The following is a 204834-nucleotide window of genomic DNA, read 5'->3' as shown; positions in this document are numbered from 1 at the left end:
TGAGGGCTCCCTCCACTGCTTGCTGTTTCACATCTGTGATGCAGTAGTGGCAGCAAAGGAAAGGTCGGCCTTGCTTTGTGCAAGGCCTTTTATAGGCCTTGAGCTATTGCAAGACCTTCATTCATTCATATAAGGTCATCTTTAATATATTCATTTATGTAAACTTATGTAAATTTATTCAAATTTGAAATGTAAATTAATTCTTCTTCCCCCCCCCCCGGCCCCTGACACTGTGTCAGAGAGCTGATGTGGCCCTCCTGCCAAAAACTTTGGACACCCCTGCCCTGGTGCTTGAATAGGGACTTCTGCATGCAAAACACCTGCTCCGCCGCTGCGCTGCACCCCAGTCCTGTCCAGCCCTCTCATGGAGACCGTAAGCCCCCACTTTCCCATTTTGTGCCAAGCACTTGGGCAGCACCAGGTGCAGGCACTTTGGGGCCCAGCCACTTCTCCGATCAATGAGGACCCAAGCAAAACCCGGCTTAAAGGCCTGGCAAGTCGTCATCCCCCCCCAAACGATCTCCTTCCAGTCCTCCGACTTCTGCGTGTTTCCCCTGCTGAGAAAGGCCTGTGGAAATGTGATCATCAGCCACTGGTTTAAAGCCAGGCATGCTGTGCTGTGTGGGAACCGGTTTCAGGAAGCTCCTGTGGAACTCGCTGGCACTGAGCCCAAGCCTGGCTGGAATCTGATTCGTAGTTTTAAATAGCGGGGGCTTCCTCCCCGCCGTCCCAGGCCCAGCCACGTGACCAAAGGCACGTTTGCCCTGCTGAGCCCAGTAGGGCAATGGCTCAAGGCCAGGAACGACTTGGCAGGCCGGGGAGCCCCTCAGCGAGAGCAGGAGGGGGGCTGGCCGAGGCAGCAGCCACCTCCTCCCACCCCGGCTCCTGGGAGTGTTTTTGCAGAATGCTCACGTTGGAGGCCCCCGTGAGCAGCTCACTCCCAGCAGTCTGGAAAGCCTTTCAACTTCCCTCCTTTTAAACATAAACTTCTTTCCCTCTCAGCAGCATCTGAAGTGTGCAAAAAAGTTTTGCTTTTAAAAAGCGGTCTGATTGTTTCAGGCTTTTATGCACCGTTTTGGGAGGTTTTTGCAAAATAGTTGTTTAAGATTTTCTTTTCAGTACTTTAGTGGTTGAAAAGGTGGTGGCTGATGCTGGTGAAAATAAAACCAATGACAGAACATAAGAACAGCCCCACTGGATCAGGCCATAGGCCCATCTAGTCCAGCTTCCTGTATCTCACAGAGGCCCACCAAATGCCCCAGGGAGCACACCAGATAGCAAGAAGACCTGCAAGGCTTCCTGGGAATTGTAGTTAAGAACATAAGAACAGCCCCACTGGATCAGGCCATAGGCCCATCTAGTCCAGCTTCCTGTATCTCACAGCGGCCCACCAAATGCCCCAGGGAGCACACCAGGTAACAAGAGACCTCATCCTGGTGCCCTCCCTTGCATCTGGCCTTCTGACATAACCCATTTCTAAAATCAGGAGGTTGCACGTACACATCATGGCTTGTAACCCGTAATGGATTTTTCCTCCAGAAACTTGTCCAATCCCCTTTTAAAGACATCCAGGCCAGATGCCGTCACCACATCCTGTGGCAAGGAGTTCCACAGACCAACCACACGCTGAGTAAAGAAATAATTTTGTCTGTTCTAACTCTCCCAACACTCAATTTTAGTGAATGTCCCCTGGTTCTGGTGTTGTGTGAGAGTGTAAAGAGCATCTCTCTATCCACGTTATCCTTCCCCTGCATAATTTTGTGTGTCTCAATCATGTCCCCCTTCAGGCGCCTCTTTTCTAGGCTGAAGAGGTCCAAACGCCGTAGCCTTTCCTCATAAGGAAGGTGCCCCAGCCCAGTAATCATCTTGGTCGCTCTTGAGTCCCAGCCTGTTCTGGGGCTCTAATTCCACACAAGTGTCACACGAATTGAGGTGGCTTCCTGTTTTCTTTTTTGTTTTTTTAAGGCAGAAGCAAGTTCCTAGTCCATGTGGCAAGAAAGATGTGCTTGGGAGCATATGTGCAGCGCCTGAGGCTTTCCATCTGTCAGAGCTTCAGAAGCCTGAGGGGCAAAATTATACCAGTATTAAAATTATTGATTTCTACCATGTAAGGAATGTGCAAAATTTATACAGTACTCCACTTGTCCTCACGTGAATTCGAGTTGTATTGGGAGCAACCTCTGCCAGAAGACCACCTAATGCAACTGTTTCCCTGCAGATACCTGATCTCGCCTGATCTCAGAAGCTAAGCAGAGTCAGGCCTGCTTAGTACTTGGATGGGAGACCGCCTAGGAATGCCAGGTGCTGTAGGCTTATACCATGATCTCGGAAGCTAAGCAGAGTCAGGCCTGGTTAGTACTTGGATGGGAGACCGCCTGGGGATACCGGGTGCTGTAGGCTTATACCATGATCTCGGAAGCTAAGCAGGGTCAGGGCTGCTTAGTACTTGGATGAGAGACCGCCTAGGAATGCCAGGTGCTGTAGGCTTATACCATTGTCTTTTGAGACTGAAGGTTGCCAACCACCTAATGCAACGTCCCAGGCGCAGGGTCAGCAACTATGGGGCCCTATGTCAAATGCAGCCCTGGGGCTCTGCCTCGAACAAAATGGCTGCCTTCTCTTTCATGGCAGAAGTTGGAGGGAAGGCATGCAAGGCTGCCAGTCGTCTAGGACTGACTTGGATTTTATGAGACTTGACTGAAGGGCGCAAGCCTCTGGCAGACCGTTACCTGCTCCATCTGCCTTCTAGTGCCAGATCTGCCGAAAGGCTGTCGTTGTGCAATCCTTGGGGAAGTGCTCAAAGACGCTTCACTGCAATGACTTTGTTCCACAATTACACATGCACACAGGGGCTTGATTCCTTTAGCAGCCATGTGACATGCAGAGGCTCAGCAGATGCAGTCCATTACTGCACTTCGACATTAGGAAAAACTTTTGCCCATCTGTGTTGAAAAGCACAAGTAAGATGTTGCAGACCTTCTCCGGCCCATGAAATGAAAATTCCTCCCACCTCACCCACTTCTGAAACGTCCCCTGGGTTGTGGCTTCCCCCCCCCTTTTTTTTTTATAGTGACCAGATCTGCAGACTTAGTCTGTGCAGTTTGTGCAGCTGGGATCCTTGTGGTTCAAAATGAGACCCCCCACTCCGTCAGGCTTTGCAGGTGGGTGGAGCTCCCCCTCCCACCCTCCCCACACACCAGTTTCATTCTGCCTGTTGGCAGCTGCCGGCTTTCCTGTGTGTTGGCAGCAGGGAACACGTGCAGCGGGGGCAAAACCAAAAAGTCAGCAGGCGCCTCAGCGGAGCCCTGGAGACCCCACCCAGCACTAGAAGCAGCCAAGAATCTGCAGGAACCTGCTTCAGGCCTATCTGCATTCCAGACCTTCAAAGGGTCTCTCCTCCCACTAGGTGTGGTTGCCTCCCAAGGGGAAATGGCAAGTTTCCGGTACCCAGGCCTCCCCATGGCATGCACAGCAACAGCTTCTTGCTTCAAAAGGAGGTTCCCTAGCTTTTACTTGCTTTGCTATGGTGCAGAAGTTGCAACTGTAGGGCACAATAATAATAATATTATAATATACAGTATTTATATACCGCCTTTCTTGGTCTTTATTCAAGACTTTATTCAAGGCGGTTTACACAGGCAGGCTTATTAAATCCACGCAGGGATTTTTACAAATTGAAAGAAGGTTCTCTCTTTCAAGAACCACCACATTCAAGGTGTTACACTCTGATCTGGTTTAACATTCTGGCCTCCATCCTCCCACGCTCCGAGCAGATGGAACAGCTCAGCTGCAGCTTGCCAGCTGCTTCAAGGTCACACGGTGCCAGTGGCCTCGAACTGGCGACCTTGTGGATGTTAATCTTCAGGCAAATGAAGGCTCTACCCTCTAGACCAGACCTCCTGCCCGTCAGCAGTCAGGGCACTGAAGCTAGCTCTTTGTCAGATAGGCTAAGCTAAGCTTAGCTAAGCTAAGCTCTTTGTCAGATAGGCCTGGCCTCACTGGATGAGCTTAGGCAGGCCTCTGTGTCTCAGCTCCCACTGTCTGGAGAGGGCATTTCAGTGGAAGAGGCCTTGCCTGGGGCATTCATTATCTGCCCGGCTGCTGCTGGCTGGACTCACACGGCAGCTGGCAGCCTTGGAGTGACTGACTGCATCTAACTTACCCTCTCAGGTGGGCAGCATGGAAAGCAGGAATGGTTGAGGCTGCAGTAGCCACTCAAGTGGCAACAGGCTAAGCTCTGGGTGACCAAGTCGAGCTCAAGTGCTTTGGATTTCCTGAAAGCAAGTCACCAAATAGAGGCAGGCTAGAGTCACTTCTCTGCAGCTTTCAAAACAGGAAGGCACTTGGATTTTATTTTTTTGCTCCTGCAGACATACCACATGGCAGCAGGAAGGAAGTCCCACAGCAGAAGCAGCCAGCTGGGAAGGAGGGTGGGGTGGGGGAGGCCTGCCAAGCAGGTCACCCCAGGGCACGCTTTGGAACTAGGGCCTCTTCCCCAGGGCACGTTTTGGAACAGGCAGCCACATGTGCCAAGAGGGCAGGGCGTGTGCATTCCTCATCCCCACCACAGAGCCAAGTGGAGCTTCTGGCTGTTTAGCCGTCATCAGTTGTAGGTTAGAGAAACAGATGTAGGAATTCAAAACGTGACACTGGCGGGCCGTTTAAATTTCAGGCTGCAGTTTTAAAATGTAAAATCAAAGCTTGCAACTGGAATGTCCCAGAGAGCTCTGTTGCCTTTCAAAAGCTGTTTTCCAGAACGCCAGTGTTCTGGCAACCATCCATACGGATAGGATCTCCAGTGAAGCCAAACAGGATTTCGGCTGCAACCCTCTCAGGCCTACCCTGAAGCAAGTCCCCTGGAATGCAGTGGGTTTGGATGGACTTAGTTCCTAGGAAGCCCCTCAGCTGAACAGGTTTGTAGACCAAGATCCAAGGATACCCAAAAGAAAGTGAACCTTTGTCCCACAATTTTCCAATAAACCTGAACAGTAATGTTCCCCCTTTGCTGCCACCTGGTTCTGGCTCTCAAGGTAAATGCCACTTGCTGCCCTTTGAAGATCTGGATTCTCCAGTTGGTTCACTAGTGCACATGTGGATGCCCCTTCTCTGTGTATCTTCATTTCTCTCCCACAGCCCTTTTCAGATTGTAAATCCCTTGGGGCAGAGGGACTGCCTCATTAGAGATGTGAACTGCTTTGATAACTCACATTTAAAAGCAGCACGTGGTTTTTAGACTTTCAGGGAGTTGACGTACAAGAACATTTCACATTTCCCACATCTGCTATGGTTCTAACCCTTATGCTCATTAGGTTTTCATGCTGAAAAGCAGCACGTGGAACCCCACAGATCCCCCAGGAGTATATGGAGGAAGCTGCACCCAACCAGCACTACTGGAGTCTAACATACAATGTCCGTAGCAGTATCGTTTCTCGCTCTTGTGATGCCACTTTCTGCTTACATCAAGGTTCTGCAGGTGTTTCTAGGGCAGCTGTCTAATAATAAACTGTTGTCCTTCCTTGGCCAATGAAGACAATTCATTACTATAGTTGCCCTAAACCCAGCCACAGAAACTGGACAGGTTTTTCAGCAGATTTAAATGCTACATTCCAAACTCCACAGCGCACCTTTTGTGGCACACTAGTGGCATTCCCCCTGGGGGCTGGGGGATAAGAATAGGCCCTCGGTTTGGCTGTACTTGTCATAAGAGGTGACTAAACAGCCACCGGGCAGATGGGACTCGTCAGCCTGGGAAGGCAGCTCATCTAAGAGAAGGAAACTCTGACCTCAAACCTCCACTGCCTTGTGGCTACATCCCGTTATGGAAAAGGCTTCAGGAGTCAACCTCGAGGCAAAATCCTCGAGCCAGAGTCCCTGAGGGAGTTCATGGCTGAACACAGGCACGTTCTGGCAACTCCTGCAACGCCGCTGGAACCAACCATATTGGCCTCTGCCTTTCCATTGGACCATTTCAGCGACGTGGAGAGGGGGGATTTGCTGCATGGGTAACAGTCTATCCTCCATAACTACTTTACCCAGGCTTTGCGCACTGAGAGGACACTGTTCCAGAACCACCATTCAGAGCGGGATACCAGTCTTCCGAGACTGAAGGATGCCAAAGTGGCATATCTGTAGGATGCCTGAGGTGGCAACAGTGGGAGTGAATGAAGAGTGCTAGGAGTCTTCCTCCATCTCTCCCCCCACCTAAAACACTCAGAGCTGTATCAGTTTGTGTCATGAGGTTAGGCATGGGTGGGAGCCAAGTACAGAGATACCTGCAGGTAGAATACCAATTTTAGCTGCTGAGCTGCCTGCCCTGATACACCTTCCAAGCCCAACTGAAAAGTCAGAGGGAAGAGACTCATTTCAAAGGGCAGTTTCTGGAAAGAGGTCAGGATTCAAGGACATTTTCCACAGCCTAGCAGTTTATTTGCTTCCTGATTAGAAGTCACTGCATAGGAACAATACAAAAAAGGCATTTTTACACTGAAATGAAATCCATGTTAAACACACAAGAATATGAAGCACATTCGATTAGTTCAAGTGTACAAACCCCCAAAATAGTGACCCATCTCGTAACATTCAGGAATGCACACCCAATGTCCATCCATTTTTCTTTGGATGATTTAAAAATGCTTCAAGATTACTGGATCCAACAGCTTACAGAAAAGGCAAGTCCCCAGTGTTCACACAGAAGCCAACTCCAGGGCTCCTGCAGCTTGACAGACCCACGCATAAAAGGGATGCACACACAAGTGTAAATGGTGTTTTTCTGCACTGTTTTCCATGGTGTGCAAGTTCCCGTTCTTGTGTGGCCAGAGCCAGATGAGTGGACAGACACAGAAGCCGGAGCCTTTGTTTCAAGCAAAATTTGGGGTTTCCTACTCCTTTACGACCCCTTCCCCATGTTTTCTTAGGCCCAGAAGAGGAGTTGGGGTAAGCTCAGTGCAGCATTTCACAGTTGATGGGATGGATCCTGATCCTCCAGGTAAAAGGCTGACATTAACATGACATAAAGCATCAGACGGATATGCAGAAACTGAACAGGGGACTATGAAGAATGGCTATGCACATAAATTTGGTGGCACTCAGAGCCCCATGGATCTATACTCAATAGCAAATGAAAGCAAGTGTCCAGTCCTCGTGATGTGGGAAAGTAACTGAGGCATACTGGCCATCCTTTTCCAGAACCTTTGGCACTGTGCCAAATCTGGAATCAGTCTCCTCCTCCCAACCCCAAAATTCCAAGAGCTACAAAATGATCTATGGTCCCTCCTGCCCCATTCAATTTAAGATTTTTTTCCTCTTTCCATTTACCAATTTAAGTGGTAACATTAACTTTTAAGTTGCTTTCCATTACCAGGTTAATTCCATAACCAGCTTAAGATTCTTTACCTCTGCAGTTAACGCAACTTTTCAAATATTTCCTTCCCCTACTTGGAAGTCTGAAGATTCCCCAGTGAGCATTCCAGGCGCTCTATAAATAAACTGAATAAAATTTAAAAGGCACTTCCAAGACTCGTTTCACAGGCATCCACCATAAGAGTTAGAAAAGACAAGGAATGGAGCACAATTGGCAAAAATATGCATGCACTGGAAAAATCTTTTCTGACACACATTAAAAATATCAAATCTATTATCTTCTTACATATTAGCACTAAATCAAAAAATTGCTTAAGTCTGACAATGTTATTTAAAAGATACAGAAAAATATGATTTAAAAAGCCGTGATAGCTGCAAAAAATGGTTCTAGTTTCCTTGATCCCAAGTTGGTAAACAAGGCACAGGAGCAGGGACACCTGGGGGGTGGAGGGGGGGGCAGCCTCTGCCACCTCTCTGCTGCACCTGCCTGTTCCAAAGCATTGCACCTCCTGGCTTGGTCTCTGGATCCAGCGCATAGGTGCCTTTCAGATATACAGGGATGTACTCTGCAATATGGAAATGGATGCCCAAGAGCATTCTGTCACCCCAATGCAGTGACAGGGACAAACCAGCAACAGCCCCCAGTGCACCCACCCCCAAACTGCTAAACACGTGCATCCTTGTACAAAAATGCAACAAGGGAGTCGGTTTTCTGTGCAAATTCAGGGTTTAAGTGCTCGCTCTCTCTCCCCCTCCCTTTGTTTGGGGTGTGCAACTGAAAGAAGCTTAGATTATGGCCAGAGACCAAAGCTGAGAGGAGACCTTCTGTACCCATATCATCTGCTCATCTCATGACTAGCTCTCAGCCAACATCTGGTCAGCATCACTTCAGCCTACAAGTGGTGGGGGAAGTCATTAGACTGAATGCTCCTCCATACAAAATTCATCTTTTTTCCAAGTGTCAGGAAGACAACTAGCCTTTTCCCCAACACTAGTTTTCTACATGGCAAGCGGTTTTTGTTTTTTTGCATGGTTCAGTCAGACCACTCCCCCCCCCAAATCTGAAGCGGTATAGCCCAGACTCAGAGTGACCAGCAGTTCACTGAGAACCAAACCTCTGCCTTAATGTTTCTCTTTCAAAATTCCTACTAACTCTTCAATATAGTCTGCTGAATTCCTCCCTCCTCCCAAACGGCACTGGGGGAAAAATAAAAGCCCCTTTCCTTCAAGATTCCCCAAGAGTGATGCTGCTCCTATGCCATCTGTACACCAGGCTGGTGGTGGTCTGAGCGGATATTCCTAAGAGCTGCCTGTTCCCTTCCTTGAAGAGAGAAGAGTCTCCCAGCAAGTGAAGGAGGGGTGTTGGGTTCTAGGACCCTGGAATAGGGCTCCAGATCAGCTAATAAAGGAAGATTCACAGCTTCATGTTGGGTTCCAGCCTGCTGGAGCCAGAGGTATTGTTGTCATCAGAATGGTGTTCAATGCAAAACAAAAAGCCTTCTTTCCACCCGATCTTTCTGATCCAATGTCTGAAAGTACAATGTCATCAACCAGTAGAAAAAGGACCTCTTGCTTTTGGCTAGAAGACTGTTCCAGGTGAAATATGGAATAAAACTGCTCCCCGTCTCTCCTTGATGCATGCAACAGCCCCCTCCATCCCCCCCACCCAACCCCCCCTTCTCCTAGCAGTTCTTGAGACGGCTGTAGAGTTCCCGCTTGCTCTTCTCTCCAGCCCACGTGCGGCTCTTGAGGCGGAATTTGCGCAAGTCCTCCTTGAAGTCCTCGTGGTGCATTGGGCGGTAATTCTGGGGTTCACAGTGCGTCTGTGGACAGGAGAAGCAGCAACAAGCCTGGGGTCAGCAACTGCAGGACACTTGCTTGGACTGCACAGAACGGATAAAACCCATTGCCACTTAACAACAGACCTGTTCTCCTGGAGTTTGGCCAAACCCGTGTAAACCTAGAGGACATCACTAGATCTTGTGGCAGTCAGGCCCCGAAGCCAATTAAATTACCTAGCTGTATTGTGAAGGAGAGTTTGACAGTTCTGAGGCTCTTGTCAGGCATTGAACCTCTAGTTCAAGAATTCCAACAGAGGGAGAAGACACCTCTTGAGCCAGTTTCTCCAGACAAGGCATCATTTTGCAAGCCATTTTCTCCTAAACAGATCTTGCAGCTCACCCCTCTTCCATCAGACCCAACTAAGAATTCACACTAGATTATCTTGGGGGTGGAGCCCTTGGATATCATTTTGAATGTCTTTAACCAAGATTGGATGGTATAAAGCAGGGGTGTCCAAAGTTTTTGGCAGGAGGGCCACATCATCTTTCTGACGCTGTGTTAGGGGCCGGCGAAAAAAAGAATTAATTTAATTTAAAATTTGATAAATTTACATAGATTTACATAAATGAATATATTAAAGATGAACTTATGATTGAATGAAGGTCTTGCAATAGCTCAAGGCCTATAAAAGGCCTTGCACAAAGCAAGGCTGGCCTTTCCTTTGCTGCCACTACTGCATCACAGACATGAAACAACAAGCAGTGAAGGGAGCCCTCATCCCACAGCTCACGCGAGAGGTCAAACAGTCGTTCTCACACTGAGAGCAGTTGCGTCGGGCCAGTGCGGGCTCCAACAAATTTCTGGGGGGCCAGAGGCTCATTGGAGACTAGGGGCTCTGAGGGCCGCATTGAGAGGCCTCGAGGGCTGCAAGTGGCCCCAGGGCCGGGGTTTGGGCACCCCTGGTATAAAGGGTTTCCCCCTCCACCCCTTTAAGGCTTGCTAGCCTCTTTAATGTTGCGTTACTTTAAGAAAATGTTAGGATACAAACAACCCCACACACTACTCAATCTCTAAACAACTCACTTGATATTGTGGGAAGAATTCTTTGTAGCCTCCTTTCAAGATGTACAACTCAGGATAGTGCAGAGACGGGTATTCGTTACAGGCTCTGTCTTTTTCCCTGACGAAACGGCACCTTTGAAAAGCAGAGCAGAATCAGGGATTAGTGGGACACTTCTGTAGCCAGTTTTTGCCAAGCAAGTAGGTAACTGACCATCACATGCAATTCTAAACTCAAGGTTACTCAGAAGCAGGTCCCAGCACATTGAAGGAAGCTTCTTTTCTAGGAAGCCTGCTTGGGCCAGCAGCTCCAGAGCCTCACAAGTCAGGCAGCCCCGGCTTACTAGAAGCAGGTCTGAAAAGATGCTCAAATGGGGCAGGCAGAGCTCTTGCCCTGCCAGAGCCTTGCACAGTGAATGGGACTTGCAAACACACCAAGTGCTCAACAGATTGTGAGCAGCAGCCTTTAGTGTTAGTTCCAGGAGAGCTAGCCAAGACTACTTACATCCTGGGGCCCCTCTCAGAGGAGAACTCGCAGTGAAAAACCACTATCACCCTCTTTTCCAAGTTAAATGGCACGATCGGCTTCTTAAGAAGGAATTCCTCCACGTCTTTCTCCAAGGGAAGATTAACAGCACCCTGAGAGAAAAGCAGTTCCAGGGTTGGCCAGTCAATCAAGTGTTGCCACAATAGCAGAAGTCATCCATATTTGCCTACAGAAACACCCCACCTCTCTCCCAAATATTCACCATACTAGACAGCTGCCTCATCAAGCGATGTCCAAACACACCAAGAGCCAGGACAACATGCTCATTGTTCAGTCTCTGAAAACCTGCTAAACTTGCTTTTTGGTTTATTCTAGCTCTGATTCCCACCCGATGTGGCCTCGGAACACAAGGCCTGCCACTGGGAACGGTTCACACACTCTGCTGTGCATTAATGCATGAACAAACTTTTAGCCAGCTGAGAAGGAGAGAACATGGCATGACTAGAGGAAGGAGAAAATGGTTTTTGCAGATTTTGATGTTTTCCGAAGTAATTGCAGAAAGTGGTGTTATGTGTTTTTATTCAAAATTTACATTATAAACCCTTTAAAAGTTTATTAGGTAGGTGGTATAGTGTCAGTAGATGCAGCCAGTCATTACTGATGCATTAAATAAAACCCAAATAGTTTTTTTTTTGCAGATTTTTTTTTTTTTTTAAAAACAAGGTGCAGAAAGCGGTGTTGTGTTTTTATTTCATTATAACCATTTCCTCCCACCTCTAGACATGTCTAGGCCAAGTGAGATGTCACTCACTGCTGGAGCACTGGAAGATCATGGCTCATGTCCCATCTCTGCTATGAGAGCATCTGGTGGCTTTGGGTAAGGTGTTCCCAGACTCGCTCGAGACAAGCAGAAGCTTAATTCAATTCATACACCGACAAAGAAGTTCCAAAACACTCCCAAGTCAGGAGCCTGCAATACTGCAAAGCGACACCAAGGTGTCAGTGCTTCTCTCCCACACAAGAGCTGCGGGTTCACCAGTCATGTTTGTGTCAGTGGTTAACAGGCAACAGGCATTTAACTCTGACCTTGATATGGCCTCCTTCGTATTCATAGGGGTATCTGCAGTCCACAATCACACAGCTTTCGATGAGGCTGCTGAACTGGCCGTTCAGCACTGCCACCATCTGTAGATAAAAAGGTTCCACATATGCATGGATTAGGTACAGGATTGTTTGTGAAGTCTCACTTTGCTAGAACAATGAGGAGGTCAAGCCATCACTTCTCCAACACGTGGAGCCCCATCCCAAGTGACTGGAGGGGATGAAGGCTTCTGGGCTTCACACAAGAGTTCTCTGGTCCACTGAAACTGCAAGGCAGACCCCTTGACAGCCAGGCAGTCACAGGCAGCTCAGCTCCTCTGCTGTCCCTTGCTAAGAGTTTGGCCGAGTTTGGACTCGGGTCCTTTGGACAAGGCAGGGCTTTATGGCTGAGACACAGCAGGCCCACTCCCCAAAGGCAGCATCTTCCACTGCTTGGGTGAGAGGGAGGGGAGCACAAGGCTTAATAAGTTATTTGAATGTGTCACGTAACTGGGTGCAACTACAAGAGTGTTGCAGTTTTTATCACAGCCATAAGAAGCAGTGCTAAGTTAAGGCCTGCTCTGCGAGCAGGGTTGGCAGCAGAGAGAGTGGGGTCAATGCTATGATTTTCCAAAACCAACCCTGAATTTGTTCTCTTACCATTTCCGGTGAGATGTACTTGAGGTCCTGGTGCTTCCCATCTACTGTTTCCAGAGCAAAAGTCTGCGGGGTGGGGGGAGACAGACACAGAGTGAACAATCCCATGAACCACAGACTGAAGGAAGGGGGCCACACCTCCCCAGTTCTCTGGTATTACGGACACCACGCAATTCCCTCCTCCCAGCAGATACCTTGGAGAAGTCTCCAATCAGCTCCCTGTGATCATTGTCCAGGATGTTGGCGATCGCAATGGGGCAGCAGGACTTGGAGCGCACCAGCCGGGACTTCTGGAAGAAAGAGAGAGAGAAGGGCGGCTAAGGACACGGCACAGCTGCTGCTGAAAAATGCAGGGACATGGCTGCAGAAAAGAAGGCTCTTTAGCATGCCACGGATTCCTCCAAGCCCAAAGCAATCCATGAAGACCCCCCTAGACAGAGAAGCAGAGTTGAAAAGAAGGTCTCGAGACCATCTAGACCAGGAGCCCACAACATTTTCAGGCAGATGTTCAGCAATGATGTCCTCACCAAACTTTCAAATTGCTGAGCTCCCATAAGCAGCTGTGTGGCGCTTGGCTTGGGAGCTAAACCCTCCCACCCAATTTCCCATGTACCAGCGCAGGGACTCCGCAAGCCCGAACAGGTGACTCTACCTGCCCTGTTCAGGCTTTGCTCACCAAATCAGATCCAGCCCACAAGCCATAGGTTGTCGACCCCTGATCTAGACTACCCTCTGCCAGCTGGTTCATTTACAGAGGATCTCTCATAGACGAGTGGCCATAATAGTTTGGTGGAACCTCCACATAGAAACAATCTCTTAGTGGCAGAGAAGACATGACAGGGAAAAAGGGCACCAACGTTAAGCCCTGCTTGAACGCGACTGGTTGCTGTTGGAGAGGGGAAGCTAGAGGAACCTTGGTGCCACACAGCACTGTAGTGGGATCACAGTCCCCCACATTCTCCTGGCTAAGTGACCCAAAAGCCCCTTCCCCAGCCAAGATGATCAAGATCAAAGTATATGGATTGCAGTGGGGTGGGGAACTGCAAGAGACGAAAACCACTCCCTGAGATCTCCCTGGGTATAGCTAGGCTGGGGAGAACTCCACAGCCACCCTGCTGTGATAGTCACAGAGGTCCTGGAGAGGGAAGAGTCCCACTCTTCAGACTCTTGGCAGGGACAGCAAGGGGAGGCCATCAAATGGAGGGGGGAGAAGACAGCCCTTCTTTGTCTTGTCTCAAGCCTGACTAGAGGCTCATCTACTGTGACCAAAAACAGCCACACTTGGCCAGCCCTGCTACGCATCATCACTTCTTTGGAGACACTGCAAGAGATCACAGCTACTACTGTCTGCATGCAGTGACAGTACTCCACCACTGCGCTACAGTCCCCTCCCCCTCCAACATCAGGTATGTGCAGAAAAAAACCAGGAGCAAGGGAAGCATTTCAAGACCTTATGAGTACAGGAGAAGGCAAAGGTCTGCTAGAAGCCAACACCCACCCTATACAACAAGACAAGTGAGGTCAGGGCTTCTGGTTAGCAGAGGGCACCCCCGTCTCACTTTGGCAGAGTTCCCCCATCCCACAATTCACCACAGCAGTTCAGAAGTCGAAAGCACCCACCCGTCACCCCCAAAAGGACCCCGGAAATTCTGCAAGACCCTGCAAAAAAAGATGCCACCCTTTTGGCCCAGCCAGCAGCTGCGTGACTTCCCCCACCCCCAAGGCGCCCCCAGAACCGCACCGGTTCTTCTGCCTTTTCTGCAATGGTGCTGCCAGCCAGACTCTTCCGCCTCTTGGTTTTCACCGGTGTGTCCCTGTCTGGAGGCCGCTCCACGCGCTTCAGGATGGGCCGGATGACGGAGCTCGGCATGGACGGGGAGCGGAAAAGGCGGCGGCATTTGCCCATCCCCGCTGGGGTCTGCTCGGACGGGGGAGGAGGGAAGACAAGACGAAGTAAAGATTTTGACTTGACGCTGTTTGGGCAACATTGGGCAAGGGGGGGCCTGCCTTACTAAAAGCGTTATTGTATGCACTCAGGCTTCCAGGGCTGGAATTCAACTGCTTGTGCTTACAAACATCTGAGGTTCTAATCCAGACAATGTTCTATACAACTGGGAGATCAAAACTGTATGGAACGTGGTGTAGAACCTCAGAAATTTGTAATCACAAGCAAAAAAGGTACTGCTTTTTGAGGGGCCTCAAGAGACACAAGAGGTTGGGTGCTTCAGGGAATGCTGCAGGGCCAGAAACCCTCCCTACACTGAATCACTGCAACTCAAGGTCTACCCACACAGGCAAATTAGCCCTGGCTGCTCTAGGACTACTTGGCATTGACTCCTTGGGACCCCTTTCTCTACAGGACACGTGGGGAGACTGCCCACTCAAGGGGGGTACCAGTTGCTCCCCCCCCAGAGGGGCAGCTGCTATGGAATCTAGGCTTTTCCCATCCATCCACATGGAGACAAAGGACATTTCCCCGAAAGGCTCTGAAAGCCCTGCACCTAACTGAGCCAGTCCCGCTACAGAGGCCCACCTCCCCAGGCAAGTTATATCTGTCCCAGGTGACCAGGGATTCCCCCCTTTTTGCCCTAAAGAACCAAAGAACTTTCCCCCTCTGCCCCAGACCACGGCCTTGCATTCAACAAAAGGGGGCAGCAAATGGCATGTCACTCCTCCCACCAGCCACAGATCCAAGGGAGAGGCACGCCAGCCTCTTTTCCTCTGCTGGGGGCGACTGTAGAGGCTGGTCGTGGTCTGGGCATCCTGCTGTGTTTCTGAGCCAGGAAGCCTGGCAGGGGACTCCATGCCTACCTACCATCTCTTCCTTCAGCAGAGCCAGCAGGGAACACAAACGCCAGCTGACGGCCCTGAGCTCTGCAGCCCACCTTGCTGCTTCCCAGCAAAGCAGATGCAAGCAGCCATGTGTGCAGGCGCCTGCCAACTTCCAAGGAGCCTTAGCTACACGCTCCACAGCGACTCTTCTCCCAATTCAGAGAAAAAGGTGGCAGCGGGGCCAGGCGGCTGCAGGGCTTCACCAAGGGATCAGCTCTGGCTACTCTGCCTACAGCGTTTGCCTCCAGGCCTGCCAGTGGTGCCTAGTGGGGTAAGAATCATAGAGTTGGAAGGGGCCTAATAGGGGAATGGAGATGCAGAGACTGAAGCCAGGGAGGCACTACAAGGGATGAGCACGTTTGCACTGGAGGCCCAGGGTCAGTCTACCCACAGTGCTAGTCGAAGAACTAAATTTCAGCCATTGGTACAGATTTTCACCTTCAGAAAGCCTACTTTAAGGAGACAGGCAAGAAAAGGAGGCTGCCCTCACATACCAGGCCAGATTCTTCTTCCTTTCTCACCAAAGGAGCCATCAGGAGGTTCTCCATACCCAACGGGGCATCTGCATCAGCCTAGAAAGGGAATTTGGCACCCCAGGAGGTGGGGAGGGGGAGGGGAAGGAGGATGAGAATGGGAAGATCACAGTTACATAACAGAAGATCAGGGTCAGAAGTGGCCTTGCAGACCCAGTTGCACATGGTTCAGTGTAACGTGGAGTCAAGACCTCTTGTGAAAAAGGTGAGTGAGCAGAGAAACAGACAGGCCCGCATCCCAAGGAGCCTACAATCCAGAATCTGAGGCAGTGGAGCAAAGGGGAAGGGCAGAGAGAAAGAAGCAGTAAAGAAACAAAGCAGGGAAACCCATTTCCTTCAGCTGCCCAAAGCGAGACCAGTTTCTGTGGAGAAGGCAGCCCAAGGGCTAAACAGAAGGCTTCTTAGGAAAAGGTGGGGAGACGAGCAAAGCTTAGTAAGCCATTGCTGGGCAAAGCCGTCAGTCAGCAGCGTTCAGGGTCATCCCATGATGGGAGCAAGACAGACTGAACTCTGGAAGCTGATCAGATCTCATTTGCAGAGCTGCTAAGTGCCAAGCCTGCCTGCTGAGGACTGTGCTCAGGTTGCAGAATGTGGCCATCTGCGGTACAGCGTAGAGAAGTTTCTTTAAACGAACATCCTGCCCGTTTCCCATGAAAAAGGTGGTGGGCTCTTCGCCAGTTTCCAGCACCAGCCAGAGCCAGGCTTGCTTCGTTTCAGCAAGGCTGCTGCACTGCAGACTCCAGACCAGGTCCTGATGCCCTCTTTTCAAACTGGAACACCTGCACAGCCCTGGCAACCCAACTCAGATCACATGAGCCCTGATGTCCAGGTGAACCCACAGTGCACTCCTCACCTTCTGTTCTCCTTCATCCAGAATATTCATAAACCCGTCATCTTCTTCATCAGCCATGAAGGAGGTCAAAGACGAGTGGCGCAGATAGATTGGGCTTTCCAAGTCTGGACTCATGTTCTCCTTCTGAGGGCTGCAATACTGGGAGGGGGGGGGTAGAAAGCAAGGCACAGTCAGGCATTAGACAGGCTGCTTAGTGGAGGACCTGTTCATCACCAAACAGAAGCTCCTACAACTAGATTTAGGACCCTCTTACAGGGTTGTTCTTTTACATAAGAACATAACAGCCTCACTGGATCAGGCCAAAGGCCCATCTAGTCCAGCTTCCTGTATCTCACAGCGGCCCACCAAATGCCCCAGGGAGCACACCAGATAACAAGAGACCTCATCCTGGTGCCCTCCCTTGCATCTGGCATTCTGACATAACCCATTTCTAAAATCAGGAGGTTGCGCATACACATCATGGCTTGTACCCCGTAATGGATTTTTCCTCCAGAAACTTGTCCAATCCCCTTTTAAAGGCGTCTAGGCTAGACGCCAGCACCACATCCTGTGGCAAGGAGTTCCACAGACCAACCACACGCTGAGTAAAGAAATATTTCTTTGTAATGGCAGACCTGTGGGGAATCCTCTACCTCAGTTGTCTCACAGCACAATGGTTTGTGTATCTGACCAGGGCAAGAACCCAAAAGCCACCACAGGTGCCCCCAACTGATCCATTGGGACCCTTTTAGCCTCCTAGGTATCCCCTGGTTGTGCAATATGGTGCCAGCTCCTCTTTGGCAGTCTGTGCAACTTAGTCATGACCTCTGCAGCCTGCATGTCCACAGGACAGCTTGACCCAGGATGGGCATTGACTATGCTAGTGTCCAATAAGTTGGTGTCCCAAGCACAACGCCATGGGGTTGAGAAGGAAAAAAAACCAGGCTAAGTTGGAATCAAAATCTGGGCCACCAGAAAGCAACTTGCAAAGCAGAACATCCCTGCAACACTGAATAGTTTGCTAGTTTCCAGGAAGCCCACACTCCATTCCTGTAGCCCATCACCTACTCCTGCAAATTATCCCAACTGCGTGCAAACAGCCAACATCTCACTCACCATGAGGTCTGGAGCGGAGTTTGGTCTCTGTGCGAAGGGGCCTTTCTCACCAGTTCCACCAGAGGAGCAGAGTCTGACTGTAGGACGCAGAGGCTTCTTAAAAGTGACATTGCCTTCCTGAGTAAACAGAATGTAGGGCTGGACTAAGCTTGGAGGCGCACATGTGCAGCGTTCCCAGTGGGAATAAGGGAGCTGCAATGCTCACACTCCAAGTCTTCCCAGATTATTATTATTATTATACAGGTATTTATATACCGCCTTTCTTGGTCGTCAGATTTCTCCTCAGACTTTAATTCAAGGCGGTTTACATAGGCAGGCTACACTAAATCCCAATGGGGATTTTTACAATTGAAGAAGGTTCTGTCTTTCAAGAACCACAACATTTCAGATGGATCTTTTTATGGAGCTTACATTTTTGTTGTTCCCTTTAGCCCCAAACTCCCTCTCAAGGGTCATGGGGCTGTTGAAGTCCTTGCAGTTAGAGATGTTCCTCAGTGTAGGGCTGGCTCCCAAAAGCCTAACCTATAAGGCATGGAGAAGCTGCTGAGAAAAGTGGTCATTTGTCCCTCAAAGTGCATTTATTGCACCCAAACATGCATAGTGTGCTTCTGCCAACTCCACAAGCACCTGCTCTTCCTTGGAGACTGGAGGAGTAAAAGGCTTCTCAGTGAGAAGGTGCAACCCCAGGAGCCCTTGAGGCCAGCACCAATCCTTTGGAAGCAGATGCACCCATCACAATTAGCACCACCACCACATTAACTGAGTGAAGAGGGGGTGGAAAGTTGCTCAGCTTACCGGCAGGGACTGGATTCTTCTGATGGGAAAGGATTCACTACAAGGAGAGAAAGAGAAGCTGTCTCAAGCCAGACTCTTTTTATGCTCAGCTTGAACCGGACAGAACCAGGGACGGTCACACTTTTTCCAGACTATGCATTTGAATATTGCTCTACCACCACTCCCCCCCGCCAGTCAAAATATAACTGCCAGACTCCTTCAGTTCAGCCTTCCACCCATCATGCAAATTTTCTATATGGAAGAAATTTCTTCCTTCCATGAGAAGTTGCAAGAAAGCACCACCACCACCCCTGAAGTGGCAAAGGCCAATAAGCCTTGCCACCCATTTCTGAATGTATGGAATGGCCCCAAGGCCCCTCCCCCTTAAGCTAGCAGCTGTATCTACTGCCATCATAATGCAGACTAAGAAGTTCTACATGCATTCTCTCCAGCAGGCCAATGTCAACCCACCCCCCAAACATAACAGCCTTCTCATTAGACAAATCTACAAGCCTGAGCATGCCTAGATTCTATGCAAGTGAGGACACAGTGGCTTCTGCAGCAAGTTTGCAACCAAAGGTTGGGGGGGGGGGGAAATCTCTGTCTACCCAGACATGGCTCAGCACAACATCAGAGCTGACCCACTCGCAGCCAAAGCTGTTTGCGGTGCTGCTGGGATAAGGTGCTGCTCTGGGCAACTTGGTCTTTGGTCAGAGAAAGGGGGACACACTTCAATACAAACATCCACCTTTGGCTGTCTTTGGAAGGTTAGAGATAAGCCCCAAATAGTCTAACACACATCAAATACACGTAGTTCCCAAGTGGACTCACTTTTTGAGGACTCTTCGCGATTCCAGCATCACCCTCTCAAATCTGTTAGAAGAAAACATGAAGGTTGTTCCCAACTTAAACACACTGCAGAGCAGTGAAAAGCTCTGTCACAAGGAAGAACCACATGCACATAGGCCCCCTCTCCCCAAATCCAGGCCAGCAGAGGAGAAAATAAGGAACACTGAGTAATCTGCCCTGTGGGCACCTTCCTGCCAAGTGAACGCAAGCTGCACAGTACAGTGAAACTTGTCACCAATCAGAACCAGCCATGTATACAATTCAACCCCTGCCCCCCCCAAAAAAAATATGGTCTCCAGTTTCATCCCTAAACACAAAGCAAAGCACCCCCACATAGTCCACCAGAAGATTTCAGTAGGAGCATGAACATGGACCCCTCAACATCCTCTTTTCAGTGGCTGCTGCCTCCAGTATCTGAGATTAAGGAGATGAGTAGCCCAGTCCCACTTTAGGCAGAAACTGAAGATGTAACCCATTCGCCAAACCTGCGAAAACTCCCCGTGCCTTGGTCCTAGCAAAAGGCTACTTGGCACTCCACATTCTGAAGTCACCCAAAAGGCATCAGAATTGCCTTAAACTTATTTTCCCCCGCAATCGTGCATTCCACCACCAAGCCTCAGGGACTCACCTTCACCCCTGAAGCTGCCTCACAGGGCTCTTCCATCAGCTCCACCTAGGCAAGCACTACCTGGCTGGGAGAAGCAGATCTCCCAGCCCTGCTCCTCAAGATCATGCAAGCTGGAGGTGCCAGGAAAGGAGCCTGGTGCTTGCCAAACACAGAGCATGCGCTGCACATCACTGAGCTCCAGGCACACTAGAGTCATCCGTGTCTCCAGCCGCACAAGGGTTAACACGCAGCTTCTCCCCCCAGCCTGGGCCTCACAACGCCACTCAAGTTAATAAGAGTGGTTGGTGGCTGGGTGGTCTTTGGAGGGGTGAGGGGGGGAGACAAGCAGCCAAGGCTCGCCTGCTGCTGTCACAGCTGCTGCCTCAGCCCTGCTGGGCTACGAGAGACTCAATTGGCCTGGCAAGCTTGGCTGTGGAGTGCGGGTGCAGAGCGCGCAGGGGAAAAGTCTCCACAGGGGAGGATCAAGGCGGCTTTGAGCCTGGACCTAATGAGCACATTTCCATGGTGACAGTTGCTATTTGTAGCTTCCCACCTGTATGCAAATGAGCGTGGTGGGGAAGAGGTCTGCTCTGGCGCCATATGTCCGGCGCATGCAACAAGTCCCACCCTCCACATTATTGCTGTCATTATCTTATGGCCATTAACATGAGTTTGCTTTCATCCACATCAGGGCTGGAAGCAGCTGCTCTGAAGGTGCCCATGCAACAGCCAAGCTTCTGCCTGGTCACTGAAAAAAACCCAGGGCTGCAGCAGTCTCAAAGAGGGGATCGTGAAGCCCACTGCATGAGCACAGACGCTGTGCAAATCATGTGGGTGCCGTTATGAGTGGTCTTAAGGGTCTTAAACCAAGCCAACCAGGGACGTGCGGTGGGTGGGGAGGCATAGGCTCCCCACCAGAGTTCTTCAAAACGGGCTGTGGGGCACCCAAGCACTTACAACCCACCTGCTCCATGTGGATTCTGAGTGCTTGGGCATCTCACACAGCAGCGGTGCTTTTTGAAAGACTCCAGTGGGGTGGCTCTGCGCATCCCTGAACCCAACACATTCCGAGTGGCCCAAGCAGGGAAGCAGCAAGTCAAGTGAGTAAGCCATGCTGGCCACAGCAAACCTGCTAAGCTGGTGGCACTTTGCTGGCCTCCTCAAGGGCAGGCTCAGTAGCCAAGCTATCCTGGAACGAAAGGGAGGTGCCCCTGAAACCTGCAGCTGTGCCATCATTCAGGTGGGGACAGAGCTGCTCCAACACAGCAACAAGGGAAACTGGAGTGAGTCCTCCCCACTCCATATCCTGCCTCCAGCTGGAGAAGCCTCAGAAAGCAAGCACACCCACTCAAATGCCTGTCAGAGGTGGGGGGGGGAGAATCACCTTGCCTTCCTAGCAGGCCATAACTAAAGCAACAGTGCCCCTTGGGACAGAGATCTCAGGAGATGAGAGGGCCTGATCCTCACACATGCTGAGCTGTGACCCCTTTCCTAAGTGCCAAACTCGACATTATGATAAGTGCACATGTCTGACCCTGGTCTTACTGCACTGTAGCTAAACAGCACATTTCAAGAAGAGAAACATGGCAGAAGTACAGCAAGTTTTAGCTCTTGTGTCCTGATCGAGTGTACCACAGCAGACCATTTGGTTTTTAGTGAAGCTTTCTTTAGCATTGCAATGAAAAACTTCAACAATATAAATCACAAGCGGAGATGGGGGAAACACGATTAAAGCAGAAACCGTGGTAGGAGCCAAGAACTAAATCCCCTTTTCCCCCTGCTGCAGTTTCACCCCGGTCCTAACGTAAGAAAAGGAGCAAACCTGCATGCCTATTACAGTGAGTGGTTTTGCTCCATTAGGCCTTTAGCTGCATCCTGCCTGAATTACTGCCACAAGCTCTATGCGGGGCCATCTCTACCTCTGAGAAGGGTTTGGAAATGTCAGCAAGTCTAGAATGTGGCCATTCCAACAAAAACCCGTTTCGGAGAGTCGGTCGGCAGTTCCATCTGTATTGGACAGTTTGCAAGCCTGCTTTAAAGCACTGGTTACTGCCTTCAGGACACTTAACTACTATGGATTAGGTTATTTGAAGACTGTGTCCCCCTCTGCCCAGAGTCCCTGCCCATTCACTCAAGAGCTCTGGGTGGGGATTTGCACCATGTTCCATCACTACACATTACTGGCAGGGGGACATTGTGGTGGCCAGGCGCCCTGTCCTCAGAGGTTAGGTTAGCCCCTTTAGCCACCAGACCAAAAAATATCACACCCCCCCCCCCCCGGCCCTGGCTAACGGTTCAGCTGGCCTCAGATTTTGCTGCTGGTCACTGCAACCTCAGATGTTAGCTGCTTATAATATCTCATCTGTCAGCCTGAAGGGGGATATAAATACTGCAATAAATACATACTAACCACAAGTACTAAACCCAGCCATCAGTTATGAAGGTCAAATACACGGACGTGATCCTTTCAGTGCCACACCAAGACAAACAGACTTCCTAAGAACTGAAGCCCGGGCAGGTTTTGTGTCTGTCCATAAGTATAACAGGACTCATTAGGTGTGGCTCCAATCTTGAGTTGGCAACCTTCAGTCTCGAAAGACTATGGTATTGCACTCTGAAAGGTGGTTTTGGAACAAGTGGCTCCAATACAACAAAGTGATTGTAAGGAGACCAAGATGCGGAGCAAGAGAAGCCCCTTTGAGAAAAGAGTGCTCCAGTAGCAACCACCAAAGTGAGCAGATTCGACAACAGATGGCAAGAGAAACATCTGTCCAATTAGTTGGATGGTGAGGAGGAAGAATAGGACAGCTGAAGATATCCCTGGAGGAATTCCGTGCCTTTGAATGAGCAAAGCCCTTTCAGGGCTCTGTGTTGCAAGAAAGAGCTCTGCAAGGGGCCAGGGAGGGGAACTAAGGAATTCAGGCAGATGTTCCCGGCAGAGGGAGAAAGTTCCACCCCTCTCCAGCGGCCATCTGCTCTAGTTACACATTTACCAACCCAGCAGCTGTCAGGCAGGTACAAGGCAATGCAAAAGGATCTACCCCCAGTGAAACAGACACACTTGTTAAGATCCAAATACTCACTTCCCCCCATTCTTTCTAGAAATGTATATTCCCCTGACACACACAGCAGGCAGCTCACAACAGAAACTCTCAACTGCACATACTTCAGGCACCTTTCTGAGGATTCTAGAGGAGCCAACAAATTTAGCAAATGAGCTAATTTAATAACTTTTTCCATTACACATTTTGGAAGTTTGGATAATAAAATTATCTTAAGCTACAGAGTCCAAGCTCTTATCAGTACTCTCAAAGGCCCCAATACCATAATGACTGGCACCAGTTCCAGGGGTACAATGTCTGCCTTGCTGCAGGGCTATTTGCCAGCCTTCAGTGCCTCTGGACAGTTGAGGGGGCATGCTTTACTCTTGCTAAAAAAACTTTGGTAAGCCAAGGCAGCAAAACAGTCTTACAGAGCCTATTATGGCCCTGCATGTCCCAGCCTCTCAGGCTCACACATTAAGCGAAATCCTTAACCGAATTAGGAGTACCACACATCAATGCCCAGGACCACCGCACCCCAGTTATATGATGGGCACAAGAAAAAGTCATACCTGTCCTCTCAAAGATCAGGCACGTCCACAAGGATATGCTGGAAGCTGCCAGCGGCTGTGGCATCTGAATTCACAACCCACCCCCAAGATATAGCCCATCACTTGGTGGCGGAGTAGCCACTCCATGTGCAGAATGCCCCCGGTCAAGCCTCAACACCAGTTCCAGGACAGGCAGGGAAAAGACCTGCTGCTGATCAGTTTTAAGCAAGAGAGAAAGATCAATTCTGAATGAGGCAGCTTCATACAAGAGCCGCACGCGCTCTGGACCAGAAGGCCTCTTGCCGCTTCTTACACAAGTCGGCACAGCACATTTTGAAAATGGCCCTTCAACACTTTTGATTGGCAGAACAGACTTTCCTGCAAGCATCTGAGGAACTTGACAACAGGAAGTCACCAACTACCACGTAGCCACAGAAACAGCGAGTTGAACCCTCACACTCTCTGCTTACTTTTACAAGGGAGGGTTTGAAGGCAGTGACTGGGAAAAAGAGCTTGCGGTTCTTTTTTATGTAACACACGCAGACATACAAACATATAACATACATTTAGCAGTGCTAAATACCATATATCACTACTAATTAATCATACTATATCTCCTAATCTACTTACTCATCTATTTCTACCTCTTATTGATTTATCCATTTATTTATATAATATACAGTAAATTTTCTCTAATGCCCTATACTATATTTTCTAAATATTCACTTTCTACCAAGGCTAAACTAACTTCAATTGCTCATTAATATTAAAACAAAATAATCCGATTACCAAAATTATCACCTCAGCTATTTCAACTCCAATCTAATTACTTTTTTTCTTTGACATAATAATCACATATAAAACAACTCTTCCACACATTTACATTTCCAGCTTTATTTTTAATACATTCTAATTCATATTTATCAATTCCATACGTATTTTTTTTCTTCAAATAAATTTGGGCCATTGTTATTAGCTGAATAAATCCTCCAATTTTCTTTAACCCTCAGAGTTCTTTTTCTTTCTTACTTTCCATTTTTTCCTCCTGTAATATCTTTAATAATTTATCTCTATAACATAATCTGATAGATCCACACTTTCTTATATAGGGTGTGTTCATTCTTCCAGTTAACTGGGATATATTTTCTCCTTGTTCCAACAAATTTTGTGATTTGTGCACTCCTGTTACATGGCAGCATACAGATTAAAAAAGACTTTATTGAGGCTCCAGTTGGAGTCCAACACCAAAGATCAAAACAAAATAACAAGAGCAACAAGGGAGAAGAGCGCACTCACATCTCATTAGACATTGGCAGCTAGACCTGAGCTGTGTTGAAAGTACATTAGAGGATACAGAACCCCTTTGCATGTACGGACTGCACATACATGCCTGGATTAGAAGGACAGGCTTTCAGTTCACAGGTGAAACTAACATGCAAATCTAAGCTCTAGTAAAGACAGAGGAAAGCAGCTTAAATAGGAGCCGGATGACATCCTTCAACAGCCACTGAAAACATCCTTCATCATCTCCTCCCTGGTAGCATCCAGTAATCAAAAATGTATTGTGTTACACGGGCAGGCAACTGCAGGGTGAGTAAACTACTAACACGTCAGGCCTTGGGGATGTATTCCAGACTCCAGCAGCTCCGTGACAACTGGGCTACCACAGATTAAATTACATGCCTCTGTCTTCAAAAAAAAGTCCTTGGCCCCAAAACTTAAGCTTTGTTTTAAAACTCAATGTTTAGTTGAAGCTGGAGCATCTCAGCATCTTAGCCACTGTGACCCAAATCTGGAAGGACTCAGTTCAACTCTCAACTTTGCCACAAACTCACTAGGTGGCTTTAAACAAGTCAACAGCCTTGACATTCATCCACATGCAAGATGGGACAACATTGACCTGCTTCACAGAGGCAAGAATCAACATCTCACTTGCGCCACACACCATGAACTGTCTAATGTGCTGTGGAGAGATCAAGCAATTTCTCTCACACCTCTTACCAACCTCATACTAACAGCCATATTCCACTGCCAATATACTCCAAGGCACACCACATTCCAGCCCCACCTTGAATAACCTTGGCAACATGGTATGGGAAGTGAGCTCCAGCCCACAGAAGTGGTGGAATTTGTTAGGTGACACAGTGGTCTCTCTGAACACAGACTTCCCTGGGACACTTGGACTTCAAAGCACTGAAAACCTGGCGCTTTGGACACACCAGATAAGACTAAAGCCAGCACTAAGTCGCAGGCAGTAAAGGGATTAGCAAACGCATCCTGAGCTTTGCCCAGAAAAGCCACCTAAGAATGACACTGTACAGCAGACTCACCACTCCTTCCATCAGTATGCGATCCAGATTCCCGGCAGAATTCTTTCTGGGACTCAAAAACAGGTCCACCCTTTGAGGCTTTAATCCCTTTAAGGGCACTGCAAGTTACTCTAAACCAGCCATTTTCAACCACTGTGCCGTGGCACGCTGGTGTGCCATGAATGGTCCCCAGGTGTGCCTCAAGAATTTGGGAGAGGGTCATTTATCAATTGGGGGATGTGAGCCCCCACTGACAGCCACAGTGTGCCTTGTCAATTGCCAAAAAGCTGATGTGTGCCTTGACCATTTTAGTGCCTTGCCAGTGTGCCGCGAGATGAAAAAGATTGAAAATCACTGCTCTAAACATTCAAAACTTTCTTTTGAAGAACCCTAAAATGGTAATCAGAGCTGTATGTAGAATACAGTTCTACAGAGGTGCACAAAAAGCCCCAAATGTTACCTTGGGAGCAGAAGTCACTGTCCCAAGAGTGCTATTTTACAAAAGTAGTAAGGTTTGAGATCTCATTATTACAAAGGCACACTCAAAACCCTTCTATGCAACACTTAATCGTGGGGGCTAAAAGGGATTGCTAAGTAAGATTGCAGGTGATTATGGCACAGCCCTTCAAGGCTATTCTTCACCCTATTCTTCCCCCACTTCACCCTATTCTGAATCTTGCTAAACCAGTTTGAAGCAAAAGCTGCATAAATTTATGTGGGTCTCAAATTAGCTTCTGGCAGAGTTGTAGAGCAGAACTGCAGCACAGAATTTACTCTGTTTAAAAGTACAGAGTAAATTCAGAACAGAACAAAAAAGTTCTGCCAAGGTAAAGATCTAAGTTTTTCTTATATAGAGTAAAACAACCCTGACTATTGTTCTACATGGAGGTCAAAACTCTTCAAGTTATGGAAGAAGCTCTGAAAAAGGACAGTGCCATAAACAAAGAAGCTGACATCAAGAAGCATGGGTAGACTTCCGCTGAGACTTCAGAGAGCCCCCCCCCCAGTCCCCTGGTTTAGAGATAAGCCAAATTTGCAACTTACGCATCTTCAAAGACCTCTCCATCGGGGTCCGTGTGGGGAGAATCCAGACCTACACCTGTGCAAAGAACACAACAACTACACTCAAGGAACACAACAGGAAAGAGCAATGGGACAACTCCCAATTCCTATGCTAGGTATTCCTTTTCCGATCCTATTCCCCTCCCCCTCTTGCCTCTTTTCAGGAAAGCCAGGATTCCTGGCACAGGACCAAAATCATGTGCCCCACTGGAGTTTCTGTGAGCTGCAGCCACCTCACTCAGCTCAGCAGACAAGATATTCAATGATAATGGACAGCAAGAGAACATGGGCAGAGTAATTTTTTATCTTGTTTTTAATTCATGTTTTTAACTGTGTTTTAATCATAAGAACATAACATAAAAACAGCCCCACTGGATCAGGCCACAGGCCCATCTAGTCCAGCTTCCTGTATCTCACAGCGGCCCACCAAATGCCCCAGGACTTGCACAATCATTGTTGCAAATCACCTTGGGTTCTTTTGGGAAGAAAGGCGGGTATAAATAAAGTAAATAAATAATAGTTTATTTGTTTATAATAGTAGAAATTATTATAGTATAATTTATTATATAATAATTAATTATATAATATAAATTATAGTAAATAAGTTTATTTACTCAGTTTTGCGCTCCAGCAGCTTAGGTGATTCGAGAAAGGCACCAAAGCCATGTCCTGCTTTGTCACAGATGGACACCCACCAGCTAACATAGGCCATAACATTCCCATCAAATGCCCCAGTTGTGTGGGCTCTTTCCTCATTGAAAAGAATCAGTACTGAAATGCAGTTTTAAAACCCATTAATAGCTGTGGTTCCCTCCCACTGCCCAAAGAACATTAGAAACTGCTGCTGAACATTTGTCCAAGTCCATCCTTAGGACTGCCATTCCTAGGGTTGAACAAGGCAGCAAATCATGGTGATGAAACTAGTCACGGCTGCCTTCCTGGGCAGGGCACACAACTCAAAGACCACTGGTCACTTGCTTTCATACTCAAGGAGCGCAAAGCTGCCTGCTCCTTTCCTTGCAGGACACTCTTGCTCCTTACACTGCTGTGCAACAGGGAAAGGTGTCCAGCAGGGTTGCCCCTCCAATCCCATCATCAACTACAACATGCAAAGGAAGTGAGTGCATGTCATTCCCCCCACCACCACCACCAATCCCATGCTTAGACTATTTGGGAAAGGAGCTGGCAACCAAGCCACAGATCACCACCAACCTGAGTCAGCAGAGGACACCGAATCTTGGGAGGATTCTGAGGAGACTGAATCCAGTGAAGACCACTCCTTCGCGCAGTCCATGCTCAGCTTTTTTCTCCTCTTCGGGGTATCATAATCACTGCAACAAAACAAAGCCAAGAGCTTCAGAGTCAAAGCAGCATCAGGTCTGAGACCAAAAAGGGGAAATCATCATCCAGCTAGAACTGGACAAATCATCCAATCGTGACATTCAAAAGACACAACAGGAGCACCTAGGCACACAAGGTGCTTCCATGGAGCAGCCCACAGAGGGAGAGCGGATGAACCCAGGACAGTCCTCCTGCATCCAAATCACCATGCTTTGCTACACTTAAGCAGCAATAAGGAATCCCCCCCATCCCTTGCACTGGGATGCCTTTATGGTTCTCCAGATAAAACAGTTCCAGTTCCCTTCTCAGCTAACAGGAGGCTCCTTATGAGGGTCCCAGCGACCGGGGGGGGGGGGGGGAGAACTGCCTTTGCAAGGAAGGTAACTGGGATCTCTGGAGTTTGCTAGTCCCTGCTGCAGCATGTGGCTGGGCTTACTTGCATCACAAGACATTTGGAGCTAGTGTATCATTAGCACTTCTTGCAATGTGCTAACATCAAGATTGTACAGACCGATTCAAGAAAAGCTGGCAGGCCTCTCTCACACATACAGCCTTGCAGCAGCTACTGAACACAAGTTCATCACAGCAGACGTTCTTATAAACAAAGGTCACCTTAAGACCATAGCATTTTGCTGCTGCTACCACCCCTTCTGCCATTTTGGTTTCATGGTTATGTGGAGCTCAAAGGCTAGCTCACTCCTTTGCCATTTTCAGTTGTCCTAATTCAAGCACTAGATGGTTATTCTTGATGTCTGATACAAACGTTTTGCAGGAGCCTCTCCAGATAGAGAAAGGCTCAAGAAATTGCAGGCGCCTCTAGTTTAGACAAGAGCACCACAGGTACCAGTAGCGCACAGCTAAGATACACTGCTTCGTTGCTTTTGTATTTTAAGGAACTGGGTTTGAAGTATCTCAGGGATTTAACTTGTAAGAAAGAAAAGCAGCCACAGAACAGACCACCCAGTCACAGGGCTGAGGCACTAGTGCTGGCCATAGGTACTTAATTATTAACTCTTGCATGCATGAAAGCTTCAGGCAGAGAGAAGTGGGATGAACCTTACAGGAGAGGCAGGTTAGCAGGCTCCAAAAGCACCCAGCCCAAGATAAAACTCTTATCTATTACCCATTTCCTGTACTCAGCACAAAGCCTTGTATCAGCAGAAGCAAATGAGGATTGATAGTTCATAATGCACAGATATTACAAAATGAGGAGTGACCCAGTCCAAGGCTACAAGAGGGCCTGGAACCCCACATCGAAGGTTGCTCTCTCAGCACCCACTTCACTGAACAATCTGGCCTTTAGCACAGCCAGGCACAGGAAGGTCACTTTCTCATATCAAGGCTAAGGCTCCCCTGTTCCTTGGAGAGCATGCGCACAGGATTATCCAAGCTGCATCTCCTGGTATTAAAAGGGCAAAAAAATGCAGCCAGGACTGTCTCACAACACTCTTTCCAGCAAGGGGGAAAAAGGAGGACTGCTTCATACCAGTCCAGTCAAGAAACAGGGAATTTACAGGAGACTTCCAAGAATAGGAGGGAGGCCTTGCCAAGCCAAGCCAAGCCAGGAGGACAAAGAGCACAGTTACTAGGACTGCAGCCTCACTCTTAAGATGGCATTAGACCGTTAGACCTTGCAAAGAGACACCAGTCTCCTTTTGGACCTTGGCATTCAAACAGGCTACAGATTTGGTTGTCAAAAATAAAAAAAATTATAGGGTTGTGATTTCACGAGCAAGCAAGCGATTGTCTTGGTAAGCAAACCTCACTCTCTGCATGAAAAGAGAATCTACACACCAGTACATGCAAATATGTTCTGCTACACAAAAACCCTGCACACTTGTTTTCCTTGTTCAGAAGTGACATTATACAGAAAAACAATTTGTCACAAGCGGCACCAAGCCAAAGAGAGGGAAGACAGAAGAGGCTGGAACAAGGCTGGGGAGGGGGGAGGGCACACCAAACAAGGACCCAAAAGGACACTCTACAGAGCTTGCAATCCGACACTCACTAATGACTAAGCCTCACTGAACACTGTGGAACTTACTTCCAAGTGCACATGCACAAAATTGTGCTGTTAAGAGTGAATCCAGGAGGGACCCTGATAGCAACTTGTGACTTTCCAACTAAAGTGGAGCTTTAACTGAATTTGAAAGAAGGTGATTCAATACAACCTTTTAAACACACATTTTGTGTCTACAGCCAAAACCTACAGATTCACTCAGAAGCGAGTCCTTCAGCATTTTAGGGCCTTACCCCCATGGACACATACTTCAGAAGGCAGCCCCACCTGGCAGTTTCTACTGGGAAAGGGGGGATTGCCTCCTTATTGAACCTAGGTTAGGGAGCAGTGCCTGGAGGCCTTTGAGCAGAATCATGCCCCTCCCAGCAGCTGCCAACCTAGAAGCCCCAAGATGGAGCAAGTGGCACAGAGCTGTGCCAAGGGCCCACTGGAAGAGCTCGCTGCCATGGGGCCTGATCCTGCACCCCTTCCTTTCTCCCCGCAGGGAGCACCTCCTGGCCATGATGGGCCTCCCTCTGGAAAAAGAGACTCCTGTGCCCGCCTGGGTGGAGGCTGGTGAGCCCCACAAGGGCTTTGCTCCAGGAAGCTGGAAAGGAAGAAGAGGTACAGGGGTGAAGCAGAGGGGGATGCAAAGCCTAGATGCAGCCTGGCACCCAGTGGCGTTGCTGGGGGGGGCAAAGCGCTGAGTTGTGCAGGGAGCCTCCCTGCAGTGTGCAAGGAGCCCCTGTGGAGCTATTCTGGGCGGTGGGCGCAAAACGGAGGCGAAGCAGAGGCTCCCAGCCCAACTTAGCGCTTTGCCCCCCTCCAGCTACGCCACTCACTGCCAGCACCCAGATGCGCAGCGCTTCCCGCCACGAGGCTGAGCCGGTACCGGCACGGAAGCGCCCCTTTGTCCGGCTCCTTCCGTGGACCACGCGGTCCGGAGCCTGGAGCCCGCTCCGCGTCCCCAAAGGGGCCGGAGAGGCCAGCAGCCAGCCGGCTCCCCGGGGCTCACTGCGGCGCAGGGATGACCAGCAGCCCCATCCTAGGCAGGTCTACTCAGAAGTAAGCGCCATTAGAGTCAATGGGGCTTACTCCCAGGAAAGTGTGGGTAGGATGGCAGCCCAAGAGCCCAATCCTACTCAGAAGCAAGTCCCACGACAGTCAATGGGACTCCCTCCCAGGTAAGTGTGGATAGGTTGGAGCTCTGAGCCCACTTCTATGCCTGACTACTCAGATGTAAGTCCCATGATAGTCAATGGGGCTTACTCCCAGGAAAGTGTGGGTAGGATGGCAGCCCAAGAGCCCAATCCTAGGCCTGTCTACTCAGAAGCAAGTCCCATGATAGTCAAGGGGGCTTACTGCAGGTAAGTGTGGGTAGGACTGGAGCTTCAGAGCGCAACCCTGTGCCCGTCTACTCAGAAGAAAGCTCCATCAGAGGTAGTGGGACTGACTCCCAGGAAAGCGCGCGTAGGACTACAGCCCGAGGGTCGCATCCCCAGCATTCGCCATCAGTCCGGGGGCTTCCTCCCAGGGGAGCGTGGCCGGCTCCGGCTGCCCGCCCGCCCGCCACGTGCCCAGTGGCCGCCCAGCCCCGGCTCCCGAGCGGCTGCCTACCTGCCCAGCCCGGCCAGCCGGTCCATGTCGAGGGCCAGGTGGGTGACCGGGGACACGCCGACCTCCGCGGGGAAGAGGCCGGGCAGCCTCCGGGGGCCGCGCGCCTGGCCGGAGAGGGCGCCCGTCTCCATGGCGCAGCTGCGAGAGGCGCCGGCTGGCTGGCTGGCTAACTGCGCGCGGGACCGGAGCTGCGGGGAAGCCGGAGGCGGGCGCGGAACTGCGCGGACCGCTTTGTAGGCGAGCCGCGGGGGCGGGGCGGCGCGAACTGCCCGCCCCGCCCCTGCCCGCCCCTCCGGCCCCTTCCCGCGGCAGCCTCGCCGCGCCTCCTCCTCGGCATTCAAAAAATAACAGAGCCAGCAGGCGCCGCGCCAGCCGGCAGCCAATGACGCGGCGGCAGGGGGGCGCCCGGCCCCGGCAGGGAAGGGGCCCGCGGAAGCAGGCTGCGGAACTCCCTGCCACTGGGTGCCTTGGAAGGGGGGCTGGGCCGACTGGGGGAGGGAAGAGTCCAAGCCCTGATGGGTTTGTGCATGGAATTCGTCTGTGGAACTCCCTGCCACAGGACGGGGTGGTGGCATCTGGCCTGGATGCCTTGGAAAGGGGATTGGACCGACTGATGGAGGAAAAAGTCCAATGCAGACTACGGGCCACGATGGGATTGTGCAACCTCTAGGGCAGCCCTTTTCAACCACTGTGCCGTGGCACACTGGTGTGCTGCGAATGGTCCCCAGGTGTGCCGCAGGAATTGGGGAGAGGGTCATTTATCAGTAGGACCTTTGGGGGATGTGAGCCCCCATTGACAGCATGGTGTGCCTTGTCAATTATCAAAAGGCTGGTGCTGTGCCTTGACCATTCCGGTCACCTTGCCAGTGTGCCACGAGATGAAAAAGGTTGAAAATCACTGCTCTGGGGCTACCTCAGATTGCCAGATCCCGGGGAGGGCACCAGGGCGCAGTGGATTGTCTCTTGTTGTCTTGAGTGCTTCCTGAGGCATCTGGTGGGCCACTGCGAGATACAGGAAGTTGGACCCCTTTGGCCTGATCCAGTGGTTCTCAAACACAGCACCAGGACCCACCTTTTAGAGTGAGAATCTGTCAAGACCCACCAGAAGTGCGGCTGCCCCAGTGCTGGAAAGTTGGATAGGATTGGACCCTCAGTCGGCCTCAGTGATGTGCCAGCCCTGATTGCTGTATTATCTATCAATCATGTGGGCAGGTTTCAACAGGGCTGTTTCTACAAATGGCACATCCCAGTAGTGTGATGATCCCAAAATCCATTCAATCAGAGGAAAGAAACTGTAGCACAAGTGAGGCCTGTTCAGGAGAGCTGGCTGAGCCCTTGCAGGGAGAAGCTGGTGGACAACCCCACTTATGCCTTTCTCTTTCACATGCGCTGTCACCAATACAGTTCAATAAAACCTTTGGCTGGACACTCTCACTGTCTCTTTATTAGCAGATAGGCGTCCCTTCCGCCTTTGTTGTTCCTTACTTCAGCGAACTTCAAGGTAGGTCACTCGGTGATTTCTTGGGCTCTGAGGCAAAGGATGCTCCTCAGTGGTCATGGGCCCCGTTCTCTAGTTATAGTTGGCAACCTTCAGTCTCGAAAGACTCTGGTATCGCGCTCTGAATGGTGGTTCTGGAACAGCGTCTAGTGTGGCTGAAAAGGCCAATTCAGGAGTGACAATCCCTTCCATATGGAGCAAGTGCAGTCTGTCCCTGGTCTGTCTTCCTGGCTATGGGCCTTCCTTCTTTGCCTCTTTGCCTCAGTCTGTTGGCCAAGTGTCTCTTCAAACTGGGAAAGGCCATGCTGCACAGCCTGCCTCCAAGCGGGCCGCTCAGAGGCCAGGGTTTCCCACTTGTTGAGGTCCACTCCTAAGACCTTCAGATCCCTCTTGCAGATGTCCTTGTATCGCAGCTGTGGTCTACCTGTAGGGCGCTTTCCTTGTACGAGTTCTCCATAGAGGAGATCCTTTGGGATCCGGCCATCATCCATTCTCACAACATGACCGAGCCAACGCAGGCGTCTCTGTTTCAACAGTGCATACATGCTAGGATTCCAACACGTTCCAGGACTGTGTTGTTTGGAACTTTGTCCTGCCAGGTGATGCCGAGGATGCGTCGGAGGCAGCGCATGTGGAAAGCGTTCTCTACTGCCTGTTCTCTACTGCCGTGGTATATGGTAGGCAGTGGCAGGGGAACAGGAAGGGCAGCATACCACCAGCAGAGAGCATGGAAGTTTGTGTGGATGTAGCGAGCTGGATGGGCCCATGAAATAAGCCCCTGCATCACATGCTGACCCATGTGCTCCCTCGGATAGATCCATGTGCTACAGCTTCCAAGCCAGGTGGGCCTGTTTGCAGTGCTACAAGGTGTTAGCTGCCAGATGGGGTGCTCTTTGTTTGTCTCCTGTGGCTCAGTCGGTAGTGAGCAGCCTCATGGAATGGCTGATGTTGAGTTCTAGATGCATTTCCCTTTCTTCTGGGTCATAAGAAGAGCCCTGCTGGATCAGGCCAAAGGCCCATCTAGTTCAGCTTCCTGTATCTCAGTGGCCTACCAGATGCCTCAGGGAACTCTCAAGACAACAAGAGGCCTGCATCCTGTTGCCACTTCCTTGCATCTGGCATTCTGAAGTAACCTACTCCTAAAACCAGGAAGTTGCACAAACCCATCACGGCTTGGACTTTTCTTCTCGAAATCTGCCCAATTCCCTTTGAAAGGCAGCTAGGCCGGATGCCATCACCACATCCTGCGTCAAGGAGTTCCACAGACTAATTACATGCTGGGTAGAGAAATATTTTCTTTTGTCTGTCCTAACTCCCCCATCACTCAATTTTAGTGGGTGTCCCCTGGTTCTGGTGTTGTGGGAGAGGGAAAAGAACATCCCTGCCATGGCTGTGTCTGGCTGGCCATTCAAACAACCAGTGCCTTGTTGGTAAGGGCAAGTCCCTTGGGTGACCTGAACCCATCCAGCTTTGCCTGAATGCTGTTGAAGCTCCCCTTGTGACACATCACCATCCCTGCCCTGATCAAAAGCTTGCAGATACCCTCCACAAGGGCTTGAACTCTTGCCATGCAGGGCTTGTGAATTTGTTTCACAAGGCTGCAAAAGCTCCTTTTCCTTCCCCCCCCCCTTTCAATGTGCTTTTACATTTGTTTCAATACGTTTTTACTGAATGATTTTTCATCAAACACCATCAGGCTAAACATCAATTAATTCAGAGTGGTGCCTTCATATCTTGACAAGACAGTGCTCAGGAAACCAGGAATTCTGTGGAAAGCTTTTCAGCCCCAAGAATTATGCAGAAGAGGCTCATTCCCAACATGGTTTGCAGAAGGGGAGGTGGCTGGCTGGCTGCCTGGGGGAAGAATGGCTATTACCATAAGAGAGGAAAGGTTGCCACATGGAATCAAAAGGTCTCCCATCAGCCCCTTCTGACTTGGCTTTTCCTGCTGAAGTGGTGTTTTGGTCAGGGCAAAAGAGAAGCCATCATGCAGAGACTGTGTTTTTCTTTTCCACAGATGGTGGACTGTCTCTTGAGTGCACATTTAACCACAGGTTAAAATGTGGACTCCTCACTTGCCTTTTGGAATTTGTTGTGATATTCAAGGGATGCATTTACTCATAGAGAGTCCTTGAAATGGCTGGACTGATAAAGGTCATCTAAGGAGCCTTAGATGCTTATTTCTGCAAATGGAACTGGGGGGAAGAGAATGGGCTTCTATTCTCATGAATTGGAACTCTCATTCCAAACCTGTCACAAGGTTAGAGAGACTATTTTTGTTTCTTAATATTGGTCACAAGGAGAAGACCAGAGCTTGCAGAAACAATTGCATTTTAAGCCTACCTAACAATGTGTTGAATATTGCAGTAATCTACCCTGCACAACTATTTCTCAAATACAGTTACAGTATACACCAAACAACTCTCCTTTGGGACACACAGTGGCATAGCTAGAGGGAGTGCAAAGCACTAAGTTTTGCAGGCGCCTGAACATGCTGTGCAAGTGGCCCCTCACCCTCCCCTTCAGAGCCATTCTGGGCAGGGGGAGCCATTTTGCTCTGGGGGAGGGGAAGGGGCCACTTAAGAACATAAGAACAGCCCCACTGGATCAGGCCATAGGCCCATCTAGTCCAGCTTCCTGTATCCCACAGCGGCCCACCAAATGCCCCAGGGAGCATAAGAACATAAGAGCAGCCCCACTGGATCAGGCCATAGGCCCATCTAGTCCAGCTTCCTGTATCTCACAGCGGCCCACCAAATGCCCCAGGGAGCACACCAGGTAACAAGAGACCTCATCCTGGTACCCTCCCTTGCATCTGGCATTCTGACATAACCCATTTCTAAAATCAGGAGGTTGCACATACACATCATGGCTTGTAAACCCGTAATGGATTTTTCCTCCAGACACTTGTCCAATCCCCTTTTAAAGGCATCCAGGCTAGACGCCATCACCACATCCTGTGGCAAGGAGTTCCACAGACTGACCCTGCATCCTGGTGCCCTCCCTTGCATCTGGCATAGCCCATTTCTAAAATCAGGAGGTTGCGCATACACATTATGGCTTGTATCCCGAAATGGATTTTTCCTCCAGAAACTTATCCAATTCCCTTTTAAAGGCATCCAGGCCAGTCGCCATCACCACATCCTGTGGCAAGGAGTTCCGCAGACCAACCACACGCTGAGTAAAGATATATTTCCTTTTGTCTGTCCTAACCCTCCCAACACTCAATTTTAGTGGATGTCCCCTGGTTCTGGTGTTATGTGAGAGTGTAAAGAGCATCTCTCTATCCACTCTGTCCATCCCCTGCATAGTTTTGTATGTCTCAATCATGTCCCCCCTCAGGCGCCTCTTTTCTAGGCTGAAGAAGCCCAAACGCCATAGCCTTTCCTCATAAGGAAGGTGCCCCAGGAAAGTTGGTATATCCCCATGTTGCAGTGGGGTGTGTGTGTGTGTGCTGAGGTTGGGAGGGAGCCTAAAGGTAAAATCTGAGATGCAGAAGCCCCATTCTCCACTCAGTCTCTCCATATCAGCTCTTGGTTATATTTATTTATTTAAACAAAGATGTCCAGTACTTAGGGATTTTTTTTTGTTAAGTATAATTTGTGTCTACCAGTTAAAGCACACAAAAGAATCTGTACTGAAACCCAACAAAAGCTTCTGGGGACTAGAATATGATTCTGGCTTCCCCCACAGCTCAGAAAAAAAACAACACAAAGGTCTTTGGGACCAGATGAGTGATCACAGATGAATCTGCTGAAAGGTCAAAGGTGGCATTTCAATGTAAGAGGCCTTTCCAGGGCTCCCAAAAATGCAGGAAAAGGGGCCTTGATGTTTTTCCTGCTACTGTTAGGAAAATGTCTCATGGCCCAGCCTATTTGCAATTTCTAGCTGGTGAACAAAATATAGATCCATTCCCTTTGTCTGTTGTGCAACCTTCAAGTGGAGTAAACACAATGCTTCACTCCACTTGAAGTAAATACAATGTTTTGTTCATTTGGATTCATCTTGATGTTTCATCATGGTGAAAGAAGGGATTCTGGGGCAGTGGTTTGGTGTGTGAGTGTATCTTAAATATATATTTTTTTAAATCCAACGATTTTAACTTGAGGGGAAAAATAAAAATAAAGTTTTCTTCTTTTTAAACTAAGATTCACAAAAACAATAAACTGTGTTGTAAAAACACATGGGAATCCACCTGATAACTTTAAAATAATGATAAGCTATGTTTGTTTTGTTTTTAATCATCATTGCTTCAAATCTTGTGACTGCTGAAATCTTACATTTATGCCTGGAGCTAGCAAAGTCTGAAGGTCAGACATTTGCAGTGATTTGGGGTTGACTCCATCTTACAAAGTTATTAACTGTGTGGAGGGAGGGGTGGTAAATGGGTGCCTCTGATAAGAGTCTGGAGAGTTAATTATATCAAGGGCAATAGCTTTTCCTGTAAAAGCTTTTCCTCTCCTCTTCCTCTCTATGGAATAAAGACTTAAGAGATATCATTACCACCTTTCACCTGGGCCTGGATGATTTCAGGTTGCACACCCAAGCAGCCCCAATTTGCAACAAGAAATGACCTAATCATGGATTTGTCATGCAGATGGACCTTCCATGAGTGAAGGCTCTGGGCAATCAGTGGGAAAAATGCCATTCAGTGTTCATTTTGGGACAGCCTGGTCCTACCATTTCCCTTCCTGCCAGATTGCTGGAAAATACCCAGTCACTCTCAGAGGACATTTTGCCACTCCAGAGGGCCGCACCTGGAAAAGGAAGAACGTTTTTGGTGTGTCCAAGGATTATTTCTGCAGCCTGCCAGGTTGCATGGCGGCTCTGTTCCCTCTGTTCCTCCCACCTGAGGTGTGGACAGAGGTGTGTAGATCTGGGACACCTGCCAGCTCAGGTCAAACATAGATACGTGGGATTTAGATATGTGCTGGATACACATTCTCTCTTTTCAAAACTGTAGTGCAGGTTTGTCCCTTTGGGGGCCTGTTCAGGTGACCTGAAGCCCATAGTGAGAGAATCGCCAGATTAATTCAAATACTATGAGTCACTCTGCAAGTCTGCACAGCCACCTCCTGGCCCTTGTTGCCTCCCTGGGCTTGCTAGGTCCCAGTGCTGAAGAGGCAGCAGAAGTCTGCAGAGATGGAAGTCTTCACAGGCAGAATCCCTCTGCACTCAGGGTGGTAAGCACATCTTTCAACCCGGCCATCTCCAACCAGCCTCTTTGGCACTTCTGACCCCCTTCCTCACTCTGCAACACACACCGTCCTTCCCTAAATACTAGTGAAAAAATATCACAGCTGGTTGCTGTACAAATGCCATTGGGCAGCTGTGTCAAGAGAAGTGAGGGTGGGCTTTCTGGTTCTGGTCTTCCAGAAGCTTGGCACTGTCAGGAAAATGTGGGTGATTGTACTGATAATAATTAAAACTTAAAACAACATAAGAATAAGTGGCATTATTCAGCTCTGATTAGATTATCTTCCTTGGGATTTTTTCCCTTGACTTCTGTGACTCACTCAGAACATAAGAAAAGGCCTAAAGGCCTGGATCTAGTCCAGCATCCTGTTTCCAACAGTGGTCCTCCAGGTGCTCACCTGGGAAGCTCACAAGCAAGATGAAGGTTATAATTGCCCTCTGTAGTTTGTCACCAGCACCTGGTGTTCATAGGTACACTGCCTCTGAACATGGAGGTTACATTTCGTTATCACAGCAAATAGCTATTGGTAGACCTATCTCAATTTTCTTTTACACCTATCTAAGCTAGTGGCCACCATTACAACTGTGGCAGTGAGTTCCAAATATTAATTATTGTGTGTGTGGAAGTGCCTCTATCTATCATCACCACACTATCATCACAACACTATCATCAAAACACTGCCAGTCAATGGGGGATGGAATGATAAATGTCTCCCATTCTATCCCTGGGCTTTTGAGTAATATTGCCTCCCAAGTTTCACTGTAGATGAATATATATAATACATTTAAAGTGTGCAATTCTCTTCACATACATTCATTTGGTAATCCTAGACAAACCATTGAGCTTCACTTCCCATACACAAAATGGGAATACTAAAATCTAATTTATGGAGTTGTCATGAGGACAAACACAATGCAGAAGAGCATCCACACTTTTCAAATGCCCTCTAAAAGCAGTCAGTGAAATGGAAAAAATTGGGGAATTCTTGTGTTTTGCTATTTACATGGTTGGGGGAAGGTCAGAAAATGGGACCAGGAGTTTTTCATTTCAGGCTTCCAGAGTCCCATATCCAGGGGATGTGAGCAGCCATTACCTTTAAACTCCTTCAAAACCACAAGTGTTGGCCACAAGGATGATGCTATCATGAATGCAAAGATAAATCCTTTCTTGAGCTTAACTGGATGCAGAGTGCATCTGCCCAGTTCTTGATGGGGGGAGGGCTAGTAACACTTCTTGTTGCCTAGTTAACCTGCACACGGAGCAAGAATTTGGGGGAGGTTGCCTGCCAACAAGACTATTGGAGGTCTTGAATGACTCCAACAAGTTCAAACCTGCCCTCCAGCTCTAACCTCTTTTGGGTGGCAGAGGTCATTCACTAAAATTGAGTGTTGGGAGAGTTAGAACAGACAAAAGAAAATATTTGTACCAAACGTGAAATTAGTCTGTGGAACTACTTGCCACAGTATGTGATGGCAGCTGGCCTAGATGCCTTTAAAAGGGGATTGAACAGTTTTCTAGAAGAAAAGTCCATCACAGGTTACAAGTGATGAGTGTGTGCAACCTCTTAGTTTTAGAAATAGGCTACCTCAGAAGGCCAGGTGCAAGGGAGTGGCAACAGAATGCAGTCTGGTGGGTCACTTTGAGATACAGTGAGCTGGACTAGAGGGGCCTTTGGCTTGATCCACCATGTTCTTCTGATGTTCTCATGTTCTAGAGCAGGGGTGCCCAAACCCCAGCCCTGGGGCCACTTGTGGCCCTCAGGAGCTCCCAGTCCGGCTCGCGGGGAGTGCCCAGTCTCCAGTGAGACTCTGGCCCTCCGGAGACTTGCTGGAGCCCATGCTCACCTGACACAGCTGCTCTCAGTGTGAGGGAAACTGTTTGACCACTTGTGTAAGCTGTGGAGCAAGGGTTCCCTCCACTGCTTGCTGTTTCATATCTGTGATGCAGCAGTGGCAGCAAAGGAAAGGTCAGCCTTGCTTTGTGCAAGGCCTTTTATAGACCTTGAGCTACTGCAAGACCTTCATCCATTCCTATAAGTTCCATCTCTAATAAATACATTTATGTAAATTTATTCAAATTTTAATTAATTCTTTTTTTCCTGCCCCCCTCCCGACAGTGTCAGAGAGATGATGTGGCCCTCCTGCCAAAATGTTTGGACACCCTTGTTCTAGAGAGGGGTTGCTGACAACTCCACAGCAGAGCCTCCAGTGCACTAACAGAATGCCACAGGTTCATTCTCCACCATCTCCAAAAGACATCAGGAAGCAAGGCTGGGCGGGGCAGCCTTGCTGATCTGCTCTGTTTTAGTCCTTGTCTGAATGAACCAAACATCTGACTCATTTAAGGGAGCTTCCTAAGTTCAGCTACAAATTCACTGTGAGGCCCCAGGCAAGCAGCCTCAGTGCCCCTCCCAGATCTGAAGAATGGGGATAATATAATGCATTACCTTGGAGCTGCATTGTCCTTTTGTTGGTGCTGGAAAGTAGATTAGAATTGCACCCTAAAGCAAGCTACTTTGCTTGCAAACCCTGCTGCGGCCGGGTGCTGCTGCCCTCTGGTGGTATTCAGGAGGATTTTGAAATGCTCTGCAAAGTATTCAGGACCACCTACCATGTCATGCTGCCTGGGAAGAGGTAGCCCCCTTCACAGCACTGAAGGCGATCACTTGAAAAGGCAAAATGATCTGAACTGGAGGGACGGCTTACTTGGAGCCACAGCTTCCGACTCTGGGACTAGCAACCAGACCTCTAAGGTATGAACCCTGAGACTGCTCTTGGGGGATGGAGCTTGGCAGCATCTGTTGAAGTACTGGTAGAACCTGGGAGCACTTCTAGATGAAAAAGTTGAGTGGATCCCCCAGGGGAGAATGGTCACACTTGGCAGATGAAATTCCTCTTGGAGGCCTGACTCGCCAGTCGGTCGGCAGCCTTCTCCAGTTTAGACACCTGCTTCGGCTTCTGTCCCCCATACAGTGGCCTGCAAGCACTGTGGCCCCTCTCAAGGGTGCCCTTTGGCTGCCTTCTCCTAACAGGGATGCTGAAAGTGCCCGTCTTCAGGACCTCCTCCCTCTGTTGCTATGTGTTGCTAGGATGCCCTGGTTGCCTAGCTACCCTGTTGTTGTGGCTCCTGTTGGTGAGACTTAAAAGAACTCCTACTCCCAAGATGCTCTTGGGCCTGCCCCACCTGGAGGGTGGGGGGGTACTGCTGCTGTTGCTATGGTTGCAAAGCCAAACAATATGGCTGCCCCCAGCCCTCTTCCCCAGCAGGGAGCAGCTGCTGGACTTCTGTGGCCAGTGCAGAGGGGGGCTCAGAGCCTGCGGTGACAGCAGCAGCCGTGACCATGGCCCAGGGGGAGCTGGATGAGGAGAGCCTGAATGAGCTGTACACCTGGGTCGATGCCATCCCCCTCTCCCGCCCCAAGAGAAACATTGCCCGGGACTTCAGCGATGGAGGTTTGGGAGGGGGAGAAGGAAAGGGGGTCTGTTCCTCCAGCACTGGGGGTGTGTGTGCATGAGTGTCTATTGCCTTCCCTCTGTCAAATTGTCCTGTAAGCTCCTCCTGACTTATTCTGTCCTTGGCACTCTCAGTTTACTCTTGCTTCATTCATCCCATCCTTCCTCCAAGGTGCTTGGGGCAGTGTGCAAGATTCTCTCCACCTCATGTGTTTTATCTTTACAACAACCCTGTGAGGAAGGTTAAGCTAAGAGATAGTGACTGGTCATCTCAGGTCACCCAATGAGCTTCGTGGCTAAGGAAGGATTTGGCCCCAAATTTCTCCGTTATATGGGAATGGAATGCAGTATTTGTTTGTGCTTTCATTTTGGAGAAATAATATTTGCAAGAGGAGGAAAGAGAGAGGAAATAATCTCCTGAGTCCTGAGTCACTGAGATGCTCTGAGGACCAAACCTGGGACTTCTGCATGCAGCTCAGGTGCTCTGCCACTAAGCAATCAATCCAGGGATTGAAGTTGCGTTTTATGAATTCTGCATTCTTTTGGGAAGAGCAAGATCACAGCGAATGAAGCTGGTGGGAAGGCCCTATGGGGGGAGCCAGGGGAGGGCCCAATCCTATCCAACTTCCCAGCACCCGTGCAGCTGCAATGCAGCCCGGAGGTAAGGGAACAAATGGTCTCATACCTTGAGGAGGCCTGTGTGACCGCCTCCCCACCACAGGATGCAGCACACACCCCATTGGTACAGCTGCACTGGCACTGGAAAATTGGATAGAACTGGGCCTGGAGGAGGTTATAAGCAACACCATACAGTATTTGCAAGGAAGTCACCGGTTGCTGCTGCTTCCTTTTATTTTCTGTTTAGTTTTAGTGGCCGAAGTGGTGAAGTTTTACTTTCCAAAACTGGTGGAAATGCATAATTATGCTCCAGCCAATTCTACTCAGCAAAAACTCTCCAACTGGGGACATTTGAACAGGTCAGTATCCTTGCAATAAATTCTGAATTTTAAATCCATAGCTGTAGAATGTGTGATCTGCAGATAGATATTAGATCCTAAAATTACTATTTGAATTTGATACTTTGACACTTTGATATCCCCCAAAGAATTTCTCTAGGGATGCCACCACATTGTGCTACAAAAGTGGGCACTTGAATACCTTCCAGTTTTCACTGCAGACTTCTAGGCAAGAATGTGACCCTTTAGGAGGTAGTCAAAACACCAAGTGAATAATTGTGCTAGGGTCTTCAGGAAACTGCCTTCCAGTGAGCCAGGTCCTTAGTCCAAGTCTCTTAGTAAGTGGCGGCCGCTTCCAGGGGCTCAGGCAGAGGTCTCGCCCCACCCTACAACCTTAGATCCTTTTAACTGAACCTACTGCCCCCAGATACGTCCAAGCAATGTATCCCAGCAACTGTTGTGGGCCAAAGATATACTTGTTTGCTTCTGGGAGCAGAGTTCCATTTCATCATGTTTCCTTCTGCAGGAAAGTGCTGAATAAGCTGAACTTCTCTATCCCAGAAGAGGTGGTCAGGAAGATTGCCCAGTGCACACCCGGAGTGGTGGAGCTGGTGCTGATCCCATTGCGGCAGAAAATTGAGGAGAAGCAGAGGCAGGCTAAGATATCCTCTAACTCCTATCAGGTAGGTGGCCAGAAGGCAATGGACATATACAGCCCAACTCTAACCAAATTTCCAGCAGTGTTACAGCTGTAAAAACAAATGATCCCTTACCTTGACAAGGCCTCAATGACTGTCTCCTTACTACAGGATGCAGCACACATCCCATTGGCATGGCTGCATCAGTGCTGGGAAGTTGGATAGGATTGGGCTGACAGTCCCCGTCAGGCTTATGGAGCAAATTCTGACATCTTGAGCATTTTATACTGTATAGTCTTATACGGTTCAGACTGTCACCAAAGTTTGAGACGTTTAACCACATTTTTTGTTTTCCAGAGGTCTGTGCAACTGAACACTGTTATCACCATTTTACAGATTGGGGAATAGAGGCAGGTAGCACCAGCTAATGGTTCAACTGAGCTCTGCACTCCAGCCTCTCAGAGGCCCTCCCAAGTTCAGCTCTCAAGCCAATGGCTGCAGTTTTAATTCTTTGCATCAGAGCTGTTTATATTACCCATATACTTTGTGTCACAAGAGAATCCAAATTCTGCACTTAAAATCAGTAACTCACCTGCAGATTGCCTTCTCAATCAGCCTGTTTTCCGCTTGAAGCCAGTGGCTGGAGGGTGTTAATTCTGACACTTGCTTCTTACTATCATTGCCAGAACAAGACTGAAAAATGGGCCTACCAGAGGGGTATTTGGAGAAGGAAACAAATTAAATTGAAAGAATCGGGGTGGCAGTCCTGGAGCAAACAGAATCCCAGGCATGGGAACACAAAACCATGAAAGTTGTTTAGATAAAAGCTGAAAAGTGCCCTGGAAGTATATATGGGTAGCTCAGTGATAGCAGTGTTAATTAAACAAAGGTGGGGGGAAGCTTGGTAGATACCTGCTGAAAGATGACCATGCCTTTGTTCCCATTCATTGAAATGGGACTTTTGCAGGATAATTACCCAGGGCTTGGTGTCCAGTGTTTGTAATGGGGTGATAACAATCTCCAGACTAGTCATATCAGAGGAATTGCCCACATGGAGTAGATCCCATCAGACAGCATTTTGGCCACCGTAGCACTGAGCGCCTGCTTCAATTTCAGAAGAGGGAGAACTGAGCTCCAGACCTCTGTCAGTGTGTACAGGACGGGCTGCTTGCCAAACAAGCAAGAATCTTACTGCTCTGCTATCTTCCTGCAGGGCAGTAGAGAGTGCTAGTGCTAGCCTCTAGAGCAGCTGGGTCAGATGCTGGGAATGTGGAAGTAAGATTTATTTATTGAATGGTTTATTTTAATCAGTTATACGCTGTCTTTCTGGACCAAGTCCTCTCAGTGCAGTTAAGATTAAGGCTGAAATGTTATAACTCTTATTTCCAAAAGACAGTGTACAATATTAATGAAGGATTGATATGATGGCTATTGTGGTGAATTTTTTCTTGTGGCTGTACTGTCAAAATCATCAGAAAGCCAGATCAACGGTAGGGGGCAGAGGATTCAGATCTGACCAAGCCTTCATTTAGCCATCCTGGTCACAAGTATGTTTCTCTAACAGGAAAGGAAGAGCTGAAAACATCACAGCTTGTTAAACCAATACAAATCTAGGGAATGGCAAGCAAATATACTGGGCAAATGTATACCTAGCTTTCCCTGACCACAGGTTCCCAGTGGTCAACCTGCCTCTGGGCTGTACACTTTAATCTACAGCAGGGCATCATATGATTGAATGCTCCTTTATATAATACAGTACAATACAATAATCCCTGCATAATGTGTCAGGGAGAAAGCTAGGCTAGACTCTCTTGTCCGGTTATCTAGTTTATACATGGAAGATGTTCATGATTTCCTATGGAAGAGCATTCAGTAACATTAGCCTGTGTCAGCAGTCTGAAGTGGTACAGCCCACACCCAAATCGAGCACCTCAGTGGGAACCAGGTCACAGGTACACAACCCTCAGCATTGCTTCATTGTGCAGGGAGTGTGAATACGGGAGGGGGGCATATATATAACTTCTCTTTTGTTTTTCAAATAAACAAAACCCTCCACAATTTGATGCAAAGAGCCAGGACCTTTTCATGCCTTCCTTCTGCTTCTTTCCAGGGCCTTCCACCAGCTGCAGTGGACAGCTGCAGTCTATGCTCCTTTCCGACTTCACTGCCCCAGGTCTAAGCCTTTTTCAGCCTCTGCTCTTGGCTTGCTTGGGAAGCTGCTTGCTCCTTTTCTTTGCCTGCCTGAGCCAAAGCTATGGGTTAGGATTGCCAGATGCCATCTTAAGGCACACCCCTTCTCGAAAGGGAGTCTCCCTATTCCAAAACATCACAACCGCAAACTGATACAGTGGGTGTACTTCATGTCAAGATAGCACAGTCAGGAGATGTAGGATCTCCAAAGCTTAGATTCTGCAGTGTAAATATACTTTGCAGATAGTCTTGTGCAGGTCATTCCCCACCCCTCCCCCCACCCCCACACACACAACGTGGGTTATTTGTTTCAATTTTTCAGATAATTATACATCATTTGATGAACAAAAGTTAAGAACTCATGAAACACGGCGGAGGAGAATGAAAGTACTTCTCACAAAATATAATTAAAGTATGGAATTTGCTGCCACGAGTTCTGCTGATGGTACTGGCTTAGATAACTTTAAAAGAGGACCTGACAAATTCATGGGTGGGGGGAGGTCTGTCAGTGCCTATTATTAAGGACGGAATCTCCATGTTCAGAGGCAGTGTAACTCTGGAGAGAAAATGCTGGGGAACAGCAGTAGCTAACCCCTGCTAACTGGTTAAGGGGCACTTTTTCAAGTGGGTGCTCCTCTTTTATTTAGCAGGGGGAGAGTAACTGGCCCACCTCACCCCAGCAGTGTCTTTTCTAGTGGCTGTCTGCTGGTGTTGCATCTTTTTAGATTGTGAGCCCTTTTGGGACAGGGAGCCATTAGATATTTGATTTTTTTCTGTAAACCGCTTTGTGAACTTTTTGTTGAAAAGCGGTATATAAATACTGTTGTTGTTTGTTGTAGGAGAGGCCTCTTGTGGGCTTCCTGGAGGCATCTCGCTGGGAAACATGACTCGATGGCTGGGCTCAGTGCTGCCATGTCGTTCCATGGGACAGGGTCTTTGTCCCTTGAACTGTGCAGACGCAGGGGTAACATCTCCCATTTAACACCATGGGCTGAAGGTTAGCCAGCTTCACAGCTCTTTAAAGGCAGGCGCCTTGCTGTGAATGGAGTGTGGTGCTGGCAACCCAAGTGCACAGGTGGGGTCAGGGAGCTGTCCGGAGTGCTGAAATCACCCAGTGGCGGCAAGTGGAGTGGAAGAGGGCACAGACACTAAGCACTGGTGCAGCGATTTTTGTGCCCCCGCTGGGCTCTCCAGCACTATGTGCTCTCCACACAGTTCTACAGCTTTGGACACAAGACCTTTGGAACCCCGCTAGAGTCTCCTGCCACCCAGCTCCTTTCTGGGGTCTCACTCATTAGAAAGAACTTTCATACATGTTCACATTTTATCGTCTGTGTCATGAGAGCTAGTAACTTCCTGGCTTTGGGCTACCAAGTAATTCAGAGGGGCTCCTTTGCAGAAACATGATTTTGTTTTTGGGTTGTAATTGAGAATGTTTAGCATAGAGAAAAGTATAGGAGGGGCGGTGATATATAGTCCCTCTTTAAAAATATTGAGTAAGGTATCCCAAGAAGAGAGACAACTGTGTTCTGTCATCTCCTCAGGGACAGAACAAGCAGCAGTGAGTCAGTATATTCCACAGAGCAAGTAGAATAATAATCCTTGGGGCAATGGGACCCTGCTTGCTTAGAAGGGCTCCTGCATTCCCCTAAGGGTTAAGTCCTACCATGAGTACTGTGTTAATCCTTGCCTTGCTGCAGTTGAAGAGACAGCTTGAATAGAGTGCAGCAAAGTGATGGAGGGCTTCAGGGCTCAGAGTGTCAGAAATGTAAACAAAGGAGAAACGGTAAATCCACCTTCTCAACTGTGGGTAGATGGTAAATCTACGCTGGCTGTTAAGGAATGGATATCCTGACCCCCTGAGTGATTCATCAGTGGAGTAAGCTCTCTAGGGATGCTCTGGGAACTCCTTTCCTGGACAGATTCCAGAACAGGAGGCAGCTTAGGGTTGATTCCTGCATGCAAAACTCATCACTCAATGATCGCAGTTGAGCATATGGATTGCCTCCCTTTAATACATTTGAGCTAATGAAAGCTCTGCTGTGTTGGTCTGTGACTGCCCGTGTATGCATGGAAACCATCATATATTGTTGCAGTCAATGAACAATGGGGTCATATATGTGTAAGCTCACACTACATCTGTAGAGGCATAATGACAATATGTGATGTTGAGAAAAAAGCTGCAATCCTGTGCACAGCCTATGCCTTTAACTAAATGGGATTGAGTTTTGAGTTATGCTGAGCCACTTCCAGGTTGAAGGGGATCCTTGGCAAAGTGCCCTCTGATGGACCCCTTATCTACTATTCAATGGGGGGCTTACCTGAATGATGGTTTTTGCTCCACTTGAAGCAAATGGTTTTTGCTCCACTTTTTCCTCCCACAGTGCCCGGAGCGACACAAAGAGGAGGCTAATAGACTTCTCTATGCATTGATCTACTCCCCTTTTAACCATCAAAGTCCCTTGTGACTTTCCAGGCCTTGGCTGAACATGCATTCATTGGAAAAGCTTCAAAAGAAAAGATCTTGTCTCAGGGCAGAGGTTGGATGGGGGTTCTCCCAAATCCTGAACACTAATGGATTCAACTCCACAAATCTGGCATAACCATCCCAAAGCGTTTTTGAAATGGTGATTTGGCAATCTTAAGTGGGGATCATCCTGGCTTTTGTTTTATCCCTGCAGGAGCTGCTGCTGTCTAAAGGAACATGCAGGGGCTCGCCCCCCCACCCCAGTGGAACCCACAAGGTGGCATTGGCAATGCTTTTAAGGTCCCTGGCACAGGATGGATGGGTGTGCGTCACTGACTTCTGTTGGAGGAGAACGGCAACAGGATGGCCCCCATCATTTCTCTGCTACAGCCTGTCAGAGCTTTTGTATTGCCCCTCTTCTTCAACAGGCAGCCAGCTCACTAAGGGCGCAATCCTAACCCCTTATATCTGTGCTTTCCAGCACTGACATGAGGGCAGTGCAGCTCTGAGGTAAGGGAACAAACATTCCCTGACTTTGAGGAGGCCTCCATGAGTGACACCCAACTGCAGGATGCAGCACACGTCCCATTGGCACCGCTATGCCAGTGCTGGAAAGCAATGACATAAGGGGTTAGGATTGCACCCTAAGCCTGTTTCTTTTCCTGCTGCCTCAGCACTTTTTCTAACCTGCTGAAATCCTGGTGCACCTGTCCAGGCTGCTGGCGCCCCTGCCCAAGACTGTGCTCGCATCTTCAGATGTGAAATGGCAACAGACTGGCCACTGGCAACTATTAGAAACCTTGACTGTCGTTGAGTTGGGGAGTGGGTTTAACTAGATAGCATTGCTGTAGTAGGACAAAGCTTTCTATGGACAAAGGCACATGTGGCCTGTCACAATTTTCCTTTTCTGATTCTTAACACAGGAGCTTGGAATGCGCTCTGTGGCGGAAGACAACTATCTGGATACAGGTAGGCTCAGTTTGATTGTGTGACTTGCCGCACCGCTCTGGTTCAGCGCCTGCATCCCTGCAAGGCCCAGGTTCCCAGGCTAACCTGTTCCTCCACTCTTATCCTCCACTTTAAATTTTCTCCCTCTCACCACTGAGACCACCATGCAACCACCCCCATCAGCCATTCATGAGGAGGCACCAGTTTTTCCACACTTTGGAATTCTGTCCAAAGCAAATGTTTTACAGGGTAGATCTCAGACCTCACGACATGCGGCTGCAAACAGAAGGAATTGTCGCCATACAACCATGATAGTTGAAATTCTGTGGTGGTGACCTTGTCACGACACACTTGATTGTGCAGGTGGGGCAATAAAGCATGGTGACTGAGCACATGTGTGCAAAGGAAGGATAATTACAGAAATACCCCCTTTTCCATTGCCGCAACAAGATCTAAATAACCTTGGTAAAATAGAGGAATGTTTACATAAAGGAGAGCAAATGAAGAACCCAGAGGGTGGCACCCCCGGAGTCCTGAGAGGATTCTCGCTTGACCTGGAGGGCCAATTCTCATCAGTGCTGTCTGTTTTGCATCTTCCAGGCAACTCTTCTAAGCCCAAATCCAACAATACTGGGATGTACAGCCAGGATTTCCCTGGATCTGAAAAGTAAGCTTTTTCTTTAAGGGTAAAATTGATAATTGATCATCTCAGGCAGTCAGGCACTGCCAACTAAACATGGAAGCAGAGGTGGGTGGTCTGAGAGCAACTGGTCAATCTGAGGAGGAGGCAGGCCTGAGTCTAATGCTTTGTGGCAGAGGTTCTCAAACTTTGAGGGAGCTTTACTTCCTCAGTAAGTTCTTGCAGATAGGGGCTAGGGCAGTGACACGATCCCCAGGATTGCGTCACTAAGGGGGGCGTCACTGAGCAGATCGTGTCACTAAGGCTTCACTAAAAGCTGGTGCAAAGCACCTCCTGCAAAACAGAAGTGTTTTGCGCCTGCTTTTTCTGAACATTCCAAGCCTGGGGGAGGGCTGCACAGGGCTCCCCGCACCTCCTGCAGCTTGCTGCAGCCCTGCCTACATAACGAGTACAAAGCACCTCCCTCGCCCCCTGCCTCCCTCCCCTTCCCCCGCCCCTTAAAGGGACGAGGGAAGCATTACACGAACTGGTAGGTTGCGACCCACCAGTTTGAGAACCACTGATTTATGGGGCTTGACTGAACACTGTAGGGTCCTTAGGTCACCTGACCCCAGCGAAACGGTAGCCACAATACCACCCTCTGCAGTGGTGGCACTGCAGCAGAGCCAGAGCTGGCCAGCAGCTCCCCCCTCTGGTAGGCTACCACAGCGGCACAGAGAGGAAGGGATCTCGGTGTTACTGCCAAAGCACGTATCCATATGCATGAGCTCCAGACATGCTGGCCAGGCTGCTCTGCCTTCTGTCCCTCTTCCCACCTGAGGTGCAAGTCCCATTCTGGCTTGGTTGCCTTGGGAGTTCACATTACCTGCCTAGCACATTACAGCCAGATGAGAACAATGAGGCATGGAGAGTTGCAGACTTGATGTGAAGCAAGAACTTCTGTGCCCTGGTCTGAAGACTGGCACACGGCCCACTGTCCCCCACGCTTAATGTTTCCGTGTTCTTGTGAGCCACCTTCAGCACTTACGGAAAGGTGGGATAGAAGCAAAATATGCTTGTGTGTGCCAACTCTGGGGACAACCAACAGGAGGGGAGGCAGTGGCTTTCCTGCCCTGCAGGTGAGCTTCCCTGAAGCAGCTGGTTGGCCTGGACGAGCTCCAGCTTTTGGTCTGACCCAGCAAGGCACCGGCTTGCCCTTCTGCATGGAGCAGAGCGGTTTTGAAGGATGTTATGTTGGGGAGATGCAGTTTTTGGACCGTGATGACCATCAGAACCATTCTCACCTCCAGGGGGACCAAAGGGCAGCCAGGAGGGACTGGGCAACCACAAACGGATTCCACCTTGCGCTTCCATCTGGCTGAGCGAGAACAAGCTCTGCTGGCTTCCCAGGAGGCCATTCAGGTGAGCTCCTCTTGCATTCCACCTGTCCTCTGGAAAGCATGTTCATTTCCCCTCGCTGTCTGTGGGTGCTGCCCTGCATTGGCACTCTCACAATGTGGTAGGTAGGAGCGGGACAGCTTCCTACAGGGTCATTTTCCCTGCGAGTTGCAAGTAGCAGTGACTTAGGGTGCCTCTTGTCAGAAACTGCTTGTTTTACAAATGTGCAGGCTGAGCAGATGGCAAGCAAGGACAGAGCTGGCCAAAGCCCTTCCCGGACCTAAGGCAGTGTCGCCCCAACTCTGGCTTTTCTTCTTCCCAGGCACAGCCCCTGCCCCCCACATCTTCCCTTCCTTGCTCCATCCCTCAACATACGCAGCACGCATGCCATGACCAAGGACTCCTCTTTTTCCTCTCCCTGAGACTCAGTGGCTGCCCCGACATGCTTCCCCACGTGTGGTGGTGGTGCTGCCCCCGGTTCCTGCCCTCCCATGCCTGCCTTCTCAGGAGCAGGGCAGCAGGAAGGCAGTGGCCAGAAGAAGGCAGCAGGGAGGAGCAGAACAGGCTGTTCCGCTAGCTAGAATGACCCCCTTCCCACTCCACTCCTGGAGTGGAGCCCCCCGCATCTGCCCCCCAGGCTCCTCCCCACCTGCCTGCACAGAACAGCTCGGCTGAATTTATTTATTTTGTTATTTAATTATGGAATTAATTAATATTTTGGAACCACATTAGGAATTTACATCCAGCAGGGAGTTGAGGCTAGTCTTGATCTAACTACACTTGTAGTTTAGAGTACAGTGGTGCCTCGCAAGACGAAATTGATTCATTCCGCAAGTCATTTCGTATTGCGAAAATTTTGTCTTGCGAAGCGCAGTTTCCCATAGGAATGCATCGAAATTTAATTAATGCGTTCCCATGGGCAAAAAAAGTCAGAACGAAGTCAAATTTGGTTTACAAAGTGTTTATTAAGTGCTCTTTAAAGGCATACATACTGTACAGAGGATTTCAAAAATTTCAAGCACAAAACTTCAACTTTTTAATTTTAAAAATTCGTCTTGCGAGTCACCAGAAAAATTGCAAAAACGCTTTCGTCTTGCGAGTTTTTCGGTGTGCAAGGCATTCGTCTTGCGAGGCACCACTGTATTAGGACATGGTCTGAGGGTTCGTGCTTTGTAGCTACCTGGCTGAAGCAAAGTGAGTCTGCTTAGCACCTGGATGGGTGCCTGCTGCTTGGTACACCCATATATGCTGGGGTTGAAGTCCATTTTGCAGTACAGCGTGCCTTACCAGGGCGACGTCAGGAGTCCATAAGTGCACATGAAGATACAAGCTTAGTAATAGATATTTATTATTAAGAACCAGACTTGATTCAGTCTGCCCACCATATTCAAGCAGTTTATTTCAGGGCCCTCTCAAGTAAGTGAGATGTGACTCAGGCTGCAATCCTATCTACACAGGGGTAAGCCCCATTGACTATAATGGGACTTGCTTCTGAGTAGACATGCATAGGATTGGGTTCTCGCATTCCAATGACCTGGTGGGGCCACCATCAGTTCTGAAAGAGCCTTGGTGAAGGGCCTGTTGATTGCCCTGGTGCCAAGCTACAGTGGCAGAGAGGAAGAGGCAATTCTGCATCATCAGGGAGCCGATTCACAGCACCAGGAATATTCTCTGTGCCTTTGTTGTTTTTATATCCCTGCTCCAAAATGCTGTTTCTCCTCAGTTTGAAACATGCTTTGTCCAGTGGGGTTTATCCGTTTCTGTTGCCCATATGACACCCATGGGACTCACTGCCACAGCATATTGTGATGCTGTGTAAAGGCCCACCCGACTTCCCCCTGCACTGTTTTTTCCCCTCAACAAAGAGTTGCGGGGACTACTTGAGAGACACCCAGAAATTAAGCTCTCTGTGTCTTCCATTGGCTTAGATCCTGCAGATGAAAGTTCGCAGGCTGGAGCATCTCTTGCACCTGAAGAACGTCCGGATCGACGACCTTTCTCGGCGCCTGCAACACATGGAGCAGAAGCGGAAATGAACAAGCAGGGTTGGGTTCCTCTCCAGCTGTGGCTTTCCAATGCCCCAGATGATTTTAAAATGACCAGAGCTGTCTTTTCCCCAAGCACCCACCTCTTCCTTTGCAAACAGTTGTCTAATCCCCAGGGAGGCTGAGATGTTGCCACGAAGACTCATCCATGTAGCAACACCGTGTGTCCCCAGGGTAAGCTCAGGGGAAGAGTGTGCGCTGACTGGTGGGCACCACGCCTGCTCATAGCTGGCAGTTCTCTGTGCCATGACCTGCAGGCCTGGGAGGCAGAAGCAGGAGCTCACGCTTGGCCTTCCAGAACTAAGAGGAGTGGAGAATCTGCCCAGAGTGGCCCAGCCAGCAGGTCCTTCTCCCCTGGACTGAAGGAGGGCTGGGATGTGAGCACAGCAGCTTGCTGTGTGCTCTTCCTCCCTTGTGGACCTGTGCCCAGTCCAGTCTTCTCCAGGGAGACCAGCCTCCTCAGCTGCCACCCAGCACCTCTATGTTGCTGGCAACCACTGTTGAATGGTGGCTCTGGAACAGCTGGAGGGCAGAGAAGCTGGAGGGGTCTGTGGGTGGGGCTGCAGAACATTTCTCAAAGTCCACCTGGAGACTGCTGGCGACGCCTGAGGAAACCTTGCAATCCATAACTTGCTATTCACATCGATATCTTAGAGGTATGGCTGTAGCATCAAAGGAATAGGAGCCTCCTCTGTCAGCAGACTCTTTTGGGGAAATGTACCCTCTGCGAAAGGCCTCGCCATGTGGGCCCTCCTTTGGGATGATGGGACAGCCAGGCTTTGATCTCCGCAGGGGGCATCCTTTCTCTCCAGCATTTTCTCTCATCTATTGAGCAGTTTTGGGTGCTCCTGTCTCCACCCCACTAAGTTCTCTGCTGCTGGTGTGCTTGTCCTCAGCTGCCATATATGAGGAAAGAACTTCTGCCACGGCTTTTGTGGTTGTGCAGCTGCATGGGCAATGGCGCTGCTGCCCTTGAAGCCTGTTGGTAATCATCAGGCCAAAACTTCTTTTGCATTTGGACATGCACCTGCTGAAGGGGTGTCGGCGCACATTTATTCCAGGCACATCAGTACCAGGGCGAATCACCACAACAGTGCACAAAAGTGGTTGCTCCTGGCATGAAAATGGAAGTACTTCTTGTGCAGAAGTACAGTTAGATCTATTTGCAGATGCCGACAGAGTCATTGTGTGTGGAAAGGGGTCTTGGCAACTGAGCTTACCCATCCTGTATGGCTTAATTGCCAAACTAGACCTGTAATTTACAGGCACATTTGCCTTTGGTGGAAAAAGAAGAGCCGATCAATGGCTTGTTTTTGCAAAAAGAAGCTATTTCTCAGGAAGATCCTTCCGTCAACTTTCTGATGAAGCAGCTAAAGCATTGGAGTCCCTGCTTGGATCTTGTCCATTTCTGTCCTTCCTTGGAGCCTCTCATCTCTGAGGTCCCCCTTACTTGAGTAAACATCTCAGCAAAATTTGTCCCGCTGGGATGACTGTGGTAGGAGGCTACGTTCCCTCCCTGTTTATTTTATTTTTACAAGAACAGCAACCCTAATTCTCCCTCCAGGCTACTTTAGGCTGTTAGGGACTCAAGCTGGCCAGTAAAATACCTTCAGTACCCAGAAGCAGAAGTCAAGATCTCTTTTTGGGTGGTGCTGAGATAAGAGCTGAGAATTCAGGATTTCTAGCTGGGATTTCTCATTATTGTGTGTCTGCTATCTCTTCTTGGCGTCTTGGGGGTTAGATTTTAGTCTATTCAGTGTCACAAAAGTCAACAAAGAAAATGACATGTTGTGTCCAGTGATTTTTCAGCTCCAAACATTGTTGTAGTTTTGAGTTGTTCCTTCTTGTAGCAAGCTTGGCTGAGCTGTGATGAGAAATTTCACTCTGTTGCAGGATGCAGTTTAGTATAACGATGTAGACTGCCACGCACATCTCTAAACCCTCTTTTATTGACATCTGTACTGATCAGATGGGCTTGTCTATAAACCTTTATAGCATGACTCTGATATGATGAACTTGCACATCAAGTGCCTACCACTATCTATATGCCTCTACAGATATCACATGGAATTCAGGCTCTAAAGGATCTATACGTATAATTCTGTGTGGACTTCTGAACTACTGTGTGGTCTTCCAGGCTTGGTGTGGTGACAGTTGTTTGGTTGTCCCTGTTTAGTTCGCATAGCGATATGTTTTGCAGACATCTTAGGAATGGCCATACAGATCTCAGGATTTTCTCAAAGCATTCAGTTAGGTGTATGCTGGTCACTGGACTGCTATTACAAGAGTGATTTATAAGACACAGAGCCTTTCTTTGGCACCCTGGGCTCCTGGAGGAGAACGCCTTCCAGTGGCACCCAATCACAACCATTTTTTTGTTTGTTAAAATTGCCACAGGAAGAGGAAGACCTTTTCCAGTGCTTTTGAGCACTGTGAATGCTTTGAGATAGTGGTGCAAATTGTGGGGCAACCTGGCCCAGCACAGCACAGCACATCACTTGTCATAAGGAAACATGGTGTCTAGGACTGGGGTCTGGCAGCCACAACAAAAAGGAGGTTTCAGGAATCAGTGGTGAGTGGGAGGTGAAGAGGCACAGTCCAGACCCATAAACCATCTCTTGAGATGCAGGCCTCTAATCCATGACTTATTCCACTTAAGCCCCCTATGGAGTTATTCTCAGGACACACTGGCACAGCACATAGGGCTTTAGCACATGTTAAAACACTCACAAGATGAATGCAACATGCCAGACTACAACATGTTCCACTCTTGCTGGTTTCAACCAGTGCACAGAGGTTGCCTGGATAAACAGAACTATTCTGCTGATTAGCGGTCTTTAATCTATTACAGTTGCAGGTGGGTAGCGTCAGGTTGTTGCTGCGGGATAGTTGAGGCTAAGCTTAACTTTTGGCATAATTTTGTTTCTTTTCATCAGGCTTCTGTGTAAAATTTTCAGCATTAAAAATTTCACGCCTCTCTTTCATCTCTGTGGTCTGCATACTCCAGCAAGATCCCAGGTTTGGACAGATCAGGTGCTAAAGGGCTTTGAAAAAGCTGCTTTGAAAGGCAAATGTGAAGCCTGAAGTAGTTGGAGTGTCCACTGGCCTTTCAAATGCTTCTCTTCTCCCTCCTGAAGTCTGCATTAATGTGAACCAAACATTTGCAGAAGCAGTTGAAGAGGCCCAGAGGCATTTCAAACCTTACCTGTGAAAGCAGCACCCTCCTAACACCTGAGTCAGGCTACTTGGGGTTGTTCATGTGGCACACACAGCACTAAAATGGAACCTCTGCAGAAGGGCTTCTTTTTTTTGATCTAAATTTTTTTTTTCCAATTTTTCAAACACGTCAATGCTTTCCTTATCCCCCGACATCAATATTACAATATCTGTATCTGAGAAAAATCAGTTGGATGATAGTTGAGAACGGTACGCCTTCTCTTTCTCTCTTTTTCACTTCTCCCCCAACAGTAGATTGCAGGTGGGAGGAATCAGGAAGCAAATTGCTTACCAGCTTCACAAGAGAGGCACCCACTTATCTGCTTAAGAGCAGTCATAATGGCATATTGTACTTGGGCTTAAAAAGAATGGTTTTATAGCAGCCTCTTGCCATACTTGGAGCCCTGTAACACCAACTGACCCCACCTGTATGGTGTTCAGGCACAGCAACTTACCTGTGCACTCACTGTCCCTTAAATAGAGCCCAGCCTCCTCCCTCCTTCGCCCAGGAGAAGTCCTGCTGCAGGCCTGCGTTAACCACCCTGCCAGGTAGCTGTACAGAGCTATGCTCAATCAACCTGTTCCATTACCATCACTGCTCTGGAGCAGGAATCAGGACTCAAGGCTCAGCAGACAATACACCACAAGCTTTTCTCAAGCCTGAAAGAGGCAGACCAATTGGTGCCCACCTGTTCCTTCTCAAGTCAGGAAAAAATGCAGTTGCGGTCAACTGAAATGTACCAACAGCTTGAGCTGACAAGAAAGGGAAGGACAGAAGGAAGAGAAAGAGGTGAGGGGATCTTTTGGAAATAATCTGTTCATTGGGCTGGCATTTGCAGGCCTGATTCACCTGAAAGAGGTTTGGGGGTTCAAAACAACTAAATATTTCCTGTTCCAGCTGGATTTCCATTAGATATTCATTTCATGGTCCAGTCCAACTTTCCAGCTCTGGTGCAGCCACAATGCAGCCCCAAGATAAGGGAACAAATGTTCCCATACCCTTGAGGAGGCCTCTGTAACTGCTCTCCACCAAAGGATACAGTGCATTCCCCATTGGCAAGGCTGCACCAGCACTGGAAAATTGGATAGGATTAGGCCCCCAATCGGACATTTTCAGACTGGCTATTAATCATTTCCCCCCATTTACTGTTTTGTGCCCAGATAGATTTTTTTGGAAACCCTGGCCTCTGAGCGGCCCGCTTGGAGGCAGGCTGTGCAGCATGGCCTTTCCCAGTTTGAAGAGACACTTGGCCAACAGACTGAGGCAAAGAAGGAAGGCCCATAGCCAGGGAGACAGACCAGGGACAGACTGCACTTGCTCCCGGTGTGGAAGGGATTGTCACTCCCGAATCGGCCTTTTCAGCCACACTAGACGCTGTGCCAGAACCACCTTTCAGAGCGCGATACCAGAGTCTTTCGAGACTGAAGGTTGCCAACAGGAGATTTTTTTGGTAATGCCAAATGCCACCAGCAATTATTTGACCTTGCAGCCCAATTAATGTTTGAATCAACTTTCCTCTCCTTTGTCCTCAAAGAGAACACACAAGGCTTGTAGGGGTCAAAAAACATCTCGCAGCAACAGAGCTCTCCTTTTTTTCTTTGCTTAGTTTTGGTTTTCTTCTGAACCCTGGAGCCGGAAGACGAAACCTGCTGCCTGCGTGACCTCAACAGCCTGTTTTTTTTTTTCCAAATGACAGTTGCTCCAAGTGTGAGCCTGGTCTCAGTTGCTCTGCTTCTTGGTCTCTGATCTCTCCTGGGAGGTGGTTGCATGAAAGAGATCTAACCACTTGTCTCCCCTCCCTTTCTTGGGCCCATGAAGAACAAGGACAATGTATCCCACAAAGGGAGCAAAAGGCCAAGACTGATGACTAAGAAGAGATAGAAACAAGACCTCTCTCTGCTGCCTTCCAGCATCGACCCCCGTCCATTAGTAAATTAGAGATTCTGATGTGATTACCTGAGTTATTCTGGGCTGTCACGAAGAGCGGCTGAAGGAAACCAGAGAGCCCCTCGCCAGACCTCTGTGACATGTTGGGAGCAGGGCGACAACAGATGGGTGGGTGAGCGGAAATCACATTTCTGTGACTTGCAGGGGAGGCAGCAAGCTTTGAGGACAACACCCAAGTCAGGCAGATTCATATTTTAAGTCAAGACCTTCTTGTGCTGTACTTGCATCAGTCAAGACATGCTGAGAATGGCACAGCAGCATCTGCCCAAAAGGAGAGCCAGAGCTGAGTATGGGCCAAGAGGAAGATAGGTAGGCAGGCAGGCAGGCAGACTTAGGCCCAGTTCCCAAAGGTAGAAACTTGCACTTAGGCTGTTGCACTTTGTCAGGTTTCAGCCAGGCTCAGGGAAAAGCAGTGGGATACACATCCGATCCCAGAGCAGGCACAGAGTTTGGGAGGGGGTGGGGAGTCAGGCACCCAAAGGTGCCACTCCAGGAAGCAGTATCAACAGGCACAAGTTGCTTAGTCTGAGAAAGCAAGTGATATATAGAGCCAGCCAAGCCTCTATTGTTTCCTCAGATCACCTGACCTGACTGGGCTCGCTGATCTACAGTGTCTCCATTGGTTGTCATCTGAGTAGCACAGCAAGGTGTAAGGAGCAAGGTACTGTACCGAGAGGTAGCTGCTGGAGGCCCCTGTTTAAGGCCACCCGCGGCCACCCGCAGCCACCCCTGGGATCACGCATGCCTGCACTATATGCAGCAGCTCTTATAGCAGAATGCTGCTCCATATAAAAGTGTGCTGTTCATAGCAAGTTAAAGATTTAAACATCTCTTCTCTGCAATGCTAGTTTTCTCTATGGAGGGAGTTTTATTGTTGTAGGATGGAGCTTAACTACAACACAGCTTAACTACCTGAGCAGTTAACATCCCAGACACATGTCCACCACCTCAATGAGGTCAACCACGGTTTCTACACCTTTAAGCAGCTGTGCACCCTGGCTATTCCCTTATCAAAATAAATTCTGCTGCATCTGGCAAACTTTGCATTTTGCTTTTGCTGAGGATAATTAAAAGCAGAAAGAGTTCAAAGGGACTCAAGTCTCCCAAGGAATTTTTACAGGGCCCAACTATGACAAAGAGGTCTGCGTCACTGTTGTCATGGGAACCCCATTTTTTTGCCACAAGGAGAAAAAGTTATTGCTAAAATGATTAACAGAGGCTGCAATCCTAACCACACTCTCCTGAGAGTAAGCCACACATAGAACAAAATAGGACTTCCTTCTGAGCAGACCTGGTTAGGATTGTGCCCTAAATATTAGTTAATTTTAAAGCATTACAATTCTGTGCCACAGAAAACTAAATTCTGCAACCGTACAAAGTATGCAAATATCATTTTTTAAAAATTCTACCTGACTGGTTCTGCAATATTTTGCACCACTTATTCCGCCCCTGCTAGTCATGGGAAGGTGAAAAACTGCACAGACACCTTGTACTCAGCAGATTTTACATGCGTTTTGTGTGATGTACCAGTCAGACAGATGCCACAATAACAGCAGCAATCCAAAAACTCCACAGCTGTTCTTGTCTGATACTTCCAGAACAGGATAGTTCCTGGATGAACCTTGGAATTTATTTCTGTATGAAAGAAGAAGAAACCCCAAATTCAGTGCCAAGAACAGATGGAGTCTGGGACCTGCATATATTATGCAAATTAAGTAAATGTGCATGCAGTTACTTATTTTACATAATCAATTTTGCTTTGTTAATGAGAGAGAGAAATGTGAAGCAATACAAGCTGCAACAGTAGCTGGGATCTAAGGCTCCTGGACATAAGTGTAGCATAGGTTTGGATTCACCCAACCTATCAAGAACTCACTTTATAAAAATTTATTTAAAAATACATAAAGAGAACCAAAGTTCCTAAAGATAAAATATGCAAAGGAAAACACAGGAATGAAAATAGCTAAGGCTCTATCTGCTAATCTCTCTGAAGTTCCAGCTTTGTGGGCTAAAATGATACACAGCTTAGGAGAATTCAGGCTCCAGGAGGCAAATGGCAAGGAGAGAGAGTGGCCGTCAAATGCTCCCCTTATATACCTCCTTGTTCTCCCTGCTGGCTTCGGTTTTCCCTGGAAAACAGGAAGGTGGAACCTGGATTAAGGAACAGGCTGGAAGGTGCACCAACTTTACCTTCTCTCACTGTTTTGGAGCTTTAAAGGGAGTCAGGCAGGGTCCCCAGATTGATCACTGATAAGATGATCTCACATCCCTAATGAAGCACGCTGGGCCATTCGAAGAGTCAGAGAGCTCTTGCTTGTACAGAGTACCTATCTTTTAATCCTGGGGGGTGGGGGAAGGTAGGGGTAGCCAAATTTAACTCGGGGCTTCTTTCAGACTTCCATCTGGACACGTGACCTAAAAATGAAGTGTGCATTTGAGCATGTGCAGAGTGCTTCCCTCACTGGCGTTAACCATAGTCTGTTTACTTGCATCTGGGATTAATAACAGGAAGAGCTCCCATGGGAAAGAGCATGACTTCAACGGTCTTGACCTCCCACAAGGAAATGGCTTTCACTGCTATGCATTCAGTTCTAGTTGATCTCTGTCTTTGAGCCTGGGATGGATTCCTCTCCCCCCCCCCTTGATTTGTCATTCCTGGGGTATGCATCTTTGCTCATGTGACCTGGAGCGATTTGGGGAGTGCTCAGGGCTGCATTGCACTGGCTGATCTGCGCATATACATGGTGGTACAGCCCTTGACACCCATGACTCTGGGTCAAGGAGGGTCATGTGAGGCAGGAAAGCTGGGCCAGAGACTAGATGGATGCAGAGGCAAGCGTGATAGATAGCATGAAAGGCAGCAGACTGGGAACCAGAAGAGAAGAACAGGAGGCTGAAGCAGACCCAGAAGTACGGTAAATGCCTGGCATAACCTCAAAGAGTACCCAAGACTGCCCTGTTGCACCACTAAGGGCGCAATCCTAACCAACTTTCCAGCACTGGGGCAAGGGCAATGCAGCTCTGACCTTCAGGAGACTTCTGAGTTCCATCCAACTGCAGGATGCAGCACATGCCCCATTGGCGCAGCTGTGTCAGTGTGGCCTTGGCCTCTGAGCGGCCCGCTTGGAGGCAGGCTGTGCAGCATGGCCTTTCCCAGTTTGAAGAGACACTTGGCCAACAGTCTGAGGCAAAGAGGCAAAGAAGGAAGGCCCATAGCCAGGGAGACAGACCAGGGACAGACTGCACTTGCTCCCGGTGTGGAAGGGACTGTCACTCCCGAATCGGCCTTTTCAGCCACGCTAGATGCTGTTCCAGAACCACTTTTCAGAGCGCGATACCAGAGTCTCTTGAGACTGAAGGTTGCCAACAGGAGTCAGTGTGGGAAAGTTGGTTTGGATTTGGGCCTAAAGGTCTAGCTGGAACTGAAGAGTAGCCAGCAAGACCCCTTCCTGGAGCCTGCAAGGCCTGAGCTGAGACATGCAACCAGATTTGCTTCCTCCTACCTCCAAATAACCCCATTGGAAGGTAAGCCTAGGCAGCCAAGGAGGAGCTTCTCTGATAGTTCTGAAGCTTGGCCTAGTTCAATGTTGCTCCTGGGGTTGAATGTAGGAGAGCTTGGGTCTGGAGCAGAGATGCAGGCAGATGGCATCAGATCCCCACAGTTAATCTCTGGACTCCACAGGGAGGGGCTATGGGCAAGGGGAGTAGGCCCTTATTTATATTGAAACATATCCTCTGTTGTTGCTCCCTAGCAGCTGGTATGCAGCAGCAGACTGCCTCTGCAGGGACTCCAGAGACTCAATTTTTAGTTACTAATAGATCACTGTGAACAGAGGATCAATCAATCAATCAATCAATCAATCATGACTATTGCACTTGGTCACAATCGTGATTATGCCTCACAGTCCCAGAACCGGTGCCTGATTTGCTGCTTCCCTCTTCCCTGATCATCGGTTCTTCCTTCTGGACTGTGGCTGCCAGCACGTATGCCATTATTTTAAATGGCAAAGCACCTGGAGTGCATTGGCAGGAAGGCATCTATCAATGCAATAAATAAATAAGTAAACTTGCCCAATCGTTTAACAAAAGCCATTTTAGCTTGCATTTAATTTGCAATAACCACTCACCTCTTTGTCTGCACGTCTCTCTCCCTGTGGCTTTCAAACTGGATTCCAAGAAGACCACATGAAATTGCTCTGTACATCCATCTAGCCCAGTTTTGTCTTCTTTGACAGACATAGGTCCTTTCTGTCTCTCCAGGGACGCAGGCTGACAGTGCTGGAGGATGAGCAGGGACTAAGCCCAGGGTTGCCAACTGACTTATACTGCTCCTGGAAATACTCAACATGATGACATGGTGTACATTCCTGGAGGCCCTGCCAAAATGTCGAGGACTGTTTCCTGTAGTCACAGAATTGGATGCTGATCCCCAAAGACTCCAGGCCCGTCCTGGAAGGCCGGCAACCCTGAGCCAGGAACCTTCTGCATATATATGTTTCTTGCCAGTGCACTGAACTACAGCTCCTCTCTGGGGATGCCTCAGGAGTTATGAGGGGTTCCTCAAGATCAGCCTTCATGCAGCATCAGATGGACTGCAATCTACAAAAGCTGATGCTGAAATAAATGCACCCATTTTTAAGGCGCTACAAGACTCTTTGCTGCTTTTGCTTCAACAGACAAGCACAGTGACCCCTCTGGAAGATCAGCAGCATGACCCAGCATGACCCAGGAGGCTGCCCAAAGCCACCACAGCTCTAGTACCCAAAACCAAACAACCGTTTCCCAAGCTTCCTGCGTTGTTTCTTCAAATGCAGAAATTTCTGATTTTATTTAAAGGGACTAGCAAATGAAGTGCTCCTTTGTTTGCACACTTCCTGTCAATCCAACTGGAAGTCTTGTGCTTTCACCTTTGAAGGTCCTGCGCAAGGAGCAGAGTTCGGAGAAGGGCAATCGGCTTCACACACACTCAGTGTGGCTTGCAGCCCTGGCAGGCTGGAGGAAGGCACAGGAAGTCCTATTCTAGTCAATGGAGCTTACTCCCCAGAAAGTGGGGATAGAGTTGCAGCTGAGGAGCCCAATGCTATGCATCTACACCAGGGGTGTCCAAAGTTTTTGGCAGGAGGGCCACATCAGCTCTCTGACACTGTGTCGGGGGGGGGGGGGGAAAGAATTAATTTACATTTAAAATTTGAATAAATTTATGTAAGTTTACATAAATGAATATATTAAAGATGAACTTATATGAATGAATGAAGGTCTTGCAATAGCTCAAGGCCTGTAAAAGGCCTTGCACAAAGCAAGGCCAGCCTTTCTTTTGCCGCCACTACTGCATCACAGATGTGAAACAGCAAGCAGTGGAGGGAGCCCTCATCCCACAGCTCACATGAGAGGTCAAACAGTTGCCCTCCGGCTGAGAGCAATTGCATCAGGCCACTGGGGGCTCCAACAAATCTCCAGAGGCTCATTGGAGACTGGGGGCTCCCTGAGGGCCACATTGAGAGGCCTCGAGGGTCTCAAGTGGCCCCAGGGCCGGGGTTTGGGCACCCCTGGTCTACACAGAGCAAGATCTACACAGAGCAAGAGGAAGCCCCATAAAGCCACTGAGGCTGCACTGCAAGGGCCAGGCGGAGACTGGCCAGGCTCTCTGCCAATCAATGCACAGCTGCAGCCGGCAGCAGGAGTGCTGCTTGCAAGCCAGGCGTGCTGGCTGCCTGCAAGGGCTGCAAGTGCCTTCTGCAGCAGAAGCTACAAGGGGGCGGGGAGACCCCCCCAGGCAACCCACTCATTACAGGAGAGCCTCTCTTGCCCTTGCAAAGGAGCTTGCCTAGTGCAACACTCAGAACTATGAATAGGGCTCCGCCGCGCCCAGGACGCCCTGCAAAGGCTTCATTCCCCCTTCCCCGCTTCCCATTGGCTGCACCTCCCCAGGCTCGCGGCCGCCTTTCCCTGGGCGCGCTTCGCTTTCGCTGTGCAACTTAGTGCTCCCCAAAGCCCCGCCCTCCCCCCTCCCCTTCTTTCCCCGGGGAGCCGGTGCGTCTTGTCCAATGGGAGAGAGCGCTGGGAAGGGTTGAGCCTGCCTCTTTGGGGCGAGGGCCAATGGGCGAGCAGGAGGGCGGGGCGCCGCCTTCCCAGGTCCAGCTCAGGCTGCCTGTGTTGCCCCAGATGCAGGCGCGAGCTGGACGGTGGTTTGCAGCGCAGGGAGGTGCTGGGCGGCGGTGAGTCCCGGCTTCTAAGCCCCCGGAGGAGCTGCCGCCTCCGCCGGCAGAAGGGGGTCCTTGCCCCGAGGAGCGTGCAGCCCAGAGCTTGCCCGGGGCTGCTGCATGTGGGAAGGAGCAGTTGCACGACCTTGGGCTCCGGGGAGGGCGCGCTGCAAGCTCCGGACTGCAGCGCGTGGGACATGCAGCGAGGGGCGCGGCCAGCAGGAAGGGTGCGCGGGGTCCGTGCCTGCTTCCACCCCGCCTGCCTTCCGGGTGCAGCAGCTGCGGCCTCCGAGTTGCGTGGGGCAGGCGCCTTGGCCATGCAGTCCCCCTGGGAGTGAGTCCCGTGGAGCTCGGCGGGGCTTCCTCCTGGCTCCGGGGCTGCAGCTTTGCTCTGCTGCGGCAAGTTCCCTGCAGCCTCCCCGCTTTGGAGGGAGGCGATCCTGGGGAAGCTTCAGTGCAGGACGTCTGGAGTGTTGCAGGCGCCTTTGTTCGCTCTCTGTGCTCCAGATCGCCTGCCACACGCGCCCTGCGCTCTGCTGCGCAGTCACGACGAGGAGCACTTGACAGGGTGGAGATGATGGGCCTGGTTCTTGCCCGCTTCCCCCTCCCTGCTCTACTGGGTGGCTCTTGCACTCACAGTTGTGTGCCTGATCACACCATTGTGGTACTGGGGGCTGGCTGAAGCACACCATTCTCTGCTTCCACCAGCTCCCCTCTTCCAGCCTCATTTCCTCCTCAGTGCAATGAAACAGGGATGAGTGGTGGGTGTGGACGCAGGTGAGGCAGTCCTTCCATGGAGTGCTTGAGCACCTCCCACAGCAGCGATGCTTTTTGAAGGACTCCAGTGGGGAGGCACTGCCTCACCTGAGTACGCACCCACCGCATGTCTCCGCAATAGACGGTAAGTCAGTCTGGGTGTAAGAATGCTCCTTTGAGTCTGTCCTGCATCTGCTTGCCCTACTCCCTGCGGTCACCTAAAGTCATGTTTTAATTCTTAACTTGTGTTTATTTGATTGCCAGCTGCCTTGGCGATCCCTTCTGGTGGGACTGAAAACTTATTTTTTAACAGTGAAATAAATGACTGCCTGGATTCTGCTGTTCAACACAATGGTCAACCACAGTGTACCTGGGGGGGGGGGGATAAAAGACCTGAATTGTTGAAAGACCCTTCAGTGACCCCTTCTTCCTTTGTGCAGCCTCTCTCCCTAATTTTGCCTCTGCTTTTGGGACTCCAGAAGTGTGCTGAGAGCTGGACAGAACTTGCCTGTTCTTTGTGTCTTCCTTGCCCTCGGCTTTCCTCACCGTGATCTTGCAGATACTCAAAAACAGGGCTAAGAAGTGTGTGTGGAGGTCTTCCTGGAGTTGAGGGGTAATAAGTCAATCCTTTTCTCTGGTGCATTTACCTGACCTGTTCCCCCCCCTTCTTTTCTCTTGTATTAAATCTCCTCCCCTCTGCCCTGCTCCTGTTTATGAAAACCTACAAGGATTGCATCCTGAATGGCTTCCCTGTGTCCTGCACATCTCTTTTCTCCTTCCTTACTAGGATACCAAAGGCTCTAAATATGTGTGCTCTAGTAGCCCATGTAAGAGAACAGTCTGAAAGAAGGACTGCAGGGGGACCCTCAGAGATATATAAGGTGTGGACAAAGAGAAGCATCACCATCTTGCACATGTATCCACTTGTACTGGGAAGGCAGGCGTGCTGCCTACCAGTGACTCTGCATTTGGTGCAATACGGTCCTTGGATGTACTGGTAACCCCAACCCTGTTCCTCTTGGCTCTCACTTCAATGCCCGTTCCCGCCTACCCCCACCTAGTTCTCTTGTCACTGTGATTTGCCTTCCATTCTGAACTCTCACCTGCTCCTGGACTTCTGTGTTGCTTTCTGAGAAAGATTTCAAGGATGTGGAGGTGGGGCACGCAAGGCCTGCAGAAGGAGGCAGTTTAAAATCTAAATAAAAGGTGGTTGGATTGGAGTGGGGTGGGTTGGAAAGAAGAGAATACAAGTGGTCAGGTCTGTGCTACCTGGTGGCTGATTTTGGTTGATTGTGTATTGGGGAAAAATCAGTAAATGAACGCCTTGGTTTTGGACAGCAGTAACCCTGTTTGCTTTTCGTATTGCAACTTGGCATGGGGATCAGGCTCTTAAATGGCAGTTTCCAGTTTGTTCTTGATAGGAACGCAAGCTTTAATCAGATTAATCCACTCAAACTTTAGCTGATTAAACTGGTATGGGCAAATTTTAATCAGCAAGGTAGAGAACAAGTATATGCTTTTTTAGTTTCTGATGCAGGAGGCTATGTAAGCAAGCGGAGGGAAAAATTGGGATGTAGAGGATCATATAATGAGTGGCAGTTTTTGTGAAATTGTAACTTGTCTTGCAGGTCAGAAGGCACATTTCCTGGGAGTCCCACTGAACTTGGGTCAGTTTTACTAGCATGTAAATTGACAGCGTGATCCTGTGTTTATCCGTTGAAAAGCCAGTCGGCTGCCTTGGATGAATTGGTGAGCAGGTCTAGTGTAGGGGCGCAAGGTGTTTGAGTTTTGCCTCTGCCCTTGTTTGGTGGCCTCAGGCATGTCACGCTCTCAGCCTCAGCTCCCCACCTGCACTGTGGGGGTCATAATTCTTGCCTTGTGAGGTTGTTGTAAGGACTAAATCATGATAATACATGTGACATGTGTGGTGCACTCAGAAAGTGCCTAAGCACGTGTTAATATTATGGATGACCTAAAAATATTTGGTTGATTGGTAGCCTGAATTAACAAAGATGTTAAAAGGAAGAAGGAAAGTTCTTCTCCCCACTGTCCAGTGGGAGGACCAGAAGCTACAAATGTGAGTGGCAGAGAAGCAGCTTGACATGGGGAAAAGCCCTTGAACTGCAAGAGCAGCAGTGGATCAGGCTCCTTAGTGGAATTGCCCTCCTTGGGGTCACCCTGCATATAATCTGACAGGAGCTGTTCTCTCAGGAGGGGCATCCCTGCGGACTCCCTGAAGTCCCAAAGCATTTGGGTGAGGTCTTTGCATTCCTGTCGGCCAAGGCTGTCTTCACACCTTGCTCATTTCTTATTGTGCAGGAAATTGCAGGGTATTAGAATGTGAGTCCTCATATTTGTTGAGCAGGTGTGTGTGTGCATTTGTTGCAGAAGCCTGCCCACGCATTGGGTTGTTGCTTGTGATGGTCTTCACATGAACTCGGCACAGTTTCTCGTAGGGAAGCCATATCTGTGCAGTGTGTGAAGTAACCATCAGACAACTCATCTTCTGAAGGTCAAGGTTGGTTGCTTCTCCCCTGAGAATGTTGCGATTTGTAATGGAACCTGCAAACCAGGTATATTCATCCACCTGGACAAGTGGCCCCCTGGATAGCAGCATTTTCGAGGAGTGCCAGAGAAGCAGGGGAGAGAGGTCCCTTGTGATGTTGATCCAGGGGCACAGTTCCTCGGTTTTGTGTGACCTGCCAGTAATATAGGAACCGTTTCATCCAAGCCCATTCAAGGGATTCTGGCCAGGGGCTCATCTCTGCCAGCAGGGCTCATCTATGAACCTGTTAATTCTGTTGTGTGGTATGGGGGGGGGGGGCTGTCTTGTGTTACAGCTTTCTGCTCCCTCCCACCTTATTTTTCCTTCTCTAATTGCCATGTTCAGCCCATCAACCGTGATTCCCGCATCCTCTTTCCTCCCCCCTTAGACTGGCCCAAGACTTCCTGCCACCTGAGGCGGTGTGCCAGATGCTGTTCCCCCCCCTTGCTTGGGTCTGTGCCAGCCTCTGCTTCTCCAGCACCCTAGCATGCCACTCTTCTCTCCACACTTCTGCTCTGCCCCTCTCATGGTTTTCTAATTGGGAGTGAGAGGAGGTGGAAATAAGGGCCTGGGCATAAGTGGGTTCTGCTCCCCTGCCATCTGCTGCTTGTGTGGCCTCATGATTGGGCTGGTGCTATTGCCCCCCCATACTCTAGAATTCCAGGAAGAGTGGAACCTGAGGCACCTCTTCTCATCTTGTTCCCCCAACCCACTCTTCCTTCTAGCTCTGGTAGTTCCCACTCTGTGTGAAACCCCACTGCCTGTCCTGGTCGTCTCTCCCTGCCGACAAGGGGCGTGTGGGACTGGTGCTCTTGAGGCAGGGCTCCTCTGTGTCTAGAAATAATCCCCCGTTGCCCAAGGGAGTGGGTGATCCTTCTGTGCATGCATCAGGTCTGTAAACAGGAGTTGGCTGCAGTTGTTTCCTTTTGCCGTCTCGCAAGTGTGTGTCTCGCATCTTTTTGCCTTCAGTGAAGATGTCGTAGCCTCATCCGTTATCTTCCATTAGATTTAGCTTGGAGACAAGTGTGTTTTGCATGTCTGGGGCAGCTGTGTGCGCTCACCCTCTGCCTTTGTTCCATCTTGGCTTTACTTTGGAAGGCTGCAGCAATTGATGGTGTTGCTAAAGGTGGAGCTTTGAGGGGAAAGAAAAGAAGAGTGTGGGGACCCCCCTTGATCCTTTAGACCTGCTTCTCTGAGGGCAGGGCTGCCTGGGGGCTTGCTGTGTGACCAGTTCCAAGCTTCCAAACTAAACTGGAGCTGCAGTTTAGTTTGGAAGGTATCACTGTGGTACCTGCAGGGGAAGGTGCCCCATTTTTTCAGAGCTTTTGTTCCTCGGTAGTGCTCCTTCCCTGGAGGACTCTGCAAGAAAGAGCAGCAAAGATAATGAGGTGGTTGGCACAGTTCCCCTGCATGGAAAGGCTGAATGTTTGTATCTTCCTTGTTTTTTTTTTAAAAAAAGGTAATTGAAGGGGACGCCTACATGATGGAGGCTTATGAAACGGTGGGTGACGTGGATAGAGACGCGGATTTGATCCAGTGAAAGTGATCGGGACAGAAAAAAGGGTTTTCCATATTGGTACAAAGAATTCCATCAGTGTTTTGTGCAGCCGTATCTGCTGGCTTTGCTCAACTTAAACAGGTTCAACAAAATTAGATCCGTGAAGGGCCATCTCCTAATTGGAACCTCCTTGTGGGGGGGCACCCTCGTTCTGCTAAATATCAGGTGTTGGGCACAACCCCCGGGGTGGGCTCCTGCCTTTGTGTGTTGCTTGAGGGCTTTCCATTTGAAAGAGTGCAGGCCTGAGTTGGGTAGCTGGTGTCTGGCATTCTTACGGCCCAGGGTTTTCTGCCTCTGCTGCATGCCGGGGCAGTGAGGTGTGTCTTGATCACAGGACAGTCATGTAGAGGGAGTGCCGCAAGTCCAAGCAGGTGGATTTTATGCTGCTGTTGCTCTAATTTTTTTTCTGGGAGAAGAAGAATTGTGATGTGTTTTCTTGGTGGAGGGTGGTGTGGGGGCCTTCAGGTCTAAGTAGGGAGCTACGTGGCACAGGCTTGCCTGAGATGTCTTCCACTAATCCCCCAGATCCGAGAGATCAGTTTGCGCTAACAAGATTGCTGCTTTTTTGACCTGGGAAGCTGTGGGTCGCTTAGCCACTGACGACAATGCCAGGGCAAAATGAATAGGACGGCGCGAGTGTTTGTGCGTGGCTGGCTACTGCATGGGTTGTTTTCAAAATGTTTATTGTTGGTCCAAAGCTTACATCTGTGAAGGCCTTATCAGGGTTTCTCTTATATTTGTGGTCTGGCCCCCCAGTTCCTTGGTAGCTCCGCTGGGTCAGACCCAGACATCATCTAGTTCGCTTTATGTCCTGGCTCTGAGAAGCACATGACACTGAGGGCTGTTTGTGCTCAGCAACAGGTATCCTGCCTTTTGACATGGAGGCTCGTTTGTTGTGGCTAAGAGCCATGGAAACCCAACCTCCAGGTATTTAATGGGTCTCCCTCTTGAGCCGTCCAGGCTATTGATTCTTGCCTCTGTTGTGTTGGGATGGCCTTTTTTGCTTTCAGCCCTGAGTGTCGGGTTGGTTTGGGTCAAGATTGCCTCCTGCTGCTTCCTCAGAGACCTCTGAGTTGGACCTCTTCAAACATTGGTGGAGGCAGGTGGATATTGAACCCAGATGCATTGTCATGTTCTTATTCTTCCTTCCCAAACTCTGTGTCAGGCTTGCCTGTCTACCTGATGCTGCTGTTGCCTGTAGAATGTGTATTACTTACCAGGGAAGGTGTCAGTTGTGGGATGAGGATGGCTGGGGAGCCAGGAGCGTGACTGCAGCCTGCACCCAGGAATTCTGCCGGCCAGTTGGCATTTGCTGAGTGTGAAGCGAGTAGGCCATGATGAAGGAGGTGGCGTTCCTCGGGGCATTCCTGAGGCTACCAGTCATGAGTTTGTTTACTCCTCAGTAGGGAACCTCTACAGAAAGGGCTGAGCCCAGCTTGGAAGCCCTGCCTTCTGGTCTGGAATCTGCTGCAGACACAGATAGGTAGGGCTGGGTTGTGGAGAACATGCTCAGGGTCACTGTCCTCCGTCAGAACTGCTTATTTTTTCCAGGGCAGCTCCTGTTCAGAGGGTGGGTACATGCAGATGATAGCAACACTCCCTCCATTCCAGGCTCTCAAGTGGCAGCTGACAGGGACAGTTCCCACTTGTTGGGCAGGCAGGTCTTGGTTAGGTGGACCAGTGGAGGGCACCAGGATGAGGTCTCTTGTTATCTGGTGTGCTCCCTGGGGCATTTGGTGGGCCGCTGTGAGATACAGGAAGCTGGACTAGATGGGCCTCTGGCCTGATCCAGCGGGGCTGTTCTTATGTTCTTATAACAAGTGGCCCTGCAGCTCCAGCACCCCCTCCCTCCCCGCACCATCAGCCTGCCTAGATTATTTCCCATTTATCCTTGCAATAGCCCTCAGCCCACATTAGGCTGAGACAGAGTGAATGTGCCATACAATCTCCATACAATGTGCCATACAATACATGTACAACCTCCTGATTTTAGAAATGGGCTATGTCAGAATGCCAGATGCAAGGGAGGGCACCAGGATGAGGTCCTTTGTTATCTGGTGTGCTCCCTGGGGCATTTGGTGGGCGGCTGTGAGATACAGGAGGCTGGACTAGATGGGCCTATGGCCTGATCCAGTGGGGCTGTTCTTATGTTCTTAACTACAATTCCCAGGAAGCCTTGCAGGTCTCTTGTTATCTGGTGTGCTCCCTGGGGCATTTGGGGGGCCGCTGTGAGATACAGGAAGCTGGACTAGATGGGCCTCTGGCCTGATCCAGTGGGGCTGTTCTTATGTTCTTAACTACAATTCCCAGGAAGCCTTGCAGGTCTCTTGTTATCTGGTGTGCTCCCTGGGGCATTTGGTGGGCCGCTGTGAGATACAGGAAGCTGGACTAGATGGGCCTGTGGCCTGATCCAGTGGGACTGTGCTTATGTTCTTAAACTACAATTCCCAGGAGGCCTTGCAGGTCTCTTGTTATCTGGTGTGCTCCCTGGGGCATTTGGTGGGCGGCTGTGAGATACAGGAAGCTGGACTAGATGGGCCTATGGCCTGATCCAGTGGGGCTGTTCTTATGTTCTTATCATTGCTGGGTCCTTTTCCCTCTTGCGCAATCTTGGTGACCCCACCTTTGTGGGACGGACTGCAATAGTAAGAAAGGAAGTTTCACTTTCATGCGGTTTCTGTTCTGCTCCTCTGAGACACTGTAGTAGCAGTCGTGCCCCGAGAGCCGCTGTTTCCTCAGTGCCACTGCTCTGAATGGCCTGTAAACTTGTGGGTGAAGCTGCTTCATGTGGGTCTTGCATAGAATGGCCAGTGCAGATCTTGCTATTAACAGTCCTGTGCACTTCCACAGCCATGAGGACTAGACACCCGGTTTTTGTTAAGAAACCGGGTAGTTGAGGCTTTCTGATGCAACTTCTACTTTCGTTTGTGCAGAGCTGTGGGGCTGGACTTGGGTCTTGGAAGGGAAGAGGTCCTCTCTGAGCAGCAAGATGAGGAACCTGTTGCCACTTAAGTGCCTACATCTGTAAACTATTAAGCTGAAAGAATTGTCATGTAGTCATGGTTTCCTGACATGATTGAGGAGAACCATTCCTTAAGAATGGGATATGCTGTTGTGGGGCCTGACTTGGATGACTCTCACAGGGAATCCGAAATGTTCCTGGAGCACGAGAGAACTGTTGGTGGCTACCAGCTAGGGTAGCAAAATGGGGTGTCTGTGTTGGAGGCAGAATAACTTCTTGCTGGATCATGCCGTAGGACTGTAAGAGAAAGTGGACACACAAGCCTGTGGCATGGATTTGGAGCAGCAGGGATGTGTCATCTGAATTGAGCCTGTGGGTCGGTTCCTCATTAAATCTATGAGAGCAATTTGTTCCTCCATTTCTCTGTTAAAACAGAAACCCTTTACACTGGCGTAGTTGGCAGGCTAAGTAGAGGTGGTTGCCACAGTGGAGAGTATAGTTGAAGGTGACCTTGGTGGGGAGCTGAAAGTTGACTGACCTCTTTTCTCTGCAGTCTCTTGCCTTGTAGATAACTGGAGCAGGTCAAGGCTGTGGTTGGGCTGGATTCTCTCCACCTGTCGGTGGGAACAACTTGGGGCTGGCATTGCTTTTAAGGTTACGTTCCTTTGTTCCAGCATCACAGGCTCCTCAGGGGATCGTTTTGAGTTTCTTTGTCTCTCCAAACCTGACCTTCCGTTTGTGCAAGTATGTGAGGGTGTCTTCTGACCAGCTGTGTGCTGAGCGTGTGAAGTTGTGATATTGAAGCGATGGTTACCATGGCAGCGGCAGCACGTATTTATCCAACTTGATTAGAAGGTGTGTGACTTCTGAAAGTCACAATGAAGTAGGCTGCTGGCTCAAAATATAGACTGTAAGCTTCTTGGGGCAGAGATCATTTCTTCAGTTAAGGTGCTTGGTAGTGCACTATTTATAGTGCTGGTGTTGTATCCATAAATTATGAATGATTATGCTGTTTGTTTGTCCCTTGAGTTAGATCCCTGTTTGTTTTGCAGATGGGTGAGTACAAGCGTGTGTCTTGCTCCAGGTTATCCTGTAGTTCTGTAGAAGAGAACTACATGCCTAGGTCTCTGCGCAGCATGCCCTCATTGTGCATGATAACACTATAGACCAAAGTGTGCCTTTCTGTTTCAGCATGACTATGGGAGGGTGTCCCAGGCAGTGGCATAGCTAAAGGGGGCGCATAGCACTGAATTTTGCAGGGAACCTCACTGCGGTGTGCAAGGGGCCCCTCCCCTTCGGAGCCATTCCAGGTGGGGGGAGCAAAACAGGCATTCACCTTGACTGCCCATGAGCTCCATCCTGCATTTGCTGCTGTTTTGCTCCCATCGCTGGAAATGGCTCCGAAAGGGAGGTGGAGGGCTCCGTGGTGAGGTGGCCTGCTAAACTTAGTGCTTTGCATCCCCTCTGGCTATGCCACTGGTCCCAGGTGAACATGCGAACAGAGCCTTTGTGGCACTATGGTTTGGCTGCAGCTACCAGTCACTCTTTCTAATTGTGGTAGGTGGCAGGATGCGAGCTGGACCCTGATGTTGTGGTTTTGTTCCAAAGTGCAGTCACGTATAATACACATTATGCTCTTGTCAGTGCCATGGAAACAGGATTACCTTCCTTGGTCTCTGGCTCAGCACATGAGATAGAGCAGGATTCGCTCCACCATTGTTTACGCTCTTACTCTTGGAAGGCAGCGATTAAATACTCCCACTCCGTCTCCGCAAGGCAAATTAGTTCTGTCAGTAAACCAGAGGTGGGGGGGGAGTGTACCATGAGCAGCCTGTGTGGTTTGGCTGCTTGGAGTGGAAAGGAGCAGTGCGATCCCATTAAGAGCCGCAAAGCCACGGAACTGTAGCGGGCAAAACGGCTCCGTTAGTAGTAAAATAAAATGTCCATCCTTGAAAAGTGGATTGTTTGCCAGCATGGAAAAAGACAGAAACTTCTTGTATCTTCTGAAGCAGCCATTTTCAACCACTGTGCCGTGGCACACCGGTGTGCCGTGAATGGTCTCCAGGTGTGCTGTGGGAATTTGGCGGAGGGTTATTTATTAGTAGGGTCACTGGGGGAAGTGAGCCCCCCGCCGGCAGTGTGGTATGCCTTGTCAATTGTCACAAATCTGATGGTGTGCCTTGACCATTTTAGTGCCTTCGCAATGTGCCATGAAGTGAAAAAGGTTGAAAGTCACTGTTCTAAAGTCATAGGCTTCAAAATGAAGTTAAAAGAGGATGAATTTTTAATAGTTTGTTTTGTCTGAAAGAGCATCATCTGCCTGGATGTTTACTATAGTTCTAGGTGGCATTTTGGGGGCACGCTGTTCCTTGTAGGGCACACCAGGCAGACTTGTTTCAGGAACCTCTCCAGCAAGGTATTGGAAAAGCTTCTCCCGCGAACTTTTGCGTGGGTGCAATTTTCCCCAGCCTGAAGTTGAGCTGAGAAACCCAAGGTGGAGATGCAGGCAGCCTAGTCTGTAAATGAGGCTTAATGTAGGGGCTGTGCAGAGCTGTTAACTTCTAAATCATGTGAAAAATAACATGTCATCCTTAATTTCCCTTGCTTTTTGAACATGAGTAAATTCAGTAAGTATGTACTTGATACTACCTGATCTTAAACAGAAGGGTTTAAAGTGCGCGTGTGTCAACTGTCATGTACTTGTGGGGATGTTAAAAGCTGCCTTGAGTCCCTTAGGGAGAGAGGTGGGCTATAAATTGTTTTTAAAAATATATCCATCTTTTTAATCCTTGAAAATATCTGTCCAAGGAGCTGTTCAAGGCTTTTAAACACTCCTCAGCTTTTAAGCCAGCATGGTCTTGTGGACCCCCCCCCCCCAGACTGTAGAAAGAAACATCCCCTTTCCATTTCGCTTTCAGCCAAGCAAGAGTCTGCTTGGGGAGTATGCAAGACAAACCTGCAGCAAGATGTGTCCCCTCCCCCTCCACATCCTGGTACCCAAGTGCATAGGCTAGTCCCGACTAGTCCTTCGTCTGGTGCTAGTCCCTCTTCTGGTCTCCTGCTTCTGCCTTTTCCAATAGACACCTGGGCATTCTTGGGGGGGGGGGCGCTTTGTATCTCAGTCTGCGTCAGGCTGTTCTTTGAGGTTTTCTCTTGTCTCTTAAATTACAGACTTGCGTTCTTCTGCATACCAAGGGGCTTCTCGGAGTTCATCTGAACTAGAGCCAAACTCCTAAACACCCAAGTCGCAACAGGTTTAGTCAAATACCTGGATTTCCGTTCTCTTTAAAAAAAAAAAATTCTACTGTGTATATTTTGTTTCAGGGCGGGGGGCATCTTTGAATTGGTAACAGTGTAACTTTCTCGTAGGTTGGATATTGTTTATTCCAGGGGTCTCCAAACTTTTTGGCCAGAGGGCCACATCAAATATCTGGCGTGGTGTGGAGGGCCGCAAAAAAATTTAAATAAATAAATTGGAGATGGAACCTAGATGAGTGAATAAATGGATGAATGGGCTCATTTATTCAACCTCTTTGGCCCTCAGAAGACCTCCAGACACAATCAGAGCACAGTTCTGGTTATGTTCAGTTGAATGGGCCAGAGGCATTCAGGGGACAAGAGGTTGGCCGTGGGCTGGAAAGAGGCTTGCTGCGGGCCGCATCTGGCCCCCGGGCCCGGGTTTGGAGACCCCTGGTTTATTCAGTAGAGTTGCATTGCAGGGAAAATAGTTTGATAGGATTCTGCATGAGATGAAAGAGCTGAAAAATCCTGAGGAACCAGGCCTGAGTTCAACCTGAGCTCAGCCAGGTTCAGCTACCCGGCAGGTCTAACTTGCACTCCTTGCTGTCTTAGTCCTGACTATAATGCTGTACAGCAAATGCAGCTGGGTTTCCCTACACTAAAATACTATCCACAGACTCTCTCCCCATTGTGAACGGCGCGCTTGGAGCAGTCAAGCCACCCCAGGGCTTGGCTCTGCTCCATCAGCCTGTGTTGGGTCTTTCCAACCACTTCCCTTTCTGCCAAACATGAGCTCTGGGCTGATGGCCATTGTGCTTTCTGTGCATTTGCCCCACGTAGACATTGGTTTGTTCTCCTTTTTTTCCAACCACGTAATGATCAGCGCTGGCTTGCTCCTGCTGTGGGGTGAAAGTAAAATTTCTGCAAGGCCTGCCCGATGTGTGGATGTGATGCCTGGTGCATTGTGAACCCTCGCTGATGGCCAGGATGTCAACTGATGTCTCAGCGGCTTTGGAGCCAGCATGGGGGTGGCAGGTTCTGGACCTGTTGCTGGTTGAACCCTCGAGCTTTATGGTGACAGAACGAGGATGGAAGCCTCCTTTGCAGCGCCCTTTTCCCCTGGCGAGGACTCTGATTCCATAGACCAAGGAAGCTTATGTGGCTCTGTTTGCATGTTGCCATATGTTTGTAACCCGAGAGAGATCCCCAGAGTGGGTGGCTGGTTGCATTACAAGGCTGTGGCATGCAAAGGGACTTTACCCTGTTTGCTGAAAGTTCCATCTAGGTTTCACCTCCCCCATTTCTAAATGAAGTGGCTGATGTGTTGGAGCCCACCTTCTACTCTGTACCCTTGTGGGGAATAGGAACCTGCTTTAATTTAATAGGAAGCTGCGCACAGTCTTCTCTTTGACTCTTACTTTGGTCATGGCCGTACCACCCTGTTTAGCTGCCCCTTGTTGCCAGATCTTGGGTCTGTTTGCTTGAAAGTAAGTCCTTCTCTGTCCTTTGGGATTTATTTTAAAATAAGTGGGCCTAGGAGTGCATCCTTCTTTGTTGCCTGCCTGTCCTGTGATTTCTGCTCCTTTATCCCTTCTTTCCTTTGCTAATCCTATAAGAACCTTAATAAACTGACTCCTGTCCCTTTATATTCCTCCCTTCCCTTTCCCAACCCTCCCCTCCAGTGCAAGGGGTCTCTTGTACCCTGACACTCTAGTAGTGTTAGAGCAGCTCTCGGACAGATGCAGCTTACATTGTTTGTGTGCTGTTTTTGAAAGTGCCTAAAGAGGTGCATCAAGAGCATGGCCTGTGTCCTTGGGCAACCTTGAGGTCTTTGGAAGGCAGGATTTGAGGGCTGTGTGAAGCAACCTCATACAAATGGCAGACTTGGTCCACCGAGCACAGTGGTGTCTGTGTGGCTGAGAGGGTCTTGGTGATCTCATTCGCAGCCTTGCCCCCTGCAATCCTTCCAGCTGGAAGTGCCAAGGATTGAATTTGGGACCTGCAGCAGGTGAAACCATGTTTCCTGCTATCTGAGTGGTGGGTTCATCTGCACAGAGGATTCTCGGCCTGCACTACTCCACATGACTCCCGTATTTCTCTGGTTTTGTGTCCTTCCAGCCAGATCATTTGTCTGAGAGCAGCTGAGTGTACTGCCTAATTCATTGCTCTTTGTCCTTTGTGGGTGTTCCGGTCTTGGCTAGTGGAACTGTTCAGTTTCTAAGCAGGGGCATTTCTGACCCAAGAAGGAAGGCAGAGCAGAGGCGCCTTGACGCTTGGAGTGCTGCAAGAGAGGCTGGGGAAAGACTGCACTTGTAGGACCCAGGCAGTGGCTTGTGGATGACAGCAAGGCTGCAGGTGCCCCTTGCTTTGTCCTCCCATTCAGCGTCCTGTGCCAGCTCAGCCCCCCGTCTGTGTTCCAAAATGGGGGAGGGGACTGCAAGAGGCTTGGTGGTGCTGCAGCTCCAGCGATGCTGAGCTCGCCTTGCTGCTGTTGGTGCAGAGATTACAATTAAACAGCAGGGAGGCAGAGGAGGGGAATAGGAGCCGCCTGCTCTTTTGCAGGGACAGTGGTGTTGCTGTGCTGCTCAGTGCCTGCTTCTCCCGCAGCAATAAGAGTAGGGTTCCAACAGGCACAGAGATCCTTCCTTGCTTGGCTTGGACTCTGCCCCAGCACTCTGCGGCCCCTCTCGATCTGTTCTCTCCCCTGTTCTGAATTCACCTGGATTTGGCCCTTCCTGGTGACCCAGGTGGCTGCAATCCTTCAGCTCACGGCGGAGGCTAAAGCAGGGAACCCGGTGGCACATCAGGGCCAGCAGATCCATTGGGGCAAATGCCAGTCTACTTCTCTCCCTCCCCACAGGACTGAAGATACTGGCATTCTGTTGCAGAAAAGGACTGTGAAGAAAATGAGAGAGACTGGGAGGCAGGAATCTTTGCCAGTGGACCAGAAGCTGGGTTGGACTGATAGGGAGGGCCGCTAGGTAGGAAGTTAGATGTGCCATGGATCTGTGAATGAATTTTCCAAGAGTGGGTCAGAGGATTTCTTCCCTGCCATGGGATTCTGGGCTTGGAAGGAGCCCCTGAATTCTCGCCCCCTTCCTGCCCCTGGTCTCGGGCAAGGCAGGCACTATACTCGGCGGTAAAACTTGTGCTTTGCACGTGGGAAGTTCTGGGTTCATCTCTGGTTGGAAGAAGCACAGGGAACAGGGCACAGAAGGGCCCCTGCCAGCTCTGGGCTAGAGGAGGAAGGAGCCTTTCTCTGGGAAGGGCACCCATCCTTTCTCTTGTGTTAGTGCATTCTCATACCTACTCCTCCTGCATTAGAAAGACAGGTTTCCTGGGGTGGTGGGATGTGGCAGCTGAGGATAGGAGCCTTACAGCCCAATCCTATCCACACTTTCCTGGGAGTAAGCCCCATTGACTCTAATGGGACTTACTTCTGAGTAGACATGCATAGGATTGGTCTGTTAGTGAGCTCTCTCCCAGTAGTAATAATAATAATAATAATAATAATAATAATAATAATAATAATAATGCTACATGTATTTATATACCGCCTTTCTTGGTCGTCAGATTTCTCCTCAGACTTTATTCAAGGCGGTTTACATGGGCAGGCTGTTCTAAATCCCCGTAGGGATTTTTGCAATTGAAGAAAGGTTCTATCTTTCAAGAACCACAACATTTCAGATGGATCTTTCTGATCTGGTATCACATTCTGTCCTCCGGTTTCCTCCCACGCAAGCTGACAAGCAGCTCCTTCATCTCTCGCATGGAGGGCAGCCAAGACGCTTCTTTGCTCACACCAAAGAGCAGGTGGAATAACTCGGCTCGGCTTGTCAGCTGCTTCAAGGTCTCACCAACTCGCGGTGCCGGCGGCCTCGAACTGGCGACCCGAGGATGTTAACTTCAGGCAAACGGAGGCTCTACCCTCCAGACCAGACCTCCTGCCCTCAGACCTCAGTACCTGTTGCAACTCTCAGGAGATCTGAAATATTTAGCCCTGCCTCCCTGAAAGAAGCCCTGCCCCACCACCCCAGGCAGAAACATCATGCAGACCCCCAAAGGGGGGCAGCAGCTTGAGGCGATTGGAACCAGGTGAGATGTGCAGGTGGGACGTGGTGAACCCTTAACTCAAGCCAGCAAAAACCTGTTGAAAGCTTTGAAGGCTTTGGGGCACCTTCCTTATGAGGAAAGGCTACGGCGTTTGGGCCTCTTCAGCCTAGAAAAGAGACGCCTGAGGGGGGACATGATTGAGACATACAAAATTATGCAGGGGATGGACAGAGCGGATAGGGAGATGCTCTTTACACTCTCACACAACACCAGAACCAGGGGACATCCACTAACATTGAGTGTTGGGAGGGTTAGGACAGACAAAAGAAAATATTTCTGTACTCAGCGTGTGGTTGGTCTGTGGAACTCCTTGCCACAGGATGTGGTGCTGGCATCTAGCCTAGACGCCTTTAAAAGGGGATTGGACAAGTTTCTGGAGGAAAAATCCATTATGGGTTATAAGCCATGATGTGTATGTGCAGCCTCCTAATTTTAGAAATGGGTTATGTCAGAATGCCAGATGCAAGGGAGGGCACCAGGATGAGGTCTCTTGTTATCTGGTGTGCTCCCTGGGGCATTTGGTGGGCCGCTGTGAGATACAAGAAGCTGGGCTAGATGGGCCTGTGGCCTGATCCAGTGGGGCTGTTCTTATGTTCTTAACTACAATTCCCAGGAAGCCTTGCAGGTCTCTTGTTGTCTTATGTGCTCCCTGGGGCATTTAGTGGGCTGCTGTGAGATACAGGAAGCTGGACTAGATGGGCCTCTGGCCTGATCCAGTGGGGCCATTCTTATGTTCTTAACTACAATTCCCAGGAAGCCTTGCAGGTCTCTTGTTGTCTTATGTGCTCCCTGGGGCATTTAGTGGGCCGCTGTGAGATACAGGAAGCTGGACTAGATGGGCCTATGGCCTGATCCAGTGGGGCTGTTCTTATGTTCTTATGTTTGAAGGAGTCTGTGAGGCATGGTGGAAGGCTGGCAAGGAGGCCGCTGGCCTCGCCTCCCAGGGTGAGGTGTTCCACTGAGTCGGGGCCAACACCAAGAAAGGTTTTGGGAGTGCTCCACGCAGGGCTCTTTGAAAAACAGCTGACCATTTCCACTGTGCCTCAGTGAGCAGCGCAGAGCCACTTCCTGCCTTTCAAGGGGAATGGTCCTTGGCACGTTCTGAAAGGGGGAAAATGGTGACTGCTGGAACCTCCTGGAGCGTTTGGGAGTGTGGCTGAAGCTGCCACCCTTTGAGGTGCAACAAAAAGCACAGGGCCCCTCAGCAGGCTCCCCCCCACCCAGAATTTGGGGTTGCCAGTAGCAGTCAGGTATTTTGCCAATGGTTACGAGTCCCCTAGTTTGAAGATTATGTTTCAGCAAGGAAGGACTGGTAAGACAGTGTCTTGGCTGAAAACAGTGGGTGGGAGAGAGGAGGGTGATGGTCTTCTGCAGATGTCCAGGGTTGGTTCTGGAGCAACTGCCAACCGTAGTCTGGTGCTTTGAGTACTTGTGGGCTTCCTCTTTCCTTGTCTGCTTTCTCCTTTGATTTAGCAGCAAACTGCAGCTGGCTGCTCTATCCGACCCTGCAAACAGGGGTTTGCAAAAATCCTTATTTTCCTGCACGCCAGGATTGCAAACCTTCCAACTGGCTGGCAGTCCTGGCTTGCTGGCAAAGTAGGACTTGCTTTGCTTGGAGTTCACTGCCAGTAGGAAGTGAGAAGGAGCGCATGGGAGGGAGAGGGCCTCCCAGGGCTCACCTGGCTTGGCATTGCCTTTGAGTCTACCCACCGTCTCATTGTTTTTGAGTCTCTTCTGGGTCAGATGGTCTTGTTGTTCTCAGTACAATCCTTTCTCTTTGTCTTTTGCTTTTCGTGGTATGTGACGCTTTGGAAAGTTTGAGCTGGAATCTGAAGAATCTGCAAGCGGCAGATTCTTGGCAGAGTAAAACGCTCTCTTGCCTGCAGGCTCCCTTGCGGCAGGGCTTTCCTGAAAGGGGAGAAAAGACTTGAGGAACAGGGAAACAATGGACTCATGCCTTCTTAGAAGGAAAGGGAAGAAGTAGGGAAGGCCGCTTTGTGGGTACAAGGTGGCCAGGAATAAAAGGCAGACTGGTATGTCCCAAGCGAGCCTGTTGAGTCTTCAGTGGTGATTGTGCTTGATGCTTTCCGAACGTCACTGGGTGTGTTCCTGCCGGGTTGTGTTGTGTGTCTTGCTCCCCATTTTTCTTTCTGGCTCTGTTATTGCTGCCCAATTCTCATGCATGATAGTCTTTTTCTCTAGAAGTGGGGAAGAGTTGAAAACTTCAAACAGCCTTCTGTTTTCATATCTGGCACTACTTTCCGCAGTTACTGCGCATGTGTTTTGACGCCTAGCAGATGTGCAAGAAAAGGTGCAAATGAGATTCTTGTTCTGGGGTGAGGATGGCACCCAGGTGTCATTGGAGAGCCTTTCAATTTGAGGGAGTGGGGGTAGGTGTGGAAAACACTTGCTCTTCTGAGAAGTAGGGAGGTGTCTTGTCACTTGAGGTTCTTCTCACCAGTGTTCAAAAACATGTTACATTCTGCAGTGGTGTTTTCAAGAAATGTCTTACAAATGTCACTGTTTTAATGACAAAACCTAATGGGCAAAACCAACCCAAACGACAGGCAGTTTGTCAACCTATTTGGAGACCAGGAGCAAGTAATAAAGCAAACTCTGCATCTGGCAGGTCAAAATCTGTCCCTGCAAGAAGGCCTTTGGACAGTGGTAAGATGTCACTGAGAAGGAGCTCCTTCAGAACACTACGGGCAGCCACACCTTGGCATGGCTACAGGGAGAGCGTCTCCCACTCCTCATTTTGCATAGGGAGTATTCATTGCACAGCAGAGGTGGGGTTGGAGTTTTACACAAGCGTTGGTATAGATCTCACTGGCAGTAAAAAGTGACAGAGTATAACTGCAGTAAAATACAAGTAGTTGAATAGAAGGCTTAAGAGGAAAGATTCCTAAGAGGTAGAGAGCAAGACTTGTGACTCTGGATGGAACCATTTATGGTATTGAGCCACTTCTTCACAAGCATGGGGCATATCAGTTCTGCAGTGGCCCTAGGTCATCATCCTTTCCCTTGTTTTCTTCGGGCATTTGTTGCTTGATGGTTAAAAAGATGGTTTTGTTTTCCTCCCTCCGTAATGGTTTCAAATTCATCCATCTCCTTTTGCCCTCCCTCCCAACAGACAGTGCCCCTCCTTGCTTCATCACAAAGGTGTGTTGAATGTATCTGGACTGTACCACTTTAGATTGTGGTGGGGGCAGCAGTGGCACTTGTGTGACTGAATGCATCTCTGTAAGAAAAATGTCTTGCACATAGAAAGCTAGCCCATCGGGGGGAAAAGGCTGGGCCTGAATTATTTCCCTGACAAGCTAGTTTCTGTGTGCAGGAATGGTTGGCCTGTGCAGAAGCGCACTACCTCTCTGAGAGCTAATGCCAAGCGCTGTACAACAGGGACTGTAGCAGATGACCCCCTTGCAGCCCTTGGCCAACTGCAGTGCTGTAATGTGCAACTCAGTGCTGCATGTGATGATGATTAATGACTCTCCACTCCTCCATTTAAAGGAGCAACAGCTTGCATTTTTCTGGGTGTATTTACAGTTGTTGAGGCTCCCTTTGTTATGGCCTGTCAGCACCCAAGACTAGCTCAGGCCATGGTGATGGTAAGTCCAAATGGCCCCCGCCTGCCCAGGTAACGCAGGCCCAGCGTGCTAGGCAATTCACCTGTGCTGGCCCCATTGCAGTGAACAGGAGTGGCCCAAGGGCACTACTGTACTTCCACGCAGCTCACATCCATCTTGTTGGGAGGGCTGCACCCCTTTGCTCCGGGTGGAAGGCAGACAGCTCTGTGTGGCACTGCTCACATTGCACACTCCAGTGTTTGTATTCCTGATCGACTCCCTTCTGTGCACCTTTAATCATACTCCTCAATGTAGCTGTCCTTAAAATGTGAAGGTGGGCTTGGGATGAGTGCTTTGGATGTGTCAGTCCTTAAGACCCAGGGGGAGCATTGGGAACTTCTTGAGGGGAGGGGAAAGTATGCTGCTTGGAAAGTCTCACTGTGCCCCCTTTCTCTCCTTCCCTCTCCCTGCATTCGTCCTCCTTTTTAAGACAGCCTGCTGCATTGCTGAGGATGGTCTCTTGCTAAGCAGGCCGAAGTTCAACCAAGCACCAGAGAAGCTCTCAGCAGGACAAATGGCGACAGCAAACAAGGGTGAGTGGCAAGAGTGGTGTGGTACCCAAGTGTATGCCTGGGTGCCTGTCGCTATGGTGACCCAAGCATCCTGCGCTGCCCCTCACGTTTCTGTATCGCAGCAGGCTGATCCCATAGGTTCGACCTGCAGTTGGCAGCTTTTTCTGCTCCAGAGTTAGCCTCTTCGAACACAAGATTTGTCCTGCTGGTGAACCGCAGCACTCATCTACTATCCAGCCCAGAGTTGCTGGAGAGTCACAAGCAGGTGCAAGGATCGTGGTCAGTCCTTCATGTTCCTCCTCGTCTGGCATTGTTGTGTGCAACTGTTTTATAGGGACATACTGGTTTAGTTAGCATGTCTCAGGGTGGATGATGCACACAAGACTTCATGAACGTTGTTGAAGACTTTCCTGGACAAACTAGTGGCACTTGCTGCTTTTTGTGTCTAGAACTTCAAACTGTTTTCTGAGTTGGTGGATCCAACTGGGAATGTGCAGAAATAGACCAGTTAAGCAGAAAGTGGAACTGTGAGAGCGCAGAGAGAGACGGGGGAAAAAAACCTCGTTCATTAAAGCAAGTGTTTTTGGATTTCCTTGCCAGCCTGCTATAGCTAAACATTAGAGTAAGAATGGGTGCCAGTGGACTTTGACTGCAGAAGCTTGGGTTTAAATCCCCACAATGCATAGCACACTAGTTGATATTGAGCAAGAAGCTGCCCCTCAGTTTAGCCTACCTCACAGGGTTGTAAGAGGATTAAGGGACTTAGGGGTCACCCCATTTTAAGGTGATAAGAATGTGATCAATGGACTCTGCAGGAGGCAGGCTCTCCTGCCCTTTTGTAAAGAAATCTGAGGCTGTTCTGGGCCCTGTTGTTGGTGGTCCACCTTTTAATCTTTCCCCTTTTAATCTTCCTGTCTGCTCCCCTCCTATTCTGCCTTATTGGGTGTCGGGTTGAATTACCGTATTTATCGGCGTATAACACGCACTTTTTCCCCCTGAAAATAGGGGGCAAATGATGTATGCGTGTTATACGCCGATGTCCAGGGAACGGAATCCTCTTTAAGGGATCCCGTTCCCAATAGTGCCTAGCGGCGGCGCAGCGTCGTGACGTGATGTCAGCGCTGCGCCCGCCGCATATTATCACAGCCGCTGGCAGCCGATGTCCAGGGAACGGAATCCTCTTTAAGGGATCCCGTTCCCAATAGTGCCTAGCGGCGGCGCAGCGTCGTGACGTGATGTCAGCGCTGCGCCCGCCGCATATTATCACAGCCGCTGGCAGCTGATGAATATGGTAAGTGGAGACCCTTTCTTTGGGGAGGGGAGGGGGAGGGATTGAGGTGAGGTGGGGTGGGGTGGGGTGGGGGAAGAGATGGAGGTGAGGTGGGGTGGGGGCAAAGAAATACTTATTTTTTTCCTGAAATTTCCCTCTTAAAATGAAGATGCGTGTTATACGCCTGTGCGTGTTATACGCCGATAAATACGGTAAGTCAAGATCTCTCCCTCTGTCTCCTTTCCTTTTTGTGTCCTGCTCATCAAGACTTTCTGGAAAGGTGAGTCGACCCACCCTGCAAGGGAGACGAGAAGAAGCCTGGACAGGAGGAGAGACAAAGAGAGACAGCAGAGACTGCTGTCCAAAGAGAGACAGCAGAGGCCCCTTTGCAGAGCCTCTTGGTGCTCTCATTTTGTACGGGCTGCCTTTGTGTCTCTGCTGTTCTACAGCAAATGACCTTAACATAAGGTTGTGCGGTGTATTTGTGGCTTGGACTGGGGAGAGCCACTTAGCCCAAAAATCTGCGACAGGAAAGGCCAGCAGTAAACGACTTTGCTTCTGTACTGTGTGTGCAGTGATGGCGAGGAGTAGACCCAGAAAGCTGTGTGGAAGTGAAGCACTTCACTAGTGGAGTAATGAGCTGCTGTGCGACTTCAGGAGTGGAGTTGCACCCTCCCATTCTTCCCCTGCCCCCGAGGTTCTGTTGGAATGTGTGATATCACAAATGAGAGAAAATGTCAGGCTTTGGCCTTGGATACCAGAGTTGGTGCTTATTTTACATAGGTCTTGAACCGATTCATGTCCTGCCCTTCGTTAGCAATACTGGTCCAAACTGCACACGTCGGTGGCCACTTGCTTAGCTCTTGAAGGGGAGACCCTGGCAGAGGATTGCAGTGTGTGGGCAGGTTGCTGTGAGAATAGGTGCTGCGGGATGAAGGGGTACAAGGCACGCACCCCTGTAAGTGTGTGTGCCTCTAGGCTTGCATCAGAAGGTGCTTGTGCAAACACAGGCAGCTTCTCTAGAAGAGGCCTTTGTGTCTCCAGGCAGCTCCTGCTGGTGCTGTAGCTTCTGAAGAAGGGAGTGCTCCACCCTGCCCTGAGAGCAGGAATCGCCAGCCAGCAGCTGTGCACTGTTGCTCCCAGGCACGAGTGCTGCCGCTTTGCCTGAACCTGCCCGATTCCTAAATTGGAGGAGCACCTGCTCCACGCCCGCCAGGTGCTCAGTGACATTTTGCCCCAAGCCTTCAGCATCTCCTCTTAGAATTATGGTGAGAGGAGCTGATCTGGACTGTGCTGGTGTCTTGTGGGTCAGGCAAGGGTGTCCTTTGAATTGGTCTGAGTCGGAAGGGCTGCTCCTTGGCCCCTGGCACCTCCTCGTGTCCTGAGTGCAACGTGCAGCCATTGTGCGGGCTTCCAAAGCATCCTCGTGCATGCTTTCCATCTCCGGACTTCCCTGGGTGCCTACATGCAAGGAGCCACCTCCTGTGCCCTGCCCACCCAGCCAGGGGTCCTTCCACAGCAGGCCAGTTAGCCTCTGAAATGCCTCACGACTCCCCCTTTTGTCCTGCAACAGGCAAATGTGGGTGACTGCCTCAGAAATCCCCTAGAATGGTGTAAGGAGTATCCAGGGTGGAACCGACTGATCTTTCCCCACAGGAGCAGCTGAGGCTTGGAGTGCTGGGAAAAGATTCCTTCCAACCTTCCCCTGCACCCCATGGGGGCGAGGTTGTCTCTTCCTCCTCAGTCTCTAGGGGACTAGGCCTGTCACCACACGCCGGTGTGTTCTCCTTTGTAATAGTCGCAGCTGGTGCCTGTTGATAGCAGCTCGGCATTGTGAGAAGAGCCTTTTGAATGGCAGCGCCCTGGTGTCTGCTCTACAAGTGCTCTCCCCCCTCACATCCTGGCTCTTGTTCAGAACAGGGAGAAGCACCAGGGTCTGTCTGCTTGGCTTCTACCCTTGTGCAGACCAGAATTCCGCCAAGGCAGACCTGGGGAAGGGAGCAGATTAGGGTGCACAAATGCTGGTCTAAAGGTTTTGTTCACAGACCCCCTCCCCAATCAGCAATCCAAGCCAGAGAGGTGTGTTGCATTAGTGCCTTCTACATGGATCTCCAGAATTCTAATTAGCTACTGTGCCCAAAAGTGGGAATTAAGAAAATTATATTTCAAAATCTAGAAAACCCTGTAATCCTAGACTTATAAAAAAGCCTTTCTCTTTGGGATTTATAGAATGCTTGCTGTTTCTTTTTAAAAACAAATGTGGTGGAAAGCTTGACTCTTTAAAGAGCAGTCTGCCCTCCCCCATTTGTAGTAGTCTGCCCTCCCCCCATTCACAGCAGGATTTTGCCACTGAAAACGGATGGCCTGAGCCATCTTGAAGTATTCAGAAGTGAGTTCAAACTCTGCGCCACTTCACTGCTGCTGCAATGCGCACCCCCCCACACACACATACATGCACAGCCGCCAAAGGCACTTGAAAGCCTGAGAGAGGTTCCTGTCTCTCCGGCCTTCCCAGAGTTTCTTAGATGTTACTAGCATTTTCTGTGAATGGACAGGAGGGGCAAACAGTGTGTGGCAAACTGGCAGGAAGGAACTGGCAAACGGACAAGCACTGCAAGAGTTAGGGCACAATCTTAACTAACTTTCCAGCACTGAGGTTAGGACAACGCAACTCCGAGATAAGGGAACAAACATTGCCTTGCCTCGAAGAGGCCTTCATGACTGCCCCCCAGCTGCAGGATCCAGCACATGGCCCATTGGCACAGCTATGCCAGTGCTGGAAAGTTGGTTGGGATTGCGCCCAGGGAAGGGTGGTGGCTGTGCTGCTTATCAAGGTACTCCGAGCTCCAGAATCTACAGAAGCTAATATGAACCAGGTTTCCAGAGTGTGTGAAAGAACAGACACTGGATGCCAGGGACGGGGAACGGTGTCTGTGGGACGCGCCTCTCTAATGTCTGTGCTGCCTTGTCAGGCCATAAATACAAGCCAGGCAGCCAGAAGTGCAAGGAACTAAACAAGAACAGCAGCTACCCCCAAAAGTTGTCAAACAGGCAGGGATTTTTGCAGAGAGGGGAAGGCAGGCCTGTGGTACAAGCTTCTCAAATCAGGTTGCATCATATGCGCAGCCTACATACAAATTCAAGTGTACATGCTCAGAAAAAAGACAGTTTAAAGAGTTTGGGTGATTCTGCATGCTCAGTGCAGAGTTCCACTCGCTCTGCGTGAGATGAATGAATCTGTTGGTCCTTCAGTCATCTCAGTTCCTGTGTGTGCCTCATAGTATGATTTTAGTTTTTAAAGAGGCAGTGCATATTTTGGGGGTTTGAGGGTAAATTTTGATATGCGATTTTCGCCTTGCGTGTTGACTTCAGAACCCAACCCTTGCAGAAGATGCAGCCTGACTGTACTAGGCCCAAAGAAATTATGCTTGGACCTGCACAAAGGTGTGGGGAGGCGGGAGCAACCCTTAGGTGTTCCAGCTTCCAAGCCATGTAGCACTCTACAGGTAAGTTCCCAGCTCCATGTAGGAACCAACCAGAGTGGCTGCATCTATAATAATGCATCTATTGGCCTGTCCCTGGCAGTGGCATTTTGCAGCTAGTTGAAAGTTCCTCACAATTCTTAACTCAGCTGAGACCAAAAGACTGGTCTGTTCCTTCTGCTGTCGCTTAAGTCCGAGTGATGCAACCCGTTCATAGAGGCCTCATTCACAAGAACAACGGAGGAGATGCCAAAATGGTTTGGACTGCACCACCCCAAAGTTCAAGCACTAGCAAATTCTTCCATGTTTGAGGCAGATTTTGGGAGGGGGGGGTGGGAGATAAGTAATATACTTGGCATAGAAATAGTGTCTGGAATTAACTGCTGCAATATTGGGTGATCAGAGGGTGATTAACTGCACTCAAGCAGGCGGTGGCCAGTGGCCATTTGCCTTGATAGTTAATGGAAGCTCTGTGTTCATAAGCACTATGCATCTGAATGTCATTTTCTGGGGGAGGGGCAGTGTGGGAGGATGCTGTTGCCTTCACATGTAGCTTGTGGCATTCCTGGAAGAATCTGCTTGGGCAAAGAGGCCACTGGGGCGTAACACTGGCCTGCCATGGTCTGAGCCAGCAGGACCACTCCTGTACCCCCTTTGTGCCTGGCAGACAGACACCTCGGTTTCTGGAGAGAGGGGCTTCTCTTTAACTGGCTCCGTGAGGGAGCATTCCATGCTGCAGGCAATCCTGCAGGTTCTATCTCCACTGAGCAAGCGCATGAGTTTGCATCTCCTGGTTCCCCTGGAGCAGCATCAGCTGTTGCTCTCCTGCTTCCGATTCCTGGATCGCATACTGGTTCTCCTGCCCTGCCACTGAGGGGGGCTGTCTGAAGCCTGGCAATGGGGGCTAACTTGTGTTTGCTTTCTGCTTTTCCTCCTCAAGGCACCAAGTCCAAAGTGTCGGGTGTGCGCTTTGCCCCGACCCAGACAGTGGAGGGACCGTCCAGCCACGTCCACTTTGATGAGAAGCTACATGACTCAGTGGTCATGGTCAGCCAGGAGAAAGATGGAAATTTTCTGGTGAAGGTAAGAGCTGTGCACCTGGTCTTGTGCATGTTTAGTTAGACACTAGTCCTGCTGCGTTAGGTGGAGTTGACCCCCAGGTGAGCAGATGTGGGAGAGTGGGGCGGGGAAGAGGAGGGCTCATGTAAACTCTTATTAAGGCAAGTGCGATGTCTTCAGGGCTTTGGTGCCAAGAGAGGCATGTGGATTGTTGGCCCCTGGGTCCAGCTTGCCCAGCATTGCTTGCTCTGATTGGCCATGATTCTTCTGGCCCTTGGGGAGACAGAGACCTTTCCTGTGTCCTTCTGCAAACCCTGGCCACCAGATCTGCGTTGCTGGTGGACCTCCTGCATGCAAGTGTCTGCTCTGCCTCTGAGCTGTGCTCCCTCTCTAGATCAGGGATGGCCTCCTTCATCCTCTAGCAGGGGGTGACCTGGCTGCTGCCCTGTGACAGATTCGTGCTAGAAGTCCTGGCAGCCAGGCAGTCTTGGCTGGGTGACTCTGGCTGTTCCTCCCTCTGTTGCAGGTGCCAGTGTCTGTGCCAAGGAAAAAAGGCAATCTGTGACCTGCAAAATGTGCAAATGAAGCGCCTTTGCATGGGCTTGCTTATTTTGCATAACTTATTTGGCTACTCGGGTAGGTGGGGCAGTAAAGCCCTTCCCTGCTGGAAACCCCACCAATACTTGCCTGCATGTTCTTGAGCCCTAAAACTACAACTCTTAAAACACTGGATGCTATTCCAGATACTGGCCTTTATATCCCTTATTTCATCTTAAGAACTGTGCCCAGCCCTGGTCAGCAGCTTTCAAGAACCCCTTCCACCTGAGGTTCCTTCTGTCTAGTTGTTTTTCTTGCTCCCAACAGCAGAGTTCCTTCCTATAGAAAATAAATGACTTCTTTTGAGGAATCTTTCCACAGGAAACGGGATCTCTCCCCTTGTCCAGACCCACCCTGATGATCGCAGCAGTGTGTTGAAATTAGCAAGTTCTCCCTATAGCTCAGGGAATTGCTGGTCTTAATTCACTTCTTTCCTTGACTCTTGGAGGCCACCCAAGTGTGGAATCGGGTCGGATTTGCACTGCGGCTTACTTGCTGGTGACTCGCTCCTGACCCAAATTAGCCACAGTCTACTAGAACTACTGGCTTTCATATCCTGCCTTAGTTAAGTGATTGGGATCCATGTGGGTGTCTGTTCCAAGCAGGGGAAATCTTCCAGTCTAGAATTAATCCTGGCATCTCTGTGAATAGGTATCTGTTTGTTCATTATAGTGTGTAAATACTCAATTACACCCTATAATGTGTAATACTGTGTGTTTACAATTGTGATGATACAGTTACAGTGTATCATCAAATAGAACAGGGTTTGGCTTTTTGTGGTGTGAGAACCACCATTTACTTGTACATGCACACATGTATAACCAGCTGGAAGAGATGCTGCTGCACATTGGCACATCCTCGGTTCAGATCTTAAGAACACAAGAAGAGCCCCGCTGGATTAGGTCGAAGACTCATCTAATCCACCTTCCTGTATCTCTTAGTGGCCTACCAGATCCCTCAGGGAGCATGCAAGACAATAAGAGACCTACATCTCTTTGACACTCCCTCTCATCTGGCATTCAGAAGAAGCTATATCTAAAACCAGGTGGTTGCACTTGCACATCATGGCTTGTAGCCTTAGATGGACTTCTTTTCCAGACATTTGTCCAATTCCCTTTTAAAGGCATCTAGGCCAGGTACCATCTCCATAACCTGTGGCAAGGAGTTCCACAGGCTAATTACATGCTGGGTAAAGAAATATTTTTTTGTCTGTCCTAACACTCACAACACTCGATTTTAGTGGATGTTCCCTGGTTCTGGTGCTGTGTGAGAGGGAAAAGAACATGGGGCGTGGATCCAGCAAAGCCACCTCTCTGCCTGATGCTGCCTTGTCATCTGTCTAACCCAGTACTGTCTGCTTTGGCTTGCAGCGTCTCCATCAAGAGCTCAGGCAGAACGGCACCTTTCCCAGCCTAGCTGCTGTCCACCCCACTGGGCCCTGAGGGTTGCCTACACAGACATTCTGGGTGGCTTCCTTCCGATCACAGGACTTACTTTGCCGATAACTCTGTGCTGGCAGATTTGCAGATCTCTAGGAAATGTAGCACGTCATTTCTATTTGGCGTTTTGCTTGTGTGGGCTGCTGCAATTGTCCAACTTGTTTCTTTTCAGCTGTTAAATGGAAGTTGGATATTTTATGGTCTTCAGAATGCTGAATTTCTAAAAGCTGTGGAAGAGGATTGTGCAGAAGTGAGGAGCATGTATGTGTGTCACCCAGCAAAAGGAAGCCCTGGCTCTCTTGGGTTGAGAGTCTCAGAGAGGCTCCAAGTGTGAGCGTCAACAGGGGCATGTTTCCTGCCATTTACAGAGTTTAAGTAGCGTTGCCCTTAAGGGGGGGGGGCAAACCTGAGCCCCAGCACCTCTCTCTTTCATGGAATGGGCATGCTCTGCTCTGCTAGGCGAGACCATCTTGATCTGTGCGGGGTCCATGCCAAGCCTAATTACTTCTGGCATTTGGGACATAAAGACCAATTATCCAGATTTCATTCCGGTAACAGCCTGATTACAGCAGCCGTTTCCGCCTCTGCGTTCTTGATGCTTCTCTTGCTGAGCATAAAATCAACAGGGTGGAAAAGAGAGAAATTGCAGCCCATTTATATTTAGCGCCTTCCTGGCTTTTTGTGCTGCTGTGGGAGTTGCTGAAGCAGGGGGAATGTGTTTGGTTTTTTAAGGGAGAGAGCTTAATGTCCCTCCTCTCTGCCCCCAAAGCAGCAACTGTTACCCTGCACATGCCCGATCTCATCTGATCTGGGAAGCTAAGCAGGGTCAGGCCTGGTTAGTACTTGGATGGGAGACAGCCTGGGAATACCGGGTGCTGTAGGCTTATACCATAGTCTTTCGAGACTGAAGGTCGCCAACCATAAAGTGCTTGAAGTTAATTTGCTTCTGTTCAATTTTTAGGGAAAGCAGTTCCCTTCCCTTTCTTTGGCAGTGCTAGATGCCTTTGCAGAGGAGCTGAAATGGGTGTGGACCAAGTTCTGCTGCCGCTGCGCATAAAGAGGCAGGCCGCTGGAGCATGACAACATGTGCATGTGTAGAGCGAAGTGGCCGAGGGGTGGGGCACGCATGCGCTCCCTCGCCCTCACAGGGCTCTTCTGTACTTGATTGCACTGCCAAGTGTGCAAATGAGAAGGGTCACTCTGGTTCTCGGGCTGGTGGCAGAGCCAAGGGCCACTGGGTGGCTGCATCCAGGGAAAAAAAGGGCAAGAGAAAGGCCAGCCTGGTCTTGGCTGCATGCCAGGGTAGAAGCAGCTACAGGGGGAGCTTCTCTTTTCCACCTCCCAGGAAGGTTGAGCACTTTGTTTCAACTTTCCACTTCTGCTTGGGGGCTGTAGAAATGAAGCCAGTCCTGCCAGTCATCAAGCAGAGGAGGAAGGGCTGCTCAGGGCTGCGTGTTGTGTTATTGTTGCCTTGAACACCTCCCTGATGGGAAAGGTGGAATGTGACTGTGAGTCTTGCAAAGTTGATGGGTCCTGAGCAGGGTTTCTTGTGATCACAGCATCCCTTCCACGCATGATTCTTTTGTCTCTCCTTCAGTGAACTGTTTAAACAGACATACGCACACTTCACAAGGATGGCAGAATTCAGTTTTTCCTGGGCACAGAAAGTGGGTTACCTGGGTGTAAATGGCCTTTTAAGTGCATTACTGCTATACTTCCTTGCAGCCTTTGGAGAAAGGTTGCTGAATAGCACAACAGATGTTCTTTTTCCATGAGAGCTCCAAGGAGGAGCACGTTCTCCTTCATTCCTCCTACTTCTGCTGTGACCTCTTGGGATTTCCCAGCTCCGCTTGGGCAGAGACGGTCTTTTCAGGAGCAAAAGATCTGTTTCCACAAAAAGTGTGGAGTGTTGAAGGGGGTGGGAGGACAGAGACGCCTTCCAGTCTCCAGATCGCGTTTGGCCTGTGCCTGTGACTAAGAACTTAAAGCTGAAATGACTGCAGTGATCACAGATGCTGGGAAGGTGGCCAGCCAGTCGCTGCTGCGAATGGACACAGATGCAGGCTGCTGAATGACTGAGGCTTTGCAGCGCGACTGAGTTCCTTCGCTGCTTGTACACTGCAGTATCGAGCGATGACCGGAATGTGCAAAGAGACATCCTGGGTAGAGCACCACAGGCAGGACTTTGGATTTGCTAGGCATTGCTTCGGGCAGTTGAGGTGCTTCGTATGTTCAGTTGCCAGCCATGTCGCAGAAATCCCGGAGGCTCTGTGCATGTGTCAACCAGGCGTTGAACTGGGGGATGCGTGTGAAGAGCTGCCAGTCGCTGTGAGGAGAATGGCTCTTTGGCAGCCAAGAACTGTTAGAGCTGGAGAAGGTTCCCCATCCCATCGGCAACAGCCTCTGGGAGGGATGAAAAGGGGCAGTTGCTCCCCTCCTCTGCAGTATCTCAGGGAGCCACCACTTTAATGATGCTTCGGCGGGACAAAGTTCCAAACAACACAGTCCTGGAACGTTCTGGAATCCCTAGCATGTATTCACTGCTGAAACAGACGCCTGCGTTGGCTCGGTCATGTCGTGAGAATGGATGATGGCCGGATCCCAAAGGATCTCCTCTATGGAGAACTCGTGCAAGGAAAGCGCCCTACAGGTAGACCACAGCTGTGATACAAGGACATCTGCAAGAGGAATCTGAAGGCCTTAGGAGTGGACCTCAACAGGTGGGAAACCCTGGCCTCTGAGCAGCCCGCTTGGAGGCAGGCTGTGCAGCATGGCCTTTCTCAGTTTGAAGAGACACTTGGCCAACAGTCTGAGGCAAAGAGGCAAAGAAGGAAGGCCTGTAGCCAGGGAGACAGACCAGGGACACACTACATTTGCTCCCAGTGTGGAAGGGATTGTCACTCCTGAATCGGCCTGTTCAGCCACACTAGATGCTGTTCCAGAACCACCATTCACAGCGCGATACCATAGTCTTTCGAGACTGAAGGTTGCCAACAGAGTAGAATATTTCCAGGGCTGCTGTTGACAAAAGTAATAAATCATCACCTTAAAAAACGCAACAGATAAATGCACTTGTTGGACATAACTTGCAGTCCATTGACATGCTCTCTGTAGAATCCTGCCATCTGAGTGGAGACTTCACCTCTGTTTTCTCCGATCTCAGCCAGATGTAGGACCAACATTTTCTTGTCAGTTTTCCTCGAGCCTCGGGACAGATGGGTGTCCTCGGCATCCTTGCTTTTTCTAGTCTGCTTGGAACAGTGCGCACCTTCCAGATGGAGCACATATGTTGTGTTGTGCATGTCTTGCTTTCTGCAGTGAGCTGCAATTATTCATGTTCAAGAATGCAGGGACTTGCTTCTTAAGAAGTGCTTCTGATTTCTGAAAGCTTTTCTCAACTATGTCAGTAATTTTTACAGCAGGCCTGTAAGGCCGAAGACCTGCGATATGGAGTGTTTCTCCATGCTGCAGACAGAAGCTGAGAGGGAATGGCTGGCTTGAGGCTAAATTTGAACTGGGGACTCCTTGGTTCACTCTCTTAGGGCCCAATCCTATCCAGCTTTCCAGCGCTGAGGCAGCTGTGCCAACAGGGTGTGAGCTGCAAGGTAAGGGGATGTTTGTTCTCTTACCTCAGACCTGCACTGTGGCTGCTAGAAAGTTGGGTAGGATTGGGCCTTAGGTTGCAATTCTGTACAGACTTGCCTAGGAGTAAGTCCCATTGAACTGGTGAGACTTTTTTCTGAGTAGATCAGCACAGGATTGTGCTGTTAGTTGCTATTCTGTCCCATTGTCCATGGTGTCCCACCATGTGTGTGTTTGTGTGCTCCGTGAAGCGCTGCACCATCATTCACACTCCTGCCCCTTGACATTGCCTCATGTGATTGTGGTGCAGTGTGTTGTTGCAGCACCACAAGTAACTCTGGCTCCATCTATCTCTCTCCTTTGTAGGTGGGGTTCCTGAAGATCCTGCACAAGTACGAAATCAGCTTCGTTCTGCCTTTTGTGCCACAGCTGGGGAAAGAGTTGTGTGCTGCCCCTTTGTCAAACCTTAACCTGAGAGTGATCAGCATTGCACCGGTGCCTGAAGGTAAGGACCCCCCCCCCACCCATGGCCAGCTGCTGTGCAGAGGAGGGCAGCTTCAGTCAATCGTCTGAAGATCAACCTTTCCTTGGCCTCCTACAAGCACTTCTTAAAGGTCTTCAGCAAAAATCATGCAGCCCTTTTCTCTCTTTAAATCTTTTCTTACTCTGTTGTTTTTCTTCTCCCCTCCCTTTTCTTATCTTCCTGCATTCTGTCCAACTATCTGTGTCAATGCATAAATTGTGAATGTCAGTATGGAGTGCTCTTAGATGTGAGTTTCTAGGAAGCATCAACTTGAAATTCAGCTCTCTGATTTGCAAGAGATTTGTGACGTGTTAGAACACGCTAAGATCATCCAACGAGACATGGCCTTCCTCTTAAGAGGTGGCAACGTCCAGTAATGGCTGTACTGTGCTCTGTCTGTCAGTGTGGGGGAAAACCCTGTCTCTAAAGCTGTAGCTGAACTATGTAGAGTAGGACCTGTTGATGGATGGGAGCAGTCAGGTGGCCAGCCTCGCAGGGTAGGGAGCCTTGTTGCACTTGTTTGTCTAGCCATGTGGAATGCAGTGGGGTTTGATTTGGGGAACTACAAACTGGGGCAGTAAAGAAAAAAAGAATCTTGCAGTATTGTCTGGTCTTGTGTGTGGCTAACAGGAACCTCCAGCGTGCTGTGGGCTTTGCTGTGTGTGGAACTCTGCTGAGAGTCTTGGCAGTTGGATGGGCAGCACAGTGCAATAGCTGCTTCTCTATGCAGATCTGTTTGTTTGGGGCAATCTTCCGGGCTACTCTTTTTCTGAGCACGTGCCAAGACTCTCCAAGCCTGAACAACTTGGGGCCAAGATTCCTGAAGGGCCCCTTTGCTTCATGTGTTCTCTCCAGTAAGATCTGGGCTGGAGCTCTCTAGCAGGTCCTGCTGCTCTCTGAGGTTTGATTGGCAGTGAGGTGCAAGGGGACTGCCTTGGTAGAACCCACCTATCACATGGGATTCCCTGCTTCTTTGTGCGTGTTTCACGCCCTTCTTGCAAGTGTTTCACTGGCAGCTGAAGGCCTGGCTCTTCTCCCAGGTGTTTGCTGGCTTGTGACGAAGGGCTGCACTCTCTGTTCTGTGGTTCTTCCTGATATCCAAGTGGAATCTCCTCTCTCGCCCCATAAGCCCATTAGATCTTGTCCTGCTCTCTGGGGCTGCAGAGATACTTTTGCCCTCTTCCATGGGGCAGCTCTTCAGGTTGTCTTGAGACAGCCATTGACAACTAAGCAGTGATCACACCTTTTGCTCCTCTTTCTCTTCCTTGGAACAAACCTTTAAAAGCCCTTATTGTGTTTGCATCTCTTTACACGCCTGGCCAGCCTTGGCTCAGGCTGCGCTTCAGCATTCCTGACACTCTCCCTGCCGGTCTGGGCTACTCATCTGTACTCATTCTTGGGGACCTCTCCTATCATCCATTGTCTGTACACATCCTTTTTTATCTTATCCAGCTGCAGGTCTCACACTGTCAATTCTCCTCTTCTCAAGATGCTCCTAATGACCAAAATGACCTGCTCCCCATGGAAGGAGACCCACTTTGGGGTGTGGGTTTTGAGCAGATGAGAAGAGCGAGTGGTTTGTGTGTTTACTTTCGACTGTCATGGACAAAATGACCTGGGTTTGTATGCTGGCGGTTCTGGGGGTGGTGTCTGTGGCAATTTTTTGACAGACACACACGCCTCTTTCCCAAGGCAGCTGGATGACTGGCACAAGCTGTGCTCAGGTCCTGCAGAATTTGAAATGGCCAGAGCTCCAATGAGTTGTTAATTGCTGGGTTGCTTCTCCACCCCTCCATGTCCCAAGTACTCTGCAAAAGGAGGAGGGGCCCATCTTTGCAATTAGGCAAATTGGGCATTTTGCTCCCTCCATTAGAGTCTGTCTGCTGCTTTGTTCCAGACAATGCAGGGGAATTGCATTGCTTCCTCTTGGGTCCAGATTTTGAAAGCCATCAAGAAATGCTTCCTTTGTGTTCCTGGGAGCTAGGAAGGTGTGGTGGTTGGTGGGGGAGTCACCAAAGCAAAGACTGGCAATTTGGAAAACTTCATCGAGTCCTCAGACCAGCAATTTTCAATAAGAACAGCTCCACTGGATCAGGCCATAGGCCCATCTAGTCCAGCTTCCTGTATCTCACAGCGGCCCACCAAATGCCCCAAGGAGCACACCAGATAACAAGAGACCTCATCCTGGTGCCCTCCCTTGCACCTGGCATTCTGACATAGCCCATTTCTAAAATCAGGAGGTTGCGCATACACATCATGGCTTGTACCCCGTAATGGATTTTTCCTCTAGAAACTTGTCCAATCCCCTTTTAAAGGCATCCAGGCCAGTCACCATTACCACATCCTGTGGCAAGGAGTTCCACAGACCAGCCACATGCTGAGTAAAGAAATATTTTCTTTTGTCTGTCCTAACTCTCCCAACACTCAATTTTAGTGGATGTCCCCTGGTTCTGGTGTTATGTGAGAGTGTAAAGAGCATCTCTCTATCCACTCTGTCCATCCCCTGCATAATTTTGTATGTCTCAATCATGTCCCCCCTCAGGACATGGTTTTTCATCTCACAACACACTGACCTCGATGGTCTTCTCTGGTCTCTGCCTTTTGTGCTGTCACTTCTGGGAAACTCTTCCAGGTTCTGTGGCACTGTTTCTAAGGATGTTGTCTATAGTAACAAATTGTCTATACCTGTGGACCTTTCATGGCACACGGGTTGAAAATTGCTGCTCTAGGGCATGCCACCGCTGGCACCTCTGCTTCTGGTGGAGCAGGCCAGGCTAGGCATCAGGACCAGGTAATGGCAGTGGAACCCACTGGCAGGGAAGCACTGCTCTAGAATACGCATGCGTGTTGGTTTTGCATCTGCAGATGAGGGTGGATGGAGGAGAATCCAGCAGGCTCCAAGCAATTTCAGTGGGGCTTGTGTCGGATTGTGGCCATAATAATTTGCTGCAGAATGGAAGATGTTTCGCTCCCTTGTAAGAATCCTTTCTTTGTATTTATAGTGGTAAGATTTTGACAGCTGGTGCCAGTGTGCCGACTGTCATTCCCCACCCTTCTTCCTTAGCTGCTTTTCCTGGCAGACTCTGCAATGTGGCATTCATCAAACTGCCACTTGGAGTGGTCTGGAAAGGCTCTTCGCTTCCGAGGACGGCAGCAAGGAGTGTCCCTTTAGAGCCACCAACTGCTTCTAAATGCCTGGCGGCTGCTAGGCCGTGGAGTTCTCTGTACGTTTCTCTAAGTGCCCTTCGGAACAGATGGGCTCGCTCTGCCAGCCATTTGGGGTGTGTCTGATAAATAATGGGATGAGGACAGAAGACAGTGAAGTTCAGGTTGTGCATGGTTGGGATGGGAGGAAGGAAGCTGGCAGTGATTGTCCCTAGCAGAATAGCTGTGGGAGGGGCGGGGGAGAAGGCAATTGTCTCACTCTGTGTTTTTGCCCTGGCTGGGCCAGCCAGGGATGTGGGCTTCTCTGCAGAGCTGGCAGAGCTGATTGTGGCAGAGGTGTTATGACTGTGTGCAGCTGGGTCGGCTGTCTCCCCTTTCTCTCATCAGTGCTGATGGGAGCCTAGTTTAATGGGCTCCCACAGACTGGAGGAAAGCCATGAGGCAGAGCCTTAAAACCCTCTCTCTGATGGCACTAAGTCAACTTCTCCCCCCCATGTCCTCAGTACTCCAAACTGAACTCTGTGCCTGTATTGGTGCAGCCCAGTAGTACGTTTGTGTTTTTTGCAGCCACATCACACAGCTGGCTTGTGTTCAGTGTGTGGTCCGTTCGGATCCTGATTCCATCCCCTGCCACCCCAAACCAGGCGGTGCTGCAGACAGGGTGCACACTGCAGGCTATGGGCTGGGAAGCAACCAGACAGCATAGGAGAGGTAATCAACCCTTTTCCTTGATAGGCCACTTGGTCTCCAATAGGTCTCCTTGGACACATGCCGGCAGTTTTGCTGGCATTAGACCAAGGGGACTGCTGGGGCCCCACTACAATGGACAAACCACCTTACTGTGTGTGTCGCCTCAAATTGTGACTCTCAGAGGTGAAGGTGAAGGACTCGAGATTGACATTTGCTGGCACCCAGTTCTTTGGCAAGCAGGATCTGATGAGTGCCCGCTAGGATGCCTGAGTGTGATGTTTTCGCTTCTGGTTGTTATGAATAATGAGGCACCACATAGAAGACAATTACAGCTGTGCCTGGCTCTCAGTGAGGCATCTTGAAATGAACCCTGCAGTGCCTAGTGACTGCACCACACGGTTTCTTGCCTTCTCTTCCACTTGGCAGAAGAGCTCTGCTTTCTGACCTCCACCTGTCTGCCTGGTCTTCATTCTGCTTCTCCGACTAAGTTTGTCTCCCAGTGCAGCTCGCACCAGTCAGGCATGGAGCCAGTATCCCTGACTTGGAGCTTCTGAGCAGGAAAGAAAACACCTGGAGGAGGGAGCCCAGTCTGGGCACATCAGACCCAAGTCCGCATGAATGAACTTCTCCCTCCAGATGATGCCTTCCTGGTGTGACCCAGCTGCCTGCTGGCCCTTGTTGCAGAGGCTGGAGTGCTTCCCTTCCCATTCAGTTCTGCAGCCTTGAAGTGAGGGAGGGGGTTGGAGGAGCATCCGCACCTTCTGTAACTGATGGGGGGGGCAGGCAAGTCTTCCCCTTGCTGCGATTTCCTGGGATGGAGAGGGGCAGTACAGTCTCTTGGAAGCTGCTGGGGGCAGAGGCCAGAGTGGCCCTGATCCATCAGTGTCTCTGGGGTTCCCTGTTCCTTCCTGCAAGGCTAGATGTGGAGTTCTCTGTGCCAGTCGCAGGTGGAGGCGTGCTTGCAGTTTTGCTGTGATGGGCAGGCAGTGCCTCCTTCCGCCCCCTGCCAGCAGCTGTGTGATCTCAAAGGCAGGGAGTGGCTCCTCTCGACCTTTGGTTCCTCTCTCTGCAGCTGCCTGCCTGCAGTGTCTGCCCGCAAGAGACTGAGCGCTTCTGCAGGGGTCAGCGGAGCTGGTTAAGGAAGCAGAGCACGTTTTCTCCAGCCTTGCAGGGTTCACTTGGCTTCGACACCGAGAGTCGCTCATCTGCCATCTGAGTTTAAATACATTGATATTCTGCAGTAGGCCAGATGTGATGGGAATTCTTAATTCTGAGGCAAGCTGCCCTTTTCAGAAGGCTCACTTTGAACAGGAAGGCCACGGATGTAGGGCGAGACCTGGGTGACAGTGCTTGGTTCCCAGCCCACCAATTTTGGAGCCAGAGCAAGCCTGGAGGGAGTCCCAAAGGGGCACACTTCCTGGTGCAGCCACGGCCTCTGACTGTCTGGCCTCCCGTGTGATTTACCGGAGGCAGGTGAGCCCTCTTCCTGCCATTTGGGACATTCCTGAGAGTGGAACTGATCAATGTGGCAAATGTGAGTGAAATGAATAAATTGGAGGCGTGTGTCTGTGTATAGTTTTACAAGTACCTGCTTCTTTCTTTGACCGCCTCTCTTCTGAGGGCTAGGGTGCATCCTTTATGTCAGAGAACATGGTCTAAGAATGGATCCTTCCTCTTTGTGGTCTCCGGCCAGGACCATACTGTGGGACCTGGGCAGAACCACCTTTGGAAAATTCTGGCACATTCGCCAAGGGAATGGCCCCTGCTCTGTCACCCTGGCAGGAGGGTGCCCTGGCCCACAGGTACCTCCTGACTTGCATCACATGTGCAGCAGCCTTTGCAGAGTGGTCTAAAGACAGCTGACTGGTGTTGCCACAAAGTGCCCCCTCTCTCGGGTGGCTTGAGTTTCTTGGAACTAACCACATTGCCTTCTGTGGGTAGCTGCAGCTGGCACTTGTCTCCCTGATAAAGGGTCAGTAACTAAGAGGTGCACCCTGTCACGCTTAGTGTTTCCATCCCATCCCACTGGACACCAGTGAAGTGGGAAGAAATGTGTGTGGCAGTACATCCGGTTGCATACTGTGTCCTCCTCAATCACTTCCCAGGGAGACGTGGCTTGCTGGCAGCCACAAAAGGTAGTATAATCTATTGTTTGACCCCGTTATTCTTGGTCAGGGAACTCATGACGTCATCTACAGATGGAGAAATCTCCCGTCTTCCCCAGGAACCGGTGGTCACTTAAGGTTTGCACCTGCCAGTCTGGATAGCTTGCTCACCTGTCTTAGTCCTCTCCCCTTCCCTGGGAAAGTCCAAAAGCATAGCTAAGGGGCTTTGAACAGAGGCGGGGTAAGGAGTTACCAGGCACAGGCTGACTGGACAGGCTTTCAGCTTTAATTTTTTGTGTTGACTTAAGAGTGGAGAGAGAAATTCTCAGGTGGAAATCAGATAAGCTGTATTTCAGAGATTGGTGACTTATACCATCTGGGGAATGTAGGTCAGGCAGAACAATAGTTGCAGCCACCCAACCTCTTTGACTCTTTGAACTTAAGAAGGAATTACCAGTCTTGTCATCCCCTCCTAAAAACCCTTTTAGGTAGGCCAGGCTGAGAGAGAGAATGGGGCTCTGTTCACTTTTGCAGACTCTCTGTGGGAATTTAACTCTGTATATTGTTGGCATCCTTCAGTCTCAAAAGACTATGGTATCACACTCTGAATAGTGGTTCTGGAACAGAGTGTCCTCTCCAGTGTGCAAAACCTGTGTAAAGTAGATATGGAGGATAGGCTGTTACCCATGCAGCAAATCCCCCCTCTCCAGGTCGCTGAAATGGTCCAATGGAAAGGCAGAGGCTAATACGGTTGGTTCCAGCGGCGTCGCAGGAGTTGCCAGAACGTGACTGTGTTCAGCCATGAACTGCCTCAGGGACTCCGGCTCTGGATTTGGCCTCGAGGTTGACTCCTGAAGCCTTTTCCATAAGCCACAAGGCAGTGGAGGTTTGGGATCAGAGTTTTCCTTCTCTCAGATGAGCTGCCTTCCCAGGCTAAAGAGTCCCATCTACCCAGTGGCTGTTTAGTCGCCTCTTACAACAAGTACAGCCAAACTTGAGGGCCTATTCTTGTCCCCAGCCCCCAGGGGAAATACTCTGTATATACTCACATAAGAGAGTATGGGATGAAATGTATTTTGGCCCTGTTGATTTGGAAAGTATGTTTATTTTGTCATTGAACACCCAGCAACACACTGGAATGTCCTACTTTCTTCTTAGTCTGCTCCCCCTCCCATGGCTGGCTACTGAATATATAGAAGCACTTGAACCCAGTGCTTTTGCACTCAGAGTTCCCTATGACAGACCCTGTCAGGTAGCAGAGGGGGTCTTGGGTTCATCCCCTCTGGGATTTGGGGCTCTGCTCTCCTCCAGATAGCCTTGCATTTGCTGCCTCCTTCCTGAGGCCCATAGCTAGCCCTTCTCCTTCACTGCCATTTGTTTAGCCCAGGGGTGTCCAAAGTTTTTGGCAGGAAGGCCACATCAGCTCTCTGACACTGTGTCGGGGGCCAGGGAAAAAAAGAATTAATTTACACTTAAAATTTGAATAAATTTGCATAAGTTTACATAAATGAATATATTAAAGATGAAGGTCTTGCAATAGCTCAAGGCCTATAAATGGCCTTGCACAAAGCAAGGCTAGCCTTTCCTTTGCTGCCATTACTGCATCACAGATGTGAAACAGCAAGCAGTGGAGGGAGCCCTCATCCCACAGCTCACATGAAAGGTCAGACAGTTGCCCTCACGCTGAGAGCAATTGCATCAGGCCACTGCGGGCTCCAACAAATCTCCAGAGGGCCAGAGGCTCATTGGAGACTGGGGGCTCCCTGAGGGCCGCATTGAAGGGCCTCGAGGGCCGCAAGTGGCCCCATGGCTGGGGTTTGGGCACCCCTGGTTTAGCCAGATGCAATGGCAGCAAATAGAGGCTTTCTTCCCATTTACACTGAAATTCCTGCCCTTTCCTTGTGGGATAGCATAGTGACCTTGGAGCATCAGACCATGTGGTGCTTTCAGGAGGAAGAATCTACCTGACTTTGCTTGACTCTGGCCTTGCAGTGAGGGTCAGTCAGGCCTCTCTGTTCTGCAGAGACCTGCTCAGAGGGAAATTGTCTCGTCCACTCTCTTCCCCACCCCCAGCACATCAGTCCCATGCTGCTTTCTAGCCACAGCTCAGAGACGTTGGGCTGGGGTAGCCTGCCCCTTTCTCTGGGCAGCTGCCTGTTGTCCTGTGCCACCACAGTGTTCAGGCCTGGGGGTGGCAGGAGATTCTTCTGCCCTGTTCTTGGAACATGCGCATTTAATATGATGCATCCTCATTTGTGTCACTTCCATACCAATATTCCACTCTTATGACTGTGAGGGGCAAAGAAGCTTGTAATGTGGCTGAGAATAAAACCTGGCAGTGTGTTAGGGGCAAGCGGAGGAGAGTGCAAGGGAATGAATGCAGGAACCGGGAGCCCAGTTGAAGGAAGGGCCACTGTGAACAGAGAGAGACACAAGAACCTCCCAGAAAAAGGGAGATGGAGAACAGAGGTGAGAATGGGACTGTGACGCAAGCCTCACAATATGGTTGGTCAGGAGTTCTGTGCTGAAGGGGGGCATGTCTGATGGGAGGGGTGCAGGAGTGGCTGGAGCTGATGGAACATGGCCTTGTTAGTGGTGTTCAGTGCCTGTACAGCAGTATGTGCAATTCCCGCTCCACATTTTGATGGTTCTGTCCCTTGAGTATCTGCCCCTGGAGTAGGGAGCCTTGTGTATTTAGTGGCTCGCCTGAGGAAATGCATCCTCGTTCCCTAGCCCTTGAATCAACCAGTCCTCTCTCTCCCCGCTTTGCTGCAGGTCACAGCATCAAATGCGAGTACACGGCCCACAAGGAAGGAGTTCTCCGGGAGGAGATGGTGCTCTGCAGTGAGGCCGACGACCTGGCCTCCGTCAAAGTGGTCGTTCAAGCCAGGGTGATGGGTAAGTCTCCTGAGATCTGCATTTCAGGGGCCAGGAGGTCCTTGAAGCTCAGTGGAGAGGTTAAAGAACGCTGCCCCATAGCTCTCTTCTCACCCAGGCTTTGCACCATCAAGTGGATGCCCGTGTCGTCCAAGTGTTGTGTGTCCCTGTCCCCCCCACTGCAGTGTAGGACTCCTGAGCTGGGTTCACGCAGAGTGTTGTCCTGGCACTCTGTGGCACAGGTTGTGTTTGGTTGCCACCTGTCATTGGTGCAGCAAGCTGCCCCAAATGCCCGATTGCTTGCACAGTGGGGCTGCATCCACTTGCACACCTTCCCCTCTAAGTACGCCCCCACCGCTCTCTTCTAGAGACATCTCAGCAGCTATCTCAACATCTGAGCCTGTCTGAATTCATATCCTGCTTTTGTGAAAGGCCTTCAGAGCCGAGGAAATTAAACTCGCTGGGTGTGCATTTGGAAGCGCATGGATGTTTAAGCACAGTGGCTGGCTGGCTGGCAGGCAGGCAGGGAGGAGCCCTTCCGGCTGCTGCCCACATTCCCCAAACCTGGGCGGTCAGAGTGACAATAGGAGGGGAAGAATTGCCCAGACAGCATTTCAGATAAGCTCAGGTGTGGCAAGAGCTCATGATAAACGGAGGCATGGAAATGACTGAGCTGATTCCGTTGCTGGGCGCTCATGTCCATCCTGAGGGCCACCTCCTGCGAATAGTGTTTCAAATGGTAAAAGGAAGAAAAGCCAGCTTCTTCCCCATATCTTCAAGCACCTGGCTGCATCTGAGTCTGGCTGCCTCTGAGTCTGGCTGCCTCTGTGCTTTGTGGTGTGGCTGGATTGGCCTGGTTTGCTGATTCCCCCCCACCATGAGCCCCTGCTGCGGCACACCTGGCCTCCTCCTGGATGGCATTGTGCCTTAGGTGGTTAGCTTGAGCGGGCAGATGAACTGAGGGGTGGGCAGGCCCCGTTGATCTCCTTGAATGTTTTTGGCTTGAAGTCTTCCGAAGGAACTCCTGGGGTTCAGTATTCTCATGCAAGGGGCTTTTCCCCCAGATGGCCCTCCTTTTGGTGGTCTCTGTAACCTGGGATGGTGGCAGCAGATACAGCCTGCCAAGGTTCTTTCCTGTTCAGCTGCTAGTCCAGTAAAGGGAAAATGGGAAGCAGGAAAGGACTCGTGTACGTGAATCACTAGGCACTCCTCCCCAGTGAAGCTACCTTACTTGAGGAGTCCCTTCCTTGATAACTTTTTGCTGCCTGGTCTGAGTCTCTTGCCAGTCATCTTTCTGGAGTCACCGTGAGTTCTGGCTCTGTGAAAGAGGGAGGAGAAAGCTTTCCGCACTGTAGGCACAATGCTTACTCCCTCGGCTAACTGAGTAAGAGGCACTTTTTCAAGTGGGTGCTCTTCTTTTTTTAGCAGGGGAGAGTAACTGGCCCTCTTCACCCCAGCAGTGTCTTTTCTAGTGGCTGTCTGCTGGTGTTCTTTTGCATCTTTTTAGATTGTGAGCCCTTTTGGGACAGGGAGCCATTAGTTGTTTGATTTTTCTCTATAAACCGCTTTGTGAACTTTTAGTTGAAAAGCGTTATATAAATACTGTTAATAATAATAAATGTTCTGTTGTGGGTGTTCCCCCTCCTCCCTTGGCACAGTCTTCTGCCTGCTTACTCAGATGTAAGCCCCACAGTCTTGAGTGGAGCTTATTCCCAGGTCACCGTGCCTGGCGTCTCAGCCTTGGTGGTTGTTTTCTTTTCCTTTTTCTCAAGTATGGCGTCTGCCAAGGCTTTGGCATCCTTCAAAGGGAAGGTGTGCTGGGCTCTTGGTTCCATGTTTCTGCAAATGCCAGTAGCTGGGAGGAAGCTGCTGCCTCCTTGCCCTGCTTTGGGGTTTCTGGAGCCCCTGGCTGGCCACTGTTGAGCACATCTGCACTTTGGGCAGGTGAGGTTTGTGCTGAGTGTACGGAGTGGCAGCTGCTGCCCTCCAGCGTTTGGGGCAGAGCTCTCTTCCAGCCTGACACGGAGGTGCTGCCAGGCCGTGCACCTCCCCCCAAGCAAAGTGGGGGTGCTGCCACTGACCATGTTGATGTTGTTGGTTATGGGATAGATGGGGTGGGTGGATCCTGCCTAGTTCAGGCGGGCCAGGTGCTGTTGTGTTCCTCTTCCTGCCTCCTGAAGTACTGGGGGTGCCCAGTGCCTTTAACAGAGACGCACTCTTGTCTTGCAGACCGCCACCACGGCACGCCCATGCTGCTGGAAGGGGTGAAGTGCATTGGCGCGGAGTTCGAGTACGACTCGGAGCAGAGCGACTGGCACGGGTTTGACTAGGCCAGGCCCCGGCCTCCTCCTCCTCCTCCACAGGCCCAGGCTTCTTTCTGGAGTTTTAAACACACATCTATTTTCCAGTTAAGCTTGAAATAAAAAGAAACCCGGCACCTCAACTGTTCACTGGCTGCCAGGCGCCGAGCGCTCGTGTTTGTGTGCCGACCCAGCAGCGCTTTTCTTGTGGGTTTGGGTGCTCTGCTTGTCCCCACCCCCTCCCCATCCATGCCATCCAGAACCATGGAGTGTAGGCCGCGGATGCAGACGGCAGCCACGGCTGCAAGCCGAAGGGCCAGCTGACGAGCTGTTTTCCTGGCGTCTCTGCTGCTGTAAAAGTGCCGCGTGGCTTAGGACTGGTGCGCAGCCTGTCCGAGAACAAGCGCGATGCGTGGGGACCGCCTCCCTCGAGTTCTGTTGCGTTTTCTTCTGGTTTAGCCTGGTTTTGTTGTCTGCAAGCTTGTCCGGAGTTCTTGCTGTTCTAAGAAGATGAAACCTCTTCACCCGGAGGAGAAGCAGCGCAGGTTCGGTTGGTGCTGCTTCCTTTGGTCAAACTGCTTTGGTGAACAGCCGCATCAGGCTGTTCAGAGAGAGGGGGAGAGATCTGTATTGATAGAGAAGTTCACACAAGCGCCTGTCCGGTGAGCAAAAGTTGACTGTTGCTGTAGGTGATGGGCTTGTATGAGTGTTGGCTGTGCCAACTGTGGGGCCCCAGTCCCATGGCCACTCTGCCTGTGGTTGGGTACTCTGGTTCCTTCTCTTCCTCTCTGAATTGAGCTCTACTCAGGGCAGATTGGCTACCTGAAGCATTTCATGCTCCTGTTCTGTGCTCATCTGTCCTATCAGAAAAGTTTAGGGCATCTTGGAAACGGGCTTCTGCTGTACGAATTGGGGAACACCCCACCCCCTTGCTTCCTTTGCCACAAAGAGGGTTCAGCCCAGAATGGGGGAGAACTGCTTGACCAGGGCAGACTCGTCATGCAGGTGGCCTCACAGGTTAGTGAGCCTGGATCTCCTTCAAAGGCACTCCCCTGCTGCCTTTCTGGAGATGCACAAGCATCTCTTCTTGCAAGCCATGCAGTGTCTTGAAATCTGTTCTGCTTAAGTGTGAGATTTTTTTTTCTTGTTGTGTTGTATGTTTGTTGCTGCAATCTTAATTTTATTTTGACTTTCTTATATGTTAAAACACCCAAATATCTCTAAGCTCTCAAGTTTGGACTCCTGATGCTTAAGGTACACATGAATTACGGGGTAAGTCTCTTGGCTTACTGACTCCATGCATTTGCTGAAATTAGATCTGTCTGCTGGTAGGGGGTTGCAAATAACACAATCCCCCTGCATAAAACATTCCCTGCAAGTGGAAAGCTGGCAGGGCAGTGTGGGCTTCTGTAGACTTTTTCCCCTGATACGCTAGAGGTTCTTTACTTGCAAGGATTTTGTTACTCCTGAGTTCAAGCAGTCAAGGGTGTGATCCCCAACCTGAAGTGGCACAGCCCACTCTGCAGCCTTGTCCTCCTGATGTGTGAACTATGCACCTCGCTGAAGTCCCACCACCTTTGCTCAGTCCAGGTCTTTCCAGTGGTCCAAGGGCACAAATCATGCCTTCTTGGCCACCCCAATGATGCCATTTTTTCCCCTGCCATCACCACCACCACAAGGCCTTGGGATCCAGCATCCTCCTCCCTCCATTCATGCAACTGTGGGTCTCGGGGTGAAGGCGAGTGGCAGGTGACTCTGGGGTTGTGGAGGTGATGCAAGTTCTATCCTGCACCAATGAATGTTGCAGTTTTCCCCTACTGTGCTTAAGCAGGTTCAGGACCAAATTACATGCGATGCCTAAAGCATTGGTGTGAAGTTGAAGGTTTTACTCTTGTGTAGCAGCAACACGGGGCTGCAGTTTGGATTGAGACTACAATCCAATCTGGAGGTAGGGGGTATCTAGCCATTTCTCTCCATGCTCTTGATATGCCCCGTGGGAACAGTGCCTCTAGCAGCTATTGAACTAGAGGGGAGGGCTTCAGCAGGGAAAGCGCAAGAAGGCCAAATATTAAAAACTTCCCCTGCAGCCCCAGTCCAAATTGCAGTCCTTTGTTGCTACTACATGAGATTAAATTTGAGCCTCTAACTACACACACGCTTACTGCTGTATGTAGTTTTGCTCCTGGTCCTTCCTTGCTGGTGGTGAGAAGGAATGTCAGCATTTCACAGCTGAGTTTTACAACAAATGTGTTCCTGCTCCGTTTCCTGATTTTTTTAAAAAAACAAGTTACTTGTTTGTGTTCTCTCTTAAAAAGACACAGACCAGGTATGTGATATAGTTATGAATGAAACAAATGGTTTTATGTGCCTATATATAAATACATATATATATTGATACATCTATAAAAATCTGTGTGTGTGTTTTGGGGTTTTTAAAAAGTGAAAACTTGAAAGAGGAAAAATAAACTTCAGTTGGAAAAACTACAATTGGGTGTCATTCCCTCTTTTTCCCTTTCTTCTCATCGGTTTCTCGGTGGTCTGAATTACTTTGATGGGAGACAGAAGAGAGTGTCTTCCACAAGCTGTCCATTTTGTGAAAAGGGAGAGACCTTGAATAGGAGAGGGCAGGTAGTGCTACAGTTTCCTTTGCACTCCTGCAGAAGCCCTTTGAAACTAGGTCCTAGGGTGGGAGTTGGGGGATGCGCCTGTGGTACTCTCCAGGCAGGGCCCCTATTCCTGAGAGAGAGCGTCTAAACCAGCCTTTTGTGTCCGGCACTGATCCACCAGCTCACCATTCTACTTGACCTGGTCGTGGGGAGGGAGATGAAGGTGGAGTCCCACCATCCTTTCCACCCTGGGATTGAGGAACAGCAGAGGTGATCCTGTGCAGATACAGGGAAGGTTCTCATCCCCTCCATCAGTGCCAAGGTAGAGAGGACTGAGATGGGTTGTTCTGGCACTTGGCAGCCACAGAGCCTGGAGCCCCTTTGCCAGGCCACCCAAAGCAACTCTCAGCCTCTCCCCTCTAGCTCCCAGTTTTTCTTGTGGGGAGGAGTTATCCCTAACTGGCTGTGCTGAGCACAGGGGCTTGGGTCAGTCCCTGCTGGCCTGCCACCCATGGAACCGGGTGCCTTCCCTTTCGTTGGCAGTAGAGGTACAGTGTGAAAATGAGGACCATGGCTGCAATTCTAGCAATGCTAGCCTGAGGGACAGGCTGGCCACTGAAGGGGTCTTCCTGGCAACTACCAAGGACACCCCAAATGTGGGGAACCCTGGCGGGGGGGGGGGAATTGCCTGCCCTGCCATGGCCTCCTTTCAAGGATGGGCTTCCTGATTGCCATAGAGCAGCCCAGAGAGAAAAGCAGAAGGGGGGGGGAGGGAGAACTCGGAAATGTTCCAGTTCAGCTCCTCTTGTGTCTTTGGTCAACACGCAAGTCGGTCATGTTGCTTTATTTTCCTGTGATACCAGACTTGGTTGAACCCTGCGAATGTCCACACCCTTCCCTGAAAATATCTCACACTCAGAGTTTGAACACTGTGACAAAGATTTATACACAATATAGAAAAATAGACTCTCAAAAAGTGACAGACAGATACAGATAAGGTGACTGGCCTGGACAATGGAACTTGGGGGTGCACTCGGGAAAGAAAGGCTGTCTCTAGGACAGCCCGTCTCCTTGGAGAGACTCTTTCTGAAATGGCAAGGAGAGCACCGATCACCCCTTCCCAAATTAGGGCAAATTGCCCTGAAGCCAGCTGGCATTTTGGCCAGTGTCGAACAAGACCAAGAAGGTCAATGTCAGGTTGACGGCTGATTTGGGGTTACAGCACAGTAGACAGGACAATTGTGCCATCTGCTGCATGGAACACAGACCTGGTTGTACAGGTGAAGCAATCCAGAGATGAGCCAAAAACTCTCCAGGAACAAGTTTTGGGCAGGGGAAAGATGGGCTCAAATTGTCCCCAAGTTTTGTGTGGGGGTGGGGGGGTTGCCACTGTATTCCTCCTAGTGGTTGGTGGCATTCTGCCCTCCAGCCTTGTAGGATGACCCTTTGTCATCATAGAGCTGATTTTGACAAGGACCTTCTGAGGGCAAGACAGCCATTGGACTCCAGGAGTAGCACACTAGTCCCAAGGGAAGTGCAGGCTCTTCCTGTCCCAGACAAGCTCTGGGCATCTGTTGGGTTCAATGTCCAGCCTACCCCTGCACAACAGTAACCCACCAAACACAGTAAGAGCAGCAAGTAAAATAGCCGCTGTAGTCCATGATTAATTGCCCAGACTACTGTCTCCTCGACCCATAGTCGATGTGCTGGAGTGTGAGGGCAAAGTGCAGGATGTTATGGGGCCAGTGCAGCCCGACTGTGGTGTCAACTGCAGTCACACTGTCCCGCATTGCATTGCGCTCTCACTCCAGGGGCAGGCGAGTTTGACTAGGCATAGCTGCTGGGGCGGCCTGCATCAAATGCATGCCAAGAGCACCTGGAAGCCCTCCACTGAGGTTGGCAACTGCTTTCCACAAGCACTTCCTGGGGCGAGAGAGGTTGCCAGGGCAGCCCCCAAAGGATGCCTGGAGCTGCTTCCTTGCTTGTTCTGGGGTCCAGACTTGTATTGAAATGCTGCTGCCACTCCTTCCTGCTGGTTCCAGTCTCAGCTTTGCACACGTGAACACACTTCCTATCAGGCGAAGGGGACAGAGTGCTCCCTCACTGTCTCTTGCCTTCTCTTGCTAAATTAAGGGCCAGCTTGTTGGGCAGGGAGATTTACTTGAGTGTAAGTACCCCATCAGGGTGTTTGCTCACAAGCAGACCTTTAGGGAAATAGCAAGTTTCCAGCTCTTAGCAAGTAGGCTTTGGAAGAAGAGCGGAGTCCCAAGATTCCACTACAGCTCACAGTTCATACACAGCTGGGAGCTTCTTGAGTGGGACGTTCCTGGGCCCTTAACTGCTCCCTCTGAAATGGTTTTTAGAACGTGGATTCAGGTCCCTGTTGTGCACTTGAGTGTGCTGTGCCAATGGCGTAATCGAGCCTCAGGTTGACAATCCCAAAACATAGGATTGCTCCAGGCAGGTCTGGTTAATTGGTGTGCATTGTGCACTCTGCTGGCTTCAACGTCCATGTGCTTTGGCATCAACTTACTGATTACATTAATACTTGTTTAAGAACATTATTACATTAGAACTTCATGTTTCCTGTTGACGAGAGAGTGTCCTGAACAAGAGGAAGACGATCGTCTTGAATGTGCAGTCTTTGCATTAAGGGAATTATGGCTGTTCTGCTGTTAAATTTCAGCATCCTTTAACTAGAGGTGAGGTTTGGACTCTGCCCCTGCTGAACATCCCTTGAACTGTGGGGTTACTGCATTCTGAAGCACCACTTCCAAATGCCCCGTCATGACACACAAAATTGTCACTCCAGCATGTAGAGAAAACTGGCTACCCTTAAAAATGAAGCCTGGCTGGAGTAAGCTTCTTTGGTCTGGGAAACCTTGCTTCTGGGCATCTTGAAGTCCTGAGAAGATCATCTTGGAGTGAGGTCTAACCGGCTGGTGATGTATTAATGATCAAGAGCACAGTCATAAAAGATTCTCGCTGGCATCTCCTTGGTAGTCCTACCATAAGGACTTGTCTTTGGGGGCTGGTCTGAGGGGGACTTTCCAAATAGAAACTAGGAGCATGACTCACTTCTGAGCTGCGCAGGGCAAAAGGGCTGGGGGCAAGTGCTCTTCATAGCAATGGGGCTTGGCTTCTTTTCCATCCTGCCACTGGTGTCCTGGTTTCTGGGGTATCAGTTGGAAAGGAAATCAATGGAAGCCCTCACAATCTTTGAGGTCTGAACGTCCATGGCCGTCACCTTGATCTCGGTGTCGCCAAACTGCATGCTGGCCCGAATCTCTCGCCGGCTCCTCTTTGGGGAGCTGGATGTGTCCAGCTCATCCAAGTCCAGGCTGATGGTGCCACATTTCCTCACCCCAGGATCAGTGATGTAGACCACGTCATCTGTGGCACAGCAGTAGATGTTGATGATGATCTTGCGCTGCCCCGCCCGCGCTGGGCAATAGCTCCTCTGCACCACCTCACCTAAGGCCACGGACTGATCCACGGAGACAAACTTCTCAAAGATGTCTGTACACCAGTTTTTCTCCTCCTTGACCAGAAGCTTCTCCTTAGGGTGCTTTCCTTCCACAAATTTGTTCAGCACCCCCACGCCATAGGTCAGGGGTGAGCGCCTCACTCGGACAATGGTGGGGTCAAGGCCAAACAGCACTGCCCCTTTCAGGATGGTCAACCCCACATCCTGAGGAATGATGACTCGGCAAATGCTGCTGAAAGCTGATTGGACAGCGTGCTGCAGCATGGCCGACTCAGCAAATCCTCCCACAAGGAAAAGGAACCTGATGCCTTTGACTTCCGGTTTCTTCATGAGGTCACCTGAGACAGAAAGAGGTGGAAGGAGAGAGAGGAAGGGGTGGTTAGAGTGTATTTACGAAGCAGAGCTGCCTCAGCACAGCAGAAGGGTGCATGTGCAGGCCTGCAATTCCCCCTCCTGCATTCACAAACACAAGCAGGCAGGGAAGGGGATGACTAGTACAGCAAGGTGGGGGGGGGGGAGATTCAGGAACTCACCAATGTGGTTAATGATCTGGCTGATGGTTGGCTGGAAGAGCTCATTCATGGCCTCGGAGGACATGCGCAGCATCCCTTGAGAGGACCACTTCACCAGGTTCACACTAGAGGGGCACAGGGAGAGGATGCTCAGGGTTGTTGGGGCTTCTCACCAGGTGTCCATTTCCACCTCGACCCAAAGCAGCCCTGAGCAGGCTGTGTGTGAGTGGAAGAGGAAAGAATCTGCTGAGCCCCTCTCCCTCTGGTTGGTGGTTCTCCTGCATCCTGTATGCAAATACAGTCAGCTCTCTTTCTATGTGAATTTGTTATCTGTGAGGGGTAGAACTGCCACCTACCTCTTTATCTGCAACCTTGTTCTTGTTATCTGTTCTGCTAATATTGTGCTGGTGCCTCATCGAATGGATATTGGTATTGGGCCGTGGAGAATTGTCAGACACATTTGTGTCCGTTTCCAAACTTGCCCCACTATCTTGGGCACCATCTCAGGGACTCCAGTTGATCCTCCTGGTGATGATCAGTGGTCTCTGGAAGGCTATCTGAGGGCTACTCTGGAGCTGGGGTGAGTCAAGGGAAGGAGCCAAGAGATAGGTTGAGGAGGAGGAGAAGTGAAGCAATCCCTTCTCCACTGTTGATCTCTGAGGCCTTGTTCTTGGGCCAATGACATTCAATGAGTCAAGGACTAGCCAGCATGGAGAAAACACCATCACCACAAACATCAACGTATCAAGGGATATTCCGCCCAGAGGATCTTATGTTGGAGATGCAGACCCCTGTTGTGGACGAATTGTGCTGCTGAATCTGGGGAGAGGCAGTGCCACCACGAGGCAAGAGCTGCTGCCTGCTCTGATGAAAGGATGCCAACCTCAGGATTCCTGGAGGGGCTCAAGGCAGCTGGATCCTGCAAAGGCAACTCCCACTTTTTTCCCAACCCACTGGGCTCCTACCTGCTCCGCTTGAGTGCCGTCTCCACATTCTGGCCTCGGTGCTTGCGATAGAAGTCAATGAAAGAGAAGGGCAGTGAGATGTTGAGGGGGTTGGCCCGGTGGGGTGCCGCTGTCCGCTTGCGAGCTTCGAAAGCTATGGTCAGGTCGACCCAGGCTGCTGGGCGCTTTGCCTTGAAGGTGGCAACAAAGTCCTCCCCAAAGATCTGGCAGAGCAACTTCTCAAAGGCAAGGTCCACTCCCACAGCTCCATAAGGCCCCCCTGGAAGACCACAAGAAGCAGGTGATCAGGGGAACCGGCAGCCAAAGAATGAGTTTGTCCCAATCAGTCTCTGGACTCGTACTTTGTCTTTGCTTTGACCATGTTTGAATTTAAGCCCCTCAGGGCAGAGACTTTATACTCCACTTTGTCAAGTGCCATGCAGATGAGGCCAATTTGAAAAATCATCATTGCTACCCTGTATCAGGACGCGAGTCTGCTTTTGTGTCTTCCTCCCTGACATGTTTTTCGAAACACGCTTAAGACACATTATGTGTTTGGCACTCACAGAGATTGCGGCATTGTTACTTCATTAATTTTTAGTTTGACAGTGTATTAATTGGCTGTTTTTTCTTGCACATTTTAATTATTAATTATTTTATTATTAATTTAATAATAACATTATTAATAATATTTATATACCACTTTTCAACAAAAAAAGTTCACAAGTTAGCTTGTGCACCACCCCTCTGTACAGTCAGCCCTTTCCTCTCAGTGGTGTAGCTAGAGGGGGTGGAAAGCACTAAGTTTTCCAGGGAGCCTCACCACAGCATGCAATGGGCCCTCCCCTTTAGAGCCATTCCAAGTGGTGGGAGCAAAACAGAGGCATAGGCCTGGCTTGGAGGGGGACGGGCCCCTTGCATGCTGTGCTGAGGCACCCTGCAAAACTTAGTGCTTTGCTCCCCCTCTAGCTATGCCACTGTTTCCTCCTACACCATTTTCCCACTGAAAATCTCCCACTGTTCAGACTGTGATGGTATTTGGAGGGTCTAGCTTAGCTTTGCCAACGTTTGCAAATGTGAACCATCTTCCTAGAGCACTTTGTGAGTCTCAGAATTCTGCACTTTCACAGTTTGGTTGGTTGGCAACCTTCAGTCTCGAAAGACTATGGTATAAGCCTACAGCACCCGGTATTCCCAGGCAGTCTCCCATCCAAGCACTAACCAGGCCTGACCCTGCTTAGCTTCCGAGATCATGGTATAAGCCTACAGCACCTGGTATTCCCAGGCGGTCTCCCATCCAAGTACTAACCAGGCCTGACCCTGCTTAGCTTCCGAGATCATGGTATAAGCCTACAGCACCCGGTATTCCCAGGCGGTCTCCCATCCAAGTACTAACCAGGCCTGACCCTGCTTAGCTTCCAAGATCAGATGAGATCAGGCATGTGCAGGACAGTTGCTGTTTCACAACACCTGATTCAAAGGACAGTTCTCCCCTTCTAGTTTTGGACCTTGCTTGCCATTTCAGTCATCAGCACCAGGTGGCGCTCTAACATAATAACAGCTGAAACCTGGTACTCTGACTTCAAGCATCTGATCCCAGTAGCCTCCCCTGATCCTTGGCTCGCCATTACAACACCTCATCTCAGTGACCCCCAAAATGGGGATGAAGGTGTTATAATTATACACTAGAAACAAGGCTGCCAGCACTCTGAGGCTGCAATCCTAACCACACTTACCTGAGAGTAAGCCCCATTGAACACAATAGGACTTGCTTCTGAGTAGACCTGGTTAGGATTGTGCCCTGAGTTTGTTAGCAGCACACCTGGAGGGTTATGAAAAGGGAGGGGGGAAGTGATGAATCTGCTGGGGGAGGGGAAGACTGTTTTTTGTGTATCTGCTAGCATGTATGCACTGTTGAAACAGAGACGCCTGCGTTGGCTCGGTCATGTCGTGAGAATGGATGATGGCCGGATCCCAAAGGATCTCCTCTATGAGAACTCGTGCAAGGAAAGCGCCCTACAGGCAGACCACAGCTGCGATACAAGGACATCTGCAAGAGGGATCTGAAGGCCTTAGGAGTGGACCTCAACAAGTGGGAAACCCTGGCCTCTGAGCGGCCTGCTTGGAGACAGGCTGTGCAGCATGGCCTTTCCCAGTTTGAAGAGACACTTGGCCAACAGTCTGAGGCAAAGAAGGAAGGCCCATAGCCAGGGAGACAGACCAGGGACAGACTGCACTTGCTCCCGGTGTGGAAGGGATTATCACTCCTGAATTGGCCTTCTCAGCCACACTAGACGCTGTTCCAGAACCACCATTCAGAGCGTGATACCAGAGTCTTTCAAGACTGAAGGTTGCCAACATCTGCTAATTGCAAACCAATGCAAACTGAGACCCAGAGACTGTTTGGCTGGAATCCTAACCCCACTTTCCTGGGAGTAAGTCCCACTGAACACAATAGGACTTACTTCTGAGTAAGCTAGGATTGTGCCTTTTGTCTTACAATAGCAGCCAACAGAGTACACCCCCCCCCCCCCCAAAAAAAAGGAAGCAGGAGGAAAAAGGGGAATGGTTAAAAAGGAATGGGGATTTTTGTTTTTAATCAATTTTTGGAGACAAAGTCATCAAGAGTGGCTTTTTTTCTTTTTTGAAGGGGGAGGAAAAAGAGAAAGGTGAGGATCCTTGGTTAAGCTGACACAGACCCCCAAGCCTATGTAGGTCTACTCAGAAGTAAGCCCCGTTTGAGTCAATGGGGCTTACTCCCAGGAAAGTGTGGAAAGGATTGCAGCCACATACAGCAAGATTACAACTCACCCCAAAGTAGATGGGGGCTGCTCACACACATACACCCAACATGCAGGTGGCACCCCTGTTCCCCCCAGGCAAACCGGAGGAATGCAGGCTGGGGCATTTGCCCCCCCCCCACTAGGAGCAGAGGAAAGCGCTGCACTGCCTGTACTTACTCTTCCCTCCCAGTTTGAAGCCTGCCAGGAGCGCCCCTGTGCTGATGAGATGCAGCACCTCCGCACTCTTCTCTCCTCCAGCCTTGACCAATCCCAGGGCGAGGGGCACACTGGGAAATATAGTCCTTGGGGCGAGGTTGCACATGGAGAGAGCTCCATGATGAGATGCGGCACCTCTGCCTGCCCAGCCAGACTTCTCTCCCACCTCCCCCCACCATGTTTCACAATGCCCCACCCACCTCGTTCTCAGTCTTGGAAAAGCAGCAAGTCAGGAGGCAGCCAGCGCAGCTGAGCAGAGCTCAGCAACAGAGCAGCTGCCAGCCACCTCTCTCCCCAAGATGCCTGGCGATGCCCCTGGAGGCTAGCCACGCCTCACTAGGGAGGTGGGAAGCACAGTTTGAAAACCTCAGATCTATGGAAACCTTGGAGAGAAATTCAGGGACCTTCTTTTCATCCGTGCACTGGGGAGGGAACAATCTTGTAGCATCCTAGAGTTAGAAGTGCCATTCAAGGCCATCTAGTCCAATCCCCTGCTTGAAGCGAGAAAATCCTCTCCAGAGCATATCCAAAAGGTGCCTGCTTGAAGACCTCCAGCAAGGCTTCCCTCCATGATCAGTTGCAGCACCCCAACCCTGCTAACTGGGCAAAGAGGCACCTTTTAATGTTCTATCCATTCATATTTAGCAGGGGGAGAACTACTGGCCATCTTCACTCAAGCATGGTGGCTTTTCTAGGGGCTGTTGCCAGTGTCTCGTGTATGTGTGTTAAGCACGAGCCCTTTGGGAACAGGGAACCCTTGATGGATTTAGCTATTGAAACTGCTTTGTGAACTACTTTCTGTTGAAAAGCGGTATATAACAATAAAGAATATACGTTCTAAAGAATCATCATCATCATCATCATTGTTCAGCTGCTCTTTCTTAACCATTTCTTCCTGATCTCCAGCCAAAAAATCTCCCCACCTACAGCATAAACCCTTTAGATCGGTGGTTCTCAAACTTTTTAGCACTGGGACTCACTTTTTAGAAAGATAACCTGTCGGGACTCACTGGAAGTAATGTCATTAACCTAGAAGTGATGTCTTGGCTGGAAGTGACATTATCAATTTAGGCTTCAAACCTAAGTCGCAATCAGCAAAAGGTCCCATTACTCCTCAAACCTTTCTCATAGGATTTGTCTATCAGAGCCCTGGCCATCCTTGTTGCCCTTCTCTGAACCTTCTCCAGTTTGGCTGCATCCTGGGGCGCCCTGAAGTGGCCACTAAACTCTAGGTGAGGTCTGACCAAGGCAGAGTAAAGTAGAACCACCACTTCTCAGGACTCAGTAGCTCTGGTTCTGCAAACGCCACTTAAAATCGCACTGGCCTTCTCTGCAGCCACATCCCACTGCTGACTCCTGCTCTACAGTCTTCCCTCCTGCAACTTGAGCCCATTAGATCTAGTCCTACTCTCTGGGTTAGAAGAGCGTAACGCTTTCACTTTTGCAAGAGAGCATGAGAGTTCAGGCCTACCCGGGAATGTGGGCTGCACACGCTCAGCAGTTCTCTTATTGCCACTTCGCATATTCTAGGCCTGAGTCCCAGAACTGAGAGCGAATTCTGGGTTTGTGAAGCTCCAAGAGCACCCACCTGCAGCTAATAGATCAAGCAAGTCAAGTCCTAAGAGAAAGGGCATGAAGAGCCACTAGGGGGCAGCAACAGTCTACTCAACTGCTGCTGCTTCTATCATGGCAGTTCACAGTTTGATTGCCCGTCACAGTTCCTAAACCATGGAGCATGGACAGCAGCCGAAAGAGAACAGTTCTTGCAGTCCAAATTGATGGGGAGAGGAAGAGGGAAGGCCACCACTGATGGATGCACACAAATGCTGCAACATGTTCTCAGCCCCTCTTTTGCTTGGCGCTGAGCAGGGGCCACTCGTCTTCCACCTGCTTGTAGCCACTGGCCCTAGGAGGGTTCCACCTGGCCTCACCTGAGGCTTTGTAGAGCTCCTTGAGGGTCCCCTGGGGCTGCTCGATCTGGTGGACAGTCAGGTCTACAGTCCCTCCTCCGCAGTCAGCGACGATGTATCGGTCTCCTGAGGGACCAAAGGCAAGCCATGAGAAACATTGGGGGGGAGCAGGTGGCAGTCCGACATGGAAGGACACCAGTGGCACATGGCCCAAGATATTTTGATGCCCAATGGAGAAAATACTGGACTGGGTAGACTCAATAGGAGGCAGCCTTATATGTTCAATGGCATCTCTCTCAACAGTGAGGAAGTTGGGAGGGGGGAGCCAAAATCACCAGTGCCTCCCTGTTCCACCACTTCTGGTACCTCCAGGTGGAAGTCCTGGAGAGGAGAAAAAGGCTCCACAAGCACACACTGGAGGTTGTGATCCCCTCTGCCATTGCCTGGGGCAGTTCTGCATGATTTAAGCTCCAATTTCACACCCCGCAGGTGCACATGCTGCTTCCTCACTGGTGCCCCTCCCCATACAGCAGTTCCACACACAGGTACCACAGGAGATGCTTATGCAGCCGTGCCATCCTAGTGCCCCATCTTTTTTACCACTACTCTTGGGGGGGGGGGAAGGCTCCAATGTGGTCATGTCTCTGGGCGCTTCCAGAAGCAATGCTTAGTCTGGGAGGTCCACACTTCATTCACTCCCTTTTTTAGGTGGGGTTCACACATTATCGCCAGCCACCTGTGGCCCCCTCCCCTGGTGTTTTCCCACATATTTATTGTTCTAGAAACTAACTTTTTGGAGAACAAGACCACCGTGCAGTGACTGGGACACGGACTGTCGCTGGAACACCCTCCCCTGTTTTGTCCAAGAGGCGCGTGACCAGGTGCAACAGACACCATGGAAGCAGGATGGGTGTGGAGCGGGGCTGTGGCACTGATGGATGAGGAGTGAAGTCCTCTTCTGACACTGATTTGCACGCTGCTTCCATCCTTGCTCCACCCCCCTGGCTTTCAACATAATAATTTCTCTCATTTCGAGAGCATCAACAAGCCTGGCTCTTTGCAAATGAAACACAATTGGTTTTTTCATGTGTGATTTTTAAGGAAACAATACACCTTTTAAAATGGAAAGAACATTCCAGCCGTTAGGGGGGAGGCAGCCAGGACAACCAGTGGCTCCTGTAGCCTGGGCCTCAACCCTTCCCCTTCCCCCTTCCCACCCACTGTTGGGGCTGCCAGCTGTCCTTTCCTCTTCTTGCTGATGTCATTGTTTTACAGACTGGCCGGAAGGCTGGAAATGTATCTGAGGTGCTGCCACCACCTCCCCTTCCTCCCGAAAAAGGGGAATGCTCCAGGCAGGCTCTCTTCATGGCCACCCCTTGTCCTGCAATCTATCCCTTGGCAGTTCAAGGGGGAAGATTCAAGGGCAGAGATGCTGCCTGGCTGACCAGTCGGGGATTGCCTTTCCACCAATCTCATGGCTGTCTTTGGAAACAGGTTGGGCTGTTCATTGCTGTCCACCTGACCCTCACGATGCCGTGGGTAAGAGAGAGGCAAGGGAGGTCCTTCTCTGGGCTGCCCTGCTTGCAGAAGTCAGGCAGGTGGCATTGACTGGGGAGCCTGGCCATCGTGTTTGTGGTGCAGAAGGCTCGCCCAGAGTCCAGGCACCCAGAAACGGGTGAAGACTCCAGGTCAGAAGCTCTCACTTGGCCCCAGAATTCAAAATCAGGTTATCACTTTTTACTGCTTCTGGTATTAAATCTGGTATTCTTCCTGGATGGTTTCATCTCCGGCTGGGCTGGGTTTTTGCTCTTGATTGTGATTTATTGCTTGTTATGGCTTTTCCAGCTTATATTTTATTTGCCAATCACTTCAAACAATTTTGATAAGGAAGGATATCAATGTATTCAAATCAATAAATGATTATTATTGCTTTTCACGTTTTATCAAGCATCTAAAGGTGTAACCCCCTCCCCACACACACACAGATGTGTAAGCGCAAAAGTCCCAGGTGTTGCTGTGAAGAAGCCTGCTCGGGGGGGGGGGCCCTTATGCCCTGGTTAGAAACACACTCTCCCTGTCTTGAGTCTCCCCGCTGGTTCTTACCTGCCTGCATCTCAGACCACAGTTCACCCACCCCAGATTCCACCAGGAAGGTCCGGCTGTGTCGGGAGCGTCGTAACTGTTCTCGAGCTGTGGGAAAGAACATCAGAGAGTGAGTTGCCGAGAGGGAACACCCAAATTTGGGCTGCTTATAGCTTCAAACACAAGATTGCAAGCTTTGGTGTCACACTTGTAATCTCTTCCTCAGGCTGTTCACAAAAATGATCAAAGAACAACAAGCATTTCTGGGCATTCAACCAGTCTACTTCAGATGGCCTTTCAAGCTCCCAAGACAGAAAGAGGCACTTTGAGCAGATGCTTGGGACAGAATTAAATGTCAGACACAAATAGCTCTTAGAAAAAGCTCAACAAACACCACTGTTCATGGTCAGCCTATTTGGGAGGAGGCCGTCTGGACCAGAAAAGGGACGTGGAGAGGCCCTTATCCATTTCCCCAGTTATTTCCTTCCTGCCTTACCCTCTTGAGCCTGTCCACTGAAGTTCCAGGCAAACACATTTTGTGATGGTACTCAAGGAAGCTCACTTGTGACCTGACCTGGGGGCTCTTTGGAAGAGACTGTGTTGAATCTGGTCTGGATTTTAGTTGCCACTGGGGCCCTGCCCTTTCTCTCTGGAGCTCCTCCTGTTTTATCTACTCTGTGTAGCCTGATCAACTGCAGTGTGTGTGCTTCCTTATCTCTCACATATGCTGCCTACTTTGTAGATCTCTGTTGTGTTCTGGGGATGGTGTTCAATTCTGTTGTGATTTTTACTGAGATTTTAGTTGCTTGGTGGACTGTCTCCTAACCCTCTTAGTTGGCAACCTTCAGTCTCGAAAGACTATGGTATCGCGCTCTGAAAGGTGGTTCTGGAACAGCGTCTAGTGTGGCTGAAAAGGCCAATTTGGGAGTGACAATCCCTTCCACACTGGGAGCAAGTGCAGTCTGTCCCTGGTCTGTCTCCCTGGCTATGGGCCTTCAATTGGGTGGAAAAATGTATGCTGCTTTATGGTTGTCTTGCATGACCGATTCTTTTTTTTTTTTTTTTCAAATCCTGTTGCTGTCTAATTTGATGTTAGTCATTTTCCCTTGTAAGCTGCCTTGAGTGTTTCATTAAAATGGAAGGTGGGGTATACATTTACAAAATAAATTAAGGAGATAAATCACAGGCAGACAGCAGAATGCGGGGGCAGAGCTTGGAGGTTGCAGACCAAATGGCTGCAAAGGAGGAGATATCATGTTAAATTGCTCCCTCCCCCCCACACACACTCATTTTCCCTACCAGAAGACATCAAGAACATCCAGGAGAGAGGTTCTCTTCCCATCCACTTCTTGCTCTGTGTGAGTTTTAGGTATACAGGGTGTTCTTTTTCCTATTCAAAGATGCTGCCCCCCCACCTGCCCACTCACTGTGGATTCCTTTCTAGGCCCGCCTGCATTTTCCCCTTGTGTAAATCCAGACCTTCTGCTGCTGTGGAGCAAAACGAGGAAATGCTCATTGGGGACACAGAATCTGGAGTCGGCCATCATCAACTACAGCTTTGCTTAGTTCAGATACTTCTCTGTTTGTAAGGTCAAATGTGGTTGTTGACTTTGGGGTATTTAATGACAACTCCTGGCATTTGGACTCTGCTCTAGTCATTCTCTGAAGCCATAGGAGTGGCTGAGATTTGCTTGTATCTGGTTCAAATCAGACCTCAGGATTCCTGCTGGGAATGGAACCAACTTTGCTTTGAAATGTTCAGGAAATGGGCAGAGTTTTCCTCCTAAGCAAACCAAACAGAGCTGGTGGCCAAAATAAAATCCAGCGACAGGGAAACGGAAGGTCGCCAGAAAAAAACTGTCAGGGTTTTGCAGGGCAGCAGTTCAGGAATCACGGGAAGCAATCTGGGTCTCCGATGGAGTCTCCACCAGCAGGATTCAGAGACTTTTGTGTCCAAGGCAAGGGCAGCAGCGGAGGCCAGTTGAGCTGAGGGGCTGCCTGGGAGGGGCCACATTTTTCCTCATAGGCGGAAAGGAAGTTGGGAACTCCCTGGCCTGGCACTTCCTCCATCCTGCCTTCTCTCTCTCTCTCTCTCTCTCTCTCTCTCTCTCTCTCTCTCTCTCTCTCTCGGCTGCCGGCTTGCTTCAGCCGGCTTTGAGACAGAAACGTCGGTCTGCAATGAAGGGGCTACAGCCTCACATAAACAGGCACAAAGAGTGCCCCGTTTTTAGCACCTCAGACTCACTTTCTGACAAAAATGACTCTAAAAAACCAAAATTGTTTCCCTTACATAGGGTGGCTCCAGCCCAGGACTTGAACCGTGAAGAAATCCTGTCATTTGTATCCGTTCGTATCTCAGGTTGCCAGATTCCCTTTTCCACCATTGGGTACTTCCAACCTGCACAAAGGTTTCCCACGGAACAGAACAGTCCCTTTTCTTTCAAGGGACTAGAGACAAAGTGACTCTAGGCATAAGCAGAGCGCTTTTCCTTTATAAGGGAGTTCGGTTCCCATTTGCTAAACCAGTGATTTTCAACCACTGTGCTGCGGCATATGGGTGTGCCCTGGGAGTTTGGGGAAGAGTCCTATATTACTAGGGCCACTGGGGAATATGAGACCCCTACCAGCCTCATTGTAAAAAAAACTGAGGGTGTGCCTTGAGAATTTTAGCACCTGCTCTGTGTGCCATGAGATGAACAAGGTTTAAAATTGCTGTGCTAAACTGACTAAGGAAACAATTGTGGTTGTGAGAGATGACACCCGCCCCAAAGTATCTGCAGGGCAGATTTTTAAATTCTGCTTGGAGGTCATTGTTTCAGATCCTGGAAACGGAAGGGTGCAGCTGCCTACCCCATCCAGAATGCCTCCCCCAGTGACTGAAGCCCGGCTCCACCAATCTCTGCCATCCGAGTGGCAGAGATGCATTCGGCAGCACGAATAAGCAACAAGGAGCCTTTTTTAGCTGTGGTTTGTTCGGCTAATAAAACCAAATAAAAGCCAGATGTGAGAATCTTAATTTAAACCATTGCTTTCCTTGACTCGAGCTGCAATCTTATATGCACTTACCTAGCAGTAAGACTCACTGAATTAAATAAGATTTACTTATGAATAGACATGCATAGGCTTGTGCTGTTCAACCAAGGAAACTCCTTCAGAGAACAGAGACGAACACTTCAGTTGGCCTCGTGGATGGGCCTGCACTATGCCCATGACCTCTGTTCTTTCACCCCCATCACCCTCAACTGCCTGAAGGTATCCTGCTGCCAAGATGACTCTGTCCTTCCTTCCTTCTTGCCCCTGATGGTTGGCATAACCTCCCAACACACCTGCGGGGTGCTTCCTCACTCCCATCCTTCAGTGCCTCTGAATGCCAATCGCAAGTGTGCCCCAGTTGCTGAGACATGGGCCTCTTGCTCCTTGTAGGCTTCCCAGAGACCTCTGGACTAGATGGGCCCCCTTGGCCTGATCCAGCAGGCCCCTCCATAGGTGTTTCTGGTCACACGCAGACTGTGTGACCTTCACTTACCCTGCCTGAAGCTCGAGTCAATGGGATGGTCTGGTGCCAGGCCATTGGCCTGGGGCTTGTAGCTCAGGTCGATCAGCTGGTTGAGGCGAAGCTTCCGGCAGTATATGGAAGCTGCTTCGGGCTCCAGGGCGATCAGCAACTGCTCTGGATTCTCTGAAGGAACCAGCCCGGCCTAAAGGGAGGAAAAGTCATCTGGTCGCTGGGCTGAAGAAGCAGTTCCCAGAGGCAGCCAGAATGAATCATCTCAAAGGAGCCTAACAGGCCAAGGAAGTGCTGGGAGATTTAAACCAATGGATGGGCCAGTCGTTTCCAGCCAAACCTGACCCTTCCCTACAAACTGTAAGAGATCATTTTGTGTGTACGGCTGAAGATCAACTCACTCGTCGTGTCATTTGCTGCGGCTACAAACCACCGAGGACAATCGGCTCCATCAATTGGGCAGGGTAGACTCCAGACTGCCGTGCTTCATCGTAGTGGTTTGCCTGTGTCCAGGTATATCAGGTTCACTGCCTGTGATCGCAACTCATGGTGCACTACTCAGGGTGACTTGACAGGCACATCCTCTCACTGCCTCTTGGACACTAGCGCATGCATACCTCCTCTTCCCCCTCTTGCTCCCTGGGTGCTGGGATGGGACACACAGGAGGCAGCCTCACCCTCCCAACTACTCTCAAGAGTCCCGGAGCCTGGGGAGTGAGCAGGCACAGCTGAGCTGGGCGAGTGACTGGCAGAAGAGCTGGATAATGAGGAGCATCCCCCCCCCCAAAAAAACTGATCTGTCACCTCCTGCCAGAACACAGTCTGAGCTGGCCAACTCACCCTGCCCCAATGGAAAGCCACCCTGGCTGCTTGTGGCAGAGGAGTCTATGCAACTGGAGACACAAAACCCAGAGTTTTTAATACTAGGGACCAGGGAATTACAAATATTTTTCCAGACCTGACATCATCATCAATATTAATATATTATTGTAGAGCATCCAGAAATTTCACTATATACACCACAGCAAGTAAAATGCATGGCTGGGATTTATGGATACAAACATGTACTTCTTTCCCAATCATAACCCAAGCCACACCAGTTTCTGAAGGAAGTTCTGTCTCCTGTTTTTGATTTGTACATAGTCCCATAGTTAGTTTTCTCGTTCACAGACACTTTGGACCTTTTCTAGCCTTCAGGATGTAGCACGTAACACTCTAGCAGCGCATACGTCTTAAATGCTACTAAAGCTGCTGGAAATCAACAGGCCTCCACGACAGCCCTTGGGGGCAGCAGTTCTTGTTTCGCTACAAAACAGGATCCTCAGCTCTGTGGGTGGCTGTGGCCAAAACTGCTTGTGGTGTCAACAGCTCCAGCCTGGATCGGCTCATTGTGCCAGGCTCCTTGCTGGAGTCCAATGCAGGGAAAGCAGCAACAATCCCAAAATGGTAACCCAGGAGCTGCCAAAACCACGGAGCAGGGCTGCATCTCGTAGGCGTCTGGCACCCTGCATTTTGTGGTGTGAAGGCCAGCCTTACTGGGAACACTTTGGGTTTTGCCGGTACAGTGGGACTACACGGGTGCAGTGGGTCTTCTATCCCACAGGCACAGTCAGAGACCAGATGCCTCTCTTGCTCAGCCTTTCTCCTGTAAGGAAGTTCCAGCAAGGAGTTTGGGAAGCGGAAGAAGCAGCGGAAGAAAGGCTGCCATGAGTGTTTGAAGTGGTTTAGAAGAACTTGGGGCTTCTGGGCATTTGCCAGAAAACCCCCAAGTGCCCCATCTGCCACTAGTCAGTTCCATGGAAGGAAGTGCTGGGGCTCAAGGGAGGGCCCACACACCTCTCTAGTGACCTGGGGCACCCACCGCCTTTGGCACAGAGCCCCTGGGATCCCTGGGAGCACTCACCAAATAGGCAGCCTCTCTCATAAACTGCTTGGCAGGCTGTTTCCAGATGGCTGGCACTGTGATCACCCACCGGATGGCATCGTGCTCTGGCAGCGCTGGGCATTGGTCCTTGAGTTCCTGAAAGAAGAGGGGGATAGAAATAGCCCAGGCTCCACCAGAATCTTAGGGTTCTAGCAGTTCTTGGTAAAGGCAGAAGATCAAGCAACTCCTATGGGGGGGCCACCTCAGAGGGGGGGCATGCAAAAGGTCCCGGGTTTTCTCTTCAGCACACTGGATTAGTAGCACATGACAAGGGCCTCTTTCTGTGGGAGTATTGCAGCTTCCATTCAAAGCAGACAGTCCTGGAGGGGTAGAACAAAGGCCAGACTCAGTCATGCCTAGTGGAGCCTGAAAGGACAACCTGACCATCTATTCCAGGGACAACCTCGCAGAAGAGGGGCAAACACTCTTCCCTGGGAGCGGGAAGGAAAGAAAGCGATGAATGGTGAGGTTGCTGCAGGTGAAACTGAGGAAAGGGAGAAGGACCTAAAGGCATAGGGGAGAGAGCATCTTGAAAGGGGACTGGATGAAAGCCCAGGGAGGAAACTGGGCAAAGTGGCCCTTCCTGAGTGGCAGCTCAGTTATGCTAGCAGGGAGAGTCTGGAGCCTTTTTGCAGTGTGTGAGCTACAAAAACTTTTTGGCTGTTTTAAATATCTTGTGGCCTTTGTTTCTGTTAAAAAAAACAGAGTATCTGATTAATACTAGGAATAAGAGAGAGGTGGAGAGCAGGGTGTACACTTGAAGAAAGAACAGGAAAGGGGAGAACAAAGTTCCACTGGGGGGCTGATCTTGGAAATGGAGGGGCAGAAAATGGAGCAAAAGACATTCAACCCATGATTTCCATGGATACAATTGCAAATATGGTGATTCTAGTTGGGACCAATGAAAAGCTACAGGAAATGTTCTTTTCCAATGTGTAGCTCAGTTGCTTCTGCCTGAACAAGAGGCAGCTCTGGATGGCCCAGTTTACCTGCAAGGCCTGCCGTTTGAAGAAGCGAAGCGCATGGGCAAAGACCTCCAAGGCCTGCATCGTCTTCCCATTCACAGCTTCCAGTTCAGTTTTCATGCTCAAGTCCTAGGAGGTGGGAATGAGAAAGGTGCACAGTGCTCAAGGCACATGATGCCAGAGCCCTTCTGCTTACACACAGGCCCATGTCACCCCCTCCCACATTTGCCACTGCCCCTATTGGCTGCTGGCACCGTGATCCCAGACCCCTTGTTTCCTGAGGACTCTGCACTGGTGCAGTATTATACCAGCTGTGTAACAGGTGTGCAATAGCCACTTCAGATAGCAGACGCGCAAGGTCCATACAGTTTGTAACACCAGTCGTGAAAAATGCTAGTTCTGTCAGAATTACAGAGGCACGTCTGTACGGAGGACTTGCTAAGGAAGCCAAAACTTGTATACATATTCAATGTATATATTCTGTGTAAATATTGCACCTGCATCCCTCTGGTCCAAGGAGGTTGCAGTTACTCAGAGGCACTTCCCTTCATTGAAATCAGCTTGTTTTTAGGCCCAGTTGTTATACACCCAAGTCCAAATTCTTTCATGTACCCATCTAAACCCCACTCCGCTTATGCAGATGCACCACCAGAATGCAAGTTGCATCCTGCAGGGGGTGCAGTCCTGGAGATCTCCTCCAGGTAAAGGACCATTTGTTCCCTTGCCTGGGGGTAAGTGCCTCCCTGATGGGTCTGCTCAGACCTGATCTAGCAGTTTTGCTGGTGCAAGTCCATTAATCCATCAGTTTAGTTCTCTCTCCTCCAAACTCCTTCCTTCTACACCCACCACAATCTTCCTTCTTCAGGTGCTGATTTTCTCCCTTAATGACCTGGTTGCCTCTAGTGGCTGCAGCTGTGCAGCACACCCACTGCTAGTTAGAGGCCTGGGGTTAACCCTATGCTTGCCTGCCAGAACAAGGGGCTACTGTTGATACCACAGCCTGTCTCCTCGAGGGACCTTGCACATTTCAATTACACCACCCCCTTCCTGGTCTTGACACACACCCCTTCTGGCCCTGGTCTATGTTCTGCACCAGCTTGCTGGCTCTGGAGCTATTCAGGAGGTTGGTGGCATGCTGCTTGCCACCTGTTTGGAATGGCAGGTCTTGCTTTAAGACCACCATAAAGCATGCTGCATTGCTGGGACATGAGTTCTGGCAATACAGCGGGACAATAGGGAGAAATTAGAGAAATTAACAGGTTCCCTTGGAGCAGATTCCTAAACTGTGAATTTGGAGCCGTCCCCCTGTCACTCGCTATCCAGCCTTTCTCCATTCCCACCCCAGCAGATTAGGGACTCACGCTGGTGCTGTGGATCTTCATTTTGAACTTCTCAAAGTACAGCCAGTCCCGAGCCTCCTCTGGATCCAGGTCATGATAAGAATCCCTGGCTGTGTAGCCGAAGCTGTGGAAAAGGCCTTCTGGGGTCAGCAGTAGGCTGGTGGGGGTTTTCTGATTGGCCACTCCGGGGTCTCCACCTTCCCATTTCCTGCCATTTGGAATCAGAAAGTGGACTGAGTTCCCCCTCGTCTGAGAAGCTTGCTTTCGCTAAATTCATTTATTCACAGGAGCTGCACAGCATTGCATGTTTGCCCAGCACCAGCCGAATTCATGCTAGAGCTGAAAACAAGTTCCATACAAACTGAAGGTGTGGAAATGTAGTTTTAAAATGTCCCAATTAAACTTGGAAGGTCGCTTCTCAAGAAAACCTGGAATCTAGCCGTCTTGCTGTTTCATGCAAAGCCAACACAATTGCATCAGCTTGATGCTTTTATACACTGGATCTGATCCTGATCCTGTCTCCTGTACAAACCCCACTGAAACGAATGAGGTCTCCAGAAGAGCGCAACCAACAATGGGATGTTCCACATGCAGAGCAAGAGCCCTATCAGTGTGCTGTGGTGTGGGTGTGGGTGTGTGCTGGGTGCATGGGAGGACGCAGGTCAGCTCTCCTCTGTTGCTTCCAGCTCTGTAGGTACCTCATCATGTGAATGGCTTCCGGGTCACTGACGAAGCTGAAGGCATAGCCACTGGAGGTTGTGCCGAAGTCAATGGCCACCACCACAGAGAAAGGAGTGGGTTGGCGAGTTCGGATTTCGTTTCGCTGGAAGTACAAGGCAGAGCATTCCATTTACAAACTGAAGGAAAAGTTTCCAGTCCCCACCTAATACAGAATCCGTGAGCTTGGTCCGTTACCCAGAGTAAGAAGAGAGTTGGGGAGCTGGACACCTTAAGAGGTGCCTCTCCGTATGCTCTCATCGTCTTCTCAGGTCTTGTTCTGGGTGTCCTTCAGACACACAGCAGGCATTCGCTGGGAGTAAAGCATCTTTGGTGGTGCAGCCAGCCTTGTCAAAAGCCCTCCCCTTAGTTGCCCCCCCCATATATTCCTTCAGGAGACCTGTTAGGACTTGGCTTTTAGGTTCAGGTTTTGGAGGGGAGGGGGCAATATTCAGCAGTGGAGGTGGGATTATTTAGTTGTGACTTTATGCTGACTTTTAAATTAGTTGTTATTTGGTTTTATTGTAATTTGATTGTGATTTTTTTGGGGGGGGTTGCTTGGATAAGCAACAAAGATGGGATAGAAATGCTTTAAAACAAATACGTAAATTCTGGATAGCAATCCTTCAGAATGCAAGTGGGGGCTGCATTTTTTAATGCTTCCCCATGGAAATAACACTAGAACTCCTTGCATCTATTAAAAGGCTACATGTAGCCCTCTCCCTGTTGCAAAGGCAACCAACATGCAAGGTGTTGGGCTGGGGTTTTTCTCAGTGTGCACCACTCCGGAGGCATTTCAGCCTGGTCCTCTGGGCTAATCTGTCTCATAAATTCCTGCTTTGACCTTGAGGTGTAACAACCAAAAGAGTCAAGTCCCTGTGGCAGCAGAAATAATCTTGAATGTGTAAAATTAGTAGCAAGAAGGCACATATGCATTAAATTGAGTGCAATATCTTCTCATCCTGATTTTAAACTTGATTCCCCCCCCACCCCCCGCTGCTTAGAGAGTTGTAGTCTCTAATGACGTATAAACTAGTTTCTCCATCTTGGTCAGTCTCTACTTGGAAAAGAACAAGACACAGACTCCAGGGGAAGTGGACAAGAAAGAGGAAGCAAGCCAAACTACCTTCTCTTTGCAAGCAAAACTGCAACCGAATGTTCCCCAAACCCAAATCTGACAGTAAGACATGCTTGTGGGTTTGAAGCATTTGCAGGGGAAGCTCAGTGGGTGGAAAGGAGGCTTGACTGCTCTCACACCCAATGATTCTGGCCTGCACATGCTATCTGCGCCCCCCCCCCAGTTGTTTTTCCAGTTCTGTGTAGAAGCACAGCTGGGAAAAAGTGATTTTAAAAGGCCTGCCGGGTCATTGCAGGGGATCATTTGTAGGCAAGGCAAGGGCTATGCATGCCCTCCTGCCTGCCCCCTCCCCAGAAAATTCTCTTGCTGCTTCTTTGCTAGCAATAGAGCCTGGAACTCTCGCTCAATCCCAGATCTATGTTACATCAGCGGCCCATGTCCCTCCATGCAGGTCAGTGCTCAGAAACAACCAGGCTCTGGCACATGTTGCACTTTTGCTTTCACCAGTCAGATAACGGCACTCCCAGCCACAAAGATATCACTCAGGCAGGAGCGAAGGACATCGCTGAAGGGCACATTTTTGCCTTACTCTTCCAGGGTTGTGGGTTTTTGTTTTGCAGTTAATTGTTGCCTTCAAATCAATATCAAAGACTTTTAGCTGCCCCAAAACATGAAAGAGGGTTGAACTTAAGAACACGGGAAAGAAAAGAACTTTGGATTTGGTCTGAAATTCTCATGAGCTTGGGCTTGTGAGCTTCCCCCCAGGTGGCTGCTGTCGAACTGCTAATGAACCCTTTTCTTGGAGTGCTATTAATGTGAATCAGAGAAGGAAAACAGGGCCTTGGAATTATAAGAACCTGAGAACAGCCTGGCTGCTGGATCAGGTCAAAGGCCCATGTAGTTCCGCTTCTTATATCTCACAGTAACCCACCAGATGCCCTAGGGAGCACACAAGACAACAAGTTGCAGGCATCCTGGACCACTCCCTTGCACCTGTCAATAGGATTGCGCTATCAAGGCCACGGGCCATTCAGTGACATTTCAAAGATGGAACAGGGGAAAATTTTTGCCTAGTCCTGTGGGGCACAAGAAGTTTCTAATGCTGAATGGGCCTCTTGGTCTAGCTAGTTTGGAACTGGCTACATTAACTGGCCCCAAACTTCTGGGGCTTCCCAGCTCTATAACTAGAGACGCTGGCAAGGACTGAACCCTGGGTCTTTTGCTTGTGCAGCAAGGGTATCTCTGGGTCTGAGCTCTGGCCACTCCCAGTTTAGGACCAGAACGTGTAGAAAGACACACTTTTACGAGGACTTGAGATGGCAGCAATTTAATGGAGGAACCAGTTGAGGTGGATGCTATCAAGCTCAATCCAGATTAAGCCAAAGGCAGTTTGACAATGCAGCTTCCTTCTTTTCTAAACAAAAAAGCTTCACAAGTTCTAGCATTTCCTCACAGGAAAAGGGCTCCAACTTTCTGATAATCGTAGTGACCCCTTTCCCAGATCTACAATACCTTTAATTCTTAAAATTATTTGTTCATTCTCAAAAAATACAAGAAGGTACAGACAGACACAGATTCAAAATAGGCAGGATTCACAGCCCTGCAGCTTGCCAGTGGGACTCCCTGACACAAGGTGCTGCGGTGACTACTTTTTCACGACCAGATGAATCCTTGGAAGACAGTTCTTGTGGTGGCTACTAGACATGGTAGCCAAAAGGAAAGGCCTCCCCATTTTGACATAGGGTACCGGGGATCAGCAGCAGTTGGTGGCTAGTCACCCCCTCCCCCATGAAGCCTGTTCTTCTGTGTGGGCCTCTGGTTTGACATGGCCTGCCAGGGCTCAAAAGGAACAAGTCTGATTGCTTACCGGTGACTGGGATGGTGTGAGAGGGGCGATGCTGCAGCTTTCATTGTGGAGTTCAGGGGAGTTTGGTGGAGACGGTGTGTGGGATCGCTCCCCATTTGTACCTGGCAAATAAGAAGAGTAGAAAAGGTAAGAGGCTCATCACACCCTGCTCTTCTCATTGCCTGTGTGATGAGTGAGACTCTCCTCCAGGCGAGCATTTATTTGTACCTTGCAGGTTCCTGACCCACCGCAAACAGCTAACATGGGGACGTGTGGGCTGGATGCAAGCACCATAGTAACTTATTTTCAAGGACGGAGGACAGAGTCAGGCAGCAGCACTCCAGAGTCTCCCAAGGTATTTTTGCACCTGAAAGCACCCTATTCAGCAGGTGTATTGATTCTGCTCTAAGGCTGCTTTTCGCTGGCTCCAGCAAATCTCTCAATAGCATGGAAGAACTGGGCACCCTGAAAGGATGCAAGGAAATAAGTTTGCAGAGATATCCTTGAGCATGACCTGCAACGTAGTCTCCAATTTTGTCTCTTAGTAATGGGTCTGCAGCCTGAGCTAGAGGGGTGGCCCATACATACATACCTAAGACCTTTATTGGCATAGATAAAGGAAATACAGGACAACAAACAAACATCTGGAACACACACACACACACACACAATAAAAAAAATCATAATCATCCAATACCCCCTCCCCCCATTCACCACAATATAGCAGAAGACCCAGAATTCCATCCTGCCAGTATCCCAGAAACAAAGTTGGCAACCTTGTCAAGAGAGTCAGTTTCCTCTATAGAAAGAAGGGTTTAAATGAATCCTCCCAGCCCTGCATTTTGTTCAGTGGTGGAGCCAGATAATTCTTACAAAGGGTGTCATGCAGTGGGCCATAAAAAAATATATGATGTAATGTCTCTGCACAATTCCTGTCACAGGTACATCTCCTTTCTGAGTAGGGAATGCCACTAAACCTGCCCACCAGCGGAGCTGATGGAAATGCATTGCAGCTTATTACTTAGGTATTTCGCATAAATTTTGCCTATTACAGAGAGCAAGCTGATAGGCCAGTAATTCGCAGGGAGGTTAGGGTCGCCCTTTTTAAAAACTGGGGTGATTGTTGCAAGACCCAGTCTTTGGGAACTAAGCCAGTTCTATCGATCATTGTGAAGAAGGGGGGCAAGCAAGTGAGCCCACCACTCAGGATCACGTTTTAAGAGTTCGGGTGGTATCTGATCTGGTCCGGCAGCTTTCCCCAATTTCAATTGATCTATTATTGGTACAATCTCCATGAGCATCACAGGGGCCAGGTAGGTAGATCAGAAGAAGTAAAGTCGGGTCAGGTATCTGGGGATTTGCGCTTATCAAAACATAATTCTGAAAAATGTTTCATCCACATAGCAGAAGAGATGACAACTGGGTCATGCATTTTGGCGCTAAGAGAGCCTGATACCACGGCCCAAAATTGTTTGTTACTTTTTTGCTGTGTCGCTTGCAACAACTTGATCCGTTGAGTATGGGGATACTTCTGCTTTTTATCTAACAATAAGGCATTAAATTGTTTTTTTGTAGAAAAAGTACTTAACTGCCTCACATGGAGCGTTAGACTTTCTGAAGGCCAAGTAAGTTGCTCTGATCAATGCCTTGAGGGCTCTGCATACTTTATCAAACCAGTCCTTTTTATCAGACACACCATGTATAGTACTCCGCTTAGGGTTGGAACCCAGGGTCCGAAGGATGTGATCAATTAGGCTTTCAAATGACTGGATTTGGGCAAAGGGATCAGGCTCCTTCAAAATGGCTGATCATAAATTTATGCTTGTTGACTCCCTAATCAACTGATGGAAATTTAAGAAAGGGTGTTGTTCACCATGATTTTGCCACTACTCTCTGTGTTTACTTCAACCCCTGGTGTGCTGGTGTTCTCCCCAAGTGTAGATCAAGTACGAGGGTTAGGGGGAAGTGATCACTAATGGTAAGATCCCCGATGTCAAACTCTTTCACATGTGGTTTCAAAGACATGGACACTAGAGCATAGTCTGCGTCGCTTGACCCACGAGGGGACATGCATGTAAATTCACCAGCATTGGGGTACTCCTTTAACCCATTAAGCCAGAGCAGATTAGAAATGACGGAAAATCCTGCAAGGGCCAAGCCATTAGCATTGTAATGAGAATCCTTTGACCATCTGTCTAACGTACAAAATGAGGGGAAAGAATCTTCTTCATCCACCATCCATGCTCTAGAGTAGATTTGATTAGAGTTTCCAACCCTGGAATTCAGGTTGCCCAACAAAACAACGTTAGCTAGAGAATGGTCCCTTTTGAGATCATCTATGCCAGTCAAGAGGTTACTCCAGAGCTGGAATCTCTGATAACTGTTAAGTAAAGGGGAGATATAGACATTAATACCTAATAAATCAATAGCTTCACAGGGTATCATTAAAGCTTGCATCTTACAACACCCTGAAGTTGTGGCTAGGGAGCAGGGTTTAAGATGCTCTGGTTGGCCCCTCTATAAGGCCAACTGAAGCAGATTGCTGGGGGGGGGGGCGCCACATCTGTGTCTGTCTACCTACCTCCACTGTGCCTCCTTCTCCTTCAGCTTCTGGGATTGGAAAATGAAGGGGAGAGCAAAGAGGAAGAGCAAGCATGGCAGGGAGTGCTGAGCTAGAGGCTGGCACATTATCTGGTAAGAGGGGCAGCATTTGGTGCCAGAGCTCTTGGGCAAGCCTGCCCCTGGATCTCCAGGCCACCACATGCTTTGGCCTACCAAGGACAGCATTGCCACTTGAGTCTGTTGCACAGAGATTCCTGTGGAGAGAGGTGAAAAGCGGTGTGCCCCAAGGATCTGTCCTGGGACCGGTGCTTTTCAACCTCTTCATAAATGACCTGGAGACAGGGTTGAGCAGTGAAGTGGCTAAGTTTGCAGACGACACCAAACTTTTCCGAGTGGTAAAGACCAGAAGTGACTGTGAGGAGCTCCAGAAGGATCTCTCCAGACTGGCAGAATGGGCAGCAAAATGGCAGATGCGCTTCAATGTCAGTAAGTGTAAAGTCATGCACATTGGGGCAAAAAATCAAAACTTTAGATATAGGCTGATGGGTTCTGAGCTGTCTGTGACAGATCAGGAGAGAGATCTTGGGGGGGTGGTGGACAGGTCGATGAAAGTGTCGACCCAATGTGCGGCGGCAGTGAAGAAGGCCAATTCTATGCTTGGGATCATTAGGAAGGATATTGAGAACAAAACGGTTAGTATTATAATGCCGTTGTACAAATCAATGGTAAGGCCACACCTGGAGTATTGTGTCCAGTTCTGGTCGCCGCATCTCAAAAAAGACATAGTGGAAATGGAAAAGGTGCAAAAGAGAGCGACTAAGATGATTACGGGGCTGGGGCACCTTCCTTATGAGGAAAGGCTACGGCGTTTGGGCCTCTTCAGCCTAGAAAAGAGACGCCTGAGGGGGGACGTGATTGAGACATACAAAATTATGCAGGGGATGGACAGAGTGGATAGGGAGATGCTCTTTACACTCTCACACAGCTCCAGAACCAGGGGACATCCACGGAAATTGAGTCTTGGGTGGGTTAGGACAGACAAAAGAAAATATTTCTTTACTCAGCGCGTGGTCAGTCTATGGAACTCCTTGCCACAGGATGTGGTGCTGGCGTCTAGCCTAGACGCCTTTAAAAGGGGATTGGACGAGTTTCTGGAGGAAAAATCCATTATGGGGTACAAGCCATGATGAGTATGCGCAACCTCCTGATTTTAGGAATGGGTTAAGTCAGAATGCCAGATGTAGGGGAGAGCACCAGGATGAGGTCTCTTGTTATCTGGTGTGCTCCCTGGGGCATTTGGTGGGCCGCTGTGAGATACAGGAAGCTGGACTAGATGGGCCTATGGCCTGATCCAGTGGGGCTGTTCTTATGTTCTTAACTACAATTCCCAGGAGGCCTTGCAGGTCTCTTGTTATCTGGTGTGCTCCCTGGGGCATTTGGTGGGCCGCTGTGAGATACAGGAAGCTGGACTAGATGGGCCTATGGCCTGATCCAGTGGGGCTGTTCTTATGTTCTTAACTACAATTCCCAGGAGGCCTTGCAGGTCTCTTGTTATCTGGTGTGCTCCCTGGGGCATTTGGTGGGCCGCTGTGAGATACAGGAAGCTGGACTAGATGGGCCTGTGGCCTGATCCAGCGGGGCTGTTCTTATGTTCTTAACTACAATTCCCAGGAGGCCTTGCAGGTCTCTTGTTATCTGGTGTGCTCCCTGGGGCATTTGGTGGGCCGCTGTGAGATACAGGAAGCTGGACTAGATGGGCCTATGGCCTGATCCAGTGGGGCTGTTCTTATGTTCTTAACTACAATTCCCAGGAAGCCTTGCAGGTCTCTTGTTATCTGGTGTGCTCCCTGGGGCATTTGGTGGGCCGCTGTGAGATACAGGAAGCTGGACTAGATGGGCCTGTGGCCTGATCCAGCGGGGCTGTTCTTATGTTCTTAACTACAATTCCCAGGAGGCCTTGCAGGTCTCTTGTTATCTGGTGTGCTCCCTGGGGCATTTGGTGGGCCGCTGTGAGATACAGGAAGCTGGACTAGATGGGCCTATGGCCTGATCCAGTGGGGCTGTTCTTATGTTCTTAACTACAATTCCCAGGAAGCCTTGCAGGTCTCTTGTTATCTGGTGTGCTCCCTGGGGCATTTGGTGGGCCGCTGTGAGATACAGGAAGCTGGACTAGATGGGCCTGTGGCCTGATCCAGCGGGGCTGTTCTTATGTTACATAAGAACATAAGAACATAAGAACAGCCCCACTGGATCAGGCCATAGGCCCATCTAGTCCAGCTTCCTGTATCTCACAGCGGCCCACCAAATGCCCCAGGGAGCACACCAGATAACAAGAGACCTCATCCTGGTGCTCTCCCCTACATCTGGCATTCTGACTTAACCCATTCCTAAAATCAGGAGGTTGCGCATACACATCATGGCTTGTACCCCATAATGGATTTTTCCTCCAGAAACTCGTCCAATCCCCTTTTAAAGGCGTCTAGGCTAGACGCCAGCACCACATCCTGTGGCAAGGAGTTCCACAGACCGACCACGCGCTGAGTAAAGAAATATTTTCTTTTGTCTGTCCTAACCCGCCCAACACTCAATTTTAGTGGATGTCCCCTGGTTCTGGTATTATGTGAGAGTGTAAAGAGCATCTCCCTATCCACTCTGTCCATCCCCTGCATAATTTTGTATGTCTCAATCATGTCCCCCCTCAAGCGTCTCTTTTCTAGGCTGAAGAGGCCCAAACGCCGTAGCCTTTCCTCATAAGGAAGGTGCCCCAGCCCCGTAATCATCTTAGTCGCTCTCTTTTGCACCTTTTCCATTTCCACTATGTCTTTTTTGAGATGCGGCGACCAGAACTGGACACAATACTCCAGGTGTGGCCTTACCATAGATTTGTACAACGGCATTATAATACTAACCGTTTTGTTCTCAATACCCTCCCTAATGATCCCAAGCATAGAATTGGCTTTCTTCACTGCCACCGCACATTGGGTCGACACTTTCATCGACCTGTCCACCACCACCCCAAGATCTCTCTCCTGATCTGTCACAGACAGTTCAGAACCCATCAGCCTATATCTAAAGTTTTGATTTTTTGCCCCAATGTGCATGACTTTACACTTACTGACATTGAAGCGCATCTGCCATTTTGCTGCCCATTCTGCCAGTCTGGAGAGATCCTTCTGGAGCTCCTCACAATCACTTCTGGTCTTTACCACTCGGAAAAGTTTGGTGTCGTCTGCAAACTTAGCCACTTCACTGCTCAACCCTGTCTCCAGGTCATTTATGAAGAGGTTGAAAAGCACCGGTCCCAGGACAGATCCTTGGGGCACACCGCTTTTCACCTCTCTCCATTGTGAAAATTGCCCATTGACACCCACTCTCTGCTTCCTGGCCTCCAACCAGTTCTCAATCCACGAGAGGACCTGTCCTCTAATTCCCTGACTGTGGAGTTTTTTCAGTAGCCTTTGGTGAGGGACCGTGTCAAACGCCTTCTGAAAGTCCAGATATATAATGTCCACGGGTTCTCCCGCATCCACATGCCTGTTGACCTTTTCAAAGAATTCTATAAGGTTGGTGAGGCAAGACTTACCCTTACAGAAGCCATGCTGACTCTCCCTCAGCAAGGCCTGTTCGTCTATGTGTTTTGAGATCCTATCTTTGATGAGGCATTCCACCATCTTACCCGGTATAGATGTTAGGCTGACCGGCCTATAGTTTCCCGGGTCCCCCCTCTTTCCCTTTTTAAAAATAGGCGTGACATTTGCTATCCTCCAATCTTCTGGCACCGTGGCCGTTTTGAGGGACAAGTTGCATACCTTAGTCAAGAGATCTGCAACTTCATTCTTCAATTCCTTAATAACCCTTGGGTGTATGCCATCAGGGCCCGGTGACTTATTGATCTTTAATTTATCAATGAGGTCTGAAACATCTTCTCTTTTAACCTCTATCTGACTTAACTCCTCGGTCAGGAGGGGCCGTTCGGGCAGCGGTATCTGCCCGAGGTCTTCTGCCGTGAAGACAGATGCAAAGAACTCATTTAATTTCTCTGCCATCTCTAAGTCTCCTTTTATCTCCCCTTTCCCTCCCTCACCATCCAGAGGGCCAACCGCTTCTCTGGCGGGTTTCCTGCTTCTAACATATTTGAAGAAGCTTTTATTATTCCCCTTAATGTTGCTGGCCATGCGTTCCTCATAGTCTCGCTTGGCCTCCCCTATCACCTTCTTACATTTCTTTTGCCACAGTTTATGTTCCTTTTTATTCTCTTCATTAGGGCAAGACTTCCATTTACGGAAGGAAGCTTCCTTGCCCTTCACAGCCTCTCTAACTTGGCTGGTTAGCCATGCGGGCACTCTCCTGGATTTAGTGGAACCCTTCTTTCTTTGCGGTATACACCTCTGCTGGGCCTCTATTACTGTTGTTTTAAGCAGCCTCCATGCACTCTGGAGAGACTGGACTCTTTTTACCCTCTCTTTCAACCTCCTTCTAACCAGCCTCCTCATTTGAGGGAAGTCCGCCCGTCGGAAGTCAAGGGTTTTTGTTAGAGATTTGCCTGGTATTCTTCCCCCAACGTGCACATCAAAACGGATCGCAGCATGATCACTGTTCCCCAATGGCTCAGTAACATTTACATCTCTAACCAGGTCCTGCGTACCGCACAAAATTAAATCCAGAGTCACCTGTCCTCTAGTGGGCTCCGTGACTTAACTACAATGTTCTTAACTACAATTCCCAGGAGGCCTTGCAGGTCTCTTGTTATCTGGTGTGCTCCCTGGGGCATTTGGTGGGCCGCTGTGAGATACAGGAAGCTGGACTAGATGGGCCTATGGCCTGATCCAGTGGGGCTGTTCTTATGTTCTTAACTACAATTCCCAGAAAGCCTTGCAGGTCTCTTGTTATCTGGTGTGCTCCCTGGGGCATTTGGTGGGCCGCTGTGAGATACAGGAAGCTGGACTAGATGGGCCTATGGCCTGATCCAGTGGGGCTGTTCTTATGTTCTTATGTTCCTCCCCCTCTCCCCCCATGCCTTGAACTTGCTTGCTCATAACTAACTTCAAGGATGGCATCAGGAAGGGCAGAGGTGGGGAGCTGTTTTCTGAAAGGGGGCTGAGATCAGGCTGTGGGAAGCTCTCCCCCTCCCTGTGCACATGATGGAGCGTAGGGTGCGTGCAGCACCGGAGCTCTGAGTACACTCTCACCCACGCAACGCGAGCTTAATGAGGCAGACATGTCTCCCGCCCCGTCAGCACAGAGACCACACTCCCCCCTCCCTCCCGCCACACATGGTCCCAATTAGGGGAGCCAGCTAATTGCTGTTCCCCCCTCCCAGGCCCCCAGCCAAGCTTGCAGCACTGCTCCTTGGCTGAGGGGATCCAGCTGCTGGTTCAGGAGAGGGGGTGGTGGTCAGCTTTCACTTTATCAGCCAACATCTACACCCCTGCCAGGCTGTGGGGCCTCTCTCAGAGTAGGGGGGTGAGGAGATGGGCCCCAGCAGGAGAGTTCAGACCAATGTTTGCTTGCCCCAGGCATCCCAGAGTCTGAGTTGGAACAGCCACAGGGCAGGCTTCTCCTGTGTTCATTGGGGGGGGGGGAGGCACCATCTCAGAGTCCTCAATGACGTGCAGCAGTGCATGCCTCACTTAGATGGAGGATCTTTAGGCAGAAAGCAAGGAAAGCAAATGCCATCGGGGAAGCAGTGTGAGGGACAGGAAGGCCAGGGCTCCAGTCATGAGCCAATAGCTCCCATCAGCTCAGCCTACACTTCCAAGCTGCCCCTCTTTCCCTCTCTCCATTCCAGCAGCTGCCTGCTCAAGACCCTGGAGGCAGCTGGGTGCACATCCCCACTCAGCCATGAAGCTTGGCTGGGTGACCTTGGGCCAGTCACACTTTCTTGCAAGGTTGTGGTGAGGATAAACATGGGTGGGGAGAAGCAGCACAGATGCTGCCTTGTTCTCCCTGAAGAAAGGGCAGCTATGAATACTGCGCAATCGACAATTGTGGTCCACCCTTGCCCATTTCTTTGGCACATACCTCCAGTCTCTGGAAGGCACCATATTTTTAACCAGGAGGAATCGTAGGGATCCTCAGAGACTGGCAGATGCACAGTGGCATCAGCTTGCACGGACTCCCTCCAGCCTGCGTCGGCAGGCCAAGGAAGTTTCTGCTACAAATTAATCTGTTAGTCTTGAAGGAGCCACAAGACACAAAGGCATCCTCAAGGTCAGGGAATATTTTCTTTGGTCTGTCCTAACCCGCCCAACACTCAATTTTAGTGGATGTCCCCTGGTTCTGGTGTTATGTGAGAGTGTAAAGAGCATCTCCCTATCCACTCTGTCCATCCCCTGCATAATTTTGTATGTCTCAATCATGTCCCCCCTTAGGCGTCTCTTTTCTAGGCTGAAGAGGCCCAAACGCCATAATCTTTCCTCACAAGGAAGGTGCCCCAGCCCCGTAATCATCTTAGTTGCTCTCTTTTGCACCTTTTCCATTTCCACTATGTCTTTTTTGAGATGCGGCGACCAGAACTGGACACAATACTCCAGGTGTGGCCTTACCATAGATTTGTACAACGGCATTATAATACTAGCCGTTTTGTTCTCAATACCCTTCCTAATGATCCCAAGCATAGAATTGGCCTTCTTCACTGCCGCCGCACATTGGGTCGACACTTTCATCGACCTGTCCACCACCACCCCAAGATCTCTCTCCTGATCTGTCACAGACAGCTCAAAACCCATCAGCCTATATCTAAAGCCTATATCTAAAGGCATCAATTTGCATGGACTCCCTCCAGCCTGCGTGAGCAGGCCAAAGAAGTTTCTGCTACAAATTAATCTGTTAGTCTTGAAGGAGCCACAAGACACTGTTGTTTTTGCTACAAGGGACTCGCACAGAGCTACTGCCCCCTGGAAGTCCTTCTCCAACTGGCTGCAGCCCTGCCAAGGCTGACACGGGCCACAGTCCTGCCAAGACCACCAGCATCCTGACAAAGAGGACCGCAAAGGAGTCGCTTCACGGCTTCTGGCTGGACGCCGCAGCCAAGTCTCTTAAAAGGGTTGTGTTGCACAGCCCTGTCAAGAATGAGCTCTTTGCCCTTTTCCAAATGCAGCTCCTGGGATTAGCCACAGAAACTCTCCCTGTGCAGAATCAATGGCTCGAACAACATGGCAACATGGGCTTCTCGGCTGTTCCCTAAGTGAATTTTTCTGTCTCTGGTGGCTGTCATGTTAATATTTCATTTTGTACAAAAAGAAATCCAGCATTTTGAAAAGAAACCGAAGTGGAAGAGCCAGTCTTCGGGGGGGGGGGGGGCTCTTCACGCAAGCCTTCATTTCCAGCATTGGGGGGGGAGTGGGGGGGGATAAATCAAGGCAGCACTCTGATTTTTAAAAAGTGGTTGCTGTCTGGGATCAGAGCTCATGCAGTTGGAACTCTGCAGACAAGATGCTTTGCAAAAAGATACACAATTCCAAGTAAACAAGACAATTGCCTGTGTAAATAATGCATTGCTCCAGAGTGTGCCCTCTCTGTGCTAAGGAAATAAATTCTGCACCCAGGAAATGCATATTTTTCAGTTCAGCAGGAAATGCTCAAGTTTCCTTGCAAAGCATGTCTGTACATGGATGGATGGGCTACAGACTTGCTTTCTGTTTAAGTCTCCAAAATTTGAATCCCACACCTAACAGCAAATTTCTCACTGTTTCTGTGGAGCTGTAGACACACAACCTGGTACAGTATATACTACTCTCAAGACAGAGACACAACATAGTTGGGAGCAAAGTTGCCTTGTCAATGGGCACTGCTCCTGCATAGGCCCCATTGAAATGAATGGAGAACTTGTGCAACCAAGAGTTTCTCATTCAGTTCAACATAGGAGACCTTAAGCATAGGAAAGGCGGTATATAAATCTCTAGACCAGGGGCCTGCAAACTCCAGCCTGTAGGCCAGATCTGATGTGCCAAGAAAATAATCTTGGGCGCGGCACAGCAGAAGAAGTCCTTACAGTTCTGCCCCACTGCCTCCCATCATTGCGCTTGATCTGTGCGGAAACTCACACCAGGCAGAAACTCACACCAACCTGCTGATTGCCCCAGAAGACTCTGCACCCTAACTGCCAATGGGAATCAGCTGTCTGGTGCAAGTTGGGCACAATGACAGGAGGTGGTGGGGCAGAACAGTAAAGCTGCACCACAGCAGCTCCGCACCAGAGATGATTCTCTTGGCACACCTGGGCCATACTTTGGGAGGCCCTGCTGTAAACAAACAAATCACTCTGAGCACACCTCAGTAAGAATAGGAAGGAAATGTTCCTGGCTGTCTGGAGAAGCCCAGGCACAGATAGAACGCCAAGAAGGCACTGCATCACTAGCCTGTACCCAAGCAGGAAGTCCTAGGGCTGAATCCAGGCATTTGCCCATCTGAGTAGCAGCACAAACAAGCAACCTCAGAGGTGTGGCCCATGATCGCTTGCCAAGTCCAAGAGGACACCACTGCACAACCCTCCAATTGCACAAAACAGCACATAGAGTGCTGAGCATCTTCTCAGACATTGCAAGGGACATTGCTTACCTTGCAAGCATGAGCCAGCCTCTGACTCAGGAGTGTGCATTCCACACCTGCTATCCTGGATGTCCTCAAATGCCACTCTTGATCCCTCCCCCCAAATCTGGCTTCCATCTACTGTACCAAAAAGCAACAGCCCTGATCTCAGTCACCGAGTGACAGCTTTGGGGTACAGAGAAATGGGTGGGGAACTCCAGTCATGGAGCTCCCCCAGAACATTCAGTCTGGCCCCTAATATCCACCTGGATGGGTCTCAAGGATGTCTCAGACTTAATGCGTCCAAGTTTGGCCCGCCGATCTTGTCCCCTCCTTGATCAACCTCCGTGTCCAACAGCAAGCAGCATTACAAATCATCAGGCTCAGCCAGAGTGCTGGATTTCCTGCTGACCCAAAATTCAAAAAAAGCCACTCTATACCACCCCACAAGTCTTACCAATCTGGAGAGTGTGCATGGCAGGTACTACGAGCGTCGTCATCTTCACATCACCTTTCTGGCTGCAAAAGAAGCAGATAAAACTGCATTTAGCTGTCCCTCCTGAACACAACAGTCCCTCGCATCTCTCCAGGAGATATCAGACCAACCCCATCAATACGTGCTAGTAGATCTTCATAGGACAGGCTCACGCATGCAGCTATGTATACCCTTGACCCTGGACCAGTGTTCACTTGAGCCCCTTTCAGCTATGAAACAGGACCTTCCCAGTTCCAATGTCTCCCTGGCCATGAATTCTCATTAGGTGTCCTCAGGCAAGTCACTTCCTCTCAGCCTCTTCCCTGGCTGCAGCATGGAAATAATAAGATATATAGCCCAATCCTATTCTTTGCAAACGGTGGCAAACTTTAAGTCCTGGGCCAACAGCATGAAAGTTGCACCGCTGTCGTGCACTCTGGGAACCGCCAGCACAAAATGCCGGAGCACTGGTGTGCATGACAGTGGCTCAAAGGCCCCTTGCTCTGCACCATAGGTTGGCAGCAAGGGCTGTTTGGGGGAGGATTGGGGCACTTCTGGGTGGGGAGTGGGCTGGGCAGGAAGCAGTTGAGGGACAGGAGGGAGAAGATCTCAGTGGTAGCCACAGGCACCAAGATCCTATCCCGCTTCCCTCACCCTCTGCACCTCCTCAGACTCACTCCAGCAAAACTGGAGATACATTAGAGGCCAGATGGCCTATGAGGAAGTAAGTGACAAAATTCTTACTTTTACTCCTGGGCCTCTGGTCCACCCCCACCCCCATAGCATGTAGTGTGTGCTCTGTCAGTGGTGCTATATGCTGTGGGCTGGTAGGTGATGGGATGGGGCCCTTCATTTTTTAGCATTGTTGCAAGGACAACATCAAGATAATGCATATATATGCACAGTCAATGCAAGAGTGTGTGCATGCGTGCACAGTATAAATAGAATGACACACACACACACACACACACACACACACACACACACACACACACAATATCTGTGTTGAACCTAGGCTGTGATAATTCTCACTGTAAAGCGACTACAAAGGCATCCAGATGGAAGGATGACGGGGTTCTGTCAGTGGCTGTGAGCCATTGCGGGTCCCCAGAAACTCCGTGCTCCGAGCTGATGTTGCTCGGATTCCTCTGGTTGTTGGGACAAGCGGCAAGGAGTGACCCTCTGCAGAGGGGCAGGACACATCTCTTTTCCAGGCTCTCTGGAAGCCCCAAGAGGAAAGGCGTCATGCTAAAAAAAACCCTTCAGCTGCCACTCTTTTCCTGTCCAGGGACATTTTCCCCACTCTGTTGCCCTATAAATAGAGAGGCAGGAATGGGTGGGTAGGAGACAAAGAGTGGATGCTAAGATATCAGCTGCAAAGATCTCCAGGGCGAGGTCAAAGAACAGGGTGGTGTCACAGCCACCAACCAAAACTGGCACCTGCTGCATTTTATTTCTTTATTCAAATCCATTTATACCCTTCCCCCCCCCCCCACTTACTGTACATGGACACCCATTTCATGGGTTCTGTGTACTGTGCCCAGAGGCTGCAGCTGATACCTTCTGGGGTGGGCTATCAACCTGCTGGCTTGGATATTGACCAGAGCCTGATCACCTGGAAGCACCTGCCCCCTGTCTCCACAACTGGCTTCTATGGAGAACCAATCAGGAGATGTCAAATTTGCATGCACGTCATAGTGCCCCAGTCATCCCAGAGCAGCACGGAATTCTAGCTGAACTTCTGATCTCTCACTGGAACATCTCCACTTCAGCCCCCGCTCTCCTCTGCACTTATCCTTCTGCTCCCCCCCCCTTCCTTTTTCAGATCCAGGAAGTGGGAAGCAGAGGAACAGTGATGAGGTTGGCAGGTTGGCAGGGAAGGGAGGGTGCCATGGGGAGGCCAGGAGGAGGCATGTAGAGGCAGCTGGCACATGGGGGAACAGGGCGCCTTCTATGACTGCTCTGCTACCCAAAGTGACCACAAGTGTTTCCCTCACGCAGCTTTGGTCACCAACTAATTTCTGCACATGCCCAAGCTGGCCTGAGGTCCCTTTCAGTTTGGAAAGCTCCAGGGACACTTCTCCAGCTCAGAGAGCTGCTGCTTCCATGAACGCCAGTTTGGCAACACAACCCCACAATCCTTAAGCTGGAGTCGAGGAGATCAGCCTTTTCAAACCCAGAAGCAATGCCAGGAATGGCACCATCCCTTCTCCCCTCCATTTGTCTGACTCTCTCCTGGCTCGCAAGAGTTTGCTCTTCCACTCCAACTTCTGGCAGTGAAAGTATTGTGTTTGCTATGATGTAAAGAGCAAAGTGAACGCAGATTATAATTTCCATCCGTGGAATCAAAGGGCATCGCTACAGAGCGAGCCGCAGGCATGTGATTGGCTTAAACGGCATTGCGCCCACTGCTGCCCCGTCCCCCTCTCCAAAAAACCACCGTTGGAAAGGGAAGCTGAATGAGTAAGTTGGCCACAAAGCCACGATTAGAATGTATTTCTCTTGCATTTTCCAGCAGAGAAAATATGTGGTGAGGCTCACCTCATGGTTCTCACTTCTAGACCTGCAAAGTAAATTTGCTGAAGAAACTGCCCAGCTCAGTTTCTTTCACGACTGAGACGGCATCTTGTACCGTGTTTTTGCTGTCACCAAGAAATGCACAATCAGATCTCAAGCTCCATCGTTCCAGACCCTCCACAGTAAGACAGACACCCAACGGTCTGGAAGTTTCCAGCACTCGGCAAACAGGGTTTTTAGGTACTGGAAAACTCCCAAGATTCTGTCAAGCAAGGAATGGGTGATAAATTTAAAAAGGACTGTGATTGGTGTGTGTGTGTGTGTGTGTGTGTGTGTGTGTGTTTTGAGCATTTGATAATGCTCAAATGTGCAAAAGTTAGGCCACTTGTGTTACATACAGGACGAAACAGTCCTGAAGAGCAAGGGATTTGTAGCATTTGACTTCCACACCATCAGTGTGTTCCAATCAGTGATTCATGGGGGTCAAATTAGTATCTTGTGTCGGTTTGTGTCTTTGTGCTTTCAAAGTCTTCTGCTGGAGCCGTTCAAAGATTCATCGCCAGTCCAGCATCCCTGCACCATGAATGCTCCATTCCCAGAGAGGATAAAGGAAGGTCATGAAAGTGATAAGGAAAAGCAATGAGAAGGAAAGCAGATTTGCTCTGGAACTTTGGACAGCTTGGCAGCCTGTAGGTATCAGGGTATGCTGCATCATGGCCCATGTAGTACTGATGAAGCTTTGTGATATATGTCATCAGCGTTTCCTAGAACAGTTTCTGCAGTGTTCCCCCAAATGCCCGGACATCTCCCACATTCCTCTAAGATGGAGAGGTGAGGGCCAGAAGTTTGGGCTCTTCCATAATCAAGGAAAGTCAAAGATTTCCCCAGCCCTTAAAGGGAACTGTGTTTGGTACATTTTTCTGCAGGTCTCCTGTGCTCCACCAGCTGACTGACTGACAGAAATTCAACAGGAGAAGCTTCTCCCAGTCCTACAAAAACTGGGAAAGCAGCTGTGGAGCTTTTAAGGAAGAAAGGACGAGAGCTGTTTTCTCAGGGTAAAGCAGGAGCAACAGGTCTCTATTCCAAACCCCCGGAATCTTCACAATCCCTGACATTATTTGAACCCCCCCTTCCACACACACACATCAACACAGAGACTTCCTTTCCAGAGCTGGCAACAGACTCACAGCCAACTCCTCACATTGTGTCAGATTGCAGCCACACTGAGAAGAGGCACAATTCACCCTGTGTCACTGACAGTCGGAATGGCTGCACAAAAAGGTAGAATGTCCACTTCCCCAAATTCCCCCCATTTCCCCCTCCCCCCTTTTCACAAAACTGGAACACATTCTAATGCTTCTGGGGGGCCGCAGCAGTGCTGTCCTTCCCTTCCTCCACCAGCACAGTGACTGTGCTCCTTCAATGGGACCTAGGAATTCTGCTTCCATTTAGAGACACCCCCCAGATAGAGGGCTCAGGTTTGCACCCCCTCCCCCGACCCACATTCTTCTCCATCCTGAAGATTTGCTGCTTGTGGCAGTTTCCTCTCACTGCAAGCTGTAGCCTCCTGTTCGTATGTTCACCAGGACCTTGCAAGGCAAGCCAGTGGAGCCTTGCAATGGCTGCCTTGGGCTTTGTGGTTCAGCAAGCCTCGAACCCAAGCCTCACACACCCTCTGAGCCTAGCGGAGCCTTGTCAGCTGTGCCGTCTAATCCATACCACTCTCGCTGGCATAGAAAGACCAGGGATCAGAGGGACCAAGCAGCCCATGCCGCCTGTCCCCGTCTTCGCCACCACGGCGACTTCGTTCCAGGTCCTTCCTCTGAACCAAGTGGCCCGTCAGTCTACCCCTAACTCTCCTCATTCAAAGGATTCCCCCAGAAATCAGCTCACCACAAACCGCTAGTGCCAAGGAGATTTCAGCTGCTGTGTCCCAGGTGTGGCTGCCAGGACGAAGCCCCCCAGTCAGGCTGCTCTGGGTGATTTGTCTGGCTCTGGCTGCGCCTTCGCAGCTGCACCCCCAACTTGGGCCTCGCCTCTTTACCTCGTCAGCCAGGGATCATACCCAGAGCCGGTGCCTCGCCCTGGCCTCCCTGTTCCAGCTGTACTCCCAGCCTTCTCCTGCCTTTCTTTCTGGTTTCCTCCGGCCTCCCTCCCACCCACCCCCTTATCCCGGCCCAGCCCAGCTCTGGCTCCGTTTCAAATTGCAAACCCAGCTGCAGATGTGCACGGGGGAGGAGGCTCAGCCTGCCATTCCATCCTCCTGGGGGAGTGTAGCCGAAGCTCCTCGCTTGCCTTGGCTGGCCGGGAGTCTGCAGGCTGCAGTGCATACCCCCCAATGTGTGGGCAGGCTCCTGGCTCCCTCTGGATTCGCAGGAATGTGCAAGTTGCTGTGGGTACACATAACATGCCTGCGGGGAGAAGAGACCTCCCTGACACTTTGGTTTCAGGTAGAAGCTTTTCCAAAGGCCCTGTGAGAAGGGCAGCCCTGAAATGTATCCTAGTCGGGCCTTTAAGATCTTCCTATTGTTGTCAGAGTGGGAATGGTGATGAATACAAAGATGTGACCCTCACATGGTTGAAGGGAGCATCTTGTAGGTTGCTGCAGCGCCCAGGCAGTTTCCTTTCATCCCACAACACATGTCCCCATCTGGCCCTCCTGAGACACATTGGAAGGACAGCAAGCCCTTGCAAGTGCTGCAGTCTGCTGGGAAAGCACGTATGGCGGGACAGAAGCATCACTGCCTATAGCCTGCACACACAGGCACAACTTATTGGGTCCCGCTGTTGATTGATTTGAAAACGTTTAGCTCCAGGAGGTTTTCCGAGTGACTTGCAGAAAATCCTCACAACAAGTGGTGGACATGAACGTGAAGCACAAGGGGCAGAATCACCGTTTTTTATCCAGGCTGGCCTGGATTGTCCCATCGGCTTCTTGTTCTTGTCCTCCCCCCGTCAACATGTGGTGTCGCCCGTCTCTCCTGCCTTTGGGACAGCAGAACCTCCTGTGGACAAGAGAGGAAAGGGAGTGGGGCTGAGTGCTGGAATCCCCTTGCCCCCCAAATTGGAGCCAAGACTTCCCTTGCAAGCAGTCTGGTTAAAATCACATTTCTTGAGCAGGTTTTATAAACAGACTATCACGAGAATCTGCAAAACCTGTTCTCTGGGCCAAAGTGGGCCAAGGATCGTCCTGTATCCAGTCCAAGCAGCAACCCCTCTTCCAATCACCAGATCTCTAGGAAGGAAAGCTTGTGGCACATCTCCAGCATGACACATTTCCCTGCCAAACACCTCAAGCATGACAAGAAGATGATCTCTAACAATCCAGTCTCTACCAGTCATAAAACTCTGATCTGTACGGAGTAGTCAGCCTGCCAGGCAGAATCAAGAGACACTCGATTTTTATGAAACAGGAATCCTGAGGTGCACAACTATTGGAACGTGAAGCAATCAAGGAAAGCATTTGGGGAAATATGCTCAGCTCAGTCAGTGCAACTTAGTCTCTCCGCAGGGGTCTTTTGGATGGTCTCCTCTCACATGTACATTGAGTACATGGGGGGGGGGGAAGTAGGCAGAAGAAAAGTGGGGGATCAGAAAGTAGAAGGGCATCAGGTGCACAGCAGCTCAACCTGCATCCAACTGAATGTGTGTTGAAGCCCTTTGCACATTCAGCCAAACACAAGGGTGGAATAGATGGAGCTGCTTTACACTGGATTGGACTGTTGGTCCACCTGCCTCAATACTGGCAGTGGCTTTCTGGGGTGTCAGGTGGGGGCCCTTCCCAGACCCACCTGCCTGTTAGGACTGTGCTGTAAGTGATGTTGGCTGCTATGTTTATTTCCCAGAAGTCCCCTGAAAACGACACTATATCTAAGGAAGCCCATCACTGTTGCTATGAAACTGGCAAGAGTGAAAAAAAGGTCGGCAAGGGGGCAGTTTTCCCTGACCCCACTCTAAGCTTGAGTGGAAAGGTCTCAGCTGAGAACTTTTGGCTCTGCCTAACCTTGAACGTCTTGGAGTAGGTGCCAATCAAGGAGCTGAACCTGGGAAGGGTATTTCACAGCCTGCTCACCCCTAGAAAATCTCTGTTCCCCTGTCCCCTCCCAGCTAAATTCTAAAGGTGGGGGCACACAGAGAAGGGTTTCTGATAATGATCTTGAATGGCCACGTTCTTGTGGGAGCAGGTGTCCTTAACTCTTGCTCCATGGACCATTTGTTCAATCAAAATTCCTCCTTCGGTATTCTTCTACCCAATGGAGAAAGGAAACTGGGTCCATCAAAATTAGCTTTGAAGGGTAGTTTTGATTGGAAAAACAGCTTCAGTGGGAAGACTTAAGCACTGCTTTCCCCCACTGCCAATCAAATTTGGACACAAAGCTCGGCTGCAATAATATGCTCAGAGATAGGAAGGCCGCTACCAAGCCCCCAGTGTCCCATCCAGTTTGGCCTCCTTCAGCTGTGACTAAACCACAGTCCATGACTTCAAGAGGATTTGCAGGGAGGGCGGTGAGCAGATGCAGATCCACCCTTTAAATGCGGGTGTCACTTCAGGCTTCTATCCAAGCAGCATCGAATTGGAATCTTCTCCTACTGCTCCTCCTGGACCCTGCTGCAAAGGCAGAATCAGCAAAATCAATGACATCGTAGATCAAAGAGCATTGATTAATCATCGGTTAACCTTCACGCTGACCGTCGTCAAAGACATGCTGTGCAGGATGGGCCATTTCTGCCTGTTCCAACGCAGCTGTTCTTAAGACACCAGAGGCTTCGGTCCAAATCATATTCTGCTAGCCAAAGAGCCTGAGCCAAAGGGGAAAGGTGCCAGAGTTTCCCAGCCCTGGCACAGTGCCAAAGAGGTGATGCAGCACCTTCCTGTCCAGGGATGAGAGACTCACAGGAAGGAAACACGAGGAGGACGAGGACACACCTGCTCCAGGCCGCCAAGTCCCCACAGCCAGAGCATGTTCAGCCTGGAAAGAGATCTCTGCAGGTCAGCCAGTCTCTCCCCCCTTTATTTATTTGTTTGTTTGTTTATTTTATTAACACACACATACAAACATATAACATACATTTAGCAGTGCTAAATACCATATACCATTACTAATTAATCATACTATATCTCCTAATCTACTTACTCATCTATTTCTACCTCTTATTGATTTATCTATTTATTTATATAATAGATCAGGGGTGCCCAAACCCCGGCCCTGGGGCCACATGCAGCCCTCAAGGCCTCTCAATGAGGCCCTCAGGGAGCCCCCAGCCTCCAATGAGCCTCTGAACCTCCAGAGATTTGTTGCACCCCACACTGGCCTGACACAACTGCTCTCAGCGTGAAGGCAACTGTTTGACCTCTTTGCGAGAGCTGTGGGATGAGGGCTTCCTCCACTGCTTGCTGTTTCATGTCTGGGATGCAGTAGCGGCAGCAAAGGAAAGGCCAGCCTTGCTTTGTGCAAGGCCTTTTATAGGTCTTGAGCTTTTGCAAGACCTTCATTCATTCATATAAGTTCATCTTTAATATATTCATTTATGTAAACTTATGTAAATGTATTCAAATTTTAAATGTAAATTAATTCTTTCTTTCCCCAGCCCCCAACGCTGTGTCAGAGAGATGATGTGGCCCTCCTGCCAAAAACTTTGGCCATCCCTATAATAGATAATAAATTTTCCCTAATGCCCTATACTATATTTTCTAAATATTCACTTTCTACCAAGCGTAAACTAACTTTAATTGCTCCCCTAACAGTCTCTCCCCTTGAAGCGGCAAAGCGGCAGCCTACGCTGACACGTTTGTGAACAGGGAGAGCCTCGCCAAGATACCTTGCTGGAACTTTTGAGCTCAAAGGCCGTCGACCTCTGAATCCCAGGAACAGGGAACGGACCATGGAGGGTGGCCATGCACCATTTCTGAGCTTCCCAGGGGCATGGATTTGAATGGGTATGACAGCAAATTGGCACACAGAGCCTCTGGGGACATGGCAAACAGTCCTGGGATGACCTACATCCCATCGACTTGTCTATGGAATTCAGAGGGGGGTGAAGGTGAAGGCAGTAACTTGTATCCAGACCCAGGAGCCCAAGGAGGGGGGGCCGAGAAATTTCCTGGGATCTTACTTTCCTATCTCACCTGGACTTGCTGCCTGTGCGTGATGCTGGGGGTACCACAGCAGGCACATGGAATAGCTGCTGCTGCAAGCCACACACACAAGGCCCAGGAATGCATACCTGACACTCCCCAATACAGTGTCAAATCTGGGAGGAAACGGGCCTCTTACGGCAGCTCTTTGGCTTGTGGATCCGCTTGCCATGAAGGGGTGTATAGGAGCTTTGGGACACAGCTGTGGGGCTACAGCTGCTCCAGAAGTCTGTTTTGGGACCTAAACACAACGGTGCTATTTTCTGCGATGCTTTTCTATATTTTAAAGATTTTCGAGATTTAGCTGCCTTGAGTGCCCTTTGTTGAGACAGATAGAAGGGCCTTGTAGTGTTTGGTTTCCCATGTTACTGTATCCAGCTGCCAATACATGCAGACGGGTAGATCTGGGCTCTGCAGCGGGAGGCCCGGTAGACCTGGGCTCCAAAAATTATTCCAGCTGTCACCACCTTCCCCCACCCTGTTTCCTCCGCCTTTGAAGGGGCTCAAAATAAACTTTGTACCTGTATCCCCTGAGAAGATTCCTCTTGGAGGCCCTGGCTGGGAGGTGCTCTGAACACTACGGACACCCAGCAACGACTGCAGGGACCATTTCATCACCACTTCCTGAGAAACCCCACCCAACGAGGGTGGTGGGAGGAATCACCCCCTTTCCTTTCCAGCCTTCCTCTGCTGTTATGGCTCCCACATCTACTCCTATCCCGGCTTCTGGAGATCTCAGTGCCTTGCCCAGAACGGGATCTGCTGAACGCCGTCCAAGCTGTTCACATTTTCTTTTTAAACTTGCTCATAGGATGCAGGCTGAACACACCCGATCTGGGAGGAGCTCACCAGCTTTCCTGCTTCACAATAGAACTGATGTTTATAAATCCACATTGAATGAGGGGTTTTTTTTGGGGTCAGAGCTAGAATAAATAACCTGAGCTGGGCACAAACACTGGCAAGGTTGCTGCTGTGTTAAAGGTGGGGCCTTTTGTCTTCTCTCCAAGACTTCCTCTGGCTCATAAACGCAGGGACTCCCCTCCCATGAGAACTTTTCTTCTAAGACTCCTAGAGAATCTGTCCTCAATGCTGTTGGGCAGGAGCAAGGTCAGTCGTCGCCATCATCATCATCATCACTTCTCCTCCGGGAACACTCCACCAACAGCCCACCTTGTATAAAGTGTGAGCTGCAAAGGCGGTGGAAGAAGCAGGAGTCCTTTGGATGATGGGGAAATGGACTAGAGGGGCTCCTGGGCTGATCCAGCTAGGCTCTTCTGAAGGTCCTGCATTGCCACCCCCTGGACTACTGACTGGGAATGATGAGTACTCCTTTCTGTAAGAGTGCATGAATTGTCCTCAAGAGTGTTCACATACTGATAACTCCTGATTAAGATGCTATTCTAAAATGGCTGCATTGCCTGACCTGGTTCATTGTTTAGCAAGAGAAAATGTGGCCAGCAGTGTGACTTTTTCTTCCACAGTCCCATGACCCTCAGTCACCCAAAGGCATCCTCTCTCCCCTCCCCCCACGACAACTCAGGTCTTTCATCCTGATTATCTCTCATACCTGGGACTGCTGCCCAGAATACCTACCTGATACCACCATCTCATTTTCTTCACATCACTCCGAAGCCCACCTTTAAACCTAAATGGGTTTAAATAACAAAAAAGGAAATGGTTGAATCAGAAACTTCCTGGTGGCATGAAGTGTGGGGCAGTGGAACAGCCTGCCTTGGAAGGTGGTAGACTCTCCATCGTTGGAGGTCTTTAAGCCAAGGCTTGATACCCACCTGTTGGAGATGCTGTAGCTGTGGACTGAGGATCTTGCAGGTCTCTTCTGACTTTATGATTCTGTAAGCTGCAGCTAGCCACATCTCAAACGGCGATGGCACCTGCAAGACAGTCCTCCAAGACAGCCTCAAAGCACGGCCAGACTCCAACCTTGTGAGTTTTTTTTAACACCCATTCAGCTTTATAAGCATCTTTTTTTTTTTTTTTTTGGTCTTTTTAGCATAATAGGGATGGTTTTTGGCTGTTTGGTTCAGAGTAACCCTCTTTCTGGCACAGTTTAATGTGTGTGAAGAAAGAAATAACATTGACAGGAGAGCAGGCCTGCTCCCGCAGCTTGATCACTGCTTCCAGTTAGGTGGAACCAACTTCTCTGTGAGAACTTTTGGTTCAAGATCCAATGGGGGAAGATCAGAGTACAAAAGAAGCCTGGACCTCCCCCAGCCCACCTTACGTGGTTGATGGTTTCAAGCTGATGCCCTTCCTCACATTGTGAATGGCTGGGAGCAGGGGGGGGGGAACTAATAACAAAAGATAATTGTTTTCATTAAAAAAGCTGATATGGTGCATTACACAGAGACTTACAATCTATTTTCCAACTCTTGACCATTTTCCATTTTGGTTGTAGGTTGGTCTAAAGAAGGCATCGGGGCACAGACTACTCAAAGAAATTCATGCAAACCCTCTTGATGCCATAGGATAATGGCATCTGTTCTGACAATTCTGTGTTAAAAGTGCGTCTTTAGCTACAATGAACTCCACTAGAGAGTTGGCAGCCTGCTGAGGGAGAATCAAACTCATCAGTAAGCATTAGGGGTTGATTTCTGCTTTAATTGTGGATAAAATTTTTGCCTGCTCCCAGGCTCCTCTCCCCCACGCCTCCCTCTCAATCTCTCCCCCATTACGCCTTTGTCTTTTCTCATCTCCCTCCCGAGCACAACAACAGGCATGGAATTATTGCAGCCTCCGTGACGCAGAAAAGCTTTTAGCCAAGGCTGCTCGCTCTCCCCCTCGATGTGGTGCATTAATAGCTCCTTAATTTTTTGACTGAGTGGTTTAATTCCGAGCTTCTCTGTTACCGCCGTGCTGGAAGGGAGGTGATCGGGGTTGCTCATCTGCTTGATGTAATTGCCCTTGGCAGGGAGACAGGTGACCCCTTGTATCACTCTGGGGGAGGATTTTGGATACATCAAGGCATGAAGGGTGCCAGGAGATAAATACCTGTGCATGCTCTCCCTCCACAAGCCAGCACCATTTTCAGAGCTTACAAATAAACTGAGAAAGGAGAGGGACGTGGGGGGAGGAGTGCATGTTGTGCCAGGATGGAGGGCTTGGTCCTGGGGCTCAGGTACAGGCACCACTGCCATGTCTACAGTTCTTGCACGGCCCAAGTGTTCCTTGGCACAGTCAGTGCTTCCACTGGCTGTCCAGATACTGACCTGATAACACAAGCCGGGCTCCCCCCCTCCAGTTGTCTGTTGAATACAATTTTTCCTTTGCAGGGAGAAGCGTTGGCACATTGCAGGGGCCCAGGGAGGGTTCAAGGTGCTGCAGGGGGCTGGGTCTCTAGGAAGTGAGGGGCCAACATGGGTCCAAAAAGCAGGAATGAGATGGGAGAGCATCTCAAGAGGACTCCTGCCCAGAATGAATTGCAAGCTCTTAATGTGAAGATAAGACAGCTGGATTTCAGGCATCAATTCAAAATACATGTTCTGTATTCAGGAACAAAAGAAGGACCTGGCTGAGCAGAACCAAAGGGCCACGTAGCTCAGGAGTCCACCAAATGCCTCCAGGAAGCCAACCAAGAAGGCCTGAAGGCAAGAGCCTGTCTTTACCGCTTGTTTCCCCCAACTGGCATTCGGCCGCACCTTTCCTTTGAACATGGAGGAAGTAGCGTAGCTACAGGGGGAGCATAGTAAGTATTGCAAGTGTACAATGTGCTGGTTTGCAACCCCTCCCACTCTCCGACAGAGCCATTTTGGGCAACAGCAACACTGGCAGAACAGCTGACCAGAATGGCTCTGACAGCAAGTGGGAGGGGCTGCTTTCACACCCTGTTGTGGCACCTGTAATACTTCTTGTTGGCATCCTTCAGTCTCGGAAGACTATGGTATCGCGCTCTGAATAGTGTTCTGGAACGGAGTGTCCTCTCCAGTGCACGAAGCCTGAGTAAAGTAGATATGGAGGACAGACTGTTACCCATGCAGCAAATCCCCCCTCTCCACGTCGCTGAAATGGTCCAATGGAAAGCCAGAGGCCAATACGGTTGGTTCCAGCGGCATCGCAGGAGTTGCCAGAATGTGACTGTGTTCATGAACTGCCTCAGGGGCTCCGGCTCCTGATTTTGCCTCGAGGTTGACTCCTGAAGCCTTTTCCATAACTGGATGTAGCCACAAGGCAGTGGAGGTTTGGGATCAGAGTTTTCCTTCTCTCAGATGAGCTGCCTTCCCAGGCTAAGGAGTCCCATCTACCCGGGGGGGGGGGGTAGATGTAATACTTATCACACTCCATAGCTATACTACGGCATCCACAGACTCCCCAGTGTGTGCAGAAGGTCAGGATTTCTGGAATTGCATTTCTAGTTAGATCATATTATTTGCTCTTTTCGTTCCAAGCCGACCTACGAACCTCACCAGGTGGAGGTTCTACGGGCTTTGCTCTTGAGTAGCTTCCAAGCACTCTCTGCAGGGCATGCCTAGTAGGTACTGCATCCAATTTGGTCAAACGTCTCTGTCTCCACTTAATCAGGCCCAGGTAGTTTTCACCAGCCAGCTCATCACACCTCCCTCATTCTCTTCAATCCCTTTTTATTTAGGGCTTCTAGTGAACTGGAGACCATTTGACACTTTGCCCACCTAGTCCATATTTATGGGCTATTCCAGGGGTCTCCAAACTACGGCCCACGGCCACATCCACCCCACCACATTTTATCCAGCCTGCAACAACTTGGTTTTTTTTGGCAGAGCATTTGCTAATGTTTGATATTTTTACTCCTTCTATATCAAATAAAGCATTGCTCTTTGCAATTGTCACATTTCTCTTTTGTTCTGAATCATATCATGCTGATTAAAGAAGAGATTCAAGTAAAACTTATTCTTTCGTTTAAATTTCATTCATTCATTGATAAAACTGATTTTTTTTCAGTCCACAAAAATGTGTGAAATATATGATGTGGCCCTCGTGCAGGAAAGTTTGGAGACTCCTGTGATATTCAGTGGGTTGTTAGGCTCGATTGCTTGGGGGAACTATTGTCATTTGATTTGAAATAAGAACCCCTGTGGTTCTATCAGTCTTGGGAGAAATGAGCTTTCCCACTTAGCCTGGTCTCCTTAGAGTTGCCGGGATGCTGGCAGAGTATAGATTTATCAGTCTCTGTCCCGTCCCCCCCCAGTTCAGAAGCTGACCGAGTAATCTGTGAAACAGAACAGAAAGGGGTATCTTGACTGCTAACCAGTAGGCAGTGCTCCCTTTGCTCATCCTCTAGCTATCCACCAATACCAGGCTAGATCGGTATACTGTATACATTGATCGGGTGCTTACTACTCTGAGGCTGCTGGAGAAATCCTCACACATTAGCCATGTCTTCCAACTTCCTTGCTGCTGACATCATAAGGGCATCATACACTACTTTGTGAAACAAATCATGCACGAAATAGACCTGGGGCCAAAGCACTGAGTACAGTTTATGACATGCATGTGCTGACCCATTTGTTGATGTGCTCCTTGAATAGATAACACTGGGAGTTTACTTGTGCCCGAAGTGGTGCAAAATTGTGGTTGGAGGTCAGGGGGACCTTAACCCACTGCTCCAGCCACAGTTCTAAATTTGTTCTCACCCCTCCCCCAGCACACACACACGCTATTTTAATTAGGCACAAAGTTTCCATTGGCTTTCACTTGGATTGGAACCACGGTGGGGGCAACATGTTAAAGAGCCTCCCTTTCCCCTACACCTTTGTCTTGATTTGGGGGTCCTCCCAGCATTATTTGTTTAAAAAGAACAAAAATTAACATGCCAGCACATGTGTTTAATCAAACATGTGCTTTGGCTTTAATCTTCCAGGTACTCGTCTGCCAATAAAGTTTCTCTAGGGGACTGACGCAACCTGCTTTTGCATGTAGGAGAGCTCTATTATTTACTTCCAAGTCCTGTTGAACCTGCACAGTATATTCAAAAATAAAGCAAATATTATGAAGGCCCCTCCATAAGCCTCTGGTGACCTACTGTCCTGATGAAGCAGGGACTTCTACGCTGGACTTCTCACTGCCGAGAGAACTAGGGCGCATGGCAATAGTTCACAATCCCCCAAAGGGATGGGTTGTTGGGAGAAGCTCTCACCACCAGTGCTGGTCAGTGGTCAGCACTTGGGAGAGCCGCAGGCAAGCCAAGTCTGCAAACACACTGGACAGTCCCTGGAAGCCACAGCAGGTGAGTCAGCAGAAAGAGAGGCACAGAACATCCATGGAAAAGGAATACTCTTAAATATTCTCTTTTTTAACCTATGAGCTGATAAGTTATGAATGACAGCCCAGCTGCTTTTCAGTCCTTTACCCTACCAGTCCACTGCCTGCCACATTCTTATTCCCTTCTGCCCTGAAGAGGAAGAGGCTTGAGCACACTCTCTGACAACTCAGCCCTCAGCCCTTGCCCTGATGCTCCTGCATCAAACCTCAGACTCCAGCAGAATACACCGAAGGGCTCCCTTCCATTCATTTGCACGAGGGACACTTGCACTGGGAAGTTCTCTCTTGCAGTGGCATAGCTAGAGGGGGTGAAAAGCACTATGTTTTACAGGGAGATTCACTGCGGCATGCAAATGGCCCCTCCCCCTCCTGTTCAAAGCCATTCTGGGTGAGGGGAGCAAAATGTCAGCATTTGCCTCCGTTTTGCTCCCTCTGCCAGGAATGGCTCTGAAGGGGAGGGGCCGCTTGCAGGCTGTGATGAGGCTCCCTGCAAAACACTTGCTATGCACCCCGTCTGCCTATGCCACTGCTCTCTTGCATTGGGAAGTGATGCAGGAGAACACATACACTGGCAGCTGGGAGTGGGATTGAACCCTGTGGCGGGCAAGGTCTGTTCATCTCCTGCTCTGCTACCTTTGGTGATGGTAAAAGCAGCTCCCGAGGTGCCTGCCTTGTCTTGTCTCCTGGCGGGGCCGCCTCTAAGCGCAGTCAGAGAAGATTGTTTCTGACAGGGCCACTCGGATCTCTTCTTAAACACTGTGTTCCAGTTAGAGAAAAGCATCATCTCCTCTTCGTTCTCTCGCTTTGCGTGTCACTCTGCGTCTCGGAGATACGGAGACTGGGAAGCGATGGCACAGCATGTCTTTGTCACAAGGATTTAGGCTCCCGGGGTGGTCTTGAGGGACAGGAACATGCTGTGCTTTCCTCGTCAGTTAAGTGGAGACAGGGCCTGGCTATTAAGGCAGGCCTTGTTTTATCAAGGCTCTCTTACCATATCACTCCCAATTGCTGCTTTTTCCATGAAGATCTTTCTCCTTCACACTTGCTCTGAGCCATTAGCTGCCAACGGGAGGAAACTTTGGCTGGAAACTTGGAAGCCAGGCTGCTCAGGAACTAGGGTTAGGCACAGACCCTGGAAGTGGAACAGGCTCAGAGGGTGCAAGGCAGCCTGACTCATCGGCTTGCTGGGTTCAAAGGCAGGGCCATTGGTCCAGTGCAAGGTCCTGCAAGGTCAGCCAGCCAGACGCCCCTGGGAACGCGGCAAGTCGAGCAAGGAGGGAACTTCCCCCCACACCCCAGCAGCTGGACATCAGAGCTAACTGCGTCTAAAGAGGAAGGGCCAAGAGCCACTAACACAGCAGTCCTCTACAAATGTGCTACATATTTGTAAACAGTTGTTCTGCCAAATTCCTGTTCTGAGCTTTACCTAAAGAACTCATGCCCACTTTACACTCATTAGTTCCCCCAGCTTAACCACAGCCAGATCTAGCAGCCTGCAAAAACGACCACTGTGCCCCAGCACCCGTAGGAAGGAGACTAGCCATTGGCTGGCTTGCCTGTAAGCCTGCAGGGTCCCTCCTTCAAGCTGCGCCACCTCAGCTCTCTACCACTCAGCAGTCCCTGTGGGATTAGTCTGTTAGTTAGCCCATGTTCAGTGCACCAGTCCATGGCCAAACCTCCAGTCAGGGTGCCAGCTTGTTGTTTGCCAGCCCATGAATCAGTGTGCCAGAAAGTCAGTTAGCCCGGGAGTCAGTCTGATAAGTAGAGCTGTGAGTCAATCCGTGAGTCAACAAGCCAGTAGGTCCATTTGGCCAAAAAGTCAGTCCATTTTGCCACCAAGTGCCCTCTCCCATCTCCAACTAGAACCCACAAACTTAGGTGCTCCTTATATCCTGTAATAACCTGATTGCCTCCAGTGGCTGCAGCTGGGCAGCACATCCTCTGCTCGGTGGCGTAGCTAGAGGGAGGGCAAAGCACTCAGCCTGGCAGGGAGGTGGGCAAGCGGCCCCTCCCTTCAGAGCCATTCCCGGGGGAAAGGCAAAACGCAGCCTTACGGCATCCAGTGCAGTGTCCAGTGCAGGTAGAGGCCGCGCTGGTCTTGCTACTCATAAGCTGCATGTCTGTGTGGCATGGAGTGAACAGCTCCTGTGCAGCCCCCATCACCTCAGGGTGCCCTCCAGCAAGAGTGTGAGGTCGCCTTTCCTAAACAGTGCCACAGCAGTGGACACTGACTGCCTTTCACAAATCCCCTCGTGAGATGCTCTTCTTCCCCAACCCAGGCAGAGAAGATCCCTCTCCATGTGTTCCATCCATTGCCCTCTTGCGGCTGACTGGGTACCATGTCTGACGAAGTGGACTCCAGTCTGTGGAGAGACTATGCAAAAAGTCTATGCAAAAGAGAGCGACTAAGGTGATTACTGGGCTGGGGCACCTTCCTTACGAGGAAAGGCGTTTGGGCCTCTTCAGCCTAGAAAAGAGACACCTGAGGGGAGACATGATTGAGACATACAAAATTATGCAGGGGATGGACAGAGTGGATAGGGAGATGCTCTTTACACTCTCACATAACACCAGAACCAGGGGACATCCACTAAAATGGAGTGTTTCCCCTGGGGGCTGGGGATAAGAATAGGCCCTCAGTTTGGCTGTACTTGTCGTAAGAGGCGACTAAACAGCCACTGGGTAGATGGGGCTTGTCAGCCTGGGAAGGCAGCTCATCTGAGAGAAGGAAAACTCTGATCCCAAACCTCCACTGCCTTGTGGCTACATCCAGTTACATCTGAGGCAGTTCATGGCTGAACACAGTCACGTTCTGGCAACTCCTGCAACGTCGCTGGAACCAACCATATTGGCCTCTGCCTTTCCATTGGACCATTTCAGCGACGTGGAGAGGGGGGATTTGCTGCATGGGTAACAGCCTATCCTCCATACCTACTTTACCCAGGCTTCGCGCACTGGAGAGGACACTCTGTTCCAGAACCACCATTCAGAGCGTGACACCATAGTCTTCCAAGACTGAAGGATGCCAACAATGTGGGAGAGTTGGAACAGACAAAAGAAAATATTTCTTTATTCAGCGTGTGGTTGGTCTGTGGAACTCCTTGCCACAGGACATGGTGATGACATCTGGCCTGGATGCCTTTAAAAGGGGATTGGACAAGTTTCTGGAGAAAAAATCCACTACAGGTTACAAGCCATGATGTGTATGTACAAGCTCCTGATTTTAGAAATGGGGTATGTCAGAATGCCAGATGCAAGGGAAGGCACCAGAATGAGGTCTCTTGTTATCTGGTGTGCTCCCTGGGCATTTGGTGGGCCGCTGTGAGATACAGGAAGCTGGACTAGATGGGCCTATGGCCTGATCCAGTGGGGCTGTTCTTATGTTCTTATGTTGGAAGCCAGGGCCGCAGTGGACGCACCAGTTTTTAAGATGCTCCTGGTTGCATTCACTGCAATAGCTTCTAACAGCTACTTCTCTGAGATGAGATCTTGAAAAAGTCCCTTTGCAGCTTTGAACAGATGGTTGTTCTGCAGACATAAACAGGTGACATAAACAGCTCCTGGCCATGGATGGCTGCACCTGTGGATTTTGTACATCAGGCTATTGCCAGGGCAGGCAAAGCCAGTTCTTTTCTGACCAGTCGGCTGCCTCTGATGCCAGGTGCAACTGATGTGTAGGTGTGGAAAGAAAGGTGCAGAACTGTTAAGGTTTCTTGCCATTCCTTCCAGCTCAGTGGCTTATTCTACGTTCTCCTGGGTCCCTTCCCTGTGTGTCCATCATTCTCCTGCTTAATGCTCTGACCTTTCGCTATGCTGCAGAGGGGGATGGCAACCTCCAGCATCACCACCAGCCCTCTCTGCCCATGCAGTAACAAGGTGCAGGTGGACTCCATCTGCCAGGAGACAAGGAAGCTTTCAGCCTGGAAAATCTCAGCTGCAGACACATTAGCGTGCCTGACGTCCGCTCAGGGGGGCAGATCAGGTTTCCACATGTTTGGGCTGTGAGTGAGAGGCACACTCACAGGAGCCCAGCTAGGCAGCCTGGTCTCTGTTACATGGAAAGGGCTTCAAGAGGGGGGAGGCTCTTCCTGCAGAGCAGGGAGGACAGCAGGGACACGTGGGGGGGGGCAAGATGTGAAGATGGGGGAGGGCTGCTGCCCTTTGTGAGCAAGGCCGATGCAAAATAGAATCAGACCACAAAGCGCACACTCCCCACCCCTTGACCTGTGGGATGTCCAGGGCCAGTGTGGCTCTTTGTTTGAGGAGACAGCACACTTGAGACTTGTGGTGCCTTAGCAATGTTTGTTTTTGTTACAAATGTCCAAGCAGAACGTAAGTGGTGGCAAAGAGCAGCCCACACCCACAAGGCGGCAGCAGCCCCACACTAGAACCCCAGAGACCTTCCCTTCACTGGGCAGAAGGTAGTGGGGGCATCCATTTCCCCAGGCTCTGATGGGCATGCTGTTCGAAGCCCTCGAGGAGACCTCCAACTGACCATCTTGGGCAACTAACCAGTCTATGGAATGAGACATTTGGCAGCCAAAGCGACTTCTCTCGCTTTCTCTGCCAGAACTCACGCTCTGCTGACAACCACACACTGGCTTTACACCGGCCCAGTTGGGTGGACTCAGAAGGGCCGAAGACAGCTGGGACTGAGCCCCGCCATGGCCTGGAAGTGCTGCAAAGATTGTGTGAATCAGCCATACAGATCCGCCCGCACCTACACGCAACAAGAAAAAGTTGGAGAGAAAGCAACCTGGACAGAAATATTGGTAGCAAAGCGGGATTTGGGGTCAGATGTAATTGTGCTGGACCAGCCTAGGAGGGACTGTTCGCTGCCTGGCTCCGTCAGCTCCCCGAGAGCAGAATGTTTAGGTTTCGAATTCTTTCAGAGAGTGTTTCCCTCCCTGGGATTCCTTTTGCCTTCTGGCACAGTTCCCGGGGCAGGCCCCTGGACACCTTTGGCATGCAGCAAGATTTCCTCTCCGCAACCCAACCCGCTCGCTCCCTCGTTCAAATCACACCTGGACAGTGGGAAGGGTTTTCTTTGAGATCAATTGAATGTAAACCTCAGAGCAGCCGATAGTTTTACTGCACATTTTCCAAAACAATCTGCTTCTCTCTCCCCCTCCACGCTACGACTTTCTGACGCCACCTCCCTCCCTTGGATGGGGCTCAGATAAGGAAGACTGTATCTCCAGAGCTGACTCATTTGAGGAAATGGTTGAATGGTGATGAGGGTACAGGACTGAGGTTCTTCTGGGATGGACCATGATCGTGAAATTTCACACTGGGTGAGCTTTGACACTAAGCTCAGCATCTTCTTAGGGCAGCCAGGTGATCAGGCATCAGCCCCAGCATGTCCTTTCCATACTACAGCCCTGTTCACACCAGGCTAGTAGCCAGGATTCTAGGGGGGGGGCAACAATTTTTTCAAGGGGGGCAATGATGTCAGATATCTATACTGGTGGGCAAAATGAAAGGATAAGTCTGGAGAAACATAAAACACCTGAAACTCCCCCAAATTTCAGAAAGAGAAAATAATTTGGGTTTTTTTTGAACGATGCATTCCTTAGCTGCAAAGCAACGTGACAATAATTGGCATAAAATAAATGCATCTCTGCATGCCATGTAAAATGTATTGCCTACATAGAAATAACATGCAACAGATCCTTTCATTTACACACCAGTGCAATACACAGACCTGCAACCCTGCAAAAGTAAAACATATCACTGTGATGCAGGTAGTATTTACTTGTATTGAAAGTGCCTATTTAACACCTATATAGCACCTATCTAACATCTATAGAGTGCCTATCTAGCGCCTATCTAGCACCTATCTAGCACCTATATAGCTTCTATATAGCGCCTATCTAGTGCCTATCTAGCGCCTATCTAATGCCTATCTAGCGCCTATATAGCACCTATCTAATGCCTATCTAACAACTATATAGCACCTATCTAGCACCTATCTAACACCTATATGGCGCCTATCTAGCACCTATCTAGCGCCAATCTAATTCCTATCTAGCACCTATCTAGTGCCTATCTAACTCCTATCTAGCGCCTATCTAGCACCTATCTAGCACCTATCTAGTGACTATCTAATGCCTATATAGCGCCTATCTAGCACCTATCTTGTGCCTATATAGCGCCTATCTAATGCCTATCTAGCACCTATCTATCACCTATATAGCACCTATATAACACCTATCTAGCACCTATCTAGCACCTATATAGCGCCTATCTAGCACCTATCTTGTGCCTATATAGCGCCTATCTAATGCCTATCTAACACCTATATAGCACCTATCTAGCGCCTATCTAGCGCCTTACACCTATATAGTGCCTATCTAACACCTATGTAGCACCTATCCAGCACCTATCTTGTGCCTATATAGCGCCTATCTAGCACCTATCTAGCACCTATCTAGCACCTATCTAGCACCTATCTAGTGCCTATCTAGCACCTATCTTGTGCCTATATAGCGCCTATATAACGCCTATCTAGTGCCTATATACCACCTATCTTGTGCCTATATAGCACCTATATAATGCCTATCTAGCACCTATCTAGCACCTATTGTCAGGACCCTTCAGGTGGGGTGCAGTGGCCTCAAGTCAGAGGGGCCTCAGGTTCCTGGGGTCCCTGACAGGTCCCTGGGGTGAGTTTGAGTGGTCTCAGGTCCAAAGGGGGGGGTTCAGATTCGCCCTGGTGCCCCTCTTTGTTTGCAGTGGTAGCCTCATGCTCAGTGGCGTGCAGCCTCCCTTCCAGCTGCCAGCTTTGCCGGGCTCAAATGCTTTCCATGTTTTCTCCCACCAGAAAAAGGGTCTCCCCAGCCCCCAAGCAGCAGCCATTAATTTTAAAAGTATGTCTGAAAGGCAAGAACCTGCCCCCAGGATTTCTCCAAACAGAAACATTTCTCCCTGCCCCCCCCCCCCACAGCAGTGCCATTGTAGTAATTAGCATGTTCCACAGCAGAAGAAATAGCCCCCTCCCTTCCCCCGGCCAGTACAAGGAGAAATCTCTCCCAACCTTCTTGTAGCTGCTCTTGACCAGCCCGGCTCTCCAGGTGCTCTGGAAGGGGACAGGGTGACCAGAGGTCATAACTTCCAAGGCCCCCAGGACCCTGTTCTACTCATTCGACACACATGCACTCTCCTCCCCAACCCCTGCCAGAAGCACCTTCCTGCGCACAAAAAAATGTTGCAAAAAGAGCTTCAAGACACCCCCAACTGATGCCAGATTATCTACAGGTTTGGAAAAACTGCTAGGGGCACAAACTGCTGGCTCAGGGGGGTAAAGCCCCCCCTGCCTTCCCCCCAGCTACGGCCCTGGTTTACACTATAGCTGCGAATGTGTGCTGGTGAGTGGGGGGGGCATGCTATTGCCCCCTTGACCATGCCCACATGCTAGCCTTCTTCTCATACATGCACACACTCTGTGCATGGACAGGGAATAAGATCACTCGCTGGCCCCGGCCACCAAGGGTAGAACAGGCAAGTGAACAGCCTCATGTTCCATTACTAGAGGAGGAGGAAGTATAGTATTGGCAACCTTCAGTCTCGAAAGACTCTGGTATCGCGCTCTGAAAGGTGGTTCTGGCACAGCGTCTAGTGTGGCTGAAAAGGCCAATCCGGGAGTGACAATCCCTTCCACACCGGGAGCAAGTGCCGTCTGTCCCTGGTCTGTCTCCCTGGCTATGGGCCTTCCTTCTTTGCCTCTTAGCCTCAGACTGTTGGCAAAGTGTCTCTTCAAACTGGGAAAGGCCATGCTGCACAGCCTGCCTCCAAGCGGGCCGCTCAGAGGCCAGGGTTTCCCACTTGTTGAGGTCCATCCCTAAGGCCTTCAGATCCCTCTTGCAGATGTCCTTGTATCACAGCTGTGGTCTACCTGTAGGGCGCTTTCCTTGCACGAGTTCTCCATAGAGGAGATCCTTTGGGATCTGGCCATCATCCATTCTCACGACATGACCAAGCCAACGCAGGCGTCTCTGTTTCAGCAGTGAATACATGCTAGGGATTCCAGCACGTTCCAGGACTGTGTTGTTTGGAACTTTGTCCTGCCAGGTGATGCCGAGAATACGTCGGAGGCAGCGCATGTGGAAAGCGTTCAGTTTCCTCTCCTGTTGTGAGCGAAGAGTCCATGACTCGCTGCAGTACAGAAGTGTACTGTAGACCTGGATCTTGGTAGGAGGAAGATGCATTTGTAAAAGGCTGCTGATTGTCTAAAGCATTTCATATACATTGTTTTAGCAATCCTTAGTACAGCCTTGTGAGATGGGCCATTCTTATTCTTGGTCCTGTCATCACCTCCATATTGCAGACTGTGGAAACAGAGGCTGAGAGAGAGAGAGAGAGAGAGAGAGAGAGAGAGAGAGAGAGAGAGAGAGTCTTGCCTTTGATGCACGATGCATGAGAGATGCATGAAATTCAGCAGATTGTTCATAGCAGAGGTGAAATCTGAACTGGGGACTTGAACAGTTTATTTAACAGTTTATTTTCTAACAGTCCAATCCTAACGAAATCCCCACATGGTGATGGAGTGGTGCTGGCAGCTTCTATTGCATTCTGTGGTGGATTTTTGGCCACTGGAGGCCTCCTTGGAGTAAGAGAACATTAGTCCTCATTAGTTATCATTAGGATAACTCCCAGTAGCCAGTATGGGTCAACCCGGAGCCTCGCCAGCTCGATCACTGGCACAAGTCCACACTGACCTGGGAAAGTGGATCAGGTCCAGAAAGGGTGTCAGGATTCAGCGAGCGCCATCACTGATCCTGCCCCCTTCTGGGCCTGATCCGGCCTCTTCCCCGCCCCCCATCACTGTCCTGTTCCTTCCACATGCCTCCCCTTCCCCCATTCCATCCCCTGCACAACCTTCCCTGCTCCAGTGGGTCTCAGTCGCCAACTGGCACATGGGAGGCCACTCCAGCCTCCCCGCCAGTGATCCAGCACTGTGTCAGCGGAGGCTACTTTGCAACTGCCATAAAGCAGCCTCTGCAACATCAGAACTCAGCCCACATATGATTAGGCCATAGAGCTGCAATCCTTCGTATAGTTTCCTGGAAGAAAGCACCATTCAACACAGCGGAATTAACTTCTGAGTGAACATGTCTAGGATTGTGCTGTTAGCCACCGCACTTTACATATATCTGTGAGCAAATAATCTATTTGAACTCTGATTTCCCAGCTGGAGTTTTGTTTTGGACCTTTCCCCTGGGCTGCTGGGGGAAGACAGTGCTGCTGATCCCCTTGGGGCTGGAAGGGTCTCACCAACCTCATGAATTCCTGGCTGCTGAGTTAAGTTCTTTTCGGCCCGGGGTAAATATTGAAAGGGGTGCTGCATGAAAGCACAGCCATCCTCCTTCACCCATCAGGGCACTGGAATTGGGTGGCATTCACAACTTGGCAAGAAGAATGGCTTGAAGTGCACTCTTGTTCTGCTCTGAGAGAGACTTCCTCAGATTCCAGAGATGCCCCTGCAGGCAGAACCCGGGCCTTATAGGGGAGGAATGCAAAGTGTTTCCAAAGGAGAGACAGAGTTTCTTTTCTGTTCTCTTCTTCTCTGAAACTGACTTTGAGCCCTGTGTCAATGTGCGCGTGCGCACCAAGGGCAACCTGGGACCTGTAGGGTGAATGTCAACTGGCCATTGTTGTGTTTCTCTCCGTTCCCAGGCTATTTCATGGACTGTCTCTGCCCACTCGAATCTACCCGCCCGTTTCATTCAGCATTGGAGGCCCTGCTCTGAGCTCCCCTTCTCTTTGAAACTCACTTGTGGAGGGGGGGGGGCACATGGCAGGGGAGGGCCTTTTCAGTCACAATCCCCCCATTGTCCAACTTCCTCCCACTTGAGGCTCACCGGGCACCTTCATTGTCATCCTGTTGTCACCCAACCAAAATGTTTGTGTTAAGGCAGGGGCTTCAGATCATTTTATGCCCCTCTCCCACATCCTTTGCATTTTTCTCAGTTGGTTTTTAGCTTTAGATGAGTTTGATTTGTATATGTGTTGTCAAACTGGTTTTATTATTTACTTTTTAAAAAAATGATCACTGTATTTTTATGAAAAGAACATAAGAACATAAGAACAGCCCCACTGGATCAGGCCATAGGCCCATCTAGTCCAGCTTCCTGGATCTCACAGCGGCCCACCAAATGCCCCAGGGAGCACACCAGATAACAAGAGACCTGCAAGGCTTCCTGGGAATTGTAGTTAAGAACATAAGAACAGCCCCACTGGATCAGGCCATAGGCCCATCTAGTCCAGCTTCCTGTATCTCACAGAGGCCCACCAAATGCCCCAGGGAGCACACCAGATAACAAGAGACCTCATCCTGGTGCCTCCCTTGCATCTGGCATTCTGACATAACCCATTTCTAAAAACAGGAGGTTGCGCATACACATCATGGCTTGTACCCCATAATGGATTTTTCCTCCAGAAACTTGTCCAATCCCCTTTTAAAGGCGTCCAGGCCAGATGCCGTCACCACATCCTGTGGCAAGGAGTTCCACAGACCAACCACACGCTGTGTGAAAAAAACTTTTGAGAGCCCCATTGAGGACAGAAAGGCAGACTCAAAATCCCTGGACAAGCGAAGCAGCAAGCCCACCCCAGAAGCAATGGCCAGGACTTGGGTCTGAAATGACAAGAAGCATCTGTTGATACCATGGTGTCATGTTCAAAAATATGATCCACAGCATGTGAATATTTGGCTGTCATATCCTAGGACCTCCCTCACCCTTGAAATTTTGTTTGGTGAGATTCAGAGTCCAAACTAGTTTAGCACGGACAGAATGGCCATCCTCCTATGAAGCTCAGGCGATACCACACATTAGAAAAGCCAATTGATTTTTTTAAATTTTCTAGACGCAGGCAGGAGGACACACCATCTGGATCAGAACTGGGTCAGGGACAAAGTACTCAAGCTCCCCATCTCATCTCAGTTTCCCTCTATTTGGCATGTCTTCCCTTGCGCTATCTTTTAAAAGGCTTTCACAATATCCTTGTGGATAAAATAGTGACATGTGGGCTAGATGGTCCTAAGGTTGGTTCAAAGCTGGTTGAACAACCAATCCCAACAATAAATAGCTCTGCATCAACCTGGAGGGAGGTATTGAGTGGAGTGCCTCAGGGCCTCCCCTGTATTATTTAACATTTTTATAAATGACCTGAAGAAGAGGATACTGGGAATGCTTATCGAATTTGCTGATGAGACAAAGCAGTGGAGGGGTTGGGTGGGCAGTGAACAGCCTGGAAGACAGGATCAGGATTCAAAATGACCTTGACAGGTGCCACCAATAGACCAGTAGCAACAAGATGAAGTACAATGGTAAAGTCCTGCACAGAGGAACAGAAAAGAGCAGAGACAGAAGGCAGAAACCAGGCAAAACCTGGCTTGCCAGCAGCACATGTGAAGAGGAACTCGTGTCTTAGCAGATCATAAGTTGAACATGAGCCAGGAATCTAATGACTTCCCTGTTTTGGGGCTACTGAAACAGTCTGTGCCTGGGTAAGGCAGAGGTGCCCCCAGGGCAGAACGAGATGCAATGACCCTGAGAAAAGGTTACATCTAAACAGGTATCTATGTAAGGGGACTCAAGGAATGGAAGCTTTCCCCCTTCCATTCAGGTCTTCATGCTCCATTTGTTAGGCTAAGCAGCATCCTTCAGATTTTTTCACATATGTAGACATCTGAAGGATGCTGCAATATACATGTCAGCTGGCAGTAGCACAAGCCATTCTCTCAGCCCTCTTAGCTGGAGGTGCTGGATGCTGAACTCTTGCATAGAAGGACCTTGTGTCCTATGACTGATCTCTGGCTCCTCCTGAGGGACCTCTTCTCCTTCTGTAAGGAACTTTTCTTTACCCATAAGAAGCCGGGTGACTGATGGGACCTTTGTATTTCCCATGAGCCTAGTGATGCTGACTTCAGCATTGTGGGCACGTGAAGTCGGCCAAGTCAGCCCCATCACGTGCGATGTGGAGGTGCCAGAGGGCAGGAAGCTGCATGTTAAGGGAAGGAGGGGATGGGGGAAGGAAGTGCCTGTGCATCACTTTTCCTTGAGCTGGAAGCTGCAGCTGCCCCCAAAGGATTCTTCAGGGTCCACAGAGAAAAAGAGGGGCACTCTGTCAGTGCCCCTCCTTGCCTCCCAAGGGACTTGTCTGACATGTTGGCAGGGTGTGTGGGGGGAGCTGGGTTCTGTTTGTTTACTCAGCTCTTGCTTCTCCTGCACGGATCTGAAATCTGAGCAAGTATCTTGTCTTTTGAACACAGATGGAAGTGTGCTGCAGGCTGTTAGTTCAGACACCTTGGCTTGCCTTTACCTGCATGTCCACTAGAGACAGGATGCATTCCTTTCCGCCACTCTGAGATTGCACATCAACAGACTCCTCGGGAGGCCGCTGAACCCTGAGGAAGGACGTATCCAGGAACTGACTCCAGCAAATGCCAGTTGGACAAAGTGTCCTCCAAAGCCAAGAAGAGCCTTGACTTCTTAGGGACCAGGCAGCAGGGACAGTTGTGGCACAGGGGCTCAGGAGAAAGCCAGAGGCTGAGAGGCAGCAGGGCTTCTTCTCTTGCTTCTTCCTCTCACACCCAGCCTTCTGCTCTGCTGCTCCCTGGCCTGCTGGAACAAGAAGCTCCTCAGCTTATCTGTTCAATGAGCAACTGCCTTTTCCTTGCCCTTCCCAGCTCTTCTCAAGGCCTCTGTTTGCAACAAAACGTCACCTCATTTGCTCTTTGGCTCCTTCCGCACACCACTAGTGTGGAAGATCCGTCTTTACCACAAGTTCTAAGGACTGCACTGTTGTTCCCACTGAGTGCTGCGCGTGAGAAGGATCCACCATCAAAAGGAGGGCGATGGCTCTTGTAGGACCAATCAAAAAGTAGCCAAAGGTCATAGAGCAAGCCTTCCAATGCTATACACTTATTCTGCTTCATAAAGCTTTCTGGTAATCACAACTGCAAACACTCCCTTCCTTCAGGATGGCACCCGGTTGCACACAGATAGTTGAGCATCTCTTCAAGCACAAATCGCATTGTCAAGGTGTGCAGTCAGGAGGCCTGAGTGATCTCCGGGTTTGGCAAAGCTGCAGGAGCTGTGTAAAGCTGGAAGGAGAAAGAGGAACAAAGGAAGGAATCTATCTGATGGTGATGATCAAATGGGTGGACAGAGGCAAAACTAGACCGACCTCTTTTAGAGACTTTTTTTAAAGAGAGGGAGATCGTGACTAAACTGTGGGAACTTTGTGAGACATTTGTCCCCTATGAGTTGCAGGAGACCAATGGCAGGAGAGAAGTATGCCTTTTCCTCTTGCCTGTGGGCTTCCCGGAACAGGACTTGCTGAAGCTATTAGGCTGCCTCAGGCAGCGCTTAGCTCTGCTACCCCCCACCCCGCAGCTCTGCCCCCTTACCTGGTTTTCAGTGTATACTCTTGAATCAAAGCAGGAAGTGTGAAGCACAGCAGGATCGATCCCAGAAAGCTCCACTTTTCCTCCATTCTTTAAGAGTCTTTGTGGAAGAAAGAGCAAACATGCGCCTTCCGCCACCGGGCTCTTTTGGAGATGGTGAGGGAGCCACATCTCTGGGCTCAGAGGCTCTGAAGAATGCAGCAGACTCACTCCTTCCTCCATGCAGGGAGGGGGAGATTAATCAAATCACCATTTTGGGGACATGTCGCTGCTTCAGCAGGGGCAATTTCCAGTAGGAAAATTGCATGTTGTGAGGGAGTTGGCTCCCTCCCCCCCAGTCTGCCTCAGTTCCAACGGATTTTGCTCCCCTATGTGGCTATTTTTGAGGTCCCTCTAGCACTTTGCTTTTTTAGATTAAAAAATAAATACAACTGAAATTTGCAGGTCTCCGAATTCTGCACTCCAAGATACAACCTCCTGCAGTATCTTGGTGCTTTCACAGAACTTGAGGTCAGAAGCAGCCCTGCCTCTATGTAAAATATTTCCCCCGCTGATGTGTGTGTGTAACCCCCTTTTGACACCCTCCAAGGAAGGAGATTCCATAACCTCCACAGTCAACTAGTTTTGTGGTTGCTTGTCTCTGATTGCTAGAAGGTTTTTCCTAACATTTAAACCCAAACCACCTCCCTGTTGCTGTAGGTTCAACTTTCTTCTTCTCATCCGGTCCTTAGCTGGCAACAGCTGCTGCCGCATTTATTTCTGAGATTCTTTTGCATATCTGGACACTGTCAACACACCCCTGATTTGAATGCTGGGATACCAACATCTATTGAACTGCTAGAGCAGCAGGAGGAGAAGCTGGTCTGGTTTAGAGGCCTAACTGGGTTAACAAGTTATAACCGTGCCAGCTACCAAAAGAATTTGTGGGTTAGCTGAATGGATGCCCTGCCAGCACTTCCCTGCCCAGAATCCCTGATGATGCTGCAATTTGGTTTCCAAGGCTTTCCTTAACAATCCCTCAGCCCTTCAGTTCTCCCCAACGCAAAGAGGACATTGTAGAGCTGGAAAATGTGCATAACGGGATCTCCAAATGGTCAACGTGTTGGAGCAGCTTCCCTTTGAGGAAAGGCTGAAGCGTTGAAGGCTTCTTCATCTGACAGACATGAAATACAACCCAATCCTACATATGTTTTCTTGGAAGGAAGCCCTGCCCAGCTCAGTGGGGCTTCGTCCCAAGGAAGGATTGCAGCCCAAGAACATAATAAAGGCTTCTCAAATGATGCACAGTGTGGAAGAAGTGAGTGGATGGAAAGCGTTTCATCTCCTGTCATCACCATAGAAGGACTCAAGTCATGGAGTGAAGCTGAGTGGCAGGGTATTCAGTGCAGAGCCGAAGCACTCCTTCTCCACCACAGTGAATGCACAGAACTGGCTCCCACAAGAGATGGCAATTGCCCCCAGCTTAGATGGCTTTAAAAGGGGGTGGGAAATGTTCAGGTAAGGGCTACTAGCCATGGTGACTATGTGTCATGGCTGGCTTTGAAGCATTCTGCAAGGGAATTGCAGTCGCTGGAAGGGGCAAGACCACAGTGGACTATGGCCCTCCCACCCTGTGCAGGGGCATCTGGTCAGCCACTGTGGGAAACAGGATGCTGACTTGGAGGGACCACCAGTTTGGTTGTGCCCAGCTGTGGTCTTCTTATCTTATCAGTCCGATCCATGCAGATCCAGGAAGAGCGGAGAATCAGGCTCGGGCAGCTTGACAAAGTACATGCCTAACTGGATGTGACAGCACCCAACAGCCAATTCTGTGATTTCCGGGCTTAAGTGGCATTGCACAATTCAAAGAGCTCTGGCCCTCATCATCTTTTCCTTAGGCTTAAGCAGACCCCCTTCTTTCTGCCTTCCTCATGGAATTTGCCCTGATGAACTGTTTAGCATCTCTTCCCCTCCCCCTTTGGACCTTTCCAGTTGTCTTCAACTGCCCAGAACTGAACTCTGCTGCTGTCCTCCCAAAGACTCCCATCAGCACAAAGGAGTAGCTGAAGCCGTTGGACTTGGAATGAGGAGTCAGAGCAGCTGACACAATCTGGAACTTCCCAAAACTGAAGGCAATAAAGCTGCCCAAAAAGGGAAGCTCTGCAGACTCCTGGACCACTCTGCCCTTAAGGTCTAGCATCCATGAGGAGTCTGAGAATAGCAAGCATAATTGCTCAGCTCCAGTCTGGGGCTTTCTTGGGGCAGGGAGTTCCAAAGGGCGACAAGAGCTACTGCAGGAACTTCAACCCACGATACGGTAAGAACTTTCCCGACACCATCAGGACCTGCGTTCAAATCTTGCTTCAGCTAGTCTTGATAGCTGCAGATTTTGCTTCAGTCTTGATAGCCGCAGATTTTTGGCTGCTATTTCTTGCTCTTGTTTTCTGTCTGCACAAGGGGAAGGAAGTTGATCCACCTTCTTCACTGGTATGTTGTAAATATGGCTGAAAGAGGAGTTCTGGGAAAAACAGTCTGCAAAAACGGCACTGAGCTAAACTTGGTATTGGAAGACAACGTGGTCTTGCAGATTGGCTCGGCTGTTGGGTTAGAACCCAGAGAAACAGGATTCCTCCCCCAGCTCAGATATGGACATGCTGGGGCTGGCTTTAACCAGTGGCAGCACTAGGGCTGGTATCACCCTCTATGGTCATGCATTGCCAAAGAGCAGGGAAAATGGTGGGCGCAGGTGTGGGGTTTCTGCCTGCCTGCTTCCTGTGGTTGTTGGCTAGGCTAGTGGATTCCTTTGCCTGCTCCTGCAGCCGCCTCTGCCATGGAAGTCTAGCATCAGAGGAGGCCCCTTTCACTGGTGAGGCTCCATCCCCCTTCCTCCATTCCGCCTCACATTCCCTGAACGCCACTCCACCACCACCAGCCATCAGAAACATCGACCAGCAGCACCCACTGCCCAGTCTTTCTCTCTCTCTCCTCAATCAGCTCTCACTGTGAGCTGGCCTTGCTGGCTGCCTCACCACACCTCTCTCCTCACCTCCTCCATCTTCTCCTGCAGCAGGAGAAACAGTAGCTGGCTCCTGCCTGGCCCCGTTCAATGCAGTTCCAGAAGCTGCAAATTGTGGGTAGCTCATGAGCCACAGTTTGGCCACCCCTTATATAAATGTCATTGTGTTGGTGTTGTCCACCCCCCTTGCAGTGACTCCATTGGCTTTAACTCTGCAAGGCTTGTGGCAGCCATGAGTTCTCTAAAGCTGATAAATGTAAATTGGATATGATTTGACTGTGTTTATAACCAGGTGATAAACCATGGTATGGATGATCTAGAGAGGAGACTTTCAAGAAGCCCTATCCAATGAGGACTTCTTGAAGAGGATGTGATTATCTTGCCTGGTATATTATGTGGCCACGCTAATATGGGTTGGAGGGAATTTGGTCATCTTTGCTGATAGAAGATCTGCCATCTCAGGACTGATTCACACCTTGATCAGCAGGGAAATGCCATTGCAATGGATGTCTCAGATGTGTGAATGAGCTACTGTGGGCTCACCACCACAGAGAGAAGCTCATCGCCCCACCCACCATGTGTTTCAATGGAGCCTGTTCACACCTCCAGCTGTCTGTCATCCAGGAGGGGTTCACATATGGATGCCTTACGTCACTTGATTTCTCTTCACTGATAGTCAAAAGTATGAATGGGCTCCATGAACAGACTCCATGAAAAGCGCGGCAGCTGAACATTCTGTCTGTGATGTGACACTGGCAGAGGCCCATTCGTACATGCAGGTCATGACTGTGCAATGTAGTTGTCAAGCATGCATGTGGAAACCCATGCAGAAATGTCTGTCCATGCGTTTATGCTTCTTCTCCTAGCTTTACAGGAGTGCTGGAGGAGGAGCCAGAGTTTAGTGGCAGAGCCCCCCCTTCCTGTACTTTGTGTATAGAAAGCCCCAGCCAGTAGCATAGCTACAGGGGCGGCAGCAGGGTAAGTATTGCAGGTGCGGCAACACAGTGTTTAACCAGCCCCTCCCACTCGCCCTCAGAGCATTTCTGGATGTTTTTGTTGAGAATGGCTCCAATGGTGAGTGGGAGAGACTGATCACACAGCACAGTACTTCCCACGCTGCTCTCCTGTAGCTACACTACAGCTCCCAGCTGCAGTCCAAGTAGGGCAGAGAGAGACCCTGCTTCACTCCTTGCAGAGCTGCTGCTACTCGGTGCAGACAGCACCAAGCTAGATGGGTCAATGGTCTGATTCAGTAAAAGCAGAAAGGGGGGACGGGTTGCAAGCCCTGAGTCAAGATGCAGAGATTCTTCAGGTGCAGCCCCTCTGGCAGCCTCTCTTCCTCCTAGAGTTCTCCTTTGGGGAGAGAGCAAAGCTGCGGAGAACATAAGCAAAACATGCCCCGGCACCCACAGGAGCAAAACACACCTGTTTTTGTGGGTCTCGACTATCAATCTGTGCTGATCACTCAAGTTTTAAAATGCTCTTTCTGCCCATGTCAGTTCCCACAAAGAACAGGAAGAAGGCTTTTCAACCTTGAGTGATGGGGTTCAGTGGGCAGTGAAACCTTCTGGCCTCATCACTCCTTTCCCGACTTCCTCCCACAAGTCCAGGGCAGCATTTCAGTGCCTGGAGGGCCTTCTGGCTGAGGGAGAGTGACTGACTCAGCGGGGGGGGGGGGGCGCTCTTCATAGGAGAGCAGAAACCAGGGCCCAGGTTCTCCAATCCAGGCTCCTCTGCACCCTTTTCCATGCAAAGCAGCATCCAGATCTCTGCACAGAAATCAATTTTCACTGTTCTGGATGAGGGTGATTAGAAGAGCCATCTCCAGGCTCACCACCACCTAAAGATGGCACATTCTGTGTGAAGTATTCAGGAGCTTGTCCAACCTTGAGAGCCCCCAAGCAGAAAAGGAGATCACACCTGCAAGCTCCGCTCACTGCTCTTTGTGTATCTACCCATGTCAGGATTCAGGCTGGTCATTTGTTCTCAGTGGGAACTACAGCCTGGGGGGGAGAGGGCTAAAGGTCTCTGACAGAACAAGTCCAGCACCCTCACCAAACTTTTATTCCTGGGATATATTCAAGCTCACAGGGCAGCCTAGAAAAATCTTGGAAAGAACAAAACAGGTGAGATATTAAGTGTATTTGCCTACATTTCTATATAACCTTTCGTGGAATAAGCTCCATGGGGCACAATGGGACTTCCGAGTAGACAAGAATAGGATTGGACTGTAATAGCAGGAAATCACCCAGTACCTCATGGTTGATGCCAGGGCACCTTAACTTCTGGGCTGAAGTGTTTAGTGGCAGATAAAAAAAGTAGGACTGCTATCTTTTGTTGATTAATTAGTGGGATCAATTGATTAGAGGTGTTGTGATCGACTCCACAGGTTTCACCCCTTGATTCATCAGTCAGTTGATTATTATTATTTTATTTACAATTATGTATTAGATGGAAAGACTTATCCAAACTGCAAATGTCAGGCACCATCTCAGAAGAGGCCCCCTTCCCTGTATGTGAAAGAAAGAAGAGGGAATGCCTCTCCTAAAATGATGTCTGCTGCAACACCGGCAGCACCTTCGGGGACCACAGTTACAGATGCTGAATGAATATCAGCTGCTCAGGCAGACTGAAGACGTTAACCCAGATGACCCAGAAGACATTAATGCTGACAGGGTATCCTAGGAGGTGTTTGTGGGTCTGACCTCCACTGTCAATGCTGCAGATGGAGGAATCTAAACTGAAACTACTGTGGTAGATGTCGATCCAGAAGAAACGAAACTCAGTAGGGCAGCAGAGTGCAAAGCTGAGCCCAGGAAACAGATGGAAGGCTTGCAGCAAGTGACGGAGGGCAGTGCTGCCTTCCTTCCCTTCCAGGCAGATGTCACCAGAGTACAGCTATTTGTGGCCCCAGAAATATGGCTCATGCATGTTATAGCCACACTGTGGGCAAAGACCGGATGTTGTTGGTTTGCTAAGCCTTGCCCTTTTCAGTGGGATGCTTCTGTCATGCACTCTTGTCACTCAAATGGGTGCAGGTGGAAGTGGAAGGATTCCTTTGAGCAGCTGTGAATCAGACCCATCTAGACAGTCACGCAGTTGACATTTGTGCCTCCTAATGACCCCACAGATCCTTCATCGCCCTGTTCGCTGCCCTGCAAAGTTGGGAACATTTTGGCAATTGGGGGGGGGGGGTTAGGGCTTGCCAACAGTGGCTGTCTTCATCCAGGCTGCCAATGAGGTTTTTCTCCCTTATTTTAACCCACAAGGCCTCAGGGCTAGAACAGGAACAGGGCTGTTATTCTACTCACTTCATCAAGACACCCACTAGTCAAAGTGAAGCAGAATTGAGATTGCCCCTACTGCCTCTGGGACCACAAAGCAGGGGTGGCAGTGAAGGAGAAGGTTTGGTGGGGGACTTCCCTTGTCACTTTCCCCCCAAACCACATTTGGAATGAAACAAGCTCTGGGAAGAATGTTGGCTCTGCTTTGCTTCATGTGCACGATTGTGTTTTGATCCTTGTAACAGCCCCGTACAAAATCAACTTGTCATCTTCAGACTGCAGTTGGGAATGTCAAGACTGAATGATTTGCCAGGGGCCACCGAGATGTCTTCATCTAGCAAGATTCAAACCAGGGGCCACCCAGGTTGTAGCTCAGCCTGTTAGGACTCCTCTCTGTAACCGCAAAGGGCATTATGGTCGTGCATCTAACCACGGTCCTTTCATATTTTTTCCTCCAGGGTTTACCACCAGGCTAACCAGTGGGAACTGCCATGGCCCTGCTCCTGCTCCTTTTGGGATTTGCCGGCTATGCCCTCCAAGGTATACCTGTATTTGTTAAGTACGAATGCTGCATCCCATTGCTGATGACGACTCAGGTGTAGATCTGTTGAGAGCTTGGATGGGAGGCCACAAGTAGCTCTGAGCAGAGCAAGCTTGCCAGAGGTTGTGCATTTCTGGAGACAGAAGACTTTAGAGAGTAGAAGGACTGCTGCCCTGATCCAGCCTGTATATTCCTTTCACCCTCTCATCCAGGGAAGAGCCAGAATCCCCGTGGCCCATGGATTGGGTTAAATTTGCAGGGCAAGTGCTACTGTAGAGATTTACTGGTTAAGGCATAAATAACTAATCTGGTTGAAGTGATCTGGAGTCTTCACTCTTGCATAAGGATGTAAGAAGCATCTTGCTGGATCAGGCCTAGATCAGAATTTTCAGAAGAATCCTAGAAGGTTTCTTTAGGATTTGCTTAGTGAAGTTTTTTTTTAACTATCTTTTGTTTTTGTTTTTTTAAGTACATTCCCCTGAGAAAGACCAGCCTCCGGAACAATGCTGGGTCCCTATCCACCTCTAGTGGCTTTCCATTCCATTCCCTCTCCCCAGAGAATCCCAGGAACTACTGTTCCGTGAGAGGGGCTGGGGGTTAACATAGAAGTCTCAGCACCATCAATAAACTACAGTTCCCAGGATCATTTGGAGGAAATCATTGTAATTCAACTGGTATAAAGCCAATACAAATTTCAGAGGGTAGACAAAACCCAATAACATTGTAGTGACCATCACACCTTGGATCACTTCCTCTATCCTCATGTCTTTTGCCCTTTTTTGCAGCCTTTGCTTCATGGGCTGTCACATACCCTGAAAATGTGCAGGGTGTCAAAGCTTCCTGTGTGCTGATCCCCTGTACCTTCAGCTACCCCAGTGATGTGGTTGTCACAGAAATCACAGCCATCTGGTACAAAGATTATGCAAGCCAGCGGACCGTGGTTTACCATTCAGCAACTCCCAATGCTGTAGATGCCCAATTTAGAGACCGCACAGAACTGCTTGGTGACCCTCTTGCGCGTAACTGCTCCCTGCTTCTGAGAAGTGTGACTACTGAAGACAGTGGTGTGTACCTCTTCCGGTTTGAGATGAGCGAGAGAAACCGCTGGTCAGCTCAGAGAAGGGTTCAAATGACCATCACCGGTAAGTAAGAACATAAGAACAGCCCCGCTGGATCAGGCCACAGGCCCATCTAGTCCAGCTTCCTGTATCTCACAGCAGCCCACCAAATGCCCAGGGAGCACACCAGATAACAAGAGACCTGCATCCTGGTGCCCTCCCTTGCATCTGACATAGCCCATTTCTAAAATCAGGAGGTAGCACATTCACATCATGGCTTGTAACCCGTAATGGATTTTTCCTCCAGAAATTTGTCCAATCCCCTTTTAAAGGCATCCAGGCCAGATGCTATCACCACATCCTGTGGCAAGGAGTTGCACAGACCAACCACACGCTAAGTGGTCAAGTACTAACCCTTTGCCCACAAAGGCAGGAATACCAGAGGTTCTCAGCCTAGGCTGCAGTGTTGTTTAACTGATACATTGGTTAGGTGCATGATAAATCTATGTAAACACTTTTAAACAACTAAAAAGTTGCCCTGGTTGATTACGCTACAGATTTAACACCCAAAAATGTGTCTAATAAAAGGCTGCAGGTGGCTGCACCTTGAAAGAGGAATTCCTCCTTTTTCTCTCACATAGAAGGTGATGTGTGCTACAACATGTGCGTGCATCATCTAAATCAGAAATGCTCAGATTTTGAGGACATCTCTGATAGTGTATAAAAGGGCAAAGAGCTATTCCTTGTGACTCAGAAGCCTGCAGCGCTAGTCCTAAGCCTATTCCATTTTTCTGTGTCCACAGATGTTCCAGCTGTTCCCACCATTGCTCTCCCAGAAAATCTGCAGGAAGGCACATCAGTGACGTTCAGCTGCTCCAGTCCATACGTCTGTCCCTACAGCAGCATCTCTCTGCGCTGGGTGGGCTACAACCCAGAGGCCGCATTTGAGTCCAGGACGGTCCTGCTGGACACTGCCAGGGTGCTCAGGACGCAGACCCTGAACACCTCCCTTTCCTGGCAGGATCACAATCGGAAGATGAGCTGTGCATTGTCTGTTGGGACCCAGACACAGGCAGGACAAGTCATCCTCAATGTGAAACGTGAGCGCATCTAGACTGGCCTGAAGGGATGGGGAGAACATCGGCTGTGTCCCTGCTTTGGGGGCTCACCCTAGACCTCATTTCTCATCTGTTGCATTTTTGTTTAATCCAGGCACAGGAAAATTATATCTGTTTCTGGGTGTAAAGACAGGGAAAGAATCAACAGGTCCTGCCCCCCTGGAATATTTTGAGTGAGCCAGTGTGGTGCAGTCGCTATGAGCAAAGCAGCATCTCGGTCAAACCAGGAAGCTCTGGTTAAAATCTCACCTTATGGGGTCCCGGGCAAGAGATCATCTCACAGCTTCCCATTTGAAATGCAAGATTTGATATGAAGATTTGGCATATCTTAAAAAGCATTATCGAGGGAATATATGTGAAGGTGGCACAGGAAACAACATAGAGATGCAGTGTTGCTTTCAGTGATGAAGGGCTTGGTGGTAGAGTCACCCCCTGCTTGCAGATTTGAGGAATATCTGTTTATCTACCTCTAGCAACTGTCAATCAACTTTCTGCCCCAGATCTATCAAAGTGAAAAGTGCTTCAAGTATTCAGATTGTGGGCTGGAAAACACCTGCTGACTGAAGACAAGGAAAGGGCATCTTGTTTTTCCATACTGAAGACCAAACAACATGTTATATAGGTGTCACTTTCCACTGTAGCATGTGTATTCTTTAATGAAAATCACCCCCAGCAGACAGCAGTTCTGAGCAGAGTTCTAGCTAAGGGTGGAGAGGAGGAGTTGCTTAATTTTTCCCCCCTCTGACTATCTTTCATTCAAATCAGAATCACCTCTTGCCCCCAGCAACTTTTCTCCCACAGAGAAAAATGGTATAGGAACCTTTATCTTTTCTCCTGTGGAGAAAAGCAGTTGCGGGAAAAGGCTGCTCAAACATGAGAGAAAAACCAACCTATGGCAAAGGGTCAAGCAGCCCTCTCTTTTCCATGTGCCACTCAAGAATGTGCATTAAGTGTTCATCAAAACTGTACATACTGTGTACAGCTAGAAAAACTGGTTTGTAAGCCTGCAGGTCAACTGCCACTGAATTCCCCTGAATTGTTTTATTATACCACATTACACTACATGTTATTCAGCATTATTGCAGTGCAGAGAAAATGGGAAGTTGCATCAAACTGGATTGCTCCCAGCAGCCCATGAGTTCTTGCCCCGAAAAGAGGGCAGCCTTCCCCCATGACAGACGGAATCAAGTTGTTACAATCTTTGCAAAAACAAAGCAACTGTTACCCTGCACATGCCCAATCTCATCTGATCTTGGAAGCTAAACAGGGTCAGGCCTGGTTAGTACTTGGATGGGAGACTGCCTGGGAATACTGGGTGCTGTAGGCTTATACCATAATCTTTCGAGACTGAAGGTTGCCAACCATTTTTTCCCCTGACTCTTATTCTGCATCTTTTCCACCTTTTCTCTTTGTTTGCTCCTAGATTCTCCCAAAGGGCTGGAAGTGTCACTGAACCCCTCAACAAAGAACATCCGCGTGGGAGACGCTGCATCACTGACCTGCAATGTTAACAGCAGCTACCCAGAGGTTACGGCTTACAGGTGGTACAAAGACGGAGTGGCCCGTGGGAACGAGCGGGTCAAAACCATCCGCAGTGCAGCTCGGAGTGATTATGGCCTGTACTACTGTGAGGCAGAAAATTCTGTTGGTACCGGAGTGGCTGAAGCAGTCACACTCTATGTGTTCTGTGAGTATCCGCAGCAGAACCGTGCCTGACAGGTAGAGATCAAACAGGTGATATGCCTGGGACAGTGTGGGAAGGCTCCAGATGTTGTTTTTGTGTTTTCTTTATGGGCAGTGGAAGCTCTGGCTTTCCTTTGAATCAGTCCTGAATATTTTTATTGTACCTGCGTAAATGGAGGTGGCTGAAGATAATCCAGGTAAACTCTGAGTCAACGAAGTATGTGACAGGCCTTAATTATAATCTTGCGAAGAGACCAAATTGTAAATTTACCACTCACAAATCTTTGTCTGATTGTACCCAATAAGTCAATACTGTGCACCTTTTAGTGGCTTATTAATCTTAATGTTCAGATATCTGTTTTACTTATTAAGAGTTATCTTTCATTCATGGCTTTTAATTTCCCTGATGAGGATGCTTGACCTCGAAATATGTCAAGCGTCCAACTTTTCGCATGAAGAAACATTTTGCGCCTGCTGGTTTTGCTGCTTCTCTGTGAGTCAAATCCTGCCCATTCCCCTGTCCTATGTGGTTGCATCGGTGTAGGGCAGTATCTTTCTGTTTTTGTTTGATTTTCAATTTCTTTGGTCTCCAAGATAGACCAGACCTGGAGATAAAGTTTTTGAACCATGAGAAGATATTTAATAGAATGTCCAGATCAAATCCACATGGATTGTATTTAGTGAGCCCAAATGACTTGCCAAAAGATGGTTGGGAATAACAATAGCAACAACATGGGCTGGAAGGCGGTACTCAGCCATACTGTAGAGAGAAATTTCTGCCAGCAATATTAAGCTCAGCATTATTTAAGGAACTGCACGTTGTACGTTGTTGAATCTGCTTTTCCCTACTGCGCTTGCTTCCCCAATGTCCCAGCGGCTGTGCTGTTGGTGAGCCCTTCTTCACATGTAAGAGAAGGCGAGATGGTCACTTTGACCTGTGATGTTCCTGGGGAAGACACACAAGAGATCTACTACAGCTGGTACAAGAATAATGTCTGGATCAAGGAAGGCACAGCCCGGAGTCTGGTGTTTCATGAGGTTGCTGTTGGAGATACTGGCTATTACTCATGCAAAGTGCAGAACGACAAAGGGAGTGAGGTCTCCCAGGCTGTCAGCCTGAGCATCTTCTGTGAGTTTATTTATTTATTTATTTATTTATTTATTTATTTATTTATTTATTTATTTATTTATTAAATTTCTAGCCTGCTTCCCGAAGGGCATTATGGTTGTAGCATATGTAATAACAAAAATTCCATCAGGACAGGGGGATGCTATGCAGCCTGTAATGAACTCTGTGTATTCAGTCTGATGCGAGGCAGGGGGCAGAGAGGGTTCAAAAAGAGGGGGTAGGATTCTGGCAAGTTGCTATTGCTAGGAATGCTGGCTGAATGGGCTAAAGGCCTGATCCAGGCTAGGACAGCTTCATGTACTTAGCTATTATAAAAAGTAACATCTGGTGGTTTTAGTGCTTTCCCTTCACAGTAAAGCTGCCCTGATGTGACTCCTCATTCCTGCCACTTGGGGAAGTGGGGAACTGTGGAGCAGCACATACGGGAGAGGGAACACCCACTTCCTGGCCTGGTGCTGCATCTCAGAAGATGCTTATGCCAAGACCTCTCCTGTCATGCGCAGATCCTCCAAGGACACCCTCACTCGCCTTGTTCCAGGAGACCCAGGAAGGAAAACTGGCTATTGTGTACTGCACGGTGGACAGCAACCCCCAGTCTGCCCTGAGTCTCTACCGGGACAAGCAACTGATCGCGACAACAAACGCCCACTCAGCCCCAAGTCAGCGGATCCAAATCACCACCACGCGCAACTCCTTGAAGCTGGAGATCCAGAAGGTGCTCCCAGAAGACCAGGGAGAATATCAGTGTGTCGCAAGTAACACATATGGGAACGCGAGCAGCACCAGGTTCTTTGGTGCCCAAAGTAAGTTAACCCTCCTTATGTTTTTCAGGAAGATGCCCCTTAGACCAGCCAGGTTTTATATTCAGTGGTGAAGAGGCTGCCATGAGAGGACCTTTTCAGAAGTCACTCAAACGTCAGTGTTTGAACTACTCCGAATCCTCTATGACAGCCCCCCCGCTCTGTTGTCACCTCTGTTTACAAGGGAAGGGGCTTCCCTTCCACTCAAGGTTGTCAGACTCCTCCTGCCCTCAAGTCCAGCTGATCACAGCTGAAAGCAAAAAGTTGCTGCCATTTAAAAAGTGTACTTGAGGGTGCTTTATAGAGTAGCAACCAAGAGACAGGTCTCTGCCTGCAGGGGCTTACAACTGAGGATCAAACTACACCTTCCATTAAGCATAGACTTAGAGATAAGAGACTTTTATTCTTTGTGGGGTAGTTGGGGTGGGAACAATCCTGATCGAGTGTGGCATAGAAGGGGGGCTTTGACCCTTTTGTCTCCACTGTGGTCCTGATTGAGATCAGACCCCCCCCCCCCATTGCTTTTTTCCCCAGAAGAGACACTCCCATTCACACTAGAGCAAATAGTGGCTTGGGGGGAGGAGATCTTCTTTGGGGTCACAGTGGGGGAGCATGCGTTAAACACACACACACACAGCAGGCCTGATCTGGGCCAGACACCCTGTTGTTGCTATTTAACAAAATAAAAAGAGAGGGAGCTAAGTAGCCAGCAGAGATTTTAGTGCTGGTTCCAGGTCTTTAAGCTGCTGATTGTTTGTGGCAGAGAACTGGGAAAGCCTCGCTCCACCCTCAGTGTGGCTTTCCTGGCAGTGTCCCCTTCAGGAACTCCCCTCCTTCTACCTGTTGTCAAACTGGGAAAGTTTGCTTTCCCAAAGCAGAGACAACTCTCCGCAGAGAAATTGACTTAGGGCGCAATCCTAACCCCTTCTGTCAGTGCTTTCCAGCACTGGCATGGCGGTGCCAATGGGACGTGTGCTGCATCCTGCAGTTGGGTGTCACTCACGGAGGCCTCCTCAAAGGAGGAGAATGTTTGTTCCCTTACCCCAGAGCTACACTGCCCTCATGTCAGTGCTGGAAAGCACTGACATAAGGGGTTAGGATTGCGCCCTTAGTGGACTAACTCAGGCTTCGTGAGTGGAAGGGGCAGGTTCTGGCATGATGCTGTCAGTCAGAAGGTTCATGGGGATGATCTCTCTCTCTCTCTCTCTGCCTTGGAGAGGAGACAAGGAAGGACTCAACAGGACGAAGATTTAGCCGCAAGAGAAATTTGATTCTGCAATCCTGAATCTATTTGGTTGACCACTTTGAGAATTCAAGGAACTCATAAGCACCCTCTCTTTTCTTCTGGTACTCCCACCCCTCCCACCCCCACCTGCAGGTGCAAGAGTGTTGGTCAGCCCTTCCTCAGAGGTCACCGAAGGTGAGCAAGTCACCCTGACCTGCCTGGCCACCTTGGGGCCTGAAGAAGGGACTACTTACACCTGGTACAAGAATGCCAAATGGCTGCAAGGTGGCAAGGAAGACAATGCCCTCGTCTTCCCAGTCGTAACCAGGGCAGATGCTGGGACATTCCACTGTGTGGCCCAGAACAGGAAAGGCAGCAACACGTCACCCGCTGTCACCCTGCGTGTGCTGTGTGAGTCCCCTGACAGCTTGCAAGCCACGGTTCAACTCCCAGGAGGCTTGGTCTTCGGAAGCGGGTGGGGATGGGTTGTTCTGCTGAGCTGTGGTAGCCTGGTCAGAAGATGCACTGGATTAGGAAGTTTTCATTGGGTCTACTGCACCTGAGAGCAGTGTGGGAACACAAAAGACAAGAAGGAAACGTGGGACAAACGTAGAGCAAGAGGGTGTGTTGCAATCAATAGGAGACTGAGCTCTTGCACAGCTTCTGCTTATTTTAACCAGAGAGCTTCCCAGTAGATCCAAGAGGCCACGGAGGGCCTGCTCCCCTCCCCTGTGTCCTGATTCTCTTGGCTCCCGTTTTGAGAATGCTAAAAAAAGGGTGAGATTTGTCTAAACCGCTGGGGAGGGGAATCTCAGTGCAGGGCTTCTGGATTTCAACAAGACCTCCCCACCCCCAATTGGAGCCCTGAATGTTGGCTTGGCACAGTCACTCTTGGGTAGTGGCTGGAGTGGGGGGGGGGGAGGATAGACTGTTGCCCATGCAGCAAATCCTCCCTCTCCACATCGCTGAAATGGTCCAATGGAAAGGCAGAGGCCAATACGGTTGGTTCCAGCGGCGTCGCAGGAGTTGCCAGAATGTGACTGCATACAGCCGTGAACTGCCTCAGGGACTCCGGCTCCGGGTTTTGCCTCGAGGTTGACTCCTGAAGCCTTTTCCTTAACTGGAGGTAGCCACAAGGCAGTGGAGGTTTGGGATCAGAGTTTTCCTTCTCTCAGATGAGCTGCCTTCCCAGGCTGACGAGCCCCATCTACCCGGTGGCTGTTTAGTCGCCTGTTACGACAAGTACAGCCAAACTGAGGGCCTATTCTTATCCCCAGCCCCCAGGGGAATAACTCCCTAGTGGACCACCAAATCCCTGCTACCTGAATGGAGGGGCTGGGGGGCCAGGCAGCTCTGTCCTCTGCCTGGCAGCATACAGCAGACTTTTGACCAGGGTGTTCCAAGGAAGAGGTAATGGTGTGAGAAAAAAGCTCTGGCCAGGTGGGATCCCTGCTTGCTCACCTCTTGCCATCCGCTCTTTCCTGCACTGCAGATCTCCCCGCACAGCCTGTGATGAGCTCCTTCCTGGAAACGCAAGGAGGACACCTGGGCATCCTCCAGTGCACCGTCGACAGTGACCCTCCGTCGGAGATAGCTCTGCGCAAGGGACCTGCACTCGTAGGCTCCACAAGCGAGTCCCACCCACCAGCCGACCCCAGGGTGAGCGTGACCCTGTCACACAACACGCTGCGGGTGACCATCAAAGACGTGACGCTGGAGGATGAAGGGGAGTACGTGTGCTCTGCTCACAACCGTTACGGGAACGCCAGTGCCTCCATGGACTTCACTGCTGAGAGTACGTCAACAAGAGGGGCCCTGTGGCACTCCGTTCCCTGAGAAGCCGAATGAATTCAGGCTGCAGTAAGAACCGCTTGGGCCTCATGGCCACAGCCTGTGAAGGATTTCATTCCCTAACGCTTTGCCCACGACTGAATGAATCCAGCTGCCGAATAAGGCCATTCGCTCACGCACCAAATGGCAACAGAATGGCTTTGGGAATCAACACTGGCTGTGAAAAGCTACTTGCTGTGCTGTCCTTTCCCTCTTTCTCTGACAAGTTTCCACACTGTCTCCCTCATTTAGCTGCCAAAATAATCATCAGACCATCCTCAGAGGTGCCCGAAGGTGAGGAGGCCCAGCTGTCCTGCGCCGTGAGTGGCGACTCCTCCGCCTTGGCCAACTACAGCTGGTACAGGAACGGTCTCCGTCTCTCTGAGGCCCTTGGGAGTTCCCTGGTGTTCACACGCGTGGCAAGAGGAGAGGCCGGTGCATATTCCTGCCGGGTGGAGACCCAGAGCGCCAGCAAGAGCTCTGCCCCGGCCACCCTGTCTGTGCTGTGTAAGAGCCCCTACCTCTCTGCTTCCTTCTGAGAGGCTGTTACCAAGCCAGGGTTTGAATCGTTTCTCTTATCATTGCTCAGCCAACAGGGTTTGCATTCGAGAAGTAGAACTCCTGGCAGTCCAAGCAAGAAGGGGGGATGGTGAGGAGAGGCAGCCCTGCACCCACCACCCTCTTTCCTTCCCCCAGCGTACCCTTTTCCTGGAATGAAAATGGCAGTAGCTGCTGCCAGCACCAAGGCAGAAGCAGCCACTTTGAATTCCTCCTGCCCACACAGGAGGTGACAGGAACCCCAGGTTTGCAAGGGCTCCCCAAAATGGATGCAGTAGCTAAGTGGTCATGGGATGAGCCAACACATGCTTTATGCACAAGGAGGGGCTCACTAGGGTGGGTTTCCTGCCCGAGACTCACAACCTGGAGTCGTCCCTGATACCTGAAGTGAGTCAGGCTGGTGAAAATATGTCCTGAAGCACATGTTGTGCATAAACACCGAAGAGCCAGGCCTGGCCTGTGCTACATACTGTTTCCTCTTCAGCAAGCCCAGGTTTTGTCCTACGTCATGTGTGTGGGGGGGGGGGGAAGGTCGTTGGGTTTGCCTCACACGCACAAGTGATTTATTGCTAGGAACTTGGCAATGTATGCTATAGCGATTGGTTAGAATAAAGTATGCCAAAGGACGTGAGATCAATGCTCTGTGTGCTCTTTCAGACCCTCCTGAAGAGCCTCAGGTGGCCGTCTTTGTGGAGACAGAAAGAGGAAGGGTGGCCATCTTTCAGTGCTCGGTGGACAGCAACCCCCCTTCCAAACTGGTTCTGCAGAAAGGGAATGAAGTTGTGGCCTTCAGCGGCTCAGAGACCAGCACGGCCTCCCAGAGGGTCAGCATCACCACTGCCAGCAACACGCTGAGGGTGGAGGTGAGAGGCGTGGGGCCCGAGGACGAAGGCAGCTACAACCTCACGGCCACCAACCCCTACGGCTCCTCCTCCAGACTCCTGTACTTTCGTGTGCAAAGTAAGGGGAACGACATTGCAGTTCTGTTCAGCATTGGGGACACTCTTGCATCTGTTCATCTTTCCTTTTTATAGAACCTTCTCCCCAACACCCTTCAATGTAAATCGATTGATTTGGCTCAGGTTGCACAGATGCCCTTGTTGGATTTAACATTCCGGGGGTTGGAATGTTTTTTTCTGGGGTCGAAAGACCCACCGCTACCATTCCTAAGTGTCAACAACATATAACTTTGGAATGTTTCTTGTTTTTAGTTTATTTGGAAAAAAAAAATGTGGAACTACGTGTAAATATATCATGACTGTTATCCATAATTCAGAAGCAGGTAGACTACGGTCAGTCCTTTAAGCCATTTCTGCCCAACGTTGCATATATGCAACAGGGACCAAATGTGGTGCAGGCAAAGATGGGTTAATGCAAATTCTCAGAAAACTGAATTCTCCAGAAAATGTCACGTTCTGCGGTATTCTATAGCTTTGGGTTCCCATTTCAGAGAAAAGGGGATAAACTGAAGAAGCAAAACCAAAATGATTTCATGTCTCCACAGCTGTGGTTCTGCAGCAAGGACTCACAGACCTGTTTTCCTGCCGTTCTTTAGATCTGTCAGGATTTTATGTTTGCTCTGCCAAACTATCGTCTCATCTGTGCTCTGTGCATTCCTTCCTTCCTCTGGCTGCCAGCGGCCCGCGTCCTGGTGGAGCCATCCCCAGAGTTGCTGGAAGGAGACGCTCTCACTCTCACCTGTGACACGATGGGCAGTGCTCCAGAGGACGCCACCTTCTCCTGGTACAAAAACAGCAAGCGCCTTCAGGACAGTGACAGTGGCGCCCTTGCCTTCCAACACGTAACCAGCAGCGATGCCGGCTCCTACCACTGCAAGGCTCACCCTCCCGACAAGACCGGCACAAGCATCTCTCCATCTGTCAGCATCACTGTCTTCTGTGAGTGGCGCTTTTTTCCCCACCTGTAACTGGAATTAGTCGACCCGCAGCACTTGGCGCCGATTGGCCCCACTCTCTCCTCAACGCTCAAAGATGGCCATTGGCGGAACATGCATCTGCCAGCACAGCTGTGGAGTGCTTTGTGGCAGTGCAAACTGCTGGCGCATTGGTGGGAAGGGTTGACCCGTACTGGCAGCAGCCTGCCAAGGGAGCAGGCAGAGAGGGGTCTTTCCGAGCTGAGCAGCGACATGAGATTCATTGAAGAGGGGAGACATTTGTGGGGACAAAACACAGCTTCTCTGCCACTGAGCTGCTGTCCCTCCAGCGGTGAGCTTCCTCAATCTGTCTTCTAAGTGAAGGAAGGGCTGGTGATGGGTGCTGGGAGATCCCTGTTCACTTTGGCCCTGCCCTCTCTCTCCCGCCTCAGACCCACCTCGGCAGCCTCGGGTGAGTTCCTTCCTTCAGACACAGGATGGGCAGGTGGCCATTATCCACTGCACTGTTGACAGTGAGCCGCAGGCCCAGCTGGCTGTGCGCAAGGGAGGCGTGCTCTTGGCGTCCAGCTTTGGCTCCAGCACCGCACGCAGTCACCGGGTCAGCAGCTCTGTCACGTACAACAGCCTGAGACTGGAGATCCGGGATGTGGTTATGGAGGATGAAGGAGACTACTTGTGCTCTGCCACCAACCCTTACGGCACCATGAACTCTTCGGTGATGCTCAAGGCAGAAAGTGAGTAGGAGCATCAATGCCATTCCCTTCAGCTACTGAGGGAGGTGGAAGGTCAGGAAATGGCATTTTCTGGGTATGTTCAGAGGCCTTCCGTTCTAGATTTCCCCTGAACAGGCTTCTGTTTGTCTGTCTTCCATGTTCCATCTCTTTAGCTGCGAGGATCTGGATTTCTCCTTCAGATGTTCTTGAAGGACACTCGGTGAACCTGACCTGTGCAGTCGACAGTGATACAGCTGGCCAGCCGCACTACACGTGGTACAAGAACAGCCGGTGGCTTGCAGAGGGACCATCCAAGACTCTGGCACTTCCCAACATCACGGTTGCCGACGCTGGATACTACCACTGCACAGTGCAGACACCAGAAAGGAGCCGGAATTCCTCCTTGGGCACCCTGAATGTCCTCTGTAAGTCCTGCGAGTGGCTGGCTGGACTGGAAACTCGCCCTGGCAATGTGTATGGAAGTGGAAACTAACCAGCAGCCCTGTTCATTTCTGTCCTCTTTTTCTGGAAGATCCACCCAGAAATGCTCGGCTGAGGTCATTCTTGGATAGTCCGAATGGGAAGGCGGCCATCATTGTCTGCACGGTCGACAGCAACCCCCTGTCAGAACTGTCGCTCCTCCGAGCCAGCAAAGTCCTGGCAGCAAGTGCCTTCCGTGTCCGCAGTGGGGAGCCAAACCACAGGCTGAGTGCTGTTTCCTCCTCAAACTCCTTGAGGCTTGAGATCAAAGACATCTGCTTAGACGATGAAGGGATCTACGAGTGCTTGAGCAGCAATGCCATTGGCCAGACAAGCACCTCCCTGGACCTCACTGTTGAGAGTGAGTAAGGGGCCCGCTTGGGATCATTCGCACATTTTATCACTGGTGAGAATTTGGGGGCACAAACCTGCCTGTCCCACCTCTGCTTGCAGGACAAGGAGAAGGACATGTGGATTGTTCCGCATGCGACATGGGCAGAAACTCAGTAGGTGCTTGATGGGGGACTGAATTCAGTCTTGTCTCTCTGACAAGCGTACCTGGATGTTTTCCAACCTGTCTTCATATCATTACATACATGACGTTTTCAGGACCAGAGTTCCCAGGGCTCCTTCATTCCTTCTCCGCAGCCCTTTTCAGCTCTACCTGTTCTCCTCCCTCTTGTAGCAACAAGGGTGGTGATCCAGCCAGGCTCTGACATCCGCGAAGGGGACCCTGTCTCCCTCACCTGTGAAGATGCCAGTGCCCCGTCAGAAGCTGTCTATACCTGGTACAAGAACTCCAAGTGGCAAACTGAAGGCTCCGCCGCCTCCCTTCGGCTCCAGGCAGTGACCCCGGCTGACACAGGAGCCTACGCCTGCCAAGTCCGCCACGAGAAGGGAGTCAGGAAGTCTCCGCCTGCCAGTCTGCAGGTGCTCTGTGAGTCTGTGCACATTACAGGGAGAATTTCCTCTTAGACTGAGGGGGAACCAGGCCCCCAGCAGTGGGACTGCTCTGGCAGTCGAGGTGCTCTGGTCAGTCAAATCAATATTTTTGGCCCGGGTCCAGCTTGGGAAAAACTAGTACCATGAATCTACCTCTTAATTTTAGGCTGCCGGTCCCCTTGAGGTTCCCCTGCCCCTCTGCCTGGGGGGCAGAAGCAAAACTGACAGCTAAATTAGCCTGCAAATTACTGGTTTGTGCAGTTGATTGGAGCGTGAAGGTGGCACTCAGTTTGCATCCTTGATATCTCCCCCCTTTCCACAAAAAAGTCCTTTTGTAGCTGACCTGACCTCATCTCTTCCCCACAGATGCCCCAAGGAAGCCCTCCCTGACCTCTTTCCTGGAGACGCAGACTGGGAACCAGGCTGTCATCCAGTGCGCAGTCGAGAGCCACCCACCATCTGATCTAGCTCTGTACAGAGGAGCGGAGATGGTGGCTTCCAGCAGGAGTTCTGGCACTTTGCCTGCCCCACGGTTCAAGGTCCACTTGGCCTCCAATGTCCTGAAGGTGGAAATCAAGAAGGTCCTCTTGGAGGATGAAGGGCAGTTCCTGTGCTCAGCAAACAACACTTACGGGACCTCCACAGCCGTCATGCACTTCAGTGTGGAGAGTGAGTAGCCTTTCCAGGGTCCGCATCACTGGGCAGCTGCCAAAGGACCAGAACTCTCAAAGGGCACCTCTGCCAAGCCCTGAGACCCTTTCAGTGCCTATCACCCTTGGGTACCAGTTAGAGAAGGCTCCCTCAGCAGAGAACGGCTGCCTCCTCTTTCCTCTGCCCTCTGCAAACGGGAGGCTTTCCTCAGAGGCCCCTGGGTGGGGGGGAACACCCATTTGTGGCTGGGGGTGCTGGAGAAGTGACCCCTTTCCCAGTGGCCTGATTTGTCGCCCTGCCCTTTGCACACACCAGGAACACGCACGCACTCACTTTGCTGCTGAATTGGAAGCAGGCAGGGCTCTGTCTTGCTTTCCCATGATTCCATTCTTCCTCTTCCTCCTCCACCTCCCACTTGTCCTCACTCTGAAACAGAAAGATGACTGCTCCTTTTTCAGCCCCCCTCCTCAGATCATTGAAAGGGAGTGAATTTTTCTGGTGGAAACGTCCTCCAAAAGCTGCCTCCTCTCCCAAGAGAGCAGGACCCAAGAGAGCAGATGGGTCACCCGGTTGGGCTCTTTCAGTCCAGAACAGCCCAGACTGTGGTGGCATCTTCAAGACCACCCAGTTTACGGCAGCTTTTGTGGACTGCACTTCATCTCGTCTGCATCTTCATGCACCTGATGAAGTGAAGCATTGCCCACAAAGTCTTCTGCTGAAGCTCTTTGGTTTGTCTCTAAGATGCCCCCTTGCTGCTTCTAAGTCCTGCTTGTCTCTCTGGCTCATTTCCCTGGCAGGTGCAAGAATCACAGTTGAGCCCTCACCAGACATCCAAGAAGGAGCCACCATCAACCTGACCTGTGTGGTTGTGGGTCAGACCATGGGAGAGATGAACTACACCTGGTACAGGAACAGCAAGTGGCTGCAGGAGGGTCTGGAACCCTGGCTGGTCCTGCAGGAGGTCACCAGAGAAGATGCTGGCTCCTACCATTGCCAGGCCTCGGGGCTAAAGGGGAGTGTGACCTCTGCCCTGGTCATCCTGAATGTCTTTTGTGAGTGAAGTTGTAGGTTTTGGGATTTGTTTGTGGAGGTGCAACTGCACTGTACAGGGCTGGCCCAGTCCCAGAGCAGTCTAAGCAACTGGCCTGGGGTTGCAGAACTGCAGAGGCTCTGGGTTGACTATGCAGAACTGGGATGCTCAGTGGAAGGGAGGACACAGCCCCTCCCTTCCCAGACCTGAGGCTGATGTGGCTTGAGGAAGGGGCAACTGTCCTTCCTCTGTCACTTTCCTGGCCTGCAGCCTCTTCTCCCTCTTCACACAAGTGAATGCACCCAAAGTCTTTCCCCTTCCCCTAAATCACCGGAGTGGAGCAAAGAGCAGGGAAAGGGGGGGACAGGAATTGGGAGGGGTTTCAACTTACCCTTCCCTCCACTTCTCTGATCTGAAGTGGCCCCAGCAGCTTCTCTTCCTGCAGGATCAAAAGACAGGGAAGCAGGAATTCTTCATGGGATGGAAAATCTCAACACAGAGCAGGCTGAGAAAGAGATATGCAGCTGCCACTTGGCTGCTTGAAAAACAGCCTTTTCCTCGCTTTTATTTTTTCCTGAAGTTTTTTATGTACATAAAAAGGGTGGCATTGAGGCTCCATTGCCCACACTTGAACATAATGTGCTGTTAACCTGTGAGCACCATGGTCAGTCGCGTAACCAGAGGGGGCAGCGTGGTAAGGCGCTGCAATGCATTTGCCATCGCTGCCCCAAAGTGCCCCACTGGTGAGTGGGAGAAGCCACTTATACGGTTCATTGCAGTGCTGTGAACCGCTGCCCCCTCTCTGACAATGCTACAAACTATGTGGCAGATTCCATAAGAATCTCTTTTAATTAAAATAAAAGCAGAAAGCTTTTTGTCTTCACACATCTATAATTGAGCACACTAATTGTAGTGGTGATTCCACCATCATCAGCCAAATCTGAAGGAAAATCTCGGTTTATTAATTGATTGATTATTATTATTATTATTATTATTATTATTATTATTATTATTATTATTATTATTATTATTATTTGCATTAGCATTAGCATTAGCATTTATATACCGCTTTACAACAGAAAGTTCACAAAGTGGCTTACAGAGAAAATCAAACAAACAACTAATGGCTCCCTGCCCCAAAAGGGCTCACAATCTAAAAGGACACCAGCAGACAGTCACTAGAAAAGACAGTGCTGGGGTGAGGAGGGTCAATTACTCTCCCCCCACTAAATAAAAGAAGAGCACCCACTTAAAAAGTGCCTCTTACCCAATTAGCAGTTAGGGGAACTTGAAGTTCCAACTTATACTTGAAGAAGAAGCTTACAGTCCGCATGACTGCAGAGAGAAGCTGAGACCTTGTGGATATTTTCTGCCAAAGATTTGGAAACCAAAAGAGATCTGGACCAGGCTTCCAAAGCAAGCAGATGAACACATGTGCCCTCTGGAGTCATCCCAGTCTATCCCTCCACCCTGGGCTTCCGATCCCTGTGCCTCTAGTCCTATCCACCTGTTAGCAATGGACTACATGAGCTGACCTTCGTCTGACCCAGCAGATAATTCTGATGCTCTTATCCATACAGATGCACCCAAGAACCCCTCCATCAGCGCCTTCTTGGAGAATCGGAATGGGAAGGTGGGCATCATTCGCTGCAAGGTTGACAGCCACCCACGCTCTGAACTGGCCTTCTTCAAAGGAGGGCAGCTGCTGGTCGGCATCCACAGTCCCCACTCCACAGCCAGCCAGCGCTTTGCGGCAGTCCCATCCTACAACAGTCTGAGGCTGGAGATCCAAGATGTCACAGCTGAAGATTCGGGGCACTATACATGTCAAGCCCGCAATTTCCTTGGCAATGTGACCAGCACTGTGCACTTCGACGCAGAGAGTGAGTCGGACTTCTGGGGGTGGCAGCAGCAGAGATGGGAGTGTTGGGGGTGTGAAGCCAATGCATCTCCACTCCCAACTACAGGAGGTGTTTGGCAAGGCTGGGCAACCTTAAGAGATCTTCAGGTAGGGACAGACTGTCGCTCAGTGGCTGATCATCACTGCTCTGCATGCAGAAGGTCCCAGGTTCAGTCTGGCATTCCTCTCCAGTTTTAAAAGCATCAGGAAGGCAAATGCTTCTTGGAATCTACTGCATAGTCGAAAGGTTTGCATAAGTCTGATTTACAGGTGGACGCTTGCAGCCCAGGCCTGGCCTCGCAGACCCTGGCAATGTGCAAACCAGAGGTTGGAGGTGAAACTGTAACATGACTGGCCGGACTGGATCAGATGAAGGTTGCCAAACTAGGGCATCGGACGTCCCCTAGTGGTGTATGAGGGAGGTTTGGTTTAGGTAGGAACGCCGAAGGGCTGTTCCTGTGTTGTTCTACGCATGTTCAGCTGTGGCTGGTCTGGATGCTGAACTAGATGTGTGACCCTCAGTCTGATTCAGCAAGGGGATTCTTAAGGATTACAGACACTTAAAACACCACCAGAATCAAAAGCCATTTCAAGGAGAGCATTTCTTCTTCTTGAATTCCCAACCCTTTACTCTTTATGCATGCGATAGAATAGTCTGTTCTTACAATTCTGTATTTTCAAAGTATTTGTCTGTTTAGTTTGTACACGTATTTAATTTCAAATCATTTTGGAAAAACAAAACATTGTTTTTTAAGCGAGGTAATTCTTATGATCCCATAAATCACCCCCACATGTCAAGATGGGGGGTGTGTGTTTTAAGTTGCTGAAAGGGATTCTGCTGTGCATTTTGTGTGTTTGCAGTTCTCTCAGACCTCCACCTGTTCAAGATCCTGGCTGGGATATTCATTGCAGCAACCTGTGCTGCTGTTCTTTGTGGCTTGGCCTTAGGAGTGCAGAAGAACTGGAACCGGTAAGGCAAACTCAGTTTCCGCCAATGCTGAAAGCAACAGGCAGGGAATGAATTAGTAGTAAGTGGCTTAGGTAGGCCCCCTCCCCTGATCTTGACACATGCACTGCAAATGTTCCATCCTGGATGGGGCTACCCTAGGGTCAAGAGTCTGTCCCTGTAACTCATCTGAGAGCCAAATCCAGTGGCATAGCTAGAGGGGATGCAAAGCACTAAGTTTTGTAAAGAGCCTCACCGCAACATGCAAGTGGCTTCTCCCCCTCCTCTTTGGAACCAGGTGTATGCCTCTATTTTACTCCTACCACCTACAATGGCTCCAAGGGGAGGGGGGGCTGCTTGCACGCTGCGGTGAGGCTCCCTGCAAAACCTAGTGATTTGCACCCCCTCTAGTTATGCCATTGGCTGAACTCCCCATTCTTTTTATAAAACAATCACATAAGATCTTCCCTGGAGTTCAAACGCCTTGGATGCTGCTTTCATTTCTAGTACTCATATCCTTGCAGTCATGTGCAGCAATTAATGGTGTGTCATGTGCTGGCAGCTGACATGCTGTGATCGTTGGCTCTGATTTTGGGCCAGTGGGTGGCATATCCAAAACCTGCCCAAATGAAAACAGTCAAGACCAGTCAATGGATTCCCACCACTTAAATTCTGAGGTCATGTTTCACTTTCAAAACCTAAATGTGACCATTACATTGATGTTTCAGGTGTGGCATATTTTAAAACAGGGGTAAAATAGGAGTATTTGAAAATATTACCTTTAATTTTTTTTAATTAATTTTTTTAATTATCTAAATAATTTTAGTTAAACAATAGTGATTGTTTAGTTAAATCATTAATTAGTATAATGACAAATATGATAATTTTTGGATCAATGACTATTTCTTTTTCAGTCGTTATTGATTTCTTTTTTGGATTAAGACATGTTGTAATCTATGGCCAATATCCTCATGTGTAACCTATGTAGTCCCAGCCCTAAATTTAACCCATTTTCCTTACCTGTATCTGTAATAAATAAATAAACTTTGCACGCGCGCGCACGCACACACACACACACACACACACAATGAAAATATTACCTTTAATTCTAGAAACATTTTACAGTCTTTTGTATATTGTAGCCAAAAAGGCGGGGGAGTCACATTCTTGTTCCAGTTGTAATGGAGGGGGTGACACTCTCTTGCATACTTACTTGGGAAAAAATTCTGTGGAACTATGCATGACCCACTTCTGAGTAAACCTGCTTTGAACCCAACTGTGGGTTTCCAAATGTGGACACACCGTTGGCCTCTCTTTACAGCACTCATTTTCTTTGCCATGCCCAGATTGTTCAGAAAAAGCCCACAACAGACATGTCTGCACAGGAGCCTTCATCTGGTTCAATGTTTGTTCACTCATCCAGGAAGTCCTTGGAACTGTGAGACTGGAACTCTGGCTCTGAGAGTGGGGCCAGTATGAATTCTCAGCACTTTCACCAGATGATGACTCCCAGGATCCTCTGGGGGAAGCCATGGCAGTCCCTCTGGTCTATAGCCAATGTATATTTGGGGTATCGATGCATCCAAGTCCCAGACCCACTAAATTCTGTTGTAATTTTTCAGAATAAATGAAGAGTGGAAACGGATGAGGCTGCCAAAGGTCAAGCAGGCTGTATCTGTGGGCAACAAAGACGAGATGGCCCAGGTAAAATTCCCCACCCCTTTGAGGTTCTTAGCACAGCCATCTTTGCCCAGGAAGAACCAAATGGCAATGTGCAAGATGTTCCAGTGGGAAGCCATCAAGGCAGAACAGAGACGAACAATTGTTCAGAGTGTTGAAGACGCTTTAAAAAGCAGTCACTGCTCTTGATGTGTACATTCAATCCACATTTGAAACAGACTTTGTATTGTTTTGAAAATCTGTCTGATTGCAAGAGTCAGTTGGATAAAAGAAATACCTTTGTATGTATAGCAGGGAAGAGGTGCCTCTCTCAATTACATTCCACTTCCTTAAAGACAATTCTCTGCCTCCTCTCCAGCCCCAGGTGTTGGGATCAGGCAAGCATAGCATGGAGAAAATGGCCAGAGAAATGCTTTATTCCCACTCTTGTAATAGTAGAAGTCAGTGGAATGTATCTTTCCACAGCTGAATGAACAACATGAAGCAACTCTGTCACCTGGGCGATTCTGGGGTACCTATAAAAGGCTGTGGATGAAAACTGAAGCGCCCCCCAGGGAAGGCTCTGAACAGAACTGCTGCACTGCCTTGTGAAGGATGGAAGGAAAATCCTGGAGAAACAGGAAAACTCCAGAGGACTCTGCTGATCCTTTGAGATTTCTTTGGAGCAGGGTGAAAGATAATGAACTGAAGGGCATCTGTTTGGACCCGTTCCAAAGTCCTCCACCCTTTTCCAGATGCCACACACTCTACAGAGCTGAAATGAAAATGTTTGTACATTCATTTCAGATCATTTCAAATTCAGATCTCATTTCATCTCACATTTTAGAAACATAAAGGGAAGGGTCCTGTTCTCATTGCGCCCTTCCTTACTTGCACAGGCTGCTCTGTGAATACAGAAATCCCCCATGACTGCACCCCTTGACCTCCCTTCTCCTTGGGGAGGCTGTGACGCCCGTCATATGGTGTGCAGGGAATGGACCATGGAATGGATTCATTATAATGAATCATAAGTCTTGTCAGTGACTGTTCTTTGTGACCATCTCCATGGTCACGACCATCTCCTGCACCAAAAATTCTCAAGATATTGGTTGAGGCAGGGAGAAATCCAAGTTTCTTCTTTCTGGTTCTCTTGCAAACAATGAACATTTCACACAATAAATCCCTAACTGCAGAAAAGCTTCTCTCTTCCATTAGAGGTCATAATCTGCCCCTGTTGGCTCACAGTCCTAGTCAGAAATCTAGACTCTGACATAGTCCTGGGTGTGCTGGGAAGCTCATCGTTTTAAAATATTGCATGTCTCTAGACCTCTCCATTTTGAATAGTTGTGGTCACTTGTGTTGGTGAAGGCAGACTGGTCAGGGCTTTCCAGCATGTGGGCACCACAGGGAAGGTGAATTTCAAGCACCTGTTCAGCCCCATCCTCTCTTGTGTCGAGTGTTCTGTGCCCTGCTAGCCACCTATTCACTATCTCACTCTCCTGTCTCTATCCAGTTCAGCAGGAAGGAAGGAGCTGGCTTCAACGGGAAGCCCTGTCCAATTCCCTGCAACCAAAGGCAAGGGTGGCCCTTTGCCCTGCTGGGCTGGGTTGGAGAGTAATGTTGCCTTGCCTTGTAGGGCAATGTTGCCTTGTTGCATTCTCTAGGGAGAATGCAGCCTCAAGCCTTCACAAGTGCATTTTGAAGTACTTTAATTTCACTTGGGACTCTTCTCCCTGCTTCAGTAAATGGCCCATTTCCACATTTACAAGTAACATGAAAAGGATTTGAAAACTGCTACTTTGCAATTCTGAAAGGGCCTCGTTGAATATTTATGGAGGTAAGGTGGCGACACCTGGTGGCAAGGAGTAGAAATGCAACCTGCAAACCCTTTGGTAGGAGATAGGCTTCCAACTGGGGAAGGCAAGATGAAACTGACTGAGCCCAACTCTCTGGAGAAACAGAGAAATGTGCCATGTGATTATATGTAGAATTTTCTTCCTAGATTTTGGAAAGCTGACCTGGTCTCATGTCACATCTGTGTTCAAACACCCCTGGATCTACCCCCAAACCGACCACCTAACAGAGAGCAGGTCAAGGGGCAGGTGAGGAGGAGGTCAGGCTATGGGAGTTCCATTCCCCCTACTACTGTTAGAAGCAGCCAGGATCAAGTTTCATCCGCAGCAGGCAGGAGGAGAGAGTGTATGAACACACAGGACTTAGAATTTGCCAAGCAACAGGCTTGGTCACTGGGTGAGGACTTCAGACCTACAGGGAAATAAACCAATTTTAGAGGGCAGATCAGAAGGACTAAATGGGTGGCCCTGGTAGTGATGCATCAGTCTCACTAGCTGAATAGATCCACATTAATCCACCCTGATTAATCCTCATCCCCTGGGGGCTGGGGATAAGAATAGGCCCTCAGTTTGGCTGTACTTGTCGTAAGAGGCGACTAAACAGCCACCGGGTAGGTGGGACTCCTCAGCGTGGGAAGGCAGCTCATCTGAGAGAAGGAAAACTCTGATCCCAAACCTCCACTGCCTTGTGGCTACACCCAGTTCTGGAAGAGGCTTCAGGAGTCAACCTCGAGGCAAAATCCGGAGCCGGAGTCCCTGAGGCAGTTCATGGCTGAACACAGTCACGTTCTGGCAACTCCTGCCACGCCGCTGGAACCAACCGTATTGGCCTCTGCCTTTCCATTGGACCATTTCAGCAACGTGGAGAGGGGGGATTTGCTGCATGGGTAACAGCCTATCCTCCATATCTACTTTTACCCAGGCTTCGCGCACTGGAGAAGACACTGTGTTCCAGAACACTATTCAGAGCGCGATACCATGGTCTTCCAAGACTGAAGGATGCCAACAATCCACCCTGATCCCTTTTCTTCTACCTCTCTTTCTGTCCTCTCTGATGCATTGGCCCTGGGAATCAAACAGCAGTTGCAGGAAAGAGCTGGGCTCCATCCGTTCAAAATGCACTGTTGATGTCTGTCAGAGTTTGCCTGCTCTTCTGACATTCTGATTGGAGCTGGAATTAAGTTTGTTTGAGAAGGTTCAGTTCATTCAGGTGTCACATTTCAAACTCACCTGCAAAAATCCACACTACAAATTTTGACTTTTTCAGCAAAGGTTTCAGTGCCATACCACTGAGACTGTGAGCTTGCGCATTGTTTTTGTTCCTGCTTTATTTTTTAAAGGCTTACATGAGGCATCGACAAGGGGGCAGATGTCCAAAAGAGTTCTGAGGATCATCCCTGCGCTAAATAGAAGGCAGAGAGCAGCATCTGTTCACCTGGCCTCTGGGGAAGAGTAGGCAGCTGCTGAAACTGACCAGAGCATCTGCTGCCCTGGTGCCAGGTTTACCTTCCCTGGTAAACACAAACAGCAAACTGAACAGAGCTGGGATAGTGATACCGATGTGAGGGTGGGGGTTGGTTACTCTGGTATTCTTACTCAAGCTGAGTGAATGTACATCCTGGTGGCAAGTGCGCAACCAACTGCCACATGCAGGTGGCAGTGTTGGAGCAAAGATTTAGAGACTCTGCCCTTTCAGTCTCTGCAATGATAGCCCAGACCTTTGGAAGAGCACACTGAGCTATGAACCCAGGCTAGTGGGTGTTGCTTTCCCATAGAGCACCTTGTGATCTGCAAGGATAGCAGGCTTTGGCACTTGCATTTGTTTCTGCTTGTCTTTTCAATGAGACTTCCTAGTGCAAGACTCATTGTAACCTGGATTGCGCAGGTTGATGGAAGGGAAGCAGGCTGGGTATCAGAGTCTTTGGCATCTTCTGTCGGAGAGTTGAAGGGCTTGAACCAGGAGCTTCCTGGCCTGGCCTAGGACCACGTATGTCTAGAACTCCAGACCTTTTCCAAGAGCAGAATGAAATGGGGGTGGGACATCAGCCTCTACAATTCTAAGAAGAAGAAGCAATGAGGCAGCTTTTCCCCCACCTTTTTTGTATCATGGAGCTCATTGTTGTCCTGTTTTGTTCAGCTTGATGCTTTTGTGATGTGTGTCAGGAGTGTGTGCAGTAGGGTTTGATACGATATGATTTTGCTGTTTTACATCCAATGTAGTTTTTGCATCCTCTGATTCCAATCTGGGGTGTTTGATAACTGAGATGCCACAACTAATATTTTCATTTGACAACAGATGAACGATGGCAGGCGACAGCATCTGACACGACACTGGACAATACAGGCTGATTAACAACCTAAGAGATGTCAGACTCAACATTTGACAAAATCAAAGTAACCAGGCAATTCCAGCATGTCTAAGGGTCCAATCCTATCAAATTTTCCAGTGCCAGTGCAGCTGTGCCAATGGGGCATGCACTGCATCCTGTGGTAGGGAGACAGTCACAGAAGCCTCCTCAGGGTATGGGAACATTTGTTCCCTTACCTTGGGGCTGCATTAAGGCTGCACCGATGCTGGAAAATTGGATGGGATTGGGCCCTAAGGCTGCTATTCTCTGCATTTTACTTGGGAATAAGTTCCTTGGGGTTAAGTTCCACTGAACTCAGCAGGGCTTAATTCATAACAAACCCCCACAGGACTGCAGTGCAGTGTCCACCACTCAAATTCTGAAGGAAAAAGCTCACACAGCATTTTTAGGCCAAACTGAGCAGCAAAATATGAACTGTGGAATTTTCAGAAACATTCATTTCAAGGTCAATATGTAGATCATGTGGCTAAAGTGTCCTGCTTTCATTTAATTCTCACTCTTTCCAATGACACAGATTTACTGATTGATTTGTACACATAATAGATTGATTCATTAGACTGAAAGAAAGACCTTGATGCCACAGCCCTGAATCTGGGTGTGCCAGACAGTCTTGGGACCTAACTGGCCTTAGTTAGCCATCATCCCCAGCACGTCTTATTGGCACAAGCTTACAGACCAACCACCTGCTTCTCCAGAGCTGAACTTCACATGAAGCTGGATGGGGCAGTAGGACAAGTGCTGCTGCTGTACTGATTGCAGCCAAGAGGTCCTATTTTTTCCATGCATGCTTGGAAGAGACATCTTCTTGCTCAGACTAGTGAGAAAACCTGCCTAAAAGCTGCTATGGGTGATCAAGGATCAGCACACTATTCGCTGTGACCTCCTCCTTCTTAGCTAGTATTTGGGGAGCAGGTTGTCCTCTCAACCAATATGGTGCTGTAGGTGCCTCTGGAATCCATGTGTCATTCATGACATGCTTGCACTCTTGGTGATTGTTGGTGATATTTCTGGCCTTGTTGATGGTCAGTTGCTGGTTCCTTATATCTTCCTCAATGTGTCTGAGCCACATTTCACTGTGAGGGCGTGCAGACTGAGACCTCGGCTCCAAAATGTTGCTGCCAGCTTGACTCCTTCAAAGTCATTTGGTCCTTGGTTCTGAAGAAGGCTGACCTTCACCTCCATGTGTTCATGTGTTGAGAGTTCCTTAGGCTAGCCACAGTTGAAGCAACAAGCCAATCAGAGAGGACTCCAGGGTTGGCAGGTCTGGGAGCTTGCTGAGAACTTGGAGCAGAAGAATAACTGGTCAGCCACTGGGA

General features: G+C 49.8%; 5 protein-coding genes and 1 pseudogene across 11 annotated transcripts; 3 read left to right on the top strand and 3 right to left on the bottom strand.

Annotated features, from left to right (window-relative positions):
• Nucleotides 1-9041: 9041 nt before the first annotated feature.
• Nucleotides 9042-32070, bottom strand: CDC25B (cell division cycle 25B). The gene is made up of 16 exons (XM_066632210.1): nucleotides 31888-32070; nucleotides 28143-28261; nucleotides 26913-26967; nucleotides 19343-19384; nucleotides 18533-18569; nucleotides 18149-18259; nucleotides 17738-17854; nucleotides 16643-16780; nucleotides 15751-15828; nucleotides 14166-14342; nucleotides 12619-12714; nucleotides 12428-12490; nucleotides 11774-11872; nucleotides 10706-10839; nucleotides 10225-10336; nucleotides 9042-9182 (listed from the first exon to the last, which is right to left on the bottom strand). The coding sequence occupies exons 1-16, from the start codon at nucleotides 32016-32018 to the stop codon at nucleotides 9042-9044; spliced, it is 1650 nt and encodes a 549-aa protein (XP_066488307.1). The 5' UTR covers nucleotides 32019-32070.
• A 9852-nt stretch (nucleotides 32071-41922) lies between these two features.
• On the top strand, nucleotides 41923-53286 carry SPEF1 (sperm flagellar 1). Its single transcript, XM_066632740.1, has 8 exons — nucleotides 41923-42034; nucleotides 42900-43011; nucleotides 43517-43673; nucleotides 45739-45801; nucleotides 49209-49254; nucleotides 49834-49900; nucleotides 51163-51274; nucleotides 53179-53286. The coding sequence occupies exons 1-8, from the start codon at nucleotides 41923-41925 to the stop codon at nucleotides 53284-53286; spliced, it is 777 nt and encodes a 258-aa protein (XP_066488837.1).
• An 11299-nt stretch (nucleotides 53287-64585) lies between these two features.
• On the top strand, nucleotides 64586-109550 carry ADISSP (adipose secreted signaling protein). Of its 5 annotated transcripts, none has more exons than XM_066632174.1 (7): nucleotides 64586-64674; nucleotides 65856-66028; nucleotides 83897-83995; nucleotides 89667-89809; nucleotides 95770-95908; nucleotides 104662-104784; nucleotides 106993-109550. In XM_066632174.1, the coding sequence occupies exons 3-7, from the start codon at nucleotides 83977-83979 to the stop codon at nucleotides 107091-107093; spliced, it is 525 nt and encodes a 174-aa protein (XP_066488271.1). In that variant the 5' UTR covers nucleotides 64586-64674; nucleotides 65856-66028; nucleotides 83897-83976; the 3' UTR covers nucleotides 107094-109550. The 5 variants fall into 5 exon arrangements, with proteins under 5 accessions (XP_066488271.1, XP_066488270.1, XP_066488268.1 ...); XM_066632173.1 differs by having other exon boundaries at nucleotides 83893-83995; XM_066632176.1 differs by having other exon boundaries at nucleotides 64598-64674; nucleotides 65895-66028; nucleotides 83893-83995.
• Nucleotides 109551-110525: 975 nt separating this feature from the next.
• Nucleotides 110526-149188, bottom strand: HSPA12B (heat shock protein family A (Hsp70) member 12B). Of its 2 annotated transcripts, none has more exons than XM_066631996.1 (13): nucleotides 149127-149188; nucleotides 144527-144588; nucleotides 133000-133100; nucleotides 130036-130160; nucleotides 129359-129545; nucleotides 128022-128126; nucleotides 127012-127128; nucleotides 125130-125301; nucleotides 121625-121711; nucleotides 119543-119647; nucleotides 114634-114892; nucleotides 113690-113793; nucleotides 110526-113494 (listed from the first exon to the last, which is right to left on the bottom strand). In XM_066631996.1, the coding sequence occupies exons 2-13, from the start codon at nucleotides 144567-144569 to the stop codon at nucleotides 112851-112853; spliced, it is 2049 nt and encodes a 682-aa protein (XP_066488093.1). In that variant the 5' UTR covers nucleotides 144570-144588; nucleotides 149127-149188; the 3' UTR covers nucleotides 110526-112850. The 2 variants fall into 2 exon arrangements, with proteins under 2 accessions (XP_066488093.1, XP_066488092.1); XM_066631995.1 differs by having other exon boundaries at nucleotides 148955-149177.
• Nucleotides 115960-116076, bottom strand: LOC136656354 (5S ribosomal RNA; annotated as a pseudogene).
• Nucleotides 149189-175022: 25834 nt separating the features above from the next.
• Nucleotides 175023-200430, top strand: SIGLEC1 (sialic acid binding Ig like lectin 1). Of its 2 annotated transcripts, none has more exons than XM_066632630.1 (22): nucleotides 175023-175156; nucleotides 179598-179679; nucleotides 180466-180822; nucleotides 181542-181838; nucleotides 183280-183543; nucleotides 184414-184668; nucleotides 185172-185471; nucleotides 186847-187104; nucleotides 188186-188488; nucleotides 188776-189030; nucleotides 189739-190041; nucleotides 190719-190979; nucleotides 191407-191709; nucleotides 191889-192113; nucleotides 192221-192529; nucleotides 192854-193105; nucleotides 193477-193779; nucleotides 194559-194813; nucleotides 196372-196674; nucleotides 197553-197661; nucleotides 199260-199341; nucleotides 199783-200430. In XM_066632630.1, exons 2-22 carry the CDS (start codon nucleotides 179631-179633, stop codon nucleotides 199906-199908), a joined length of 5169 nt encoding a protein of 1722 aa, XP_066488727.1. In that variant the 5' UTR covers nucleotides 175023-175156; nucleotides 179598-179630; the 3' UTR covers nucleotides 199909-200430. The 2 variants fall into 2 exon arrangements, with proteins under 2 accessions (XP_066488727.1, XP_066488726.1); XM_066632629.1 differs by having other exon boundaries at nucleotides 191862-192113.
• The last annotated feature ends 4404 nt before the right edge of the window (nucleotides 200431-204834 follow it).

This window comes from Tiliqua scincoides, chromosome 6 (assembly GCF_035046505.1).
Source record: "Tiliqua scincoides isolate rTilSci1 chromosome 6, rTilSci1.hap2, whole genome shotgun sequence".
NCBI classification, from domain to species: domain Eukaryota; kingdom Metazoa; phylum Chordata; class Lepidosauria; order Squamata; family Scincidae; genus Tiliqua; species Tiliqua scincoides.
The sequence above is the reverse complement of the archived record's forward strand: the minus strand, read 5'-3'. Positions and strand labels throughout refer to the sequence as shown.

Coding starts and splice junctions, on each gene's coding strand:
- CDC25B (XM_066632210.1), bottom strand. CDS start 32,018: ATGGAGACGGGCGCCCTCTCCGGCCAGGCGCGCGGCCCCCGGAGGCTG. Junction 16,781..17,737: donor ACTCCGCTCCAGACCTCATG/GTGAGTGAGATG, acceptor CCCCCCTCCCAG/TATTGCAGCCCTCAGAAGGA. Junction 12,715..14,165: donor CAGAAAAGGCAGAAGAACCG/GTGCGGTTCTGG, acceptor TCTTTCTTCCAG/AAGTCCCGGCTGGTGCGCTC.
- ADISSP (XM_066632171.1), top strand. Junction 89,810..95,769: donor ATGGAAATTTTCTGGTGAAG/GTAAGAGCTGTG, acceptor TCTCCTTTGTAG/GTGGGGTTCCTGAAGATCCT. Junction 104,785..106,992: donor CGTTCAAGCCAGGGTGATGG/GTAAGTCTCCTG, acceptor CTTGTCTTGCAG/ACCGCCACCACGGCACGCCC.
- SPEF1 (XM_066632740.1), top strand. CDS start 41,923: ATGGCCCAGGGGGAGCTGGATGAGGAGAGCCTGAATGAGCTGTACACC. Junction 45,802..49,208: donor TTCCGACTTCACTGCCCCAG/GTCTAAGCCTTT, acceptor TTCTTAACACAG/GAGCTTGGAATGCGCTCTGT. Junction 51,275..53,178: donor CTTCCCAGGAGGCCATTCAG/GTGAGCTCCTCT, acceptor CCATTGGCTTAG/ATCCTGCAGATGAAAGTTCG.
- HSPA12B (XM_066631996.1), bottom strand. CDS start 144,569: ATGACGACGCTCGTAGTACCTGCCATGCACACTCTCCAGATTG. Junction 128,127..129,358: donor TGAAGATCCACAGCACCAGC/GTGAGTCCCTAA, acceptor CCCACCTCCTAG/GACTTGAGCATGAAAACTGA. Junction 113,495..113,689: donor CCAGATCATTAACCACATTG/GTGAGTTCCTGA, acceptor TTTCTGTCTCAG/GTGACCTCATGAAGAAACCG.
- SIGLEC1 (XM_066632629.1), top strand. CDS start 179,631: ATGGCCCTGCTCCTGCTCCTTTTGGGATTTGCCGGCTATGCCCTCCAA. Junction 185,472..186,846: donor CAGGTTCTTTGGTGCCCAAA/GTAAGTTAACCC, acceptor CCCCACCTGCAG/GTGCAAGAGTGTTGGTCAGC. Junction 196,675..197,552: donor TGTGCACTTCGACGCAGAGA/GTGAGTCGGACT, acceptor GTGTGTTTGCAG/TTCTCTCAGACCTCCACCTG.